The sequence below is a fragment of the Sciurus vulgaris genome (genome assembly GCF_902686455.1).
Source record: "Sciurus vulgaris genome assembly, chromosome: 12".
Taxonomy (NCBI): Eukaryota; Metazoa; Chordata; class Mammalia; order Rodentia; family Sciuridae; genus Sciurus; species Sciurus vulgaris.
The window spans coordinates 3,404,851-3,675,646 of NC_136473.1; the positions used below are offsets into that span (position 1 = coordinate 3,404,851).

General features: G+C 43.7%; 2 protein-coding genes and 1 pseudogene across 9 annotated transcripts; all 3 read right to left on the minus strand.

Annotated features, from left to right (window-relative positions):
• Positions 1-216: 216 nt before the first annotated feature.
• On the minus strand, positions 217-37,653 carry GNG4 (G protein subunit gamma 4). 2 transcript variants are annotated; one of them, XM_079106869.1, is made up of 4 exons: positions 37,422-37,653; positions 17,448-17,554; positions 15,600-15,713; positions 217-803 (listed from the first exon to the last, which is right to left on the minus strand). In XM_079106869.1, exons 3-4 carry the CDS (start codon positions 15,702-15,704, stop codon positions 675-677), a joined length of 234 nt encoding a protein of 77 aa, XP_078962995.1. In that variant the 5' UTR covers positions 15,705-15,713; positions 17,448-17,554; positions 37,422-37,653; the 3' UTR covers positions 217-674. The 2 variants fall into 2 exon arrangements, with proteins under 2 accessions (XP_078962995.1, XP_078962996.1); XM_079106870.1 differs by lacking the exon at positions 37,422-37,653 and adding an exon at positions 17,967-18,090.
• Positions 37,654-52,171: 14,518 nt separating this feature from the next.
• LYST (lysosomal trafficking regulator) lies at positions 52,172-203,519 on the minus strand. 6 transcript variants are annotated; one of them, XM_079106877.1, is made up of 55 exons: positions 202,203-202,274; positions 182,654-182,724; positions 175,263-175,371; positions 174,363-174,561; positions 165,789-165,879; positions 161,886-163,962; positions 159,083-160,112; positions 157,083-157,244; positions 155,625-155,781; positions 153,896-154,122; positions 153,234-153,300; positions 149,698-149,807; positions 147,831-148,257; positions 145,019-145,163; positions 143,792-143,965; positions 141,009-141,169; positions 140,158-140,348; positions 137,999-138,244; positions 137,382-137,555; positions 136,415-136,564; positions 133,840-133,977; positions 129,138-129,336; positions 126,435-126,566; positions 122,800-123,421; positions 121,943-122,120; positions 120,039-120,208; positions 118,528-118,758; positions 116,638-116,804; positions 115,779-115,931; positions 112,381-112,542; positions 111,563-111,754; positions 110,270-110,448; positions 106,858-107,064; positions 100,506-100,682; positions 99,841-99,917; positions 99,366-99,554; positions 96,943-97,088; positions 96,769-96,865; positions 95,781-95,842; positions 93,502-93,557; positions 90,269-90,421; positions 87,751-87,995; positions 84,765-84,831; positions 83,187-83,343; positions 80,937-81,077; positions 79,590-79,807; positions 75,565-75,795; positions 71,400-71,589; positions 68,491-68,627; positions 64,477-64,575; positions 60,236-60,375; positions 59,770-59,867; positions 55,420-55,576; positions 54,960-55,031; positions 52,172-54,162 (listed from the first exon to the last, which is right to left on the minus strand). In XM_079106877.1, the coding sequence occupies exons 4-55, from the start codon at positions 174,552-174,554 to the stop codon at positions 54,024-54,026; spliced, it is 11,559 nt and encodes a 3,852-aa protein (XP_078963003.1). In that variant the 5' UTR covers positions 174,555-174,561; positions 175,263-175,371; positions 182,654-182,724; positions 202,203-202,274; the 3' UTR covers positions 52,172-54,023. The 6 variants fall into 6 exon arrangements, with proteins under 6 accessions (XP_078963003.1, XP_078963002.1, XP_078963001.1 ...); XM_079106876.1 differs by lacking the exons at positions 175,263-175,371; positions 202,203-202,274 and adding an exon at positions 202,808-203,519; XM_079106875.1 differs by lacking the exon at positions 175,263-175,371 and having other exon boundaries at positions 202,203-202,283.
• Positions 203,520-217,477: 13,958 nt separating this feature from the next.
• LOC306641434 (serine--tRNA ligase, cytoplasmic-like) lies at positions 217,478-219,644 on the minus strand (annotated as a pseudogene). The gene is made up of 2 exons: positions 219,308-219,644; positions 217,478-218,811 (listed from the first exon to the last, which is right to left on the minus strand). The product of its transcript is annotated as a serine--tRNA ligase, cytoplasmic-like (transcript).
• Between the last annotated feature and the right edge of the window lie 51,152 nt (positions 219,645-270,796).

Sequence of the window (270,796 nt, forward strand, 5' to 3'; positions counted from 1 at the left end):
AGCCAGAGCAGGAGGCAGCAGGGAGAGGTGCGGCGGAGGCCCGCGGGTCTGCTTGGAGCACCGACGCAGTGTCCAGGCGGCCAGTGGCTACCCCACGGCTACCTTTGGAAGAGGACCACCGCACAGTGGTCGCTGAGAAGCAAGGGAGGCAAGGGCCATCCAGCAACGGCTGGGCTGCGCCACCTGAGACGCAGGGTGGGGAAGTTGCAGGGCCCAAGGGGACAGGTGCAGGGACCCCAGCGCTGCTGTGCCCGGGCAGCGGTGAGCATTGCCTGGGTGGAAACGCCCTCGGCTGATGCTGAGTTACCGGAAGTGGGGGCTGCTTGGGCTCGCTTCTTCATTTCAATAAATTGTCCAATAAATTCATTAACTGCATGTATTTAAACTTGGGAATTGGTGTTTAAAAACCATAAACCCTTAAATCCATCTTACGTTTACACGGCACATTTGTTATTGGCTATAAAAATGTCTATTTCTTTTTGCCACTAATGAAAATAACATAAAAATGAAAGAAAACAAATAAAAAGAAATGGAATGTCAGGAAGAAAACATGAAAAACCGAGGGGAGCCGGCCTCGGAGGGCTGGGTGGGGGTGGGGGCAGCTGTTCCCCGGGGCTGAGCATGCGTGGTCTCGACGGGCTCTGTGGACAGAGGAGGGACGCTCATCACTAGGGCTAAAGGATGGTGCAGAAGAACTTCTTCTCCCGGAAGGGGTTCTCCGACGCGGGCACCGGGATGATGAGGGGGTCTTCCCGCACGTGGGCTTCACAGTAGGCCAGGAGGTCCGCGGCTGCCTGGGAGACCTGCGGGGACACAGCACAGGTGCTTGGTTAAAGGCCTGCTCCGGGTGGTTGGGGGCGAAGGTCTGCGTCGGGGGTGGACAGCCTGGGGACAGGCTGCAGGGGGATGGCACAAACCCAGGACAGGATGGGAAGATGTTGCCCTGGAGATGCTACCATGGGATGCATCTGGAGAGGGCTGAAATGCTGGCAGGAAGGCCCAGGCACCTTTGTCACACTCCTAGTTGGAGGAGGAGTCCAGGGTCCAGCCAGTGGCCAGCAATGACTCTGCCACTCCCTCCCTGGAAGAGTAAGCGGAAGGCTGCCTGGCCAGGCCGAGGGGATCGTCTATCACATGCTGGCTGTTCTCCTGCAGTCTGCTCTCAGGACCAGACCAGGAGACGCTGCTCCTAAGACAGGCCTCGTGTTCTGCTGTTTTACAAGAATGTGCCTTTTTACCTAGGGAGGCCACTCCCCTGCAGAGTGAGCCCCCCTGAGCCGCAGCCCTTGCCCTTCCAGACTTATCCTAATCCACGTGCGGTCATCGCAGGAGGGCAGAGAGAAGCGCTGGCTGGTGGGAGCCGAGTGACCGGTTCCCATTCCCGTTCCTTCTGCTCACCGCCCCTCACGTGCTCGGCAGGTGGATGGCCTGTGCATTAACTCTGCTGCCCACCAGGCTTCTTGACAGTGCCCACGAAAGGCTCAGGGTGTGCAGCAGCCACTTCACCCCCGCGCCCGCCTTTCAATCCACCCCAGTCTTCTCTAGAATGATGGGCACACGGACGGATGAGTGAGAAAGGGCTCCAGAGCCTCGGGCCAGGAAAGCCGCCTGCGTCCCCACCGGAGCTGGCTCATCCTCCAATGTCTCGTGTCCAGCCAGACACACCACAGCAGCAGTGGCTGGAATCCTGCTAGTTCCAGAAAGTTTTTTTTTTTTTTTTTTCCATATCAATCAGGTAGGAGTAGAATAGAAGAGTCAACCTAAATCCTGACAGAGCCCACATTTGTTAGGAGTGTGGAAGAGAGAAGGGGGCACCAATGAACACTGGGCTTCTCGTTGCATCCCCACCCCTAAGCTAGCTGTGTGACCTCGGGCAAAGAACTCAAACTCTCTGAGCTTTGCTTTTCTCAGTAAAAACTGGGAGTGTTAGGAATCTCTAAGCTTGCTTTTACGCGGATGGTGTCTGATTCTACCTGTAGTAGCACCATGGCCAGTATTTTAGATCCTAAATAAATGCATGTTGAGTTCAATGGGAGTGTTTGAAATTTGCAGTGGATGACAGGACAGACTTGTAGGAATTTCCCAAGGGCGTAGAGGCCTGGGGAGGGCCAAGCCTGCAGGGGACCCGTGAGTGTGGGGGTGGGTACCTAAGGCTGAGCCCAGCCCGCAGGACCCGGTTGCCGCGGGCATGACTCCCTCCTCCCGTGCCAGGCTGCAGGTGCAGACGCTGCTGCGTTCATGCCATGGATCCCACCCCACTGCCTCTGCACCAGCTCAGGCAGGGCTGTGGGGTGGGAGCTGCACTGTGCCTCCTCAGAATGGCTGGTCTCGGGTGCTTCCTTTAAGAACCTCCTCTGGCTTTCCGTTTTCAATTTCCACCTATTTCACTCTTTGGCTGCGCTCCAGTTGATTCTGAATTCTCTGTAAACCTCATTGTGTCATCAAGGAAGCATTTGCTGAGTCTCCACCTCGTAACTAATGGGGAGGATGTAGGGAAAGAACAAAGTGAGATTCTGGGCCTCACGGTGAGAAGACTCAGAAATAATGACGTCGCCATAACCATCAGGAGGAGAGGACTGTCCCGGCTGTGCAGGGACCGAGGCCTGACCGTGTGATAGCTGCCTGCACAGCCTTCCGTCCCTGGTCAGTCTACTTGTCAGATGCAGTGAATTAGCCTAGTCTAGGTCTCTGAGGGTGATCGAGGGGTCGCCTCTGGGCTGCTCGCGGGAAGCTCCACATCACATCAGGCCACGCTGTGGCAGAGGGGCCTCCAAGGAGCCTGGGGCATGGGGGCTGCTCCAGCTGGGCCCTCGGTCCCTCCCACACCAGTGAGCCTTCTTCCCTCACAGCCCAACAACCCCGCAGTGACTGTCTTGCCAGTCCTAAGCAGGTCCCCCAGGGGCTTTCCTGCCACCTCCCAAAGGTGATGCTGTGCTTGATGCCTTCCAAGAAGACGGGCTGTTCTTGGATTGCCTGCCTCCTGCTGCTTCCAGATCACCACCGTCACCACAGCCCTCTGGATCCGGAGCCCTGCCTGAGCCTGAACCGCAGGAACCGCAGGAGTGGCAGGCGCGGATGCTACCGGAGCTGGGGCACAGCCAGGTCAGAGCGCTCGGCGCCACACTCCATGGCCCGGGCGGGTTCTCAGGCGCACCGAGTTTCTGGACCACCACTGCCGCGGTCTGCACGTCCCTCCACACTCAGGTGAGGGGACTGCCTCGTAAGGTGCTGACCAGTGGGGCCTCTGAGAGGAGGCTGCCGGGCTCCACCCTGGCGAGCAGAGCGAGAAACCCTCGGTTGTCTCCTGGTAAAAGGGAGTGACCGCCTGCCCTCCCGTGACCGCCTGCCCTCCCGCCTGGTTATGTCGCAGCTTCGAGGTCCTTGCCAGAAGCTGGTGTCGTGTTCTTGGACTTCCCAGCCTCCGGGACTGTGAGAATCCCATTTCTTTTCTTATAAATTACCCAGCCTGCGTGTCCAAAGTCCTTTACTCCCTCTACCCACAGGATCTCAGATGGCGTTTACTGAACTGTGACAGGAAAAGATACACGGGCAGTGACTCTGTCATCATGCCTCACACGAGAAAGGCGGCATCCTGACCCTCCGCGTGACATCCGGGCCTTAATCAGCCTACGCCTGCTCCTTAGGCCCGAGGAAGAGCCTTTTCTTAATCAGCCTCAGATTGATTTCTCTGGCTGGAGGCTTCCTTCTTATAAATAAGTGTGACAGACCTCGCCTGATTCCATAAAACACCTGCCATCTTTGAAGCGTAAAAGAGACAATTTGCTTTGGAAGGCAGAATTTCATTCTGGTAGAAAATCACGGCTCCCTGTTCACTCCCCAGCTGGCTCAGCTGGGCGTGGTGAGGCGCCCAGCATCTCTGCCTCCCTCCTGTTAGAGCCGCAGCGAGGGTCGGGCGCTGCTCTGTGGCGGTGCACTTGACTAGGGAGTGCGAGGCCCGGGTTCCAGCCCTAGCACACGCACACACAAAGCCACAGGACAGCGGGTGTTGAACAGAATCAGCAGTCTGGGAACAACTGTGGAATTTATCATCCATTTCAGAGTAAAGGAGGTGATTAAAACAGCCCAAGTTAGCACATAATCCTGTTAGTTGCACTATAATTACAAGCTTCAGGGATGGGAGAGAATGTTGCAATTACTATAGTCACATCCCCTGACAAGACAGATGACATAATTACTACTCTTACTGTGACAACCTCTGCACTTTGCATCTAAAGTAGAGAGACCCACACCTATTTCTCAGCAGTCTGGGTCTACTGAACAATAGTACTTGGAATCAACTAGAAGCATCTGTGTTGGCTTTGCCTGTTCCTCCCTCTACCCCCAGAAAACAAAGCAGGACCCTCATTAAGGGCGCAGCTGAGTTGCAGCCAGCTCTGAGCACTGGTGTCTTCTACAAGGTCAAAGTTGGTGCCTCTCCATCAGAATCCTGCAGGCCCAAGGGATTCTCAGGAGAGTAGAGTGTGGGCCCCGCCTGACTCTGAGCAAACCCCGCAGGGTGGGTTCTTGAGACTTTTCTTCTTCCTTTTTTTTTTTTTTTTTTGGTGCTGGGGATTGAACCCAGGGCCTTGTGCTTGCAAGGCAAGCACTCTACCAACTGAGCTATCTCCCCAGCCCTCTTCTTCCTTTTTAAAATATATATAGTTGTCAGTGGACCTTTATTTTATCTATTCGTGGTGCTGAGGATGGAACCCAGTGCCTCTCACTACCGGGCACGTGCTCCCCCACAGAGCCCCAGCCCCTTCTTTTCCTCTTCTCACACTGGGAAGTATTCGATACGAATGCCGGTTCCTAAGGAATCTCTCTCTTAAAAACTGGTATTCGTAAATCCTCCTGCAGACCCCTAAGGGCAGTCTCTAGATACTTCTGGATTATGGCTTCCAGTGGATCCACTCTGTCGGCGATTCCCAGTCACTGTTAGAAGCCTTATGAGGAGGGGCTTCCGCCCACCCAGCCAGGCCTACATCACAGACAACATTTGGTTGAAGGGGTGAGCTCATGCCTGCAGGACGGTGGGATTCGTGCGTGAATAAAAGAACAACACAACAGGGAGCCCCTCTGAATTGTAGGGTTGTGTAGCTGACAGTGGGTCATTCACGACCATTGCCACAAAGGCTCCCCCATATCCTAGTTGACTGCACACTGGGAGGTGGATTTAAGGCACAGGAGCTGGCCTGTCAGAGGTGTCCCACACCGACCCAGCCCAGGGCAGCCAAGCCCTCACCAAGCCCGTCTGTGTGTGATGCCACATCCTCCCTGGACCTCAACTTAGCCAAATCCTTCTAACAGATTGGTAGAGGTCTTATCTGATTGACCACCTCAGTTTTGGTATTTTCCAACTCTCTACAAAGAAAGTGACAAATCAGTCATTTTGTAAGTTTACCAAAAGAGCAATCTGTATGGAGATGGGAACTATGGAGGTGACCAAGGAACACAGCGAGACCCCCCTCATACGGCCCTCAGTGCAGAGGGGTTCCAGGAAGGCAGTGAGGGAGGAGCAGTGATATGAGTTCAGCAGCAAGGTCCTGGCTAGGCAGCACCAGGCGTTAACCAGCCCTGTCCTCCTGGTCAGGATGCACACCTGTCTAGGACACATACCTGGGCAGGACGCACACCTGTCCAGAATGCGCACCTGGGCAGGATGCACACCTGTCTTGGATGCATACCTGGGCAGGATGCACACCTGTCTAGGACATATACCTGGGTAGGATGCACACCTGGGCAGACACACACCTGTCTAGAATGTATACCTGGGCAGGACGCACACCTGTCTAGGACGTATACCTGGGCAGGATGCACACCTGTCCAGGATGCACACCTGGGCAGGACACACACCTGTCTAGGAAATATACCTGGGTAGGACACACACCTGGGCAGGACACACACCTGGGCAGGATGCACTGGTGTGCAGCCAAGTGAGGTGGTGGAGGGTGCCGTGTGGGCAGGGGCTCCAATTCCCTCATGTGTCTGGCTGCTTCCTGGAAGGATGGACAGGATGTCCAGGAGTGAGGCGGTTTCTCCCCGATTCCGGGGCCACGCCACACCCACCGCCCCCCTGCGAAGCAGGCCTGTGTCTGGAAGAGCCTGTTCCTTGCTGGGACGCCTTCCTCCCTCCTGGGCCTGTCCTGCCCTCCACTTTGGCTTGATCCAAAGGCCATGCTCCTTTGGTCTGACCCCGCCCCTAGCACGTCCCCTGACACCTTTGCCTGGACTTCTTTCTAAATCTGACTGTAGAAAGCACAGCTACCTTCTGCAGGTCTGCCGAGACGACGAAGGCTCCTGGGGAGGCGATGGAGTGGAGAACCGGTGAAGCCTACACTGGGTCCCTGCAGGGCCCAGGCGAGACCCAGGGACGCCACGGCCACTGCCAGGACGAGAGCCCGCCGGTCAGGGACTTGTGGTCGTCGGCCTCTCCTTTCAGAAGGCAGCTCTCCATCTCCCATCTCTTAATCACCTCTCGCCCTGGACCTCAGCCGGCCGGGAGCTGCCCGGGAGCGGGAAGCGGCTGCTCTGGCTGCTCTCAGCTCGAGCCTCCCTCTTCCGTTTTAACGACAGTCTTTACTTTAGAAGCTTCTGGTTTGGCTTCATCGACTCAACCCTGTGAGTTTTATCATCTGGAGGAAACAAGCCACAGAAAACAGATCTGCTCTCTGAGGAATGCGTGGCACAGTGGCTCTGCCAGCCACTCCTAGGAAGTGCCAGAGGAGAGGAAAGATGCACCTGAGAGCAGAGCGGGGCCGGAACTCTGGATCCAGGAGCAAGATCCCTGTGCTCCCTCGTGCTTCAGCAAATGCAGTGTGGACGGTCCACACTGCTGGAGGACAGCGGATCACTCTGTGAACTGTGGATTTCATGGCATGACTACAAAGGCATTCTCAAAGTCATGTCGTAGAACCCTCACTCCTACTTCCCAGTCCTGTGGCTCCATTTATTTATTATGTTTAAATTTTTTTTTGTAGTTGTGGATGGACAGCATGTCTTCGTTTGTTTATTTTATGTGGTGCTGAGGATCAAACCCAGTGCCTCATCTGTGCCAGGCAAGCGCTCTGCCACTGAGCCCCAGCCCCAGCCCCTCGATTGTTATACTTAAATCTTTGGTCCATGCTATAAACTGAACTACACCCCCACCAATTCAAACATGGAAGCCGTAAGCCCAATGTGCCTGCGTTAGGGGACAGGTCCTTTCCGGAGGTAATTTAGGTTGAATGAGGTCAAAAGGGTGGGTCCTAACCTGCTGGGGCCGAGGTCCTTACAAGAAGAGGAAGAGACATGAGGGAAGGCCGCTCTCCCCCCGGGTGTGCCTGTCTCTCTCTCTACCTGCGAGCACAAAAGAAAGGCCACGTCAGGACAGCAAGAAGCTGGCCTCGCCACACACAGACCCTCACTGGCACCTTGGTCTTGCATGGATACCCTCTAGAACTGAGAAAAAATAAATCTGTTGCTTAAGCCACCCAGCCTGATATTCTGTCAGCCTGAGCAGATGAATGTAATTCATTTATTTAGATAAAATTAGTGAAGCATGTAGCTTTATTTTTCAAAGTGCTAGCAACATCTAACAACATTTATTAATAATATATTCCCCACTGACTTGAGATACCATCTGGAATTATGTTCTAAATTCTCAATATACTGGGGTCTATTTTGAGACTTCTTATTCTGTTCCAATGATCTGTCTGTTCCTGAAAGAGTATTAGAAATCTTTAAATATTATGATTTTATGATATGGTTTAATATCTTCCTCCTAAGACACAAATACTTAGGAAAACTCTCTTGGCCTGGGGTGCAGCTCAGTGGTACAGCACTTGCCTAGCAAGTGAGCTGCCCTGGATTTTACTACCCACAGTGCTGCAAAGATAAAGACTAAATAAAACAAACCTCCCAGATACTCCCACACATTTCCATCCAACCGAACTTCAGAATAATTTAAAGTTTGCTTCCTCAAAATCCAAAGTAGAATTTGGGTTATCCTTACATTGAACCCGTACATCAATTTGGAGAGAACCTATACATTGATTTATTTTTCAGTAATGACTCTGCTGATTCCAAAGCAAGGTTTTCTGTGGTTAGATCTTCTTTGCCCTTTCATGCCGAGCGTCTTACACATTCAAGTAGGGCCTTCTCAAGGTCCATACGAGCCTGGGAAAGTGTTCCCGATGCAGATGCACATTCCCGCACCTGTTTCTGTGAGCCTGCCGCCCAGGCAGCTTCCGGTTTGAGCTGTGGGCTTCCAGGATGTGCCAAGGTGTCCTGTGAGTGGTGCTTACCGGGAGGCCTCCTTGCCATTTTCTGAGTGAAGAAATTTATACTCTCATTTTATAAGCAAAAGACGAGGAAGAGCCAGGAAAGCAGCACAGCTGGTCAGAGTCCAGCTCATCCTCATCAGACAGGCAAGAGAGGGTGAGCAGCCTGCCGCAGGGGCGCACGCCTGTAATCCCAGGGACTTGGGAGGCTGAAACAGGAGGATGGCAAGTTCAAAGCCAGCCTCAGCAATAGTGACGTGCTAAGCAACTCAGTGGGACCCTGTCTGGAAATAAAACACAAAATAGGGCTGGGGATGTGGCTCAGTGGTCAAGGGCCCCTGAGTTCAATCCCTGGGACCAAAAAAATAAAAAAATCTAAAAAGGGGGTGAGTAGGTACTAATAAGAGCATGGGAAAGTTGGCCTAATATGCTGCTTCTGGACACGTCCTTGAATTTTGCTTTGTGCACTTTTTATGTGATCCGACCCTATGGCGAGACCGTTTGGCTTTGTGAGGAACCACCTAATGGCTGTGTCACTTTGGAGTCCCTCTCACAACAAGCCAGAGGCCCCGTTACCACGTCTTCACCAGCATCTGACATGGCTTCTTCATCAGTGTGTGTGCCTTTGTTTTTCAACCTCGCGGTGCTGACATTAGCGGGGTTCATTCTCATGTGTTCGTATGTGCACGGATGTGATTCCGTCAGCTCGCCCCCATGACCCTGCTGGCTTTCTGGATTCCGCCATTCTCACAGGTGATAGCTGAACTTCACCACCTGGGTTTGCTCTGGGGACACGCCACACCAAGCCCATTGGAGCCGATTGGAGCCGAGCCCAGCCTCATGGTGCTTGTTTGCCATCGCCTGTCATCTGTGGCGAGATCCATGATCCATTCGGCTGCTTGGTCCATTTTAAGTGCGGTTGTTTTCTCTCTGTTATTTTAAGAGGTCTGTCTGTTTGGAACACGGCTCCTATCAGGCGTGTTCTTTGCAGACTTCCGCTCTGCGGCTCCTCATTTCCTTTCTAGCCTCTCCACAGAAGTCATTCATTTCAATAAGTGTGGCTTGTTTCTGTTTTCCTTCATGGGTTCTGCTTTTGCTGTTGAACCTAAAATCTCACTGCCAAACCCAAGGCCATCCAGATTTCCTCCTATGTTGTCCTCTGGAAGTTCGGAGTTTTGTCTTTTACGTTTCTGTCTATGGCTCACTTTGAGGTATTTTTTTAAAAATATATATATATATTTAGTTGTCAATGGACCTAGATTTCATCTATTTATTTATATGTGGTGCTGAGAATCGAACCCAGGGCCTCACACATGCCAGGCAAGTGCGTTAGCCCTGAGCCCCGGCCCCAGCCCTTGAGTTAATTTTTGTGAGATGGGAAAGGCCAAGTCGGATTCATCTTTTTGCAATGAATGTCTAGCAGCTTGTTTGAGAGACTGCCTCTGCTCCTCTGAGGATCAGCAGAGGGCACCTGTGAGAGCCGGTGTCTGGCCCTCCGTCTGCTCCCCTGAGCCACCAGCCCCCCGCCAGCCGCTGGTCAGGCCCAGGCAGCCTCCCACTGTTGCCACTGTCCTTTTTCTTTAGTATTTTACTGGCTATTCTGGGCCTTTCCATAGACTTTAGAATCAGTTTGTCAACAGGCACAAGATAACTTGCTGGGATTTAGATTGGGGTTACATTGAATCTAGGGATGGAACTGGAAAAAACGTCTTGACACTATTGTGTCTTCGATGTCTCCATTTATGCAGATTTCTTCGATTTATTTCTTCAGAGTTTTAACCTTTTTACTCATTTAGATCTTGCATATATTGATTATAACTGGTATATTTCTGCCCATTCTTTTTCTATCAGCCTGAGTGGCTTTATTTTAGGTGTCTGCCTAATGCAAAATACATTGTTTTTAACATTAAATCAGAAAATCTAAATCACTGTTTCCATTTAACACGCTAAGACAGATACCTCTGGAATTGCGTTGGTTTCTTTCGCTTTGAACTTTTGCATGTTCTTGTTTTCTAATTCACATTCTATGGTCTTGATTTCTTGTTTTCCAGTAACTTAGAAGTGTTTATCTTTGCAGCTTTAATATGCTCACAATACGTTAACCAATTTCAGAAATCAACTTGCATTTACTGATTCACACCTATAAAATAAGCGGAAACGGGTTGGCAGGTGGACAGTTGTCAGGCAAGTTTTGTCCCCTGCATCTGGACCTCTCCTCTGGTTGGAGGGACTGTCTTCTCTGTGGGGAAAGAGGGCTTCTCTAAATAGGATCTGTAGAAGGCTAAGTTACTCATTTTCCCCAGAATCCCTTGTGACTTGGGCACAAGCATGCGGTCTTGGTCCTGTCTGTCAAATGTGCCAGACTTCAACTGATGACCCAAGAGGGAAGAGTCGGCCCTGTTCTAGCGAAGTGTTGGTGGCCCTGGCTGGACGGCTAGGTCCCTGACTCAGTGGCAGCAGCGCAAGCTGGAGCATGCATGCTTGGTAGTCACCGCTGGGGGCACTGGTCCCAGAAACCAAAGTTCCTGCTGAAGTCCTCTAGTCTTTGCCCTGAATGCCCCACCTGATTCTGTTTCCATGACGTCCATTTGGACCCTGAATCAAAACTGAGCTGTTCAAAGGAGATCAAGTGCTTCCTTCAGTTTGACCAAGGATTCCTGAGACCCGGACAGCGTGTGGGTCCAGTGGAGAATGAGCCCCTCAGCCCAGCGTGGGAGGAACTGGTGACTGGGAGTTTCCCCAGAGGTTATCCTGTAATTTTAATGCATATTGTATTTCCTTTCATAAAGTTCTATAGCACAAATCAGAATGATTCTGCTAAACAAAAGCAGCATAGCCGGGCATGGTGGTGCAGGCCTATAATCCCAGAGGCTCCGGAGGCTGAGACAGGAGGGTCACAAGTTCAAAGTCAGCCTCAGCAACCTAACGAGGCCCTAAGCAACTCAGTGAGACCCTGTCTCCAAATAAAATATGAAAAAGGGCTGGGGATGTGGCTCAGTGATTAAGCACCCCTGGGTTCAGTCCCTGATACCAAAAAAAAAAAAAAAAAGAAAGAAAAAAAGAAAAGAAAAAGAGCACATATTCGTATTAGGTTTAAACTTCTGCATAGTTGAGAACACATCTGTGTCCTCGGCTCATCGGCTGCAGGAGGCTGTTTCTCTGTAGGCTGCCATCTTCTGACCTGTGGCCAAGCGTCCAGACGGAGACTCAGCAGTCCGCGCCTTCACATCCTCACACGGCTGCTGAGACTTGGTCTTCCTGCCTGAGACCTGGGCCCTGGCAGCACCAAGCTCGCGGGCTGCTGTGGACACTCCAGCCCTGAGGACCCACATGAAGAACTTAATAAAAGTCTGGTGCAGCATCCATGTGGCAGCTCCTCCTGTCTACCCAGTGGACTTTATCATTTAAAAAATAAAAATCGTTCTTTGTTTGTTATTTACTTATTTTTTGGTGGTGTTGGGGCTATTTCTTTTTCACTTCTGAGCTGAAGGAAGCTCATCGGTATGTGTGTCTCATTGTGGATCATTTTCTGTGAATTATTTCCCGGTATAACTAAATCTGCAGATCTTCCTCTGTTTATAGAAAGCTTTTGCTGTTCTCTCCTTTAGGATTTTTTCTGTCTTTTCTCTCTGCTGGTGAAACAGAGATGGAGGGCTTCTGCTGGCAGGGGGTCTACACAGGCGACCCCACCCTGCAGGACTCACAAGATCTGCAAGATCATAGACGGACAGACAGGAGGGCCGGCAGCTGAACCAGGGCAGAATTCATGATTCCTAACTGTGAGGATGGACTGGATCGAGAGTCTTCTGCACAATGCTAAGGCACTAGTATTTCATCCACTGCAGAGTTTTACATAGAGAAATGCGCAGGCAGATTTTTATTAGATTGCGGTGAACATTAAGTATTTGGCCTCTCCAGTTTCTGGCACAGAGCTCTGGAAGCCCTTGGAGTCTCCGGAGTAATAAGAGTGTCTTTTGTAAGCGAATGAGATTAGGCAGCCCCTGGATAGCTTCAGGATGGAGGCAGGTCACCAAAAAGACCAAGCCAGGATTAGAGTTGGAACTCTGAGCCCTGACCCCTGACCTCCAGACACAGAGGAGGCTGGAGACTGAGTGAAATCGCTGGCGGACGTGAGTGATCAGTCACGTCTATGTAATGAGTTCCACGGCCGCCCTGGCTTCCAGGTTTCGTGTTCTGGGAGTGGGGCTTCCAGACTGCAGGTGCCACACGCTCACAATGCTCTGTCCCATGCAGCTCATCCATCTGGCTGCTCCTGGGTTGGGATCTTTGTAATAAACCAGTTAATGGAACCTCAACAGCTTCCTGAGTTCTGTGAGTCCCCCTCACGGATGACGAACCTGGCGGGCAGGGGCGGTGTACTCGGGAAGACCTGAGTTTGCAGGCAAGTCTGAAGGTTCAGGGAGTCTGGGGACCTGGGACTTGTGACCGTGTCTGCAGTGGAACCCTGTGGGTGGCGTGCGGACCACATAGGTCAGAATAGGTTTGACACTGATTCAGACGCTCTGTGGGCTGTATTCTTCAGTCCCGGGAATTCATCCTACAGAAATAATCAGACATGCAAATTTCACCTGCCTGTGGGCTCACTGAGTGCTTCTTAAAACGGAATGCTCACAAGTGGAAACAGTGTCTAAGAATAGGAGAGCACTTAGATCCACTATTGCGCTTCAGATGATGTAGAAAACAGATATTAAATATGACATTTTAGGAGAGTATTTACAGACCTGAAGAGAAAATCGCAAAACATTGTTCAGTGACAACTCAGGATGAGAAAAGCAAAAGAGAGGTAATTACAACCTCAATTTTAGAATATGTAAGACCTGTTCAGTTGGAAAACAACAGCCTGTGGTGGTCATAGATCATTCAATTCTCTTCTTTCTACTTGTCGGCATTTTCCAAGGATTTTCCAGAATAAGCAAGAACCATTTTTATGACCAGAGAAACAGCGTATCATTTTCAAGACAAGAATTAAAGCCCCCAAATAATCTGGGCATGGTGGCACGTGCTTGTGATCCAGTGACTGGGGAGGCTGAGGCAGGAGGATCATGAGTTCAAAGCCAGCCTCAGCAATTTAGCAACTCAGTGAAACCCTGTCTCTAAATAAAATATAAAAAAAGAAAAGGACTGGGGATGTGGCTCAATGGTTGAGTGCCCCTGGGTTCGATCCACCATACCAAAAAAAAAAAAAAAAAAGCCCCCAAATAAAGATACCAAATTTCTCACATTCCCAGAGAATGATCTTTGGAAACATACTCAAAAGAAGTGAGCTTGGAGTGCTGAAGAGGCCCCTGCCTTTCCACTCACACTGCTGAAATGTTCCAGCACTGCCGACTGTGTCCCAACAGCTGAGGTTCAGATGTGGAGGTGTCTGTTCTCAGACGCATGGATACAGGAAGTGCATATCCAGACAATAGAATACTACTCAGCCTTGAAAAGGAATGAAATGCTAACAGGCCCACAGTGTGGTGAACCTCGAGGACTGTGTGCTATTAAGTGAAATGAGCCATAACAAAAGGACGGTGCTATATGATTTCAATAGCAGGAAGTCCCTTGAATGGTCAGATTCATAGGGACAGAAAGTGGAATGCAGCTGCAGGGCTCAGGAGGGAAGAAAGGGGAGTGGGTGTCTGATGGTGACAAATTTCTGTTTGGGAAGATTAAAGTTAGAGCATGTCGATGGCCGTACCACCCTGTGAGCATGCTAACACGGATGGCTCACCTGTGCATCTGCCACCCACAGGTAGTTTCTCCTCGCCCCTGGGTCCCCACGTGCCTCGGCTCTGCGCCTTTGTGCACAGTGCCTGCTCCGACGCTGCCCAATGCCGTCTCCCAGTCCAGGGGGTGGCTCTCTGCACATGAGCTCTGACTTTCCTTGTCCACTGCTGGCCCTGAGCCGTCACAGCCCACAGCTCTGGTCACCTGGTGGAGACGGCCTGCTAACACGGGCTTCCCAGGCCCTGCTCTGCAGGGCCGAGCTCAGGAGTCTCACCAGAGTCCGCATCCTCGCAGCAGAGGCGCTTCCCGTCTGGGCTCCAGAGCACTGGTCCTCAGCAGGCATTAAGCACCCCCAACCACCTGGTGCTAACCTCGCTCTCTCCTCTCACCTAGAGACCATGGACTGTGTCTGATTCATAGTCTGGGTCAGCTTTCTGGTACTGTAACAACTACAGTTGGGATAAACTTAAAAAGAGAAAAGGTTCACTTTGGTTCAAGCTTCTGGAGGTGCCTGTCTGTGCCTGGGCAGGCCCCTTGCTTTCAGGCTCTGGTGTGCATGGGGGACACAGCACCTCATGGCGGGAACATGCAGCAGAGCAGCCGTTCACTTTGTGGCCAAGACACAAAAGATGGGGAGAGACACCAGAACCCACAGGCCCCTTGGAAGGCATGCTCCCCTGCCCCAGTGACCTGGACACCCCCACCTCCCGACAGCACCAGGCTGAGGACCAAGCCTTCAACACAGGGGCCTTGCAGACCTTCCAGATCTACACTGTCGTGGCTGGTGCTGGGGTGTGTAGATGCACACGTGCATCCAGGGAAGAGGGTTGACTCGAACCACTGCCCCTGGTGTCCTCCCCTGCCGCGCACACCTCAGGTCTCCCGAGCGGGCTTTCCACCCTGTCCCATGGCTTGTACCCAAAGCCCTGGGGAGAAGGGGGACCACCTCACAGAGGCGAGGGCTGGCGTGGCCAGTGTGCTCAGTGAGCAGAGCTCGATGCCGGAGCCCGAGGGCGCTGGCTCTGCCACACAGGCTGCAGGAGTGGCCCGCGCCGCAGATTCCCATTTCCATACCTCAGATGCCTGAACGCGAGCCTTGGAGCTTTGTCCCCACAGAGCAGTGACCTTCCTGTGGTTGTTCCAGCCCCAGCCGCCATCAGCGCTGTGCTCTGCTGGTCTCTGGCCAGCTTCCGAGTGGCCTCCTGGGCCGGGGGCTCCGCCTTGCTGCAGCTGCCCCATGCCGAGGAGCGCAGCACGCGGTGGGCGCGGCGGGCACCGTCCTGCCTCCCAGGAGCACCCAACACACAGGCGTGGCTCCGAGCTTCACCCCGGCAATGCCCCTGTCCAGACACGTGACCTTGCCTGACCTGGAGGTCACCGCAGGGGCAGCAACATTGGGCCGACCGCATCCTTCCCCTCCCTCGCTCATTTGTTGGCAGGACGGTGAGGTAAGCGACTGCAGCCGGCAGGAGCCTGGGGCTGGCCTCTCATAGAATCACGCAGCCTTGGGCAGGCCCTGAACTCCGCGGCCAGCAAACCCGCCCCCGGGGCTGCGCCCCTCCAGGCCTGCGTCCCCCCAGGCCCGTGTCCAGCGCCCGCTGCGCTCACCTTCACCCGGTCCATGCAGGCCTCCATCTTCAGCTGCTCCACGGCTCTCCGGGCCTGGGAGATGCTGGTGGTGCTGCTGTTGGCCGTGGACACGCCCTCCTTCATCCTGCTGCCCTGCAAGCACAGCGGAGGTCTGGAGGGGCTGCTCCCCAGCCCCGGCCCCAGCCTGGGAGGTCTCTGGACAAACCCTCTGGGGACAGAGCGAGGGCAGAGGGACCCTGTGCTGTCGTGTGCAGGCTTTTCAGCCCTGGGAGAGTGAGGGGAAGGAGAAGGGCCCGGCCTTCACCCACAGGCCACCAGGAAGACGGAACGGGTGGAACGCGTGGCGATGATACTCGCCACCCTGTTTGTTCATCCAAGCCTCCAGCAGCCCCACGGTTGGCAGGACAGCCCTCCTGTTTGTTTTGTAAACAAAGTGCTAACATCAGAGAAATGGAGCCAACAGCCAAACGTTGAGAGCCCACATGTGTGATCGGGACCCAGACTCCAGGCTTACAGCCGGGCAGAGGAGTCTCGGGCCTCAGGAGGCCCTCAGACGCTTCCGATGGGAAAACCGCCTGTTATTAATTCCGTGTGCCGTCACTCCAAGGGGCTCACGGGCTTGGTGCTGGGAGTCTGTTTCTAAACAACATTGCACAACCCTGCCCCCAAGCATAGCTCTGCTTCTCTAGCATGGGAAAGAAGTCCTCTCTGGCCAGTCGCCTCCGATGCCCCATGACCAGGACGGGACACTAAGGCCGACGGTCCCACCACAAGCATCCCCCTGCCGTACGTAGCTCAGTTCCTCCGCCCGTGAGAGGGGATGACCGAGGTCTGAGCAAGGAGGCAGCCACCACCACAGGCACACAGTGACCCTGCCCCCACGCGGGACCTGGGTGTGGGGTCCTCACGGTGAACTGACTGCCCGGCACAGAGTCGTGACAGCGATCTCTTTAGTTCACGTGCAACATTTGCAAAGTAAAGCTTTCCTGGTACAGGCCAGGCCTGCACCCAGACCGACCTCGGCAGGCTGTGCTCCTGCCCAGTCAGGGACGCCCCCCAGCAACCCAAGGACAACCACAGGGGTGGGGCTTTGAAGTCCGGGAGGCATCCAGACAGCCCTACCCAGGACAGGAACAGGGCTCCATCCCTCACACAGGTCCATCTTGCTCTCCCAGGACCCACTCAGCCCCAGAGGGACTCTAAACCTAACCCAGGAAGGAGAGGGCCCCCCATGGTGGGGTGGAAGGGGACGAGGACATACAGACAGAGCTTTCAAAGACAGACCCAGAGTCCCTGCCCCACCAGGTGCCTTTCAGGGTCCACCTGAATAGAACCTCTGCCTCGTCCAGACCCCCTGCCAGCCTTATTTCCCCGTGACCCAATGTGTCTCTGTGCACCCTTATGTACATCCCACCTGGGCCCAGGAAGGGACAGATGGGACAATGTGGGGATACAACAGAGCCAAACATGCTTCTTGGCTACTGGTGGGCCCTGACTTGGTGCTTGGCCTTCTAGAAGACAAGGCAAAAGGGACCATGAGTCAATGGACTGTGGCCACCTGGTGCCATGTGGCCAGACAGCTCTTTCCTCTGGGGCAATGGGAGCATACTGCACAGACTGGGGGCCCAGGGAGTGAACTGCACAACTCAGGAAGCACAGAGTTGGGGTGGGTCAGGACATGGTGCTTCTGTCCCCAGGGCTGCTGGTCTGACTCCCAAGCCCCACACTGGGGGATTCTGGAAGAGTGGAGGCCAACACGCCTCATCAAGCTCAGGCTCAGCAGTGGCCTGTGTCTGCTGCTTGCTGTGAGCATCATCCCCACCCTGCTCCCTAGAAAACCCTGGACAGGACAAGTCACTCCCTTACCTGCTAAGAGGTGGCACAGTGTCAGGCACGGGCAGGGGACACAGGCAGTGGTGGCAGCAGTCAGCTGTCAGCTGGAGGCTGATCGGGGCTCCGGCTTTGGGGCTCACCTGGAAGTACAACCACAGAGGTGTGTGGAGGCAGGGAACGCCTCCTTGCTGGGTCCCTGTGTCCCCACTGTCCTGCTCCCACAGTGGCCCACTCCCAAGCTCAGCAGCTTCCCTGTGAGTCTCAGGACCCTCAGATCCACCCTCCAGGAGAGACCCCGAGAGGACGTGGCAGCCTGGGACCCTCTGCAGATCAAGGCCGCCTGGGCCTCACCTGAAGGCCCTGGCCCGCCTGCCCGCCCTGTTCCTCTGCCCGCACCCCCAGGTCCAGCTCCAGTCCTGATGCCAGGTGGAAGCAGTCCTCACTGTACAAGCGCATGTCCAGCGTAGGAAGGTGAAATGGCAACGAAGAAAATAAAGACCCCTGTCTGTTTCCTAGAGATGCCCCACCCGGCCTCCGTGCAGATCATTCTACACACTGGGAACAACTCGATCTCAGCCAACGTGCACTTAGCAGAGTCGGGCGAGGTCAGGTGACTCCAAAGGGACAAATGGCCTTGTCCGCCTCGTCCTTGGACAGAGCCACTCCAGGGTGGCTGGGCCTAAGCTGATGGGCTTGTTCCCAAGAGCCACTCTGCGCCCTGCTCCGTGCAGCCTGCGTCTGGAACTCGCCATCGGAAAACAGACAGCGGGACGGTTTCCAAGAGCGTCCTGAGCAAGGTGCAGGGACTGGGCCCTCCAGGAGCACAGGAGCAGGACCCAGAAGGGAGCAGCGGCAGCAGGTGACGGGGCGGGACGCTGACGGATCCGGGAAGTCCCAGTGCAGAGGGGCCAGAGGGCAGGCGGCCAGGCAGAGCGCGAGCTTCGCCCAGGACCGCGGAGCTCCCACGTGGCCAGCCGCGTGCCGAGGAGATAGTCCAGGGCCCGTGACCCACCCCCACGCTGCGGCGGCGGCAGCCTTCCGGCCCGCGACCTTCAGGGACCCTTTCCCACCCTCGCCTCGCCAGCCCTTCCTGGGCTCCCACAGCTCCCGGGCACTGTCACTCCCCAGGGCCAGGCTGCGCCTTTGTGGAGGTCCTTCCGCTGGCCTTGCTTCCTCCTGGGCCAGCTGCTCTCCGGCAGGGGCGTGGCGGGGGCTCTGCTTCTCCCTGAGCCCGCGGGGCGCGGCCGCCCACCTGCCCAGCGCCCACAGTCCATCCAGGGGCGTCTGCCCAGGGATCCTGCAGAGGTGCTGCTTCCTCTTGCAGTCACATAGAATTTGAGGGAAGAGCCTTGGAACGTTGAACTGTTTCTCTGAAGCCCTCCCCGCGTCAACTCATCGGCTGCCATGGGGGGGGGGGGGCCTCTGGGGCAGGTCCCGATTCTTGACTCTTACTGTCATTTTGATGCTGAAATGGTCCCAGGTTCGGCTAGTGGGCGCTACTTCACACGGCTCTGTTTTTCCTTCTCTGTTTTGACCACTTCCTTGCTTTCTTACCACGGCCATTTCCAGTGTTGGGGCAGCGCCCCTGTTTTACATTTCTACCAAACTCTGATTTTTCTCTTTGTGTCATTCTGGCCGAGGAGTCTCTGCCCGAGTCAGGTGCCACAGGGGGACGAGTGTGCCAGCCCCCGGGGGTCAGTGCGGGTTGGTTGGCTGGATGTTTGTAACTTCAGGTTCACGGAGACCCGAAGGATGTGGCTTTTTCTTAGCACTTTTGGGAGGAGGAAAAGAGGCCTGATCTACCAGGAGCTTTCCAGGCAACCTTGGGCAAGCTTCTAACCACTCGGTCTCAGTCTGAAAGGTCAACAGGGTTGACATGTCCATGTGGAAAGGCGTTAAAAACGTGAGTCTCCCACAGACGTGCGTGGGGGTCCCTCGCTGGGTATAAGACGAAAGCAACCCCTTTAGCCCAGTCCTTCCACATCAAAGGCTGGCAGGCGCTCACAAGGCAACGGCAGGATCATGCCAAGCTATATTGCTGATGAACATACGCACACAGAAGTCCCCCGACAAAATACTAGCACGCTGTGCCCAGTTCCGCATAAGAGGTGTGATAGGTCATCACCAGGTGGGGTTCGTCTTAGAAATGGAGGCCCAGCATAGAGGCCCAGCATGGAGGCCCTGGGAGCACCAGGTGTTCCTCCAGTGGGAAATTCTCACTGCCTTTGTGCTCCAGCCAGGAGTTTCCCCAGCCCCACACGATGGGTGTGCTGAGAGGGGATAAGATCTAGTAGGAGGTGCTTTCCACAGGAGCAGCAGCTCAGTGACAGGCCACAGGGCCACCACAAGAAGTCTGCCTTAGTCCGTTGAGGCTGCTGCAACAAGAAGCCACAGATAGGGTAGCTTTTAAACAACAGAAATGTCTTTCTCACAGTTGTGGAGGCTGGGAAATCTAAGACTGGAATGCCAGCATGATGGGGTTCCAGCACGGGACCCTGTCTGGGCACCCAGGCTGCCAGCTCCTTGCTCTGCCCTCATATGGTGCAAAAGGCAGCTTCCCCAGGCCTCTTGAACAAGGCGCAACCCACTTGCCAGGGATGAATTCCTGTGACCTTCGCCTCTAATGCTGCAGGCTTTGAATGCCAGGCACTGAGGGTCGGCTTTAACACTCAGATGATGGCAACTGCCCAAACTTGGGGAATCCAGAGTGGTTTCTACGGTATTTAGAGCTTCTACATAGCTACTCCCAGTTCACACGTAACTTACCAATGGGACACACTTCACCAAAAGAAATGTGGCCTAGCAATATAACATCTCACATGGTTCCTGGGGTGGGACAGGATTCTCCCAAGTGTCCGGGCCCCAATCTTGGGTTGAACCAGCTAAAATTCATGAATGACAAGGAGCAACTAAGGTAGCAGGTGGACTAACATCAGCCGACCACTGTAAGATGTTGTCCTGCATCAGTGTTAATATTTTGTTGAGGACTTGTATGTGTGTATGTTCATGAGGAATATTAGTCTGCAGTTTTCTTACAATGTTTTTGTTGTGGTTTGGTATTAGGATAATCCTGACCTCGGAAAATCATTTGGAATGTGTCCCTTCATCTTCCAATTATTTGAAAAATTTGGATGACATTAGAATTAGTCTAATTTCTTCCTTAAATGTTTGGTAAAATTCCCTAGTGAAGTCACCTAGGACTAGAGTTTTCTTTGTAAAATGTTTTTTACCTACAAATACACTATTTATGTGTGTGTGTGTGTGTGTGTGCTGGGGATTGAACCCAGGGCCTTGTGCTTGCAAGGCAAGCACTCTACCAACTGAGCTATCTCCCCAACCTCTACAAGTTCACTTTTGTTAGTAGAATTAGGACTATTCAATTTTTCTAATTCTTCTTGTGTAAGCTTTTTTTACAAAAATTTTTTTAGTTGTAGGTGGACATAATACCCTTATTTGTTCATTATCACATAGTGCTGAGGATCAAACCCAGTGCCTCACGCATGGCAGGCAGGCGCTGTGCCACTGAGCCACAACCCCAGCCCCTGCATGAGCTTTGATTGCTGTGTCTTACGTGGAGTTTGCCCATTTCATTCAAGCTAGCGAATTTATGAGCATGAAGTTCTTGAAAATAGTCTCCTTTTTTATGCATGTAGGGTCTGTAGTGATGGTTCCTCTTTCATTCCTGACACTGATAATCTTGTCTTCTCTCTTTCTTAGTCAATCTGGCTATAGGTCAAAGAAATTGTTGTAGGTTTCACTGATTTTTTTTTTTGGTATTATTTTTTCTGTCCTTAATTTCACTGACTTCTGTTCTTATCTTTATTAGCTCCTCTCTCTGCTTGCTGTGAGTTTAATTTTCTCTCTGTCTCACTTTTGGCTTTTTAAGGTAGAAGATGAAGTCATTGACTTGAGACCTTTCTTCTTTTCTAAAATAGCATTTAATGGTAAAAATGTCTCTGTAAGCACTGAAATTCACACATTTTGATATCAATTCAAAATATTGCTAATTTCCTTTGTGACTTCCCCTTTGACACATGGGTGTTTAGGAGCTTGTTTTTATATTTGCTGAGATTACATTCTGACCTCGCTTAAGTTTTTGAAGCCTGTATAATTCCATGCACACGCTACTCAAAGCTTTACGTGCAGATGAGAATCTTGGATCCGCTCCTGAAGTCGCGCTGAGCTGCTTTAGATCCGGCCAGTACAGGTGCATCTCCTGGGTGAGGCTGGGGCTTTTGTGGGCTCATATAAAAAAATCAGATGACCCACTTCTCCCACTCTCTCTCCTCAGGGATTTTTCTGCACTCTCCAGTTTGCAGGAGCCCCTTTCCCGGTGTCCTTCGCGGGAAAGACGGGTTTATCTTGGAGACGTAGCCAGTAGCGCTGCCACCACTGTGCAGTTCTGTGACTGGAGCCTGCCCTGGGGCAAAGCTACGAGAGAGAGGAGAGAAGGGGAGAAAGACCAGCGTGGCTCCCTTCCCAGGTCCTCTGAGCAGCAACGGGGTTTCCAGGCTGCACGGCCGTCTACCCTGCGGTTCTGCTCGGGCCCACCCTCAGGCACCAGCAGGGAGAGGACAGAAAGAAGCTCTCCTCCACTTGGGCCACTCCTCCAGGCTGCTTCTCTTCTACAATCCACGTGCTTCTGTGTACTTTTTGGAGTCCTCGGGTTGTTTCATGTTTTTCCAGTGATGGCCGCAAGCAGCAGGAGGGGCAGGCTGCAGGGGGACAGCTCCATCTGGGTCTTTCTGTGCACCGTCCCCTCTGCCAAGAATGTCCTTCCTTTCCTGCCTGGTGCCAATTCAGTTCTCACAACGTGGTGGGCTGAACTGGCCTCCAGGTCCTCCCTGGCCGCTCACACCCTGTGAGCTCAGCCCATCAGCCACAAGACGCCCTCACTGCGCTGTCCATCAGTCTGTCTCTCTACCCAGCAGCAGCTGGGCAGGGAGAAGGCCCCCACCTTCCCGGATCGTCACTGCATTCCTGGCTTGCAAAGGGCTGATGGAGGAATGGAATGATTATCTCTTAAATACCTGAATCTACACTAAAGAGGCAGAACGGACATCTGAAAATGGAAATGTCCAAACTGCAAGGACGCCACAGTTTTTAAAGGCCGAAGGAAGAAGCTGGAGGGTCCCCTGGGCCTCCGCCAGAGGACAGCCGGAACAAGCACATCCGAAGGCCGTCGCTTCTGCCGTCCCTGAAAGGCAGTCTGCAACGCCAGATTATGTCAAATTCCATCCCACGTGCCATTGTCTCAACAGAAAAGCTATTTTTACAGATGGGGAAGTGACTGACAGAGAAAAATGATAGTTTTGAGTCTTTCATGTAATTGTGATTGAAGAAAGGACAAATGCTGTCATATTCCAGCTCTGAGCATTATCCAGCAAGAATGAATTTTCCATAAACGTTTTTAGGGCAAACCATCAATTTTCACATTTCTAGAGAATCAATCTTTCTCAAAAACCCCCATGACTCTGTTCCAAAGCGCGAGGGCTGTGCCTGGTGTGCGGTGGCGTGCGTGTGACTTCCCGCTGCGCACGCTCACTTCAGGCTTCTCAGGGCCGCGCTGGGACGGACCAAGGAGGGTCCTCCATCCTCTCTGGCTCCGCCACTGCTTCCTGTCTAGGTTCCTTTGCCACCTGGGTATGTGTCTTGGTCAAGAGTGTTGTTTTCAAACAGCTCCTGAAGGACCAGAGGGACAGCCTGTGAGCCTCGGCCCCTGCAGAGACTCCAGCCTGGGCAGCAGCGCAACCCAAAGGAGGCCATGGAGGCCGTCCCCAGCCTGAGAGGGGCTGGCTGAGGCAGGCGCTGCCAGGCTGAAGGGAGGGGTGGCCAGAGCACGCGAGGCCCTCAGGTGGCAAAGGCACTCCGGGGCCTTGAAGAGGGATCAAACTTCGAGGATCACAAGTTCAAAGCCAGCCTCGGCAACGCAGCAAGGCCCTAAGCAACTCAGTGAGACCCTGTCTCGAAACAAAACATACACAGGGCTGGGGATGTGGCTCAGTGGTCAAGCACCCTGGGTTCAATCCCTGGTACCAAAAGAAAAAAAAGGCTGGCGATGGAGATCTGGCAGGGGTGGAGCACCTTGGGGCTCAATCCCCAGTTACCCCGCCCCCCAAAACAAACCCTGTGAATGTTTAAAGCAGAACTTTTACTGGTGAAGTTCACAGTTGACGTGTGTAGTTCATGCTGCTGTCGCAGGCAGACCCTGTGGCCTTCACAGAGCCACCAACAAGCCCTTCCCGGCTCTCTCAGTGCCCCGGGGCACTGCTTTCTCCTCCGTCTCCCCAACCTTCGCTTGCTACCTACCTTCCGGACCCTTCTAAGACTTTATGTTTTAAGGGCAGTTTAGAGTCACAGAAAAAATGAGCAGAGAGCACAGTGAGTCCCACACACTACCTGCCCCGACAGACACACAGCCTCCCCACCCGGCCTCCGGCACGAGGGTGGTGTATGTGGGACAGTGGGCCAGCGTCTACACAGCCTCAGTCCCAGAGTCCACGGCTGACGCTGGGACTAACCTGGTGCTGCCCATCCTCTGCGTCTGCTCGGTGTGTAAGCAGGTGGGGGCCCTTACAGTGCTGCACAGTGCCGCCCCTGCCCCACGAGTTCCAGCACTCCACCCATCCCTCCATTCTCCCCCTCAGTCCCTGGCACTTACTTATCATTTTACCGTGTCCACAGTTTGGCCCTTTCCAGAATGTCACGTGCTGGGCTGCAGCCTTTTCAGACTGGTTTCTTTCACTTGGTCACATGCAGCTGAGGTTCCTATGTGTCTTCATGGCTTGATAGTGCCCTGGATTATCTTGTTTTCTGTTTTGTTTATTTGGTGTGGGGAACTAAACCCACTGGCACTTTACTATGTCCCTGGTCCTTTTTACTTTTTAAGACAGGGTTTTGCTAAATTGCTGAGGCTGGCCTCAAACTTGCAATCCTCCTACCTCAGCCTCCTGAGTTGCTGGGATTCCAGGCATCTGCCACTGCACCCGGTAGCACCCTTGTTTTTAGTGCTCACTAATGTTCCATTGTCTGGATGCACATTTTATTGTTCTACCTGCTTACTGAAGGACATCTCAGTTGCTTCCACATTTCGGCAATTACGAATAAGGCTGCCACGCACGTCCATGTGCAGGATTTTTGTGGAAGTAAGTTCTCAACTCAGTTGGGGAAATACCAAGGCATGCACTTGCTGGGTCACATGGTAAAGGGTGTGTAGTTCTGTGAGACCCTGCCAAGCCGTCTTCCAAAGTGGTGGCTCCGTTTTGCATTCCCGCCAGTGATAACAAGAGCTCCTGCTTTTCCTGTCCTGGCGGACGTCTGGTGTTCCCTGCGTTCTGGATTTGGGCCACTATAGTAGGTCCATAGTGCTACCTCATTACCGTTCTCATCTGCATTTCCCTAACGACACATGATGTGGCGCATCCTTGCACGCTGATGTGCCATCTGCTGCTCTTCTTTAGTCAGCTGCTGGTTCAGAACGTCTGCTTGTTTTATAACAGGGCTGTTTGTTTTCTTACTGCTGAGTTTTAAGAGTTCCTTGCCTATTCAGGGTCTTACATGTCATACATGTCCTACAGATATTTTCCCTGTCTGTGACTTGTCTTCTCACTCTTCGATCTTCCCAGCCTTTTCAGAGCTCATGGTGGAGTCTGGACGGAGTGGAGGCTGTGAGGCCCACTGAGCTCAGAACTCAGAGGCAACCCGTCCCAGAGCTGTGCAGGCCTGATGCTGCGTGATTGGCAGCCTCTTGCAATTCTCACCTAATTCTCATCCTTCCCATGTGCCCACCTCCTCCCTGCTCCCTTGAGCAGTCTGTTGCCCACGATCCCCCCTGCCTGGCCAGAGCGCAAGGTCTATGAGCAAATGTACCACCTGGACAGGACTTCCCCTGGCTGTTGCTGCAGACAGTATTTTCATAAAGAGAGGCCATTTAGAACCCAGAGCTGAGACTGTCAACAAGATGAGGCACCATGGACACTGGCTGACCCCAAGGAAAGCTCTGGCACCGTGCAGTGTGACTCTGGAGAAGTCACTCCATCTTCCCAAAAGCTGAGGTTTTACACCTGTTGGACAGGTATAGCTGCACCCCCGACACAGCGTGGCTTTGAAGACTAGATGAGACGGGAGTAAAGGATCTGGGAAACCACCCGGCACAGTGGCCTCAGGAAGTGGCGGTCCCTACACCACAGGGGCAGGAGGCACCCAGCAATGGAAGTGCACACATACTTCACCCGTGATCTGGACCTCATGACCTCCCCCTCCCAGGACGGCATGACGCTAACGCCTTGAGCCAGTGATGTCTTATAAACAACCACAACCAATTCCTTATTTGCAGACACATGAGTCTTATTGGTATTTTGAGTCCAACCCTAACCTCCCCATCCGAGGAGGGGCTGGGCGTGGTGGGTCAGAAACAGACACCACCCAAGAGTCTTCTGGAAGTTGTTTCCAAAAGCCTAAGACAGGGAAGAACTCGGGGTCCAGAGGGAAACGTGCCTTGGAAAGAGCAGTGAGACGCCCCCGACCAGGGTGGCTGGGGATGACAAAGCCCTGTCAGGAACGGGTGGGGCTCTGATGAGATCCCAGGACAATGGCCACCTGGTGCCCCAGGCAGCAGACAACGGGCAGTCTTGGGGAGGGTTCTGTGTCCCCATGCGGGGCCCACGACCACCAGCAGCCACCAGCTCCAAAGCCCATATCAGCCAATGGTGTCTCATGGGTCACCCAGCGGACAGATGCCTCAAGGATGACAGGGCCACCTTCAACCCCTGGTCCTGTTTACGTTCTAGGGACCAGAGGCAACCCCCAGCTGCCAGTCAGGCAGACGCATGCCTCGTTAGAGGTAGGAAAATCCAGTGTCATCTTCTCCCTGCACCTGAGTGTGCGCTCAGTCTGTTGGCTTGACTGGCAGATGCGGGACCGCGGTCCTTTTCGAGGACAGCCTCCCCACAGCTGGTGCAGCTTCGCCTCTGGGCCTCCCCTGGCTGCTGGCCAACCCCTCGGCTTTGGCATCAGAGCCCTGGGCTGCCTTTGGTTCTGGGGCTCTGCACAACTCCCAGGTCAAGGACGCCCGACCTCTGCGACCACCCAGCCCTGTACCTCACTAGTGGTCATTACCAGCCGCCTCTTTCTTGGCTCATTTCCTTGGACACGTGTCCGCAGTCCTTGACCACAGCAGCACCCTCTGTAAGGACCCGCCTGAGCCCTGCAGGGCCCTGGGACGGACGCAGGACTCCTCTCTGGACAAAATCAGTGCCGCTCTCGTTGGAAGTGAAGTCAGACACCGGCTGACCCTGCACGCAGGGATTCAGTTAGTAAGCAGGGGAGGCTGACAGGTTTCCCTGAGGCAAAAGCAGAGGCCTGAGGGGCAGTAGAGAGTCACGAGGGCCATCGTTTTTTCAAAAAAAACTTACAAGTGGTTAAAATGTGATGGCTGGGATAATTCTTCTGCAACGCCAAATGCCAATTGCAGAGGCTTTTAAAAACTGGTAATGAACTTTCCCACACGCTATTAAAGAAGACAGTCCAGCCCAGCGGGAGTCGCTGCCTGCGCCTGCCCCCAGGGTCTGCCCCCAGGGACAGCACCTCACCTTCAGCTTCTGCTCCCCTTCTTCACTCAGGGTAAGAGCCTCCCCGTTCACCTTCATGGGGTTCCGGGTCTGCCACCCCCAAAGCTTTCTTGAGCCCTGCACCTGGACGTGGGCCCTGGACCCGCCCACTCCCCTTGGTTTCTAGGACACGTCTGGGCTTCTTAGTGTCCCCACCACATTTGACCTGCTAGGCAAACAGCTGCATCTCTTCCTCCTTTCTAGATGGCTCTTTTTAGAATGGGGGGCTTGTCAGGTTCACCTTTGTGTCCCCAGAGCACCTAGTGAAGCCTTTCCATTCAACCCGTGTTTGATTAATTGAAGGGAACGGAAGAATCCAGCCTGGACTCCCTGCTCTGCAAAGCCATACGTGGGGCAGACATGACGGTGGCCTTGACCCAGAGGTTCACACAGTGCTAGCCGTGAGTGTTCCGGGTCCCAGTGGTTCTTCTGGAGGTGCTAAGGTTTAAATGTGTGTCTCCCCCAAAATTCATGTTGCAAAGTGGTGGTGTGAGGAGTGGGGCCTGGGAAACTGAGTGAGTCCTGAGGACGTCACCTCCCCCAGGGGATCAGTGACCGACAAAGGGCTGTGAGGAGTAACTGGGCCTTTCCCCTGCAGTCGCGCGAGGACGCAGCTATCACTCCTGCCAGGTGAGGACGTCTAGATGGCACCATCTAAGGGGAACAGGTCTTCACCAGACACTGAATTTGCCGGAGACTTGTCCCTGGACTTCCCAGCCTCCAGAACCATGAGAAATAACTTTCCATTGTTTATAAATTACCCAAGGCTCAGGTACTTTGTTATAGGAGCACAAATAGACTAACACAAAGTGGGGCAGGGGATGCTTATTTCCAAATGGACTCAGCTTTTTTTCCCTAAATAAGTGCTCATTATAAAACTATTCAAACTCTATGGGAAAATACAAAGTTAAAGTTACCTCTGAGTTTTAAGTTATTTCAGTTAATCATTTTTGTTTATATTCTGACTTTATTCTATGAAGAAATGAAGAAATAGTAGCCTAATATTATGACTCCTTCAAAAAGCAACACTTGGTGAAAGAATTTTAGGTTGTTTTCTAACTAGAGTAGAAGTAGTAGGTAGTAGCAACCCCATCTGCAAAGTCCTTGGAATCCAAGGGGGTAAACACGGGATATTGAACTGACTCTTGTGTGTAGGAATGTTAAATAAGCTAACTATTAAAACACCAATGGAATCATAAGCTGGAATAAATCCCAAGACTGGCCAGGCCAGCGGCTTAGTGGAGCCTCCCCACAGAGCGTGGCCACATGACCACCAGTGTGACCCTCTCCCCAGTGTGCTCCTCGCAAGGCCTGTGCACATGGGGCAGTGAGATGATGTCTGAGGTGGTGGCGTTTGCTGGCCCCGGGGGCTGGGTTCAGAGGTGATGGAGACCTTGCCCCGTCTCGGGTCCCCGTGTCCAGAATCCTGAGCCTGCCTTCACTCAGGGCTCTTCCAGCCCACGCCGGGCCTGTGAACTTCCCTGCGACCTTGGGAGGAGCCCCTCCGCTGCAGGCTGCGGCTGGGATCAGACACAAAGCCTTCTTAACTAGGATCCGGCAGTTGATAGCTGCAGTAGGACCTGGCCCTTCCACATGTCCTCTTCCCTGGGTGGACCTGCCTGGCCACTGGTCCCTGGGCGCTTTCTGAGGGCTCCTGGCAGAGCTGTGATCTGCTGTCTGGGCAGCTATGAGTCAGAGACGACTCCTGGGAATCACGGTCTCCTCTGCACAGAACAGCAGCCCAGCTGTGCCCTCTGCTTTCACAAACTTCCCTGTGATCCAGCATCTTGACTGTTATTTTCCCCATACTCTTCTGAGCAAGCAAATTAAGTAATTTCCAACCTTCCTCTTCTTATGGAATGTCGGGGACACAGTACACTTTAGAGAAAAACCGACACACTGATTTATCCACCTCCCAGCTATGAAACAGAATGAAACACTGGGGTTCCCTGGGCACCCTGCTAACTGTGCGCCTGGCCCACTATCACTATCCTGAATGTGGATGACGAGTCCCATATGTCGTTTTTCCTTTCAAACATTTGCATATGTCTCTAATGCACAGACATTTGAGAATTTGGAAACACTTGCCTTCACACCTGCGTGCCCCGAGGTGCTCTCCTGAGATTATCTGCCACTGCCAATGGTGCTCCACCGTGCATTTTGGCCTCCCCAAAACCAGAGGCACACTCATGAAGGAGGCTGGTGACCTTTATTCAAGACTCTTAAGAATTCCCTCGTGAGACTGTTCAGGAAGGTCCTCAAATCATCCGTGCCACCTGCCATCAGACGCACGTCCAGGATGCACGAGCTCGAAACCTTCGCTGTTGGGAACAGCAGCCCAGGCTCTGCTACCTGAATGACCCAGACCAACAGCCTGGCTGCTAGTTCAGCACTCAGATGCCGGCTCCCGGACCCAGCAGCTAACGCCAGGTGTTAGTAATGACAGCACCTGTTGCAGAGTGTCAGCACAGCCTGGGACGGGAGCTGGAGGCTGGTGGAGTGGGGTCTTCTGTCCTAACAGGGCTGTGTGATGGCCCAGCCCACCACAGTCATCACCAGAGGGTGAGGGTGTGCTCAGCTCAGAATGACCCACAAACACCTCAAAGGACATGTGCTAGGGAAGAGGGGCACAACAGATGTCACAGTGTTAGAGATGACCCGGCAGGCCAAAGCCAGCTCCTGACCTCCGGTGCCTAAGCAAACCCAGGTCCCTGTCAACAGCAGGAGGAAACTTAAGCTTAACCAGTCAGAAGCCATGAGCCAAACTTAACTAGGGAATTCCCCTCCCCCCAACCACAGCGTGCCTGGCTGGCTTCTCCTCACACCCTCAGCAGGCTGAGCTGCCATCGCCCCATCCAGGACTTGCTCTCTGCTCACATCCTGTGGTCCCTTCTTAGCCATGGGGACACAAGCTGGCAAGTTCGGGGGCTACTAGATGTTGTCACCTGCCTTTTTTGAGATTAGGTAACAACTTAATGGCTTGATCCTGAAAGGAAGCCAGTAATGTCACTTGCCCTCTGGATTCAAAGAATTGGCAAGACCAACTGACTATTCAAAGACAACTGCTTTCAAAGAGTCGGGGTGCACCGACGTGGAGGGTGTCACCCGCTGACACCGGGGTCACGTGATGCTCCGGTCACAGAGAGCTCGCGGAGGTGGTTACTCATGCCTCGCAGGTAGACTCATCTGCGTTGCTCAAGTATGTCACGCAGGGAAGGGACTATTTTACCAACAGTGGGGAAAAAAGGAACACATTAAATAAGCCTGAAAATAATCTGGATGTTTTCCAGGAAAGATGAGCCTCACGATGATTTTCTTCCCTGTGTTGAGAGCGTGCTGCAGATCCTGCAACGCCGCTGTTGACACTGTCTTGTCCCTAGTGGTGGTGGCAGTGGCAAACGGCAGGCAGGGCTGGAGGCCGGGATGATCCTACCTCCTCCCAGCAGCCAAAGCCACAGACGGCTGGATCCCACCTCTGTTCTCGTGCACAGTGCCTGCGTGAGACACCTCCTGACAGCAGTGGGCACAGGAGCCAGGTAGCCTGCCAGGGGCTACTCCTCCTCTGAGACCACGGTCAACTGTGCCAGCGAAGGGGCACCTGGGATGGAAGTTCAACAGGACAAGGCCACACAAAGTCAGCAGAGGGCCCACAGGGTCCCGCCACACAACAAGGGCACGAGAGAAAGCCCAGCCTCAAACCTGAGAGGCAGACAGACTGAGGCCAGGGCCAGGGAAGGGCTTGGGAGGGCAGCGCCGTGAGGCTGATCTCTGTGTCACCCAGCATCCCCACTCCCCCGGGGAGGGTCGGCGGCCTCAGCACCACCTGCCCCCACTGAGAAGAGCCTCCTCGGAGGCGCTCCCGGCCTCAGGGAAGGAGAGCTGGGAGGCCCCTGGCTCTGACGTGGCAGGACAGGGGCGAGAACTTGGCAAGACAGAACCAGAGGTGGAAGGCCCTGCGGACCTGCTTCCAGGGGTCTCGGGACACGAGGTTCCGAACAGAAGTTAGGTCCCTCCTAAAACTGATTTTTTAAAACGGAGCCTCCCTTTAACACCGGCGAACGTGATAAAAGCTGTGGCTGGTTCAGTAACAGGCTGAAATCCGTTTCCTAATCAACCCCAGGCTATGTGCACCTGCTGACCAGCAGTCTGGGGTCCCCTCATGGGGTTCCTGGAGCCACCTGTGTTCAGAGGTCTCGCAAACGCAGAGGAAGCTGAAGGCAGGAGGATGGGGGTGACTTACCCTCCCTTAACCAGCCAGTTAGTGGCTGGGCATCCGGTGCCACCACACTGCCAGGAGGCACCCTGGTGACAGGCCCGACGCTCCTCTCTCCTCCACCCTGGGGACTCTGAGGGCTCTGGCTTCACTGATCAGCTGGCTGGCTACGGACAGGGAGCACCCTCTGAGGGCCTTCTCCCCTTGTTCCTGGTCCCTGGCCCCGTGGCCAGCCAGACACACAGTCGTCTCAAGGGGAACAAGGAGGACAGGGAGGAACAGACAGTGTCTTGTTCTTCTACCACAGGCCAGGGGCTCCTTGGGAACAGGTCGTGGACACAGAAGCCTTCGGTTTATTCCAGGACAGCTTTTCAGAGAACAAAGGTTCCAGGGAAGGGAGGACCCAGGCACCAGAAGGACAGCAGAGGACGGTGGGGGTCCTGTCCCTGGGTACCTGACGGGAGAGGGCTCAAGAGGACAGGACAGCCAGGGGCCTGAAGAGGAGGCTCTCTCCGCCAAGCAGGGGAAGGCAGAGCCGTGCTTTGATGGCGACCTGGCTCCTGCAGGGCGGCAGCTGCCTTGTGCTCGCTGGCCATCATTGCCCACAGCTGCGTGCTGGCGGGACAGTGGCAGTCAGAGGCCAGGGAGCAGGGTCCACGGAAATCTTCTGCTTCAGGGCTTCCCAGCCCTGGTGGCTGTAAAACTCAAAGGGGTTCCTCGGCACTAGCCCAGACCCGTGAGCCAGAAAGCCCGAGGGGAGGCCCGGAAGCTGTGTTTTAAAACACTGCCCAGAGCTTAGAACCAGGCTGAGGACCAGTGGGATTTCACAGGCAGGCGGTAAAGCCTGGTGGGCAAACACCAACGAGTGACTGGACCCTCCACAAGCTCAGGTGCACCAGCCAGGAGAACGTGTGGGACGGCTCTCACCCTGCTGCGTCCTGCACCCCAGCAGAGCCCGGCGGGATGGAGTGGAGGTGCCTCTTATGCCACGCAGCCCTCCAGGCTTCAGGTCTGAGCCGCTTGGATCCAGGACACCCTCTGGAGGCTCGAGAGCAGGTCAAACTCTCCTGCCGACCTGGCCTCTCTCCCGTTTGCCTCCACTTGGTGTCTAGCTGGTCAGGAGTCACTGGGCCCCTCAGCCACAGTGTGGGCTGGTGGGGCTTCCAGCGCACTATCAGCTGCCAAGAGGGCCACTGCAGAGCCAGAAAGATCTATCTCCCATTTTGCTGTGTTGCTCCAAGAACCTCTGTCTCTTTCTCCAGCCTGTCACACTGCCCAGTGCTCCCCTGGACTAAGGCGGCCTCCTCATTAGGGTGGGCCCGGGGACACACGGCTGCCTGCGGGAGCATCACATTGCACTTCCCTGGCTCGCTAGGGAGGTCCCCCAGGCTCATCACAGGTCCTGCCACAGCCCCCATTCACCTGCACCAGGCCTGTCCCTGGCACCTCACCTTCCTCACACACACAGCAGGTCCCGAGACGCTCGCTGGGTAAGTTATGTCTGCTTTCCTGACTCCTTCCTGGTGAGTCCTCACTGAAGGTAAACCCCGAGGGTGGGACTGGGCTCCCCCCACCCCTGGCCTGCCTTTGTCCACTGCTGCACCCTTGGGCTTAGAGAGTACAGCCAGCCCAGAGCCATCATCGCTGCCCACGGAGGCCCCTCCACGAGAACCAGGCAGGATGAGGCCCAGGGAGGCCAAGCTCAGGCCTGGGTCCTGGGCCGCTCGGCAGGTGGCCCAGGCGAGTTGCCATGGTTACTTGGAAGCAGGGCTTAGCCATTCTCCTTGGGGTCCCCAGAATGTGTGGGTGGGAAAAAGGTGATGAGGAGGTTTGAGTGAACCAGACACTGAAAACCTTCCTCCAGGAAAGACGCACACGCTCCACAGGCTAACGATGAACTTCCTGTGTGGACACAGTGAGAGGCCGGTGGCCCTGGCATCAGACCAAATCCAGCAGCAACAGGACCAAGGAATCAGGACGGAGAGGCCGAGCTGCCTCTGCTTGACCACAGGCAGGATGAGTCATCCAGGAAAGTGGTGCCGGCAGGTTGCGGCTGCCTCAGGAGGCTGACGGGATGAGCAGCTGCAGACAGCGCCCAGGGGTCCCTGCCGAGGGCAGCCACCCTGAGAGCACCTGTCTCAGAAATGGCATGCATTTCACAGGAGGGTTTTGGTCTCTCCAGACTTCACATCTGTCCTTTGGAATGTGGGGCTCCTGCGTGGTTCGCCAGGGCTTGGGGCTCCCTGGGCAGTCCTGTGCACCACGCAGCTTCACCTGGGTCCCCCTGACTCCATTCTCCAGTCTCTGCAGCCAGATCTCTGCTCAGCAACAGACCTGCGAGCCCCCGGAAGTCACATCCTCGCTTGGCCAGACATCTATCTCCTCTCCACCTGCCCAGCTCCATTCAGGAAACCAGATCACGTTATCCCTCAGCCCACACTGGAGACCCTGGGGTCCCCAGGCACCGATGATCACTTGGCCCTCCACTTCTGATCAGATAGAGGGCTGACAGAGCCAGGCCAGAGCCTCCTGGGGATACTACCCCCACAGCCTCCCTGAGCACACAGAGACACAGCTGGAGGGCGAGGCTGGTCCCACTTCTGAAGACTGCTCTGGATTCCCAGTCTCATAGAACACTCTTCCCGTGTCATTCAACAGCCTCCATATCTTGGCTCCTGTGGGCCTTCCTGCTGTCTTCCCTGAACTTCCAGACCTCAAAGCCCAGGCACGCTGCTGGGCCTTCTACCAGGACAGCTTGGGAAGACCTGCTCAGCTGTGGGCCAGCTGGAGGTACTCCCTCAGCTGCTGGGCCACTCTGAGTCCCCCCATGCTATTCCCTTCCCATCTTAGAAGCCTGATTCTCCTACTTGGACCTGCACACCTGGGCACGGTTTGGGAAGAAACCTCTCAATATCACATATTCAACACCAGAAGTAAACCAGGTTGACACCTGTGTTTCCCCACAGCCCCTTTTGATGTAGCTGTAGAGGAGCTTGAATAATAATTTCCCCTGATGACCACAGGGAGGGGTGGAAGACAAGGCCACAGCTTCGAATCAGACAGGAGTGCCTTCAGCAGGAGGAGCCACAGGACACGAAGACAGGCGGCCCTGAAGCCAGGGCCAGCTCATGGGCCACAGCTACCGATCAGCACGTCACAAATGTGCTGGAGAGGGAACAGCCCTCGGGTCCAGAGGTACTTAGAGCATTTCTTCCATCTCCAGGGGACCTTGCACAGCCCCAGAAATACCTGTCCCACTACAGATAGCCAACTGAGTCTCTCAAGAGAGAAAAGACCTGAGAAACTTAAGGATCCAGAGGGACAAATCCTCACCTGTGGAGAGGAGCCCAGGTCCCCTCCCTGGTGGATGTCTACCCACTCAGTCACCTCGCCCTCTCCCTCGGTCTCAATCACTTTCACTCGTCATTTTACATCATGCTTTCCTTTGTTGATCAAAACCCCTGTGGCCCACCAGATACCCTGCCAACATTCTTGCAGAGAGGACACCTCAAGTCACTGTTGCTGTTTTGCAAAACTGAAACCTTGCAGGTACCACGTGAGAATCAAGTGAGACCACCTGTCAGTTACACCCAGCCCACGGCAACGGCAGGCCCTTCCTCCTCCTGCTGCCAGCTAACCTGGCTCCCACCCTGCCTGCTCGCCTAGCTTGGGCCTCCGTGGATCTGCCTGCAGGCGCGGGATGGACAGCTTCTCCACCGGCACTTGTGTGTCCTCACTTCTGGGCACCGGCGCCCATTCATGCTGAGTGCCCTAGCTTCAACACCTCTCCCTACCAGCAGGAGACCCGATGGCACTCCAGCCGGCCTCTGACCCAGCTGAGGCTCCTGGCAGCTAGAGACCCAGGAGGCTCTCCCTGCCTTAGTGCACGGGACTCTTTGGTGCCATTTTCTCTGCAGTAATTCCCTGCCTCCATTACCTCCCCTAAGAGGGAATGTCACTTGTGCATGCACTCTGGTCAGCTATTTAAGGTCCCCGGCTTATTCTTTATGGTTCCAATTAGCTACTTGAAGCCTTCAAGGGGCAATGTCCTGTGCTTCACCTCCTCCTCCACCTTTTCTGATACTCATTTTGTTCCTGACTCAGTTAACATATCCCATTCTAGCCATTTTTATAGTATTTATGAAGTTAAAATACTGAACAAATAACCTTTGTGCAGGTATAATAAAAGTTACTGTGCCTGAGTTTGTCTTGAATTCGAATGCCAAATTAAAAAGGGAAATCAGCTCATAAAGGTGTTCTGAAAGCAGAAAGCAGGTAACATTTGAAAGACAATGTTACAAACTTCCATGAAGAAAAGGACACTCTTCTGATACATGTTATCAGGCACTCTTCACTCTTCAAACTAAGGAAACAGTGATGTGAAATGTGGCAATAAATAAAACCAAGATTTTTGGTGTAGACTTTGGAATTCTCTCTGCTATTTTGTGGCCCCCCTGCCCAGGTGCCAGTTGTGTGGTGGTGGTAGTGGGTGGCACACAATCACTCATCAGTCCCAAGAGTCCTGTCCTCCTGAGTTGAGGAAACCTGTACGTTGACCATGGGAAAGCTCTTTTCTGGTTCCTCCACAGGATCGCATAGACATGTGAAAAGCAGCTGCCTGGCCAATCACAGGACTGCTTGGTTGACAGTTCTGCTATGCTGTTTCCCAGCCAGACATCTTCCATAGCCTTCCTCCGGGCAATTTTAAGGAGAATAAGGACTGGAGCAGAGGATGGTGGAGGGGCAAACAGGAAGCCCCCTGCCAGTATTTGAGCCAAATAGCCCCACCACCAGTGCACTCACTGACCAGGATAGCACTGAAACAGACCTTGGTTCACATCAACCCCTCCTGTCTGTCCAGTGCCATGGACATCTCTTACCATGACTGAGGACTAAGCCAACCTCACAAAAAGAGCCCACAGCTTACAGGTGCCTTCTGTTGATTCTTAGGACTGAAAAGTCTTTATCACCCAGCTGTTTGCAACGCAACCTTCTAGCAGGGAACAGGGTCAGAGCTGATGGTGGCATGTCTCCCTTTCCCTGCCGCAGGCACACGTCAGGAAAAGGTGTTCTTGCAGCAGGAATGAAAAAACCAGCCACAGCGCCCAGGTGCCCTCTCTGCGGCTGTGAGGCATTTGCCGCTGAATCTTCCAGTGCCACTGTGGGAACCATCACACCTTGCTCTTGAGCAAACAGGACTGGCATGTTACAACGGGAATAGGAGCCACCCAGGAGCCTTCATGTTTGGCTCTGGTGGAAGCTGCCAGCTCTGTGCCAACCTTTTACAGATTTGGGAAGCGACGGAAAACGAAGAGAACCCTGCAGCTGTGGGAGCTGGCCAAGAGGGTATCAGAGCCGGTGACCAAGATGCATGTTATCACTCGATCAAAGTTTAACATTTTGGGGTTTCCTACCACCTTCTCTTAAAATACACGAAAAGCAGCAGATGCATCTAAATTAAGGATTCTTTCCCGATCATATCTCGGTTTCCTACCCTTTATTTTCGAAGCTATTAAAAAATTAAACCAAAGCTTCCCCAACATTGCTGGGTGTGCGCGCTAGAAGCGCAGCGCATTTCAGCACCAGCCTCGGGGACAGACGCCATAGAGGAGGAAGAACACACGCTCGCGGGTCCGAGCCCCGGCGGGCCGCTCCCGAGGCCGGTACCTGCGCGGGGGAAACAAGAGGGCTTCCACAGGCATCGCCAATGCCCCCAACAGAATGACCAGGTGGCCACTCCACCTCCTCCTTCTAAGGTCCTCTGCCCGAGGACGTCCCTGTCGGGGGAACAACAAACGCTCCACGACCCACGTATGGAGACGGGGTCCCGGGAGCCTCCGCCCGCGCCGACCTCTGAAAGCCCGGGCGCTCGGGGCGCGCTGTGTGTCCCTGCCCAGGGCTCGGCGGGAGGGTCGCGCTGCGGGGAGCCCGGCGGCACAGACGCGCCCGTTGGGCCCGGGCGAGCGGCCGAGAACCACAGGTCTTTGTGTCGCGTGCCGCCGTTGGCAGCCCAGGGCGACACAGGCGCCGGGCCGTTTCTCCAGTTCGGACACTTTCCCGCCCGAGTTTCCCTCCGGTTCCCGGCTCACCCCGAGCTCGCCGGCCGAGGGCTGAGGCTGCCCCGACGCGGCCCGCGCCGCGCCCTCCCCGGCTGCCGGGGGTCGGCCGGCCGCGGGCGCCACTTACCGCAGCGGGCGCAGGCCGAGGGCGCCGCTCACGCGCGGGCGGGGGCTCCGGCGCGGCGCTCGCGGGGGGCGGCCAGGCCGAGGGGCATCGCGGCGCGGGCCCGGGGAGAGACCGCGGCTGGGGTGGGGCGCGGAGTCGCGGGCGCAGGCTCCTCGCTGTGCGCTGCGCGCGTCCGCGCCAGGCCACGGGTGCGGGACAGGCGACCCCGGCCTCGCCTCCTGCGCCTCGCGCTGGCCGCGCCCACTCCTGGCGGGGTCTCGCCCAGCGCCCGGGAGGGGCCGGGAAATCCCGCCTGCCGCCGCCGACGTCACTGGTGCGTCACCGGGGCTCCCGCACCGGGCTCCGCGCGCCCGGGTCCGCGACCCCGACCGCAGCCCGCCGCCTGGAGCGCGCTCAGCGGGGGCCGCGGGGCCGGGGCGAGTCCGGGTGCGGCCGGCCCTCGCGTCACCTGGAGCGCGCAGGGAGCCGCACCCCTAGGTGGGCAGCGCGCACGGTCCGAACAGCTGCCAAGTGCGCACGGCCGGGCCCGCGCCACCCGGGCAGGGGACGCCCGCGTCGCCAGGTAACCGGGAGGACCGGCGGCCGCGTCCGGAGCGCGAGGCCGGTTCCCACGCCCGCGCAGAGCCCCACGCGCTGGCGGGGAGTCCTCGCGACCCCAGGGCGCAGCCGGCAGCGGTCGCCAGGCCTCACCCTTTGGGGCCGTTTTGTGACAGACATTGAGAAGCGCTTCCGTGAGGGAAGAACGACTGCCTCGCAGCCCGTTTCCCACCTCCTGGTACAACAACAGCCTCGGAATGGGGAGCCGCAGAACATTTCAGCAGCGTCGGCAAGATTTGTAGAGAAGGAGCCAAGGCACATTCCCTCTGTAAAAGCAGTCAGGACTGACGGTCAGGAAATTTCTTGAAAAGCTGAATTCCTCCTCTCCAGTCGCCATCAGCAACCATACCTTGCTATAAACCGCGCAGGACACCGCTCTCTGCACCTCGGGTCCCGTCGATTTCACATTTACTCGGGACAGATGCGCACCTGCTCAGAGTGGGAGCTGATGCGAATGCAGAAGCCAGAAAGGTCCTTGGGCCAGCCAGCATCGCACACCGGCCACGGCACAGAGTTAAACTGCTGTTCGGTGACTACGGCAGTACATGCCTGCAGCACAGACTTTTTTTTTTTTTCCTTTTTAGAAAGATTATAGGTACTGTATTGAAAATCCAACGAATCCAAAATTGGGCTCATTATTATTTGGGGGGTGCTCACGATTGTCACTCCAAAATATGTCCTGCAATTCCTATGTCAGTGGTGCAGCCTTACCATTCCAGGTGGGATGATGACTCTTGAAGAGGAAGAAATTGAAGGGTCCGTGGAGCCGGTGTTTCCACAGTGGACCCCAACGGGAGCGACGAGGACGTCTCCCTGCACCCGTTAGAAATGCAGACTGGTCCCACCCAGACAGCGGGATTCAAACTCCGGGTGGCCACGCAGGCTGCTTTAGAGGCCCTCTGGGGCATTCTGCCCATCTCTGGGCACCCCTCCAGAGTGCTGTGAAAGCTGATGCCAGGCTCCCCACCCTGGGCCTCGTCTCCTCCCTGCTCACATTCCTTGTTCCGCAGGTATCTTTGTATGAATAAAGCCACTGCAATTTCTTACCATAGCGTTTGCATGATACGTGTTTTTATCTATTTATTTTTAAAAATCTATCTGAACCTTGGGCTGGGGCTGTAGCTCAGTGGCATGTGTGAGGCACAGGGTTTGATTCTCAGCACAGCATATAAATAAATAAATAAATAATAAATAAAGGTCCAATGGTAACTCAAAAAACATCTCTCTGCTTAAAGTAAGGTTTTCTGTTTTGAAGATAGCATACAGTTGGATATTGCTTTTAAAAGTCAGCCTGGCATCTGAGCCCTTTTTAATTGGAGTGTAAGGTCGTTTACTTCTTAAGTAGTCATCCTATGGTTGAGTTTAAATCTACTGTTTCACTATTTGTTTATTTTCTACTGCTCTTAATGAATTGGCTCAGTTTTTGTTTGAATACATATGTTGCTTTCATCTTTAAGACTTTTTTTGGGATAAAAAGTTTGTTTTGCTGTGCCAAGCTGTGCTACGCACTTCATTAATTCATTCACCGTGTGTTTACTTTTCAGTATCTTTGGTGCACGAGTTGCACATAATGGTGGGATGTGTTACATGGTAGGACAAGTACACAACATGATGACATGATCTGGCTAATGTCATTCCCCAGCATTTCTTGTTTCCCTTCCCTCCTCACTGTCGTGGTCCCTTTCCTCTTCTCCACTGATCTCCCTACCCCGCTCCCCACCTTGTTTTCCTTTTTCCTCTCAAGCTTCTACATAGGAGAGAAAACATATGACCCTCGACTTTCTGAGTTTGGCTTATTTGGCTGAACATAATGTTCTCAAGTTCACCCATTTTTCAGCAAATGACATAATTTCATTCTTCTTTATGGCTGAATAAAACTCCATTGTGTAGATATGCCACATCTTATTTATCCACTCATCCATGATGGACACCTGGGTTGGTTCTATAGTTTGGCTATTGTGAACTGTGCTGCTGTAAACATGGATCTGCATCTATCACTGTAGTAAGATGACTGATTCCTTAGGATAAATACCAAGGAGTGGTACAGCTGGGTCATATGGTGGTTCCAGGCTTAGTCTTTTGGGGCACCTCCACACCGATTTCCACTGTACTAATTCACAGTCCCACTGACAGAGTAAAGTGCTCCTTTTCTTCACCTCCTCTCCAGCATTAATCACTGTACTCTTCATGATAGCCTTCTGACTGGAGGGAGATGAAATCTTTTGATTTGTATTTCCCTAATTGCTGATGATGTTGAATATTGTCTTAAAATATTTTTTTTAGTTGTCAATGGACCTTTATTTATTTATTTATATGTGGTGCTGAGGATTGAACCCAGGCAAGCGCTCTACCACTGAGCCACAACCCCAGCCCATGATATTGAATATTTTTCATATATTTGTTGGTCATTTGTATTTCTTTTCTTGAGAAGAGTCTGTTTGGTTCATTTGCTCATTTATTAATTGGGGTTTTTTTTTTTTTTTTTTTTTTTGGTGTTAAGTTTTTGAGTTCTTTATATGTTCTAGATATTAATCCTCTGTCAGACAGTAGCTAGCAAAGATTTTGTCCCATTCTGTAGGCTCTCTCTTACTTTCTTGTTTCCTTTACTGTGCAAAAGCTTTGTAATTTGATGCCATCCCATTTATTAACTCTTGGCCGGCTCTCTGAGCTGCAGGCGTCCTATGGAGGAAGTCATTGCCTGTGCCTAAGAACTGGAGTGTTGAGCTTCATTTCCTCTAGGAGGTACATAGTTTCTGGTCTAATTCCTAGGCCTTTGATCCCTTTTGATTTGACTTTTGTGTGGGGAGAGAGGGAAGGGTCTATTCTCATTCTTCATATGGATACCAGGCGTCCCAGCACCATTTGTTTAAAAGGCTGCCTTTTCTCCAATGTGTTTTTGGACGCTTGTCCAGGATTAGATGACTGTATCTGTGTGTGTTTGTCTCTGTGTCTTCGATTCTGTACCATGTGTCTGGTTTTTAAATTTTTTAAAAAGTTTCTTTTCTTTTTTAATTTGTTCTAATTAGTTATACATGAAAGTAGAATGCATTTTGACATGTTGTATACAAATGGAGCACAGTTTCCCCTTCCTCTGGCTGTATGTGGTGCAGACTACACCCATAGTGTATGGTAATGTATGTAGGGTACTAATGTCCGTCTCATTCCACTGTCCTTCCCATCCCCACACTCCCTCCCCTCTCCTCACTCCCCTCTGCACGATCTGAAGTTCTTTCATTCTTCCTTTACTGGCCCCTCACCCATTATGGATCAGCATCCACTTATCAGAGAAAACATCTGGCCTTTGGTTTTTTGGGTTTGGTTTATTTCACTTAGCATGACATTCTCCAGCTCCTAAATTTTTTATTTTTATTTTTATTTTTTTTAGTTATACATGACAGGAGAATGTATTTTGACATATCATACACACATGGAGTATAACTTGCCATTTTTATGGTTGTGCATGGTGTGGAGTTTCACCGGTAATATATTAATATGTGAACATAGGAAAATTATGTGATTCATTCTATTGTCGTTCCCATTCCCACCCCTCTTCCCTCCCCCATGCGTCTGTTTTTATGCCATACCATGCAGTTTTTGTTACTATAACTCTGTAGTATAATTTGAAGACAGGTATTGTGATGTCTCCAGCATTGCTTTTTTGGCTTAGAATTGGTTTGGCTATTCTGGGTCTTTATTCTTCCAAATGAATTTTAGGGCTGTTTTTTCCTAGTCTTGTAAAGAATGTCATTTGTATTTTGATAGGGATTACTTTGAATTTGTATATTGCTTTTGGTGGTATGGCCATTGGAACAATATTAATTTTGTGTATTCATGAACATGGAAGGTTTTCCATCTGTGTTTTCTTCAATGTTCTGTAGTTTTATTTGTCGAGTCTCACCCCCTTGATTAGATTATTTATTTATGTATTTTGAGGCTATTTGTGAATGGGATTGTTTTCCTGATTTCTTTTTTAGTATATGGGAAAGCTATTGATTTTTGTATGTTGATTTTGTAACCTGCTACTTTGATGAATTTGTTTATTAGCTCTAACCCTTTTCTGGTAGAGCTTTTTCTGTCTCTGAAGTATAGGATCATATCATCTGCAAACAATGGTAATTTGACTTCTTCCTTTCCTATTTTTGTCCCCTTTATTTCCTTTTCTTGCCTAATTGCCCTGGCTAGAATTTTCTAGTACTGTATTGAGTAGAAGTGGTGCAAGTGAATGGCCTTGTGTTTTTCTGTATTTTAAAGGAAATGCTTTCAGTTTTCTCCCATTCACCAGGAGGTTGGCTCCAGGTTTTTCATATATATCCTTTATGATGTTGAGGTAGGTTCCTTCTATCCCTAGTTTCCTCAGTGTTTTTATAATGAATTGGTGCTAAATTTTGCCAAAGGTTTTCTCTGCATCTATTGAGATGACTAAGTGATTTTGCCCTTAATTCTATTTATGTGATGAATAAAATTTATTGATATGTGTATGTTTAACCATTGTTTCTACCCTGGGATAAAACAAACTTGGTCATGATGTGCAATCTTGATATGTTGTTGAATATGATTTACTAATATTTATTAAGGATTTTTGCTTCTAAGTTCACCAGGGACATTGGTCTGTAGTTTTCTTTCCTTGATGTGTCTTTTATCTGATTTTGGGATGAGTGTGATACTGACTTCAGAGAATGTGTTTGGAAGTGTTTAATTCCTTTCTATTTTGTAGAATAATTTGAGGATCATTGGCATTAGTTCTTATTTAAATGCTGGTAAAATTCAGCTGAGAATTCATCAGGTGCTGGGTTTTTCTTTGTTAGGAGGTTTTTTTTTTTTTTTTTTAAACTGCTTCTATCTCATTGGTTGTTTTATGTTTAGGTTTTCTTTAATCCTCTTGATTCAATTTTGGCAGGTCTTATGTGTTTAGAAATGTATCCATTTCTTCTAGGTTTTCCAGTTTAGTGGAGTAAACCTTTTCAAAATAGTCCCTAATGATTGTCTGGATTTCTGGTATGTCTGTGGTGATTTCTCCTTTTCATATCTAATTTTATTAATTTGGGTCTTCTCTCTTTTTTCTATTGTTGAGTTTGACTAATGGTGTCAATGTCATTTATCTTTTTTAAAAATATTTTTTAGTTGGCAATGGGCCTTTATTTATTTATATGTGGTGCTGAGAATTGAACCCAGTGCTTTGCATATGCTAGGCAAGCACTCTGCAAGGCCACAAAACCAGCCCATGTCATTTATCTTTTTAAGAATCAACTCTTTATTTCATTGATCCTTTGTGTGTTTTTTTTTTTTTTTTTTTTAATTCTCAATTTCATTGAGTTCAGCTCTGATATTAATTATTTACTTCTTTTTACTGGTTTGGGGATTGGTTTGTTCTTATTTTTTAAGAGTCTTCAGATGCATCATTAGGTTGTTTATTTGGAATCTTTCTGATTTTCTTATGTAGGTGCACATATCTATTAACTTTCCTCTTAGAACTGCCTTCGTATTGTCCCAGACATTCTGGAATGTTGTATCACTATTCTTGCTTGATTCTAAGAATTTTAAAATTTCTCTCCTGATTTCTTCTATTGTTCATTCGTTATTCAAAAGTGTATTGTTCAATCTCCATGTGTTTATTTAGTTTCTGTAGGATTTTTTGGTGTTGATTTCTAATTTCATTCCATTATGGTCTGATAAAATGCAAGAAATTACAACAATTTTTTTTTTTTTTTTTTTGTATTTGTTAAGAGTTGCTTTGTGACCTAAAATATGGTCTGTTTTGGAAAAGGCTCCATGAGTCTCTGAGAACAAAGTGTATTCAGCTGTTGTTAGATGAAATATTCTATAGATTTCTGTTAAGTTCATTTAATTTATAAAACTTTTCAGGTCCAAAGAGTCTTTACAGAATTTATGCCTGCATAATCTGTCTATTAGTGATAGAGGTGTGTTGAAATAATCCAGTGTTGGGCTGAGGCTGTAGCTCAGTGTTTTGTCTTACATGTGTGGGTTCAATCCTCAGCACCACATAAAAATAAACACATTAAAAAAAAAAGATATTGTGTCCATTTACAACTAAAAACTATTTTTTAAAAAAGAAATAACCCAGTATTATCGCACCAGGGTCTACTTGAAACTTTTATTCAAGTAGTGTCTCATTAATGTTGTTAGATGCACCAATGTTTGGAGCACAAATATTTCTAGCATTCTATCTTCTTGTTGGTTTTCTCCCCTTACTGGTATGAAGTGACCTTCTGATTTTCTTTTGAAGTCTGCTTTGTCAGTTATGAGAGTAGCTACTTCTGCTTGTTTTTCAGTGCCATTTGCATGGTATATCAATTTTCATCCTTTCATTTTCAGCCTGTAAGGCGAGTCTTTTGCAAACAACATATAGTTGGGTTTGTTTTTTAATCCATTCTGCTAGACTATGTCTTTGAATTGGAAAGTTGAGACCATTTACTTACCATGTTACAATAGAGAGATGTTTATTAATTCCTGTCATTGATTTATTTCTAATGTTAATTTGGTCCTGTTTCTTATTTGCTTAGCTACTCCTCAAAGGATATTTGTTCATTTGTGAGTTCTGCGGTTTGTTTTTGATGTCTTCTGTGTGAAGTATTTAAGTATTTATGTAGTGTGAGCTTTGTAGTCATGAATTCTTTTAGTTTCTGATTATTTTGGAAGGCTTTTATTTATTTTTTGATTTTAAAGAATAGCTTTGACAGATATAGCAATTTTAATTGACAGTTATTTTCTTTTTTCTCCAATTTTTTATTGGTGCATTATAGGTGTACATAATGGTGAGATGGTTGTTACACATTCATACCTGCACAAATATAACAATATAATTTGGCTAATTTCATTCCCTAGTATTTCCCTTTTTCCTCCCCTCCTCCTTCGTCCAGTCCCTTTCCTCTACTCTACTCATCTCCCTTTGATTTTCATTAGACCCTTTCTACCCCAACTTTCTCTTTCTTTTTCTTCTCAAGAAAACATGACCCTTGACTTTCTGAGTTTGGCTTATTTTGCTTAATGTAATGTTCTCAGGTTCATCCATTTTTCTTTTTTTCTTCTTTTTTTTTACATAAGGGAGTTTATTAAGCAAACAGTGTCTCCCTGCAGGGTAAGAGAGAAAATGAGAGGAAAAGAGAAAGGAAAGAGAAAGGGCGAGCGCTACAGAGAGTGGAAAGCAAGGAGGAGAAACAAAGTGAGTCAGGGGGAGAGAAAAACATCCATTTTTCTTTATGGCTAAATAAAATTCCATTGTGTATATATGCCACATTTTACTTATCCATTGATCCAATGATGGACACTTAGGTTGGTTCTATAGTTTGACTATTGTGAATTGTGCTGATATATACATGAGTATGCATGTATTGCTATAGTATGATGATTTTAATTCTTTAGGATAAATACTGAGGGACAGTTATTTTCTTTCAGGACTTGGAACACATCATTATAAGCCTTCCTGGATTTTAGAGTTTGTGGTAAGAAATCAGAAGTAATTTGGATTGGCTTGCTTTTAAATGTGACTTGATGTTTTTCTCTTGAGATTTTAAAAATTCTATCCTTGTTCTCTATGTTAGGCATTTTAATTATAATATATTGTGGAGATTTTTTTTTAATCTTGTCTATTTGATGTTCTGATATTCCTATATTTGGACGTCCATCTCACTTTCAAAGTTTGGAAAGTTTTCTCATTATTATTTCCCTGAAGAGATTATCCATTCCTAAAACTTGCATCTCACACCCACTCTGATTCTTAAATTTGGTGTCTTAAAGTTATCCCAGAGTTCTTGTATATTCTGATCATGGTTACTTTTTTCTTTAATACTGTCTGAATGTTCAAGGTCAGGCCATTTTGTCTTCCAACTCTGAGATTCTGTCTTCAGCGTGATCTACTCTTTTAGAGAGACTTTCAACTGAACATTTGATTTATTGTGTCTTTAATTTCCAATATGTTTTGTTTTTTTTTCAATATTTCTATCTCTTTATTGAATTTCTCATTCATATCTTGTACAGACTTTCTTAATTTATTCAGTTGTTTTTCTGTGTTCTCTTGAAATTCACGGATCATTTTGTTGTAAGAGGAATTGAACCCAGGGGTGCTTAACCACTGAGCCATATTCCCAGCCCTTTTTATGTTTTATTTTGAGACATCATCTCACTAAGTTGCTTAGGGCCTTGCTAAGTTGCTAAGGCTGGTTTTGATGTTGCGATCCTCCTGCCTCAGCTTTCCAAGTCACTGGAATTACAGGTGTGTGCCATTGCATCTGGCTCATTGATCATTCTTTCAAAAATTCTTTTTTCTTTTGTGTGACACAGAATCATGGCTTATTATTATTATTTATTATTTAACTACACCTTTACAGGGCTCTAGGAACCTGCATTTATAACAAGTTTTTGATTAAAAGTGTGGTTTGGGGAAGCAATTTTAACCTTAATTTTGTTAAGATTCCTTAATACAATAAAATTAAAAGCCTTACAATTAAATAAAATTCTTTATGCAAAGTATTAATAGATAACTAAATGCAATCTGGCTTGGAAAATGAAATAGAATGAAATAATATGTATGTGGTTGTATTCATAAGTATGCTAAATCAAAAGCTATACACCAATGAGAAACATTAATGGGTCAAATCCAAGTACAAGTGAAGACACTCCTCTGAATTCCCATGTTTTATTGAGCATCAAAACTCAGCACTAGGGAAGAATAGAGTTACTTTAGATTAGGTAGAGGGGAGTGAAGGGAGGGAAGGGGCGTGGGGTAGGAAGGATAGTAGAGTGAAAGAGACATTATCACCTCATGTATATATATGACTGCATGACCAACGTGTAATATGTACCTGCAATATGTACAATCAGAAAAATGAGAAATTATACTCCATTGATGTATGATTTATTAAAATGCATAAATGCATTCTACTTTCATGTATAAGAAATTAGAACAAATAAAAAATTAAATAAAAAAACTCACCAATCTTTTGGTCCTTTTCTTGTACATCTTTCTGTATCCATATTCTCTGCATCTGATTGGATCCCTGGATTTTATTTCATTTTCTGTGTCACATTCTCCAAGATGTATATCATTAGCTGCTGCTTTGGGGGTCAAACATCCTTCTGGGTGTTGTTGTTTATCTATAGGTCACGGAGAAGCTTCCCCATGTTTCCAAACAGACCATTTTTTGAATTCTTTATCTAATATTGCACCCACCTCAATATCCTTGGAGTCAGTTGCTGGTGAATTATGAACTTTGGGGGGTGTCGTGTCAACTTGTTTTCTCATATTTCTTGTGTTCCTGCGTTGGGTTTTATGCATCTGTGGGGAGGAATTTCTCTTCCATTCTTCAGTGTGGGCCTTTTTAGAGCCTGGTCTACTCTCCCCAGAGTGTCCTAGAGTGACTAGACTGAGCCCCTGGTAGGTGTGGTATTCACGGCTTTTGTGTCAATTCTCTCTGCTTTTACTGTGGGAGCAGGTGTCTGCGAGGGGGACCTGAGGGCCCACCCCTTGCAGTTGCAACCTGGGGCCTGTTCTTTGCATGAAAGTGTAGCTGAAGGTGGGTGTGGCTGATCAGTGGGCAGAGCAGGGTTTAGTTCTGCAGCAGAGTCTCTCTGAAGTTGTGTGGTCCTATATTTCCCCAGCACCTTAGAGAAAAGAGAGAAACCAACAATGGCAGCAACGAAAGCAAACTGCATACAGCACTAAAATCAATACCTTGTGTCTACCGTGGGCGTGACAGCACTGGTCCCCTCAAGGCGGGAATGGTGGGGACAGCGATCGCCAGCAGCTGAAATGACGAATAACTGTGAACTGGGTCTGGCATTAAAGTAAACAGCAGGTGTCAACTATACCATCCATAGCATTAATAATTGCACAACAATTCATAACAGTGTGAATGGTGGGCAGCAGTTATATAAACCATATAGTTTTGAAGGATAGTAAAAATACAGTTCATTAAGGGAAAAGAAAACATGATAGGAGGTAGAAGAGAGCTGACGTTCGTAATGTGAACCCAGAGAACGCAGAAGAGATGTAGCCAGAGATGGGTAGCAAGGAGGAGGAAAACAACGTAATGGGAGAGAGGAAGAGCAGGAGAATTGGGCTGTCGGCTAAGAAAGGAAGGAGAGAAAGAAACCAAAATTCAAAAAATTTAAAACTTAAATTTAAAAACCCAAAGTCCTCACCCTCATAAGACAAGGGAAAAAGCTGTCATAAAAATGCTAACAATGAGAAAAAAGAAATGTGTCTATGTACACATGTCTACAAATCAATCAGCACAGCAAGAACGAACACAGACACAGAATGAAAGACTCTTAATGAGAAATGAAAGAACTGTGTCCACCGAGGGCGTCAAACAGTCGGTGAGGGTGGTCACAGGCTATGCCCAGCTGTCTTTCCATTTCTTCTTGAGTCATATCTCTCCCCATGGGGTGGGGGAGATAGGAGAGACAGGAGGGCGAGGGAGAGGCGTGGGTGTGTCTGGGGTTGTTCACCCTTTCTCCTCTTGTGTTGCTCCGGAGCTGCCAGCGGAGTGGCCTAGGCCTGGAGCTGGTGAGATGGCCTCAGCCTCCCTCTCTCCAGTGGGAGCTGGGAAGGACGGGAAGCACTGTCCTCTGAGTTCTGTCTGCACAGAGCATCTCCATGCACCCCCAGCGTGGGCCTGTGCAGAGTTCTGGGAGGGGAGTTCCGTGGTGGGGCGTAGGTCTAATCAGGCCTCGGGGGCTTTGCTGGGTGGTGTCTGCTCGGGGGAGATTAGACCAGCACACCCCGGGGGCCTGGCAGCTCCTGATCCCTGCTGGAGTCTGATCTCAGGATCCTCCAGGGATTCTTCTCCAATCCTCCAGCCCGCTGCTGCCCACCAACCCAGCCTTCCTAGGCTTAGTCCCAGAGTGTGTTCACACCGGCTTCTTCAGAGTCCTGACCCACTTCCACTAATCACGTGAGCCACCAGCCTGGAAGAACTGAGTAGGGCTCCCCCAGGCATTTCTGACTTGAGTGCTCCTGGGCACAGTCTTCTCTGAGCCTGATTCACTCCTGTTCTGCTCAGTACACCCTAGGCCAAGGGAAGGTGCCTGCCGGGACATGTTAGGGAACATGAGGTTGAGAATAACTCTAACATGGGCCCACTGGGCTGACCCCACATGCTTTCTTTGCCAAAGAGCATTTGCCTGCAGCCCTGTCTGGCCTTAGTGGACAGGATATGTCACATTCCTCAGCAAACTACCTGTCATCTGCGAGGAAATGCAGGCAGGAAATAAGGTTGGTAAGAGGAACCCAAGTTACTTTGAAGGGAGAGAATTTTGTGACCCTTTTCATAGACCAGATTCTGGAAGATAAGGATAGTTCCTCCTAACCATAAACCCTGTAAGAATGAATGGTTAAGAAACTGCAGGACAGGTTCCAACTAGAATCAGTCAGCATGGGCCAAGGTGACCTAGAAGTTGCCATGGCAGTGGGGACCTGAATGTCTGATGTCATCCTGCTGTCAGGTAAAAGTCAAGAGGTGGACTTGCGGGGCTGGGGATGTAGCTCAGTTGGTGGAGCGCTTACCAAGCACAAGGCCCTGGGTTCAATCCCCAGCACTGAAAACACAAAGCAAAACAAAAAAATGGACCTAGGTGGGACTTTCTGGAAGCTTTTCTGGGATCCCTGATAAAACTGGAGTGCAGGAGAGGCACTCTCTCTCCTCTCTGAGAAGACCCACCCTCTCTCTTGAGAGTTCCCGTTTCCTATCCCTTTGACAAACTATCTTATCCCTTTGCCTGTTACTCTGAGTGACATGTCTGAAACCTTCCTGATTTGGTTGCAAGAATTAGGGTTTGAAGGGGAGTCTTCAGTTGCCTCAGTTTCTCAGAAGCCTCCAGCTCTGTAACAACAGGTAGCAATGTCTTGCACGATAGCCTAGGTCCCCACAGCCGCCGCCGAAGTGTGTCCTCCCCAGGATGGCTCCACCTCAGCTCTCCGCAGCCAGTCTAGAAACATGAAGCACTTCAAGCACCAGCTCGGCTGCGACCCCTGGATCAGCCAGGTTCAGGCTGCTTCCTGACCTACAGGTTTCTCCGCGCAGATCTGTCTGTTTCTGTCTCCCCTCCCCTCTGTGGTGGGCCAGCGCCTCTAGCTGCCGCTGCCGCCACGCACTCTTGTTCTTCGCTCAGCATACCTGGACTGCTCAGTCTCTAAGGCACCCTGGCCAGTACCGAGTCAGTGAAATCCCTCTCCCCCGAACGTCCGCGAAGGCGTATTCCCACTGCTCGAACCCTGGGCCCTGGAGAACTTGAAATGCTGCCTCCCTCTACTCTGTCATTGTCAATCTGAGAAAGGTGACTTTGGCTTACAGTTTTGGAAGTGCCAGTCCAAGGCTGGGCAGACCTGTTGCCTGGGCCTCTGGTGGGGGTGCCAGATGGCAAAAGCAGAGAGCGAATGGCAGAGGGAACTGTCTGTCTAAGGGCCAGGAAGCCAGAAGGAAGGAGGAAGAGGCCAGGGTCTCAGGGTTCCCTTCAAGGCCACACTCCCAATGGCCTAAGGACCGCCTACCAGGCCCCACCTCTTAAAAGAGCCAGAGCACCTGCCAGTAGCAGGGCCCTAGCCTTTATATAACACACGGAGTGATTCACTGCTGAGAGCGCGAGGATCAGCAGCTGGAGGAGAGGGTGGTGTCCCTGAAGTCTTGGCCTAAGGCAGACTGTTCCACTGGGTCTAAAGGCGCACTCATCAACATGCAAGAGCAGTGATCTGCTAAAGCAGACGACAAGAAAGAAGGCCAGAGGCTCTGGGGAAGTCAGAGGGGTTCCCTACGAGGCTGCGAGTGTCTCAGCAAAGAAGTGGTGGGGCGGGGGTGCAGGGGAGATGGCACTGGGCTTCCTGTTCTGTAAAGATGTCACCTGCAGATGAAGGGCTACCTGGGACTTGGCAGTTTGTTTTGGGCGAGTTCTCTTAAACACTGTAAGACAAAACGCACAAACGCCACCTGCCAGCCCTCCGTTCCTTCCTCAGGTTCGTGTGACCTGACCAACCCTCTTCCAGTGATGCTGTCAATCGCTCAAAACATTTCAAAAGTCTCTCTTTTGGAATTACATGCAGAGCCACACGATTTTTTAAAATCCGTCTTGTAAACATGCTTTTTGACCAACAGTCATCAGATATTTATCAGATGTAGCTCTGATGATTTGTGGTTGTATTCGGCTCATTTGTATTCATAGGAGTACGATTTCCCCAAGCCGGATATCCAGAAGAACTGGTGTAACTGAGATACCTCCATGCAGGACGAGGGGTGGAGGCCACCCGCTGAGCACCTGTGTGTGTGGGGGGGTGGCTCCCGAGTGAGCATAGTGTCCAGCCCATGTCCACCGGGCACCGCAGCCACCAGCCTGGCCAGTGCAGTGGGGTGCAGGGGAGGGCGTCTGCGCGCTGGGAAAGGCCGGCCTCACCGTTGCCAGAGCCCCTCCCCGCCCACAAAGGCTGGACTCCGGGCGGATGCTCCTCCCTCTGCGGGCTGGGACCTGCTGGTGTTTCAGTCTTCGCGGGTGTTCTACCCTGGACCCGTCTGCCCCATCCTCACCTACAGTTCTATTTATCCATCAGGTGGCAACAGAACTTTCAATCTTTGGAGAAGCGTCTAGAGTTTTTCCTGTTGCGTTTGGAGCTCCCTTGACTCGACATCCCCAGCACCTACCACAGTGTGTGACCTGTGCACACACTGTGTGCTGCTTACGCGGCCCAGGCTGCTCCACCAGCCTGTAATGCCCAAGATGGCAGGAGCACCTGGATTTGGTGAAGCTGCACCACCAAATCATCTGCACGTAGAACAGTGCCTGGCATGTGACGGGCTGGGGGCGCGCAGACCTTCTTCCCATTAAGATGAACTGCCTCTCTTGGGACTGATGTCTAAACTTCATTTAAGGGTAGGAAAGTTTGGAAGATAACATTTAGTTAACTCACAGTTAAGAATGAGAGCCGGCCCTCTCCTCCCCTTCTCTCGCCCAGGCGTCTGTCTGTGGTACTGGGGACTGAACCTTGGGCCACGTGCTCGGTAGGCAAGCACTCTACCACTCACCTGCAACCACAGGCCTGGAGTTGTCTTTATCTTCTACTGAGAGAAATTCATAGGGGAGCTGAAGAGAGAACCTGAAAAGCCACTGATTTGAGATCTGGTCATAATATCCAAGTTGTACAAAGGATAGGTATTTAAATCCATTTTTATGAAATTTATTCCCGAAATGAAGTGGCAGTGTATACAAAGGTAGCAGAGCTTGTGGTAATGTACAGGAATGTTTGCTACAACATGCACATTGTGAAGTATATTCAACATATACATATTAGGTTTCATGCTGAATAAATAATCCCCCCAATTAATTTTTATTTTTACATAAAAATAGAATATTGCACTCTTAACAAGACTGGTTATTTTGCATATTTCCTCTTTAGATAAATGATGAAATCCAGCACTAAAAAAAAAAAAAAAAGACTGAGTAGCAACCCTATTCTAATAGGAGAGTAATTTAAAGTTCTCAGTAAAAAAATGGAAGCTAGACAATAGCTGCAAATTTCTTTAAACAAAGCGGATCACTTCAATGTGAATAGGAATAGTCTCATCTCTGCACTCATGTGGACCGCAGGACAGACACTGGGCCCGTGCACACCTTGACTGCAGTGTACCCCGCTAAGTTCAAGGCTGAAGGTGTGCATGGCCACGAGCCTCCCCTTGTGCCCAGTTCCACAGCAGAGACTCTGGAATTGTGTTTTATAGTTTTTAAGCAGAATGTTTTAGAAAGTCTGGAAGTTACAAAAGCAGTTCTGTAAACATCATATGAACAAATGTGCAAGTAATTCTCAGGCAGGAATACAGATTTTTAACCCATGGTAACATATTTTGAGTCTATTTTTGCGGTTTTTGAAGCCACTAAAGCAGCACCCCAAGTAAAACAGCTGTCACTGCGTGGCAGAGATGAACTACTCCAAAATGTTTAGGACTGCATCTCCATGGTATGTAAGTCTGCTGTGGAACAGCTTTATCCTGCTCTTAGAATTTTCAGGTGGCAGAGGTTATTCAGAACACAGTGAAAATGGCTTCCTAGAGTCACTTGCTTCTGTCTCAAGGACATCAACCTGTCTCCTTTTCTTCTGAAGCTGTGTTCCGAGGAAGATGGCCCACTCTGCAGACGGGGTGAGTGCTCTGCCCCAGCTGGACGGAGGCCTGTGCGCACGTGCATTGCAGAGGCTTTCCACCACAAGCTGGGTGGGTGTTTGAAGCTTTGTAAATGGCTTTGCTAATGGCAGACATTAAAAAAGTCACCACTGTGTGTGATCCTTAGTGACTCAGCTAAGGATGTTCAATATCTAGTGTTATGGATTTTAAGTAAGAATTTCATGAAGAAACAGAATGTGTCTGAAATTGAAGATGAACATATTCTTGTTCATGACTTTTGAAAAATTGTTTCTCCCTTGACCTAAGGTGGCAACCAGCAAAAACGGTCAGAAGTTGAGATTCATTAGTAGTTTACTTTTAGTATTCAGCTAGTCCACAGAACGCTTGGTGCAGAGGCACCTACTGAATCATCTGCTTCTCCAAGAAAGCAATTCTTAGTCCTGAAAAACTTTATCTTTTTCTCTCTCCATGTTTTGGAGTGTGTGTGGGGAGGTGGTATCTCAAGGAAGAAAGCTTTTCAAATCCAATTTTTAGAGTATGTTGTGTAAATAATTAGCTAGTCAATTGAAATCCCAGTGACCCTGATCTTTTCTTTAGAATACCTCTGTGGGAAAACACTTTAAGAACATGATTCAGTAGACCACGTGGGCCCTTGGCTGGTTGGCTGGTGCGCACCACACAACTCCACAGCATCACTAGAGGAGGACAGGACTTGCCTCTCAGGGCCTGGGGAGGCTTTGGAATTCTGTGCAGACAGACAGATGCTGTGGTGATTCAAAGGACCTGTCTGGTCATCCATTTCTACGGGCTCGGCCTCCTTCCTGCCCTAGCGAAGCTGACCATCCCCCTGGAGTCAGGTGCTCTGGAGAACGCACAGCTCCCTCGCTCACCCGGCGGCATAGCTGCTGAGGAAGGAGTAGAACATGGGCTGCTTCATGCGCTGCTGGTCCTTCCGACACCAGGCGATCACTGTTCCGTCGCTGTTTGCAGTGTACAAGTGGTGGCCGTCACAAGAAAACGTGAGGCTGTGAAAGCAAACCCAATGGGACGTTATGTGTCTTAAAATTGCTGAGGTGGGCTGGCCATGATTCAGGAGTTAGGTCCCTTCACTGGAGCAGGGACAGGTCACTGTGTGCCACAACTCAGGGGCTGCGCCGAGATCTAACGGTCGCTCTGTGCACAAGGCTGAGGCTCCCGTGAGCGGGACCAGGAGCACAGCACAGCCAGGCCCTGCTCTGCTGGGCTTCACTTGCTGCCTGTTCATGCTCTACCACCTACACAGCACAAACCCGGCTGTGGGAAACTAGTTTCCCCTTAAAAATTAAGTGATTGTTTTAAAAATGTATTTTATCTCCCTGAAAAATAAAAGGGCAAAAAAATCTAACATTAATAAGTAATTTAAGTTCATTAAACTTTAAATTTAGTACAGAGAAAATAAATCTAACTTAATAAAGTCGAATTTGAATGGCTTCACTTCCAAATGCATTTTTAAAGTCACGTTTGTCAGCTCAGCGAAGGGTAACTGGTTGTATCAACCTTGTCAAGTGCACCCCTGCAGCAGGTGGTCTTTGCAAACAAGGGAGAAAGCACAGTTTCTCTCCTACCCAGGCTGCTGTGGGCAACTGGCAGGCCTGACGTCCCAGTGGACTCTCTCAGGCCCAAAGCCCCAGGGCAGGGAGAGTGTTCTTGCTGTGGGTTCCTGACAACCCATGAGGAACCCGTGAGCTCGCGATGCCGTCAAGCTCATCTTTCTTTACGCTGGTGTGCTCTAAGGTCTAACAACACAATCACAAACCACCAAGAATGAAGGAGGAGCTCTTACCTCACAATAGGCTTATTTGATTTGGGAAATGTGATTTCTCTCACGGGCTTCAGGTCCCACGTGCTCCACAGCCTAGAGGGAAAAGCCACCATCCAGTAAAGCCCACTAAGCACCTGCACAACACCTGCACCACTGCTATCTGCTAAAGTCACCTGGACGGAAATGGAACCATCAACTACCAGCATGAATTCCAGAGATTTCCAGTGCGTAGGTGTGGGAATAAAAACTCAGAATCTTCTGTATTCTCCTGCTGTCAATCTTTTAACAATTAACACAAAGAATCAAAATTGCACTAAAGCTACCTTTATTATTTAGAAAGGGGAATAACCAAAAAGAACCTATATCCAAAGGTGATTCTAAATCTAATATTAAATTGTAACAGGCCTAAATATTATTGGAAACTAATTTCTAAAGCTGCTGTGAACTAAAACAGACAAGTCAGAATCCAAACACCTCTTACCTCACAATTCCGTTTTCTAGTCCCCCAGCAATGACATTGATGGATATCCCCTCAGGTTGATTGGAGAAGGCCACCGAGCAAATGATCTCCCTGCAGTGCACGTGTCCCACGAGGTCCCCATTCACTGTCCAGAGCCTGAGGTCACTACCTCCGCCAGCTACAACACCAAATTGTCCCAGTCACCAGAAGGTGGAGTCAGAGCCCAGACCCACGAAGTGCCCCATGGCCGCGCTCCGTGGCAGCCCGAGGCGGCACGTGGGCCCACATGCCACCTAGAGAGGAGGGCTGTGGACAGGCGGACAGGAGCCTGCGGTGCAGAGCTGCACTGTGAGCAAATGGCGGATCCCTGTGCAAGGGCAGCATTTCAGCACAAACTGCCCACTTTGCTCGCTCGCGGTCCTGTGGATGCCAGGCAATCTCCCCAAACAGGAAAACACTCTGTTGACACCATCTATCAGAAGTGACTTATGTGACTTTCAAAAAGGAAAGAGTCACAGTAAAAATCACCTGAGCTAAGATTCTTACAAATAGAAAAATCTTTAGAATGTTTCAGACAGAATCTTATTTATCCATGTCCCACCAGACAAATCCTTCTTTTCAAAGACCACAGAGTACCCAGCTATTTTCTAGTGTTCCTGGGGCTGGGAGAGGCCATGATCGCAGCCACGCTGTAGGACAAGTGGCGCTGGGGCCTTGGGCTGTGAGCAGCTTCCTCTGGGGAAATGTTCCCACGCTGAGGAGGAGTGGTTTGGGTGTGGCATTCCGATAGCGCTGTCTTGTGCCCTTCATTTCACCTTTTTATTAGGACTAAGATGGAGGCAGACCTTGTATTTCTCTCCTTAATTAATGCAGTGGAAATACTTCATATTTAATCAAAGAAACAAATATTAGAAATGCTTATTTATTTGCAGATCTGTCAAAGACTTTCAAATATCCCAGGTTGAAATGCCCAGTGTGATACGGTATTATTCGAAACAGCTGCAGGTAGAAACAACTCAAATGCCCTCTAAAACTAGTAGATAAATAAGTGGTGTGTGTGTGTGTGTGTGTGTGTGTGTGTGTACACTACTGTGTGGAATGCCATTCACCATAAAAAGGAAGTTCTGACAGGTGATTCAACATGGAAGAACCCTGAAAGCATTCGGCTAAGTGGAGTGAGGGCAAAGGTCAACCTGTGGGATTCCACTTGCACAAAATATGCAAAGTGTCTAGAACAGGCAAATTCAAGACAGAAAGCAGAGGGGAGGTTCCTAGGGGCTGGGGGGAAGGGACATGGCTACCGCTTCAGTTAAGGGTTCCTGGTGGGCTGATGAGGTTTTGTAGCACTGGTGGTGGCTGCACACTTCAAAGAGCTGAAATGCAATTCTGTGCTGACCTATTTTGCCTCCACAGTCCCCAGGGTCACTCAGGTGTCCCTCTTAACAACACTGATTAGGGGATGCTGTCTGAACAGCATCGAGACGCAGGGACTCAGTGTGTTAGAGAACAGAACTATTCAGTCACAGGTCCCATATGCAGACTGCGTTCACTCTCTCCTTAGGAGTTAAGATCTGCTAAAAGTTGGTTTTTTTTTTTTTTTAAGATGAAGTAAACAGGTGAATATTAGTTTAGAAGGCTTAAAAAAGTCATTGGATTTGACGTAGAAATAAAATTCTGGCTGCACTGGGAGTGCAGGTGTGGCCGCGCCCAGCACAGGTGCTCTTGATGACTTCTTTCTACGTGTTTCAAGAGGGCTTAAAGAAGGTGAGAGGCTTTTTATTCTAATTGGAAAAAAGTTCTGCCTATCACTGCACCCTGTTCGCCATCCGGGGGCTCTGGGATACCCTACTGTGAGTAGCAAAAGTGTTCTGTTTCTAGCTTCCATCTGACCAGCTGATACAATACCACAGATACGACTCACTGCTGGCAGCAGGGAAGTAATCAACTCTGAAAAATCCAGCCACCTCAGGATAAGTTCTAACTTTCGAATGTTGCTAAAGGAAGAGAGTAGAGAACCTTATATAAATAATCACTGTTTACTCGCCCAGCATGCCTCTGGGTGTGGCAGTAAAAGCTGCTAATGTACAAATCCAGGAGGATCAATTAGCCAATCTAAGAATCTTCTGCTCACACTGGCATTACCTGAGTTGACAAAGTAAGATTTTCCCCTTAGCTGTGATCATTTCAGAATGAAAATGTTTTCGTGACATGATTTTATGATGGAGCCAAGAATGGCAAAAAATACTTGTGCAACTGAAATCTTTAATCACGACCAACAACATCATTTTCCTTGAATATAAAAATGAACAAATGTTTCGTAAAAACAACAGTAACATCATCAAAACCCTAAGAGACATCTATGGCATAATAAAAAATAAATATTTGGTGTCTGTCCCTGGTTCCTGGCACAGAACTCCAGAACCCCTTCAGACGTACTGTCCTTTGCTGCATAAAGGAGATGACTCAGGGGCTGGTCACCAGGATTAGGGGCAGGAACTTTCAGACCCTACCCCACACGAATGGGAAGGAGGAGGGCTGGAGACCGTTCAGTCACCAACACGTCTACTGGTGAAGTCCCCATCAAACCCTACGTGACAGGGTCAGGAGTGCTTTTGGTTTGGAGATCACATCCCGTGCCAGGCAGTGGTGCAGGCCAGCTCCACAGCCCTGCGTCCATAAAGACAGGACTCCTGTGCTCAATGGACCCCGAGTTACAAGACTCCATCTGGCTGCTCATGTTCACCCTTCATGATAAATTACAATAGCAAGTACAGGCTGAGCAGCACGCATCAGAAACATCTGAAGCCGGAAAGCTCTGGAGTGAGTGTAGACATGACACCACAGGCGGGGAGGTCCACACCCTGTCCCATGAGGTGGGTCAGACCGAACCAAGCGAAAAATACGGTATAAAATCCTCTTCAGGCTGTGTGTACAAGGCAGATAAAATCAATTAACGTTTAAAAGTGAGTCCCTCACTCAAGATATCTCAGCATATATATGTAAATATTCCATCATAAAAAATGTCTGATATCTGAAACACCCAGGACCCAGGCATTCTGGACCCAGGATGCGCCACGTGTACAGCTTTTACTGAGTTCTGTGAGTTGCTCTAGGGAGTTATTAAGCCCAGGAGCAGGTGGTCATGGCAAGTCCTAAATTTGCTCACTTCAAGTAGTGAGAGAATGAACTGCATTGTTGTTTACCTGGTTAGTGTTAAAGAACTCAAGAAACAGTTGGTGTTTGGAAAGACACCATATATTTGGTGTCATAAAAATATCAAACAATATAAAAACAATATTGTTAGATAAGAGATATTAGATAAAGGATATAGGACCACTCACTATAGATATGTCAGATATTCTATGTTGAGTAGACAGAAAGAAGAAATGATTTTTCAAAGGATCCTTTCAATTTAAAAATTCCTTAAAAGCAGAAATGCAAGCAGGAAATCATAGATTTTCCAATTGTTCTTTGTTGCTGGATGCACTGTTTTAAAAACATACACACATGAAAAATCCTGACTTTTGATCAGGGGATGTATCTTTGCCAAGAAAGCTTTAAGGCAGATCCTGTCTCCACTCACTATTCTACGCTACTGCTCTTTCTCGGGAATTCGAAGACGTCCCCTCAAGGCTGGTCATCCGCTGATGCTCTTCATGTAACAGGAGTAAATGCATGGGAAGCCACTGGGCCCCAGCAGACCAGAACAAACCAGAGCGGAGTCACTGGTGCTAGGTGCCACACAAACAAACTCAACTTGGAAGCGGGTCAGTTTTCCAAAAAACTGATTTTCAGCAACCAATCATAAGGGGTTGGGCCACAGGAGCTGGCGTAGTCAGGAAGTCCTCTCTGCCTCCACTAGACTTTTCTGCCAGCACAGCCACCTCCTGCTGCACTGTGGTGTCTTTCTATTTCCCGGGGTGGGGTGGGGGGGGGGGTGCTGCCAATTCATGAAGTACTCATAAAAGCTAATTAAGTCTTCAAACTCAGTTTACTTAAAATTTGTTTTCTAATAGGAGAAAGGTAACCAAAGTTAAAGTTAAAAAGCAGAAGCAAAAAAGGAAAGAAAAACAAAAACCAAGAGAATTCAGATAATTATGTACCAATAATTTGGTTATGTGTGCTCAGAAGCAATTTTTCATATATTGGGGAAACAGCTAACTTATGACAACATTCATTTCCGCACAAGTTGATGCGAGTATCAGGCAGCTCGGTCTTAGACCTGACTGTGTTTTAACACATGTACATGCGAGGACCACGGTGCTCAGGTCAGGCAGGCAGGGACTGAGAGAAGTTCATCCTGGACTGCAACCAGCTGGTGGAACGCCCTGCTGGAGCGGCGGCCTTGTGCTGCAGTTTGGACAAGCTCACCTGAATCACACACAGTAGCAATGTCCCCCGAGGTTTCACTGGCAGAGACGGCCGTGACAGGGCTTTTGTGTCCTGCCAGACTTTGTACATAGCACAGCCTGAAAAACAAGAGACGTGATTTGCATACAATCAATAAATAGAATTAATCTCTTATTTGTATAATTCTTTTCCTCAGTCTATATATCTGTTATTAAGACATACATCTTTTCTTATCTGATCTTTTGATTTTAATATGATTATAAAGGTAATCTTTTCTTTAGGCATGTATTTCAGGCTTAAATTTATAATGTAATGATATGATTTTATTCATTTAGTAAGAACTGCGATATTAAAAATAGTCTTTGGGGCTGGGGCTGTAGCCCAGTAGTAGAGTGCTTGCCTAGCATGTGTGTGGCCCTGGATTTGAGCCCAACACAGCAAGGGAAAACAAACCCAGCCGTGTGCAAGTCCGACATTTGAGCCACACCTGTTTAAGTCCCACAGGATGCACGTCCCATCTTTGCTCACACTTATCATTATGCTGTATGGTTTGCAGACAAACAAGCTGGTGACCTCTTCCGTGTGCCCATAGAGGTGTATCTGAGTCTCCATTTCTATCTCTGATGGCTGAGATCAGAAAGAAAGATAAGAATCAGCACAGAAAATATCCTAGTATAATAATCTCAAAAATAAGGAAGCCAAGAGACTCAAATATTCTTCTTATGTGACCAATTTTTCAATTCTATTCAGTTCCACATTTTTAAGGGTAAAACTAATATCTTAAATTTTTGAATTTCTAGATTTTATCAACTTGTATGCTTTTCATTTTTGTCAATTCTTGTCCAGTGTTTCTTCAAAGGAACACGTATTTTCATAGTTGTAATACTGCTATTTAATTATCTATTTTACGTTTTACACATTTAAGTATTTCCAGTTTTGATATTGTCTTCGTAATAATTTTTAAGTGTTATTCTATACGGTTATTATAACTCAAGTTTACTTGAGTGTCCTTCACAAATAAAGTTGTTTCCAATTTTTAAAATTATAGATAGTACCATAAGATTCTTCATGTCTAAAAGCTCTATTCCACCTCTGAACTTTTTCTCCAGGGAAAATCCAGGAATCTTACTAGCGCATGGATTCTGATTCTTGACAGCGCAGTTGTCGAAGGCACAGCACCAACCTCGCGAGGCTTCTGTGGTCAGAAGCACTCACTCCGCTCCTCGCCAACAGTTAGGACTGACGTCCTAGGCCAGAGAGCAGGCTGATGCCCAAGGGCTAGCCTGGCCTACGAGGCCAGAGTCCACACGGGCTTGGACTCTTGTTCTCCTTACTGGGCTGTTTATTATCACAAACATTTCAGTATTTCCCCATCAGAGAATATAGAAACGTGAGAAGAGTAAGTATAATAAAGATATGTACTGACCATCCATTTAAACTGACTTAACATTTTACATTATTCATTTATTTTTAAATAAAGCATTAAACATTATGCATATATTTTGTGTCCTATTTTTATCCTCTTCCTCTCCTTTATCAGAAGTTACTACTAGCTTAAATTTTCTCCTTTTTCTCTTTTTTTTTGGTACTGGGATTGAACCCAGGGGTGCCTAACCATTGAGCCACATCTCCATGCCTTTCTATTTTATTTAGAGACAGGATCTCACTGAGTTGCTTAGGTCTTCGCTAAGTTGCTGAGGCTGGGCTTTGAACTCAAGATCCTCTTGCCTCAGCCTCCCAAGCAGCTGGGATTACAGGTGTGTGCCAACATGCCCACTCTTTGATACTTTTAGGGCTAATACATATATTATGAATATATTAATACACATATGTATACATATGCATATTATAGCTAATATAGACATATTAAGTATATGTTAATATATGTATATATATATTAGTCTTTCATATAATGTATACACATATATATTATATACGGGAGGCTGAGGCAGGAGTATCACAAGTTCAAGGCCAGCCTGAGCAATTATATATGTATATATATAAAATATATATTTAAGTATATTTACATTAATATACATACATGCATATATGGATTACCTCTGGAGAAGACAGATTTGACTCATTTTTTATTTATCCAGAGGGAACCATTGTGATTCACTAATGAAAATTCAAGTTTCAATTCTAGAAACAAATTTTCAGTCATACTTTCTCATTCTGCCTTTCTCCATTACCTTCCTGTAACTACCTGCCACATTTGGACCTGTCTATCCTTACTCCAGACCCCTTCTTCTCTCATCTTTTCTCTTTATCTGTGTTACATTCTATGTGATTTTTCCAGATCTGTCTTCCAGCTCATTATTACCATGAACTAGCTGTGACCGACGCCTTGGTAAGTCGCAAGAGACTAACTGTGTTTCAGGAACCTCATCAGAAAATGGGGGTGATAATGAAGCCTTATCCAAGGACTGGAGCGAAGATTCAGGATGTTGGAATATGTGAAGAGCTGACACAAAGGACGTATTAAATAAATACGAGCTGTTATTTTATTATTTAATTTCTATAAGCTTTGTTTTTTCTTAATCTACTTTGTTTTCCCTCAATATCTCATTTTTAAACAGAATGACTACCTCTGAACACAGATTAATTAGCTGCCTCAAATTCAAAGCTAAACCGGGTCAGTGCTCTACTTGACAAGTTACAAGTTTGGCCTCTAGGGCCAGTATTTTCCTAAAGTCTTATAACACTATTGTTCTCATTTAGTTTTGTTAAACATACGTCAGAAGGAACCTCGCAGTACAGATGTACTGACCTGCCCTCCACTTTCCTCTCTGACATAACGCAGAGGTGCTGATCTGTGCTGCCTCCTTTTAAATACTATTCCTGAGCGAGCAGCTTGATTACCTGATACTTAGGAGTAAAAGAAAATCCTTACTAATGAGCTGAAAAATCTGCCTTCAGGCAAATACACAACTGGGGAAAGGTAGGCAAACAAGCCTTCACAAGCATCATGGCTTCAAAACCAAAAGAAGCACATGTCTTGTTGTGTTTGAATTATAATAATTATGCCCTTGATCGGCGATATTCAAAGTTGTTCTGTGCACAATTACCCCTCTACCGACATCTTAATCTTTTCTTTTCAAATGTGTACCACACACCGTGTTGGTACACAATCACAAATGCAGAAATAAGGAGAACTAAGAACAGGGCTGTTCAAAGTGTGGAGAAAAGCAGGTGGAGACAGAGCAAGGATGGAGCCGGGTGCAAGAAGGCTCCAGGTGCACAACGGCTGGAGTGTCGGCAGACCTCTGTCCCAGGGTAGGCTTTGGGACGGATCTGCAGGCAAAGCCAACGGGGGAGCACAGAGGTTAACGGTGCTGGCTGCCGTGCTCGGAGACCCACAGATGGCATTGTTTTAGGCCTTTGGGAGTAAAAGGGAGACAAGGCGGACATTCCACAAGTTATGGCCCTCCTCTGTTTAGGTTCCTCAGCATCTGTCCATGTCATGGTCAGCTTCTGCCCTGTTCCTGCCATTCCTTCCTTACAGAAAATGACTGGCCACCTTCACCTTACCAGGCCTTGACTCCACGTCATGTGGGAGCTGGTTCCCCTGCAGAAATGTCCTCCCCTCTTTTCTCCATGCAGGAATCTATCCTTTAAGATCCAGCCCAAGCCAGGCTCCCTGCCTCAGGATGGCTCCTCTCCACTTTGGAGCAGAAGCTCCACTGTCTGCCCCTCCTTGCCCTGTCCTTCCTCATGTGCTGCCTGCATCACTAGGTCCTGGTCTCCAGTCTTTCACCCTGGAAGGGTTTCTCCTTCAGACTCCACCCAGGTCTCCCGAAAATGCCAACTGGGTCTTATTACTCCTGTTTTAAACATTTTGATGGCTCCTTAGGTTAAGAGACGAAAGCAATATTATAATCACATTTATATCTCAGGGATCATAGCAAAGAACTTTAACAAGGGATTAAAATGGAACAAGCAGAGATAAGTAAGAAGACCCTGGAAGTCACTCTATACTAGGTTATAGGTTTCACCCAGCAAAATAAGTTTTATAATATAACTGAGAAAATTGTAATTAAAAAAAAAATAGCCCAGAGAAGGTTCTAGATTAGATGATTATCACTCTAATTTGCCACTTAACTGCACCATGGACAGTTGACTCAAGAAAGGAGGCGGTAAATTAAAAGAAGATTGTAGAATGCATCTTCTTTTCTTTATAGGCAATTTCATGATTTAACTCCTCTATCTTGCAAGTTCAGTGAAAGGCTTAAAACATGTTTCTTCCATTAAGTAATAGAAATTAAAGCTCAGTCGGTAGAGTGCTTGCCTTGCAAGCATAAGGCCCTGAGTTGGATCCCCAGCACCGCAAAAAAAAAAAAAAAGTAATAGAAATTAAGATGGGCTATTTAGATTTTGTTGTCATTTAATTTACCCAGAGAGAATGGGAATGCTTAACACTAGGGTTTCTAAGCTTGCAAATTGATCACCCTTCCTAAGCATTCAGGTGGACACTGAGAAAGCAGGCAAGCATTACGACGTCACAACAAACCTAGATACAAAACAGGCCACAACTCAAAATGCTCTCTGTCTCTGAAATCAAAGAGCAGGAGCCTTTACAATTATTTCCAATTTTTTTTCATGATCCTAATAAACCTAAATTTAAAGAGTTAGATTTGTGACCTTTCACATTTTAAGAGCTAGCGTGGGGAAAAGATCAAAGACTGACACAAAACGAATGCCCCTTCACAAGGGCGCCGGGGGGCCTACCGTGCTACTGGTGAACCTGTTCGTGTAGGCCGTGATCACACCGCACTTGCTCCCGGTGAAGAGCTGGCAACCGTCGGGCACCCACGCACAACTAGTCACCTTTGAAAGGAACAAATCAAAGAACATCACTTCTTAAGATTGTGAGAAGTGCTTCCACTTTTCTGACAACTATTTAAAAAATCATAAAATCACAAAATTTCAGGTAAATGTTTTACTTGAGAAGACTGGACTTGTATCAGATATAACAGCACTTTCTGTAACTTTAAATCAAACATTTAAAACTTCTTTTCAGATCAAAAGGTATACTAATGCCCCTGTGGTCATCTGTTCTCCGGAAGCTCAACTCCATGGTCCAGGGCAGGTGAGACCCGAGCTTGAAGGGGAGCGTGTGTGTCTCACATGTGCCTGATTTTTTACTTTCACACATTTCTCTCCTTTTTTTTATTCTTCCTGATGGAGAACCAGAGTGCATCTAATAGCGGCATTGCTTCTACCAGTTCTACAGGTCGTAGTATAGAAGTAAACATAAGTGCGAAGAGAGAAGCTGGGATTAATCTTTTGGTGCAAAATTCTTCGGTCCTAGGTGGGAGGGTACCATTCAAGCCCAGCTCCATTCTCCATGTGACCTGACAAGCCTCTGGTGGGCCCCGCTGACACCCAGTGCCTGTCTATAGCATTTGCCCACAACTGCTCCGCTCCCATGGCACCTTTGCTTCAGTCCACAGTCCCTCCCCACTTCACTAAGAAGGGGGAGGTCATCAGCCACCGGTCATTTCCTCTTCTGCCCTCTGCACCTTTGTGCAATTTCGAGTCTCCTCCTGATTCACAGGAGGAACGGCCTCTGATTTCAAGCCAATCCTTGCCTATTCCCATGACTTCTCAGAACACCTGTCCTTACATCTTCAAACCATCTATTCCTGGACCTGCAAAAATGTTCAAGTCTCCCCTACATTAGAAAATGACTTTCTCTGATGATGATTCTTCTTTACTCATGATAAATCATCAAGGTCTACTGGATCCAGTTTTACTTTTTGGGTTTCTTTCTTCACTATTTGTAACTATTTGTAAGTACTGATATGTCATAACTTTTATTCTTTCAAAGAGATTTGCTTTAAAAAAATATATAGAATAGCTGGGCGTAGTGGTGCAAGCCTCTAATCCCAGATATTTAGGAGGCTGAGGCAGGAGGATCACAAGTTAGAGGCCAGTCTAGGCAACTTACTGGCACCCTATTTCAAAATAAAAATAAAAAGAGTTGGAAATACAGCCCAGTGCTGTAAATCCCTGGGTTCAATCCTTAAACAAATTGTATAAGCACACATACATAGAGAATAAACATGTATTATAAATGCATATAATAAAACTCATTCTGTCTTGCAATTACCATACTGATCCACTGAAGCCTTTTCTAAACCTAAGAGGACTGTGGTCTTATTTTTCCTAAATTGTGAAACATTTTGCTATTTCATTGTTCTAGGAATCATTTCAACTACTCATCAGTTATTCCTAACTATGCTAAAACACCTGAACAAAATTAGAAATGGTGGACTGTCTCCTAGAAGGACAGGACAGTGAGTGAAGTGGACTGCTGTCTTTTGCTTTTCTTACTGCAGTGTCTAGAGTATGGCGTCGTCTTTCAAGAAAGCACAAAGGAAGGCTGACATGCCATTCCTGGAGTCTGCCTTCTGCTTTCACCGAACAGTTAAGAAATCAGAATTTTTCATTTTCTACCAGTAATAACAAAGAAAGTGAGGGAAAGAAGTCTCTCACAATTAGGGGACTAATCGGAAGATGATGGCAGGGAGCCAGCGGTGCCCTCGATGCTGCCGCTGATGACCCACGTGTAAGAGCTCAGAGTGAGTCTCCACGTGGTGGCCTTCCAGACGAAGTCCTCAGACTCATCAAACGAGCAAACCACGTATCTCCAAGGACAAAACTGAAATACGGTCTTCTGACCCAGTGAGCCAGTTCACTGGAAGTACTTTATCACACAATATTTTACTATAAGAATCTAGACCACCCCTTGTTGTTAAAGACTGAGGAGAGTATTCTCTCATCGTTTATGATGCTTATATACCAAATTTTATATGACACAAAATATATCATATATAATACTGTATATTATTATATGCTATACATAATATGTATGTTATGTAATATCTCACACACACACACACACACACACAGAAAGACAAATACTGCAAGACATGGGTTCTAAAAGAGTTGAGCTTGTGGCAGCAGAGAGCAAAGTGTGGTCACCAGGCTGGGGTGGGAAAATGGGTGGTCCTGGCTGAAGGGGACAGAGGCTTGGTTGCACAGGATGACCGAGTTCTGGAGGCCCAATGGGTGGCATGGTGTCTGTGGTTAATAATACTTTACGTACTAGGAATTCGTTCAGTGCATCTTAAAATGTTCTTGCCATACACGTGAATTGATTGTAGCAATCACTTCATAATGTATAGCAAAACATCACATTGTATACCTTAAACACATATAGGTTTTATTTATCAATTTCACTTCAATAAAGCTGAAAAAAAATAAAATCATACCATAGAAAAATAAGAACTATATTTAAAACAACCTTTTTACTTGGCAAAAACAATTTGACAAATGCTTGTCTTTGTACTGGATAAGATTTATTCATGAATTGAAAAGCGTAAGGTCATTATTTCTTTGTCCTCTCTTCATATCAAGTCCATCTAATCAGTTAATTAGTAATAGCCAACTCCTTAAGTAGAAGGAATCCTGGCAATGAAGGCATAAAGACTTTGAATGAAGAATTGTGTAAGTGTATTGCTGATGTTGCTGTAGCGTTCCATGAACGGTGATAAAGATTAAATTTCATTTGCTCTTCTTCACCTTCTCGTCTGCAAGCCTAGACTGTGAAACCAGATCACGGACCGCAGCAGTGATCTCCACCTGGTCGCAATGGTTATGTTGGCATAATCACATCCAACTCCCTCGGTGCCTGACAGCCCTCTTGGTCCCCAACACAGCAATTCCAGGAAGGAGTCCGTGGGACACAGGCTCACTCCACAGTAGTCTCTGTTTTCCTTTGTTTTGTAGATGCAGTTCCAAGGCTGGCTTGTTTTCAATGCCAGCTTTGCTGGTTATGGTTAGAACTTGCTTGTATTTGGATCTACACCTCTATCTGCATAAAATGCTTTCACGATGTAGACTGATGTTTCAAAACTAAAAAGAATTCTTACAAAAATTGAAGTAAGGTTGTTTTTCACAGTCCCTTTCTTCTCTGCTCTGTCAGCTTACTGGTAAGCCAGGAAGCAAAGGGCAATGACCTCTCTCAGGTATGCCACCATACCACTGCCCCCAAGTAGTTTACCTGGTTCCCAAGAGCTCAGGGAATGTAAAACATTCCAAGCACAGGAACAGGCTGGGGCTGCCCAGCGACAGATCGGAGAATGGCAGAACTTCCCACGGAAAGACAGACAGAAAGGAGGCTGTGTTCAACTCGGCCTGTGCAGCTGTGGCAGTGCTGTGCATCTCCACGGCGGTCAGGGTGGAAAATTGGAAATGTCGGAAACATTTTTATACCCACTCTTTGAGGAGTACTGTGAGCACTATTCTCCCAGTTTTAAGAGGAAGAAAGAAACCCCAGCTTGGAAAGGCCGAGTTATATGCCAAAGACTAAGTGGTCAATAAGTGAGAAAGCCAGGCGCCCCCGCAGACCACAGGGCTGTGGCCAGTATTCTGCTACCTCGCCATGCCAACCGCCCAGTCCACTTAGAAAAGTCAAGTAACCAAGATGGTGCTATTGTTACAGAAAATGACCTAGTGACAGGGCAAGTGGACAGGGATGAAAGCAGTGCCAGTTCTGTTCAAAGCTGGTGCTGAGAGGGTCACGGCGATCACCCTCTCTCGACAAGGAAGCAGGTGGAGGCACAATTCAAAGAACGGGGCAGACACCAATTCTTCAAGGACACTGCCTGGAGCCAGCCTGGCTCCTTTGGAAAGCATGGCATTCAATCACTCTGAAGTGCTGCGTAGGATAGTTACCTGGTACTGCTGTGAGCTCTGTATGAAGTTCACTGGCGGCTCGCTTTGCTTACTCTTCAACCTTAAGACATTGTCAGCATATCCCCAGCTCAGGATGGCCGACCACTGAATGTCAGTACTGTTCATGCTTCTCACACCTCAAGGAGGAGAAAGAAAAGTACCAAAAGGTCACTTCTCAGTGGTCACATGGCAGCCCCCCCGCAAAAGGCAGGTCAAAGGCTAAAGAAGTTCATATAGATCACAATGACAGTCAAATGCACTGATCCCTCTTCTGAGACACCACACCTTAAACGCAACAGCAAGACTATTCAAATGACTTTCTAGATACCCAGTGCTGAAAGGTCAGTATAGCAACTGTTAATGTCAGCAAGAGAACTCTGCTAGAAGAGAAGACACATCCACCCGGTGAGAGGATGCGACCCTGTCAGCTGCAGGATGCAGCAAGGCAGACCTTCATTCTAGGGGCTTCACTGTTTTTTATTTTAACAACACAGTATTGAGCCCTTTTGGCATAAAGATTTAGAAATTTTGACCTCCTTTCTCAGTACTGTTTGTAATTCATGGTTTGTTGCTATAATGGTAAATGCAGTGTAAATGGAACTGTCCTTGAAAACTGCAATGCTTTAAAACTAGTTTAAGGAATTTTAAGAAGAGAGAAGTGCTGCCTGCATCCTAGTACTTAGCAGGACACCCAGATACAGACATATAGGATAGATATTTCTCAAATGAATCAACAATACACTGGAAATATAATTCACAGATTTCTTTTTGTTTTGTGACTGTAATAACCAAATGTAGGCATCCATTTCACAACAAAGGAACTGGGATATACTCACAAGGTACAAGCTCCTCTAAATACAAGCTGCTAGAGAAAGGAGCCTGCTATCGTAAGTCTTGTGTTCTCTCATTATCCATCAGAACACCCAGCCTGTGGCAGGTGATCAAGAAACCAGGTTTCTCACTGGCAAGTTTTCTCTTTTCAGAAAAACAAAACCCCAACAACTTCATATAATACAGCAATGGCTATTAAAAGGAGTTTGCAAGAAAATTCCTTTTTCAGCACATGTAGGCCTAGACCCAGGAATTCTGATGCTGATGCAGCATGTCTCAGGGGGGACCCGAGCCACTGCTTTGGAAGAATCACTTCAGGCAATTCTAAGACACAGTTTTCAAGAAACTGGCCTGTATCAGCCTTAAAATCACCTGTTAGCTGTCAGAGTGTGTTACGCGTATATAACCAAACAGCTCTTCCGTGTCAGTGCCGAGTGTGTCCAGCTGTGCCGAAGCCCCTAACCCACCTGCAAGCTGCAGTCTCCTTCAGCCAATGACCTCTGGAACGTCTATGTGGACCGCTGCATGCCAGGTTCATGCGGTGAACACTGAGAGTCCCTGGCCCAGGCGGTCTAGCATCCGATGACCACTTACCAAACACTCAGGATGAGCCCTCTGCTAATCATTCCTGTACATCATTTCTTTGAATTCTCACAGTAAATTACCCTGGGACAGAGTAATTTTGTTTCCCCCATTTTTAGGACAAAAGCCAGGATGTGAAAAAAAGTCAGGATGCAAAAAGCATGGAGTAACTTTCCCCAGGCCACACGGCAGTGGTTAGCAGAGCGGGGCACGGACTCCGGGCACTGTGCTTCCAGAGTTCACGCCTGCACACACTCCTCTGCTCACACCGAGGCTCTGATGATGCCAAGCACAGCATGTGGGGAAGCCTGGGGCAAGGAGAATAAATAGCTACGGGGGAAACACAGTCCGGGCTTGGGTCTGCAGTGGCACAAATAGGAGGCTGAGAATTACATCGGACACATTTATATCCAGGAATGTAAGTGATAAGACGAACAGAGATAAACCCTGGTCTACTCTAATTTCTTTAAAGGTAAATCATTCACACATTTTAGTATTTGAAGCCTTATTAGCAGCAAATTAATTGTAACACTTCATAATTAGTGCAACACCCTAATGAGAATAAACCACTGACATCCCCATCATTAAGATCAAGCAGTCTGAGCTTGACCTAACATGCCAACCCGAGAAGAAATGGCACGCACCCTCCCCGTTCCTACCAGCTGTAAGAACTGTCCTTCATTTCACGGCAGAACAAGAGTGAGCCTGAGAAAAGCAGGGGCCACGCAGCACACGTAACTCCTTCAGGTGGCCTGTTTGGTCTGGGTGCTGGCACCGTGTACTGTGGTGCGGAGAAGGCTGCCGGCAGCCCTCTCCTGAGGAGCAGCGTCTGGAAGGTAAACTTAAATGGCAACAGTGTGACCTGCCCTCGGGCACCGGCTCACAGCTGGCTCTCAGGCAGTCTCCCCAGCGCCCACACCTGGGCCTCCTGGGTGCGGAAATCCTAATATGGAAGGACCGAGGGACTGTTTCAGCAGAGAATGTCGCTACTTTCCCCGTCTAGGGGACTCACACGCACGCACGTCCTGCTGCACAGCACTCTTCACGTGCCCATCACCGACTGCACTGGGGATCAGAAAAGCCCCACTTTGCATCCATTCATGTTCAAAGCCGCCTTCCACGGCTCCCCTAATTCCTTTGGTCTACTCTGCTGTGGTTTAAACCTGCGGCTCCATCTGCTGGGCTTGAGACCTGTCTTCTAGATACATGTCTACTGCAGGGTTCACGGGGCTCCGAGTGCTAGTGATGCTTTCACCCTGTGAGCACGGACATTTATCCTCGTCTCTTTCCAATTCCTCCTTTCATTTTAAATGGTACTGCATTTAATTCTATCTTTTTTCATATATGTTGCATTCATTAAGTAACTGCACATACAAGTAGAGTTTTTCACCAAGGACTGAGAAAACTTTACAAGTCACCCAAAACAGCAGCACAGTTGAGCAGAAAATATTCTAATGAAAGATGTCCCCAGAATGGTTGCTACTGTTTTATTTTACCTTGTTCCTTGCTGTAAGTCATCAGAAGACAGAAATTTCGGGACAAACCGCAGATTGCCCTGGTGGGCAGCGCCTGGAGAGAACCAAACCGCTCTCCGTGGGGCTGGCTGAAGCAGACCACAGGCACAGGAGCGCTCGGGGAGCCCACGTACTCCCCCCACTTTAAGCCTCTGATCCACGACAAAGGGCTCTACAACCAAGGAAAGGGAAAATTGTGACTTTTAAAAAGGTGGTGAGTACAGAATTATTTCTACTTTGATTCTAAACAAAGCAAGAGAAAACAATCTGATTCTAAGTTCTTTGAGGGCAAGAAGTATTTTTCATATTTTTACTTCCCTATGCTTAGCAGGTAGGAACGTGTTCCTTATTTGATTTTTATTCTGTGGCTCTGGCCTAGCCTGCGTGAGAATTTCTGGCTAATAATTAAAAATTCCTTGAAAACAAAGTTTACTATGGCACAGTTCTTTCAGGCTAGCTGAAATACCTAAGCTAAAGCTGATGCCTGTAGGGGACTGTAACTGGAAGATAAGCTGAATGTACACATGACAGCTAGAAATTCAGACCACGTGTGGCACAGACAAGCGCACTTGACCATGAGCTCCTGGAAGACAGGCCACCACTGACTGTCCGTGTGCCTGGGATCGGAAGCTTCTCTGTGGATGCTTGGGGAGCGAATGGAAAGGGCTTATCAGTGGGGCCTATGGAGAGGACTAGAGTGCTCAGTCCTCCAGAAAGTTCTGGAGAACAAAGCGCCATCCCAGAGCAGAAGTGGTGGGCTCAAAGAAAAGCAGGATAGGGACACAGACAGATGGGGAGAGGCAGACAGGGACACCCGTGCCTGCCCGTGAATGGTGGCAGACCTTTCCTCTGCTCCCAGTGGAAGCCTGTGTGGAGAGGAAAGGCAAGGAGGGAAGAACCAGGTCCTTGAAGCAGCTCTCCCACCATCTCTGCTCTTTCCACGCTCTTTTTTTTTTTTTTTTTTTTTTTTTTTATTGTTTTAGACTCTACTAATCTTTTATTGTTCAATGGCTTTTATCTGTTGTAGACATTTACAAGTTTAGTTACTTTACTTTCAACTTTTCAAAGGACGTGCTATGTAAATTTAATAAAAATAAAATACTAAGCAAATTTCAGTCATTTACACACACACACACACACAAAAAAAACCTGTAAATATTTTCAGTGCAATTTGCTTATGTAATTTTCCAAATGAATGAAAAAACAAAACTGGCATCATTGATTATCTTTTTAAAAATGCATATCAGTTAGGGGCTGTACTACTTCTGTTAGACCATTAATGGGGCAGTGTTTTGTTTTGAGATGGGGTCTCACTATGTTGCCCAGGCTGGTCTCTCTAACTCCTGGGCTCAAGAGATTCTTCCCTTCTCAGTCTCCAGAGTAACTGGGACAAGAGACACAGGCTATCACACCCAGCTTCATATATAGTTTTAAGTGGCATCCAGTGATCTGAACAGTGAGCACCTCGGAAAGCTGAGAAGCTTCAGGAACACTCACATGGGGACTGAGCGGTCAGCACCGGGTTTTCTGAGAATCTTTCTTGTTTTGGTGTAGGGGATCAAACTCAGCCTCAAGCATACTAGGCAAGTCCTCTAAACTAAGCTACATCCCCAGTCCTTCATATTTTTTATTTTGAGACAGTCTTGCTAAGTTGTTGAGGCTGGCCTTGAACTTGCAATCCTCCTGTCTCAGTCTCCCAGGTCACTGGGATTATAAGCGTGTGTCACTGCACCCAATCAAGCTCTCTTTTGTGAGTCTTTAGCCTATGAATGCTGAAATTGAGAAAAAGTGGTACTAAGTTCTAGCAACTTATCACTCCTAAGTCCTTGCCCCCAAAATCCTTTCATGTGAACTGCAGAGTTAAACTTTTGTTTTTCAATTACATACAAAGACCCATGGCAACCACTTTATATTACAGTTAGCAGGAAGGAAGAAATGCTTCTTATATAGCTCTGATTGTTTTTAACTACCACAATCAACCGGAATTCACAGAAGTGACAGATCATTCTGCTGATCCCTTAAGCCACTGGGTTTCAGAGCTTGTAGCCTGGGTCTAAACTCAGTGCAGAAACCAACTGAAGGCCACGGAGAGTCCCTGTGGAAGCTCTCACAGTGCTTCAAATACAGAGCAGCATTGGCATAAATGCTATTACATGTCAGCCAGAAGTAAAGACAAGTCAAACACTAAAGAACTTCAACTGAGAAGTCGTTACTTTAAGAAATAGTAAGTGTCCATAGCCAGCCAGACACCGTCCTACAAGCTGGGGACACTGTGATGAGCAAGACAGAGTCCTTTCCCAGGGAGCTGCAGTCAGTAGAGATGTGGGGGACAGCGAGGAAACAAACACGTCGGTGGTCTGTGCTGGGAAGCAGAGCCAGAGAGGACGTGTTCTGTGCTGGGAAGCAGAGCCAGAGGGGAGCAGCGACAGCTGCTGCTTCATAAGGGGTTCGACGACTCTCCAGGGAGACTCTGGGCAGAGACCTGGACGCAGTGAGGCCAGCAGGGTCCTCCTGGGATGGGCCATTCCAGGAGGCGGCGGACAGGGTGAGGGTCCTGAGGCGGCAACAAGGCAAGCTGGTACCACGTCCCACCGCCAGCAGGCACACCGCCAGATCCCCACACCCCACCGCCAGCAGGCACACCGCCAGATCCCCACACCCCACCGCCAGCAGGCACACCGCCAGATCCCCATACACAGGCCAACTTAGGATGGCTCCTTAGCAATGAGTACAATAGTAAATCAGGTGGCATTTATGATTTTAAGACTCATACTGTTAAATTATTTTGACCAGAAAAAGTAATGGATCATTGTTAAAAAAAGCAATTAAGATAATTATAGCAGCTAAAATGATTGGTAAGTCTTCAAAAACACCAATAAAAACACATCTTTCTAACACAAAAAACAACATTGTGATCTGGTTGTACCAGAACAATAGTGTCTATCATATTAATGTTTTTTTAATTGAATTTTACGAGTTGAATGAGTTTTGTATTTAACATGCAAATCTGACGTATGCAAGCATAAAGAATTTATACCTAGTGTTCTATCTGACATATTTAAGCCATAATATTATATAAAACTTTGTCAAAACAAGGTTTGTGAAGATCTCCTCTGAAGATGGGCCATGGCTTCCTGCAGCTGCAGACCCCTGCTGGGCCTCCTCTTTAAGGGCCTCCCTTCTTCCTGTTGCATTTTCACTGGCCTCCTGCAAACTCTTCAGCACTCCACAATCCATGTTCCACCCCTCACATTGCTTTGATATGAAGAACTTAACTGAAGATTAAAATCTATTTTACTTCTAAGGCTTGTTTCTTTATTTTTCTATTTAAAAAAAATTATACCTACTTCCTATTGTTAGAGGCTATGCTTTTTATTATTACAATTTGGGGAGGCCCAAGGACTGTGTAAAGTTCCCCAGCAAGTGTGAACCAAAACAGTCACACCTCTGGCCAGGGCTCTTTTTATTGTGGTGGAGCTGGGGATTGAACTCAAGACCATGGACAAGCTAGGCGGGGTTCTACCACGAAGCCACATGCCAGCCCTTAAACTGTGGCTTGAGACGAGAACCAGGACCAGGCTATGTGTTTTTGTGGGCATCCTCACGTGCTGGCTGTGCACCAGTCCCCAGGGCTCCTCTCCTCCTATTATGTCACACTCTGCAAAGCTGTCCCTTGTTGTTCGTTTTTTTGGTACCAGGGATTGAACTCAGGGGCACTTAAGCACTGAGTCCACATCCCCGGCCTTTTTGTATTTTATTTAGAGACAGGACTTCACTAAGTTGCTGAGGCTGACTTGAACTCATGATCCTGCCTTAGCCTCCCGCGCCGCTCGGATTACAGGAGTATGCCCCTGTGCCCAGCTAAAGCTTTCCCTCTCAGAGTGAAACCCTTCCCTGTCTCCCTGAGGGAGGCCGCAGTCTGATATTACCAGTCCCTCCCACTGAGCTCTCCATCACTCCTTCCTGTCATTGGCACAGCACTCACCACATGCCGCTGCTGCTTTAGCTGCCTGAGTCTGTCGTGCAGGGCTGTTCACAGCCAGGACCATGCTATTTATTTCTGTGACTCCAGAGCCCACGTGAGGGCCTGGGACCATAGCAGTCCAATCAGGTTTTGCTGAATAATACTGAAATATGAGTGACATACCGGACAGGTAATTTCTTTGACCTGCTCCCGGGTCTCCCTGAAAGCAAACTGCACTAACAGCCCCACGGCAGCTGGGAGCTCTCCTTCAATGTTGAGTTTGGCTCCAGGTCTGCTGGCGTGGGCCGTGTGGAACAGCTGACGAGGGGTCTGCCCATAGGTTTTTATCATGGTCTCTAGCGCTCGTCTCTGAACTGGATCTTCAACTGCAGAGACATCCATTCCAAAATATGTCTGCAGAGCAAAAGAGCAAAAGAGCAAAAGAACACAAGACATTGTATAAGCAAGACTTGGCATGATGCCAAAGGGAAACCACGATCGGTTTTATTCTTTAGGCAATGGCTTACTCCTATTTCAAATGCAAATGATTTTAAGACATTTTTGGTCAGGTTAGCAATCTATTAATGGTCTGAGATAAGAGTAAGAATAATTAATGTTTCTAAATGGGTGAACAAAAACAATGTCTCTTGTCTGATTGATGCTAATTAGGTGTGTTTATAAAATCATTTTAATTTAATGCTTGAGCATATCATACAAGATTTCATATGTAATATGAAACTGCTAAAGAAGTTGCTGTCCAAAGTAACATATAAGAAAAGGAAAAACTGAAGTTAAAACAGTGAAAATTACAAGTGGACCTAGTGAGCAGCAGTGAGAGCCCTGGCCTGTTGATGAAAGGGGTGCTATTTTGCATTTATTTCTTGGTGTGGCTGCACTTCAGGGTCATGTGGAGATGTTATGCATTCACTCCTTGCCACGGAAGCTAGCCACTGGCACCAGACCTGCCATATGCTGTGCATACCCAAGTGGACAGTCTAGCTTTGGGCATTAAATCAGTCACAGAACTTCAATTTACACATCTGGGTAATAACATTTCCATAAGCACCAAAATAAAATGCCAAAGACACTTCACGTCAAAGAATCTTTATTGTTACTGCCTTCACTCTCTACCCCCAGCACCAGGGATCAAATAGTTACTGCAAATGCCTGTCCAACCAGGGCCATTCACAGGGCTGCTTGCCTGCAGGTACTCAATAAAATCAAATGAGTGCTTTTAAAATTCACTTTAAAATTGTGCTTCTTTACATTCCGTGCTATCAGTTTCTAAGAGAGCCTGGAGTGATAGTGAATGGTGAATTAAGGAAAGTAAAGGGCATTTCTCTGTGCCTTTGGGAAAAGTCAACATTTGCACTTAATTGTATGGTTGTCATTATTCTATTAGGAATTTGATTCCTCACATAAGGACTGGTGTTGTTATTCACACTTTACAAAAATGTTCATTTAGGCAGAGAGGTCAAGCTACCAAGGTCCCGTAAGTGGCGGAGTCACAGAGTGGGGATCTGAACTCAATTCTGAATTCAGAGTTATGCACTTAATCACCACACTGCCCCATGAACTGAATTTTATTAAGTTCTTAGAACAATAGTGTGAACTCTATCCTTTTTCAAATACTAAAGACCCAATGAATTAGTGAAAACCCTCCTAGTCAGATGAGAACTTCCTTGCATGTTTCAGTCTTCAGATAGTTTTTTCCCACATACTTTTAATGTGAATTTTATTTACGAATAACTGAAAAGTGGGTGCAAGATTATAGGCACAGAGTATACTGAGATTAATGTCAAAATTCCTAACTGCTCTAAAAGTTGCATTTTAGGATCAAACATGAATGAAGCTCAAAAATTATATCTGAACCTTTCATTTTGTGCTCAATGGGATTCAGGACATGTTACCCCAAAACACAGCACCTAGGCACACTGAATGTTTCAAGCTGGAGGAAGGACTCTCATCTTCCCCTGAGCTGATCATAAAACTCAGAAAGGGTTTTCTGGCCTTCCCCTGAAGGGTCAGAAGCCCCTCTCTTGAGAGGTGCCCTCCCTCCCCTGGAGGAGGGGAGCATCCTTGGCTCCACAATCAGGGTAGAGGGCACACAGAGAGGATGGAGTCAAAGGGCCTCATCATGTCCCCCAGTTCCTTGCACTTGGCTCAGACTTCTTTTATCCTATTTCTCCATGATGCTTCCCTCTTTATCAAACCCAGCATAAAAACACTCAGGTTTAACCACTTTGGGGGGTCTTCATTTGTTTAATGTTCTCATGTCACATAAACTTTGTATGAGACAAATCTGTATGCCTTTCTCTTGTTAACTTTTTATTCCAAAGGTCTCGGTCAATGAACCCAGGATGAGTAGAAGGAAAGGTATTCTTCCCCCTCTGTTACTGTTCTGTATAAAATTATTATTCTCTTTTTTCAAAATAAACTTTCCCAAAGTATATATCTTCTATTGGAATAGTCCATAATTCTGTCTTATTCTCTCTTCCAGACTATAAATCTCTGAAGGAATTTCATTTTATATTACCTTGGAGGTACCCAAAATAATAATACAGAGCAAACGGACTAAAGAGAATTTTATTTTTAGACTACTTTTTGGAATGAATCTCTGGCTTAATAAACAAGCATAGGTGTAGAGGTATTTGCGCATTTTAACTGTATTTGTTATAAAACACTTGAAGATTTGTCACAACCCATGGAGCACATTACAGTTGGATAGGAAGTCCAAGATCAGTCTCCTTCCACCTGCTGATTTTAAAGTTAGGGAAGTCGTGAGGTTAAATATCATATGCAGTGAACTAATAGTTAATCTCTGGACTTGTATTGAGGGACCCCTAGGCAGCATCAGGAAATATTGTTACCCTCAACATTTGCTTTTTTAACTTTCTGCTTCTGGAGACATTTCCTTAAACAGGCATCAGAGGAATCCCTCTTCCACAGCAGGGTAGACCCATAGACCCCACCTTTCCTCCTAACCCCACCTATTCTTGATACCTCCTGCACCTCAAAGCCTAGCAAGAGAAATGTTTCTTGAGTACATAAGATTTTCAAAATAAAAGGCTAGTCTATTCAACAAAATAAAAAAGTGCATGTAAAAGTGTTACAATTATACTTCTAGGAAATTAAAGAAATAACCTCAGGTATATTAAACAGATTCTCACTAAATATCCAACAGCATACTGGAAACAATAAATTACTATACAGTCATACTTTGGAATAGTAAGTAGCCATTAAAAATCACATGGAATGATACCATGTAACTAATTAAAAACTATATTGTACCCCAACTATACTAATATTATTATACTACTGGAATGATATGCAGGTATAGGAAAAAGTCTGGAAGGTGGTTTTCATATTTATCTTGGGATGGTGACATCAAGTTTTATTTTTAAACTTCTTCCTTTTGCTAGTCTGTATTTTGCAATTTTCCTAACAAGGCACATGCACTGTTTCTGGAATGAGGAAAAATAATGTTTTCAAACAGAGCATGTACGTAGGAGAGTGTGCAGAAAAGAGTTAACATGGCAAGCTGACTGTTCTCCTTGGAAAGATCTGCTCGCCAGGTGGCCCATGGCTGGCGTCTGGGAACTTGGCAGTCAGATCCCTCCACCACTCCCGAAGCGACGAGCATGGCCCACAGTGCCTGAACTGTACAATGCTATGTGTGCTGAACGCTTGCTCTTCTCTGGGAGTCTGGAGCTCTAGCCTGTGCAGGCAGATGGAGCCTCTGTGAGCAGCCCCCAAAGACCCTGGTGCTCAGTCTCTGGTGAGCCTCCTGGCAGACGATGTTTGCGCGCATCACAACTTGCTGCTGGAGAAGCGAGTGTGTTCTTGTGCTTCTCCAAGAGGAGACTGGTGGAGGTTCATGCTGGTTTCCCCCAGACTGTGCCCTGTGTTCCTCTTCCCTTTGCTGACTTGGCATTGTACCCTTCCCCATAACAAACCTGATTTGCATGATAAGTCCTTAAGTCAACCTAGTAAATCACTGAACCTGGGGTGGTCCTGAGGAACCCTTAACAGGCACCTAAGACATGTTTTTTAAAAGATGAAATATTAAAACCTCAAAAATCTTGGGTAACAATAATAACAAATTAGTGTAATTGCCAATTCTGTTTGATAACTTGGGTATTTTAAAGAAATAGCCTACCAGCTAACTCAGGTTTTTATATGTGCAGATTATTTCAAGAGTCACTTACAGCAGGATGGAAAACATTGATGGCTTGAACGGAAGCCTTCCCCTTCTGCTTGTACCCGAACACCAAGTCAATCCAGTGACAGATGTTCTGGGACACGTGGTCAGACTCCAGAGCCTGCCGGTGGATGAGGATGAAAAGGCGAGGATCGTTTCGAGCCCACGGGGGAAGGTTGACGTGATTAACCCGTTCACCATTCTGGCGCACACCAAAATCAAAACCTAAACAAGAAGATTAAGAGCACTGTTCAACTTGCTGAAGCAAGCTTCCTCAGCACACACAGCAGGCCTCAGGAGTTCTTGGCATCGGTGGACATGTGCTCCAACCAGCAAGGAGCGCTGACCTTCTCAGTAACAAACACCACTGCTCACTCACTTTCTCGTTTATGGACAGGGCTATGTGCATAGAGGCTGTCCTCAGTAAACTTAGGACAATTTGATCCATGTACCACTTGGATAAAGAAAAAGTAAAAAACCACTGACTGCAAATTTTAAGTTCTCATTAATCAAATCTTCAGATGTGAAAAGTGCTGGAATATCTGGTCAACTGTAAACTTGATCAAAATCAAACTAAAGTTTCAAATAAGCATTTCTGGGTTTTTGGTATTAACATTTAAATAAATTTATTTAATAAGTTAAGATTATTTAAGAATACTTAGTAAATATTAGTATTCTGTACTTTGAAAAACCCAACCAGTACAAAAGTACACACAATTCTAGAAATAAACTGTCAGAGTCTATTAATTTCATGGTATATCTGTTCTGATTTCATTACTACTATGCACTGCTGTGCCAATGAAGTAATACCAGCATATGGAATACCAGGATTCTTCTAGGACATGAATGGGCTGATATCTGACTGTCCCTTTAGTCTGTTAGCACAATAAAAAAATCCTTATAAATGTTTATTTAAAAAAATGGTCCTAAAATAAACACCTTTGAATAGAAATGTTTTTGTGCTACATTTTTATGAACAGAAAAACTGAACAACATAACAGAACAAAAATTAAAAAGAACCTTTTGAAAGCTGAGTAAGATCCCTACACAACTGAATTGCTGTCTACTTCTTGATTGTGCATGAATACAGTGAGAAGGATCTTTCTTCACCAATTCTGAAAGCATCTTGAAATGATACAATGTGCACTGTAAATTGAGGGCTTACATAAAGTCCACGGGGTGAGCGGGGGCTGTCTGTGAGCTCCCAGGTGCTCTAGAGAGCACCCAGGGCCAGTTTTGGAGGTCCTGGCCGTAGCACCTGCAGAGCGCCGGAGCTCAGGGTGTGGATATTTTAATCTCTGGAAAGTGAAAACATCACACACAGAAGCACAGGTTATAATGGTGTGCTCTGTACCTTCACGGTTGACTAAGAACTCGGGAAGATAGAAGAACTCTGGGATAAGCTCCTTCACGTCAGTCATGGATTCAAAAGATGAGAGGCGCCAAGTTGTATTTGTGGAATGAAAAGTTCTGTCTGGAATGTCAAAACTTTGATCTACAAAGAAATACAAATAACACAGTTAAGACACAGAGACTTAATTTCATTTGAAGCCTGTCATGACTTTTGTTACTTCAAAAAGATTAAAATAATGCTCATTTTGTTTGTTCACAATTTAAGAGATAATCTATATCCTGGAAAATAAACATTTCCATAAATAATTTTACCAGTTCTATTATTTTTTATCTACATCATGCTTTTATAATATACACAACTAGGTAAATTTATATCATTTAATTGATTACTATCATTTACCCAAGTAGAATAAAAGCTCCATAAAAGCAGGAGCCTGGCATCACCCACACTAACACATAATGGACACACAATAGTAATTTCTTTACTGAGTGAATGAGTTATAAAGATGGAAAACCACAGATTTTGAAGATTTTCCCATATATTTGTTGGCCATTTGTATTTCTCTTTTGAGAAGTGTTTAGTTCTTTTTCTCCTTTATTGAGTTATTTTGTTTTTTGGTATTAAGTCTTTTGAGTTCTTTGTGTTTTATGGATATTAATCCCCTGTTGGAGGAGAAGCTGCTCTCATTTCTTTGCTGAGCAGCTTTTTAAATTGATGTCACCCTGATTACTGATTCTTGGTTTTAATTCTTGTGTTTTATGCCTGCACTGATATGTGGAGTGTTGAACTTATGTTTTCTTCTAGCAGTGAGAGAGTTTCTGGACTAATTCTTAGGTCTTTGATCCACTTTTTTCGGGGGTGGCGTGGGTACTGAGGATTGAACTTGGGGGCACTCGACCATTGAGCCACATCCCCAACCCTATTTTGTATTTTATTTAGAGACAGGGTCTCACTGAGTTGCTTAGCATTTTGCTAAGGAACTGAGGCTGGCTTTGAACTCACGATCCTCCTGTCTCTGCCTCCCAAGTCACTGGGATTACAGGCATTCGCCGTCACACCTGGCTTTGATCCACTTTGAGTTGACTTTTGTGCAGGATGAAAGATAGGGATCTAGTTTTACTCTTTTATATATGGATATTCAGTTTTCCCAGTACCATTTGTTAAAAAGGCTATTCTTCCTCTGACATATATTTCTGGCACCTTTGTCAAGTATCAGAGGCCTGTGTTTACATGGATTTGTCTCTGTGTCTTCAATTCTATTCCACTGGTCTTCTGGGCTGTTCTGATGCCAACACTATGCTTTTCCTGTTACTAGAGTGAGGTCCCGTACTGTGATGCCTCTGCATCATTCTTGTTGCTCAAGATTGCTCTGGCTTTTCTGGGTCTTTTATTCTTCCAAATGAATTTTGGGACTTTTAATTTTCTTGTTCTTGAAGAACAGCATTGTTATTTTTATGGGGGTTGCATTGAATCTGTATAAAGCTTTTGGATGGCTAAAAAATACATGAAAAAATGTTCAGCATTCCTAGAAATGAGAGAAATGAAAACCAAAATTCACTGAGATTTCATTTCACTCCAGTTAGAATGGCAATCAAGAACACAAATAACAATAAACACTGGCAAGGATGTGGGAGAGAAGGTACACATACATTGTTGGTGGGACTGCAAATTAGTACGACCACTCTGAAAGTAGTATGGAGTTTCCTCAAAAGATTAGGAATGACCCAGCTATGCCACTTCTTGGTATTTATCCTAAAGAACTAAAGTCAGGATACTATGGTGATATGGGACATCAATGTTTATAGCAGTGTAACCAGGTGCCCAGATGAATGGATAAAGAAAATGTGGTATATATACAGAGTGGAGTTTTACTCAGCTACAAAGAAGAACGAAATTATGGCATTTGCTGGTGTTTTAAAGTAATCATAAGGTTGAAAATCTTTAAAAAGTGAAGTGCATACACTTTAAAATCCGGGCAAATTTTATGGTTTATAAAATATATCTCAATTTTTAAAAAGTGAACTGCATTTTTATAAGCAGACATTTTTAAACTGAAGTTAAACCTGAGCTAACAGCAAGATGATTTCATATACTAGAGCTCTTTTGAGGAAGACTTTGGTGAAGGAATGACTAGAATTCCTGTGGTTTCATTAGCTTCAGTAAGTTCTCAAGAAGTCAGAAACAAACAAAAGATTTCTTTGTTTTGATGACCCAACAGACTTTGCGTGCAGTTATAAAAAGCAGCCTTACCTTGGTAGGCCAAGAACATCTTGGTGAAAGGAGGCATCCTGACCAGGAAGTGGAGCACAGTGCCACTGTTGGAGTAGTGGGAGCCGTAGTGATAGGGCTGCACGGGGGGCATGGGGTCATCCTCCCTGGCTCCTTTGCGGTACTCCTCCTCCAGATACTGAAATCAACAAAGCCCCAGAGGACCAATGATCATGTGCTCCAGGCAATACTGGGAAAGTGCTGGCTTTCTTTTCCATCCTTCCCTGTTACCCTTTCATGCTATTCTCCATGGCTGTCCACCTGCCCCTGTCCAGAGAGCCACCTAGAGTATCTAGGAGTCTTGCCCATGCCCTGCTGAGCCTGACCCCCTGAGCTCCCCAGCACCTGCACCCCCATGTTCTTACTTCCTCAGAAAACCCACCTGCCCTGCATCTTCATTCCCAGCACACCAGCTCCCAACATCTAAGCCGATCAAGCACTCAGAGAATGAGAGCTGCTCCCCTCCCTAGAGAGGCCTGCGTTTTAAAAGTTTCACCTTGTACTGAGAGAATGCTTCTCCAGAAGTGGAAACGCAGTAGCAATGCAGACATCACACATTTCAGTATTACTACAGTACTTTATGGCTGCTTTGCAGTGTAGTTACACAGAGATAAGAAATAATGTGGTGATCTTTAATGACTCCTATATTCCTCTCGTAAAGTAGGAAATTCAATCAAACACTTGAAATCTATCACTGTGTGCATCTCCCCTGGGTTCCCTCTGGCTCCATAACAAAGTCGGGTGTAGTGAATCTTTGAGTCCCTTTCAGATTCCCACAGATAGCCCCACTTTCAACTGTAGAAGAATCAAACTGTGACAGTCACAGGCACTTAGAGGAACTATGATATAAAATAATGTATAAATATGAGAAAACTGTTTCAGTTGCTCTTATCTTGACACTGCTGTGAAGAATGTAATTGTGGCAAGTGAGCTTTTTCAATTTCCAATAGAATTCCAAAAATACTAATATCACAGTAAAAGGTAATTAATTTCTATTTTTTTAAAAACTATTTTTTAGTTGTAGGTGGACATAATACCTTTATTTTATTTTTATGTGGTGATGAGAATCAAACCCAGTGCCTCATGCATGCTAGGCAAGCACTCTAACACTGAACCATAACCCCAGCCCTCATTTCTACTTTTAAAATAGGAAATTCGGTAAATTTCTGTTTTAGTAAGTCAATGAATAATTTTTCAATGACTAATAAGGGTTATGATACATAATCAATATATTAATCTTGCTATGTAAATTATATTGGGGGATATGAATAGCAGGTCCCTGGAAATCTTTATGATTTTTATAAGAAATACAATGATTATGTATTTGAATAAACAAGAGATTATTAGTTTTCAATTTATGTCAAAATAAAGGTATTCTTTTTCTTAATTCTCTGAGAGAGTTTTCAGAAAATTTCATATGATTTCCGGTTGTCAATTAAGGCATAAGAAAATGAAAACAAGAAAAATCAATACTATAAATTTAAAATGAGGTAAATCACAGGTCTATAAAACAAAACTCCATTTTTCACTTATCAAAGTATGAACAGAAGCCAAAGCTACCTTGTATGTGTCCACATAGCGGTCTTCTTTTTCTTTGTACTGCACAGCTATAGGCTTAGAGAGATTTCTGCAAAGGACGGGATAATGGGAAAGATATGAAACAACTTGATATGCCAGGACTAAGCTGCTCCATCCTGGGAGTAAATAAGGGATCAGTGAAATGCTCGGCCCTCACTTTATGCTTATACATGTTGCTTTGCAACTAACAGTCACCACTTAAAACCATGGCTGTTCAAACTATTAAGGTAGAATTTTTCAACAGATCTATATCAGTATTGGAATTCCTAACTCATGTGTAACCTCAAAGTAGAGTTGCTCCCCTTTTTCCATAGCCTCCCCCAAGCCATCACTGATGCTGCCCATGGCAGCTGGTTTTATGAAGCTCTGAAAGTTCTTGTCCCATTTTATAGACTCTAGATGAGTCAGGCAGAATAAAGGAATGCTTGGACAGAAATATGAGCATGAGGAGAGGCTATGTAATTATCAGCCCAGTTAGTAAAAACTGAATATACAATCATGCTGAAATTGACCAAGTCGGGATTTGGAACGAGCACTGCAGTAAATACTGGGTGTTGAGGGCTGCACTGAGCACAGCCCGGGCACACGTGCACCCGGGTGACTGTGTCAGCACTGGTGTTCCCACTGTGCAGACACTACGTGCCGCCCTTCTTGGAGCTGAGAGGATGCAAGGACCATGGCCTCACTTTTCCATGCTACGGAATCAAGAGGCACCCCTGTGCAGTCCTGGAAATAGAGGAAGGGTTCTGATGAGGAGGGACAGGCTGTGCTGACTGGGGCCATCTGCTCTGGTCCAGGGCTGGGACACCTAGAGTTTCAACGTCTGGTACTACAACTAGAGCAGTAGGTCAAACCAGTTCTGTTTACAAGGCACAGAAACAGCTATTTTTTTTTTTTTTGATAAGTTATTATTTCCTAGGGGCATGGAACTTGGAAATATTAAATGCTAATTCTGTTGGTAAGACTTTTCTAATTCTAAAAGCTTTGTCAAAAGTAAGAACAGTTTTATAGAATAGATATGAATTCACATCTCAAAATCAGAGGAAATCTTGTTTAAGATCCTGGCATGTAATTTTTAAAAAAATCTATAAATAGGCAATTTGGGGCACAAATTATATTAATTGTTGTGGCTGACAAATCAGAAATGACAATTAAGCAAACAGAATAAACCAAAAATCTGCTGTAATACTATAACTTACAAGTAATTATTTTCATATATACCTGTCCAGATGTTTTTTTGATCTATGTACACATATTTACCACTTTTTTAAGTAAAAAGAACATTCAATGCTAATAATATACACTCCTGCCATATACGTGTGTGTGTGTGTGTGTGTGTGTGTATGTGTGTGTGTGTGTGTGTGTGTATTTTATTTTTATTTTTTTGTACTGGGATTGAACCCAGGGGCACTTTACCACTGAGCTACATCCCCAGTCCTTTTTTGAGACAGGGTCTCACTAAGTTGCTTAGGGCCTTGCTAAGTTGCTGAGTCTGACCTCCAACTTGCAATCATCCTGCCTCAGCCTCTTGGGTCACTGGGATTACAGGAGTGTGCCACTGTGTCTGGTTATGATATTGTTTTAACAGCTATAACATGTAACAATCTAATTAAATCTAGTGTTGGGCATTTAGGTATTTTCTGAATTTTAGCTACTTTGAAAAAATGATTTGAGGACTACACTCATGGCTAAATCTTTGCAAGCAGAACCAGACTCCAACAAAAGCAATGAACCAGGCAGATGTGGTTCCTATCTCATGACACCCAAGGCTAGTGGGAGTCTTTCTGGTAGAGCACAGATCCTTCAGTATTTTCTGAGAAAAAATTCCTAGAAGTTAAACTCCTATACAGACTGTGCACATTTTAAGAGTTCTCTGGATATACACTGTCAAACTGCCTTCTAAAAGAGAACATTTCTCTTTATACCAGCAAGGTACAAAATGTTTAAACGTCATCAGCAGTGCATAAAAATGACATTTGATCTTTTTAAAATTGACAATGCATTAAATGAACCCGATTTCTTGAGAAATGCCTGAATCAGGCTCATTTTTTTTTTTTTTGGCAGTTATAATTAAGATAGCTAATATACCAAGTGGAATATATGGAATGAAGCTTTCCTTAAAGTACATAAGAGAAAAAATTTTCAAGCTAAATAAACAAAGTATTGTCTTATAAACAGATCTATTTGATTATTCTAAAGTACCATCCATTCAGGAAAGACAGAAAAATAATGAATTTTTGTCCTTTAATTCTCAAACTTCCAACTAAGAAATCGATGCTCTAGCTATCACTAGTGGACCAGTGAGGTTTATTTTGTTTTGTTTGTTTTGCTTTCTTTTAATGAAGTATAGGTGAGTGTTCCTAATCTGAAGATCTGGAATCTGAAATGCTCCAAAATTCAAAACATTTTAAGTGCTATACTCAAAAACTTAGATTTGAAGCATTTCAGATTTCAGATTTTTGGATTAGGGATGCTCAACTGGTAAAGGCTATGTGCATAGTTCCAAATCTCAAAGGTTGCAAACACTTCCACACCCAAGCACTTAAGATAAAGATCTCAACCTGGGTAGTTAGGAACTTAACCTATCTTTCCACTTCAGTACATTTTAATTACTTGCAGTTGTTCTCTGATTCTCAGATTGTCCTATCTTTGGTAGTGAGAGTCACTCAAGTTTGCTTCTCTGTCCTTTTGACAATACCATATTAGTTTCCTTATTCTCTGGCACAACAAAATATCCTAGGTTTATCTTGTACATTTCTTCTAATTTAGAACAAATGAGAGAAGAGGACATTACCATTTTGCAATCCCTAGATTATAAAGATGTTTTTAATTCATAATTGTTGAATATGGGGGTTTATTATACAGTTATTTTATTTTTATGCCTCTTTGAATTTTTTTAAGAATAAAAATCTTAAGTGACATAAATATAACATAGGTGAAACCAAAAGGGGATGATGCTTCTACTCACCTATAGATGGAGGGATCACTGAGGTCGAGGGTCTCGCTGACGTAGTCAGCAAGGATAAACGGGAACACTGGGTACTGCATGAGATCATTGAAGGATCGGCCAGCATGTTTGTTTAAGTGAGTCAAATATTCAAAATTGGTTATCTGTCCAGTATACCACAGGTTTGTCAGAGCAGTAATGTTGCCATATTCCAGAAGGTTTGGTAGGTTATTTGTGAGTATACTGTGGTACACGTCATCACGAACCTAAAAGGAAAGGAGAAAAAAATAAAAGACCTAGATATTATTTACGCTCTTGACACCCTTTTCCCCCAAAGAACCGTGGCTTTAAAAACATGTGCTATCAGTCCCAAGTCCTCCAAGAAAAAACTTTTTCCCCAATAAAATTAATTGGTGGAGCACTGAGGTTCAGATCAAGCCTCCCTCCAGAGGCATGGCTGTTGGCCACTGTGCTTTGCTGCCAGAGAGATGTCCCAATAATTATCTGTTCATAACTTCTAAGAAAACCTGTGCAGAAAAGACCCCTGCAAAAAGATGCTGAAATGTAAATGAAGAAAAAAGAGTTTCCTTTTGGACAAATACAATGTGGTGCATTAGGAAGAGGAGGGGGCCCTGCTCTGGAGTCTGGAACCTGCTAAAACAGATGTGGTTTGTGCACCTGCTTAGACTTGGTGCTGAGTTACATCTGTAATATGGAGTGAAAACGCCTATCTCTTAAGAATCAAGGGAAATAGCTTTGTAAATGGGATTCCTAGTACTGATTGAAAACAAATATGAACTCTTCTTAGTTTTAGAGATTCACAAAATTTCTGTCACAGTAAGATGGTATTCTGATTCTTCTAAACCATTTAAATGACAGCTGGTAACACATGGGGGGAAAACCCAGACAAGTCAAGCTTTTGCTGACAACACTTGAAATACTTATTGTGAACGCTCAGGTGCAGGAAGAAGAGCCACAAGTGGCCAGAGTGAGAGATGGGACTGAAAGAAAGTGACAACAATGAGAAACTGTGGTTGCAGTTTTGGAACAGGCAGAACCACAGGGTTTAACAACCCAAACTTGTAGCTTCAGTCCGAAGATTGCCAAGCCACCATAGATGGAATAGATAGGTGAGAAGAGAACAGTGGATGATGAGGTCAGAGAGGTACCAAGGTGCCCAATTATTCAGCACTTCCTTAGGCTACTGTAAGGGCTAAGTGACATGGGAAGGGACTGGAGGGTTTTGAGCAGAAGAACAGCATGACCCCACACACTCCAGCTGTTGTGTCAAGAGCAATCTGGAGTGGAGTGTGTGTGGAAGCAGGGAGGCTGGTTAAGAGGCTCTTATAGATGACTGAGGCAGGAGAGGATGGAGGCTCAAACTAGGGTGGCAGCAGAGGAAGCAAATTCTGCACATATTCTGAAAGTCTAGGAGGATCTCAAAGGTTTTGGCCTGGACATCACAAAGACAGTTGCCATGTATTCAGTCGGGGGAAGCTAGAAGTTCTTGGTGGAGCAGGGGAGATTAGGAGTTCATTTTGCTACGTTTTACATCTGAGATGCCAATCATTAACTTCCGAATGGAGAGGCCACATTGGGGGTTAACATGTGAGTGTGTCATTTACGTGCTGAATTTAAGATGTAAGGTACCAAGGTGCTGATATCAAGTCGTAAACTGTCAGGAGGAAGAGGGCATTTTAAAGCCATAGACTGGATGAAAAGAGAAGAGGCCTGAGGAATGAGCCCTGTGAGCCTCCAGAAGTCTTCAAATTAAGACTGAGTAGAAATGGCTGGCAAAGTAAAAGGAGAACCAAGAGAAAGTAGTGGCCCAGAGGCCCAGCAAAGGTTTTTATTAAGAAAAGAGCAGGGCTGGGGCTGGGGCTCAGTGGTAGAGCACTTGCCTGGCACGTGTGAGGCCCTGGGTTTGATCCTCAACACCACATCAAAATAAATAAATAAAATAAAGGTATGTGTCCCTCTACAACTTAAAAAAAAAAAAAAAAGAGGAAGAAGAACGGACCAATCAGCTTCATCAACTGCTGCTGACAGGCCCAGTAAGATGAGGACCAGAAAAAAAAAAGCATAGGGTTTAGCACCATGGAGGCGCTGGTGACCCTGACCACAGTGGTGAGAAGGAAGTGACTGCAGCATTTCTGCAGGGGAGGACCGGAGGCCGCAGGCACATGCAAGTGCCCCATGGGGTTCTCTACAAGGAACGCAGAGAAACAGTAGGTGAAGGATGTGGGTCAAGAGAGGCTTGTCACAAACGGACAACTAGCAGTGCTGAGGAAGCTGAACTACTCCTTTCCATCATTTTGGGGAATCCAAATTAATGCAATTTTGGAGGTCAAAAAGAACCATCATACATCCAAGGGTTTACTTTAATTAGGATCAAGAAATAAGACAAAAATTTTTTTTGACTTTCAGAACAGTGAGCTGAAGTTCAAATACAATAAACTTCCACATAATCATTATGAATAGAGATATTGGTCATGTGATCACTTAAACAGTATAAATCTATTAATAAAGCTGAATTTACCTTGGTGTTATCAAATGCTAACAGAAGTGTCCTGCCATTTGTTAAAAAGATTTCTACAGCATTATCTCTCAGTTGCCACCAACGCTTGTGAACTTCTTTAATTTCCTCATATGTCCAGGAAAATGATGCTGGTTCTAACTCTCCCTGAAGGTTCTAAGACAAAGGAAATAGAAGTATTTGCTTCACATGAAACATAAATTACTATTTTAATTTAAAAATCTTAAAAAAATATCAACGTGAAATGAAAAATCTTTCTTTTGTGGCAAAATGAAAGATAAGACGAATACTCTCCCATTCTAAAGCACTTCAAATGCTAGATAAAACTTATGAATAAAAAATAATTTAAGGCTTCTTTTAGGTCAATTTTAGACTTAGAGAAAACTGAGTAGCCAAGTTCCCATGTGCCCCTTTTCCCAGCCCCATGGCTGCTTGCACTCAGTTTCCCTGCTGTTAATATCTTACATTCCATGTGGAATATTCATTACAATTAGTGAACTAATATTGATTCATTATTTGTACCTGAAGTCTTCAGTTTATGTGAGGCTTCACCCTTGGTATACATTCTGTGAGTTTTGGCAAATGCAGAATGACGTGCATTCACCATTACAGAAACATACAGAATAGTTTCACTGCCCTAAGTCCCCTGTGGGCTTCACCTATTTGTCCCTCCTAACCCTGGCAACCACTGATGTCTTCCCTGTTTCACTTTTTGGAGAATGTCATACAGTCAGAACCATACCACATGCAGTCTTTTCAGGTTAACTTCTTTTGCTAAGCAAATCTTTTAAATGCATGGTTGAGCTTACAAGAAAATAAGGTGAATGAAATCTCCAGAGTAAAAAATGAAGAGAAATTTGAAAAAAAGCAGGAAGGAAAAAGCCATACTTCAGCTGCCTGGTTATGTGTGTGTTTGCATGTGTATGCATCTATGCACAAATCCCAGTTCCATAAATGAAGTGAATTAACATCTATAGCATAGAAAAGATGAGGCCTGTGTTTCCTGGAATCAGTGTGTTGGGCTGAGATTCTTTCAGAAGGCTAAAATTCATGATGGGATATGTTCCCAGTTAAAGTACAGATAAACAAGTGTGCCTATCGATACAGGAGAATACCAGGAAGCTTCTGTCCTTGGTCTGAGCCGTGTGTGGAAAACAGACAAAAGGTCTCTCTCTGAGAATTCACAGACTCCATGCCCTCACATGGATTTGAGTCCAATAACCCATCTGTGCAGCCTGGAAACCTCCGAGCTGTGAAACTCAGTTCCCATGCTTAGAGTCGTCCTGCAGAGGCACACAAGGTCTCTGAGGAACACTGCTGCAACCAGTGTAGCACCCCTGCAGTAAATCTGAATGTACTCTCACAGAGCAATACCCATCGGAGCCAAAGACCCTGCCCACGTGCCCAGCAGAAGGAAGGAGACTGGAAAAGTGACCACCGGAAGGCCCAAATCCTAGCCTGCTCAGACAACTCCCAGGTTCTGGAATGAGAGGTGGGGCCATAGGTGCTACACCTCATACCATTACTGTCTCCTCCCAAAGTCTAAAACCAAGAAAAGCTGAAACAATATGAGTCTATAACAGTTTACAAATTGAAACTGAATGCATGAATTGTTACTCAATGTTTATAATGAAGAAATCATGAAAAAATGTTTGTAATTAAAGTTTAAGACTTTATGTCCTCAAACTGCCTCCTAGTTTCCCCCCATTAATTTTCACTTTTAGAAAGCTATGTTTGTCTACTCCTTTTGTGTTGGCTAACAGGAAACTCAGAGCAAAATTTAGAACTGAACTGCAATTACTATTTTGCACCAAGATCTTTATTTTCAAAGTCTTATTTAAATTTTTAAAATTTGAGTTGCTGTACTCTGTGTTTTTTCCTGGGTCCCAAATAATTTTTAGAATAGGTCCAGGGAATACATTATGTAAAACAAAAAATTTTAGTGAAAGTATAATATTCTCAAATTTAAACCAAATTCCTCTTTGTTTAGCTTCAATAATTTGGTTCAACATATATAACAAAACATCTATGTGCAAGGTACTTGTCAGGAGCTTTGCATGAAATAAGACTGTATAAATGTTTAAAATGAAAGATAGTAAATGTCATATAGGATGAAATAATACTATAAAAGCACAGAAGGAAATATCCTTCAAGCTATCAAGAGGCAAAGGCATTTTTCAAAGAACTTAAAAGAGAGAAAATGTCATCTATGGACACAGGAAGAAATTATTTATGAACTATCAAATTCCTTGGTTGATAAAAAGATACACCTTGAAAAATGACTACCTGTATTCTTACTAAGTGGGACAAATCCTGTGGTAATTTCTTTTTTTTTTCTCTTTAAATTATATATTTTATTTTATTTTATTTTTGGCAGTTTTTAAAAAATTTTTATTGTAAACAAATGGGATACATGTTGTTTCTGTTTGTACATGGAGTAACAGCACACCATTTGCATATTCATACATTTACATAGAGTAATGATGTTTGATTCATTCCATTATTTTTTTCCTTCCCCCCCACCCCTCCCACCTGGTAATTTCTATATAAACCAGAAAAGAATGCTTTTCAATTTTAGGGACTACATTAAACATTTTCTTGACTTTTTCACATTATTGATTTTATAATCAAATTTGATGTTTTCATTAATTAATTTCATCAAAATCAAAGATATAGTCATCATTAAACCATACATAATCTTATTTAATAAAAACCTTATTTCTCTTATTATGGGAATCTCAAAACTATTTTAATGGTCTATGAAGTAATTCAAATGGATAAAAAGATTTACAATACAAAAATGTGAATTAAGAGTTCTTTTTATTATTTTCTAATTAATATCAGTATTTCCAGAAGAAAAAGCTATGTGAATGTCAGGATGACTTAAGTTATTCTTTTTGAAGGTAACTGATAGTAAACTGGGAGTGGCAGGGAGTAGTTACTTTGGCTACCGAGGACACTGCTGAGACAGAATGGACGTAACTGAAGTAACAGGAGCACCTCAGAATAGGACACATATTAGTAACTGCCAGGAGACTCAGGCCTGCACAAGCCAGAGGTGCTAGCACAATCTTCGTTTTAAAATGATCTTTTAAAAATGTTTGCATTCAGACCAACCTACACGCAGAGTGACAATGGAGAAGCCCTAAGAGTTCTGCCTGCTCTCTATTAATGGATTATACATTTTTGAAACCTGTTTAGGTTTAGTTCAAGCACAAACTTAAGCCTCTACTCACCGAACTTTCGACTGTATCAGAAGCATTGTCTTCCACAAAATACATTCCACATTTACCTGCAGAGTAAGAGTTTAAAAATGTACATGCGCTGTTATCATGAATGATTAAAAGCAGTACTTCCATGGTCCTTTGGCTTGACTTTGACAGTTTCCAGCACTCAATAAATATTTTTAAAATCGTAACCATAAGATAGTGCACAAGTCACTGAACCTCCATATGTCTTGTTTCCCTATTAAAAAAAGGTGTATGTGGGGGCAGGGGGCTGTAGTTCACAGCTACTGTGAAAATTAAAGTATATAAAAAAATACTTATCAGTATTGTCTGGCACTTAGTGCTACATAAATACTGGTTATTTATTATTTCCATTATTATTCTTACATTACAAGCAAACAGATTTGCTTTATTTTGTCATACACTAATTGAAATCAAGGGGTAAACCAAATTTTCTGGCAAAAGAGGATTAATAATTATCCTTAATTGTTTTGATGATTAAAACATTCAACAGAGCAAAATAGCCCCCAACTTTTCCTGCATCCTAGGCTGCCTGCTGCTAACACAAGTCTATGTCATGTTTCCAAATGTTAGGAAGCTGTCTGCAAGCTGGTCACCCTTGAGTGCTGGGTGGCATGAAGCAGTGGCATAGCTGGCTCAGAGAAGGATGGTCCCTCCATCCTTGGGATGGTGGGGTTCAGGCCCAGCAGGTTCAGGGCTCCACATCTTGGGCTGTGGAGGCTGCAGCTTGGCCTAGAGCAGTGCCTCTCAAACTTGAGAGTGCATTAAAACCCCAGAGAGCTCATCGGAACACAGGCTCTACCCTGACAGAGTGTCAGATTCAGGAGTGCATTTCTACTAAGTGCCCATGCACTGCTGCTGCTGCTGACTTAGGACCACCTCTGAGGACAGCTGGCTGACAGCACACAGCTGGCTCTTCAAAGGAACAAAGTAGTAATAACCACTTCTTCATTTTTTGAGAAAAAAAATTCCCCAGCAAATGCAACTGTACAAGTATTTATGAACTGACAATCTTGGTCTTTCAGAAGCACAAGAAGGAATAAAAATTATGAAAAATATCAAGGTGTGTATATATATATATATCTCTTATGTACATCTGTTAAAATAGTAGAAATGTAAGTATATCAATATAGTTTTATTTTAAAAGTCTAAATTGGTATATTATAAAAGGAATGATTAGAAATAAAAATGTACACATATGAAGAAAGCAACTTCATTAAAATTACAATCTTTATGTGTTTTTTAGAAACCAAATGTCATCTCTGTCCCTCCACCCTCTTTTCCTTCCTTCCCTCCTTCTTTCTAGTTCTGGGTGTTGAACTCATGGGTGTTCTAACACTGAGCTACACCTCAGCCCTTTAAATTTTTTATTTTAGACAGAGTCTCACTAATACCCAGCCTGGTCTTATACTTGTGATCTTCCTGCCCAGTTTTCTGAGTACCTGGGATTATAGGTGTGCACCACTGTGCCTGGGCAAGATGCAATTCCTTATAATATATAAGTTATATGCCTTATAGTAGTCTCCCTTTATCAGTAGTTGTGCTTTCTGTGGCTGCAGTTACCTGCAGTAAACCATGGTCCAAAAATATCAAATGGAAAATTCCAGAAATAAGACGTATTTATAAGTTTTAAACTACACGTGATTCTGAGCAGCATGATAAAACCTTGTACTGTCCTGCTCCATTCTGCCTGGAACACGGATCATTCCTATGTTCAATGTATCCACGCTGTATGTGCTATCTGGCCGTGAGTTACTTATTAGCCACATCAGCTGTCAGATCAACTCTTGTGGTACCACAGTGCTTATGCTCAAATAACACTTATTTAACTTCATGGTGGCCCCAAAGCAAAAGAATGGTGATGCTAGAAATTCAGATGTGCCAAAGAGAAACTGAGTGTTTCCATCCAAGTGAAAAAAATGAAAGTACAATAAAATATTTTGAGTTATTCAAATAACTTTTATTATAAAATATTATCATTACTATATTTTATTATGTTACTGTTGTTAATCTTTTACTGTGCCTAATTTACAAAGTTTTATCATAGGTAAGCATACTTAGGGAAAAAAAGTATATACTGGATTCAGCACGATTTATGGTTTCAGGCATACGCTCGGGGTCTATGATGTATCTCCTGCAGATAATAGGAAACTATTGTCTATGTAATGTCATATCCGATGTGGTATTATCTGATATAGTGGAAATGTGTCAAAACACTTCAAATTATCTAAGAATGCACTGCATAAAATGCTTCAAAATTGACTTACCTAACAACAATTCACCAGCTGTCTCTCTAGAGGGTGCAACGCTGATACACCTTCGATTTACTCTGGTAAAACATATTTAAAATTGTTATGATTAAATGCTTTGACCACTTTTAGAGTGTAAGTTTTATCTAGTGAAAGATTTCAGCAAAGCAGACTTGTGTTTCAATAGCATGAGGTATCTTGTCAAAGCCCACAGGACAATAAGCACCATTTCTTAACATACCAGGAGAAGAGGAAAAGACTGAACCCTTTAGAAATGCTTATAATTCCTATAACCTGTATGAGGATCATAAGGATCTGGTTATGTAAAAGAGATTTCAATGTGTCAGATTTTCAGTAAATAAGCAGATATTGTTTGAGGCCACTGTCATACATAGAGTTATTCTAGGGGATTTTGGAATCAGAACTATGTTCTCTGTTCTTTTGTCAAGTCCCTTATCTTTTTTGAAGCTCAGTTTTTTAATATATAAAATAGGCATGATAATAATAGCGACCACAGCAACCGCGGTGATAATACTCTTAATAGTTAATGTATACTGACACACATAACACCCGATGTTATGAAAACTTGGGTATTTTTATTTTCCTCATTTAATAGGTAAGGAAATTTGAGGGAGAGAGGTTAAGTAACTTGCCCAAGATCAGAAAACTAGGAGAAGTAGGTTCTGGAATTTGAACCTTTAATTGCTACAATATATTGCCTATAGAGACCTCCAACAGCTCTACCTACTCTACAAAGCTATTAAAAAATTCGACTACAAAATATAAGTATGTGAACAAAGGTCAGACAGAATATAACTGAGATGCAACAGACTGCTATCAGTAATGCCACTTGGAATATGGCTATTCAACCTTGTCCTGTTTCAAGCCTCTCTTGTTTAGGACTTTTCTTAAAATCACAGCATTATAAAAAATTAATATTAACAGCAATCCTACAAAAAACTACTATACAGTCACAAGAAAGTAATGTCTATGGATTCAAATTTACCTTATGGATTCACTTGCAGCTTTGTCTTTGACAGTAGAAGAGAAAGAAGAATGAGTTTTGTCTTCAAATAGGTAAGAGAGTGGCGGTTTGGCCACATCTGTTGAGGAAAACGTACATATTATCTAATGACCTGTTACTGCCATATTCACATCCTGAGGAAGAAGCCACTATTACCTTCTGATTTTTGTCTATCTCTCAGGAGATACTTATTTGGAATAGTTAAGTAACATCTCTGCAAACGTCTCCTCTCTCGGTTTGGCCCTTCTGTGGGATCCAACTGCCATGAGGTTGGATAGTAGATGGGGTCATACCAGACAGCTCTGCAAATAAAAAAACAAAAAAGAACATTTTAATCGGCTACCCAACGACTTATCGTCTTAAAAAATCACTATAGAAACTGAGCAAATAAATCGCAATGGATCTATTAAATTTAAAAAACTAGTATTTAGATATTTAGGCCAGAGACTGTATATACAAAGAACAAAAGAATAATGTAAAAAATGTGTGTCCTTTTGCTCCTGAGTCCCCATTTCTGACCTCCCCCTCTGACACAACCTCTGCTTCTAGTTTCTTGTGTCTATTCAGTTTTTAAAAAGCACATATCACCACAACTATGAACACTTTAGCAACAGAACACATTAGATTTTATATGGTTAACTAATGAAAAAGCTTTTTACAAATTAACTTTTACATTTCCTATTGTGTCTACTATCCAATGTAAAAAATTAGCTTCTTTTTGTGATATATGTCACATACAAAATGTTTTAAAATAAATATATTTTAGTTGACAAAAATTTTAAATATTAAATATATTTTTAGAAATAAGAGAAAAAAATTACCCTTAACCCTAAACTTTAGTTTCTTTCATTTTTAAACATGCATCTGTTTTTAATTTGTAGTTACAGTTATTACATATATATTTCTATGTCCTGCCTTCTCTTACTGAATACAGTATAACCTTTATTATCATCTTTCAAGTGTCTGCTGAATATCATGCTGAGTGGATGCATCATGATGTATTTAACCATGTTTCTAGTACTCTTCATTTAGATTCTTTCCAATCAATTCACTAACATGAATGATACAGAGATGGAGACCTTTAGGTTTATTCATATATATATATATATATATATATATATATATATATATATAATATTTTCCTTAGGACAGAATCACTAAAACACTTCTAGAGACAGAAATGTTTGTAGGGAAGCCGGGTGTGGTAGTAGACGCCTATAATCCCAGGGGCTCAGGAGGTTGAGATAGGATTGTTAGTTCAAAGCCAGCCTCAGCAACTCAGTGAGACCCTGTCTCAAAACAAAAAAATAGAAAGGACTTGGGGTAAGTTTCAGCGATTAAGAGCCTCCGAGTTCAATCCCCAGTACAAAAAGAAAAACAAAACCAAAAAAAAAAAAAGGAATGTTTTTTGAGTTTTTTGGGTTCTGACATAAATTGTCACACTGTACAATGCCACCAGACCCGTGATTCAAGGACAGTTCATATTCTCAGCTAATATCTTGCTATGGAGAAAAAATTAAAAAAATTAAAAATTAAAAAAAAATTTTAGTTGTAGATGGACACAATACCTTTATTTTATTTATTTATATGTGGTGCTGAAGATCAAACCCAGTGCCTAATGTGTGCTAGGCATGTGCTCTACCCCTGAGCTAAAACCTAGCCCACTGAAAAAAATATTTTTAATGTGAAAAGTAAAATGGGGTATCTAAAAGGTCTTTTAAAAAAATCTAATTAGCCTCCAGCAGTACTGAATACTTTCCCATTTGTTTATGAACTCTAGTTGTTTCACATGAAGAATATGTCCATTTCTTTTTTTTAACATGCAATGTTCATGTGTCATCCTTGAGTGGAGGCCATGCCAGCCTTCTCTGTATCATTCCAGTTTTAGTATATGTGCTGTTCATGTCTTTTGCTCTTTCAAGCTTAAGGAACTGTGATAATTTACTTTCAAATATACTTAAGGTTTCCAAACAATAAAAAACTCTTTGATAAATTTGCTGAAAATAAACTTCAATGCTTTTTCATCTTTAACTCCACTAGCAAAAAATTAAAGTTCAAAACCAATGATTTCTTTCCAGTTTCTTCTGCTGCATTAGAGCTTAGAAAGTTACCTACTCTTCAGAGTTGATATACTATTTTCTTCCACATTATGAACTTTTAAAAATTCTTCATCTACCTATAATTTATCTCAGTATATAATGGTTATTATATTTTAGTATCCCAAGTCATACAAATCAGTTATCTTTATCAACTTAGAAAATAATACTATATTCCCCTCTTTTTAGTACTCATAATGCATCTTTTAAATCACATTAATCAAGTCTTAGCTAGAAAAAGACCATTTTTTCAAATATCCTATTTCAGTGATTTTCTATTCTTTTACAAAGACCAATTTTAAAATTTTGCCATCAATTTTGCCATCTGAAAGAACTAATGCCCCTCCATTACATTTGTCCTCCAAAATTAAAAAACATTTAAACTAGGGACCAATCCTGTGAATGTAAATTTGCATGCAATCAGTACTTAGCACCTACTGACAAACCCGCAGGCAGACAGCCTGGCCCTCCTCCCCTGCTCACCTGTCGTGGGTCAGCTGCTGAATGAGCTCCTGCCAGTGTCTGCTGGCACTTAGGTCAACTTTGTACATTCCTCTGATGTGCTGGATCACCTTTTTTCTCTCAATTCCCTGGGAAAGAGACACTGCCTGTGTGATATCTGCAGCTATTTTAGATATATCCTTTGATTTTGAATCGAGACGCTGAAAGAGACTAAAAACAAGATCGTCTCTAAGTGTATACAGAATATTAAATACTTATCAAAACAGAGTATTTTTACACTGAAAGTTCATAGGAGGGCTGGGGGTGAGGCTCAGTGTTAGAATTCCTGCCTGGTATGCACATGGCCCTGGGTTTGATCCCAGCACTGCAAAATACTCCTCACCCGGCCCCCAAAACCTCAGAAAACCAAAAGCCAAACCAAACCAGAAAAGCTAAAAGTATACATGAGAACTAATGATTTGTACAGGATGTGACTTTGGAACACATAAAATCTTACCTTTGCTGATTATTATTAACTGTTTTCTGCCAGGAAGCTTTGTTCACACCTTCTTCAGTTTCATATTTCTTTTGTTCCTAAAAGATTTGTATGATAATATATTATGTAAAATTTATTTTTCATCATGTGCCAATGTTATGGCATGGAGGCAAGAAACTAATTTTAAAACCAAATTAACCCAAGAAAAAAATATCCTTAGGAGACCAGAATATTAAAATATATAAGCCCCTTAAGTAATGCTAGAATTCTCCTTTGTTACTGTGTTATTTGGGTTACAGAAAATAGGGTACAAGAGTTCCCCAGGCTTCTAGATCTGATGAAGTAACTATGCCACTTACTCCTTTATTTTGCTTTTTCACTTAAGATCCCATAACTCAAGGTATGGATCAACTTGCTCGTCACCATAAAAATCTTCCCTTCACTGAAGGTTACTGACAATGGATGAGGAAGACTACAGAGAATAAACAGCTCCTTAAAATACCTACTTTTTTCTCTCAAAGTGAAAAAGTACCATATAGTAAAAAACAAACAAACAAACAAAAAAACATTTCAAGTTAACCATCAGTGACACTCTATAATTAAAACATTTTTCAATCTTCTAAAAATTATACGACAGTAAAAATTATTCAATGGTAATGGAAACAATCACGGTTCCACTGACTCACCTCTTTGATCATTTTAATAAGGTCTGGTTTTGACGATGCACTGGGAGGGATGCATTTGTGACCACATAATTTTAAAGCATTCATAAGCAGTTCTGCTGTGTCTAGTTCTTCTTCAGTCAATTCGTCTTGGTGATTATGTATCAACTCTGACAAATACAAAACTAACTTGGCTCCATGCTTTAAAAAAATAATATTTTTTTTAGTAATAAAGAATTTTTATTCCATTTAAATTATTTTGATAGTAAATTAAATTAAATTGCTAGATTCATTCAGTTGAATCTGATCTGAATACATCAGATATAAAAGGTATTTCCAGGGACAAATGAAAAAATTTAATTATGCACTGGATGTTTGATAACATTAGAGAATTACTGCTAATTTTGTTAGGTGTAATAACGTTATGATTGCAGAACAAAACGCCTTTTAAACAAAGAATGTAGAAAATGCCACCATTTCTGTATTTTACTTTAAAGTAACTCAGAAAAAGAAGACATGACTCCAATATGATAAAAACATTAATGAATGTTAAATCCAGGTGATGTGACATGGTGTTCATTATACTATTCTCTCTTTCTCTCTGTATATTTGACATTTTCCATTTTAAGAGGTTGAAAAGAAGCCCACTAGCTAACTTATGGGGACAGAATTTTGGAGAGGATTTGTTAATGGAATACAAGACACGGGAACACAGCTGAGAATAGAGGAAAAGACTTCTTAGTTTTTCTCACAGAAGGAAGGGAAACTCCTTTAAACCATAAAGTGAAAGAAATATGCTTATCCATTCCTTTCCTTTTGATTTTTGCTTAGTAGAAGAGAAGTTGGTGAAATTTCCAGAACAAAAGCCTATCTTGGTTCATTTATTCACTGCTCTCAGGGAGTGTAAGAGGTGGAAAGCCCCGGAGCCAGTGAGATCTGAGCACTGAGTTGCACATGCATGTCCGGGGGAATGGTTTGGGTCAGTCTTCTATGGGCAGACTCTCAACCAGAATTAGAGCATTTCATAAGGTAATGACACTTGTCCTTTGCAGTGGAAACTGAAACCCAACTTGGAGCATGCTTTTTTTTTTTTTCTTTTTGCGGTCCTGGGGGATTGAACACAGGGCCTTGTGCACGCGAGGCAAGCACTACCAACTGAGCTATATCCCCAGCCCTGGAGCATGCTTTTTAAAGCCGTCCTTCCATGCTATGGGTATCGTATCAGATGGTAATATGTATACAAAATATTAATTTTGTCAACAATTTAAACATATACATTTTACTTTAAAATTCTGCATTGATACAAATACCACTGTATTTGGTTTTATGACATTTTAAACTGTGAACAGTATTAAATGTCAACAGATGGATCTGGAAATTATTACATTTTGGGTAATATTCAAATCAACACGCGGAATCGCATCATGTAATTTCCCCAAAGTGTAAGATGAACACATGCAATGGTGAAAACAGCAAAGCTCATTTTAAAGCAACGTCTAGTTGCATTAGTCACAAGACAGCTGCCACCGGACCAAAAGAGGAAAAGGAACAGAAGCTGTGTGAGTAAAAGCTTGAAGAGTTGGCAAATAAAGAAAAATGGTAAATGACTGGAATATTTTCATGTGTGTCTTAAAAGTAACATTCTTGATATAACTTGTAAAATATTTCAGTTTAGTATTTAGGATTCTAAAATTATCTTGAAAGACTAATCAGAAATGTTTTTATTCATTCTGACTATGCCAAGAAACAGAATTTTCTTAAAGTTGTTTCTAATATCTCATTTTAACATCTCAATTGTTTATTGATTATAGTTTCTGGGACTATAAAAGGTGTTACTGGGAACAGATGCAAACTTTTTTTTTTTTTTTTAATCAGCCCTCAAAAACCAGATTTCTTGGGAGGCTTGAGGCAGGAGAATGTCTTGAGACTAGGAGCTTGAGATCAGCCTTGGCAATGGTAGCAAGACTAGCTTAAAAGGAACTAAATCTGTTAAACATGTATCCTTAGAAAATAATATAATGCTAAAGTGCATAAAACAAAAAAAATCAATGAAGGTTCTCAGAAGTAAGAGTTCTGGGTGGACTATACAAAGGGAGGATAGTTTTGAAGGAGCTACAGAGTGAGCTAGGTATAAGGATGAATAGGTGGAAGGTGTTCGTGGACAAAGGAGAGGGTACTGTGCATAAAGCAGCATGGCAGTAGGCATATCCAGGATGTGAAGAAGTCACACGAGGAGTGACAGAACTATCTAGAAAAGACTGGAGGCTACAAACTGATCTGTAATAGCAGACAGTGTGGGGCACTAAGAACCACGCAGACTATAGATGGAGCATATCTGGTACGCAGGCAGAAAGATCTCTACACCACCAGGTAATGACCTCCAGGCACACTCTTAAGTGAAGCAAGCAAGGGCAGAAGAAGAGGTTCCAGCTCACTATCTTCCACAGGCTGAGTGGAAGAGGTGATACTGACAGAGGTGTGTGGGTGTGTTTGTGGACAGACTTGGTTATACCTTAACAGAAGTAAGACAAATGAACACACTACCTACAGGGAGAAAGAAAGGAGGGGAGGGCAGAGGTAAAAGCCAGAACCTCTCTGAATGTGCTGGTTTTGGAGCACAATTCTGCTTTTGGAGCCATGTAGACATGTCATATGATTAAAAATCAAACAAAACCCCAATGGAATCTGTAAAAATAGAAAATAAAAAGAACCCAGTTGTTGGTTAAAGTTGATGGCATAACCAACTAAACTATTTTAAGTGATTTTATAATACTTCCTTTTCAAAGTACACTCCTATTAACCTAAGAACAGAGAACCACAAACAAATCTTAAGTTACATCTAATGGGATTGTTATTAGCGGTAATATTAGTTATTGTCACTAATTATAACTAATGTTAGTGACAATCTTATTTTGAAAATGTTACATATGTAGAAAAATAAAGCAAGTAATTATGTTAATGTCATACGAACTAAAATTGTCAACATTAATAAAAAGAAATACAAATACAAAATCCACAAAAAGTATCAGATGAATTCATGATTTCCTTTTCTTTCTAAAAAATACCTATTTCGTAGCTTTGTCCACTAAACTGACTGAGAAGAAATGAAAAGCTAGTGGAAATGAATGCACTTAGTCCCTAGAATTGTAGTCTCTTAATTCTAAGATCTTGTGAGGAAGAACGGGGGTTTCTGAGGAATGTAGTTCCAGTCATGGGAAAGGAAATATATAGGAGGCCTGGACATTATTCTGTGCCAGAAAACAAGGAGTTTCATCTTACTAACTTGCAAAAAGTGGAAAAGGCCATGTTAAAGGGACACAAAAGTTTCAATTTAGTTTGAATATCAAATAATAATAACTTTGATGGATTAAAACACATAAAATATATTTTAAAATACTTGAGTCCATAAAGATCCCCCCAAATTAAAACAATACAAAAGTTAGAGGCTAAAAGGGAATCAAATCATTACTTTAAAATTAAATAAATAGGAAAAGAAACACAGGATAGGGGTATAACTCAATGGTAGAATGCTTCCCTGGCTTGCCCCATGCTCTGGGTTCCACCCTCAGCACTATTAAAAAATGTAGAAACAAGCATTTATCCTGCCTTTCCTTCACTGATTCTATTTTAAGGTAGCCAAATAATTGATAAGGGAAAGTTTTTATCTATGAAGAATTAGAACAAATTGATGGTAATGGGATGAGAAACTCAGGGAAATGACTATTTTCTCACTCCTAGTGGAAAAGCAGAATCTGGCAGTTATCATTAATGACTGGAAATGCTATTAGGTTCAAGATCGAGGGAAGCTTCAGAATGGATAGGTCAGACTGACACCATCCTGCAAAGCAGAGCAACCAGACAGGCTGTGCCTCCTGCATTGATGTAAGAGAAAATATAAGAATATCAGAATCCAGTTCAGCCTGTAGACCTAGAGCCACAGGATATTGTCCATATGGGAAATCTGCAATGTAAGAAACTCTACAGAACAAATGACCCTGAAAAAAATAATGATGGAAGATAATTGATACAGATTAAAAATATCAAGACATCAAACAAATGTAATATGTGGGCATTGCTTGGATCCAGAATCAAGCAAATTAATTATAAAAAAAATTGGGAAAATTTCAATACTGATTGGGTATTAAATGGTAATGAAGAACCCTATTAATATTGCTGAGAGTGGCAAGTAAAAAAGTCTTTACCAGTTATAAATACAAACTGAAGTATTTATAGGTGAAATGATTATATGCCTGAGACCTGCTTCAAAATACTACCAAGAAATACCACAGCTTGTTAATGTCATATGGGGCCCTTTTTTGATTCTCCCAAGTTTTAGCTATGTTTGAAAGTTCCCATAAGAAGCTTTTAAAAAATCAAGTGCAGTAAGCTGGTGTGGAGATGGCAAGGAGGTTATCACAGTGAGCCAAAAGACTGAACTAGACTGGAAGGCAGACTACAGAGAAGGGCTGCATCTGAGAGACACAGTGACTGCCTGGCGATGAAATGGATTTAGAAGGAAGTCAACAACAGGTCAGTGTTTCAAGCTGAGTCCAACATGATGTCACTGACACAGGACGAGAGGAGGAGGCGAGTGATGGGGGAAAGAGGACTGTTTACACCAGCACTGATTCTTGGTGGATGGAAACATTGCTGAATAACAGGAAGAAAAAACACCACCTCAAAATTTCCATAGAAGGGAACTAACTGTGGGGTCACAGGAAACAATATGCTGTCTTGGGTAAAGGGAGACAGTCAGGGTCCTCAGTGCCCTTGAGAGAGTCTCCATGCCGGAAAGACTGCACCAGAGTATTCTCCACGACAGTCTTGACCCTAATACGAAGTATTTAGGTTTTCTGGGTATTAAAAGGGATGCCTGTTCTTTTTAAATATGTCATCTATTAACTTCTTTATTGAGGAACAAGTTACATACAACATAATCTACAGACACTAAGTGCTTATTTCTAGGGTTTTTTTTTTTTTTTTTTTTTAATTAGAGTTTTACAGTCATACATAGTAGTTGGGTTCATCCTGACAAACACACACATGCACGGAATCTGATTTCAATTCATGATCCCCCTTCCCTCCTGTCTTCCTCCCCTCCCCCATGCTCCTTCCTCTACTCTACCTAACCACTACCTAAAACGGGGTATTTGTATCGTACTTTTATCACCTAGAAACTTCCCTCATGACCCTTTCCAGGCAGTTCCTTTTCTCACCGTCTCTTCCACAGAGACAACTGCTCTCCTGAATCCTATCACCATATCTTAGCTTCTCTTGTTCTTGGACTTGATATGAATGAATCACAGGCTGTGCAGTCGTTTGTGCTTGGCTGCCCCCTCACCAACTCAGCTGTTTTTGAGATTCATCCATAAGGGCAGGGCTATTCGTAGTCTGTTCCTTTTTATTGTTGCACAATAGTCTATTGTATAAACACATCACACATTGTTTATACATTTTCCTACTGGTAGATATTTAGGTTATTTCCAGGATTTGGCTAATATGTAAAAGGCTGATGTGAATAGTATTGTACAAGTCTTTTTATGGACATACATTTTAATTTCTTTTGGGTTAATATCAGAAAATTGCATAATAGGGTCACGACTTACACATATGTTTAATTTCATAAGAAACTACTTAGCAGACCTCCAAAATGGTTTAATATGCCATTTAAACTCTCCATTGATTGCTTTTTCTTATACTAGGAATTTAACCCAGGGGCACATAACCACTGAGTCACATCCCAGCCCTTTTTATTTGTTTTATGATTTAGGGTCTTGTTAAGTTGCTTAGGGTCTTGATAAATTGCTGAGGCTGGCTTTGAACTTGTGATCCTCCTGCCTCAGCCTCCTGAGTCACTGCGAGTACACGCATGCACCACCATGCCTGGTTCCATTGATCACTCTTAAGATATTAGAATTTAAGTTTAGGTTCTAAAAGTTCTTTTAACTGCTTCTGATCAATGAAAATGATCAAAAAGTTTTTTCTATCATAACTGACAACATTTAAAAAAATATGTTGTAGGTACTTGCTTGAGATACTCAGTATAGGTGTTTCATAGATAATGAAATACTTTTAAAAAGGCCTCCAAAAAGTTATATAAAAAAACCCTTCAAGATATGATAATAAATTACAAAGGACTTATAAGAACTCAGACACAGAACTTCCTAATTTAAACACTGAAAAAAGATTGGAAAATAAACATAGAGAAACCAAACCAAGCTTTCATAAAAGAATCTGAAGAAAGACCTCAGGTTAATAGTTTGGTAAGAATATTATATTCATGACATTAGTCATAAAAGTACAGTTTAATTTCAGTTTTTGTTTTGAAAAACTTTACATTTCACTAAAAACTTTTATCAAATGCTGAGCTACTTACTTGTAGGGCTGGGCTGAGACAGTCTCGAAGTATTTCCTGATGATTTGGTTCATGAACTATTTCAAATATTTGCTTTCTCTCTTGTGCAGTGTGGGCTGGTGATAAAATATGCACAAGTAGTCTTCCAAGCTGCATTCGGAAGGTGTCCTTACAAGATGACAAAATTTTAATCCACTGTTGCTTAGAACCACTGACTTTACTTGAACCCTTAAATCAAGATAGGAGTGAGTTAGTTAGGATCAGACTTCTTAAGTAATAATACACAAACCTCATACAGCCCTAAAGGTAATGGAGCATGTTTCAGTCTAGATTTTTAAAAATTCTAGAATTAAAACAATATTCACAGAGCGACCGCTCCTGAACACCCGGGGGGTTATCTGGAGAAGGAGAAGAAACGGGGAGGGTCACTTCGACTCGGAGTGATTGATTGCCCAGGGCTACGGGTGGTTGGTGGGAGGAGGAGGCACGCAGTGAGTTTCTTGGACTCCTAGTGACCGCACCGGAATACTGGGCGGCTGTCTGGAGGAAGAGGCGTGTGGCAGGTCTCTGGGTCTCAGAGCGATTGTACGGGGCCCCAGGTGGCTGCTCAGAGGAGGGGCCGCATAGCCAGGCGATTAGGTGCAGAGCAGGGTCCCAGGATCTAGGAGGCTTCTGGGTGGAAGAGCCGCACAGAGACAGGCTTAGGGCGGAGCGAAGGTTCCAGGCCTGCAGGCAGATTCTCTGAGGAGGGGCAGCCTAAGGAGATTCATCTGCGAAGGGTGAGGCTCCCAGGCCCAGGAGGTAGGGCCGGGCCCCTGTGAACTTTGCAGAGGAAGGCAGCCCAGCCCAGGCGGTAGCTGTAAATTGAGGGGAACCTCTAGGAGGGTACTGACCAGCGAGACCTCCCCACCGGGTGAGTCTTCCCTGGCGGGTGAAGTTTCCCCACAAGGACGGTAAAACTAGAGACTCAGGCCCAAACAGGCCTTGCCTCAGCCCGCAGCCTAGGTCCCCTTTGGATGACCATTGGTCAACAAGTGGAGGCACCTCTGCCCACTAGCAGGGATTATACCCCACCTGAAGGCCACCACTCCTAGAGAGGCAGCTTCCTTGTGGAGCACCGCATTATCAACTTCCTCCAAGACTTCAGGCTACTGAAGGCTAAGGGGGGATATATATAGAAATCTTCAGGGACATTGTAAGTCAATAGAGGAAATCTGCAATATCTCAGCGGTCCACTGATACCTGAACAATATGAGAAAACAAGGAAAGAAAATGCTGCAAACAATGTTACATCAATAAAACCCAATGACAGTATGGCAGAAGAAATGACAGAAAAGGAGTTCAGAACGTACATAATTAAAATGATCAGAGAAGCAAACGATGAGATGAAAGAGCAAATGCAAGCATTGAATGATCGCACCAATCGACAGTTAAAAGAGCAAATACAGGAAGCAAAAGATCATTTCAATAAAGAGTTAGAGATATTGAAAAAAAACCAAACAGAAATCCTTGACATGAAGGAAACAATAAACCAAATTAAGAACTCCATAGAAAGCATATCCAATAGGATAGAACACCTGGAAGACAGAACCTCAGACATTGAAGACAAAATATTTAACCTTGAAAACAAAGTTGAACAAACAGAGAAGATGGTAAGAAATCATGAACAGAATCTACAAGAACTATGGGATATCATGAAAAGGCCAAATTTAAGAATTATTGGGATTGAGGAAGGCCTAGAGAAACAAGCCAAAGGAATGAACAATTTATTCAATGAAATAATATCAAAGTTAGAAAGACAATATTCAAAGTTAGAAAGAGTTTGAGATGGACATGCAATGACATTTATAGCAGCATTATTCAAAATTGCCAGGAAGTGGAAACAATTCAAATGTCCATTAATGAATGTATGTATGAAAATGTAGTTTATACATACAATGGAATATTATTCAGGCTTAAACAGCAGTCAAGTGCCTACACATTTTTCAACATGGGTGAACATGGGTGAACCCTGAAAACAGCATGCTTTTTTTTTTTTTTTTTTTTTTTTTTGCAGTGCTAGGGATTGATCGCAGGGCCTTGTGCTTGTAAGCCAAGCACTCTACCAACTGAGCTATATCCTCAGCCTTTGAAAACTGTATACTAAATGGAATAAGCCACATACAAATGGACAAATGTCATGTGATTTCACTTTTATGAGGCATCTAGAATAGTCAAATTCACAGAAACTAAAAGTGGACTAGTGGTTACTGGGGGTGGGTAATGGGAGTTTTGTTTAATAGGAACAGAATTTCAGTTTGAGATAATGAAAAAGTTCTAGAGATGGTACACAAAACATGAACACTTAATGACATGAGCTTGTGCTCTTTAAAGTGGTTAAAATGTTAATTTTTATGTTATACATATTTTGTCAAGAAAAAAGAGAAAGATGGATGAAAAAGCTAAAGTCCTATACCATTTAAAAAATTACCAAGGGTTTAGCACTGTAAATTAAAAATTAAACCAAAACAAAATTATCAGAGAGCAATGGCAGACACGCCCACTTTCACACTGCAATAGAAAAGGGAAAGAATTCATAATAAGGAATTAGTACCACAATATTGAGCATAACATTCACAAGTTAAGAATGTATAGACACTGACTATCAATTTTCCCTAACAAATGACCAACTAGGTTGTTTCAATTGTGTGTCTAGGTGAACCTGCTGTTTTGTTTTGCTGTCTGGAGCCAGACGCTAAAACCTAATTTAGATTTAGAGATTGCCAGAGTCATTGTTTATGAGTTCTGCTAGAACTGGATCGATCTTGGGTATCTATGGCATGAACTGACTGATTTGTTCCCCATGGTCATCGGTAAGTGACCCAAGGAAGACCAAGTGTGATAACAATAAATGAAGCCTGACACTCCCAGTATCCTCTAGGTAATTTTTAAGGTGTTAGATATGCTTACTCCATGATCTAAACTTTAAAATTCAGAAACTCAAAAGAGTGTGGCTAGAAGTAAAGTTCTTTAAAAATAGGCTGTTACGGGATAGGGTTGTAGTGCAGTGGTAGAGAACTTGCCTAGCATGGGTGAGGCATGGGTTTGATCCTCATCACCACATTAAAAGTAAACAAATACAGTATTGAGTTCATCTAAAAACAAAAAACAAAATCAAAGCGCTCCTCTTTTCTGATGATGATCTTTCTAGACTACAATATTAGAAAAGGGCTTTCAGGGTACAGACCTAGAAACCAAGGTTACATGAGGTGAGTCATTTTTGGAATGGGTGAATCACCAATGTATATTACTTGATTATTAAAACTTTAAGTTGTCCGAGTTTCAGAAAGTTCTCTGAAAGAGCACAAAGAAATAGATTTTGGAAATGTTGTACATTCACATAAAACCTCTATTACTTTTGGGTGAATGAACATTTTCCAAGTAATTTACTTACAATAGACACTTTGAATCCCTCAACCAGGTAGGTGAACATCTCTCTTTGAAATGGATTGAAAACAGAAGGCTGTTCATGATGTATACTTTCCTCAGAAATTTCAGACTGGGAAATTGAGGTCTTGCTTTGAGTTGCATTTTCTGGAGTTCTTAAGATGTCAATAATGTCTGAATTAAGCTCTTTGAATTACAAAAAGGACAAAAATTATTAGTCAAATCACTGATACCTACCATTGTAAGTGATAATTATCCTTTAAAAATATTCTATGCAATTACTAATTCAGTTATCACAATATAAATGTGGAGGGTGTACTAGACACAGTACATATAATACAGTAGAAGAAGAATTCACCTGCAACAATGCCGAGATTTAAAAATACATTGTCAAGAAATTATAAGTGAAAGATTTAAGTTGCTAGTAAAGATGAGTTAAACTGCAAAATTATTAAAACTTTTAAATTCTTGTACAAATCAAACATAAAGGACTCGAAATCTTTGCATTAGCTACATTTGTAGAACTGTTTCACTGTGTGTACAATCCAATTAAATGCAGTAATGTGATAACCTTGATTCAGTTTTGGAGTTTAGCCTGGGAACCTGTTGCCCCAAATGTAAATTACAATAGTTAAGACAAAACATTCCCCTTGGGTTTTATGCTTTTCTAGTGATTAACCATCATTCTTTTTTCCCCCCGCCTTTCTGAGGTTACCTAAAAATTTTTTTCAGGTATATTGGGGCATGATGGATAAATAAAAATTGGGTATTGTGTGGATTGAAAGTGTACGGCCTGATGTTCTGGTTTACTTATGCACTGTCAACAATACCTCCATGAATCTGCTACCTACCATACCCTTCTTTCTATATAACATTCCTACTTTTGAGTTGTGGTCTTGCTATGTTGCTGAGGCTGGACTCAAACTCCTGCCGCTATCCTGATAGTGACACTATAGTTTTGCAAGATTCACTAGAGAAAAACAGAGTAAAAGTTACACAGGATTTCCCTATTATTTCTTAACAACTTCATGTGAATCTATAATTACCTCAAAAGAAAAGTTAAAATATTAGAAATGCCAAATTATTCCAAAATCAATGGTCAAGCTAGGATTCCATTTAACACATTGAAAATCATACTTTTATTCTAGACTATTCATTCCAGATAAGAAATTCCTTTAAGAATGCAGATGTTAAGAACAGAAAAAGAATGTTGTTTAGAAATGTGAAACCTGAACAGTTCCCTCTGAAGTCTTCTCTTTTCGTTTGCCATCTGAGGAAGAACATGATTCTATGGTCCTACCTTGGTACACAATCCTGTTGACTGCCAGGACAGTGAGCCTCTGCAGCCTCTGGGCGAGCTCGGCCTCAGTGGCCTGGCTCGGGTTCTCCTGGCTCATTCTCCTCTGCATCATGGTGTGGAGCTCGTCACTGGCCACTGAGCGCATTTTTGTCAGAAGAGATTCCGTTTGAGCCAGGGAATATTTTCTAGGACCTTCAAGTACATAAATTAAAATGTGGTAACAACAATCAAAAAGACTCTATAAGTTTTTGGTTATTAGACCATGAAAACACAAACTTCTTTATTATAAAATGGATTTACACAAAGGAAAGAAAATGATTAAAAGAAAGTGATCTTTGCCCCTTTTCCAAGAAGTGCAACAGTACTTCTGGTCTTGAAGTTCAAAATAACCACGTCAAAGCCCATGATATAGTTCAGAAGGAAGAACGTCATTTCTGAAGGCTTGAGTCTTCTGGAATACTCCAAGAATTAGATGGGCATAAGTGGTTCAGAATGTCTTGATGAAATATTTTCAGATACTGTTTCACTTCCCTGTGTTTCAGAATCATCAACAGAGTTGTCACACTTCAGTAAGAATGTTACTATTTCTGGATAATTAATGTTGAATTTCATAAAATAGTCTTGAAAATTGTATATGATGACAAAGCAGAAATTAGCCAGTAAAGTGAAGAGATCAGAAAGGGGAACGTATGCCCAGTGATTTGCTATTACAGTGATTTGGGACATAAGCATCATCTGGAATTCAGTGCTACACAAGTTCCTGAGAAACCTGGTCAGATCAGACAGACTGGAGTGGTGCTCATGCACCATTACTGCACCTGCTCGGGGGGGTAGCACACAGGTAGCGCATCCAGGAGGAAACGTGGCGGGGGACTCTTGATTTAATGGGTTGAAGGAGAAGGGCATCGGAAGCTGGCCATAGGAACCAAAATGACGTCTTGGTGGATGAGGAATAATGGAACCCTTCATTGGAATTGAACCTTGTTTAAATCATGAAAGCATGTCAATTTCCATAAATAACTTCCATAAAAATGACTTATGTATGAGTAAACTATAATAGGTTTTAATGACTTGTCCTGCAAGACATTTAAAATTTTTAATGATATCTTAGATTGCCTTGTATTTTAGTAATCAGAATTCTTAATGAGTTAATACATTTTGGTGGGTAGAGTCACCTTTGAGGCAAACAAAATAAAACAACAAAAAGACAAGAAACAGGCAAAAAGAAAAGTTTGTATCCTGGTTACATTCAAGAATGATACTGCCAGTCAGTGTCCTCAGTTCAGGCAGATTCTTTCTGATGTCCATGTCTCTATCCACTTTCCCGCTGGGGAGCAAGCGTCGTCATCCAGAGGGAGGGCAGGGCACTGAATCGAGCAATGCTGTCCTCTCCAGCACTGCATGCTGGGAAATGGGGGACTGTCAGCACTCATGCTGTCAAGCCACATGGTGCTAATGTGGCCTTAAGCGCATTTCTTTCTAAGCTTCAGTTTCCTCATATGTAAGTTGTAGATTAGAAATAAAATAGAACTTACCTCACAGGTGGATATTTATCACTATCTCACGCTATATTCAAAATATTTGTTTATATGCTTATTGCTTATTTCTAGTCCAAGTTCCCAAAGGACAGGTAAAATGGTAACCAGTGCATGGTTAGTACTCAATAATTATGATTATTATTATCTTTGGGGGGATACTGGGGATTGAACTCAGGGGCACTTGATCACTGAGCCACATCCCCAGCCCTATTTTGTATTTTAGTTAGAGATGGGGTCTCACTGAGTAGCTTAGTGCCTCACTTTTGCTGAGGCTAGCTTTGAAGTCACCATCCTCCTGCCTTAGCCTCCAGAGCCACTGAGCCACTGGGATTTCAGGTGTGTGATACCATGCCCGGCAATAATTATTTTATGGCTGAATGAATGGATCAAGAGTGTTATTTTCTGGATTAAATTAAATAAAGGATGCCTCCCTCATTCTTTATAAAGAATAAAAAATTGTTAATGGTTAGTATTTTTATTGGTTAAAACAAAAAGGAAATTCATTTGTATGTGAATTATATTAATAATGCAACTATCTACCATTTATATGAATGACAATTTAGAAATATATGTATAGTACATATAATCAATACATAAATAATATCCCAATGCTAAATTCTTCAACCTTCAGGCATTCAGATGACATGTAAAGTTTTTTGATATTTATAAGCAAGGAAGAAAAAAAAAAACACATTTAAAAGAAAGTACTATACTGTCCTGCTTATAATGGCAAAAACAAACAAGTTACAAAACTTTGCTTATTGATAAAAGGGAAGAAGATCATGACACATCAACACAACAGATTGTCATGAATTCATTAAAATAAAAATGTTTATTAATATGGAAAGATGCCTTTCATATGTTAATTAGAAATAGAAATCAGTTTGTAAGTAGTAGGTAGAACATGATACCATTTAGGCAAAATTACACCTGTATCTCTGTGTGTGTGTGTGTGTGTGTGTGTATAAATAAATATATCAATGCCAAGAAGAGCCACAGAGGCTACGGAATTGGGACTCTATTCATTGAAGAGAAGGGAACTCAGTGCTGTTTGCAGGAAGGGGTCCTGCAAAGGCAGGTGTTCACAAGGCATCTGCTGGCATGTAGGAAGCTGTGCAGACTAGACTTGGGATAGGAAATAACTCTACCTGAGACGAGAGAGGTACAAAGGTAGGGCAGCTCAGGAGGAGAGACAGCTTAGATAGTAAATAAGGAGACATCGGGGCAGAAAGTTTAGTACATGAACGTTTCGGAGGTTTAATTTAGCAAAAGTTAAACTTGTATTACTTTAAAACATATGTTCATAAATTTTTCTATATGGATGAGTTTTTTATGACTTTAAAATTTTGCACAGCATTGAAAACAAATAATTGGATCAGTGTGAATAGAAGAAAGATCTGGCACTAAAAGTTTTTAAGTCTATAAGGGTAATTAAGAAAGACACCAGTACTCTGTTTGGAGATACTTAAGTGATGTGTGAACACACGTGTAGAGACATATGCAAGTCTACTATGCGCAGATGTACACGTGTGTGTGTGTGTGTGTGTGTGTGCATGCGCACATGTGTGTACATGTATCCTGTTTGTGGTGTTATCTTTCTGGATCGTTTGTATGAAGGAAGTAGCAGGTTTTGTGGAAAACCTAAGGAGGCCTGTTAACATCAATGAGGATTATTTGATAACAAATGCTAATTTACAGCATGTCTGAGGCCAGGTGCGTTCCACCTGGGTGCAGCAAGAGGTCCTCGGCTGCCTGTACTGCAGCAGCCTCCCGCCTTCCCTCCCACGATCTCTTCTATCCTCCAGTTCAGACTCTTATCTAGAGGCCAGAGGCATCTTTCCCTGCAGCACTAGAATCGAATGCAGGTGCTGTGCCACTGCCCGTTTGTTTTTTATTTTGAGAGAGTGACTAAGTGACCCAGGTTGCCTTCAAACTTGCAATTCTCCTGCCTCAGCCTCCCAAGCAGCTGAGATTACAAGTGTGTGCCACCATGCTAGGCTCAGAGTCACCCTTACAAAATGAACATCGGATTAGATCACGTCACTGACTAAAACTTTGACAACCTCCCATTGGGAAAAACTCCAAACTCCCTGATGTGCTCTCTGTGATCATCCACGAACTGGCCCACGCCATCCTCATCTGGTCTCTCCTCCAGGGCCACATTTAGCTGGAGGGCTTTCTTTTAGTTCTCTGAACAAGCCTCGCTCTTCTCCCACCTTGGACCTGTGACACATGCCCCTCACTCTGCCTATGGCACTCTTCCTCTGGCTCTACCTGCTGACTCCTTTCTCATCTGTTATGATATAATGGAATTTCACTTCCACAGAGACCTCCCTCACCCCTGAGCTATATCTAGTCGCCCTGCTACACTCTATTCCAACCCTCTATACTTTCCTATTATTTGATAATCTCTTCAAGGGCAGAATCTGTTTTTTAATCATTGTAACTCCAAAATTTAACCTAGTGTTTGACATAGTAGATGGCTCAAGAAATAACTGATTGAGAACAGAACTGAAAATAAAGTGGAATAGTTTCCTTTGGGAGGAAAATTTTCTCAAATTTTATAGCTTAACTTTTTAAGATGGGAAATATTTAAGATTATGTGAATGGAGATCAGAATATAGGAAAGTCAAGTCACTTTAAATTTATCATTATTAAAATGTCCTTTTAATACTCACCAGCAATGCTCTTCCGCTTTTGAAACACTACATGATGGGGAGCAGAAGGTGACTGGCATGGATCTATAAGGTTTTCAGAATCATGATTCGAGGTGCTCCTTATAAATTCCATGGCAGCCTGGAGGACTCTAAGCTGCAGTGCAACAGCCATATCTAAAAAGAGAAGAGACTGACTGTTACCCAGCGAAGGTTTCTAATCTTTTAGTTGAACTTTTAAAATTTTTACATAGTTCATATATCCAATATTGTTTAGGTATCTAATATCTGAATAATATCCCAAATAATATACAATATCCATAAACAATGTTTTATTAAATATTAATTTAAAAAATTTTTAAGTTAAAATGTTTGATCAATGTGGGTTCTCAGTGCTAGTCAGTATTTTAAAACCATGTTTAAAAGCAATTAAAGCAAATTTTCAAATGGTCTCTACAAAAATTTAATGGAAAAAATTAACTCATGAATTTATATCATTTTACACAATTGTTTCAAAGAACATTCTTTGTTTGGTACCTACAGCAGAGGTTCAACCCCCAGTTCTCACATTTCCAGTTTCACCTTCACTTTAAGATCTGCTATTAAAGAAAACTAAAGGGCATGACTATTCCACATAGACTTTCAATCCTACTTGGCAAGAAAAGCCAGGGGCTTCTGGCAGATCCCGATGATGTGCTGCCAGCTACTAACTATGTCAAGGCATCACTATTTCTGCCACTCCAAAATGCTGCCTTTTAAAGCCCGTCAATATCATCACAAAGTTAAGGTTAAACCTTCAGAAAAAAGAGTTACCAAGAGGAAAGAAATTAGACCCAAATAAAATGTTTGGCTACTTCCCAGATTCATAAAAATTAAATCTTACTCTGTGTCCTCTTGTTTTTGCTATTTTGAAGATATCCAAGGAGCACAATAAGGTCTTCAATAACTCTAAAATACTGTGGGCCCGAGGAACTGCACGCATGAATTGTCACTGCTATGAAAAGTTGCTGTATGTCACAGGCAAGCAATCTGTATTCATTCACAGGAAGGCTGAAGGTGACCAAAACACAATGCCAGACATTTGTAACTTAAACCACAAGAACTGGTTTAAATTCCCATTCTACCTGTGTGCATTCATCCAATATTTATTCATGCTCACTCTATGGCAGGGAGCACATTGCATACTGGGAATAAAAATGAGAAGATACACTTGGACTCCTGTCAAAAATATAATCTTGCAGAGGGCCGACAGGGAAAGAGATTGTTATCAATAGTAAATGGTGGTAAGCACGACAATAGAGGTTAACACAGGTACTATGGGAACGCGGAAGCAGGTTCCCAGCCTACACTAAGGGTGAAGAACGTGAGGTGTGAGTCAAACAGTAAGAGAAGCTCCCCAGGGAAGGTGAACCTGAGGGAACTACTTAGCCCTCTGAACCTCACTTATGTAAACTATAATTATTTTAAGGATTAAAAGAGATAACAGGTTTGAATGTGTATTATTCATTTCAAAATATATACTAAGTATGAATCAGTTACTTCTGTCCTTCAATTTTAGCCTTGGTAACACTTCAGTGTGTCCCATTAGGCCTATGGACTTCCCTCCTTTTTTTTTTTTTTTTTTTTTTGGCGGCACTGGGGATTGAACCCAGGGCCTTGTGCTTGCGAGGCAAACACTCTACCAACTGAGCTATATCCCCAGCCCCTCCTTTTTTTTTTCTTTTTCAAATCAAGCAAGGGTTAGACATGGTAACTGCATATAAAGTAGCACATGGGGATTATCAACAAGCACAATACATTTTTTTATAAAATAGAAGCAAAAACTACTTTCAGAACAAGCTGCAGGTACCCTTTCTAATTTACCAATTTCATAAATTGTACTGCAATCAAGACTAAGCATTTTGAGGAAATATAATATTTGGTATTTCTTTTTATTTCTCACTTGCCAAATGTAGTGAGTGTCCAATCAAAGTTGAACTGGAGGGAGTACAAGAAGTCTCTGGCCTGGAGAATCACTAAAGATACACTCTCCTCTCTCTGAAAGAATACAGGTAACATTTAATGCTTTAATATGCAACAAAATGGTGCTTCTAAAGATTTATATTTTATCATATGCTAGTAAAATGGTATGCTGTGCACCATAATGTGCATCTAATTTGATGTAGACATCAAAGATATAAATTCTGAATAAAAATCTAATCTCAACATATTTTTAAAGTTGTTAATCAGTGGTGGCAGCCCTTTGCCAAGGTACTTTTGACTATTAGAAATTTATTTATGGTAAAAGTGACAGAATATGACTATCATAAATTAATTTATTACAGGAACAGTGATAGACTATACTAATAGGATACCATGGTGAGTTCAAAACACAGATTTCTGCAGGGAGACAGATTCAGCCCTCCAGTCTCTCTTGTTTACTAGCTGTGTGATAGTCAATGAGCTACTGTATCTAATCCTCAATTTCCTATTCATGATGAGAATAGTAATTTTTATAATCCTATGGTGGAAGCACAGCACATCTATTTGGGGGTAAACTTACCTGTCTTCAAATTCTAGATATCTAAAAACAGGTCACACAAATACTCTCTTCATAACTAAACTCTGTTGGAAATTATGGAAAGTATGCCTACTCCAAGCAAATTTCAAAATTTTTGTGGGAAAGAACTTTGAAAGTATTACCGAAAGTTACATTTTAAAGTTAGCTCTTACTAAAGTTTCTTTTTCTAAAGGACTTAGCAGATGTAAATTTAAGTAATAATTTAAAACTTACTTTTTTTCTAATCCATTCAAGGCTGCTACTGTGTTACATAACACATAGAGCAGACCATTATCCAACAACATGTCTGCTACCTTAGAACAAGAATTTAAAATTTGGAGAAGTAGTAAAAGACCATTATGCAAGAGTATGTTGTCATATAGAGAAGTCTCTATTAGTCCCAGAATAGGAATGACAGTCCACTTCTGAAAAAGTCCCATGTTCTTTATATCTTCCAGATCAAATCTATAATAAAAAATAAAATTAAGAACACATTAGAAGCAATATTGATGAAATAAGAAAAAATGGAACTATGGGCCATTTTGTTAACCTGATTTTGAAGCTATAAAAAATAAATTCAGGAAATAAGGATTCTTAACCTTTTTTAAGATTATAGACCCTCTCTAATAATAAGATAAAAGCTGTTGCCAGAAGTCCATCCCAAGATAAATATGCAAACATTCAAACAAAATAAGCAAACCATTTTATATATTTAACTGACTTTAATTCATATCCAAAGTACTCTTGCTAACATAATAAGTATATAGGATTATTACTGTTATTTTACATAGGATTCAAAAGATAACAAGTTAGTAAAAAGAGACAAAGGAATTAATCTTGAGTTCTTGTCCCAAAACTATTTGCCTCTGTGATGCAGCAAAATTATTTAAGCACCTCACCTGTCAAATATGTGTGGTGATATCTGCCCTACTTTCTTCTCAAGGCTGTTGTAAGAATCAGATGAGATAATGCAGAATTGCTTTGAAAAAAACTAAAAGGTGTATGCAAATGAAAAGTGCTACTGACATCCCAATAAATAAGTAAATTCCTCAGGATCTGAATCTGTCTACTGCAATAAGTAGACACACATTTTATCATAAATGGAAAAAACAAAAGTAATTTTTCTGCGAAACTTTGGGGTGAAAAATATTCCTTGACTTTTGCACTTATTTGCTAATCCTACAACACCATTCCAGGGCCAAATCTCAGGAATTAGGACACGAAGGAATTTCAGGCGAAGGTCTCCCTCTTCTTCCAGAAGACCGGGGGCTTTGTGGGGAGGGAAGAGGCCCTGCTCTGACCACTCCCGTGAGCTGTGGTGAAGGGCACACGAGCCACCTCTCCTTTTAGGAACCTTTCTTATGTTCACGCCATGGGCCAAATCTTAATTTATCACTTTTTTTCATTGGATACAGCATTTACCTGTTTCTAGTTTCTAGCTAGTAAGTGAAATGCAAGGAAGAAGTAATTGGATAGAATATTATATGAAAAATAACAAATTTATCTACCTGGAAAATGACCTTTAGCAGATTTTTTTTATTTTTTTATTTTTGTGGTGTTGGGGGTTGAACCCAGAGCCTTTTGCATGTGAGGCAAGCACTCTACCAACTGGGCTATATCCCCAGCCCAGCAGATTTTTTTATAAAGTTGACAAGTAATCTTAAGAGTATATTTATTAAATTTTACATTTAAGACAAAAAAAAAAAAAAAGCGCCAAAACAATTATGGTAGAAGAACCGACTTACTCTTCATCAAGGCCAATACGTCGACCAAAGAACATCTCAACGAAGCATTCTAACAATTCCTGAGTCCCCCGATGAAGATACAATTGGTTGGCTAACAAGGAAAAGCCACGATTCTTCAGAAATTTATCTTTTTGTTCCTTAGATGCTCTATTAAAATATGCATGTAACAGCTAAAGAAAAAAATTATGTCAATTTAGATCATATATTAAATTTGACATAATACATATATGTCAGTATATCACACTTGTATTTATAAGTTATTATCTAATTTATCCATAAATATAGAAGAACATAGCTCAATGAAAGGCCCCCTCGGTGGTAAAAGGAACTTTGTCTCTGACTACTGTGGAATGCTAGTGGTGACTCTTGTCTTAGAGATTTTAACACTGCTGTGATGGGAAAACTGGCCTTGTCAGCAGTGTGGACAGTGAGCAGACTGGCAGCCTTGGTGGAGTTTAAGTGGAACGAATATAGGTGCTTCATTCTGAAGGAAATAAAACCAGTGCACTAGGTTTTCCCTGCAAATCTACGTATATTTAGCCTACAGTTCTATTTCCAGACTTCTTGACAGATTGTTTATCCTGAACACAGGCCTGATTTTCCACCTTTCATAACTTCTTAAAAGGACAACATGTATAAAACTCAATTAATTACTTTCCTTCCAAACCCACTTCTCCCATGGATCTGGACTTAGAGGGATCTTGGCCCCATCCCCGTAGACTTCACGGTGAAACTCACTTTGGGCTTTTCTATTCCTGATCCCCACCGGTAATTATGAAGATATCTCTCTTCCATCCCAGCAAAAGTCTCTCACATCTGTTGTACTTTGACTTCCTTACTCCAGGCTGAGGACTTGGTAATTTCCCCCTGGACTTCCAGGTGAGCTCGTGTGACACAGTCACACACCTCTCTCTCCTGACTATGTTAGCTTGCTATGAGAGCAAGTCCACCTCTCCCTCTCCTATCTATAGTCACTGTCTTATTTAAAAGGCTTCCTAAGTGGACAGCATACTATCCAGTCCCCCCCCCCCCGCCTCCATTCTTCTTTATCACTACTACTCTGTAGCACTCATCAGAGTCCCCTGTCTTTTACATGGCTGGGTACGTGACCCTCCTCCTCACTGGACTACACTCTTCCAATGCAGGGGCTCCTATGACTCCCCTCTTCACCCCACAGAGCAACTAGCCCAGTGTTCTGCATATGAAACGGAAGCACACAATAAGGACTAGGTTGAACTGCAAGTGGTTATACAATGTCTGCATTCAGACAAACTAAAGAGAATGAGAATCTCTAAAAGACCATTTTAGGGCTTGATTGCTTTCTACTGGAAGACATTCATATTAAACATTTATTGATTCAACCATCTATTTTGTACAATTCTTACATGCCAGATACAAGATATGCACACTCAGAGTTTATTTCCTCTTGAGAGGTTAAAAGAAGTCCACAGAATAAGTGAAATTTAAGTAAAAGACATAAATAGGATGCTTTGATAGGAAAAATAAAGAGTAGGACTAGAGGAAAGTAATTTTTGATCAGGTGATCAGGGAAGTTCTTTCAGAAAGATGACATCTGAACTAACACCTAAACTAAAATTTGATACTCTGTTGCAGGAGAGATTTCCAATGAACCACACATACCTTGTAAATTTTTGTGATGTAGATTGACTAAATGTTTAGATACATGAATTTATTGGTAGATTTAAAAACACTGAAATGAATAAATATATGGAGAACTTAAAACTGGATAATACACACAAAATATAAGTAATAAATAAAAAAATTAGTTCATTATTCCTAAATATAAAATAAAGCTTCAAGTCTACATAAGTATTCAAATTTTCAAATTATGCATATGTTTATTTTCTGAATTAAAACAACACTCCTGTGGTATCTGCCCTTACTTTAATAACTCCTTGTTGTATAGCTGGCGACGGGTGGTTAACGAGGACTAGGAGTGTGTCTGCTTGAATAAGCCTGTCCATCACATCTTCCAGCATGACATCAGGCAGGATGAGGAGAACCCCGCTTAAGAGTTCATAGAGTCCGCAGCATATGGGTACCAAACAGTCTTCAGTCACACTACAACAGAGACCAGAAAGTCTCACTGACAGTATCAGGGGGAAAACAACAGGATGATTACCCTAAGAACCGTGCTGAGTGGTTATTTTAACTTGTAAAACAAATCTCATAGGATCAGGAAATGTTTCCTAATTGAACTGTGATCAATAAACTTACCATCACTTTTTATCACTGGCATTTTTAGGCATATAGTATACTAAACATTATTCTATTCTGTGTTTATGATATTACTGACTTTCGTGCTATTTAAACTATTTTAAATTAAATTGAAAATTCAGTTCTCAGTGGCACTGGACATGTTTCAACAGGCACAGGGCTGGCATCTACGGTACTCTCCAGCACAGAGAAGACATTCATGGCACCATGGAAGATCCCACGGGGCAGTACCACTTGAGATGCCAATGGGAACAAGAATCAATCTGATTGTTTCCCTGAACTAAGGGATTTTCCTCTAATAATTATAAGAAATTAATCACAAGAGATAGTTTCTTTGAGAGCTATTTAAACCTTTGGCTGCAGGGGGAACTCAAAACTATCTATTACAATGAAGAGAAAGGCACTTTCTGTGTGGTATTAACATAATGTAATATCAGAAGTGGCATAATGAAGACATTTCTAGAAGTGCAGAAATTCTTCAAAGAACATTTAAAAGGGAGGATGCACCAAAACATGTGAGTACCTGTGAGCACTTATAGCACGGCTGTAGGTGGGCTCATAGCCAAGAGAAAAGGCCAAGTGTTCCCAGTCGTCAGTGCCCCTGTCAATGAGACTTGGCCAACGGCCCACAGCTGCAGATCCATTCTGGGAAGGGAAAGCCAACCCAAGGCTTGCAATAGTGCTGTGGCTTCGCTGGAACGAGGCGAGTCCCTTCAGGTTGTCTGGTCGGCGTGGGCAGGACTCATCCCCAGGGCTATCATCCTCTGACCGGGGTTCTGCTCCTAGGTCTTTGGGATCTACTCTGACCAAAGGAGATCCCAGAGTTCCTTTTGGGACCACACTGGCAGAGTTTTGGGCTGCAAGAGTAGCTTCCACTTCACAGACAGTTTTGGCAGACTCACAGCTACTGATGAAAGGATCCTCTTTGCCTGTTTTCAGCACATCAAACTCCCCCAAAGGATTCTGTGTCTCTGGCTGGAGAGCGACATAAGTATCTATGTTTTGTAACTTGTCAATATGACAATCCAAACTTCCAGTTCGTTTTAATGGCTGCACTTGTGGACAAGTAGGAAATGCTGTCAGACTTCTGGAACGCGTCAAGTGGGCAGCCATCGGTTGTGGAATAACCGTGGAGGAACTATCTCCTAGGAAGAACAATAGAAAAATACTACTTAAAAATCTACTTAAAGGGATCACTTCTCTTGTGCACTATAAGTCTCAGTCATGGTGATGGCCCGCCTATTTACTATTAAAGAATCTATTTAGGTTAATTTCCCCAGCAACTAATGCTTAAAATGCTTAAATGCTAGAACTATTTTTCTTTATTTTTTTTTTTATTGTTGATAGTTTTTATTTTATTTATTTATTCATATGTGGTGCTAAGAATCAAACTCAGTGCCTCATATGTGCTAGGCAAGCACTCTACCACTGAGCCATAACCCTAGCCTCATAGAATCATTTTTCTTTTTGCCACTTTTTATTAAAATCTTTCAAGAATATATGCCTTTTACTTTCTCCTTAACAAAATGCAATATTGACCACATGATTTAAAGTCATTAGGATTAGTGGTTCTGCTGAAATTAAATGCATGGAGTGAAACAATGTATTCAGGCCAGCAGACACATGGATACGGTTTGTTATAGTGAGGAGAGCCAAGGCTTTACAACTAGAGCTAACTGGATTCAAATGGCAGTTCTCTTAGTTCAGTGGCCTTAGTTAGATCACTCAACTGTACCACATGAGCAGTGTTTTGCAAACATAAAATGAGGGTTCAGAATATCTACTCTGCAGGTTGCTGTAAGAATGAAGAGAGATCATATTTGAGATATCCCTAGCATAGTGCCTGGCACATAAGTGCTCAATAAATGGCAGTTCTTATTAATTACTAAAGAGCCATAGACCATTCTATGTGTGTGTGTCTTCCATTTCTTGTTCTTGCTGCTCTCAGGAGGAACAATAATCTTCTTGCTATGGCTTTTCAATTTACTGCTTCTCTATCTATGCAGGAGACCAGAAACCCTCTCACTGCAAGTGCCTAGGGCAGAGGTACACATCAGTCAAGGTGTGCTCTGCTGACCGTCAGCATGGGCACCAGCATCAGCCGTGCGGCAGTGAGGCACTCACATTCTCAGGCTCTAGCCTACATCTACTGAAACAGAACGTAGGAGGGAGGGTCCCAGGAACTGGTTGGTGTTCTAACAAGCTCTACAGGAGCTTCTTGGGGACACTGAAGATTGAAAAGCACTGATACAGAATAAACAGGCCCTGAATGAATTGCTCTAGTACACAGGTTTGTGGCTATAATATAGATCCAGAGCCCAGTGTTTTTTTCTTATTTCTGAATTTTGGCTGGAGGATTAAAGATGTCAAAAGAACCTAATCAAAAAACAGGGAATGATCATATTTGAAAATGCTTCACAGTGATGCATATGATTTTTAAAAAAAATAAACATTTTCTATAAAACTAATTAAAACATAGCCTTAAGATATTATAATGAGCCAGGTGTGGTGGTGCACGCCTGTAATCCCAGCAGCTTGAGAGGCTGAGGCAGGAGGATCTCAAGTTCAAAATCAGACTCAACATTGGTGAGGCACTAAACAACTCAGTGAGACCCTGTCTCTAAATAAAATACAAAAAAAGGACTGGGGATGTGGTTCAGTGGTTGAGTGCCCCTGAGTTCAATTCCTGGTATTTCCCTCACCCCCAAAAAAGACACTATAAAGAAAGACCATAAAATGTGCTAGAGAATAACAGAAACACTTTGAGAGGTAAACAAAATTGGAGATCAATACTCATATATCTGGTTCTATCTTCCCATACTTATATTTTCCCCACACGATTTAATAATTAGCACAGGAGCTGGAGACAAGGCCAGGTTGAACCAACAACAAAAGCAATGTTCCAGCAGGGAAGAAGACAGCAGTCAAAAAGGGAAAGACACGTGGCCAGTTCACACTAGGAAACTTTGCCAGTTATTTTTCTAGGAAAGCAGAGACCCGTATTTGTTACAAGTAATTGGAACACAGAAAAGTACTGTCAATATAAAGACTTGACTATATTTCCTACAGAAACAGAAGAAGGAAGCGATTCTGAACGAACAGAAGTGACAGGGCAGTATTAAAAGCTCTGCTACAGTTTTCAGCAATGTGACGTTGGTCAGACTGAGGCCAAGTGAGGGTTTTTCAGGTCAAGAAAACCAACAGGCCAAGGGACAAGGAAACTAAAGATGGTGTAGAGAAAACTATCAAAGTTACAGGCTAATGGGATCTTGGCTGGATAGGAAAGCAGAGGCAGAAAAACCTTGGGATTTTGATAAAGAAACCAGAAAAGTTGGGCATGGTGGTACATGTCTATAATCTCAGCTATTAGGGAGGCTGAAGCTGGAGGATCTGAAGTTCAACATCAGGCTGAGCACTGTAGTGAGACCACATCTCAAAGTCTGCTAAATCAACCTTAAAAAAAAAAATCAGAAAGACAGGAGGTTATGATCAGAGAGTGGATAAGAAAGAAGGAATGCTTCCCCTTTGCCTTTTTCCTGTGCATCCCCAGAGGACTCTGTTTCTTTATTGGTTGGGGCTAAAGCTGCCAAAAGAGTCTGCTCAAAAGACCTGAAAAGACAGGCATGGATATATTCGAAAATGCTGCCGAGTGATGAACGTGATCTAAAAATCGATCATAAAGGTAGAATAAAGAGTGCAACCCTGGGGTCTCAGGGGTGCTTGGTGCTTGGAGGCCTTCCTGATGATCATGTCCATGGCAGACGGGACAAGAATGTGAGGCTGGAGAACTGGATGTCCATCCGTTACCAGTGAAGTTGTCTAGAGGACGTGCTCGAGTGGGAAGGAGAGAGTAAGACAAAGAAAGCAGGATTTTGAAGAAAACGGGAACTAAATCAGAGGCTTAATGAAAGATACAGGACTGTGATAAGAGAGGACAGAGACTATCAGAGCAAGAAAGAGTGAGTCTCGGCCACTCTCTGTTCTCCAGGGGACTTGTGCTGGATAGCTCTTGTTAGAGTACGTATGAGTTGTAGATACCAGAAAGTAGTAAAAATGTGTTCTTTAAATATATTCTATAATGTTTAAGTTTAACTTTCCATTTATTTTAGTCTAGAACTAAAACAGGATGGGGTATACTTTCATTATTGCTATTTTTACCTTCAGGTGGTGAAGCAGTAAAACCAGACGGGCTTATTACCACAAATCCAGGGCTAGCAAGGGATCTCCCTCCACTGCTGGAATGCCGCAGGTACATGATTGACTGCACTTTCTCCTGAAAGATCTTGCCATCTATAATTAAAAAAAAAAAAATTGAGACAGCAAAGTATTAAAAAGGGATAAAACAAAAATATAACCTTAAAAGCAAATCATTAAATACAAATTTCAAAAACATGTTCAAAGAGAAAACATGTGTTATACTTTATTTTAGTGTATTCTTGAGCTGTGAGTACTCACACTCTGCTCTGTGATGACTTATCATTACAGAGTTTGTTGTTATTGTTACTGGACACATTCACTTCTGCTTTCCTTCAATTCCACAGCACTAGGGACTATTTCCATGGCTTTACCTCTGTTTTCTTTTTAAAATGTTACTATGATCTTTCCAGAGACATTCATCTGTTCACTCCTTGAGGAAAAGATGGTGCCTTATATATTTTTACACACCCTCTTTAGTGTTTAACATGGCTCTGAGATTAATGCTTTCAGCCCAATCTGCCTTCTGAGCTTCATCCTTATAAGTTCAAGTGTTGATTTCTTCAATGCACCACAAATGCAGCAAATCTGAACTGGACGTCCTTCTGCTCTGCATCCACTCTTCCAGTTTTGTGCTCTGGCTAGTTTGACAACAGTACCTGTTTATTTCCCATGGTGACCCTGAAGCCACTTGGGCCACCAGCTTTCCTTCATCTGTGTCAAGTCAGTCACCAGGCGATTCTGACTTCATTTCTGGTTCCCTCAACTCTCTCCCTCCCTACTAGGGTGCTGCATCAACTCTCATCTGGATTGCTGTCACAGATTTCTAAGTGGCATCCTGATGACATCTTGTCACTCTCAACTTTCACAGCCATCAGAATTTTCTATCTCAAATGTCAATTTCTGCTTAAAACCTTCCATTGGCTTTCTGATGCCTCCTTCACAAGCATCTCCATGTCTGTCTGTCCCCAGGCCTCTCCAGTCTGGTTTCTTCCATTCAGCAGCACCAATTCTCTCAGCTCCCTCTGCAGCCATTTCCTCTGCCTGGACACCCTTCCCTCTGATGCCCACTTACCCTTTAAGACTCAGAGCAGGCATCACCTCCTCTAGGAAACCTCTATCCCCTAGGCCCTCAGCAGGCTCTCTGCCACCAGGAAACAAAATGCTGACTTCCACATCACTGTGCTTTCCAAAAGGTGTGGTACAATTACCTGCTTAGACCTCTCTCTCCTCACTAGGCTGCAAGGTTGGGAGGGAGGGAAACATTTTACTCGACTTTGCAACTACCCTGCTCCTAGGATTCTGCAAGGTACTGAACCCACTAATGTGCTGGACCAAATACAACGTCATGCTATCTAATTTCATTTGGACTTTTAGTGTTGCTCATTTTATTCATTTATTAGACTTCTTAAAAAGACTGCTCTATAACTGGTTTTCCATTCTAAATTACCACCTAGGTTTTTCATAGGTTCACTCTTGCCTGCTTTCTTACAGCACTGCTCTGCCCTAGTTCTTTAAAAACTCTTTATTATTCTATCTTCTCTTATACTGATTTCTCTTTCCTATTGTGACCTCTAAATAGTGATATTTCCAGTGTCCTAGCCTTGGCTCCCTCTTTTCTTTTCTCTCTACACTGCTTTTCAGTGATCTCATCTATTCTGGGTTGAAACTCACTTCTGTACAGGTGGCTCCTTGTAACCACCTCCATGTTATAACCCTCCTTTCTACTTGCCTGCTACACGATTTTTTCAGAGCACCTCGAGAGCAGCACGCTTTATCAAACCAAAGCCTTCATCTTCCACCCTAACCCCCAGTCCGTCCCATGCTGACTTCTCATTTCTCCTTTCATACCTCTTTTCCGATTCCCCTGCTACTATGCCTACCTCTATTATTTCATTCTTCGATAGATCACATAATTGATCTTACTGCTCCTAATTTCCTGTTCCTGAATCCTACAATAATTTGTTTATATCACATGTCTTTGATCAAAAACAAACAAGTAAACAAGCAAAGCAAAATAAAACAAAACAAATCTCTTTCAATGACCTCTAACTAGAATATAAGTTCAAAATCTCTAGCCTTTCATTAAAGGACTCATTTAACATGACCTTAGGGAAAATAAATAAATAAATAAATGCTTTAATATGGTTATTATTTCTCATTTCTCCATCATAGGTCCTATATAAAAATAACTTAGGAAAAATTCATTACTCTCTATTTTCTCTATTTTCCTTTCTTCAAGTCATTCTCTTTGCCTGAAATGCTAATTCTCCACTCTACCTGTGAAATTCTATGTAAATTCCTCAGTGCCTACAACAGATAATCACGTAATCTGTTAAATACTCCCTCTCTATCATGGCCTGAGAAACCCTTTCTCCTCTGAAATCTCATTAGTTTTACTTTTGTTTCCAATACACACTTACCAAATATTGTTTTTTATTAGTCATTGGAGTGTGTACCACCTTTCTCCTCTAGGTACCTAGGCTCCCTGAAGGCAGAGACCATATTCAGTTCATTCCAAAACCCTGTGCTCTGTTCCTACCCCAGTACGTGTGTAATTAGGGCAGTTTCTAGCTCAGACAGGCCATTCAACAGATATCAAACAATATCAATGTGGATCAAGTGGGCTGAACAAGACAAAAGAGCGAACAGAAATGCCACACCTACCTATGTGCAAAGAGAAGTAGAAGTTTGTGGGGTTGTGACAAACGTAAGTATTAGTAGGAGGGTGAACTGCTAAAAGGAAATTGAAGATAATCGTCAATAATTCCAAATCTGGAGGAGATCCAAGGACTTCTGCAATAATTTTCACAAATGATCTACAAACCTCTCGGGGCATGGATGTAAGTTGCCCCTCTTTGTGTTCCTGAAAAAAATAAAAATCAAACCCTCTTTAGATTTCAGGAGAACAGTTAAACAACATTTTTCATTTAAATAAGATACTTTTTTAAAGATAGGATTCGGTTGGTATACTACTCTAATCAGACATATTTACCATTAAGTTGAGTTGCTAGTTTTCAAGACCAGTAATCTTGTCATTAAAAGTTCATTAAAGGCGACGGCAGTTTAACTTTAGCGCATGCGTCTTACAAGACTGAGGACAGTCATGTTACAGCACTCCTGAGCATGAACTCAAAAGTCAAACTGCCTAGGTTTTCACCCCAGCACCTCTGCTCACTAGCGGCGTGATCCCAGGTGTGTTATCCAACACCTCCTGCTCCGATTTCCCTGTAACATGGAAAAATCACTGATGCTACTTTGCAGGGCCATTAAAAGGAAAGGAACACAGGGGTCTTAGAATGACGCCTCATGCCTAGTAAGCTCACATATCCAAAGTCTGTGAGATCAGAAGTGCTTCAAATCTCAGAGTGTTTTGATTTTGGAATCTTGCATACACTTTATGGTTGAACATCCATAATCTGAAAATTCAAAATGCTCCAAAATCTGAAAATTTTGAGCTCACAATACTATAATGTCAACTACTGTTAGTACTACCATCACTACTATGATGACTGCCATGACTACGACTTCCTCTTCTAGGGAATCCACAGGGAAACCTCTGGCACATAAAACTAGTTACATATGTACTGTACTCAGGTTTACACAGCTCTTTCCCACCATGGCTCTAAAGGGATTTTCTTTCTTCTTTCTAGGATATGAAACTCAAAGAAGTTGTGTGATTAGCTTAAGTCACACAGAAAATACATAAGTAGCGCACCTATAACTTAAATTCAGGTTTCTGATCTCCTTCCACCGCATCATCTACTGCTTGGAATAAGGAGACTTGACAGAGCGCCAGGTGAGTACTAGAGCCCTCCAGTCCTCCTTCCCAGAGCGCAGCAGTAGCCTCCAGGTCGAGGACTGGGAGGCGAGCCTCCTCGTCTTCCTTCTCCCTATGTCCAGGTACATGTTTCTACATCGACTCCTCTTTGACTCTCGAGTCCTGCTGAATCAGAGTATTTAAAAGGCAGACTTTGATTTTGACACAATTCAGTCTGGCTGCTTGAGAAGCAAGAGAACACGGAGTCTACAGAAGCAAACACAAACCCCTGTGCCAACGTCTCCCAACTGTCGAGGGGCTAGACGAAGTCAAGAACATACGTCTCCCGACTTTCAGTTCAAAGCCATTTCTGCCACACCATCTGCTTCTCTTCTGAACAGCACTTCCTGACCTCCCCAGCTCTCCTGGTTGTAGTCGCAACTCTTCTTTCCTAAGCCATTCCAGCCCAAGTTTCTTCGCCCTTGCCAGCTCCACTGACTCGTTGGAAACAGTCCGGTATTCCATTTCATTTTTTAAGAAAATCCCTCACGTTGGTCTTTGGTAACAGTGTACTTCTCTTTGCTCTTGCTGCTAGACTTTAATAGTAGCTTGCTCTTACCGCCTCCCATGATCCACCTCACATACTGCCCGAAGGCCCTGAAATCTGATCCTCGTCTCCTCCACAGTACTGATATATTTTAAAGGCATTAAGAGTGTCCCAGTTCATAGCCCATTTCAGCCAGCATTTTCTCTGAACTTCCTACATCACTGGGCTCCAGGCACCATCTCCTTCTGTGCATATTCTTCCCTCCTCTGGCCTGTGGCTTTTGCATTTCCTGGTTCGTCTCTTCCTCTTCAGTTACCCTTTCTAACCTCTTCCCATTGCTGATTTTTCCTATTTCACACCCTGAGGATGGATGCTTTCTAAGAAGTACACCTTAGCCTTCCACTGCCCTCACCTCAGCCCTCCACCCCACGGGGCCCATCACCTCAGCTCCCACCTTCCCTCACCTTATCTGTCCATCCCGTGGGCCCATCACCTCAGCTCCCACCTTCCCTCACCTTATCTGTCCACCCTACGGGGCCCATCACCTCAGCTCCCACCGTCCCTCACCTTATCTGTCCACCCCGTGGGGCCCATCACCTCAGCTCCCACCTTCCCTCACCTTATCTGTCCACCCCGTGGGGCCCATCACCTCAGCTCCCACCTTCCCTCACCTTATCTGTCCACCCCGTGGGGCCCATCACCTCAGCTCCCACCTTCCCTCACCTTATATGTCCATCCCGTAAGGCCCATCACCTCAGCTCCCACCTTCCCTCACCTTATCTGTCCATCCCGTGGGCCCATCACCTCAGCTCCCACCGTCCCTCACCTTATCTGTCCATCCCATGGGGCCCATCACCTCAGCTCCCACCTTCCCTCACCTTATCTGTCCATCCCGTGGGCCCATCACCTCAGCTCCCACCGTCCCTCACCTTATCTGTCCATCCCGTGGGCCCATCACCTCAGCTCCCACCGTCCCTCACCTTATCTGTCCACCCCGTGGCCCCATCTGTCCTCACTGCTTCAGTTACCACCTTTTGATACTGTCTTTTAGTATCCCAGGTTGAGATTTTATGTCACATGTGACACTGTAGCTCCCATCTAAACAGAGATCCCTTTCATGATTGCTCCCTCCCTTTACACACGACCCTTAGTGCCTCACATCAGGTTCTCCCCACTGTTCTCAGACTGATGAACTCCTCCCAGCCAATGCACTGCCCATTTGTTGATCTTCCTGAAATACCACAGAGACTCAGACTCCTTAAAGCAAAGACTGACTGCATTCTTTATATACTTCCCACAATACCCAAGGTAAAGCCATGCTTAATAAACAGCTGTTAATTTGATAAATGGGCTCTTTGAATGAAGAGGGGTAAAGCAAAATATACTTCTCAGGAAAAGGAATTGGTTCCTTGATTTTTCTATCATTTTTATAAATAACATGGAAATGAAAATATACACGTTGAAGTCTCAAAGTTAAAACATGAATAAGACTCTCGCATTGTCATATAAATTAATTTTAAATTGGTCAATAAATTTCAAAATGGATATAAACAAAGATTTAGAAGAAAACTGATATATAAAGGGTACATAAAACATTGTCGTGGCAGATCATCACACTGTATTGTTTTTGTTTTTAGTGTTAGGGAAGTGACCCAGAGCCTCGTGCATGCTAGGCAAGTGCACTACCATTGAAACACACCTCCATCCCACGATCTTGTATTTCTGAAGACAATGATCTAATTTCCACAAGGACCAAGAAAGGCAATAAAGTGCTCTTGCCTCTTTTTCAGAATTTGTCCGTTTAACAAATAGTTATTAGGTGCTCTGTATGCCAGGTACCAGGGTTATGGAGTGATCAACAAAAAACACATCCCTGCCTCAGGAGGTTTACAGAGGGAAGTCGACTGTAATCCTATAAACAACAAAAGCCTACTCATCTGTGTGCACAGTCAGTGTACACAGGGGAAGGGGCCAGTTTAGATGGAAAGAGCAGGGCAGATTTCCCTCAGGAAGCAAGGCTGAAGTTGAAGCAGGAAGGATAAGCAAGAGTTGGCCAGATGACAAGAATGGGATCAATACCTCAGAAGGCCAAGAGAACATCTTGTGCCTAGAGTGGGAAAAAGCCTCACTTGTGTAAAGAAGGGAACGGAAGCCAGGGGAACAGAGGCATAAGAGGAGGCCGTGTGGCCATCAGATGGTATATGCCTTTGTAAGGATATCACAGAGGGTGAACCTCAGCTCATCCACAATAAGAAGCCCCTAGTGCCACTGAAGCAAAGACAATACAAACATGGAAAATCACTAATCCCATGAACAAATGTACTTATCTAACTTTTAACAGAGGCTTCAGACGTTTTAAAAAATTGGAAAATAGCCCAACATACCAACTAACCAGGTAAAAGGGCATCTGTAAAAGCAAAGACAAAAATTTGACTGGAAACCAGGCCCTAGCACAGATACTACAATGTAACTCACAAAGTTAGAATGACTTTTGAACATTTAGTTGATAAATGTTGAACATTTAGTTGACTAAATGTTAGCTCAATATATATGTCCAATATTTAGTTAGTACAACTCTTCCAGTCTCCAATGGAGCATGTTCTTTTTTGTATATTTATACAGCCTTTGATTTATTTATTTATTATTTACAAATGCTAACCCCATTGTTGGTTTACTTTCTCTGCAATATTAGACACGAGGCTAATTCTGGCAGATCTTCAGCAAACAAAGCTTACTACAACAACATGTACTTGTAAGTTGCTATTCAATGAATACGCAACAAGTTAAGACGCGTTAGCCACTGTCACAGGTCAAGGGACTGTGGGATCACCATCACATCCCACCACACGAAGAAACACCTCAGAAGCTCAGTAGTTGCTGTTCTCTCACAATCTGAGTTGGGAAAGACGAGAGTGTGAGATCAAGAGGCAAAAAGAAAGAAAGAGCCTGGAAATAGATAAGAAGGAAGGAGAAAAAATGCCACAAAGACTCGATGCTCACAGAATTGAGCTATCAGAGAGAAACAAGCAGAAAGGTGCTGGGCAAAGGCACGGGACGGGTACCTGCAGAACCTGACAGGTCAGCAGGAAGCGGTGCACGGCCCTGGCTTTCAGCAGCTGCTGAGTGTTGAACCACTGCTGCTGGTGCTCGGCACGGATGAGGGCTTCCAGAGCTGCGAGCAGAGTCTCCCACACGCCGGGCTGAGAAAGCAAACACACGAGTCAGCACACAGATGCTCAGAAACGGTGGCAGGCTTTTCAGAAGACTACCAAAATAACAATTCAACACTGTGCACACATATTTAACACCAAAGATTAAATTCGCCTGAAAAAAGTTTATCTTAAAAATATATTCCCCAACTGTTATTTTTTGTTGTACATAGGTCATTTCTAAATTTCTATGTTGAATGCAATATTGCATTAAGTGCTTTAGTACAATACCCTTTTCATGGCATTAATAAATATTTTCAAAAAGGTGAGTTATCTTGAAGGATTTACTCAAATTAAAGAAACATATATTGCCAATACAAATGTTTTCAAATAGCTGTTCAAAGAGTGGTGTTATTAAAATCAGAAATTTCAAGTGATTAGAATCTTGTACAACATGAAGTATTTTTGAATTAACTCACTTAAAGTCCAAATAATAGAATTCTCTGAGCTACTACAAATTGTGCATCTTCAAAGAGTAGTTAGCATCCCTTGAAGGTGCCTTAAAATGCTCCCCTTATATTGAATCAATAAAATTATCCATAATACCAAGAAAAAAGAATCTCATTGGTAATAAATATGGAAAGATTATCTTCAACTCATCTTATTCCTCTAATTGATCTTTCAATAAGGTATCAACAAAACGTAAGACTAACTGGCTTGGGCTGCAGGTCTTATTATTTCTCCTCTCATTATCTGACAGTAATGAACAATAAAAAAGCCAAGAACTGGCAGACTTAATTGTACCACTCTAAGCAAGGCTGCTCTCTTCAGGAGATAGAACTGAGATGCCCAAGACAACGAGGAGACGAGGCAGCGCAAGCATGAACACCTGATTCAGGTCCGACATAGAGCACCAAAATAAAACAGTGCCACTGAAAACAAATGACCAAGAACACAAACCACATTTAGTTAAAAAACAACTAATTAGGTAAGGAAACACTTATTTCAAATCCATCATCAAAGTGTATGTGTATTTCATCACTTCTGAATTTGATAAACAATTTTAGAACAAACAACCCTGAATTTCCATGCTCTTCTGAAATACTAAATAAACTGTCCAATATTTAGTTAGATCTTCTAATCTCCAATTGAGCATATTCTTTATTAAATATTTATAAAGCCTTTGATCTAATCTTTCACTAATTTTTTAATGCTATCACTGTTATGTATTTATTTTCTGTGCAACATTAAATACAAATATCTTCTATTTTTTAGATCTGAAAGTGAATCTTTATTCAGGATGAGAAATCATGACAAATTACAAAGTAAACAAAAACTGACAAATATCAATACCACAACACACAGAAAAACAGCAGTAGTTTAGTTAGCTGCTTGAAGTCACTCTTTAATTCTTTAAGTTTGTGGCTGACTCCTCTTCATATAACAATTTTATAATTTTTCTATAGGATGAGTAGAAAATAATTCTTTTCTAGCATTCTTTAAAGTATTTTTTAGATGATGACAGACCTTTATTTTAATTGTTTATTTTTATGTGGTGCTAAGGATTTAACCCAGTACCTCACACATGCTAGGCAAGTGCTCTACCACTGAGCCACAACCCCAGCCCCTTTTCTAGCATTTTTGAACTAATGTATTATTAGTAATGATAGATTAGAAAAGATTTTTTTCTTCACAACTCATTATTGGTAATGTGTAAATTTTTGAAGACTGTACTCAAATTTGGGAATAATCAATTTTTCTTCTTTCTATTTTTCTCTCTTTGCAGTACTGGACATTGAACCCAGGAGTGCTCCATCACTGAGGTATACTCTGAGACCTTTTTATTTTTTATTTTGACAGGGTCTTGCTAAGTTGTCAAGGTTGGCCTCCAAACTGCAATACTCCTGCCTTGGTCTCCCAAGTAACTGGGGCTACAGGCATGCACCACCATACCCAGTGGAAATAATCAGTTTTTTAAAAATTCTGAAGGTGATATACTTGGAATTGCTCTTCAAATAATTATATTTGCTGATAATATTGTTATATTCTAATTAATCACAGACAAATATCCCTTGATGGTAAATGGATAAAAGCAAAATGTGGTAGGCACATAAATAGGATATTATTCTACTTTGAAAATGAAGGAAATTCTTACACTTACTACATCTGGATGAACCTTTGAGGACATTATGCTAAGTGAAGTGAGCTAATTAGAAAAGACAAACACTACGCGATCCCACTGAGATGAGCGATTTAGAGTCCACAGAGGCAACAAGTACAACCAACGGTGGGGTGGCTGCAGGGCTGTGGGAGGGGAGCGGGGGTTACTGTCAACAGGCACAGAGTTGTGGCTTTACAAGACGGAAAGGATCATGGAGAAAGACGGTTAATGCCACTGAACTGTACACTTAAAAAAGGCTTAAAAAGTAAATTATATGTTATGTATATTTTACCACAATAAAAACGAAAAAGAAGACACAGAACATGCCTCTGCTTTATTCCATATCTTCCAGTCAAGCAGGAGCTCCTCCAGCAGTTCCACATCTTGGATTATAGCATTGGACTCGACATCCAACCTGAACTCTCCGTTCTCGCCGATGTGGACAATGTCCTCCCCGCAGCAACCTTCAAGAAGGGCCTGTGGAAAACCAGTCCCCACACAAGATGATTAATGAGTGCCCAAACGATTCAACAGAAACATCAAGGTTTCAATCTGCAGTCTTAACATTAAATTAAAAGGAAAACTAGCAACTAATTCAACATTTGACAAAATGCCTGTTTGTGAAGCAATTCACAATCCTGAACTTTCAACTATTTGTAAGCAATTATTCAGTTTCAAACACAAAAACCACCCATATCTTATTTTTATTTTTTAAAAGGAAATAATCTGGTATTAGCAATAAGGATTCATGTCAGAAGTGTATAGATCTTGACACTTTAAAGAGGTGGGGTGGGAGTAAGGATAGAGGAATCAACTTCTTCTTTTTTGAGAATACCACTACCCACAGAAAAATACTTCCACCAATGTCACCATCCAGCTTTTAGCTAAATGGGTATTTAAATATACAATGACACAGGCATTTGTAACTTTAAAACTAACTTGCAGCAGCACTGCCCGATGCAACGGTATGCCTCCAGTACCCGATGAACTGTGATCTCTTCCAGAACTGTGGGACAAGACCACTTCATCAGTCCACAGCATGAGGCACCAGTCAGGAGGACATCTATAGTCCATCCAAGTCTAAAATTTTTGACTTATTTTTTCTTACTTGTCTAAAGTGCTTTTTAAAATGAAAAATATAATTATTTAAATGATGGAAAGAACCAAGAAGTTACCTTAGTTTGCTTAAATATATAATACTGAATTTCCTTGATTTTCTTCAGGAATCACCGAAACCCCAAACTCTTATTGGAAGACTCTAGAAACTATGAAAATCAGCTTTAAGAAGTCATACCTTTAAAATGTGAAAGCCAACAATGCATTTCTGTTTGATTAACACCTGATGAATCATGGAAAGCCCATTACAGTTTTCTAATTCATGAGCCCTCTGTTGGTTGAATTTAACTAAGGAGAGCAGGACGCGCAGAGCCAATGCCTGAGTTTCTTCACGGTCACTCAGTTCAACAACCTAAAAACAAAAGGTGAATACATTTTTCTCCTAATCTGTTGAGACTAAAAATTTAACATGTGATTACCTGCAATGTTTCATATCAAACTTTTTGTATTTCTTTTCTTAAAAAAAGATTTAAGGGATAACTCTTCACAAATCTACTTTCTAAAATTATATTTCTTTTATGTCATTATTATAGTATGCAAAGGCAATTTAAAATGTCATAATATAACATCTGATTGTTCTAATTACATTTGTGGAGTATAGAAAACTTCTAAAATCTTCATAAATTAGAAGAAACCTTAATTACCTGTTGCAGAAAGCTTTATGTCATCCTTAATATGTGATTTTTAAAAATCTTACTATAGTTGGGTGTAGTTTTTTGTGATTCACAGGGAACCCTTCATCAATAATAAAGAAGTCGATTCTTTTTAGACATAACCATAATCAGTGATTCTTACCCTAGCAAAGAGAAAAACAAATATACCAGCTCCGCCAATCTCGTGCAGAACGCCTTGAACAGTTTTCAGGTCAGTAGGCTGGAGGTTCTTCAGGTGAGGAGGGTCCAGCAAGATGCTCTGGACTTCTTTTGAACTGAAGGGTCTTTGGGAGAGCTGGGTTTTCACCTGACCTTTGAGTCTGATCACTGGCTCATAAATGGTATACTGAGCAGGACAATAAGTTGTATAAACAACAGAAAGACTTTCCTGAAACATGAATATTTTTTCGTTAGTCATAAAACAAAGTTTAAAAAGTTAAGTCAACAACTAGGAAATAAGTATTTTAAAATGGAAAGACACCCAGCTAGTCTTTGTCTTTTTAATTTTTTTTTATTATTATTTTTTTAATGTCTACTGTACTGAAAAAAGATGAACATGAGAAGCAAGGCTGTTTCCCACAAGGGAAATCAGTGTCACTTAGTTGTGACTGATAATATAAACACATCGAGTCCAAGAAGGATTCTAGTTTTGGTCAGTTCAGAATAAACATGAAATCACTTACCATCACTACTGACAACAGCCATGTCTCAGGCCATACTCAGATAAACCAAGCACTGTCCTAAGCACTCAGAAACATGGGGACCCTGGGACAAATTGTTTCGAAATTTTTGCTGTGGATTTCCTCATGGGCCTGTAATTAATTTAAAGTGGCTCTAAACTAAATTTCTGTGTTAGAATAGAATTCCAGTCTGTCAGCACAACTAAGTAAAATAAAGTAGAATTTTTGATATTTCTCCCACACATAGGGTAGTTTCAAATAGTTTCTAGCTCCCTGCCAAGCCTTTGTGAACTACTTTAAAAATCAAGGTAAGTTTTAAATGCAAAGTGAACTCTGAGGTGGTCCCAGTGGCAGCAGCTGCAGAGCCCAGGCTCAGGGAAATCATGTGCATTTGGGGTCTTCTCACACAAGTGAAGGGGACCTTGGGCTTCGGTCATGTATGACTGTGGCAATTTAAGTGACTTTCTTCAGATATACTACTAGTATATTGGTGTACCAAACTAAAGCACCTACACGATCTGTTGTATGATTGAGCTAATTTATTACCTGTTTCCCTAAGGCAGAGGATCTCAAAGTGTGACCCCAACCAGCAGGAGCAGCAGCATCACCCAGGAGTTTACAAAAAAGGTAAGCTCCTGGCCATACCACAGACCTACTGAATCAGAAGCTCCTATGTGGCAGTCTAAGTCTTAAAGGGCCCTCCAGGTGATTCTGCTGAACACCCAGGGATTTTCTCACCTAATAAAAGCTGACAGCCAACACCTACCCAGCCCTACTCTGCCCATACCATTTAAAAGTATTCCTTAGAGATAAGGGAGTACATGCCTCATGTCAGAACTTTACGTAGATTCCACAGTTATCTCATCTGTGTCTATTTTGCCACAGATATATATTTAACAGCATTTAAGATGTATATGTTTTCCTTTAGTCAAATACTATAGCTTTAAAATAGAACTGGGGGTGGGGGGCTGGGCTGGACTGTGGCATGAACCCAGAGCCTAACACATACTAGGCAATCGCTCTGTCACTGAGCTACATATGATTTTTTATTTGAAACACACATCTCAACAATAACAAATTCATTCCCAAAAAGTATCCTGCTTCAAGTAAGAAATATCTGTCTACAATTATACTTCTCATAAGAAATAAGAGGTGCATTTAATGTGTATTTCAATTGTAAGATACATCCACAGAATTAGTTACCTGTAACCTGATACACGTAATTAAAATTAATATTATAAATCAACATCAGTGTTTATTTGTTAAGAATGGAAAAGAAATATAATGAGCGATGTTTTTAAAAGTACATCAGGCTATCAAGTGTTATATGCTCACTGTGCCACAAACATCTCTCCTGAATTATTACCAGGTATAAAGTAAACTGATAAAATTACTACAGAAATATAATTCTAAGGAAGAGTAAATGTAAATTTAAAACCTGAAATTATTAAAGAGTGACAAGGTGTTTTGAATATTTTTTCAGAAAAAACACTGTAAGAAAATAAAATACTAAAGAACAGAATGAAAAACTAGAAATCTAATTCATGGTAATTATACATTTAAATAAAAATACCTATATAAAGTTCACTACAAAGTTAAAATTTCTAAAATTAAAACTTACAATTAAGAGACCAATGTCCACATCCTTCTTAGTCATGAAAAGTTCTCTGATTTTTTCACATCGCAAAATTTCTTTATTAATATACCTGGAGCAGTCATTCACTGGCTTGCCATATTTACATGGCATTATGGATGTGTGGTTGGGTCCACAGGCATACAGATAAAAGGCTTCTTGTGAACCAATCTTCGCTCCTGAGTACCAGAAAAATAGTCAGTCACTTAAAAACTCAAGCAGACTCTTTCATGAGGGCAAGAGAACCAGAGTTCTGCTTTCTGTTTTGACAGATTCTGTCAACTATTGGATACGTCAATTTGCTCCTTCAGTCAGATAACAAGCTTTTGTTTGGTTTTGCTTTGTTTTTTAAAAAGTAGGAACTATATCTTGGTAAATTCCATTTTTAAATGAAATTTTGAATTGTTATCTTTATTCTTTCCCATATTTCAATAAGCACTATCTGAATATTACTATGTGCCAGGTTTAATGAAATATTTTTCAATTGCATTCTCCCCAAATTTAGTATTGACAGGATACACTAAAATTATAAATAAAGAGACAACCATTCTATATTTACTAGTCCTGATACTTCATTTTTCAGGACTGTAAAATAATGCTGATTTGATGTATGGAGCGGGGGAGGGGAAAATGCATTTAATGTGTATTTCAATTGTAAGACACATTCACATTAGAAAAGGTTTAAGTCCTTAAAAGTGCATCAGAGGATCTTGGAAATATACTACTATTGAACACAGGTGAAGAAACAGAGATCTACATTTTAGTTGCGTTAATGTACTTAGTTTAACATTTGTTAAATGAAAGGAAAATTTGGAAATTCTTTAAAGGGGAAAGCATACCATTGAAGAGTAGCAAATTTCCCAGGTCCCATTTTCCAGACAACTGCAAAAGCTCTTCTTGAGATGATAAGCCATGGCCTATCATGCAAAATGTTCTATTGCTATCGGATGACAAACTTGTTTTTCTTGGAAGCATAAAATCCAAAGTGACATCAGGCTTCCTACATTGAAAACAAAGTCAAGCCAATGATTTCAGGGAGTACGAGAACTAAGTATTTTTAAAGTATGAATGTTTAATGATGGGACACTCTTGAATAATTTTTCTTGGCTCAGTATTAGATAGTTGGTGATGAGAAGAGAGGATGCTGATTCTGCTACCTTTTGGTCAGAGGTGCTGGTGATCCAAAAGCCACAGAAAGTGGGATAAAGAAAAGATTACTGAAGAGTCTACAAACTAGTTCATGGGAGTGTGACCAGACGTTCACTCCAACTTTCTGTCGCTGCTGGACTTCTGCACATGTGCCTTCCTAGTTTACAGAAACAATCCAACCATCCCTCCCCGAATTTTACCACAAAGTCTATTTTGGCAAACAATTCCTAAAATTTCACATCCTCTAAAAGGACTCTGAAGACTAGCTGGAAATAGAACATCACTTCGCCAAGCTGTGCTCTGTCTCATCTCTGAAATGCCGAGGCTGTCCCATTTTTTTTTAATGCTTAGGATTACAGAGCTTTTGATTAGTCTTTTTTCTCCACAGATAAAGATCACAGGAATGCTTATGGAGGACAGGAAAAGCAAGGCTTTCCTCACAGACACACGAAAGCTGGGAGGACTTCATCATCTAGTGAAACTCATGAGGGTCAAGCTCCACTCCTATTTCAGGCTTGCCCTAAATTCGTATTAAGATAATGAAGGTAACCATTTAAGACAAAGTCTAGATAAAATTTGTGAATGAGATGAAGATGTAGAATAAACGAACATGGTTAGGGCCTTTTAAGAAATTCAACCTTCTACATATTTATTTTGAAAATTTCCTTTATGGTTTTGTTTCATATTTCACAAATTTGACTATTTTAATAGTCTGAGAGTCTAGACAATCCTTGGTGCAAATAAATGGCTGTGACTAGAACACTACTGCCACCTGGTGACAGTATGATAATATGATTTTTTTTGGATAATATAATTTTTAAGAGTAAAAGAAAACCTATTATAAGATGAATGCAAAAAATTCAAAAAGAACCTACTATGTGCCATGTGTTCCTACCATATTTGTGTTGTTCATCAAATACAACTTATATAAGATATTAATAAGTAATTTTCAGTGTTATTGTATATTCAGAGATTATTCTTTGTAGAAATTAATCTATAGCTCAGAAAGTGATAAAAACACTGAGTTTGAGAGTATTTTCCTCCTGTTCACCTGCTCACTGCTCTACTAACTAATCAAATCATTAACTTGTACCAAATGACAAAAATTTTCTTCAAAGGGATGCAGAAATAGGTGGGAGGACAAAGAAAATGTGAATCAAGTGATAACACTAGTATCAGGACTGTCTGTGGTGACGGCCCAGTCTCTCACTGCACATGTGTCTCACACCTGGTTTTGGTATCTGGAAGGTAGGCTGATTCAGAAAACGGCTCCAGAGCCTTACAGCACTGGGCTTGAAAGCATGGGCTCCAGTTAGGGTCAGAGCTTGGGTTCAAATTTCGGCACCGCTCCTTAGCAGTGCCATGACTTTGGGCAAAGCTACCTTATCCTGCTCTGGGTTTCAGTTGACTCATGGAAAATGGAATAAGTATGCCAACTTCATAGTGTCTGGGGAGGATGGTACTCTGTGCAAAGTGCTTAATACGATGGCTGGCCCTTGTCAAGAGCTCCAGAAATGAGAGAGTCCAAGACAGGAGGGCAGCGTCCACTCAGCCCCACCTCCAACTCCAACTGCTCTGACTCAGTGCTCTGCAGACAGGTTTACTGACTGCTGCAGTGCCATTTCAGGCTTAGGCAGGTGTGAAGACTGAGAACTTTCTAGACAGCATTAATTTAGAATATGGACATTAGGTTTTAATTATGTATTTTCTTAATGGAATAAAACAAAGCTGAATCTTGATTTAACTTCCAAACCTATTCTTCCCTGTGGCAGGCAGCGTGGACTGGCTACCCAAGAGCCATTCATAAGCCCCTTCTCCCTGCCTTCCTCCATCATTGAGGCCTGAGAGCTGAAAGCAATCAGTGCCTGCAGCCTCCTATAGCAACAGCAGGCACCCAGCAATTCCTTAACGAATGTGATGAACAGATGAATGAACAGGCTGATCTGTGCTAAGGATGCGTGCTATTTCTGTGGTCCAACCTGCTATGGGCATCAGAAGATGTGTATAAGCACCCAGCTTAAGGCCTGCAACTTGGTAAGGACACACTGTAGAGTGGTCTGTGGGCTCAGCTCTAGACTTGGCGGCTTGGCAGTCAATAGCTAAAACAACATAGATGCTTTGTAAATAGCTGTTATACTGAATTGTATAGAAAATACTAACAAAATAACTTTGTACATATTCACTACAGACAGAATTTTTTCTTGAATATTTTCAGTCTAAGATTGGTTGAATCTGTAGATGCAGAACCCACGCATAACGGGACCCACTGTGTTAAGTTTTAATAGTTACTTCTATGGAAGATTTATTTTCTATGAAAGGCATAAATAGAAAAATCCAACTTCGCTATGAATTCTTATGCTAATACATAGTAAATTTAACCTCTAGTTGTCTGTAATCTTTTTCTGGAGTTTTAATAGACTAATTAAAATTATAACAGATTAATAATATGTATTCTTAAAAAAATACTTCATACCTCTGTCCAGAGACCCACGTGGAGATTTTCCCACGTACGTTCTTTTTCCCTTGAGATTGCTGGAGGTAGGTGAGTACTAAATGTTGCCATTTGCTTGGGAGGAAAATATTTTCCTGCGATTCAACCTGTGCTAGTAAAATAGCTTTCATATCATCATTTGAATCCATGCATACACTACAGAAAAAGGGAAGAAAACATTGGCTAAAAACATGAAAATTCTGACTTAAGTATTTAATACACATGCAGGACCTACAATTCTAAATATTTAAGTGAGGTTAAAAAAAAGTTTTTTTTTTCTTTCTTTTAATTTATTTTTATTGTAAACAAATGGGATACATGTTGTTTGTGTTTGTACATAAAAAAAGTTTTTTTTTACAATAAACTAACTTGAAAAGTCAGTAGGTCTTTATCTTACACCAAAAATATCAGTTATTTTATTATATTATTACCTTAATTCATGAGTTCAGATAGGTTAGGCTCATTGGCTGGTGATAAATTTGGGGTAATAATTTCCAGAAATCAGTTTGTAAAAAAATATCATTTCTATGTACATAGTTATTGTCTTTTTTAGAAATTACAATGTAATATTTGGTTCGCATTTATTTTAATAAATGTCTAAATGCCTGAACATTTTGGAAGTCCAATCTACTTTGAGAGATTACTGCAAGAGTGAAAAGCTAATGCATACAAGACACCTAGAAACATTTATAACATTATAAAATACATATTCCTAAGTAACACATTGGTTTGTTTAGTTTGGGGTTTTACAGAAATAATATCATATTATTCATACTCAATGCAGATAAAAGACTTATACCCTAGTTTTCTTGTTTTAATAAAGGCAACAGGAAAAAAAATGACAAGATAGCAAGGAAAAGTCAAGCTTATTTTAAATAATGGCTAGTAAGTATATAATCTACATGGGAAATATCTGACTATATTAAATATCTGTTAATAACAACCTCTATAGCCACTGCAATCTAAAAGACTATTTTGGTAGAAGACTTCAGTAAGCATTTGACCTAAAGTCTAATAGAAATTAGTATAATGTACATTAGAATTTATAGATTCTTAAATAGGTATTAATAATTGTGAGAATGTACCTTCTGCTTTAAATAGATTTTTCTTTTACTATAAAGATTTTTATTAGCAAATTTCACATTAATGTCTCTCACATAAATTATTTAAATACATATCTATTCATTAGGGGTTGAGGAAAATCAATACCGAAAGATCAAAGTGCCACTGTGTGGATCAGCCCACACTTGGATCATCAATGCTTTGGATCCTAGGGAAATTAAATGAATGCAGCCTTCTTCTATGAGTCTCGCACCAGGATTTGTATACTCCGCACCTTCTGGTCTTTCGCTCTCTATGAGAAAAACATGTTAGAATGGTCAGTAAAACAGTTCACAGAAATTGAGCAGAGAATAAACTTAAAAGAATATGATGCATGGTGGTTCGTTTGTAGCAGATTACTTACCTGAAATGTCTGAACTTTACCTGTTCCAAACAATAATATTTCCAAAGTTGGAAGTTAACTCCAAAAGAGTGCAATGGGTAAAATCAGTGAGTGCTTCACAGTTACCCAGTGTTTTGGCATATGTAATGGCTGAGAGCAGTCATGAGCACACCTGCTGTGCTGCCACGATGCCCTACTACCATCTACCACGTTGCCGTTATCAACTGGACTGGTCCTATAACATCACTGACTCTGATCCCAAGAGCACACATCACTGTCACCTACATCACACTACGAAATTCACTCCATAATTATCGTAAAAATTGATCACTTTAAAACTCCTTTTAGAAATATTAAATTGTTTGAAAATAATATTAAGATGCCCTGGTGAGTGATCTTAGAATATAATTGCTAAGAGATTCTGAAACTCTACTTATAGTTTCTTTAAGTCAAAGAAGGTACATGCTTAAGAGCTATGCACCAGCTGGCTATTGATTCTGACTTCCGTCTCTCACCACTTGAACCCTGCACTACTGAATATGTATGATGAGCTACTTATTACTATGATGCATGTGACTTCATGTAAAGTTATGTGAAGACATACCAAAATGCAAGTCCAAAGGTTAGACTTCTAGAGAAGGTGAACATTGCTAATTACTGTTAGACTGCATAAATATTAGTTATCAACAGGTATGATTACTACTAATTTTTAAGAATACTCTCTTGAGCATAATGATAACAGTCCTAAAGAGAAGAGTCAGGCACTGATTATTTTGAGGACCAGTGCACAAGATAAAAGATATATAGAGAACTCATAACTGCTGTAACATTTAAAAAGTGTTTCTATACAGATTGGAACCTGTACAAATAAAAGAACAGAACAAATGCCAATGTGTACCTAGGAATCAGAGGGCAGGAATATAGCAAATATTTCTTGACCTAATGCTCATAACAATCTTATGAGGTAAATATGATTATCCCTACTTTGGGGGTGATTATTGAGGGGCTGAGAGGTTAAATAACCACCTTAAAGGCACATAGTTCATTATCAGAAGAGGTGATATCACTGCACTATTTTCTTCTCTTCAAAATTGTTTTTATATATCTGCTATTTTTAAATGTTATTTTTTAGTATTCATGCACAATAACCTTTCTAAAATGTTTTCTAATACATCTTTAAGATTAAAACTAGACCATCTTTACGTTTCTCAGTCGTTGTGTACATTTATTCATTTTATTAAGAAGCTGCTCACACTGGGAATGCCCCACTAAAACATGAGAAAGGAATCCGCACAGCGTTCAGCACAGCAGTGATGGTTAAGCTTGGGAATCAAACAGAAGGGCCGGGCCCATTCCACTGCTTTTCGCTTGCCCGCTATGGGCCTCAATCCTGCTGCTTAGCCTCAGTCACAGGTATGCAGTGTGAGCACACGCCTTGCTGACTTGCAGGCAGGATTAAGGATGAACACAGGGAGAGCTGAGCAAAGCGGCACGCAAACCAAAAGGGCACAAGGCATGCTGAACAGCAGTGGCCGTGGCAGCGGCAGCAGTAGGGCCGTCATAGGCAGTACGCTTCAGCGCTATCACTCTCAGCAGGCGAACTTCTATCCACAGAAGACACTACAACTACCTGAGACAGATTATTTGACGAGATTTTTTTTTTAACCAAGGCAAACCAGTAAAAGTACACAACTATTATGCTGTGTTCGTAAGGTGGAAAGCGTTTATGGGAAGTGGAGATCAGACAGTACTTCCCACTGCTTCAACCTTGAGGATACCATTAAGAATTTTCCTTTCCGCATTCAGGTCAGTGGATACCAGACACTGGGTGAGGGCTTGTGTCCTAAAACAGTCTTCAGGGTGTGGGCTAGATTTCTGGGATGAAAAGTTAGTGATACCTGCATTTCCACGTACATACAAAATCCTCAACATCTGTCTCATCCAATTATTTATTAATTTCATGGGCCCCAAGAATTAATTATCCTACTTAAACTTTATTTCCCTTCACCACAAACTGCTTTTTAACTGTTTCTCTTTGCTCTGATTATACAAGGAAGGAGATGCAGTTAAAGGCAGCATAACAGCAAATCCTGAGTTATAGAAAGGGCCGGAATGAGCTGTGTCCTTACCTCGGAGAATGAATGCTTCATGTAAATGTCCTGTGACAGGAAGGAACTAAGAGAGGGCCACTGAGGTAAGGCACGACACCAGAAAGAAAACTTGAAGCAAAGAGAAAGAAGTCGGACTAGGGCTGCCGGATAGGGGGAGGAAACAGGTGCCAGACAAAGGGGCTCCAGGTCTGTCTCCTTTCCTATTCTAACATGGGGAGCCACCTTATCCAGTGTAGGACCAGAGAAGAAGCAGAGAAGGGGCTGATGACCCAGCACCTGTGCCCCTCAGCCCCAAGACAAAGTGTACGGGAGGAAACAAATTAAAAGCTATCTGGAACTCAGGCGATGGTAAATTCAGGACTCTGAGGGAAGAACACCTTAAGAACAAGTTAGAACACTGCTGTATATCTTAACTCTCAACCAAAATTGCCCTTAGCGTACAAATCAGATACTCCTGCCATCGTACCTGTTCCATCAAAACTGCTGTCTTGTACAATTAATGATTTGCTTCTTTTCTTCATCTTCTTTCCTTCCTCTGTGGCACGCTCAGATTCTTGGGCACACTCCACATTAAACCACAGTGAAACACTGAAACCTTCCGACAGATGTGGCCAGCAGTTCTGACCCAGCAATGGCAAGTGGATTGGGGCTATGTGCCAAGAGGAAAGCAGCCGATGGGGGACATCTCCTCTGTCGGCCTCCGCCTTGCCCCGTGAAGCTCGGGCTCTTCGCAGTAAGCCTATGGCCTTGCTGTTCAGAATCCCAGGACTCTTTGGCTGTGGGACACCATTGCTTAAGCTTGGGGTATGCAGCAACGGGAAGGTCAGATACTGTGACGGGCTCATGGCTACATCGTTTTCCACAATTTTCAGAAGTCCCAGAAGAAGAATTTCCTAGACGTAAAAACAAATGAAACTTTGCCATCATGTAATCAGGTACATAATTATCTTGAAATTCAGGTTATTAGTGAAAACATAAACATACCTGCATGTATCAGTATTCCTACTTAAATACCTTCTTATCTTATATATCTTAAAAAATTTATTTTTGTATAGTTAAAATGAAATATGAAACATACTTTATTCTTAAAACATCTAACCTCTTTGTGGTTAATTTAGTTTAAATTTACTTGTTTTTATGGTATAAATAATATTTATGAGTTGTTTTTAAGCATTATAGGTTAAATATGATGATTACGTCAGTGATTTTTACAGAAGTGTTCATTTCCATGTACACTATGGTTCTTCTCAATTACTTTAAAGTGAATGATATAACCAGAGCCCTTACAAATTCTCCAGATTTCTGAACGATACTATAACATGACGACTTCGTAAAATCAAGTGCTGAATCACTCTTCAACTTATTGCACATGCTTTTTCCCCTGTCAAGTAAATTTACTGTCATGTGTGTTTGGCAAACTGAAATAAGGTCTTAAGATTTATTCATAACGAATGACATGTTTTTGGTTGATCCGAAACATTAAAAGAGAGGAAATGAACACTTAATTATAGGGACAAACAATAATTAAGGAGAGATAAGTATTGAAAAGATTGACCTAGTGGCATGCATTGCGGGTCAGCTGATGCTGATCACCATCAGGGGAGTGAGCCTGTGAGTACTAGCAGCCTTCCACACACAGCCAGCTCTCCGAGGCCAACACAGGTCGTTCGAACCTGTGTTCCCAGAGGTCCAGGGGGCCGTGGGGCTGGAGCAGATGGTAAAGAGGGGAGGGTGGGCAAGGCTACAAGACCCAACTTGCTTTACACAAAGCAGCCTCAGTGTTTTCTGTTTTATTTGCAAATGTTTCTAGTTGAGATTTCATAGTAAAAATGGGTTCTCCATGGCTCAGGGTGTGGTCAGTAGTCCAGCACTTGCCTAGCATGCGAGAGCCCTGGGTTTTATCCCTAGCAACACACACACACACACACACACACACACACACACACACGAGTTTCTAAGCAACTAAAAGTCACTAGGCTATCCTACTGTAAAAGAAAATAAGGAATATAACTGAGAAGTGGATAATCTCATTTTTAGAAAAGAATGATCTCAAAGACAGTTGGAATTACAATTAAATTCTCTTTAGTAATAAAAATTACTTAGCATTTCTCAAGCACAAAGGTTAGAGGCAGAGTAAGTTAAAGGGACTATAATTTGGTTAGTCAAATTCAAAGTGAACTGGTTAAAATATATACAAGCAGTAAAATAATTGGGTACTTCATACAAGATGTCATGAAACGGTATAACAACTGCTACATCACAACAGACAGCTTCCAATTAAAACACATTCTATTAAAGTATTAGTGAAAATGTAAAAATCATAGCATATTTACTGTACAAGGAGATTTCTCCAGAAATATCCTCAAAAGAAGGGTTAGCTCTTCTGAACATGTTCTTCTGCTCATCAAAGACACCAGGAGATCCACCAGTACTTTCTGGCAAGCTGAACGTAAGACAGTAGAGGAAAAGCAAGCTAGTACAAATTTAATTAAAGAAAACAAACATCTTGCATGGATTATGGACACTTCAGTCATCTCAAAATTCACTGAATAAATAGCAAGGTCACTAAATGCATCCTGATGAATAGAATGATTTTCTTTTAAAGATTGGCTGGCCATAAGTAAACTGAAGGCAGTCTTTAAAGAAGCATAAATCAACAGAGTATCTGTTAGATATGCTGACATTCCCCATACCATAAAATGGTCTGTTACCTTTTCATTTTGAAATGTTTCAATTATAGATATTACTTACTTGGGAAATTAAATGACAGAAATAAATATAAATATTAAAGATTATTCAAATACTTAAATATCACAGACTATTTAGTTTGAATAATTTATTTTATGAAGGGCTTTAGCATAAAATATAAACAGTGGCACATAAATTCAAAGAATTCTTTAGAGTAAGATATTTTCTTAGTCTTTAAGAGCACACTTCAGTGTTCCTAGGTTATTTTTACATGTATTATCTCAGTTGATTCTTACCCAAACCAAAAACCTATGACTCAATTATTATTACCATCTGAGAAGTAACAAAAATAAGACTTATGTAAAACCTGAGGTGCCGCTTGAAAGACTGGTAGCTTTGCAGCTAGGCTGCAGTCACCCAGTTTAAGAGGCAGTGAGCTGATGGAGTAGTGCCACCGAGGGCACATCGAGGAAGACTGCTTACAGTGACACCACAAATTAGCTCCAAGTAACACCAACACTTTAAGGGCTTTAGAGTAGGAAAGGAAGATGAATAGTGTGTTAGAATTTTTTTTTTCAGTTCCAAATGAGGACTGCTTCTGTAAAACCACTGAAAACTCAAAGCACTAAAGTATAAAATTATCAAAAGGAAAAAATCTATAGTAACGAAAATAAAAATAAAAGCAGTGGGGAGGCTGTAAGCACTGGGGGTACACCTGGAAAAAGTCTGAAAACGTTTTCTTCTTTTTCTTTTTGGTACTTGGGATTGAACCCAGGGGTGCTAAACCACTGAGCCATACATATCCCCAGTCCTTTTAATTTTTTAGTTTGAGACAAGAGTCTCAATAAGTTGCTTAGGGCCTCACTAAGTTGCGGAGGCTGGCCTTAAACTTGTGATCCTCCTGCCTCAGCCTCCCAAGTCACTGGGATTACAGGTGTGCGCCACCATGCCCAGAAGTAGTAGATGGATAAAAGAGAAAGCTGCAGCGTACTTCCTTCCAATTATAAAGGGGCTCAGAGCAGCGGGGGGCTCCTCTGTTGGTCTAAAGTCAGGAGAGGGAATGAGAATGCTGCTGAAAACACAGAAAAGAATGAAGAGTCTGTTGGTGACCATTCACTGCTCTTCCTGTTTCAGATTTCAGAGCACAGAGAGCTCAGTTTTCACTTTTAAGCTAAAAGCCTGGTGAGTCTTCTCTAAAGAAATGGAATGGATTACCAAGCGAGAGCCCAGAAGTGCAGGGGAATGTTAACACCACGGCTACTGAGCATACTGGCCACGTGGCCTAATCAAAGCCAAAAGCTGACACGGAAACAGAGCGCTCGGTGAGGCTGTCCTGTCTGGGTGAAGGGAGACGCTCCTCCCAGGCCTCACTCTGCACGCAGAGGACACCTTTCCATGATGTACGCCAAGCTCCCTGTGGGGTGATGGTGGCCTAAAGGCTCCCCAAAGTAAAGCTCTCTTCATCAGGGCATTGGGGAGCCTCTAGCACCCACTGATACATTCACCCAGAGCTCTTCAGCAGAGTACCCAGCCAGAGAAAAGGCACACAGGAAGACAAATTCAATTTTGCAACACTAGAGGAAACCCCCAACCACTTCTTAAACATAAAGAGCAAAACAGGCTCTTGAAATATTTGGGAATCAGAACTCTAAAAGAATAATCCCAAGATGTAAAAAGTGAATAATTGATAAAATGATCCTAGAGGATATAAAAGTAATTTAGGGGCTGGAGGAAATCTTCTTAAAATGTTAATTACAATATCCAGATATATAAACCAAGATAGTCTATCATCATATGAAAAAGTAATAGCCAGAAAACAATAAAACAAAGAGCTTTTAAATATTGAATAGATAGTTGCCCAAATTAAAAACTGAATAAGAGGTTGAAATAGAATTGAAAAATATCTTCCAGAATATAGCACTAAAAGAGAGAGGTGGATAATATGAGAGAAAAGATAAGAAGACACATGCAGAATCAATCCAAAAGACCCCAAATCACAATTAGCATGCAAGAAAACAAAAAACAGAGACTACGGAAAGAAAAAAATTATTTTAATAAGTAATAAATCTGTATGATCTCAGATTGGATCTTCCTAGATTTGACACCAAAACAACAAAGCAAGATTTGACAAGTAATTGTAATATGGCATCCTGGGTAGGACCCTTGAACAGGAAAAGTATATCAGGCAAAAACTTAGGAAATCTGAATAGATTGTTAGTTAATAACCTCTCGAAAAATTTAAAAAACAACATATCAATATAGCTTCATTAACTGTAATAGACACCACACTACTGTTAGATGGTAACAGGGGACTCTGACAGGGAGGAGTGCAACACACCCATACAATACGTAAGTAAATAGAGGCGAAAGAAAAGCTTTTCTTTAGAGTACAATCCCAACTAATAAATGTAGAAAGAATGATAGGAATAGAAAATCACTATTCAGCCAACTCCAGTCTTAGATGCTTCCATGAAGGATCAGTAACAGATGCTAAAATTCATGGGAAAATTCATGAGGGAAAATAGGATATACATACTTTAAGCTACTACCCCAAAAGATACTTATTAATTGTAAGGGGAAAATAGTAACTATACAACAGAGAAACCTGGCAAACAGCATCTTAATCAAGTGATTGAAGTTAACATCACTAGTAATGAGATATAGACATCATGAATCCCTGAATAATAAGGCCCTCAGTAGGACCCAACAGTACTGTTAAGTATTTCTGCCAAAAATGTATAATTTGAATTTAATCAGAAGGAAACATTACACAAACCCAAATTACTGTTTTTATTTAGCTTTCATACTCCAACTAAAATTTAGGTTTATTGTGGCTAAGCATCATATTATATATTAATTATTAGTTTCTCAAATGTCTGAGAAAGCACTAATTAGAGAACAGACAATATGAGATAAGGCAGCAATAGAGCATTTGTGCCAGGTTACTGTCCCCACAACACTACCCAACAACTTACCTTCTCCTTTCAAATCTCGATTTTCATCTCCGCACAATAAGTATGTCTATTTATTTGAGGAGGACAGAGGGATGAATGGGATGATGCATATAAAGGTACTTGTGAAATCAGAACACTATACCAATGGACACCATGATGAGCAACTCTCCACACAAGAACAAAATAATTTCAAAGCTATTTGTTTAAAACTAACAGTTTTAACTTACCTTGAAAATCAGAATCAGCTTGTGTTAAAATACTCAAGAAGCCTCCTAAAAGACTTTTCACAATTCCCTGAAGATTAGAAAAGGAAACATAAAAAATAAATGTATTACCTAATGGAAACAGAGAAACTTCAACATCATAATAAATAATTTAATAGGAATCTTGTGTGTGTATGTGTGTGTGTGTATGCATTTAAATGACTGGAAAAATGGTATGTGTAGGATTAATTATGCATTTCTTTTCCATACTGTCTTGAATTTTTGATATTTAAAACAATGAACATACATTACAATTAAATTCAATTTTTAAAAAAATCACTCATTTTCAGAAAGATAAGGATTCATTACTGGTCAGCCAATGACAATATTAACTTTCTATGCTACTTTCAAAAATACAGAATTAGGGGCTGGGGAGATAGCTCAGTCGGTAGAGTGCTTGCCTTGCAAGCACGAGGCCCTGTGTTCGATCCCCAGCACCACAAAAAAAAAAAAAAAAAAAAAATACAGAATTAGAAGATTTTAGAATGTTACTTCAAGGTCAAAACATAGGTATTATAAAAGAAGTAATCAGTTCAACTAATTTTCAAATGAATTGGGTTATAAATAAGGATATGGGGGATTGGGGTATGAGTGATAGGTATTAATCAAACTTAAATATCTTTTACCTGTTGCATGAGTAGAAAAATATTCTTTTCTTTCTGCTGGATAATTTTCAAAAAACTCTCAAATACATGGGCAAGCACATCAAGTTTAGCTTTGCTAGCAGAAAGCAAATTTAATTCCAGCATGCAAATCTCAGGATATATTATTTCCCCTTGAGTGAGTTTTTCAATTGAGTTATTTGTACTGACTGATGCACTGAAACCTTCTGCTTCAGGCTGCAAGTCTACCACTGCAAAGGGAAACAGGAAAGAATAAGTTTATACTCTAAAACATGGAATAAGCTATTTCAAACCTTATCCTTCATTTAGAAGACCTAGTGGCAAAAGTTGTATTTATAAGAATAGGCTCATAAAATCTTTTCCTAAATATTACTTTTGATTCCATCATTGAATTGAGTCTTGTGGATAGTCTGAAGTTCAATGAGTAGTCTTAAAAGTAATTTTGATATTCAATAAAACTACAATATTACCAACAGCAATTTTTATACACGTGATAAAGATTAAACACATCCCTCCAACACAATTGGAGAAAAATTACCATTCCAAACTTTTTGCCCCCAAAATATCTAATCACAGGGTAGTTTAAATCACTTGCCCATATTACTAAGAAAATAGTAGATTTGGCTCTCGATTTCTGGGCTCAAACTTGCAGTACTCTTGCCTCAGCCTCCCAAATAGCTGGAATTACAGGCATGCACACTGTGACTGGCTTGGGTGTATGAATTTCAAACTTTGCCTTCTTCATATGTAAGAAAAAGAGGCTGTCTTACTGAACATGACATTTTGGAAAACTGATATTAAAAAGAGACTGCTATGATCTTCAAAAAATATTTACATAGTAAAGAAATTTATAAATTTCTACCTGGACCAGAATTCTTTAAGTTGAATTTTAGTTAGCAAACATAAAAGGGAGGACATCTATCATTACAAAATCATACCTGTATTATGACAAAATCACCATTAAACTAATATATTTTCAAAAAGCACCATCTATGGCTTCCTTACATCCTTTAACTAAAACATCTACAATTATTCTCATTCACTTTCTGTGAAAATGAAATTCAACTCTGAGGAAGATATACAACCCTAGAGTTAGGGAAGATGAACAGTACTGAGACACACATAAGGCCAGCAGACAGAGCCTTCCCTGAAACCTCTTGGTTCTCCTCAACCCCTCTTTTCCATTCCACTCAAAAAAGCTTAGGATCATCTGCAATGCAGTTCAACCCTAAGAGCAAAGTTGGGCTGTGGAAAACTTAAGAAGAAATCTATGCTGCAGAATTCCCGGATGTCATAGAATGATGTCTGCATTCCTTTTATTATTTAATCTTTATAATAAACTGCCAGTAATTGGCTAGTTCATCTTTAGTGAGAACTCTGTGTAAACATCACCTCTTCAGAAAGGGCGTCCCTCATCATCCCATCACTACTGCGTCACCTGGTTTTACACTGTCATGCCTGCTTATTTCTGATCATTACTGTCTATGTTTCCTAGTGGAATGAGATGAAGGCAGGGAAATAAACCCATGTTCTTAGGTGCTCAATGTTTGTGATAATGAGATTCATTTCATTGTTTTAAATTGCATATACAAATGCCAGATTTGTTGTGAAGATCAAATAAAATGTTAATGTGATGCACTGTTTAAACTGTAGGGCAATACAGAGCTCTAAAGTGGTCTCATTCTGAACCGCTTTGCAGATCCAGTCAGAAGCACATCCACGACTCTTGTACCGTCATTCCGGGTCTCGCCATCCTCAGGATTGCTTTCACTGTCTGCTTCATAACCTTCTTCTTCAACCAGAAGCCTAAAACCGCAACACTGAGAGTCCTCAGCTTCTTCTGAAAGATCTCCAGGCTGGGGAGATGACTCTTCCTCAGACTGATGGCTCTAGAAGATCAGTATGATTCAAAGGCAACAGCTGTGATATTCACTCACTCCTAGCAACAGAGTATTTATTACTCAAAAGTCATTTTAAGGACAGTGTCTATATTTTTTAAGAAAGAACCTTAATAACTAGTAACTATTATAAATTATGAAATTTACTCAGTCAAACTTTCTAGTACCTTTTAGACAACTTCACATTCATTTAAATGGGTTTCTAACAGATAGGTCATCTCAGTTTCCATGAAAAATACACCTACGTAAGAAATTTTATTCTAGTTATACAACAAAGAAGACCACTAGGAGGTGGACTTATACTTCATACTAATGTTAATATACATTATTTATTTGCTAGTGGAAATTTTTTTCAAAGTCTTTTACAAATAATACTTCATAAATTAGTTAACCATAGAAGATAAGGCAATTTTTCAAAGGAAGTGAGGATTTCTGAATGCTATTGTCTACATACAAGAATCTCAAAAATTAAGAGTCCCAGTAATAACTTTCTGTTGTAACACCCGTGATAAGACATTTTCTTATGAAAATGCTGTAGATATCTTCACTTTAGAACATGTGTTTACTTTAACATTTTATAGTTAACCAATTGATTCAATGATAAGATGAAGATATTAATATCTATCTCATTAGGTTTTAAAGGTTATGGCAAACAGTAACATATTTTGGGAAAAGATTATTAAACATCTCATCTATCTACTGACTAGCACTAGGCCAAAGAGAAGTTATATAAAGATTAGTGATAATTAAATAAATATAAAATAAACATGAAAGAAGTGGTGAAATAATTGCATCACAAAGTTACAGGAAAAAAAATTTTTAAGTTACTTTAGAAAAAAAATGTTAACACCAAATGCTAAAATACTATGATTGCTATTTTCTGTGCAAGTACTAGTCATTTTCATGTTGAGTGATTTAAAATTAATTATGAGTAGAGAGTTCTGTAAATGTCAGCTGCATCAACATAGGACCAGATTAGATAACTGAATCTCACCATCTCTAAATTACCACTTAATAAACTCAGTTATATGTAAGACTTATCAAATCAAATCATATATTTCTCTTTTACTAGGAGTAATACTCAATAAATTTCCAGATTAGATTAAGGAAAGCATGCCATATTGTTCTCCTGTTTTGTGGTAAGGTACGGATGAAACACTACCCCATGGAACTCATGTGACTAAATCTGGGTCCCTGTGTTCTAAGAACCACGTTCACCAACCTCCCAGTCCCATCTCACAGGCCTGCCTCTGCTAGCCATACCCCAGTAACACAACCATATAGATTCATACCTTCTCAGTCACAGCTTCGTTATGTTCAAAATCTGCTAAGTGGTTCCCCAGGGCAACTCGAAGCAGGGCATCAAATAAAGGCTTTGCCAATTCTGTCTCAGTCACCTTTGACTGGGAAAGATGGTCCTTCATTTCAAACAATATATTTTCCACAGACAAGTTCTAAGGTAAAATAAAAGAGACTAGGAATATTAGTAACATGCTTTTAATGGAATAGTGACAAAATAATTTCAGAAAACCCATTTATTCACAGATATCAAGGTAAAGTGACTATAAATTTTGAGCTTTCTTATCCAAACATTCTATGTTCAAGTTAATAACATTTTTATTTGTCAAATACATTACTTGTTTTTAAGGTTCAATTACCATAAACAAATTGTCACAAAGATTATTCCTTGAAACTTCATAGTTTCAATTAACCATCTTTACAAATTCCTTACTGTTACGGTCTAGATATGAGGTGTCCCGCCTCCACAGGCTCAAGTGTGAGACGATGAAGAAGTTCAGAGTGAAAGGACTGGGTTATGAGAGCCTCGGCCCCCTGACAGGGGTTAACTGGGTGGTACCCACAGGCAGGCAGGGTGTGGCTGGAGGAGGTGAGCCCAAAATAAACTTTTCCTTCTCTAAGTGTTCTTGTCAGGGCTTTTGGTCACAGCAGCGAAAAAGCTGCCTAAAACACTTACTGCTTATTCTTAGGGGGTCCTTAAGATTCTAAGAAGTTCTAATCAGAACTCAGAAGCAGGACTAAGAAGATCATCTCACCTATTTCTAAAATAGGTGGTGAGACCATGAAGATGAAGAAGAAACCAACCTGTCTAAGGAGTTATTGTCCGCCTTGAGAAACAGGTGCCAACAAGGGAGGACGACAACTGTATTAGAGCTGTGAGCAAAATTCTGAGAACAGAAAACAGCAGTTGCCTGAGAGACCAAGTGCCCCAGAGAAGCTACATGGAATGATGGAGAATACGCAGGAAACATCAGGCACTGCGACAGAAGAAGAGACTACGCCGGGACAAGAGCACACACACTTCCCCAGAAGCAATGGCAAAGAAGAGCAGCTCCGTACGGCTGACTGCAGCAGAGTGGGAGACTGCACAAGGAAGCCGAGCAGATTGTGAAGGTTGTGCATCCAGACTAAGGAGTGTGGATTTCAACTAAGAACAATATGGAAACATGAAGATGTTTTAGACAGGAGGCTACATGGAGGCTGACATGAGGGTAAGAGCTCATTGGCTGAAATAACATTAAGGGACACATGTGTAAGAGATCAGATCTGCCATATTCCAGAGCTCCTTAGTAGCAGGGCTTGAGATTATGAATGTCTTTTAGGTATGAGGTGCTCTCAGAAGAAATTCATCAAATTTCTGATGTGCCAGATGCAGAAGAGGTCAGGAGAATACAAACAAAGATGTAGTTTCAGGAAAAATCTAGCTCATTCCATGGAAAGTTCTGGAGCCTCGAGTGTACCACAGAGACTGTCCTCACCCCCAGAGCTACATCCGACAGCCCCTGGCAGTAAGTACTCTGCTTGGACAAAGCATCCTATCAGCCAAGGCAATCCTCAGAAGAGAGAAGCAGCCCACAGTGGACGGGTGCCTCAACTTGGTTTTAAATTCTCAGTCCAACACAAGAAACATGTACAGACAAGACGTGAGGACGAGGACACTGGCACATACATCAAGGTGGGGGCATCCGGGCAGGGCACCCAACAGTGTCACACCAAGACTGTGAACTCTGAAACACAATGTGCATGATCACTCACCTGACGCTAAACACATGAACTGCTTTTGCATTACAAACTAAACTGTAAGGGTCTTTAGGGCGAAAGTTGGGGCATGTGGTTCTTTGTGCCTTCCACAATAGCTGGAACTGTGCTAGGCACACAGGAACTTCTCACAATGTAAAAGTTTTGTAAGTATAAAATAGTAAATAGTAAATCAGGATTTTACACACACATACACACACACACACAAAGAACTGGACCAAGAACCAAGTATTACCTGATGAGGTAACTCCGATTCTATCTTTTGTTGACTGGTTCTAGCACTATGAAGACAAATGGCCAGAACAGCTTCCAAAAGTCGTATGCTCTGAAGTGCAGTTTCACTTTCTCGACTCCTCAACACCTTTGCTTCCTCAGGAGCGGTTTTGGTAGGTGAAATGGAGTTCATGTTTATGGAAGAAATATGTTGTGATTCTGATGCACCTAAACTGTCAACCCTGTTTCTTAAACTCCCCAGATCAGATGGTGTGTGGTCCTGTGTTGTAGTCAAAGATGATAAATCTTCCTTCATTGCTTTCTCCTGCTGAGAAGTTCTGATGAAGTCTTGGTTTTCATTTACATTTATATTTCCCTGTCTTTTTCCTTGGTCATCTTCATGACTTCTGAATATTTTCTGTATTATCATAAATATCAACTTATGGCATACTTGGAAACCACCAAGCCTATGAAACTGTTTCTGGAAGACTGAGCTCAACATGTAAATCCAACGACACATGGACCACACGTCTGCTGCTTGGTGCATACGTTCGGGAGAAGGCAAGACAAGGCTCTCAAGAGACAAACATGGTAGTGCATGACTTAAAGGCTCGCTGGCTGTACTGTCGTAGCCAGAAGTATCTTCTGACTCATTGGCGGACTCCCTATCAGACTCTGCTTCTTTACTTACACATAAAAATGCCACACAGAGGAAGAGGTTTATGGTATTGATGTGAACATCTTGGGGAACAGTCTTCCGCTTCTTTGGATAAGCTTCTTTGAGAACAGCATAAAATTTGCTGAGACTCTGAGGAGAATCTGAATAAGCCTGCTGGCTATGGGAGGGGGCCCCTGCATTTGAAGATGAGGGCTCCTGCTCTTCAGCACGTGATCCATCAATACCCGGAGTGGAGGCATCTTTCTGTTGTTCCCCTAGGCTGAGTATCAGAGTTTCAAATGCTCTTAGGGAATGACTTCGAATACCATCTAAGTAATTTAATTCAATTATTTGATTTATTCCATTACAACTTAAAAACAAATCTCTAATTACCCTGTGAGAGAAATGAAAAAAAAAAGTTTATATATATATATATATATACATATATAAACATCATTTATAAATAGGTACATAAGTTACTTAAATATGGCATTGTTGCATGTGGTATATACTTAATACTACGTAATTTTATTTATTAATCATCTGGTAAAGTTCTTATTATATTGGCCAGAACCTCAAGCTACTTTAGAATTACTCTCAAATCCATCTTCAAACACTGCATGTACGGCTCTGAAACTACTTAAACAGAAAGGATTACATGCAACCCAAATTAAGAGAAGCAAATCAGGGAAGACTATTTTTCTCCAAATTCTATGTAAATTCTACTCCAACCACCATCACGCCAGCGGCAGATGCTCTGCTAGCAGGCAAGCATTTGGCGTTTGTTCATTTGTTCCTCTGCCTAACGGTTCATTCATCACTTTTCATTTGTTTTACATCTATATGTCAAAAGGTAAAGAATCACACCACAGAGTTGAAATTCTCCTTAGAAGATTTTACTCGCAGGTGGAGATTCAGTATCGCATGAGTTTCTCTGCAGCTGTTTTTAATTTGGCCAGTTGATCAGAATAGACAGACCCTAACTACTAGACATGGTTTCCAGGGGGCCAGGATACAGCTCACCTGTAGGGACTCGCCCACCACATGCAAGGACCTGTGTTCCATCTCCAGCCCAGCAAAAAAATGTACAAAGTGGGTGGAGAGGGGAGAGTCCAGCTCTGCCCCAGTGAGACCTGTGTCTAGGTCACTGGAACCACTCTAGTCACAGAATATAAATTGGCTCAGTGACGCTCAGTCCTTACTTTGCAAAGTTCCAGGTTGCCACAAACATACCTAAGAGTCATAAAACTTTCAAAGTCAGTTCTATTCAAACAACGTCAAAGGGTTCAAAATTTTAAAAATGATTTAGTATCAGTATCAGTTTTAAAGTGGTTCTGTTAAGATGAATCCCAAAATGCCACACATGAAAATAGTAAAGATAGTTTATATTTATTTTGCTACAAGTTTTTAAGAGTGGTAGAAGCATTAATTTGAAAGATTACTCTACCTACCAGAAGCAAGCTTTATTTATAAAATTATTTTTTAAACATATCAGACTTGGCAATCACAAAAATCTAGAAAATCACTGGTGGGTTTACAAGTAATTTTAATTTCTTATTTGTTTTTCTGTATTTTATTATTTCTCTACATGCATTGCTTAGGTAATAAATGCAAATATGATATTTAAAAATAACAATTCCCTTAATACCACTTCTTTAATATATAATTATCATCTTATGTATGTACATATTTATATGGTCGTAAATGAGTACTATTTGAAATTTTGTATATTTTACCCACAAAATATAAGAATTTTCTCTTGTCCCAGCATAAAATTTGTAAGCATTTTTAATGGCTAATAATATTTCATCGATAAACACAATTAAACTTGGCCCTTGCTCTTGGATATCTGTGTTACATCTCCCCCCTCCCCAGAAATATATCTAAACTTTACTTTTTTTCCACTGAGAAATTAAATTCAAGACTATCCTCTCCTTTATCACTACCTCCAGTCAAAATAAATAAATAAGCTGTTTCAAATATGGCAAGAGGTGGGAGTTTTTTTGTTGAAACTAAAATTAAATCAGAAAAGACAACAGTAAATATGGTTTAGGCTACTGATAAGACCCTGGAGATATGAGGGATAGAAGTTCAAATGCATACACTTTATCACACATTCAAAAGCATCCATAAGAAAACATGTCAGCATATGTATACACACACAAACCTGGATTTAAGCAGGACAGGCAGAGTTTTTAAATAAACCTGAAGCACTTCCTGTGGCAGACACTGTTTCAGGTGGCTACACATAGGAGTTCGAGCCGAAGTGATGTCGAGGTGTTGACAATGATGTGCTAGTTCAACTCCTCTCTGGAGCACAGGGTTAAATATGTAATTATACAATTTCCACTGAATAACTACATTGCCTTTCTGGATTAAGTTACAAATGTGACTTGCAATCTGAATATTATGCAATCTGTCTTCTTCAAAAACAAAGTTCTGATAAGCCTCTAACGCATCCCATTTCCACAGCAAGTCTTCAGATCCAGTGCTGGGCAGGATCCCTTGAAATCTGTAAGATGGACTGAGTGAACCTGAGGAAGGTTGGGCATCACACAAGCTGCCCTGCAGTGTCTCTTCTAGCTTGACCAGTTGGTCAGAGTCAACAGTACAAATGTTGCAAGCTGCTTTTTTAATTTTCTGTGATATCTCTGCACCTCCTAACTGATCCAAAATAAGTTTGTTAAGGATATTCAATATATGTTGCTGAAAATTTTTCAGTGCCGGCAATTTAAAAGCATGCAGCAAAGGGATGATTACAGATTTGGGATCCATACAACAGCATATTCCAACGCTGTGAATGCCTGACAGAATCTGGACACAGGTGCTTCCCAGAGAAGCCTGCTGCAGTAAGCGCAGGCACTGATGTGCACACACTGCAATACAACAGCAGCGCTCAGGGTAATGGACATCTCCATCTGCAGTCTCTTCAAAGGGGTTTCTGGAGAGCTGGTTTTTAAAAGCCGAAACCAGAAGTCCGGAGAGATCTCGGTGATGATGCATAAAGTGAGAATACTCACAGCGTCTGTGCCTTTTTCTTGTACACACTGAGTGATGAAGTTGCTCTGATTTTACTTTTTTCACAGTGTTCATGATTTTCATCACACTATTTATTAGGGCTGTCAGATGTTCTGAGGCCTCAGGAGGAACACCATCCCTTGAAACTAGCCATTCCATTTGAAGAACTGCTGTTTCAAACAGATTAAATCCTTGATGCTGAATGAATTCTTGAACCAAGTCCATGGCTTGACTGAAGTAGAAGGGATTGGAAGCTGCACTCTGAAGACAACAGATCAGGATCCGCAGAACTCCCTCCAGAAGCTCAGGTAACAGGAGGGCTCTGTGACGGAACTGTGAAAACAGAAAGCCCTCCTGGATCTCCTGTAGTGTTTTCTTTTGTCTTGGTGCAAAAGGATCAGGCTGCTTTTCTAAGCAAGTTCTAATTTTTAAAGCTGCCCTAAGCAGTTCAGTTAAATTTTTTCTAAGACTTTCTGGCATCACCTCCGCAGCACTAATATCTACTGACATGAGATGCAACACTGTTCGAAAGAGCATTCGCTGAACCAAAGCCACAGGTTCTTCAGTCCAACTTGCAGAAACCACTTGACTCTCCAACTTGTCACTTAGATTGCAGCAGTCCCCAAAGCCTGCTAGGAATTCAGTCAGTGTGGGCACTACACTGGAGGCAAGGGCGGAAGTATGATTCAAAGTAATGTCAAATTTACAAACTTTTTCCAGTAAAGACAACAGAACATGACATAGGTCAAATGGGGAGTTATTCATGTTACTGAGAATAGACAAGGCAGCTGGCTCACTTAAAATGTCTGCGTTTGACTCCTGCCTTGGAATAGTCTCTGTGGAGGTTTTCAAAGCCATGGTGTCAGGAGACACCTGCTCTTTGGTTGCAGAGGAGCTGAGTTTAGCTGAAAGGTGGTCTTCGGGAGACTGGGTTACGAAACGCTGCAGCACATGGAGCCTTCTGTGCTTGCTCACTGCTATGCTTTTCTCATCTGAGTTGCCCTCTGAGTCGGAGGTGGAGAGCTGTGTCTTTCGAGCCTCTCTTATAGAATAGCGATGAGTACTTTTACGATGTCGTTTGCTTTTTCGAAAAGAATTTACTTTTGTAGAAACCTGACCAGGTGGGGCACTTCCTTCTAAACATAATTTTTCCTGAGTAGATCTATGTGAACTTGAGTTCTTTTCTTTGGTCAGGATTATATCAGATGACGATGGCAAATTAAAATCTAATGAAAGGAAGAAAGAAGATTCAGAACACTTCAGCATGTTTGTTAGACTCTATTTGTTCAGGCAATGACCCTCCCACTTACCCACCGTTCACCGCAGGAGGCTAGCCTCAGCATGATTTTGCTATGGGCTGTTCAGTTAGGCCATCTCTGAGTTACTTCTTCACATACTTATCCTTCTCATTCTAAACACCAGGTGGCATTAGCTCAAAGGATACCAACTGATTTGGAAACTAAAAGGAGACTAGGATGTAAAACCATATATTGTGCTTTAACTGCAACATAAGAGACTCTATCTGGTAGTTAGTGCTGCTGTCCACACCACTTTACAAACCTCCAGCAGTGTCACAATTAAAGACACAGGGATAGATTATGTTCTCAAAAGAAGTTTGAGAAGTTAGTTTATAGCCTTTAAGAATTTCAATATTTTTCCAAAATTAGTTCAAAATCATATAGTATATATCAAATGTTCATCAAGACTGAGGTTAAGAGTTCTTAATTCAAAATATTTCTCAAGAGCCTCATGCACTGAACTAGGCACAAGATGTGAACATCACTGTTTCATCCTCAGTCCCTACCAGCCGAGGTCTTGTCCTGTGGTCAGCACTCAATGGCAACTTCTTGGAAAAATGAATGAATCCTCCCTACTACAAATATAATTAAATCGATCTTTCCCTTTGCAATATGTAACAAGATCTACGTGACAAATGTAGTTGCAATTTAGAGTGAATAAAAATCTGTAAATTAAAGAACTGTGCTTTACTTAGGAGAGGGAAACAAACAAATGAGAGGAAAAATTAAAAGGAGTCTGACCAATTCCATCAAAGCAAAAATATAGGCAATGAAGAAAATGTCCCTAAAAAGACACTAATCAAATTTCTTACATGACTAACAATTTCTGAATTCTAAAAATTCAGAAAAAATAAGAGCAGAGAGTAAATCAATAATATTACAAGACCTTAGATAACTCCCTAAAAAGAGCCCATCTGAGAAATTTACTAAAAATACAAGGCATTAAAATATAACACAGATGGACTTTTTTCTTTTAACCTGAGAGATTCTCAAGCTTTCACAATTCACATTTCCCAGAAACGGTCAAAGGGGAAAACTGCTAATTCTTCCAGTGAAACATTTAAAGTTTCATGTATTTATATATATATATATATTTTTTTTAAATCAGAAAATAAAAATATCTATTGGCTTTAAGTATAATAACTCTATACAGTTTTGAAACAAAATAGTATTTCAAACTTATCCTTTAGAAACAACATTAGATAAACTAAAGCAAACATTGCAAGTCATTTCTGGAGAACTGGTAGCAGACAGCAATCTTTAAGCAAAGAAACTTTAATTTCTTTCTTCAAACTTCCCACTGTCCATTTTTCTGAAGTGGTGTACCTAGGTTTACTCTCTCTGAAAAGTGCTCTGCTTCTTCATGTATTTTCTAATCATCATTATACTGAGTAATCCCCTAAGAAACACCAGGGTTTTTATATTACTAGAAGGAATAAAAATGTGCTTGCTAAAGAATTTTTCTGTTTCTTTTCCTAAATACTTTTTTAGATGTTGATAAACCTTTATTTTATTCATTCATTTATATGTGGTACTGAGAATCGAACCCAGTGCCTCACACATGCTAGGCAAGTGCTCTATCACTGAGCCACAACCCCGGCCCAAGAATTTTTCATATTAAGTATACAACAAATCATGATTGATATATGCAGAATCTGAAGCTGCACCAACCCTGCAGGCAGAAGTAGCTTTTCTGTGGAGTTTTTTCCCAGTGGAATGTCGATGATGCCGTGACAGGCTGAGGGGACTCATACCTGCTGCCTGCTGCTCCTGAACAGGGATCTTCCACACCAGCGGAAGCAGCGACAGAAGCAGAGTCAGGAGTTCTTCTCGGCACGTCAATGCCTGTCAGAAACAAGAGTCCTCGTGTTCTAAGGGCAAGAGATACTTTCCTTCCTAATACCTTGTCTTAAATTGAATCAAAAAATCCTTTTTACTGAAGAGTTGCATATGAGAAGCAAGGAATCAAATTAACCTATCTTAAGTCTAAATAAAACTGTGATTCTTTTCCATTTATAGGCCCTTCCAATGACAGAAGAATGTGAGAGTATTTGCTGGTATTTAGCACATTCTTGCTGTTATTTCCAAAAACAGCTCTTATTACTACCATGCACCTTGCAAGAATTCCTCACCTACCAATGAAAAAACAGATTTGTTAGGTGAAAATGAAAAGTTAAGCCCTATTAATTAGCAAAATAATAACAAGAAGTTACTGGAAATTTTTAAGTCTTCATGCAGTTAGTTAAATGGGAAACTCAGAAAAAAAAATTTTTTAAAAGAAACTAATGCTATTAATAAATAATATATAAAAGAGAAAAAGATTTATTAGTGAAGGTAATCTGATAAATATTTATTGACTGCACACTTATATCCACAGGACTTGCTGTCTTACCCTTTCTGGAGTAAATGATCCAAGCCCTGGAGAAGGTCCCTCATTTGGTCCACAAAATACATACAAACAAGAACGACAGAAGGCATGGAGTATAAGTAAGTCCCCAGGTGTGGTATAGGTGATCCGTTTAGGAGTTCAGAAAAAGGAGCAATCATTATTACAAGTATGGAAGTAGGACTGGAACTTGAGAGTGACACCTGGGCCCCCTGGGCTGCAGGTGGTCAAAGATTTAATGACTGATTTAATGGCCAATCAAGTTGGAAGTTATTCCTTACACCAGCCTGTGGGGAGGAGTTCAGGTGATACAATCAGATTTGTTAAGGGGAGCAGTTAATGTCTTGTCCACCGAGAGAGATGGTGACTATCTAAAGTATTCTGACAACAGAAACGGTAGAGATATATTTGAGAAAGTGTAAGGTAGGACTAAAATTGCTCACAGTTGATTTACTATGAAGCATAAGGGTGGGAAGAGAAAAGGTCTAAAGATTCCTCATAGGTTTTTGGTAAGCAACCAGGTGGCTGATAATGAATTCACCAAGACAGGAAATTTACGAGTGATATTGGGTCCAGATAGAGACGATGGATTCACTTTTTAGAATTTTTGAGTCTTAGATGCCTGTGGAATATCCAAATGCATTTTAGTAGACAAAAACTACATATATCTAGAACTTAAGAAATCGATATGCACAAAAACACCTGGGAGTCATGGGGTGGAAGTCAAGGACATATGTGAGGTCTCCCAGAGAGAATGTGCAGAATGGCAAGAAGCCTGATGTGGCTTGAGCTCTGGAGGTTGTTTTTTATTTATTTATTTATTTATTTACGGTGCTGGGGATCGAACCCAGGGCCTTGTGCTTGCAAGGCAAGCACTCTACCGACTGAGCTATCTCCCCAGCCCTCTGGAGGTTTTTAAAGACTTCGGGGTGAGCAGAACCTAAGAGATTAGGAAGCAGAAGAGATTAAGAAACAGCCTGGCAAAAGAGAAGTGGAACCTGAGGAACCAATGAAGAGAGCAGTTCAGGAAAAGAAAGGAGAGTCAGCAAGGTCGAAGCTGTTATTTTTGAACTGTGTCAGATGATGGCTGAAAGGCATTTAGCAACAGCAGGGTCCCTGGTGACCTTAACAAATACAGGTTTTTTTTTTTCTTTCTTTTTTTGTTTTGTTTGTTTTTTTAGGTGCTGGGGGTTGAACCCAGGGCCTTGTGCTCGCAAGGCAAGCACTCTACCAACTGAGCCACATCCCCAGCCCCAAATGCAGCTTTAATGGCATGACTAGGGGGCAAGACCCATCACAGCAGGCTAAAGAGTCAAAGAAGGGGAGGTAATGTAAACTTTGGAAAAAGTAAACCACTGTTTAGTCCATCATTTCTGAAAGTCCTCCTAACCTGCTCTTTATCTTCAACAGATGGACCAGTTGCAGTCTAACGAGCTTGCAAACCTCAAATGCATGTGAAGCAACTCTGCAGGACATGTTGCCCTAGGAATTTAGCTCTTGCTCCACAACAGCACAGTGGCAAAATCACCATGACTGTGGGAACAGACATTCCTGCCACAAGAGGTCTGGAACACCTCTGGCTCCCCCCGCCCCCCCCCAACCCATGCAGCTAAGTCCAGCCCTGGCAGTACCTATTCTGAGAAGCTTCTCCTTCCCCACCAAACCAAGACAACTGCTCCTCTCCTCAAATCTGCATGCCTGTTGGTCCCACTTCATCAAGTGGATAGTTGTTAGAAACTAAGAGCCTTTCAAAGGGATGATATTGTAGCAAGAGCAGATTTTTGGTTTTCGTGCCCTCTGCTGAAACTGTAGTTCTGAAGAGGATCCCAAGACCATCGGGCAGACTAATACAATAGTGGGGAAACAATTCTCATTTTACACTCAATTACCATCATCTCTAACACTATTCTATTCATCACGAAGGCAGTGCTCCCTAATCCACTAGACCTATTACTTTTTTTAGGTATTGTATATTCCCAGGTTTATTTATCCTTTCTGATCCCAAAGAAACCCCACATTTAATTCTGTCCTTTGGGAAATTATCAAATCTTTTCCTATTGTTTGTGGGCACCCTGGGAGACTAGAACTTGCAGTCCTCTGTTTCAGAATACCTCTAGTTTTATCTCTCAACATCCTTTGGATATGCAAAAGGCATGGATGGTATCTAGGGGAAAAGGATGCATCCTCATTCCAGTTAAGTGGAAGTTTCCCACATGCCGCACACTGATCCACTCCCTGGTTATCTCTAGGCTGTCCAACCTACAGAAATATGACCTACCAATATTAGCCAGAGAAGACACTATGTACATGAAACATGGCCACTAACTAACTGAAGTTCCTTCTGTCAAGGGATGGAGTCTATTTCTCCATCCTTAAATCAGAACTGGTCTCATGATTTGCTTTGACCCATAGAAAGAAACCAAAGTGACGTTATGTGACTTCTTGCAGTTTCTCCCTCACCCTCTTGGAATGCTTCCACCACCATGTAAAGAAGCTGAGTCTACTGAGAGATGAGAAGTCATATGGGTGAGAACAGAAGGAGCCTAGCCAAGAGCCCCATCCAACAGCCCTCAGTCAATCTGCTGACTTCGAATCCAGATGTGTGCCCAGCTGACATCACAAGGAGCCAAGGTAGCCACTCTAGCTGAGCCCTGCCTGAGCTGTCAACTTGGAGTCCCCTGCAGTTCACTGAATGTACTGTTCTCGCTCCAGCTCTGATGTCTCTGCACTTGTAGTTCCTTGTCCTTAGGCTTCCTCCTGCTTTACACTGGGAGGCCTGATCTCTAAGAAGCACTTCCTGAAGATGGTCCTCTGCACTTCCTGAACACTTCCCCCCTTTTGTTATCACTCCATCTGCCTGTCTCCTCAAAAGCTAAACACTCTTTGGTAAAGACAGCCTCTGTTTTCATCTCTGTTGGCCCACAGTGACTACTTAATGGTCTGCTGAGTGAACAGTGAACTGTGTAGCCACACTTTTAAAAGTCTTGTATTTTTCTATTATATTTATTTTCTGTATCACTACAGATGGGTCAATTAGGCATTAATATAGATAATAGTACAAACATATAAAGAAGATTTAAGTATCTTACACAGAAAATAGCTGAAGATAAATCTATTAAAATGTCTAAATTAAATTTTATTCATCAATGTATAACATCCTTCAGTAAAACTTCATACTTTACTCAGCAAAATAACCAATTTTATCACATGTCCATAGAGTTTGAATAGGAATGAAGATTATATAATCCTGAAATTTTAAGAACTACTATTTATATCACATGGTTATATATACTAGTCCAATTTTGATATACTGTTGGCAATAGATCATTGTTATTTTCTATCTATTGTGTAGGAATGCAGTTATAAATTTACAATCAGGGTATAGAAAAAATTAGAAACCACTGTTACCAAATATTACATGGAAACCACTTTATGGTGGAAGAGATTCCCCATTCTGATCAAAGGTATCTAAGAAACACCAAGAACCCACATCACACTCAATGGTGAAATTGCGTGCTTTCCCCCAGGTCAGACCCAAGGCCACGATGTTCACTTTCACCTCTTCCACCTGCCTTTGAACTAAAATTCAGCACAAAAGGCAAGAAAATAAAGTTGAAAAAGAAGTGAAACTATCATTAAACCACAGATGATATGACTATTTACATAGAAAATTCTAAGGAACCTACAGAAAAATTTCATGATTTAGTAAGTGAATTTAGCAAAGGGACAGGACACAAGGTCAATATACAAAAAGTAGTCGTATTTCTATAAGCAAAAAAATAGGAAAATAAAAAATTTAAATGTCATTTATGACAGCATCAAAAAAGAATAAAATATTTTGAGTAGATTTAACCAAGGAATGTGTAAGAACTCTACACCAAAAACCATAAAATATTGCAGAGAAGTTAGAGAAGACCCAAATAAACAAGATTTATACCAAGTTCATGGAACTGAACGTTGTCGTCAATTCTTTCCAAAGTGATTTATGGACTCAACATCACCCTGAGTGAAATAAGAATGTGCACCTTTGTAGAATTGAAAAGCTGGCCAAAATTTGTATGGAACTGTAAAGAACATAGAACAGAAAACATTCTTGAAAAACAAGAATAAAATTGGAGAGCTTCACTACCTAGTTTCCAGACCTCTTTTATACAAGTTACAGTAATCAAGATAGTATGGTATTGGGGAAAGAAGAGATGAAAGATCAGTAAGACAGAAAGGAAAGTCCAGAAGGAGGCCATACAGATATGGTCAACTGATTTTCAACAAAGGCACCAAAGATATCCACTGTGAAATGCAGGCTGATAAGAAGAAAGAGTGCCGGAACAAGTGGGCAACTACATGGAAGGAGTGGGAAGGAACCACAACTCCTGTCTCACACTACAAATATTAACTCAACCTGGATCACAAACTTAAAGGTAAAAGCAATAACTAGAAAGCTTTTAGGAAAAAAAGAAAACTAGAAGAATATCTTGCAACTTTGGAGTTGCAAGACAATAATTTCCTAGGACACACAACAAAGTAACTATAAACGAGAAAAATCTGCTTTTCTAAAGACACTGTTAAGAAATAAAAAAGCCACAAAAACCATTTGGAACCCAACAAAGACATGTATCTAGAACACAAAAAGAACTGTGACTGGATGATAATCAAATGATCAGACCTTAAAAATGGCACAAAGCTTGGATATTCATAAAAGAAGATACAACAGTCTGCCCTTATCTGTGGTTTCACTTCCTGTACTTTTGTTACAGGCAACCACAGTTTGAAAATATTAATGCTTAATTCCAGAAATAAACAACTCACCAATTTTAATAACACAGTGTATTATCACAATTGCTCCACTACATTATTATCGCTGTTAATTTCTTGTGTGTAATTTATAAATTACACCTTAGCACGAATATTTAAATATAGGAAAAAGCAGCGTAGGGAAAGTTTGGTACTATTCATGTTTCAGGTATCCACAAGGGGGTCTTGCGATGTATCACCCATGGGTAAGGAGTGACACTTTGTATACACCTGTCCAATAAGCACATAAAAAAGTGCTCAATATCATTAGTTGTCAGAGAAATGCAGATTAAAACCACAATGAGATTACTATCTCATATTCATTTAAGAATAACAAACACTAAGAAAACTGGCAATATCAAATATTAGGCTATAGAACTGGAATTCTCATGTATTGCTGGTGAGAATAAAAAATGGTACAACTACTCTGAAAATAGTTTGACAGTTTCTTATAAAATTAAGCAACACCTAACCTTTGACCTAGCAATTGCATGACTAGATAGTTGTCCATGAGAAATGAAAGCACACCACACAGAGATTTTTACAAGAATATTCACAGCAGATGTATTTATAATAACCAAATGCACACAACTCAAGTGGTTAAACAGGAGAATGGTAAACTAAATGGAGGTATATCCATATAACAAATACTAATCACATACGAAAAGTAGTGAACTAGTGATTCATGCAGCAGCATGGACACAAGAATCTCAGAGAAACAAGAAAGAGTACACATCACATGATTTCACTGATGCCAAGTTCTAGAACAAGCAAAACTACACTTAGATGCTAGAAATCAGCAAGTGGTTGTCTTGCAGAAGGTGAAAGGAAGATGATGTCTAAAAAAAGGGCATGTCTACACTTTCTAGTGTGATGGAAATGTTTAAACATTGATTTACATAGGAATATGCATTTGTCAAAATTCATGCAACTCTATGCTTAATATCTGTGCATTTACTATATTTGATGTATATTGATTATATTTCAAACAAGTCTGTCTAGACTTTCTATTAAATATCTACTAATAAGGCAAAAGGACTAGAAGGGGTGGGCAAGGGCTTACCTTGCCTCCTCCCCATAGTGTCCCAGAAGTGCTCTCACTGTTGAGAAGCAAATTCAAAAGCACAAGTTTTTCTGGAAATGTATGCTTTGTGTTTATATTTCATCTTAAATGATGACATCTTATAGATTCAAAGGATCGTTCTCTTATTTCTTAATCAGAATACGCAAATGTTACTAAGCCCTTTTTCCTTTTTCTTTTTCTATTTATTTATTTATTTATTTATTTAGTGCAGCACAGGGAGTTAAACTGCAGCCTTCTTGGAAACACTAGGCAGATACTCTACCACTGAGCTTCATCCCCAACCCAGTAAACCCTATATATATTTTCAATCCAAAGAAAACATCTACTATTCCTGCTATCATTGCTATGAGATATTCCAAAAAGTAACTCAGGTAAAAGAAAGGGATTTAAAAAAATTACCATAGAAAAAAAATATTATTGCAGTTACAACTTGAAAAATTTTACTCACTTAATAATACATAAGATATATTATGACCTAAAAGGTAGTCTCTTTATCATAAAATACTTTCTTAACTAGAACTATTAGCAACCCAACAAACTAGTATCCAGAATACATAAAGAAGTTCTACGACAGATAATGAACAAAAAACCTGGCCTTAAAAATGGCACGATTCTTCAACAAAAGAAAGTATACAAATGGTTCACCAGCCTGTGAAAAAGCGCTCAACATCACTGACAACCAGAGAATTGCATTTATACTATTGATTCTTTCAACATATGAAAATTATATAGTTCATCATTTACTTGGGACTCCTTTATTTTCTCTCAAGAGTATTTTATTGAATTCCAAGGAGAAGTATTGCATACATTTTATTAAATTTATTCCTGAGTATATTTTATATTGCTGATGTTACTCATATGGTATCTTAAAAAGACAGAGAAAGCACTATATTTAAAAATATGGGGTAAAAAGATAAACAGAGCATGCTATGCATTTAATCAAAAATTCAAAATAAAAAATTATTATATATGGTCTAATTTTTTTCTGATTTTAAAACCTGTTTACAGAAAAGTCATACAAATATATAAAATTACATCCAATCACACACTTAATAAATCACATTCATGAAGAATACAAATACATTCAAACTGCAAGTGTCCTGAAAAACCCCTTGACAGGTGGATGCCAATGAACAAATGCTTCCAGAGTTCACATCGGTAGGCTGCTCAGCCTACGGTGAAAACAGGCATTGCTCAATCTTAAATCTCTGCATTCATTCAATACAAGTATTTATTAGTAAAATGCATTCACAGCAAAGAAATTTTTAGTGATGGCTAAGCACATGTGTGAAGACAGTGACATTCAACATGTTAAACAATGTCACGTTGATGCTACAGAAACCTTACTGTTTTAAATCCAAGGTAACTGAAATATTATCTGAGCACACCAGTTGGTCCCTGAAAGCAGATTGCAGAGCTTTTCTTTCATAAAATAACATTTTTTCCTACTAAAATGAAATATTTAATAAATCATATTTGGCTTCAAGTTAACTTTGAGTGAGCTGCTTAGTGCTTTTGGATTTGTTCTCTCATCTACAAAAGGTTAAATGAAGATGTCTTTCTAGCCCCAACTAGCTTTGAAACTGTTAATTCTGTAACGAGGAAACAGCAAAAACACATGGCCCTGCTTCAAGCAAAAAGAACAATGTATGAAAAACTAGAGGAGTACAAACTGAAGGACTCAGTAATTACTGGTTTACACAAAAGGATGCACTGCTTTCACTCCAGAATTAGCAAGTTCCTGAAATACCATCCCCATTTAACCTTTCAAAAACACATTTCATCTTTATTGAAAATGTGAATTTGTATGTTTCTGAATTGTAATCTTTTATGCCTACCCATAGTCATAGTAATCTCACTGCTATTAGGATAAAAAACATATATATGAAACCATGTCAAAAGAAAGGTCATTTGAAAGTCTTAAGATATTTCAGATATTTTGAAAAATATCCAAATAAGTAATGTGTTCATAAACGGGGCCACTAGAGACATGAGACGCTCAGAAACTATGTAACTCAGAAGATATCAATTGGTAATCAACTGTGTTATACTGATGGAAAATGTTACCTGATCAATGAGAGAATTTAGCTTGGTAAGTAACAGAAATCCTCGCCCATGGACAAGATACTGCCCAAGGGTTGCCATGTGTGTCTCCTCTTCCTCCTCCTCCCTGGCCTCTGCCCGCTGGACCACTGCATTGCAAAGCCGGTTGACGTCGGTTAGAAATTCACGTGCCAATGAGTTACTGTCTGTGCTCATGACCAAGCTAAAAAGTAAACATTACAAAAAGAGTTAGAAAAATGACTACACGCTGACTTGTAAAACTATGTGTCTTTTTGTTTTTAACAGAAGTTTTACTTAAAATTGCTGGGCATTGGATCCTAAATCTATAATATTCGTAGGCATTGTTCTGATCTCAGGGACTCCTTAAAAAATTACTGCGTGGCAAAGTCCCAGGTTTAAAATGCCTGAGCACAACCAAGAAGGGGTTGAGTGACAACACTTAGAGAAAATGCTAGTGAGGAGTGAGTGGCACTTAAGGTGGATTCCGACTTTCTTCTTAAACAGAATAAAAATAAACCCATTATTTATGCAAAATTGTTCTTGCTTTACACGTTTTAAAATAGATAAACAGATCTTTTAAAAATATAAACTGATTTTCATTCAATAGAGTCCACAACCACTGGCCCACCCTCCTGAAACTCTAGAGCTCAGTTAATGCTGGGCAGGGGGTGGGGGAGATTTCCCATAAGATGAGTAAAAGTCAAAGAATTCCAGTAACTGAAATTATGCCAGTTCACTTCTTAGTACGTATTCAAATCAAATGCATGGAAATTTGACATTTTAAGATGAAGAAAAACAGTAAGGGAAAACAGACAGCAGAAGGGAAAAACACATAGAGAATGTGTACAAATATTCAGAAAGGAAAATTACAAGCAACAAAATATCTAAAGAATTTCAAGATACTTTTATCTTGCCAGGCCTGGTGGTCCATATGTGTAATTCCTGGCAACTTTTGGAGGCTAAGGCAGGAGGATTGCAAGTTCCAAGCTAGACTCAGCAACTTAGTGAGACCCTGTCTCAAAATAAAAAAAATAAAAAGGGCTGGAGATGTAGCTCAGTAGTATAGTGTCCCTGAGTTCAATCCCTAGTTAACAAAAATAAATAAAACAGTTTTATCTTATGGATAAAAGTAATTTTAAGACATCTGGTAACCTCTAAAATTGTTGAACCTAGAGATGTTAAAGGATATGACATGCACACTGCCTTTGGGGGAAAGACTATTCCACAGTCCAGGCTGAGAGGCCATGTGACTACACCAGCTGTCAGGAGGCAGGGCCAAGCCCTGGCCCTCACCAACTGAAGCACACCTGACTCAGGGGCAGTCAACACAGATGCTTGCGCCAAGACCTATTTGTATAGTGTTGCTTGCAAAGGAGGATTGGGCAAATTGGTTTCTCTCTCTCTTAGGAATTTGAATTAAAGGGCATAGTTGATGTGCTGAAAGGTCACAGAGAGATGAATGAACCCGTGGTAGCTGAGGCTCACAAGAAGCCAAATGGGAACAATGAACCAACAAGATACAAAGAGAAGCAGACTAAACACAAAAGGGAGAGGCCAGAGAAATTCCTATACTACCTTGATTCCTGCTTGTGCTAGGGCCTAATGGTTTAATTCCTGGATTCCCATCTGAATTTTAAGTATTATTATAATAACAAATAAAGTTTGTATATATGTATAAAATAAATATTAATTATTTTTTTATTTTTATTTTTTACTAGGGATTGAACCCAGGCTTACTTCATCATTGAGCTACATTTCCAGGGCCTATTTTGAGATAGGCCCTCACTAAATTGCCGAGGCTAACCTAAACTCATGATCCTCCTGCCTCAGCCTCCCAAGTAGCTAAGATTATAGACATGTGCCACCATGTCCAGCTTATTATTTTTAATGTTACTGAACTGTAGGAAAAAGTATAAAATAAGTAGATCACTCATTATTCCAAAATGCAGCAATAATCTCTATTATATACAAGGCATTAATTCTTTATACTTTCATAAAGTAAAATTGTTCAATAAATCAAATAATCTAATTTACTTAGTCTAAATGTCTCCAACTTTATTAACACATTTTACCTAATTGGTTACTGATTTTAGGATAATAGCTACTTACTGTACCACTTTAAAAAGAAAAGAAAAAACACTGCCAATTAAACTATGACATGATTTCTTCTCACCCTCTGAGCCATCAAGACACCAATGATGGAGCTTTTCTTAGAGTGCTGCACTATTATGAACTGAGCTGCTGAAAACATTGATGAGGCTGCATCACTGTTGTGTGCTGATTTTAGGATGGACCTGGAGACTATCATGCTAAGTGAAAGAAGCCAATCCCCAAAAATCAAATGCTGAATGTTCTCTGATATGTGAATAGTGACACACAATAAGGCGGTGGGGTGGGGTGGGAGGGTGGAAGAACAGAAATTCATTGCATTAGACAAAGGGGAATGGGGGAAAGGGAGAAAGATGGGAGTAGAAAAATCAGACAGAACCTTCCTATGTTCATATATGAATAAGCAACCAGTGAAATTCTACATCAAGTACAACCACAGGAATGGGATCCTAATTAAAATAAGTTATACTCCATGTATGTATAATATGTCAAAATACACTCTACTGTCATGTATATCTAAAAAGAACAACAACAAAAAGAGTGCTAAAAACCTAAGGTTGAATGTTTTCCCTGATAAGTGGATGATGGTATATAATGGGGGTCAGGGAGTGGGGGTGAGAGAAGAATGGAGGAACTTTAGATTACACAGAGGAAAATGGGGGGGGGGGTATGAACAATGGTGGAATGAGACAGACATCATGACCCTATGTACATGTATGATTACACGAATGGTGTGAAACTACATCGTGCACAACCATAGAAAGGAAATGATGTACCCCATTTGTGTACAATGAATCAAAATGCAGTCTGTAAAAAATTCTAAAAAAATTAATTAATTAATTTTAAAAAAAGCGTGCTGCACTATTGTTCCTGAGGTTTTTTTTTCAAAGCTTGCTAACATCATTCATTCTCTAAGTTTTGATGCTAGTGCTTTCTTGATCCTCATAATTTCAAAAAGCAACCAGGAAGTAAACACAAGCTTATATTTTTGGAGGGGTATCTCTCTTATTTTTTTAATGTAGGCATTCAATACTACAAATTTTCCTCTTCGACTGCTTTTGTACTGTCCCAGAGATTTTAATAGGCATCTCTGTTCTCATTTGTTTCTAAAAACTTCTTGATTTCATCTCATTTCTTCTATGATCCATTCTTCATTTAAAAGAGTATTGTTCAATATCCATGTTTATGTGGTTTCTATTATTTTTCTTGCTGTTGATTTATAATCTGAGAGGATGCTGAAGATTTTCTCTCTCTGTTGTTGTTGTAGTTTTTTAATTTGCTACCACTTATTTTGTGACCTAGAACGTGGTCTATTTTGAAAAAAGTTCCATGAACTTCTGAGAAGGCAAATTCAGTTGTTTTGGGGTGAAATATTCTGTATATGTCAATTAGGTCTACTTGATTTATAGTATTATTTACATTAGAAATATCTTTATTGATGTAATGTTTGGGTGACCTCTTGGGGAAAAGAGTGTGTTGAAATCACCCAGTATTATTGTTTTGGGGTCTATCTGGGACCTAATATCAAATAGTATTTTCTTAAATGTAATTGGATGCATTGACATTTGGAGCATGATACATTTACTGTAGTTATATCTTGTTAGAGTGTTCCCTTTACCACCATATAGTGGCCTTCTGTGACTCTTCTGGTTGATTTTTTGCTTGAAATCTGCTTTATTAGATATATGAATAGCTACTCCTGCTTGTTTTCAGACTCCATTTACATGGAATATTTTTTCCCATCTTTTACCTTCAAACTGTGGGTGTCTTTGTCTACGAAATAAATCTCATACAAACAGCACATAGTTGGATCTTGTTTTTTGATCCATCCTTCTAATTTTTGTCTTTTAATTGGGGAGTTTAGACCATTTATATCCCGTGTCATTGTGAATATGTATTTATGATTTCCTGCCATTTTGGTTTGTTTGTTACATTTAATTCTGTCTTGATTTTTATTTAGTTGTTGTTCTTCTAGTGATCTTCATCTATTTGGAAGCTCTGGTGTTTGTTTTTGGGTTCCTTTGTGTGCATTTTATCTTTGAGTAATCTTTGTAATGCTGGCTTGCTGTCATGAATTCTTTTAGTTTATCCTTGTCATGGAAAGTTTTTATTTCCTCATTAATTGTGAAAGAAAGCTTTGTTGGACATAGCAGTCTTTGCTGGCAACTGTTTTCTTTTAGAGCTTGGAATATCTCATTCAGGACCTTCCTTGATTTTAGGAGCTGCGTTGAGAGTAAGAAGTGAACCTCACTGGCTTGCCTCTAAATGTGACCTGATATTTTTCTCTTTCAGCTTTTAGTATTCTTTCCTTATTTTCTATGTTAGGCATTTTGATTATGATGTGTCTTGGAGAGGTTCTGTTCTGATCTTGTCTATTTGGAGTCCTATATGCATCCTACATATGGATGTCTATCTCATTTGATATGGGGAAAGTTTCTGTTGCTATTAAAAACACTTAATAACTTTAGCTTATATCTCCAAGTTCTCTTTGATCCCAATGACTCTCAGGTTTGTTCTCTTGATGATGCCCCAGAGTTCTTACATATTTTGTCTTTTTGTTTCCTTTATTGTTACTGATTATTCAAATTCACATGTCCTATCTTCAAGGCCTGAAGTTCTATTTTCCACACAATCTAATGTGTAGTGATTAGATTAAAATTCAAGTGAATTTTAGATTGAATTGTGTGTATTTCATTTCCAGGAGAGTTCTAATTGGTTTCTCTTCAATATCTCTGTTCCTTTATTGAAATGGTCTTTTATAGCCTGTATTTGCTCTATTAATTCATTCTTTAGATTTTCTTTTAGTTAACTGAACATTTTAATAATCAATTTTTTATAATCTTTTTTCGGGAATTTCATCCACTTCCATATCTGTGGAATCCTCTGTTGGGGGATTGTGAATTTTGCAGGGAGATTTGTTTGCCTGTTTTCTCATTATTCATCCCACATCAGATGGGATGGATTTCCCTCCCTCTTTTATGTGCATGACCTTTTGTGTGTAGTTATCTTTTTTGTTTTGGGATTTCTGCCTGTTTTTGATATATGAGTAGGACCTGAGGTCCCTCTCTAGTTGTTTCTCTTTGGGGCCTGGTTGTTGGCTTGGGGTTTTTGTATCTCCAATTCTATGTGTTGAAGTATTGGTGAAGTTGAGGTGAGGCTAGATTGTATGTGGGGTAAGATTCACTGTTACTTGGCTGAGCTGTGAGTAATGCTTGGCAGGACTTCTACTCTAAAATTTCCAGCCCCTTTGAGAGAAAAGGGAGAACCAAGAATAGCACTAATGTTAGCAATAGGTGTAGAGCTTTAAGATAAATGTCCAGGGTCTAAACTGACACCCATAACACTAATTGTCACCTATTCAGGAATGGTGGGGTCAGAATTTAACATCAGCACCAAGAATTAAAAAAACTGTGAACTAGATCAGGCATTAAATAGCAGGTGTCTATGTTATCAACTATATTAATAATCACAACATGAAAGGAGGAGGAATTACATGAATTATATAATTCTAATAGATAGTGGGATGACGGCTTCTTAAGTGAAAATAGGGTAGGAAGGCAAGCAAAAGTATGAAATATTTTAAAACGTGAACAGAGGAGAGGCAGGAGATAGCAGATGTTGTAAGTAAAGAAGGAAGAATGAACTATTAACTGAATAAAAAATAAAAGAGAGGAAGAGGAACAGGAAAATTTGGCCATTGGGGAAGAGAAGGATGGGGCAACAAGGGAACAAAAACTAGTTATAAACAAACAAGCAAATGTAAGATCAAAGTATCTCAAACCCACATATAATCGTACCCCACCTAGGTCAAATCAAGGTTTAATGATAAACAAGTGCAGAAGAAAGCAATGAAAGTAAAATTTCATATATATACATATATATGCATACTTTTGAACCTATGGGCAGTAAGAATACACATACCTCCCACACACACATGCACACACGAAATCTCACAGAATGGAAAAAAGTAAAAAACAATAAAGTATGATTAAATGATATTTGAAAAAAACTTTAAAGTGAAAGCTTTTTAAAAAGTTAAAAAGTGGGAATTTGGAAAAAAAGGAATAAGGGGAAAAAAGAAAAATCTTAATGATAAATAAAGAGCTTATTTCTGCTAAGGTGGTCAAAACTGCTGGCAGAGATGATTTTCGTTCTTTATATTTATTTTGGGTCCTGCAGCCCTTGGGTCGCAGGCTGGGGGTTGTTAAGCCACTGTCTTTGTGTTCTTTACCAGCTGGCAGCTGTCAAGGCTAGGAGGCACAGCTGGCTGTGGCACCTCTCAGCCTCCCATCTCTCTGCATACAGTGGGACAGACGAGGGAGTGCTGATGAACTGTGTGTTCCTGCAGCGGGGTGGTACAGAGTTCTAAATCAGAAGTTCCAACAGTCGGGGTTTAGTCTTGGCCAAACTTCGTGCCTCTGTTGGTGGGAATCCGAGATTTGCTCTCTCTGCTAGGTGTCTGGATCTCTAGGGGCCTCTAGTAAAATTCACCTCCAGGGCATTGGGACTAACCCTCACTGGGATGCATGTGAATCACCAGGCATCCGCCCTGGAGTGCAGGCACTCCGGTGTGGCCACAAGTGTCTTCCCAAAGGCTCCTGTGGGGCACCAGCAACAAAGGGAACTCTCTCTTCCTTTGATATCTGGAGCCTGGATGCTCCAGGCTCATTTTTTTTTGCACCTGTTTCAGTCATTCTGGTTCAGGCATACTCTGGTCATAATTAGGCAACTGCTGGGGGTGCTGGTGTTGAGTTCCTGATCTCCCATCTATGCTCAGTGCTGTACAGCGCTTACAAATGGTTTACATGCCAATAACCCCGGTTCCTGTCAGACTGTCCACATGTGGGTGAAGTGATTCTGGATGGTTATCATTCAACCACTTCCCCCACTGACTCTGGGTCCATTAAGATCGGTCTCCCTCTCTATTCCACAGGTCACCCAGGTCCATTTCTTCCCCCCCATGCTTCCCTCTCTGCCTGTGCTTCCTGCCCCTCAGCATCCAAGCTGGTACATCTCTAATGTATTATTTCTTCCATTAGGTTTGAAGTTTCTGACTTTCTGTGTCTCTATGGTTTCTTTGGCTGTCCAGCATTAAGTTTCAGTGAGCTCTCCAGTTACCACCTCTCTGAGGTGCAGTGCGCCCAGCCCTAGGCCTGGTGCTGAGAAGCGTGTCCTTCTTCTAACCTGCCATCTTCTCTCTCCCTCTTAGACACTTTGAAAAGTTTTTCACAAGACTTTTTTTTACCCTTTTCCCTATTATTTTATTTTTTTAATTTGACAAATAAAATTGTATTTAACATATATAGCATATTTTGAAGTATATACACAAGAAAGCTAATGAACAAATTCATTACTTCATGTAACTATTTTGTGAGAACACTGATCTCCACCCTCTTTACATTGTTCAAAACTATACACCATCACTAACTACAGTCACCACACTGTTAAAATAAATCCCTATTACCTACGAATTACAAAATTCTGAATTCTTCTATGCGATGTTCATACAAAATTTCCACGCACTAACAGAACAGTGGCATGGTGATAGGGGCACTTCTGCTTTGCACAGGAAGTGTTCATTTCTTCCTGAAAGGCATGCTAAATTTAACAGAATGCCTGTCAGCTATTCTGAACACCAAATGAAAAGTTAAACACTGCATTTCTTTGAACTTTTTCTAACATTTCAAATACTCATAAAATTACAAAGAATATGTACATGAGGCTATAGGCAACACCCACATCTATCAAGCATTCTATCCTGTTCAGGTCAGTACGTGTGCGCGCGCACGCGTATAAAGAAGTCAAATCTAGTACAGGAAAATGTACCCACCCTTTTACCTCCCTAGCTAGTGTTTATTACTGCATGACATGTTTTTATATTTTTTACACATTTACAGCTATGAAAGTATTCAGTATTGCTTTTACTATTTAACCAGTGTATACAAAAAGTCCTATATGTACTATATGTGTCTATACCTTGCATTTCCCTCTCAACATTATGTTCTTCCTTTAAACCATTCTGTAATATGCCACAGTATGAATAAACTACAAATATGCATCCATCTCTACAAAGGGCAAGTTTAGCTGCTTTAACTTTGGGTTTGATTAATATTCATATAGCTATATAATTTCAAAGATTTAGATTGAATCAAGTCTTTCTAACTAATATTTATTATGTTACTTACCAGTCTTTTAACACTTTGGTAACATTTAGAGTCAATGTAATTTGAGTTCATAAACTAGATGAAACAGTGACCTGCAAAAACCAAAATAAACAAAAAAAGGACAAATATATTACTGGCAATAGAAAATCACTAATAATTTTAACAAGTAAAGTTCTGACATAAAAAAAACAATGGCCCCTCTTTATATGTATTGTATGAAATAGTCAATGAAATTTTAGTGATTTCAAGAGTGTGCTAAAAGAAAAAGAAAAGAAAAGAAATGCCTAACTTTAAGAATGGAATCTTGAGAGAGTCCTAGAACACAGTGCTGGGAACTTAACCTTAGCTCTCTTTTCCAACTCCTTACAGTCTCCAGGCAAGTCACAAGTTACCTTAAAGGATGACCAGAAGAGTAGCAGCCTTCTTGACACACAACCTAAAAGGCAGCGGACCATCACCTGCACACTACTGAGAAAAAGGTCTTCATTTCTTCATCTCAGGGTTCCTATGGATAGCCAAGTTATTCTTTGTCAGGGTGAAAGATATATGAGAACTCCAAAAACGAAAACCAAACAAATACAACTGCCACCAAATTTCATATCCTTGGATTCCTTAAATGAATTAATTTGTCAAGTATAGTACAATAAAAGCTATTTCTAGAACACTAAAGAAAAATTCCTACTTCTGGGATAGCAACAAAATGCTTCTCTTTAGTTGCCTATTCTTCCCTTCTCTATAGTTTTACCAGGAAGAAATATGAAAAACGTTTCCTTATTATAGTTGTGCCAGTTTATCTTAAATCACAAGGTTTTTTTGGTAAGAGTGACTATAAATTGTTTTAAAATGCTCAGCTTTGGAGCACTGTCTTGAGCTCCTGTACCACACACTGTTCTAGGTGCATGAGGACGGAGCAGGCAGGAAATGGGCCAGAGCTATGTTAGAATGCACAGAGCTTTGTGTGAATTGGGGAAAACAGCCTCTCCTGGTGGTCACAGCACACAGACACCAAAGCACAGGTCCCTCACTCACTCCAGTGGCCAATTCCTAACTCTCAACCAAATGGAACAGCTCTGGAACAGAGTCCATACCCTTTCCATGCCTGCTCCCACTGCTTCCTGAGCTGACTGAAATCAGGCACAAATTCTTTAAAATCATGGAAGAGGAAATTATCAAACGATGAGTCTAAAATGGCATTCCATTGATTGCTCTGACTACCAGCACCCTCTAACTTGGACTACTGCAGGTAGAGCCACATGTCTTGCAAAGCAAAAGGATTCCAGCTCAGTGTGGCCATGAGAAAGGAACGCAGAAGTCACTAGAACTGTCTTTCTCTTACTGAGAGACGCATTCCAGGCCTCGCTGAAGGGCTTTGCTGACGCTCTTCAGCTGGCGCGGCTCTACCTCCGCCTCGCCAAGCCCAGCGTGGGCATCTGTGGAGATTTCATTTTTCCTAGATCATGATTCTAACGGCCAGCAGTCAGTAATGGCCTCCTTGACTCTGCCACCACTCTTTTTTGTTTTTAAATATTTTTTTAGTTGTCGATGGACCCTTATTTTATTTGTTTACATGCGATGCTGGGAATCGAACCCAGTGCCTCACACATGGTAGGCAAGCGCTCCATCACTAATGCACAGCCCAGCCCTCTGCCATCACTCTTCATATGCAACTGTATTCTAGTTTTTATCACCTGATATCATACTAATGAAGTATGGAAGCATATATTTTAATAGACTAAAGTTGTCCTTAGGAAATTAAATATATTTGCCTGTCTCCAAACGACACAAATACACTGTAGTTACTTATCTATATAACTTGCTGATTGCTAGTCACAAGCTCCTTAAGGCCAAGGACCCTGTTTTATTACTTTTTGCCTTTTATAGTTGCAATGCCAAATTTTAAATTCAATATTATTACTATAATTTTCTGCTTCTAAAACATCTATTGTTGTCATTATAAATAAAACTTGCCCCAACAATATTCCTGTGGTGGTTATATTCTTAACATTTACCATAAATGAAGGACATAGTAACAAATGCCTATAATTATATGAATGGTCTCAGAAAAATGATAGGTTTCACTTTCTTTCATACTATGACTAGTAAAATATGAACAGATAAAACAACAATAAAAACTCTGACTTAATGTATAGGTTACAACTTCTAGTTTTATGTCATCAGATAATTCTTCAATGTGTGACTCAGGGCTGGAGATACTGCTCGGTATCTCCAGTGCAGTGCTTGCCTAGCAAGGGAAAGGATCTGGGATTGCTACTCAGTACCATAAAAAATAATAATTTAATGGGATCAATGTTTAATGACTATGTACTATATGCCAGGTACTATTTCAGGCACTGGGTACAGAGCGAAAACAAAAACCCTATCCTCATGGGCTCCACCACAGTGTGAGGTCAGCAGTGCCGAGTGCTACGGAGAAGAAGAAACAAAGCAGGCACAGAGCGCTGGGAGGAAAGCTGCTTTGGAAGACTGAAGAGGTGAAGCCTGAGCAGGGCCGCGAGTGGGGTAAGGAAACAGGTCCTGTGAGTACCTGGAAAACGCGTGTCCTCAGATCCCGAGACAAATGCAGGCTTGATGCACGGGACACTGAATGCCACTGACAAAAGAGAAGCCAAAAGGGACCAGAAAGAGATGATGGGGCTGTTCTATAATTTCTGCTGTCCAACATGGCGAATGGGGTTGTGCTAGAATTTTGTGGCTAGTGCTGCTGTAATGAGTGGCAGGGACCTGGAGGATGAGTGTTGGTTCTCAGTCTGAGTCCAGCCTGGGCTGAGCAAGACTGAGTCAGGGAGAAGAGGGCCATCCAACACAGGAGACAGAGAAGGAACAGCAAGAGAGGCTGGAAGAAAGTCAGGAGAGTGCTACCTCCTAGAAACCTGGATGGAGAAGCCTGGAACAGGAAGGTATGAGCAAGAGAAAAACTATTGCTGAGAGACTGAGGGAGAAGAAGATGGGAAACTGACCACTAGAACTCACAACATGGAAGTTCCTGACAACCTTGTCAAAAAATGGTTTCTGGGGAGTGGGAAAAAAAGATGAAATGAAACAAAGTGATTTAGACAGCCCTTTTGAGAAGGTCTGCTGTAAAGTATGCAAAGATGTGGGTGGTAATTTGAGGTAAGGGAATTTTTGCTTAAAAACTGATCTTAGAGCATGTTTATAAGCTGAGGTATAGCCTGTTGCTCCAACAGAGAAAGGAAAAATGAAAGACTAGAATGAGAGAGAGAATTGTAGGACAATGAAGGTAAAGTTAAGAAGATCCAATATATAAATGGAGGGACAGCGCACCTAACTGAATAAGAAGGCTGTCTTCCATGAGTACAGATGTAGGAAGGTGAGTATATTTGGCAATGGGAAGATCAGGAAGTTATTTGCAGGTGCTTCTAGTTTTCTTCATGAAATAAACAGAAGGTCATGAGCTGAAAGTGAGAAGTGGGGAGGAGGTATTCAATTGAGGGGTATGACAGGGTCCACGACAGCAGCCCCTCAGAGATTTCCCACTGAGCCGCCAATGAGTTCAAGCTAAGACTGGATTTCACAGTTCAGGAACTGTACCCACATTATGATCTAGTTTGCCTGTGTGTCCCCAAGGATAGAACGACAGCTGATGGTCAAACACCCCATGGAAATCTAGATCTACTACAGCTGCCTGCACATGCCACACTTGGGTCAAAACTGGAAACAGGACTACCAGGCAAGTTTGTCCTCTAGTACCCATGTAACCTGTACTGCACATCTTTTCCTTCTGTAAATACTTGCAAATCTTTTAAATGCTCTCTAGAGTCTTTTGTGGAAGCATCATCAATACACTAGAATCTACGGAATTTATATTCCTTTAATTTGGGGACTTTATCCCTCCAAAGACTTCTACCAGTTTTCACATGCACCATGATGCCAAGATTACCAGTTCAGCAAAGACATTAGCAGATCCTCTCCGAATCTGAGCCTGAGATGTGAACTCATACAGAGCAGCCAAAGGTTCTGGCACACACTCTACCCCACTGTTTTTCTTACTTCTGCCTTTATTAGTCTGGACGTAGATCACTCTCTGCGTCAAAGAAAACAGAAGCTGAGAGTTTCATTCAGACTCTGTATCTGATTAAAGGGCTGGTTTGTTTGTTTGTCATTTTCTTTCTCTATATATAAAATATAAAGGCCAGTCTTTTTTCCCCCCCAAATCTCAGCTTGTTATTTGACGAGGATCATGTTCCTTTTTTACGTTTTGTGCGTATATGTGTTTTGGTTTCATGTTCCTCATTCTTCCTTCTGCACATGCTATTTTATTTTAATATCAGTTCATCTGGCCATCTGACCTCCCCCTTCTAATTGTTCATTAAAGACTATGATTGCCTGACAGCTTGAATGCTCATCAGAGGCTGGAAACCAGGAGTGTGTGGTGGTATCGGTTTTTCTCAGATACTTGAGGGTTTTTAGCAGGATTCAGCAGCTTGGGCCTAACAACAAAGAAGGCAGACTGGGGGCAGCAGAAACAGGAGTGAAGGGAAACCAAGGAATGGGTGTCAGAACAGACCATATGGTCAAACATGAGGTCAGGCAAATGTTGATAGGAGAAGTTACAAGCACTCAAGAAAGCATACGAGACTGAAGGATAGATGCTATGAAGTGAAGGATGTTGGGATTTTTTCCGATACAAGCAGTTCCAGAAGACAACATCCTCAGTATGACTGTCCAATAGGTGTCTACGGTGAAATGAAAGTTACGTAACCATGAGGCTAGTTTTTTGGAGACCAGATTATTATAAGCTCTTAAAATAAAAGCTCCAAAATGACTGGGGTTTTGTCTGTTGTATTTTCTGCCAGATCCCCAGCACCTAGAATGGCACCCGGCACACAGAAGGCATGCAGTTCAAAGTGGTTACTGAATGAGTGACATGGCCTTTCTCTCAGGAGTCCTACTGTGTTCACTTGTCTGATTAAGTCCTCACTGTAGGTCAAAGTTGGGTTCAGCGTATCAGGTCCGCTGATCATTTCCTTTAGTTTCTGGAAAGTAAATGGTCAATGAAGTCAGTCACCAATGGCTTTGCTTTCCAGTGAAATTTCCTGCAGACATCTGGACAGCTGACTTTGAAGTCTTAGCTCTGTTCTGGTTCTGTGATTAGTTTCCACAATCTACTATCCACAGAACTAAGATCACAGAACTAAGCTACACACACAGTTTGTGGATTCCTACACATTTGTCATCTTGATATACAGAACTACTATACCTGCCCCACATCAGTCATGGCCCACATATAGCCCTCACCTTTGGGGCTGCCCCTCATACACTTTTTAGTGCCTTGTCACTTCTGTGTCCCCATCAGTGCTGCCAATACTAGTGCCAAGGGAAAGGGGCTTTACAGCTTCATTTTTCACAAATTCATTAATTCAATCGATATTTATTATTTGTTAAATATTTTGACAAATATATATTAATCTGTTTATTCATTCTATCTTCACTAGTTTCTGAATCTGTTCTGAACAGTCCAATATGCATGAAACCAGCCTTGGACAGCGGTGCAAACAAAGGACGCAGAGGCAGCAGATGGGAATCTGGCCCTTCCCAGCCAGTCACACGGAGCTGTGTCAAGTTTGGCTTCCTCTTCCATAAACTGTCTGGCCCACGGGGTTGCTGTGTGGATCCTAGGAGGTTATGATACCAATATTTGAACCTCAGTCCAGCTGAACAGTTAGACTGTGCCACCTGGAGGAAGGAAAGGGTCACTGCAACCTTCCCTCAGAACAGTGGATTCATGATTCTGCCTTGAGCTTTAAGATTCAGTCTCCAAGGCAGCAGTGAAAATAAAAGCAAGGGATACTTGTATTTTTCGTTTTACCCTGTGGTGGGTTTCCACAGAAAAGAAGAAAAATACAAGAAAAATGTTATAATAATGAACATAAAAAGTATGATTTTTCCTCATCAAATGGTAACACCAAAAAGACTCGTCTTAATTTCTCACCAAATGACAAAATTCTGTTAAATTTCCTTTTAAAATAAGATCATATGTTTGCCCAAGTTTCTTAATTACAGTAGTATTCAAAAATTACCACTGGATAAAATATTTTCGGAAATGCTACTATGTGCCAAAAAGATGGAGACTTATAAAAATTACAAGGTTATTTGGAGAATTAAACAAAATAATGTATAGAAAAATAAGTGCCCAATAAATTCTGTTGTATCAGAATAAGCCACAATTGAAGCAATCTTCTTGAAAATAAAGTTGGTTGATATGGACTTAAATATGCTAAATCTCTCTACTCTGGAGTTCAATAATACATTGGTAATAAACTAATGAGCAACCTTCCCCAAAGATCTCATATATTCTTTACAACACATCACTAACAATCAAAAAACAAAAAATAGAGTTAACACCATTTATACCAGTCACAAGTGACATGAATAAAGGAATGAACATGAATAATTTTAAATCATATAGTTTCAGAAAGACAGAAACTTTAGATATCATAGTCTCTGACCCCACACGCAGTGAGGGAAAAAACCCAAGGCCCACAGGTCCACGGTCACAGAACTGGTTAGGTCCTGGACTCCCACGCCATTTGTCTTAGAGTTATACTTTCAAGCTGATTATCTAAAACCAAAATAACCGCATTTAGAAGACACAACCTTTCATCTCTGTCGGGACAACTAAAAATTAGGAAATAGGTAAAGAAGTTTCCGTAACACTGAATACTATCTCTAACTGTTACCTAGAGCCTTCACTCAAGTCCATTATATTACAACCTGTATACCTGGAAGCAAGGCTTTAAAATTTCTCCTTACGAACTTATGTGACTATAGTGTACAGCTATATGTTTGAAATGCATAAAACTTGGGAGACTAGTGGGAACTATCAACTAACCTTCACATTAATAGAATTTTCTTTAAAAAGAAGCTAGCTAAAGCATGTCAGTTGGATTAAGTCATATAATACTTAGGCAAGAGGATGCCTGCTATCTAAGCTATACTGTGGAACTTTTGGTAAATAATAGATATTTAAACAAAAACCATCAGAATGATTCCCAACTAAAAACTTCCATCAGAAAGCTTGTTAGAAATATTATTTACATACATTTTCTTTAACATAAGAACTTTTACTACCTATTTTATAGTGGACAATAAATATACTCTTGAGAAAACTGAAGCAAAATTTGAAAAGTCACTGAACTTAAAAAATTAAAACATATTTTAAAGAACTTTGTTTTATTAAATTTTTGGAATTTATAATGCAGATCAGGGAAGGCTACAACACCTTGACAAAGTTCTAAATTAGATAAATGAACAATAAAACTCACAAAAATTCCTTTAGCAGTAAAGTCAATGATTTCACAAACTGAAATCTTCCACAAGACAAATCACAATCCCATAATTACCGATAATCCACCATACTTGGGGTGTGGGGGTGAACTTGCATTGAATCAATTAACTTCAAAAGAAATGACACCAGCTATTTAGCATTCAGGCCCTTCTTGACAAATACTGCACTCAGTTCTCTGAATTGTGTCTTAAAGAGCACCTGACAGAAGTCAGGAGAGTATGTTCTTATGAAGTCAGGACTGATCTCAAGCTCCTGGAAGGAAATGCTGTTAGGTCTCAACTACAACCCCTCTAGAGCCTGAGAAGCAACCCGTGCCTCCGCAGGAGAAAGATCTGGAGTTCCAACTTGAACTGCGGCAACTTATTTTGCCCTATTTTCCCTAAGTACTTGGGGGAGATTCCTGCACCTCCCAGTCACCGAGGCAACTAATGAGCTAGAGTCCTGTGTACAGAGACATCTCATATAAACATGACATTGTCTATCAAGGCAAATCTTTTGCGTTCTAAATAGCCATCTAAGAAATGAACATGAATACAATCATTTGTAAGAAGTAACTGCCATACTCAAAACATTTTCTTTGATACTGGGGATTAAACCTTTAACCCAGGGGTACTTTGCCATTAAGCTACATTCCCAGTCCTTTTTCATTTTTTTTATTTTGAGAGAACATCTCGCTAAGTTGCTTAGGGCCTCTCTAAGTTGCTGAGGCTGGCCTTGAACTTGTGATCCTCCTGTCTCAACCTCCCAAGTTGCTGGGATTAGAGTATGCGCCACCCCACCCCGCAAAACAAACATTTTCAACTAACACTGAGGTAACAAGCTGACTCCCAGAAAAGGAAAAATGCCAGAATTTGCATTTAATAAAACATTTTAGAATAGGAATCTATTCTATGATCAGAATTAAAAGACCTACAGTTGAATGATTATGTTACAGATAAGAACATTTATAGATAAGAAAATTAAGGTACATGGAAGGTAAGAAATTTCCCCAAAGTCACAGAACTTAGCAACTAGGTCTGCAGATTTTCTATCCAACGTTTTTCCTGATGCTGCATAAAGTTTTCTGGAAGACTTCTCACGTACAAACTATGCCTTTCAGAATGCTACCTGTCAGAGAATTCTAGTGATTAGCTCTAGCACCAAGTACAACTATTCTGTTTCTACCCTTAAGGCACCACAAACTTCCTGCTACCAAACTTCTAACTTCCTGTTCTGTAGCTTCATGTCATTTTTCCCTATATGTTTCTACATTTTTCATTTACACTAAGGAGTAAGTGATCTGGAAAAACCAATGCTGCTCCTCCTAGAAAAAAAATACTTAAATTCTAACAAGAATGTAAATAAATGCCTTTAGCTCCAACTTGAATTTCAGTATCTTGGGGATAAAAGTTGCTCTGACCTAGATGTTTCACATTAAAAACAGAAATAAAATAATCCTTAAGCAGTAAACACAGAAACAAATGGCTATACTGCTCCTATGTTTACTGTACATGATACATTCAGGCTAAGTAGAAAAATGTGTTTAATGAAATACTTGCACTATGTGGAGAATTATGTGGGCTGTTCACATAAAAACACTAACAAATAAATGTATTAAAAGTATTTCAGGGGAGGGTGGAAATCTAAGAAAGCAGTTACCCAAAAACAGTAACCACTATTTTTTTTTTCATACTTAAGGGGGTCAACAAACACCACCTCCTGTATCCATTCCTGTCTGCAAGCCCATGAAGTCTTAGTTAACACTGTCCCATCCAGCTGCCTTGTCAGAGCCAGGATTCAGAGTAGGGCAATCTCTTGGTATTCTGTATACTGACTCTTCCTTCCTCACTTCTATTTCAGTTATGGTCACTACCCAGTCACTCAGATAAAAAACTGGAATAGCACTTCATCTGGGCTAGACAATTCTCTCTCTTGACACTGTGCCGGTTTGTGTCTGTATCAACTACTCATCAACTATGTGTTCTTGGGCACTTGACTTCCTCTTTCTGAGACTCAGTTTCTTATCTGTACAACTGGGTTCCCAAGAGTACCTACAGTTGTCATGAATATTAAAATTAAATGAGGGCTGGGGTTGTGGCTCAGTGCTGGAGCACTTGCCTAGCACGTGTGAGGCACTGGGGTCGATTCTCAGTACCACATACAAATAAATAGAAATAAAGGTCATTGACAACTAAAAAAAATATTTAAAAAAATTAAATGAGAGAACTTATGCAGAATGTATAACACAGTGCCTGGCAGACTGGAGAGAAATTGGCCATGATTAGCTACTATCATCATCACCATGAAACTGGCCCTTCCCTCCACCTGTGCCTGGCACGCTCAGGCACTCGTCAACGCTTTCCACTTGCAATACCAACAGCTTCCTAATTGGTCACCCTGCTTATGGTCTATTTTCCATCCAATCAAATCCTACAATTGCTAAAAATGTCATTCTAATTCCTAGGGATTGTACATAAAACACTCCCAATTTGTAGGGAATAAAATCTCAACTCCTTAAAATCAGAGTATATAATACGCTCCACCATTTAGCCTTTCCAAATCTTCTACCACATCCTAACACACTGTACTACCCTACAATTCCCTACAGGGTATTCTCAACACTATTCCACTATTTTAATCATATTGCTTTTGCTATGGAAATTCCCATTAATTCCCAATTAATTACTTCTCAGCACACCTCTATTTCAGCACCATATTATAAGATTATATTGTTACTTTCCCTCCCTTAAGAGGGAAATCAGATCATATTTTGCTCAAAAACAAACAAACAAACAAACAAATATTAGGGCCTAATGCAGTGCCACAAACAATTCATTTAATACTAACTTCAGTAGGAAGCATTTTACTGTTCAAATATCTTTAGGAAATCTTCCCACAGCTAAAGCTCTGAGAAATAAATAGGCATGTTCACAAAAGCCTTTCTGTATTCCACAGCAAGCACTGAAGGTACTAATGAAGCAAAGTGCTACACAAACATCTAAACACCTTACCACAATTGTTTATATAAAAAAAATTCAGTAATAAAATTTGGGATGTTTATTTATACTATGTTAAAGATTATTAGAGAATGTAGTTTCAAAGTTCTTTAAAGTCTATTATAGACATGATACATTTTCATACCCTCTAAAGAACAGTTTGGAGTCTTATCCTAAACATGAAATGAAAACAATCAAAATCATTTATATACCAACACTATAATGATGAATTGTTTTTTAGATATATTTCACAGAAAGAGAAAAACTCTGCAAAGTAAGTTTTAGAAATACTGAACACAGACACATAACTTTCAGGTCAACTTGCCAGGACAGACAGCTGTAGTTTTCTCTTATTCTTCTGTGATCACACAGAAACAATACGTGAGTTTACTTTTAACAAAAGAAGAAAGTAGCTGATGCAGCCAGTTATGGAAAATGTTCACTGTTATAAAACATTTCATATGGAGAAAGGCAACAGCAAGATGCAATTGAGATCCAGCTGCAGAACCAACTGCCACCTCTTCGTCCACAAAGATGAAAGGACAGGGAAGAAGAGCACAGGCACCGGAGATCAGAGCCAAGAAGGGGTATGGAGGACACCTTCTGAGCACAGGCATCTCAGATCCACCCACGTCTGCCCTGCCACAGTGGGCATCATCACAGGGGCCGCTACGGCCGTGGTCTAGCTGGAGGCACACAGAGGAATACCAGCTGAAGTTAGAAGGGAAGCCTGCACTGGCGACCAGCCGCTCCAGGTGGCTGTCGTGCACAGGCATCAGCTGGCTATGGAATTACTTCCTTAAAATGATTAAATGTTCAAGAAATTGGCAGTATAGTGGAAAAAGTACCAGACGAAAAAAATCAAGAGATCTTCAGGTTTTGTTTTACCTCAAACTCTTCAGGATGTAACGCAGTTGCTTCACCTTCAAATTGTTCTTACATATAATTTTAAAAAACAAAAACTAGATGATCTTCCAATGTCTCTTTGGGCTGTGAACTTTCATGACAGTACAACATTCAGAAAATGTAGTAAGTGTGAAGATCTATTTAAGATCAAGATCACACACTTTAAATGTTTCCTTAAGGTGTACATAACTAGGTTTTGTGAAAACTGGAATTCTATTTTTTAAATAAGATGTTGAGTATGAGGAACAAACATTAGAAACAGTCTCTAAAAGTCTAACGAGAAAAAACTTTAAGAATAATTATCAGCATTACTGTCCACAGACACATCACTAAGAGAAAACTCAGAAAATGATGAAGGGTTTTAACCCTTAACAAACTCTAAGTCAAAATGCAGTGAAGTTTAAGAAGTCTTGACAAGCAAATATCAAAAGCAGGATAAGGGCTGGTGGAGATAAGCAGCTGTTCTTCAAGTTACACCAGTAAAACTTCCTTTTGCCACTGGCTGGAATACACTGAATTTTGCATTTTAATGAATGAACAACCAGAAGCAGTAACAATAAATTCATTTGGTGAACTGACAGATGTTATGATGCCCTTTCAAACAGGCCACATTTCTATGATAAATGAGGAAATCGTTCTTATCACTTTTAATTCCACACTCATCCAAGCTCAGTGTAATAATCATGCTGTTCAAATAACATTTATGAAATTGCAATTGTTATTCTTTTGTCCAAGGAACTAAGACAAGTGAACTACAGAAATAATAAAAATTATAGCAAATCATGCTTTGGTCAGATCAATTTTAAGGAGAGAAGAGAAAGGGAAAAATTAATATACCATTATTGCCTTTTCAAAGTTTACAGTACTGGGCTGGGGTTGTGGCTCAATAGTAGAGCACTTGCCTAGAATGTGTGAGGCACTGGGTTCAATTCTCAGCACCTCATATAAATAAATTAATTAAATAAAGGTCATAGACAATTAGAAAAAATATTTTTAAAAAAAGTTTACTGTACTTAGCCAGGTACCATGAAGCACGCCTATGATCTCAGTTACTTTAGGGACTGAGGCAGGATGATTCCAAGTTTGAGGCTATCTCAAAAAAAATAAAAGTCTGAACTTAATCCCTAGTACTATTGGAATAAAAGAAAGTTCATAATACTTATAAAGCATACAGATTTAATTTCATTAATGTCAAATAAACAAATTACTAAACACTGAATTTAGCCAAGAATCAAATGCTGTAACAAAATATTTAAATATACTTAGGTAGAAAATTGCAAATCTATTGCACCAATAATCTCGTAGGTGGACCATGACTAGCCTGTCATCTCCACTGACTTCTTTACTAACTTTTTAAAAGAAAAAAAAAATCCTGCTGACACCTCTTCTTTCAAAATATTCAAGGGCAGTCCATAAAGGAAGCAGCCTTCTCTGTCCACCTCACCCCTCCACGCACTGCAGTCTGGCTTTTGCCCACACTACTCTACCAAAAACACTCAGGCCAAGATCAACAAAAACCTTCTGATTGCCAAATTCGTTCCAACAGACATGTTCCAGTACTTATCTGATTTGACCTCTCTGAGGACCATGAAGCGTGAGGCAATTAACCATCCATTTCTTAACTCTCTCCTCTCCTGACATGTGAGATGACAAAACCCATGCACATACACATTTATTTGCATTCTTGGTTTTTCTCTGACCACTTCTCTGTCTCCCTGGCTGGACTCTCGGCTCCCAATTGTCTCCCTCGCTAAGATTCTCTTTCTTTGTGTTCTCCATTGACTTATCTCAACTACTCCTATTGTTTCAAGATGAACTTTCAAAAGTTCAACTGTACATGAACCCAGGAGCTTTTTCTAAATCCCCAGATACTTATATAAGCTGTACCCAGAGCATTTCAGGGCACTATTATGGGGCTAGAGAAGATCACCTTAAGCTGGTGTGCCACATACATGCCCCTCTAGCTTGGGTTCAATTATTCATTCTCAACATCTACAGCTCCTTTCCAATGCACCCCCTCTGGATACTGACCATTGGTACCACCAAACATTTCTATTCGCCCAGGACAGATCTGATTTATGCCTGTTCTCCCAGAGTAACTATTACTGACACTCTTTCATTCACAAAATTGCACCTGTTTGGCCAGTAAATTACATGATTGCCCTATTTACCCACCCTTTCTTTCTGATTTTCCAATACAACTAGGTGAGTCCTCCTGCCTCCAACTTTGTTACTCCAAACCCTCACCCTGTTGATAAGAAGCTTCCCTATATCCTCTACCTTCACACAGGAAGATCACCTTACTGCTTCTTAATAAACCACTATACCACCCAGATCCCAAGCCAGGAAGACAGGTTAGTATTCTCTTGGTCTCCCAGGTGACTCATGAATCATTAGTACTCCATTTTACCCAATGCTAGTGTTATAGTATATTTATAATTAGTACCTATTGACCTTTGAGTCAATCATCTCCATTTATTATGAATTTTGTCACATAACTGTCTTCCTCTCCCCACAAGAGCTGATATTCCAGGGGCTTCATGATCCTCAAGAACATTTAATCCCAACACAGTAGACAAAGTGCTTTGCCTTCCTCTTCCTCAATAATCCCTTCTTTGCAGAAAGCCTACATGGTTTTGCAGCTGGCCACATAGGGCTTTGGAGTTAGACAACTCAGGTACTTCCTTGTTGTGTGCTTTGGGGAAAGTTACTTAATCTCACCAAGACCCTGCTTCCTCAGCTGTAAGCTATTGACACTAATATGCATCTTACAGAATTATGAAACTAACATATGGAAAGCATTTAGAGTAGTGACTAGTACACAGTGTTCAACAAATTGTAGGCTTTTAAAATAGCACTATTGTTGTAGTTAGTACCATTAATTTGGCTCCCCACCATCATCAAGTTGTACTTTGGCCCTTACCGCCTGAAACATCTCCAAGTCTAGAATGTAGTTTAGGAATCTCACATCACATGTGCCTATTTTTCCCTCTCTAATACTCCATTTCTGCCATTGATCCTGCTCCTTACTCGCTGAGACTCTTTACCTTCTTCATTCGCCACATTATCCAGCTTGGTTTGGTTTTTTCTTCCTCAATCAAGTAGGATGCCCATGGGTTTAACCTTGTGACTACCCTTGATTCCTTAACTTCCTATCACCTCACCCACATTCCCCATCACACCTTCCCTTCCTACCTGCATCCAGGTTCAGGTTCTGCACTATTACAGGGACGTGGTGGAGGAAACTGCTTGACCGTTCTGAATGGCCTCTTTGTACATTAGGGATTTCAAACCTGTCTCCTTCCCAATCACAACTGTAACTTCTTTTCCCCCAAGCATACCCAAGCCCATGTTTCCCCTTCTCAATCTCAGGAGATAATCATGTTTCACAGAGAAAGGAGACACATCCTGGACACTTGACTCTACCTACATCCATTCCCGATTTCCTTTTCCTTTTTTTTGAACATTTTGTTTTGGTTGTAGGTGAACCCAATACCTTTATTTTATTTTTATGTGGTGCTGAGGATTGAACCCAGGGCCCCATGAATGCTAGGCAAGTGCTCCACCACTAAGCCACAACCCAGGCCTTTTCCTTTTCCTTCTTAAATAGGAAGGTGCACCACTGCTCTCCAGAGCAACCCTTTCCCCTGGGTCCCAACCCTCCCATTTCTGTGGGATTATGTTTGGTCAGTTATTTTCCTTCTCGTTTGACTTCAGTTTTCTTCATCTTCTATATCCTCTTGCCTCACCCCACAAAAGGATCCCTGACTTATCCATCCTTAGAGAAAAATTTTCCACCGATAATATCTCCTTGCTCAAGCTTCCATCCACTGTCCCCCATTACCAAAAGTATGGAAGAATATATCTACTAAATGAAGATGTTTTTATTTGGTTCAGAGCCCCCCTGTACCAATTTGATTCTATCTAACTTGGTTCCAACAAAGGTAAGACAATAGCTAATTCCACCAACTGAAGAAAACTTGATGAACTTCACATCTTCAATCCTACTCTTCCACCTGTATTTCAAAAATTAACTACTATCACCATAACTATTTGCCCAGTCTAGAATCAAATAATCAGATATTATACCTTTGGCAAAGTGAGCATGAGGTTAGTTTAATATGATTTGTTCTTTTAAAATGAATTCTGGGTCTTAGAAATTTAGAACTTTCTTTTCTAATTATGAAGCATGTGGCAATCTGGTCCATTATCTTCCTAGGAATCAGTCACTGTCAAAATTTTCAATGTATAATTTCTCAGTTTTGCCTCCATCTTCCTCAATTTTTAAATGTAAAATCTGCCATTCTTCAGGTTTCTGACAAAAATCTCTATTTTTTAGACCATTTTAGGCCTATAGCTAAGCTGAGTGGAAAGCAGAGTTCCCACATGCCTGTCCCTGCACACGGCCTCCCTGGCTTTGGAAGTCCCACACCACAGAGGTAGATTTGTTACAATGGAAGAGCCTACACTGACAGGTCATTCTGATCCCAAGTCCACAGTCTACTTTGAGTCACTCTTCCTGCGTACATGCAACAAGTGTTGGCAAATGTACAGTGGCACGTTTCCACTATTGTCACATCTCATGGAACAGCATCACTGCCCTAAAAATCCTCTGTGCTCCTTCTACACATCCACTCCTCCCTCCCCGACCCCTCAACCCCTGGCAACCAATGATCTTTTGCTGTCTCCAGAGTTCTGCTTTTCCAGAACGTCATCCAGATGAAATCATAAATCATAAAAGAAACCAATCTTTTCAGGTTGGTTTCTTTCACTTAGTGGTATACATTTAAGATTCTTCTGTGTCTTTTCATGGTTGAGCTACTTTTAAATACCACTTTATTAAGGTGTCATTGGCATAGAACAAAATGAACATGTTCAGAGTATATCATTTGATAAGTTTCAACATATGTGCATACCCATGAAACTATCGTCATAATCAAGAGAGTGAGCATATCCAGCACCCCATTAAGACCCCTGGAGCACAACTGTTCCCCTCCTTTCTGCCACTCATTTCCTCACCCCATATCCAAGTTACCACTTAAGACCAGTTTGCATTTTCTAGCATTTTACAGATGGAACCACAAAGTATGTAGTAGTTTCCTTTCTGGTATGGCTTTATCCATATAGTGAATAATTATTTTGAGATTTATCCATCTTGTTTTATGATCTGTAGAGCCTTCCTTAATTGCTGAGTAGTAATCCATTTTATGACAACTTATGTATTTTTTAAAGATTAGTGGCTGAGTATGTGTAGAACTCTACCCAACTGTTCATCCATATCTTCCACTTATTTAAAATAGCTAGAAGCTCTCATTTCCTCATCAATTTTGGGTTTCAGTTTCAAATAATCACCTTTGAATTGAACAATGATTAGCACTACAGAAAATTATTTGTTCCTTTCTTGATTAATATTATTGATTCTAAGCCTTATTCTTCCATATTAGGTTTCTTTGTTGTATTTTATTTTTTCCTAGCAGTTAGACTTGGTAAGCATTCAAATTTCCAACTTTATCAGACCTCTCCCAATTACTCTAAACAAGACCAAGAGAGCTAAGAGGTACAAGGACAAATACTGGTGAGAAACAGTAGCAAAAGAAACAGCATCAAAGAGAAACATAGATTCCCACTGACTCCAAGATCAATTATAACTAGTTACTAATCAGACACATTTTTATATATTTTCAGGATATATTTAGGTTGAATATCCATTTTAAAAGATTAGCTTATTTCCTGCTTCTTCATGAAAGGGGCAGACCTTAAATTCCAGGAGTCATACATATTTAATTCAAGTTTTACCGGTAAATTCTATTGATCCAACACTGTGTAATCTGATGTTAAAAAAAAAGACTTCTATTTAACATGTAATGGCCCATTTATTTCAAGACATCTTTAATGAAACAAAAGAATTAGGATAATCTCTGTATATTATTGATTTATTAGTAAAGTATTAAAAATCCAGGTAATTTGTACTATAATTTCACAAATGGCAAAGTGAAGCCACATTTGATAACATTTCTGGAGCTTAAATTTTTTTAACTTAAACTAGGCATCTAAGGATAATCTAGAAAACGATTAATCCAATGAAGGTGTTCAAGTTAAATACAGCAATACATTAAAAAGGGTACTCTAATATTCTGGATTATACAGTTTTCTGTACTACTAAAACTAACAAACACATGGCCCGAGTTCAAGCAAACAAAAACAAAACTACACTAGGGGAAAGAATGACTAAGTTGGTTCCAAAGAACCAAAAAGAAAATGAGCATGAAATAAAAGTTGGCAGTTTGTGGGTGAAAAAAACATGCCCTTAGAATAGCCAAGGTAACAAAAATTTCTGCAATACAAAGTCACTAGAGTATACAACTAATAATCTCCACTTGGATGTCTAATTGTATTGTCCACTAACTCACTAACCTCCTCCACACCTGACCTACTTCTCTGGTAGACCTCAAAATGCATCTACCCCGCTTGGGACAAAAATTTTGGTGTCCTTTATATCTCTATCCTCAATTTATGCAGAAATCAACCACCTCTCACCACTGCCACTAGTTCTCCTATGATCCAAGGTCCATATCATCTCTGGCCTGGATTATGGCAAGTTCCAGATCTGGTGTCCCTGAGCCTGTACTGCCCAACCCTGCCCTAGAGTGATCCTTTTAAAGGGTAAATATGATTGCACCCTTTTTTAGTCAAGGAATGACTCCCTTCCTTAAAATGAATCTATAGGGCCTTATGCAATGTGATCTCCCAGCCCCCTAACCTCTATGGCATTATTCCTAAGACTCCTAGTTTTGCTCCCTCTACCATAAACAAATCAGTCAGTCTGCTGTTCTCAAACACGCCCAAAACACTCCTGCCTCAGGGCTTTTGCAAGTGCCTCTCCCTGTTTTCACACGCTTCCCCCAAAAGGGGGCCAAGAATTAGCCCTCACTTTCTTCCAGTTCAAATGTCATCTTCTCCAGGGGATTTTTCCTGATAACTCTAATTGCAGTCCCATCCATTTCCTGTCCTTCCTCTTCCTTGCTTTTTCTCCCTAGTTTCTACCACCACCTGATAGCAGTACTTTTTGTTTATTATCTGAGGTCCCTGGCTAGAATGTAAGATCCATGAAGAAGGGATATTTTTCCATTTAGAAAAGGGTCTGGCACACTGTAGGCGTTCAACAAATATTTACTAAATACATACTGTATATATATATATATATATATATATATATAGTATTTTATGCAAATTAAATTACAATAACTCGTTTTCTCTTTATGTCTTCTCCAAACCCTCCCATCTTTGCAATATCAATATGGATGATAGCAAGAGCTAGCAGAAAACAAGTTATTAGCTACTTGGAACGCTCTTTAAGACTGCCCATATTAATCAACTACATCTATAAAATGAAAGCTTAGAGTCAACATCTTTATTAGCATAAGGCTTCAGGGTGTGGAAGTTTAAAGTAGTAGAGCAGAAAAGCCAAGAATATTCAGGAAGAAAAACTCAATTCTGTTTGTTCTATCAATCGGTTAAACAAACCCCAAAGAAAATGAGAGCTGAATTCGATTTTCAAGGGAACATTGGCCCAAATTCAACACTAGCATATTCAACACAAGATTTAACACCTTTAAAATTTTCTGTCTGCTTAAAACAAACCCCATCAACTACCAAGCGCTGTCATTGGGTGTGTGCACGGTCTGCCGAGCATATGGGGATGTTTTGTTTGGTTTAACCCGGTAAGGACCAGGGCGAGGGCAGCGTTTCCTAGCTCTCGGCTCATGCCCTCCACCGCTGGCCTGCACACTGGCACCGGAGTCTTCCTGGGTCATCTCCCTCACAGCTCAGCCCGGCGGGGCGCAGGGACAGCTCGGCCAAGGCTCCAGCGATGCCCCGGACCAGGGCAAGGTCTCGGGGACCCGGCTACGGCCTGGGAGCGGGTGTCGCACGCCGGGCAAGCGAGGACCGAGGCGCCCCGGGGACTGACAGGTGGGCCGGCAACGCGGGACCGGGGTGCGGCGGGGCGGCGGCGCGGGAACTGTCAGCCCCGGGCGCCACCTGCCCGTCTGCGCCGGCCGAGGGGTGCGCTGGACGGGCTGGACACTCGGCGCGGTGCCGGCCGCCGCCAGCCTGCGGGAAGTTGAGTTAGTGTCCGGGGCCGCGCCGAGCCGCTGTCGCGCCGCAGGCACGTCCCGGGCCCCGAGCAGGAGCAGCCCGGGACACAGCAGCCCGGGTCTGAGGAGCCCGGGCCGAGTCCCCAGAGTTCTCGGCGCGACGGCCGCGACCCCCGCCCGGGCTGAGCGCCGCCTTCCCTCCAGGCCACGCTGGGGTCGGGACCCAGCCTTGCGAGGCACGGCCCGTGCCCGGCGGCCGCCTTTACCTGCTCCGGGGCCGCCGCGCGCGCTCCCTCACCCGGAGAATCCCCAGTAGCCGCCGCCGCCGCCGCCGCCCAGCCGCCGCGAACTCCCCGCCCCCGCCCCGCAGGTAACCCAGGAAACCGGGCACACCACCCCTTCCTCCCCACGCCCGGACCAGACCCGTTCGTCTGCGCCTGCGCGCTCAGTCCCGCCTCTAGAGCCCCTGAGCCCCGCCCCCTCTGGGAGGGCACGCTGGGGTCGCCAGCGTGACGCGCGGAGCTTCCGAGCCAATAGGAGGGAGGAGAGCGGGCCGCGCGGGGCGGGGCCTGGCGGCGCGGCGCGGGGCGGGGCCGGCCGTCGGGGCTCCCGGGCTCCTGGGCTGTGCGCCGCGCTTTCTGGCACTTGAGTGGTGGCTACGTCAGAACCGTGGAGAGCCCGCTAGGCTGGGGCAGCTTTGGGTGCCTTCGCAGCGTCCGCTTCTTCTGTCTAGTGGACTCCTGTCCTGGCCCGTGTGGAGGTCCAGAGGCTGAGAATAGAGGGAACAGGGGAAGGGGTCGGGAAAGAAGGCAGGGTTACCCAGGAGAATCTCTAGCCTCTCCTGGGCGGGAAAACCGTGTGGTGGAGTTACCTTAGGCTTCTTTCAAGAACTGCAGGGAGGCTCGCAAAGCCCTGTATCGTTAATTCAGTGCAGAAGTGCATTCGCCAATTCAGCCCCTGTGTTCGAGCAGGCGTGCATACGGCGGACCCTGTGACACGGATTCTTTGCGTCCCAAACTTTAGTCAGGCTCTTGAACCTTCTCTTTGGTCCACGTGTGCTCTTCCTTGTAAACTCCAACTGTAGCACATAACGCTGCCAAGGCAGTTTAGCATGAATCCTCCACCCTTGATATCTAATTAAAATTATTCACTCCCCACCTTTGGTATCTGTTCATGCTGGCCTGCCTACAGCTGGAATCCTGTTAGGTTGGTTCCGCCAGATTTCACCCAACTTGATCTCTCCTCTTAGCAATTTTCTGAGCACGGACCCCTTGCTTCATGACTGTAAATTCCCACTTATTCCTGGTGTATTCAGAATGGAACCCAGTTCTACACTGGGGTCTCTCTTCCCATATTGCAATGCATTTGTCTTCATCACTTTACTTTTTGTCCAGCTCTGGTGTTTTGTTTTAACAACCATTAGTGAAATATGTCTTAGTCCAATCCCTCCAGAGCATGGAAGCCACAGGTTAAATGCAGGATGTTTCAGCTGCACCCGCAGACTGCAGGGTTCCACATGAGCTTGACAGACTGCTGCTGGGGGCAGTTCTCCTTTTCAGGGACTCCCCTCCTCACCTTGCAGCTACTGTGACCGTCATGTAGAACATCAGAGGTGAGAAGGAGCTTGAACTATAAAGATAAGTTTGGATCATTCAACAGTTTTCAGGTTCTGAGTAATACAATACTTAAGCAAAAAGTCTACAAACTGGTAGGAATTGCTGTGGAATAAACAACGCTGATAATTTTCTTGCACAGAAGTAGAAATAATTCAGGATATTATGTCCAAAGGCTATAAACCAAAGGCACTCTAAATTCCTCAACTCACAGCTGGCCCAATGATAAGCAGAGTAAGTAGTTGCCCATTCATGTGGTTTAGAGGGGCTCTCCAGAAATTTCCCCACTTTAAAAAAGTCTCCCCCATGACTGATGTTTAGCCTTTAGCAGTTCATATCTTTAGGTAGAGGTTACCCACTTCCCAGCCCACAGTCTTTGAAAATGCAAATACTCCAAAAATGGGCAGCATACAAAGTCTTTAACAATTTAATAAAAGGGATGCCTCAGGGAAGTACAAATGTATATGTATAACAAATACATTACAAATGTATATGTATAATAAGAACTTACTGTGTGCTAGGTACTGGGCCAAGCACTGCAGATACTTTGGTGTCTGTGAACTCAAAGAGGAAAAGGAAGCCAAACTTGACCTGTTTCACAATTTAACCCAGGGTTGAATCTACTCTTATTTGTACATCAACTTTTCATCAGCTAATCTTAAAAACTTTTTTTTTTTTTTTTTAACAAATAGAAGTCAGAAATGTCAAGTAGCAAACTTTCTGTTTCTCTTGAATGGATGATAATAGATGACCACTATTTTATTAAAGCAAAAGAGAATGAGACAGATTTTATATGAAAATGACATTTGGCCCTTGAAATATTTTAATTTGTGAAAGGAACAAAGTAAAATCATTTGTGACGATCCATTCCTCTGTAAGCTGAGTCTTAAAGCATTTTAACCAAATGACTACAGTCCTGGTTTTGTTCAGGAGCGCCTTAGGACATTAAGTATACGCATTAGATAAAACTTAGTGTAGGCTGGGCATGGTGGTACACGTTTGTAATCCCACAACTTGAGAGGCTAAGGAAGGAGGATTGCAAGTTTGAATTTATCCTAGGCGACTCAGCAAGACAAAAAATAAAAAAGGCTGAGAATATAACTCTGGTAGATCACTTGCCCAGCGTGCACAAACTTTGGGTTCAATCTCCCATGCTGCAAAAAGAAGAAGACAAAAAGGAAACCCCCTTAATGAAAAGATTTAAATGAGCACAAAAAAAAGGGTGTAATTGGTATTGAGAATATACAAAAGAAGAAAAACTAAAGAAAAAGTGGTAAGTATATAGAAGGAAGTTCACTTACGTACATACAACATACTGGAAATTTTTAAAAAATATTTTTAGCTGTAGATGGACACAGTACCTTTATTTTATTTATTTAGATTCTTCATGTGGTGCTGGGGATTGAACCCAGTGCATCACATGGGCTAGGCAAGCACTCTACCACTGAGCCATGACTCCAGCCCTGGAAAATTCTTAAAGGGGTAATTTATCTATAATTTGACTCTAAAATGATATTATAATACCAAGGTTTAAAAATATAGTTAATGTAAATGTGCACAGTTTCACATTTTGTTATTTCCTATAATATTTTAAAAATTCTCTGTGAACAGATATGTAAATCAAGTCACGTCACACCTCTGCTCAGAAACCTTCCATTGCTCCCCATTTCCCGTAGGTAAAAACCAAAGTCCACACAGTGACTTTTAAGAGCTCAAAAGCTTTTGGCGCCCACACCCCCATCTCTTCCTGCTCTCCCAGCACTGTAGATACACTGGGCTCTTTGCTGTTAACAAACATCCCAAGCAGGTTCCCATTTTTAGGCCTCTACACTGCCTGTTCCCTCCATCTGAGGTGTGTTTTCTCCAGATGGCAAGAGAGAGCTCCCTTATCTCCTTCCTCTCTGTGTTCTGACTCTCCAATGAGGCCCACCCTCGGGACTGCCCTTGAACAGAGGCAAGAAGGGGCTCTGTCTTGGGACTTGAATTTCCCTTAGAAGAAAAGTTCCCCTAAAATAAGTTTATTAAGAAACATAGACTACCTGTCATTTGGGATCTGGCACTGAGTTGACATCCTGTAACCTGTAACTCTAAACATCACCTCTCTTATAGCACCTACCTGTTTCTGACATATTCCATACTTTACCTATTCATTATGCTTCTTTTTATTGTCACCCCCATTTAGTCTGTGTGATTCTCAAAGGCAGCAATCTTTGTTCTATTTATGTACCCCAAGCACCAGAACAGTGCCTGACGCTTGGTAGGCAATCAGTAAATATTTGGATGAATGCTTTAAATAATTTAGAAAATTTTGTTTAAAATCAAAACAAATATCCAAGAATAAGTTAATCATAATTTTGAGATAAAGGTCTACTGCTTCAATGCCTCCTGCAATGTACTGAAAAATAGATTTGGATACTGGTGGAAGGAATACCGGGCTATAATTTCTGTAACAATAAAATGGTCGAAGTTGTACAGATAGCTAAAATCATAAATTTAACTGAAGACCAAATAATTGTTACATTAAAAATTATACAGATTTAGTTTTAGAGTGCTTTATTTTATTAGGATGTATATAAATCTTTTAAAATGTCTATTTTAATAGGTACCTTGAAACTTCATTGAAGTGATGAATTAGTGGTTAATGTCTTCATTTAGTTGATAGAAACATTTTGCAAACATTAGATTAGATTTTAGTAAGCTTCTTTTGTGTCATTTTCTCTACTAAATCATAGGTAGCATTTTAAATCCCCCCAAACATCTATACTTTAATCAAAAACTCATGTCATTGCATTAAAAGATTTGTAAATTTTAAAAAAAAGAGTTTAGGAGATGACCTTTTCAACCAGCTAGAAGTGTTTAAAAAACAACCCGAGTTTCCTTCTTTGCTGTGGAAACCTCTGCAGAGCGTGACTCAGTGTTCTCCTCTCACGTGTAGGAAAGACCTGCTGTGGACAATGTGTCATTCATTCTCATAAGAGTGTTTCTTTCTTTTTAAAAATCTGACTTGCTTTTCTGCTTATAGGAAATATGTGCTATAGGAATAAATTTAAACATTAGAAATTAGAAATACATATGATGTAGAAAATAAAAAGTAGTCTGTTAAGAACAAATAAAAAATATATAATAAAAAAATGGGAAAAAGTATCCTGTGATCTTATTCCAAAGATAATCGCTAGTAATTTGGCCACATAACCACAGATGTTTCAGCACACACAAACATGATTGTTGTTATTCTTGTCATGATTACTGTTGCCATCGATGTCATGAATAAAAAGGATGTAGGTCCTTTGTTGAGCTGAATTCTTGGTTAAGGGTTTTACTTGGCATTTCTTATTTGAATAGCAAATATTTGTCTGTCCTAATTCCTGATATATTCCTGTGGTCAACAAGTTTCTGATTAACTTTCAGCTGTGACCTACATGAACTGTTCATTTTGGAAGAGGAAACAAAGTCTGCCCTACACAATAGGCAGGCTAAGAAGCCAAAGGAAATGAAGAAACATTTTCCTTAGAAAAGCAGGTTTTCTATCCAGTCCTATGTATAAAGTTGAAGCCCAGGTGATCAGAGCAGATCAAAGATCATAAGGACTCTCTAGTCACATAGCTCATTCAGAAGGAAACCAGGAAAATGTAGTCCAGGTGTGTTCCACAGATCTACACGACAGCAGCTCTCTTGACTAGTTCAAAGTGGCAGCTGGAAAAGATCAGATGGGACCAGGAGGTTCAGGCTAAGGAACAGGTGGTGTATGTGCCCCACTGCCTACTTCAAAAATGGTTACACGAGAGTCTTAGTTACATTTTCTCTATCATTTTATGTATGACACACTTTTGGACCATTTAAAAAAATGTCTTTAACTCTACCTAATACACAGAATCCATAGTAAGACTGCAAGATTGAGCCATTATTTTAAGCCGCCTTCTAATTATTTGAGGACCTCCTGTGTACTTGTGGTGTTGGAGGCGTTGGGATCCACAGATAGTTGAAAGATACTCCAGGTCTGCTGGGACTCCACACAGGCAAATAAGCACTCCTGGTGGAGCGGAGAGGAGAATGGCAGGGACGTGCTTAGGATTCTCTGGAGTGGCATGGAAGGACATCCAAGCTCATCCCAGGTTAGAAAAGACTTCTTTGAAGGACTGACTCCAGACTCACCACAAAGACTCAGAAGCCTTTGGACAGGTCAACTTCTCCTAAATGCTTTGGTGCCTCCAGTCTAGGACAACATTTTAAAAATAAGATCAATATAGTGAGTTTTGCACAAAATTGAATTTATTCCAAAGGCTGTCCTTTATTCTGGAACTCTGCCCTTCTGACTTTGGTGGAATTTCAGTAACCTTCCTTTTATGATACAGTTGGGCATGTCTTTAATGTCCTTTTTGACCAATTGCTAAGAAAGTTTCTTCCCTGAAAAGGTTTGCTGCTTGGTTGGTGTTGTTGATATGGTTGCTGTGTTGCTCTCTGTGTGTCTGTGCATATGTGTAGTTGTATAAAATCCATGTGTCAAGAATGAATTAGACATTATTACCTTATGTGCATATATGACTACATGACAGGTGTAATTCCACATCCTGTGCAACCAGAAGGTTATAGTCCATTTATGTTGATGTGTCAAAGTGCATTCTACTGTCATGTATAACTAATTAAAAAAAAAAAAAAAAAAAAAAAAAAAAAAAAAAGAATACACTGGCAGTTTGGCCAGGACAGGCAGGAAGGGTGTTCTAGGCCCAAGCTACTCCTTGGTCAGTAGGAGCAACATTACCTGGGAGTTTGTGAGAGTTCATGCCCCAGACTCACTAAATTAGACTGGGTTAAAGTTTTAACAATAAAGTTTACACAATATTTGTGTAATTTATGTTATTCAAGTTTAAGAAGCACTATTGTAAGAGAGGGAGCACCAATGTAAAGACTGGCAAGAAGTCCCCTTTGTGATGGAAAAAGGGCAGAGACCAGGTTCTAAGAAGGGCGAGATGCTGAAAGGCAGGCAGGAGGCTGGCGAAGATGATCCCTGTCTGCCCTCGCCCTGAATGTCATCCTGGTCATTTTTAACCAAGTTATGTTCCATCTCACTTAAAATGTCAATCACTTGCTGAAAAACCTCAAAGCATAGGTTAAACTGATAAGGACAGAGATCTTAGGCCTATTGTGCAGCAACTAGTAGGAGCTGATTAAGCATTTCATAACTCTAGCAAGTCATACTAACTCTCCAGAAGGGCTAGTGGAGAGTCTGTTTGAATTAGGACCAGACGTCCAAGAATAAAAGTGTACCCCAAACCAAGCATGCTGTCTCCACTGCCAGGAGTCCTGTTCCAGAGAACTGCTTCCACATCTCATCCCTTACCTACATAAGACTTGCACTGAATATTCAAAAGGCACAGTCTTTCCCTTTGGGTGTTACAAGTTAGGATTTAAATTAAAATGTGCTTTTCCCCTTTTATCAATTAAAAGAGAAAGAACATCTGACATAACTGTGGCAGACAACCTACTGGGGTCCTCCCTCCCTCTGCTGCTTTCCATAACATCACTATTTTTTTTAAATTTGTTTCTCTTCTCAAATATACCTTGAGTTTATTAAGTTGTCAGTACCCATGCTTTGACTTTTTGTGTTCCCAAGTGCCCCAGACAGTGCTCAATAGATTTTTTTTTTTAATAAATGAGGAATATAGCAGTACGGAAATATACAAATAGCTGACAGAATTTTCTCTGACCTATAGTAACATGGTTAACTGAGGTTATGTGTCCTCTCACACTTTGGCAGATTTTATTTAAATTCTGATTTTGGTACCACCAGATATGCCATCTTATTGAAACCAAACTGCGTGATCCTGGAAGTGCAATGATCCTACACAGAAAGGAGATTTGAAACACACAGTGATACTGGAACCAATGCAGACATTAGGTTGGAAAACCAATCAACAAAATGTTAAAAAGAGAAGACAGGGTAGCAGGGTGTCACTAGATCCTAAAAATCTAACTGTGGGAAACAGTTGATTCTGTTTAGATATATTAAATCATGCCTGCAGATTGCAAAGGGCTTTAAATAAGCAAGCAAGGCTCTTCAAAATTTCTAGGCCTATTTAATAACATAAATTTCTGAATTTGTATCCATATTTAAAAACAATCACATCATTTTCCATGCTAGTGAGGTAGGGCAGTTCAAGCAGCAAGCTCCAAGACAGAATCCCAGAAGCAGGCACAGGAGCAGGTGGACTCAGCCTCCAGCTGGATGCAGACTCCAGGCCAGGAGGCAGTCTGGGAAAATCCACTCCCTCTCCAGACAGGGAGTGGCTCTGGCCCCGGAGGAGGACTTTGTGGCCCGTGGGCAAGCTGCTGTTTGACCTGGCTTCTCCTGAGTTCCGTATGATTTCTGCTCTCCCACGCTCCCTGGCCATTGACCCAGCAGACCCGCTCTCCCTGGTAACACATTGAAAACGATGGTGATGCTACCCTGCTGCCAGTGCTGGCAGACTGCATGAGCTCCTTCTCCAGACATTAAAAGCATCAACCCGGAATCTAAGGCCACCAACTCAAAGCAATAGATGACCAGGAAATGCACTGTAAGGCACCATCCCAGGACCTCATACCCGGCAGGATAACCTCCCCTGGTTTGTTTCCTGCAGAACCTATAGCGCCATTTCTGCAATGCAGCTGTGACTGGTCATTAGGTCTAATAGGAGAGCAATTGTTTCCTGATGGGATACAGAGCTGCATTTGTTGGCAGCTGTGCTTCTGCTCATTGTTGGAAACCTGACTTTTAACTCTGTGCTTGCCATCCACCACCCCAGACTCAGGCAGTCCAGAGAACTGAGGTCCTCATGAATTGCAGGCAGCAATTAAGACACACCTGCACCTGTGTCTTAATACCAAGAAGTGGTCTGGGGACAGTCAGCACTGGGGAGGTCACCTTTGTAGGTATGAGAGATTTTCCTGAAATCTGAACACATCAAGGCCAACATATACTAGCTCTCCAAAATAAGTCAAATTGCTTGGTCACTGGAAACTGATCTTGCAAAAAGAGGAGGATATGTCAAGAGTGATTGAGTACCAAGTACTTTTACCTCCAGTGCAGCCCAGGGGCATGCCAGGCACCACCTGCATTTACTGGCTCACTGACCAGATGCCTGAGAACACAGTGTGGAAGACACAGTCTGAAGGGAACCGGAAGAGGGAAAAAGCATTTCCCTCCAAGTGCATACTCAGCCCTTTACACCACTACACTCACCTCCCCGCTCTTGTTAGGAATGCCACCTTTATTACATTCTGATTGCTTTCCATTTTCCAGGCTGTTTCTGAGCTCCCAAGAATGGAGGAATATAGATCCTCAGACTGATAGCCCTGAAAATGGATCTGGATTTTTCTGAAGAAACTGCAGGCTCATTTTTCTCAGACTCAACTGCTACCACCCACATATAGCACTAAGCCCTCCCTGTCTCATATATACTGGCCATCAGTGACGTCTCCTGAATTCTGTCATTGTTCCAAACATGTTTTCTTTTTACTGACCGCTTTCTCAAGTTTAGGGAGTAAAGACAGAGGAGTGGAGGTGGGGAGAATATATCCCATTTGATATTGCTTTATCAATCTATGTGAAGAAAAAAATCAGTAGGCTTACCTACAACCCACAGCCTTCTACCTGCGAAGCACCGATTAGCACACACATCTTTCTTTCTTTCTTTTCTTTTCTTTTTTTTTTTCTTTTTTTTTTTTTTTTTTTTTTTGTGGTACTAGGGATTGAACCCAGGACCTTGAACTTGTGAGGCAAGCAGTCTAGGAACTGAGCTATAGCCCAAGCCCAAGCATGTGCATCTTAACACGTGAAAGACAACCACGGAGGCTGGAAGACCTAAAAATAAGTTGACTGGTCAGTAATTCTAAGGCAAAAAAGACATGCTTAGTTATTACTCAGTAAAAGTGTCACCAACATCATAATAGTGACTACAACCACGTCTTTGCCACACCTAATGCATACACAGAGTCAGAAGCAACCATGCAAAAAGCAGTTAGAGTACTTAAAGTCTAACCCAAACTGCTGTCGAGGCACACATGCCACGCAGGACTTCCTATCCATTTTCACCAATGACTTTTTTTCTTTTCTGTGTCTGTGCCTTATTTTTAGAAGATGCCCCTTCAACTGCTCTTTTCAAATCCCACCAGCACCTTCCTCATTGCCTTTACTTGTCCCTGGACTTCTTCCTCAAAGGTTTTTCTTTTCCAGACAGTAATGACCAAGTATTGCTACAATTCATCCCTTGAGGAATTCTACGTACCTTCCTTTGAGAGAGGACGTGAGTCCATTCTGCTGCTATGCAGCTCTGCTGAGAGTGCCCCCAAGCACCTCACAGGGTGCAGGTCGCTGTGCCAGTTCAGACGGTCCCCTTTCTTGAGGTTACCAGAATGCTTTCATTGGGACTGCTTTGTTATCATGAATAGAAACGGACACTTGGTATTTTACTGATGATGAAATGAGCCTAGAGAATTAAGTAACTTACTGTAAGTAAGGGCAGGGCCCCAACTGAGTTTCCTGGCTCCCACATTCCCAAGCAGATCACAACAGAGTGGTGACTACGAAACTTACTAACTGTATTTCTCAAGATTTTCTTCTTAGAGTCTAATTTTAGATTTCGAGTGCTGTTCGCACTGTCAGGTTTCAACCAGTTTGCAACTCCTGCAGAAAACTGCTTTCACTGCAGGGAAAAATCAGACATCCACTGCTGGGCATTGGTTGTGCTTTAGTTGTCTAAGATTCCTTGGAGGGAATTCATGTGAGACCACAGACCCACACTGAGGATGTTCATGCAACAGGCACGACTACCTTTGAGGATGGAGAATAGAGGGTGGTCCAGAAACCCATTTCTGGGTACCTACCGATAGAAAAGAAAGAAGGCTCTCAAAGAGACGTCTGTACCACATGTTCATAATAGCATTATTCACAATAGCCGGGGGCGGAAGCTACCCAGGTGTCTGCTGATCAATGAGTGGATAAAGAAGATGTGGCCTATCCATAAATGGACTATTATTCAGCCTTAAGAAGGGAGGAAGTCCTGACATGTGCTATAAACAGATGAACTTTGGAGACACTGTGCAGAGTGACATGAGCCAGTCACCAAAGGACAAGGGAACGACACAGGCAGTGAGAAGCCTATCCCAAGGGCCTATGAGGGAACCACTAATACTTGGCTGACTCCAGCACTGGATCCTAGCAGGTAGGTCACAGATGACCCTGCAGTGGCAGAGGGGCAGATCTGGAAAGCTGAAAGTTTGGGCTTTATTCTGTAGGCACTGAGAAGCCACTGCAGTTCTTGAAACTGGAAAGAGGACCACACTTGCATTTTGGGAAGATCAGGTTGGTGAGGAGTGAAGAGTGGATCAGAGGATAAGGGACCAGAGGCAGAGACGGTGGCAGAGAGACTCCTGCACCAGCCCTGAGAGAGAGACGAGGACCTTAGCCAAGAGGATGTGGGGATAGAGAGGGGTGTTGAGGAGGACGCAAGAACCCTTGCAAGGCAGGGGCGAGCAGGCTCCTGGAGGGGCAGATGCTCCCAGGTTGCTGGCTTGGCTTTTGAGCAGATGGAGTTGTCTTTCTATTCACTCCTGGCCCCTTTCTACCTCCAGCTAAGCTGATCCACATCTCCAGGTGCCCCAGCTTGCAGAATGATTGCTCAAAAACCCCTTAATGGGCTGGGGATGTAGCTCAGTTGGTAGAGTGCTTACCTTGTACGCACAAGGCCCTGGGTTCTAATCCCTGGCACCACAAAAAAAAAAAAAAAAAAAAAAAAACCCTTAAATCTCGGTTCTTCTACTCCAATGGCCCACCTCCTGACTTCCAGACTGTCTACCCCTCCCAACAGGGCCCGGTTCAGGCTCTCCCGATCTCATTCACAGTCTCATTGTCCCTTCATGATTCTCCATGCCAATTTGTGCCAACTCACTCTTGTAATTTCCAAAATCAGGGGGTAGAGATGGATTTGAGATGTCCTTAGATTAGGTCAGGAATGTCACAGGGCTCAGAGGATTATTGGAGGGCTAGTAGTGAGGAGTGGAAAGGCAAAAAAGAAAGCACATTTGAATATGCTCAGTGTGATGGGCCTTGTCTCATAATATCCCATGTGGACCCATCTGCATCCATTTATTGTGTGAGTTCTTATAACAACATCAAGCCTCAGACAAACAAACTCAATTTCTTTGCCCCAGTGAAGGTCTCCAGCTCACCCAACTTGGACCCTCATCTCCTTCCTCAGATACCCTCCCTTCGGGTTCTCTGCAGAGCTGGCCACCCTTTGGGCAAGCAGTCAGCGGGAGCCGGCGTCCGAGGGCACCAACAGGACCAGAACCCATCAGGACCACCTTTCCCAGTGGTACCCAAGCTCTCAGCCAGCACCCAGCCTGCCACCTAAGCTGCCCATGCTCTCTGCTAGGCGTGGGCACTAGGCAGTCTCAGAAACAGGCCAGCCTACCTGCACAGGATTGCTTTCCTCAGGTGAGCAAGGACCTTCAGTCGTCACTCTGTAGGCATCTCCGCTGTGGGCCAGTCCGCAGCCGCCCACTCGGCCGCAATGGGACCGTTCTCCTCCACGCCAGCAGCCAAGCTGGGTCTCTCGTGGGCAGTTAAATCCTGGCCTCTGTTCAGCAGGCTTAGGGTAGCATCATTCTCCTGGCATTACAGGGACATGAGACACTGAGGCAGCCTGAGGTAGCATGGGCAAATGCTGCTGTGCTCTCCGATGGCACCCGAGGAAGATGCAGTGGTGAAGGCAGTGTGGCAGTGTCTCCATGCGACTCAGGAGCACAACGCTCACCTCAGGAGGGCCAAGCTGCCAAAAGCCCAATGCACCAGACACTCTGGCACGACACACCTGCTGTCCTGAAGCCAAGAGTCCCTGGGACAGTGTTCTGTAAACCCTTACACCGCTTTTTCATTAGGTGATGGGGCTTGGAAATCTGTTTCCAGGAAGGCAAATGGCCCTCTCTCTCTCTGGTTCCTTGGCAGGTGGCCACGCTTGTATCACATGGGGAATTTGGCAAATCAAGTCCGGTTCCTTTGCAGTGCGGCTGCAGCAAGGATTTCCAGTTAGTGCTCTCGTGGTGGCTCCTGTGACTCATGGCTTCTTGACTTCTGCAGAGGGGGCAGTCCTGAGCCTGTCCCCGTGGGGATCATCCTTCCTCTTCCTTGAGAAGTCTGCAGTCCTTGGAGGAAGGAGAACTGAACCGACACCAGAAGGAGGCCCGAATCTGTCCCGATGGCCGCCTGCCTTCTGCTCGCAAACTCAACGCACCTGTGGTGTTGCGGCTTCGCCTTTCCTTTGTGCCGACATCTGTCACTCCTCTCCCCTCCCCTCCAGCTAATGTTTCCTTTTTAAAGTGTCAATTATAAATTACTGTTGTCTTTTTAATTCCATGCCTGGTATGAACACCTGAATTAATATCTATTAATAAATTCTTATATATATACATGTACGTATAAAACAATACATTTCTACTTTTTATTGAGTAATTATGTCAGATCCTGGGCTAGTACTTTATGAACATTTTCCTATTTAATCCTCACACGATTCTGCCAGGTGGATATTTTTACTCCCATTTTACAGATAAGGAATCCAAGATCTTCCCTATGTCGCTCTGCTTTTAAACTGTGGTGCCTGGCCTTTTAACTCCTAAGTCCATCCTCTTGGCTGCTAACTCGGCCAATGTCTGTGGGGGTGTGTTGCACATATGCATATAAAGACCACATAATAGATGTGCAGTAAATATTTGTTGAATGACTATGATGTAGTATTTGTATTTGCTCAGAACTTCCAGGATACTACTTTGCTAGAAATTGATACTAATCACATTATTTTATGGATACAGATTGTGGCTAAAGATTTGCATCATAACATCACACTGGAGACTAGAACAACGGCTATTAAAGTGGACGCTTATAATAGATACGACCACATGACTTACAGTTCTCCACTTCCACTCCCGGCTCAAGCCTAAAGCTCCTGGCAGAGTCTTTTAAATTAGTTCCTCAATAAATACTTGTAAATGTAATCTAGCATACCATGTGCCATGGAGGTGTCAGGCCCTCGGTAGGTAACTTCTCAATAAATAGTTATTGCAACTTTGGGCTGTCACTGCGTGGGCTGGGCCTCTGGATCACGGGCTCTCAGTGAAGCGAGTGTGGGTTTGACTGTATTTATCATCCTTGCACCGGCTCCAGCTTAATTCAGGGATCTAGGAGTCAAAGGGACTTAAAGAGAATTCTTTATCTTTCTAACATGAAAACTGGCTAACTGTTGTGGGTAATAAAATCCCTATCAATGTAAGTCTCTAGGAAAGAGAATGAAAGAAGTTGTTTTTACTTTGAGAGTTTTGTTAGCTCTGTTTCAGATTATCTCTCTCTCTCACACACACACACACACACACACACACACACACACACACACACACACACACACAGCCCTGAAGTACTTTGACTATCTGTGACTTCACATCTCTAAGTGTTATTTGCATCTCTAGTGGTGCTTCCTACCTCACTTAATTCTCCCACTGTCAGGTCACCTGCCACAGCCTAATGGACTGAATTGATATTTTCTTCCTGAAGGCTTTTTGGAGGACAATATATCTTGGTCCTATTATGAACTCAGGGGCCCTTGTTAATAAATACAACGCAAATGATTCATGTCGAAGTCGGAGAGCTTTTACAGGTTGCCAGCATTTAAACATTCTTCTGATGCACAGAGTGATAACAGGTGGCCCAAAAAAGTGAATCCAGATTCAAAAAACAGGGTAATTAAAGTTAAAAAAAAATACAGCGGGGCTTGTATAAGTGGGGTGACTATAACCCATTGCCTGAGATGAAATGATCGTCAGAGTTGGGCTCTGAAAAACCTTAGAATAATTATAAAAGCATGACATTTAGTAGAGAAAAATGTCAGCCCTTCCAATTGAGTCCAAAACATCAATAGCTGAGTGCAGAACAGGCCCAACACCTGTGGGAAGAACTGTTGAGGTTTCAGTTGGAAGTAAGCTTGATGTGAACGGATGGTTCATATATGGAGCCTTTCATCCCTCCTTCTGCTGTCTGTCAAAACATAAAAGCCACAGTGGGCTGACGGGTCTGCCCTGGGGGCAAACCCGCTATTTGGCCACCACCACTGCCAACAAGGGCTATTACTGAGAACTCACAGCTGCTCATTGTCCATTTATCCAGCATTACAAATTCCAACTTGTCACGTAGACTTGACTCACACCTGTCTGTCCCCTCCCCTGCCCAAATGGTGACTAGCACTGTCTAGAATAAAGGAGGCGAAGGACTCTCTCAGCCATGCTGCTTGGGCTTCATGGGTACTTCACGCAGCTTGGGCCCCAATCCAAGAACTGTACTGAAATGCACTCATTCAGGGAAGGAACGCTCAGGACAAGGGGTCTTCAGACTGTGCCACAAAAGAAAAGAGTTTTTAAAAGCAGAAAACTTTCTCCAGAAGATAAAAAGATGGCGGTGATCAAGAAAGATCAGAGGGCTGCCACCTGGCAGAGGGAGTCTGGTTATCCGTGTGACCACAGCAATGGCACAGGGAGACTTCCCTGTGGGGCATTCCAGCTCTGGGAGGAAAGCCACATGGCACCAACACAGAGAGTGGGCTGCAGGTGCCAGAGGATAGCTGTGCTAGAATAGATCTCCGAGCTCTTCAGCCCACCAACCTTGAGGTTCTAAAGAGTTTCTAAGGAATCCTTTGTTTCCCTCCGCAGCAAGGCTTTATTGCAGGGTTTTACAGTCAGCAGTGGTAGACCCCGTACCCAGGTGAGGGCCAGGGTACCTGTGCTCCACGTAGCCCACGGTTCACCTCGTAGCTGTGCAGTCAGATGGGACTGCGCCATGAGTGGATGCTTGGCCTCCCTGCCCCTGGGCAGGCTCTGCAATCCCAGGTGACAGAAATGAAACCCAGCAATCCAGGAGGAAAGATGTTCAGGCGTTGGTGACCTCCGGGTTCCGTAACTGTCTTTCCAGGGTGACAGCTCTTGCTGCCACTTCCTTTTTGCTGTCCTTGTGTTGCTTCTTCTGCTTCTTTGAAGGCTCCTGGTCAATGGGTGCAGGCTTCCCAAAGGGGATCAGTTCTTGGCCATCCTGGTGGCATGAACTCCTTCAGTTTCTCAGGCATGACGCTGCCCTGCTCCTCCTGGTAGTTCTCCAGGATGGCGGCGACGGCACAGGTGGTAGTGTGCATCAGTGTCGAGCCTATGAACAAACCTCGCCTTACTCATCATCTTCTTGGCCTGCCTATATCTGATTTGGAGCTGGCAAGCCTGATAAGCTATGCAATTAAAATGAGAGATTAGCCCTTTGAAGGCTCCTGAGCCTGGAAACCAGGCCTCCAGGTCAAGCATCTTATTGTCAGCATGGTTCCAAGACCCTGAGACAATATTCACACCGTGGTAAGGGATCCCTAGAGATTGTAGACCCCCTCTGCGGTGGCAATCATCTCTCCGAATGTCCCCCACGACTTGTCATGATGCAGTGGTGAGTACACAAGCTGTCCAGTCTTCTCATACTGATGGACTCAAAGAAACTGCAGGTGTCAGCACCATGGGAACCAATCTCCTGGAGAAAGCAGGTGGTCAGGCCAGCATGCTAGATGGCAGATCCTCCAGCCACCGCCACTCATCCTGGTGGAGAGAGCCAGGGGCAGCTCTGAGGTGGTGATCAGGCGTTTCTCACCACAGGACTTGTCACCAGACTGCTCCGTACCTTTCTGATCACCTTATAAAGTCCTCCGTCAGACTGGCTGAGCTGTGCCACCTCCTGCATGACTTCCTTGCTCACCAGAAAGGAGGTGTAAAAAGGAGCATAGCCCCGACGTCCCAGAGTACGGAGGGCATACTGGATGAGCGCCTGGTCCGGAAAACCAGCACCCTCGGGAAGTACCCTTGACCCCCAGTCGCCACAGAGTCACCTACTGCCACCCAGGTCCACGGGGACGGATTTCCTCCTGGCAGCACAATCACCCCAAAACCTCTCTACTTTGTTGTCTGCATCCTCATCACTACTGATGGGCGCAGAGGGGTGCACAGGCTCCCAATCTCTCTGGTGGCTTTGTCGATGAGGACGATGAGGAGTCAGACTTTTTGATTTGCGAGACTTTCAGGTTAGCTAAAGCATCTGCACTGAGTCCATCGAAATTCAACACGACCTCTGGACAGACTCACCGTCTCCGCTGTCCTTCCCCCCCCCGCCTTTTCTCTCAGATCATCTTGCTACATAAGTTCTTCAGCTTATTCAAGTTGTCTGCCCACCTTCACCAGCTAGTCTACCAGTCCTGGGTCCTTGAAGTGCTTCTCCTGCGTTAAGGACCCTTGATTCTTGAAATTACCATCTCTCCTCTGCACTGAGCCTCACCTCCCAGAATCCTTTCTTATTGTAAAAAGGAGGGACCCATCTTTCTGGTTCCTTAAAGGGAAACACAGAATTACCATATATGCCAGTAATTAACACTTCTGGGTATAGAACCCAGAGAGTTGAAGCAGGGTCTCCAACAGCTACTTGTATGCTAATGTTCCTAGCAGCACCATTCACAATGGTTGAAAGGTGGAGGCATCCTAGTGTCCACTGACGTATGAATAGGTAAACAAAATGTGATATACCACAAAATGGAATATTCGCTTTAATAGGAAAGAAATTCTGGCATGTGCTACAACCGGGTTGCATTTTGAAGATATTAGACCAAGTGAAGTAAGCCAGTCACAAAAGTCAAATACTGTATGATCCCACTTATGGGAGATACCCGGGGCAGTCAATTCACAGACGGGAAGTAGAACGGTCATGGCCAGGGGTGGAGCAGGGGGAACCAAGGGTTGTAGTTTGCTGGCAACAGACTCCAGCGTCAGATGGTGGTGATAGTTCCACAATACTGTGAATGTTTTTAATACGTGGGTTTTACAAAAGGAGCGTGTGCGGGGAGGGGGTCTGACTGCTTGGTATTGAACGTCCAAGGATGAAAGCTGGCCCCAGCCACGGTCCCAGCTGTGTTCCAGATAGTAAGAGCAGTGGACTTTCAGGTCAGCCCTGTGGTGCATGTGCTCCCAGACAGAGCTGGACACAGAGCTTCCTGACCCGCACATCCCTGTCCTCTGACCCGTGCTTGGAGCCCTCCATACAGCCCCTTCCACTGGATCCTCCCTGAACTGTGCACCGCCCACCTGTCCAAGAGCTGCTGGCTCCAAAGTTCTCTGAGCCTAAGGCCATATGCAGACCTTGGCCTGTGGCAGTCTGCCACAGCCAAAGGTAGGAAGCAGGAGTTCCTGGGCTCAGCTAGTTTGTGTAGGGAGGATCATATTCACACCATTTGACATGTCCTAAGAGCTGGAATTCCCACTGGAAGCCCAGAAAGCTCTCTGTTTACTCAGCACTCAAGTTGTGTTCCCAGACCTCAGCCCCACCCTGTGGGACCAGCTCAGAGACAGAGGACAGTCCAAGAACTCCACGGCCAAAGTGCTTCTCAATGTCCAAAGGTCACGAGAAGGGCAAAAACTCTAAGACCACATTCACCTGTTTACTTAAAGGTTTGTTTTCCCCCAAGGTGTCCTTCGTTTTTTTATTTTTTTAAAAAAATATATTTTTAAAAGTATATTTAAAAATATATTTTATTTAAAATTCTTTATTTTGTTCATTTATTTTTATGTGGTGCTGAGAATCGAACCCAGTGCCTCACACATTCTAGGAAAGTGTTCTACCACTGAGCCACAAACCCTAGCCCCCACAAGGTGTCTTTTAAAGGTCACTGTAAGGATAAAGATACAGAGGCTCTCAGAGAGGAGACGTGGAAGCCCCTTAGGGAAGGAAGACCTGGGACCTGGACAAAGTCTGACCTGTTACCGCGCCTGGCCCAGTACCCAGGGCCTGGTAAGAACAGGAAGTGTCTGCCCAAAGTCTCTGGGAAAATAAACAGGCCTATCTGTTGATGTTTGATGGGCAAATACTGTTCTTGTGAAGAGCAAAACAGACTCTCCACTTGAGGCATTCCTGAAAGGTGAGGGGCAGAAGCAGAGCCCGACCTCCCCAGGGACATGTTCTCAGTGCAGTGACAGATTCACAGGTCAGAGTGACATGCTCCCAGCTGCCAGGCTTGAGCTGCTGGCCCCCTGCTCCCTGCTGGGAAGCAAAGGGCACAGAGCGGTGGAGCCTGGGGTGGCGTCCCAGGTGTATCGGAGCACAAGTGGCCAGCGTGACCTGCAGCTGCGAGGACCATGCAGGCATGGCAAGCCTGTGCCCAGGCAATCCACTGCGCGCCGATCTGTCACCCTGCAGCAGCCGGGCCTGGGCCGGGACCCACGCCTGCTGCAGAAGCGGCTCCAGGCAGCGCTGCCGCCCACCCCACGACCCTGACCTCCGGCTTCTGACCTGCCCGGAGAAAATGCAAGTGGGCAGCGCCGAACAGCGTCGGTACTCCAGGGTGACCAACAGCGTTGGTTCATTTCCAAACCCTCTTTAGCATGAGTTTGGACCCACAGCAGTGACCAGGGTGTGTATAAACCCCTAGACTAGCATTTTCTGAGGGTGGAAAGTTCCCTGTTCTCAATTGTGGTTCAAAAGTTATGCTCCCGTTTTTCAATAAGTTTTATCCTTATGCTCATGTCTTGGTCAGGCTGGTCTGTGGATTTTGTCCTTCGAATTCATGAGACAAAAAACAGGCACTTCCTGGCTGCTAAGACCCATGGGACCTAGCTTCATCTCATGAACCACTGTGAATTTTTATCATTAAAGTTAACAGAAAAGGACTGGCCTTGGAGGAGAGCCGGCATGGGAAGGGGAGTTGGGACCAAGTTCCGGACCCTGCACTTGGGCTCTCATCCTCTCTTGACTCTCATATGTATGACAAGGATACTAGTGTGAGTGCTTCAAGAAGTAATTGAGGTGGTCTGTTTTCTCTACCAACTTACTTACTTTCTTTTGAAATTTCTGAGAAGTGTCCTGGATTGTGAAATTCATTTCATAATGCAGACACCTAGACTCTGTTTCAAAGAAGGCTCATTCTGTATCTTTTAGTGAAATATCATGGCTCTGTGACACAGACAGCTGTCATGCAGTTTTATTTTCTGAGAAAAAAAAAAATAGATCCAGAGAAAACCTTTGCCAGTTTTAAGAAGTCAGGATCACCAGTTTATGACGCTGGAGAAGAAAGTGGACCTACACAAAGATGAGGTCCACGTACATACACATGTGTAACATGGTGGAGTAATGAAGGCGTCATGATTAACAGTGTTAAGGGAGAAATGTGGATGTCACAGATTAATAGCAGAAGAAATTCTGCAGTGTTAATATTAAGCCAGTTGAATATTTATAGGGCATGCCTTTTCAATTAGAAGGGTTTCTACGTTCTGGTCCTGAATGGTTTTTGGAAAAGGAGTTTGAACACTCTTTCTGGGTAACTTCTATCAATGTCTAAAGACCCTCATAGTGAGAAGATTGTTCCATCATTTAATGCTCTGCTACCCTTGCTCCTCCTGATCCCACCGGGTGGGGCAGGAATGAGGACAGTATAATGCTCAGGGTTAGAGGGCTCTGTAAAGTGACCAGAATGCTAAGGATCATCGCAGATTAGATGTGGTGCCATATTTATCAAAGATAAGGTATAAACATTCTTAGAAAAATTGATCAATTCACTACAATTAAATGCAGCCACTTTAAAAAATCATGCAAATGTAGTCTTTAGTGACAGAAGTAAGAAAACACAGTAGGTTCTAGATGATTCTACAAAGGGGGCTTCTAGGAGCCTGGTAACATTCCAGTTCTTGATCATGTGTTATTTCCTGGGTGTGTTCAATTTGTGATCACTCATCAAGTCATTAACAGATGTGTGCCCATTTTGTATGTATGTTATACTCCAATAAAAAGATCACGTTTTGAATTTAACAAATTAGCTTCTGTAGATTAAAAAAAAAATAGCAGCAACAACCAAAAGTCCAGATGTGCCATTTTTCATAGATAACTACTCATGATTCTTCTAGAATTTTTTCTATATGTATAAACACTTTATGGAAATTATAGTGCAGAATCATTCCACATGGACAGGTATCATCTCTGAATTAACTGCTGAGGGCTGTAGTCTATTCTACCAATGCCCTATTTCACTTTTACAAATGCCAGTATCAAGACCTGTTCAAACATCTTTGCTTGGTAGATGATTTATTTCTCATAATTCCTAAAACTAGAACTGGGGACTCTGGGAGGCGATGATCTTTAAGGCATTGGGTTTTCCCTTAGGAAGACTACCAATCTGCATCCCCATCTGCAGTGAGTGAGAATTCCCACCCTCCAAAGACGAAAGACTGTTATCTTACTTTTTAATCTTTGCCATCTGAGCAAGGAGCTTCGGAAGTAGCTATAGAGGTTTAAGTTCCCACTGAGGAAAGAAGCATGGGTCCTCCACCTCTGATGCTTTGTTTCCTCTGCTGTAAAATGGAGTAAATGTTAATATTTCCTAAGGTTAAACAGCATACCACTACCCCGGCCAACCCTGGCTCTTCCCACTTCTTCCCCAACTCCTTCCCAGTCTTGTCCTGCCCGGACCCCGGCAGCCTCTGGGCAGCACACCACGTGGTTCCCCTTGGCAAACCCTCCCTGACTGTGGAACTTGGAACAGAATCTAAGCCTCTCCCTCAACCCTAAGCCTGCCCCTCTGGGTTGACCTGCCTTCCCGAGGATGCTGTAGGCCTTGCTGACCTTCACTTGTTTTTTTAAAAATATGTGATTTTTATTTTTTATGGTACGTAGTACTTACACAGCATCAGGGCTTTCTTTGAGGCGTATTCACACACCACACACGCATACAACATAAACCCACCGATTTTACTCCCCTACCTCCCCTCCCCTCCTCTTCCCCTACATTATATTCTCCCTTCTACATTGAAGGTGTCTTTTTCTTCATCTAACTTCCACCTATGAGAGAAAACTTGAGATACCTGTCTGAGTCTGACTTACTTAATATGAAGATCTCTAGTTCCAACTATTTTCCTGCAAATGACATAGTTTCTTTCCTCTTTATGGCTGAATAAAATGCCATTGTGTATAAATGACACATTTTCTTTATTCATTCATCTGTTGATGAGCACCAAAGCTGATTCCATAACTTGCCTACTGTGAACCATGCCCTGATAAATGTATATATGCAGTTATCTCCAAAGTACACTAATTCTCTTGGATAAATACTGAGGAGTGGTATAGCTGGATCGTATGGTGGTTCCATTCCTAGTCTTTTGAGAAGCCTCCATGCTGATTTCCATAGTGGTTGTATTAATTTACATTCCCATCAAGAGTATGAGTTCCTTCCCTGCCTACAGTCTCACTAGCATTTATTGGTTTTGTTGCTTTTGGTTTTGTTTTTTCAGTACCAGGATGGAACCCAGGGGCACTTAACCACCAAGCCACATCCCTGGCCCTTTTTATTTTTTAGTTTGAGACAGGGTCTTTCTAAGTTGCTTAGGGCCTCACTAAGTTGCTGAGGCTGGCTTCCAACTCATGATCTTCCTGCCTCAGCCTCCTGAGTTGTTGGGATTACAGATGTGCGCCACCATGCCCAGGTTGTTAATTGTATTCTTGATGCTTTCTGTTCTGATTGGGATGAGGCAGAATCCCACTAAGTTTCAATTCACATTTCCCCGATGGCTAAAGATGTTGAACGTTTTTTCATATAATTATTTGCTATTTGTACTTCGTCTTTTCATTTCATTTGCCCATTTATGGAAAGGGCTGAGGTTTTTGGGGGGTTAAGGGGTGTGTGTGTGTGTGTGTGTGTGTGTGTGTGTGTGTGTGTGGTTTTTTGGTGTTAAGTTGTGTGTGTGTGTGTTCTTTATAATCTGGGTATTAATCTTCTGTTGGAAGAATAACTGGCAAAGGTTTCCTCTCCACTCTGTAGGTTCTCTCTTCACCCTGTTCATTGTCTCCTTCGCTGAGCCCCGAGCCCTAGGGTCCTATTCAGGAAGCCGTTGCCTGTGCTTGTATCTTAAAGTGTTTCCCCTAGTTTTTGTTCTAGTGGTTTCAAAGTTTCGGGTCTTATACTTGGATCTTTTTGCCCTTTTGAACTGGTTTTTGTGCAGGGTGAGAGAGAGGGATCTCATTTCATCCTTCTACATTTGGATACCCAGTTTTCCCAGCATCATTTGCTAAAGAGACGGCCTTTCTCTAATGTATGTTTTCAGCACCTTTGCTCAGAATCAGGTGCCTGTAGCTGTGTGTGTGTCTCTGTCTTCTATTCCGTGGCCTATGTCTAGTTCTATGCCCTTACCACACTGGCTTTGTTGCTAAGCCTCTGAAATTGGGTTTCATGTTGACTACAGCTCCAGGTGGAGGCTGAAGTGGGCTCCTCAGCTTCTGGAAGGGCTGGTCCCTCTGTGCTGTGTCCTGGGCTGCTCCTCCTCCCTCACCTTCCTGTCCTGCTCAACTTAGCTCAAAACCACATCCTCAGAGAGAACTTCCCTCCCTGCCTGCTGTTTTGTCTCCCTGCATCCTGCTGGTTGCATCTCGGTTCTTATTGCCACATGTCAGGAGAGAGTTCTGTGCTCGCTTTCTTGTTTTCTGTCCCCCCACCAGCTGGTAAGCCCAGAGAGAGCTGAGAGGAGGCCTTTGTTGCTCACCGCCACGCCCTCCCGCACCTGGCCCTGTACCTGCCTCATGAGCAGATGCTCAGGCGGGTTTGTTGAGTGAGCAAATAGCCATCTCATTTTCTCTCTGGTTTGGACACGTGTAAACCCATGGCCCAGTGATGAGGTGCTGGGGCTGTGGAATCCTGTGGCCTGTCCTTCTGACTCCGGGCTCCCCTGGCCATTTCCGCTCTCTTCCTGTCCCCCACTCCTGAGCCCCGTGGGCTGCTTCACCTTCTGAGCTCTGGAGTGAAATGCCTGCTGCCTTGGATGTTCTTTAGTGTCTAAAGTGCCTGCTCCACCTCATCTAGTTTCTCCAGGTGGCACGCTGTCTATTCATTCTGTTTCATTTATTAAGTGCCTAAGACACGCCAGGCACCATATCAGTCACGCAGGAAAGAAACGCAAATAAGAGCAGCACTTCCTGCCTTCAAGGGGCTCACGGTCTAGGGAGGGAGGCACATAATTGTAATATTGTGTAGCAAGTGGAATGGCCTGCGACACAGAAGGCAAGACAACCACTGGGGAAGGATGTGGAACCCAGTTTGAGAAAGAGGAGGATCAGGGAAAGCTTTCTGGAGGAGATGTCCTCCATCTGAGTTAGCCAGATAAGGAGGAAAGGCATTACAAGCAGAGGGGACGGTCTCTGTCCAGACACGTAATCAAAATGCAACATTTCATGGGCAGGGGGTCAGTCAGCATTTTAGTGTTGCTAAAAAATAAAGTGCAAGTCAGAAAGTGCTGAAAAATAAGTCAGAGAGAGGGGCTGGGCCTGACCAGGGAAGGTACCCAAGAGATGGTCAGAAGCTTGATGTCACTGCAAGTTTAAACAGGGAGGTGCAGGAGGTCAGACGGAAACCCAGGTCCCTGCTAGTAGACAGGGATGGTGAGAGGCAGGTTTAGGACGCTTGAAGAGGTGAAACTGGTAGGACCTGGTTACTGATTGAGCATGGGGCAGGTTGGAGAGGGAGAGAATGGCTTGGAGACACATCCTGGCAGGATCCAGTCCACAGAGGGTGTCCGAGCCAGCAGGCTGGGTGAGGTTGGCAGGGTGAGGTGATTCTAGGCTTGGGGCTTGTTGAATGTGACCTGCTTGTGGGAGCCCAGGAGAAGCAGGCCTTGGGATTAGGACTGGAACTCTACGTTCGGGAATCATTGGCCTAGCAGCAGTAGTTGAAACCATGCAAGAGTAGGTTCCTGCCGGGAGAATATATGGAGTGCGATGAGCTGGGCCAGGGGTGGGGTCCTCTGCTGGAGTGTGAGAGAGAGAGTGACCTTCTGGTTACCTGTTCCTGTTGTTCCCGTTGCCCTGGGACCTCCCTCAGCTTGGTGGCCGATCTGAGCCAACAATCAATGAAAGCTCTCATCCACTGAGCACTCACTGTGTGCTAAGTGCAGTCGAAGCTGCTTGCCTGTGTGGGATCCTTTGGTCTTCACGAGAGCCCCAGGAGGAAGTCCTCCATGTCTTTGAGATAGTGGCTTGAGGCACTGGTGAGTAACTACCCAAGGCCATGAGCAAGCGGAGGGAGCCGTGGGGGTGGGGAGCTGCTTGTCCTTCATGAGTCAGTTGCTAAGCGCTTCCTTTAACTATCCTGTCTGTCTCTTGAGACCAAAAGGCAGCCACAGTACTGTTCATTAACTTCGCTGGATCTGACAAATTATTAAACAAAGAAATAACTTCTTAACCAAGTCTAGATTTCTAGCTTTATTGTGAGTTGATTTTGGTTTCCCTCTTAAGGACTCAAAGCTGGATGCCTACTGCCGAGGATGGCGGGGTGTTATCCCTCCAACGTGCACGTAAGGCCTATAAGTGTGCTTTCTTTTAGGACGTGTGTGCTAGTGAGAAGAGGAGCAAATTGTGGGAATAACAAGGATGCTCTCACATGTGCACAGATGCCTTAAGAGAACTGCATACTGATTTCATGATTTCTGAGTTTGAATAGTATATTACAACACACTTCATATAAAAGAATGTTATTATGTAACTTTATATGTAGCTTCAAATGCAGCTTTGGGGGTGGATCCAAGACTTTCTTTATTGGCTATGTATTTTACATTCTGTACGTTTTGGATGATGTTACATTTTCTAAAGTTATGCCCAAAGTCAGATAAAGATGGAATGTGGCAAAGCTTTCAAACAATGCTAATGTTAGTATGCAATGCTAATGTTTTATTGTAGTGTTAATAGATGGATGGAATATTCCAGAATTATTGTATGAATGAATGTATAACCAGGTATCCTGTTTGAAAATAGAAATTACAACTTCATTTACAAACACAGGTGACTGTGCACAGGACACAGTGTGCCTTTCCAGGGCTCATCCCCAGTGACCAGGGAGGCCTCCCACAAGTCTGCACCTCTTAAAGGTTCCACCACTTCCTAATATCATGAAGCTAGGGAGTGGGCCTTTGCCACAGGGGCTTTTGTGGGACATTTTAGATCCAAATTACAGCAATACCATTGCCTCCTAATTCGATACCTGGCCCTGACCTGACCCTAGAAATCTAGTTCCATTGTCAAAATGTGGTCCCCAATCCTCAGCATCAGCATCACCTAGGATGCTGTCAAAGATGCAAATCCTCAGGACCCAGCCCAGCCCCAGCATTTCCCCAGGGCCCAGCACAAAGCCAGGTGTCTGTCTTCACAGCTCCACTGGAAACCTGATGGGCACTTGAGTTGGCTTCTGCTGGCTTCATGCTCCCTGTCCTGCCCTCACACCCACACTTTGGCCACATCCCCACCTTCAAAGACGTCACCCCATGCCACGTGTCAAGGTGGGGCTTGTGGAGATGTGTGCCTACAGATGACAGCAAGGGGCCTGGTTGTGGCAGCTACACCTCCCGCCACTGAGCTCACTTGGACTCTGGGAGGCGGCCTCTCCTAATGCGGCCCTGTGGACTCAGCCCGGCACTCAGCACTCTCACGCAGGCTCAGCCCTGTGCAGCAGGGGTGGGGTGCCCTGTGGAATCAGCCTGAAGTAGCCTCCAGCAGGGATCCTGTCCACACTCCAACTGTGGCTCAGCGTGGTCTGACCCCTCTGAAATTCATGTTCAGATTTAGTGCCCATCGTGAGGTCCTAAGAGGGTGGAAACAATCCAACTATGGTGTCCAGAGATGGGACAATTGGGAGGCGATTAGGGTTAGATGAGGTCAGGGGTAGGGGCCCAATATTGATGGCTTTCAAAGGAGAAAGGGGAGGTGGAGAGATCCCAGGCTGCGCGCGCGCGCCTGCGCGCACACGCCTGCGCGCGCACACACACACACACACACACACACACTTTATCTAAGACCATCCCACCTTGGGACTCTGCAAGCAAGAAGGCCATCCACAGATGCAACCCTCAGCATTGGACCAGCACTACGAGCCAAAATAAACCTCTTTTCTTTTTAACTTACCCAGTCTGTGGCATTTTGTTATTAGCAACAGAAAATGGCTTAAGACATATAGCAGTCAGGTTCTGACTGTGAATTAGTCAGTACATGCTAGTACTTGGCAAGAAAGGGAAGGTTACTAGTGCAAGTCCCACTGTGTGTATCAGAGTCCCCACCACGGAAGGGTTTGAATCTTAATTCAAATTGTAGGGTGACGGATTCACTTTAAACAGCATGCACCATTCAAGTTCTGATATGAAATCAAAGCTTGCTCAGGCCTTGGCTTTGCCTTTGGTCTAATAATAGTCTTAAAGGTATGTCTGCAGCAGCTTTTAAAATTTAACTCTTCTCCTTTAATGACAGGAACACAGAGTCTTTGAATTTCTTGGCATCTGTGAGATGAGTCATGCATTTTATAGTCATGCATTTTATAGAAATTGCAAGGTGGGTGAGTTGCATGAGGCCAGACGGCAAGTTCAGGAATACCACGAATCCAGCACCTCAAGGCTGCCAGAACCTTCTGGCCTGCTGCCGTCCCTCCTCCCTCCGCCGTACCAGGTGTAAACATTAGTAGCAGGGAGCCTGATGACCCATCGAGAGGAAATGTGACCAAGCCAGGAGCTGGGTCCTACCTGTAAAGGTGAGGCAGACTCGGGCTGCATCTCTGTTCTGTCCACACGGGAAAAGAAATAAAGTAATGGATTTTGTTTTCTTCTCACCTACTCCTGTCCCTCCTGCTTCCAAGAGGCATCCAGCCCCTTTTCTTCAGCAAATATGTTGTGAGTTCTGGGCAAAACAGTGTTATCATAGAAACAGAAAAGGTGAGCCACAACATTAGCTTAGACCAACGGCAGGATTTTTGCTTCTATTGGAAGACGTGCATTCTCACAGTTTTCCATTAAGGAATGAAGACACTTAACTTCATGGATAGCTCCCACTTTCTTGGGCTCCCACTTTCTTGGGTGTTAGCAACAGGATCTACCATCTCTTGAATTCCTATTCCAGCCAGGTACCACTATTTTATATGGTTTCGTTTAATCTTTATAATGGCAGATATTAATTAAGCAACTACAAGTGCCAGATTCTGGGTTGGGGTCAGGAGATACAAAAATAAACAGGGCACAGTCCCTGCCCCCCAGAGTTTTACAGTCTAGTGTGCAAGAGAAAATTGTGATCAAGTAACTATAAGGCAGGCAGAAGGGGTCACACAGGGGTGAGCCCAGGTGGCTGCTGGAGCAAGTGAGGCGGAAGCTCCAAGCTAGTTTTGGGGTCTCCACGAAGTCATAAGAAATGACGTCTAAACACTGTTACAAGGAAACTTTTATCCCAAGAATTACCTCTGAGCCGCATAGAGCTCATGAAGGACGAAATAATAGCCAAAGGGACTTTGCTGGTGTGATTAAGTTAAAAATCTTGAGATGGGGAGATTATCCTGTGTTGTCTGGGCAGGCCTAATGTCATCTATTGTGACCCCTGTAAGGGGATTAAGAAGGTCAGGGTCAGTGTGAGAGAGGTGATGACAACAGCCAGAGGCTGGAGAGGCGAGAGGAGGGGCATGCGCCAAGGAGAGTGGGTGGCGGAAAGTAGGGAGATTCTGCTGGAAAGCCCCTAACGGGACCTGCCCTGCCCACACCTGGTGTGGCCCTAGAGATAAGCTGTGTCCTCCTTCCAGAACGGTATGAGAGTGAGTCTGTGGTAAGCTGCGAGGTCTGCGACAGGAAACTAAGTCTAAGCAATAACGTACCCAATGCCACAGTGAAGGAGCCTGGGTTAGAACCAGGAGTGAACTGGCCCAAAGCCCAAGGGGCCTTTCTCCAGAGCTCACCTCCTTCTGGAGAGACTCCTTGGGCATCTGCTCAGAGCTTTTTAAAAGCTCGTCCATCCATCTCCCTTCCGTGATGCCTAATGCACAAATATATGCTTTTGGGGACAGTAAGTGGCATTAGATGCTGGAATGCTGATGGAGGACGAACATCCCAGGGTGTATGGATCGATTGCTTTCTGAATACTGTAGTGGAAAGAGAGCTGGGCTGTAAGCTGAGACACCTGGATCCTGCTCCCGGGACTTAGGACTGGTCCTTTCCAGATCCGAGGTCTGAGAAAATGTGCATGCGTTTGCCAGCAAGCACAAGAGGGCTGGAGCTATGCGTCTTGCTGTTCCTTCAGTTATGGTGTTCTCCCGTCCCTGCAGACTGCCCTGGGCCCTGCCCCTCCTCCAGCACAGACACTTTGAGACCATTTGAGGCTCGAGCAGGAACTCAAAGCAGCTTGGATGCCAGTTCATCAATTATTGAATCGAGGAAAAGGAAAGGAACCTCTCCTCTTCTGAAGGGACCAGTGTGAGGAGAGAGGGCCTTAAATTCCCCAAGGCTCAGAACCTCTGCACCTCAGACCAAAAGATCACCTCACCATTGGCCAAGCTGGAGAGAACCATCTGCTTCCAAATTCTGCCCTTGCATGCGAAGTCTTATTTGAACGGTGCTGGATGAAAAAGAGTTCTAGCTTGTTCTGAGAATGGCTACCTCCAGTCATCTGGTGCTAAAGCTGAAAAGAGAGCTTACTATCAGATCTGGATCATCGGCAAGTGATCCAGGGGCCCCAGAGCCAAGGCTGTTGCTGATCATGTGTCCAAACGGAACCCCACTGAGGTCTGGCGATGCTGATGGTGCCTGTGGGGTTCGAGCAGCCTTCAGGAGCATACTTGGCCTGTCACTTTGCATCTTTGTGGCCCGGCAACCGCGGCACCAGCCTCCCTCCAGCCCTCTCTGCTGGTCCTCGGAGTCATCATATAAATGCTGCTGCTGCTGCTCAGCTTGCTTCCTGGGCATTTCCTTCTGCACCAGATTCCCAGGAGCACTCAGAACACTGATGATCAGCCCAACCAACACACAAGCCTGAATAATAGGCAATCTCACGGCCTTAAAGGACTTTCCCTCTCCACCTCCTCTGCAGCGCAGAACCTCACCTCTCTTCCGGGACTTTTCTGCCTCCTAGGATTCTTCTCTCCACCTGCTGCCCTCCATGGCTGTCCCCGCTTGGTCTCCACTCAGCCTTTCCCTTCCCTCTCGGCCTCCCTCTCGGCCTCCCATTTCTGAACTCGGTTGCCGGCTCTTCCCTGCCTCTACACGTCACCTCCCTGGACAACCTTGTCTGAGCTCAGAGCTGCCACCAACATCCTGTGTGGACCCCTCTGATATCCGCAGAGAGCTCTGAACCCTCTCTCCAACCTCTCTGTCCCACACACTGAGGGCGCCCGGTCACAGAGCATGGGCTGAATTCCATCTCTGCCATTCAGAGCAGCTGGGTTAGTGTGAAAAAGTGACTTGAGCTCTGGTCACTTATCTATAAAAGGGCAGAGGGTAGAACCTCCCTGGCAGTGTTGTCATTGCATTCGAGAAGTAAATTTTGTAAAGCGATTGATTACTATGGAGTAATTACTCTTGATTACTAAGGAATAATGACTCGATAAATGTTACCTCTAATTTTACTTGAATAATTAAGCTTTAGAACTTGGATTCTCTGCAAGCATATCCAACACACACTTCTCCTCCCTCACCACAGCAAGGCGCTTCCCGTGATCCCTCTAATGACCCCTATTTCTGTTGGTGGTGTCGCCCGCCTTCCCATTTGCCAGACCTGGGAGTCTGAAATCTACTCGGAGCCTCTTTCCCCCCTACGCCTGCTGGATTGCCAAGCCCTGCCTCTCAGTTCAAATCTGGCCCCTCCTCTCCACGGACCCCCACAGCCTAGTCCATTGATTATTGCCATGGTTTTCTAACCAGTCTCTGTTACATTCAAGGTTTTCTTTCTGCCAATCCATCTTCCACCCACCAGAAACATTCATCCTGGGACAGAGCTGTAAATGGACACTCCCTCGTCCTACGCAAATGTCCACTACCCTCCCTGGTGTTGGACAGAAGCCAGTTTCTCAATGTAGCATTTAAATTCCTTCACAGTATGTTTGAGGCTCGGCTCAGCATGTGCTGGGGGGCAGGGGGAGTTCTGCCCTCTGCATGGCTTCAGTAGGTGCCAGCTTGGAGCCGGAGAAACTATGAGTCACTTGGTTATTTTCAGTACACAGCAGAGAGTATTAAAACAAAACAGTTAACTATATTCTAAATAGCAAAAAATATCAAAAATCATAGGAGCATGAAGAACATTCAACCATAAATATTTGTCAAGTGTCTGTGATGTGCCAGACAACGTGGTGGGGTTCTGGGACTACAGCAGTGAAGACAGAGCGCGCTTGCTCTCGAGGACAGGCAGCTGGGGGGAGGCAGGTAACTATAGGGGCCATGATGGGCCTGGTACTGTGGAGCCCTTGTGCAGGAAAAGCAGGAAGTGATGTCATAGTTGAGAGGAAGCATGAAGGCCAGGGTAGAGAGACAAGGGGAGGTGAGGCCGGCACCGAGACATGGGCTTGGCCTATTAGGACTCTTAGCTGAGACGTGGCCTGGGAGCAGAGGCACTGACAGGTGTAGAGCCCGCAGTGTCCTGCTGTCCAGAAGCCATACCTGCTATTTTACCTGCCAATTTCACAATAATAATCTTCATAATAAAAGCTGAGACCCAAGAGGCAGGCAGGGGACAGATTACAAAGACTCTCTTAACCCCGAGGCTGGAGTTCAGCCTGAGGTGGGGAGAGGCATCCTCAGAGTTTTAAGTCTGGATTGAGCTCATCAGATCTTCTTTCTTCCCAGAAGCTGAGAAAAAGCTCAGGACTTCTGGTTGGGAAGAGGTCACCCGCACCCCTTGACTAGGACTCGGAGCAATTTCATTTAGTGGCGAGATACTTCATTGTCCTTGGCTCTCTGTCTCTGGCCCTTGCGGTTTAGAGGAACAAGGGAAGTCATCAACTAATTTGTGTGCTGTATCTGAATTAATGTCCCTCAGGATCATGATCACAGGATGCCAGAGTCGGAAATGACCTCTGCTCCGTGTCTGCTTTAAAAGAAAAGTGCTGGTGTGCTGATGGGGGGGGGGGGGGGTCCTCGCCTTTTTCTGTTTGCTGTCTTAATCTGGCACTGTCCACCCTCCATGGCCTCTGAGTAACTGAGAAATAACAGAGACAGAGCAGTGAGGGCCTAATACAAGCTGCTTTTAAAGTGTGTTTCCCCCAGGATCGGGCTCAGAGCTGCTGATTCCTCCCAGGAGCTTACCTGCAACCCTGGACTTGACCAGCAGGTGACCTTCCTGGGGTGGGGCAGGGATACCCCCGCCATCTTTTGAGCCCAGTGGCAGGGATCTAGCCTCAGCAGATGTCCAGGTCAAGTACAAACCCCAGTGCCCAAAGCAAAAAAATCTGATAATACGTGAGCAGAAATCCGCTATTTCCGCCCACAGTAGCTTTACTGCTCAAGTCCTGGGGGAGCAGCCTGTGCGCTAGAGCATAAACCCCAACAAAGCCTAGTTCAAGTGTACTGTTGGCTTGCCTCTCCCTGATTTCTCTCTTAAAGGAAGCAAAGGACCCAAGGCTGAACTGGCAAGACTGGTAATAACCAGGGTGAGGCTTGGAGCCTGGAGAGCACAGGAGGCCTGGGCTGCCCCTGCCAGCACCTCACTGGGGGAAGGGGCAGGTCTGGAGAGATTCTCCTGGGTCTACAGTAGGTTCCCTGAAGACAGAGGACGGGGCTGGAGGCTCAGGTACCAAGCAGGAGGGGAATGCAGGCCTCCTGTTACAGCCGCTGCCCCTTTTAGTCCAGTTTTGAAAGAGCGATACAGTCTCCCCTCCAGGTCCAGACCCAAAGGCTGACTTACTTGAATCCAGTCCTAGCAGTAGGTATCATTAGGGAGAAACCTGTCTTGATGGCTTAGTCATTGCAGTGGCTGGTGCTGCCTAATGGGCCAGCCTGGAAGTGGGCCTTAGTCCTGGATGAAGTCCACATAGACGTGATTATTCCCTGAGATGAGGATGAAGTGGTCCCTCCCCCAGTCCTTGAGTCTTTCCAAGGTCCCTGGAAGTTTTAGACCACCACTACCCTACAACTGGTGCTACCAATCCCAGGGATGTTTCCAGGTTTTGAGTTAACACCATAGAGTGTGTCTGCATTTCAGAAATCCGCTGCCTTTTTATTTCATTTGTATAATAGTGAAATTTCATGGGCTAGCCATATTGTATAGAGCGTTCTCTTGTGAGAGCCTGAATTCATATTGCAACCACTACTTAGCTGTGGGCCTTTGGGCAAGTTACTTACCCTCTCTGTGCATCTGGCTCCTCATGTCTAAAGTAGGGATGATAATACCTATCTTACAGACCTAATATGAAGCCTATAAGGAATACTTCATGCAAGGTGCCTAGCACAGTAAATACATTTCACGTGACTTGTTTTCTCATTTATAGATTTCGTTGCTCTATTGGGATAAAGTCAGGGAAAAGAAGTCAACAGGAACAAGTGACACTATAAGCGTTAGCCTTGTTGTTACCAGTCCATCCACGATTTCAGTCTTGTTACTTGTCACAAAACAGATGGTGTTGGTTCTGAGGTCACCTAATTTTACCTCTTCTGGGGGAGATTTGTGCTTCTAGGATAGACCTGCTCTTGCCTTTTGTCCTCTTTAATTCGGGCTCGCTACCGTCAACTGAAATCAGTCTGTCCACATTCACAAGACAACACAGGCCAAGATAGGAGCTCAGCAAACCCTGGCCGCCCCGTGCTGGCTGCGAACCCCAAGGCCTCTTCAAGTTCGCCCATCAGTCTGTAGATTTTTCTCTCTGTGGGGTCTGTTCTTCTATAAGAAGATGTGACACTTCTTCCTTTCATTGTTTAACCTCTTCCCATTAGCCCTAAATACTTAGGCTTCCCTCCTTCACTAAAGGACACGTTGGCTGTGAGATTTGTACACAAACCACAGGATGCAGAGGGAAAGCCGATAATCCCAGGGAAACCACATTCCAGTGACTCCAGCATCGTCCACGACAGCTGCAGATTACCGTGGGCCAGTTAGTCACTCCCTATGCGTTCAGCACATGGAAGGTGTCAGGCAAGATGCTGGCCGCTGTCCAGGTATGGGAGGACAGAGACCTGGGCTTGAGGACCTAAGACGGTACAAGGTTGGACCTTCTAGGAAACTGAGGCAGCACGAAGGGCTCCCTTCAAACCCGACTTGGCAATCAAGTCAGAAGGATTTCAGACATGTCACTCAGAGTAACAGGCATCAGTTTGTAAGAAGGACAAGGAAGTAGGGGCTGGGGAGATAGCTCAGCTGGTAAAATGCTTACCTCGCAAGCACGAGGTCCTGAGTTCGATCCCCAGTACCGCACCAAAAAAAAAAAAAAAAAAAAGAAGAAGAAGAAGAAGGACTAGGAAAGGGGACTCTCAAGGGAGAGGACAATGGGCCTCTCCTACACTCCAGTTTCACTGGGGGTTCCAGGGGAGTTTCCAGAGAGTCCTGTCCAGGCCTACCTATTGGCTTTTGACTGACAACAGGCTGACATTAGACTTTCAAGTCTCCACTCTGGGTCACTTTGGCCCATGCTGACTGGTTCTAACTGAAACCTCTTTTAATCATGTTTATGCTCGGGGGAGTTAGCCTCATCTCCCTGAGTTCTGGGGTCTGATCGGTGTGAGGGGCACAGGAGTCTGCCCTTCAGGGTAGCTTCAGAATCATTTCAGACTTGCATTTCTCCTGCAGATAGAAGGTTGTTTGCTGAGGAAGGCAACATATTCTGTTCACTTAAACCAGCCAGGGCTGCAGGTAAATTGCTTTTTAAAACAAAAAGCATGTGGGGGTCAGCACAATAGACCCAGTTTTTAGACTTATTCCCTTAACTTCATATTCCCACCACTCATGTCCGTCTGTCCCCATCAAAGGGAGACAGGAACTACACTTGGTGAGGTGGTGCCAGCACCCCACCAGCAAGCAGTCCAAGCCCAGAGAAAGGACATGTGTGTGCTCCCATCCCATACCCAGGTGTAAAAATGTGCCTGCTGGGTATATTTCCTGTTTTAATGTTTGTTTGCCTTCTTTTCCTTAATTAAGCTTCTGGAAGCTTCTCTCACATCCACATCAGCCTCTCTCCTGATCTCTCAGAGCCCCAGGGCTCTGCCCATGCTGTGCCCCATGACCCGTTCTTCCTTTAGCTCTCTGTGGACCATGAGCTACGGGGGGCCTGGGAAACACAGTTATTCAAGCAGAGCTTAATCCCTGTCCACTGCTGTTCTCTGGTGTGCTATGTTCAAATTCAGGCTTCGGCTGCGTCAGCAGCAGACTTTAAAGCAGCATCCATGAAAAAGACATTTTTCTGAAATGCATTTTTAGAATGTACACCAAACGCTTTACACAAATGATCTCTTTTAATTCTCACAACAAATCTATGAGATAGAGATTATGCTCATTCCAGAGAAGCCAGCGGCTGGGAGAGGCGCAGGAGCTTGACCTAAGTCATTCGGCTGCTAAGTGAAGGCTCCAGATTAGGAGCCCGAGTTTGCAGTGGACCATGTTGCTCTCCTGTGAAATTTCACTGGGATACAGAGGGAAGTTTAAAAGGGAGATGGCTTATTGATTGGCAAAGACTGGAAAGGCCCATGACGTCCAGAGTGAGGAGGGCTGGGGGAAACTGTACTCCGTGGAGGAAAGACAGTAACATCCATCCCCCTTCCTAACAGGAGTCAGAATTGGTTCCCCTATCCCAGATCCGGAGAGGAATTTGAATATTTCAAACCGATGCTGTTCAAAATGTAGTCATGATCCACTGTCGAGACACGAAGTCCACTCAGTAGGTCTCTGTCAGTGTTTTTCTAAAAAAGTGAAATAAGATCTAAGAGAAAATAGAGTGTAGAACTTTCCAATGGAGTGGGAAAAAATGGCTTTGTTATCTAAGCTCAGCTGTGCTGGGATTTTTGTTCCTTTGCAGCTGAGCGCATCCTGGCTGATTCACGAGAAGTGTGAACTGGGTGATATTTCTGGAGAGCAATCCGAGTTCATGTTTCATAAATTGAACCAAACGTACTTGGAAATGAAATGCCACTTCCAGGCATGTGTCTCAGCAAGAGATGACTGGGTGGACGGTCTACAAAGACATTCATGGAATCAATAGTTCAATAGCAAAAATTTAGGATCAACCTAAATAACTACCAATAAGGATTAGTAAACCGTGTCTTGTTTTACATTGCATATACGGAATGCTGCCCACCCAGTAAAATGAGATCTAGAAAGTAGTGAATTGTTTGCCAAGTTTCAGTGCAAAAGGCTCAAATAGGAAATGAGTCATGCAGCTGAGTTAAAATGGAAGGCTAAGATGCCTATGATTTTTGCAGCCACTAACATATAATTGAGAGAAGCAGGGATCATCACTAGATGATTAGACCATGCAGGGAAAGGTCATAGGAGCAGGATGTTCACAAGGTTTCAGGATTCCCTAGGGTGGGGAGGGGCCTTTAGGAGGAATCCAGCAGATGCCACGTTAACACAGAGATCATGCTTTGCATCCCAAATAGTGGGATGAACACACAATAAGCCTCCTCATGCAAAGGGTCCACCTCACTGTTTTAGTTGGCTTTTCCACTGCAGTGACTAAAAGACCCGACAAGAACAACTTTAGAGGAGGAAAAGTTTATTTGAGGGTTCATGGTTTCAGAGTTCTCAGTCCATTGACAGCCAGCTTTGTTCCTCAGGTCTCCATGTGAGGCAGAACAACAGGGCTGAAGAGAGTGACATAGGGACACAGCTCATATGACAATCAGGAAGCAGAAAGAGGGACTCTATTCACCAGATACAAACGCACACCCCAAAGCCCACCTCCTCCAACCACACCCCACCTGCCTTCAGTTACCACTTAGTTAATCTCATCAGGCGATTAATTCACTGATTGAGTTAAGACTCACAACCTGATCACTTCTCCTCTGGACTTCTTGCATTGTGTCACACTTGAGCTTTGGGGGACCCCTCATAACCAAACCATAACAATCACTTAGATTGTGTTATTGTCAGAGATTTAACCAGGATATAGTAAAAAAGAAATACAAATCCAGATTGTGGGGCACTCTACAAGATAATTGACTTGGATCTTTTAAAAATGTCAGTATCACAAAAGACACACACATATACAAAGGCAGGAGAGAATATTCTAGAACAGTACTGTCCAATAGAAATATAATGTGAGAAATTTAAAAAAAAAAAAATCACAAAGCTTTGCCAGGTGAAATTAATTTTAATAATGCATCGTTAGCCCAATATATTCAATATATTATCTCTTCAATGTGAAGCTAATATAAAGAATTCATGTAAATGAGATCATGTACATTCTTTTGCATTTTTTTCTCCGTCTTTACTGCAATCAATTTGAACTGGCCACATTTCACGTGCTCAGTAGCCGAGTGTGGATGGGGGCTTTGGAGTGAGGCCACACAGTTCCATATTGAAGAGGACTACAGAGACTTGACAACCAAAGAAAACGTGGGATCCCATGTTGGAATAAGTAGCTGTCAGGAGGCTGTGGGGTACATGGGGATCTGAACACAGGTTCTCCTGTAGAAATTGTGGCACCAGCGTTAGGGTCCTTGGTAACACTTAGGGATCAAACGCTTGTGTCCCAGCTATGCCGCATGCCTCCCTGGGTGGCATTTGGAGGTGAGGCCCTTGGGAGGAAGAGGTCCCGAGGAGGTCATAAGGGTGGTCCTGACTGTGTTCTTGCAAGAGGAAAAGCCCCTCTCACCCGCCCTCTCCCCCATGTGAGGACACAGCAGGACGGGCCACCTGCACCTACACACCAGGAAGAGGTCTCACCAAGAACAAGCTCACCTAGCACCTGGATGTTGGACTTCCAGATCTGTTACGACCCCCAGTCCACAGCGATTCCTTGTAGCACGCCGCGCAGGCTACAGGAATAACAGTGCAGGACTTAGCTGGCAGGAGGGTCGCCATGACTCTTGGGCCATTCTCCACTCACGGAAGCACTCAGAGGGACAGTCGCGATGTCTGCGACTGACTTTCAAATGGCTCCGTAAAGAGATAAGAGGTAGATAAAGAGAAACATACAGAGAGACGGAGCTCACGAAGCCGACGTTCATAATCGCTGAATCTCGGGGAAGGATGTTGAGATGGTTTACATAATTGAATAATATTTCCTACTTTTTCCAGGGTGGAAATTTTTAAAATAAAAACTTGAGGGAAGAAAATAGACTGAATTTGTTGGAGAGGGAAAAAAAGATTCCAATGATGACAAAGATATTTTATATTACTTTATGGTTTATGGTATTTTCACATATATATATTTGATCCTTTCAAAAATTCATGGGAGTGAAAATATACTATGTTTTATTCTTAGTTTATTGTCAGCAAAAACACCTCTTCAGTGCTTACCTGTGGGCCAGGCACGGTACATAAATCATCTCTTAATTTTCACAGGAACCGTGGAAGGCGATCACCTCTCCCAACCACAGAGTCTCTGGAGGGTGGGGACAGCCAACTCCTGAAGGCAGCAGGTGGCAGAGCCAGGACTTGACCGCAACTCTGTCTGACTCTGAGGCCTGAGCGCCTTCCTCTATTGGCACCCTGTCTGTGGTTCTTGTTTTGCACATGGAAGCCCAGAGATGTTAATTAACTTGTACAGTCACACAGCTGCTCGGGTGGCAAAGCCGGCTCAAGCCAGGACTCTGGGCCCCTCTCTCGCAGCCCCTTCCTCATAACATACTGAGAAACAGGTTCTGGGCTAACCTAGTGGCTCTTATGAAAAACAGCCTTGGCTCTCAGTACAGAAAATCAGTCGCATTTTTGGAGAGGAGCCAAGGAAAGGCCCAAGCGCAGAGCAGGCCTCCCCGGGGGGTACTCTGCAAAATAAAATCACAGCTGCATTGACCAAGTCACCTGATGCTCTGACGAAGAGGCATGAGCTGGACACCACATGATGGGGGCTGGCAGCTCCAACTCAGAAGCCGTCGTGGGCACGGATTGCAACAGAACAGCCATTCCCGGCAGCCAGGGAGCACCTCAGCCTGCACTTAAATAAATAAATAAATACTATTAGGTCTTATTTAATTTTAAATAAAATTTAAGCTTTTTATTGAAAATTAAAATGTCTGTTTAATTTTAACGATTGGATGGGGACCACATGCTTTGCTGAAAGTCTTAGGCTGCAGGACAATGAGGTTCTTTGTCAAATAGTACAAGAAGAGAACAGCAACAGGAACAGGAATTCAAGGGGATTGTGAGTGTTGTCTGGGCACAGCTTGGTGCAGTGGGGACTTCTGACGCGGGCTCGATAGATAGAGTCCCTTCAAGGACTCCCCTCCATCCCAGGAGATGACAACAGGTAAAACGGAGAAGGTGACCTACTGAATGTCCATCCTGAAACATGAACCACTTGAGCTGCCTGAGAGAGAAGACCAGCTGCCCAGAAGAGGGGTCCCAGAGCCAGGTAGTAACCAGCCACACCCAGGGTCTGCCAGGGCCAGTGCACAGCACTGAGGCATCAGCAGGACTCCAGGAGCATCCACACGTGACCACGAGGCTGTCACTCTGACCACGGCAAGCCTCTGCTCAGGATACCCACTGCCTTCGTTACAGTAATTCCCCTCTGAGAGTCTTCAGCGACTGATCATCTGGATCCTGAGTCTAGGAACGGTCAGCATTAGTGCCACATGCTCATGAGCAGGTCAGAGATTTAACCAGAGATTAGAGGAGCCCTTTTGCTGAAGAGTGAGGATGTGGCTGCTGGCTGGAGTTAAAAATAGACACCAAACCACAAGCAGGTGGTCCCAGAGGTGAGAGTCTGGGCAAGTGGCCTAGAGCAGTCATGGAGCTCAGTCATGGACCCAGCCTGTGTGGGTCTGACCTGAGACATTCCCTGCACAGGTCTATTCGCATCCTGATCCGGTTTCACTAGGTGGTCAGCTCTACCTGAGCTCTTTATCTAGACTTGTCCAGAAGGGACCCGAGAGGAACACAGCACCCTTCTGTAGCAAAGAACATTGCAAAACCCTTCCAAATGCATTCTCTGGAGTGGGGGGCCAACCAGTCCCTGTAATTCCCCTCCATGGTGTGTGTGTGTGTGTGTGTGTGTGTGTGTGTGTTTACCCTGCTAAGCCCTAAGAAAAGCTCAATTTGTATATTTAAGAGCTTATAAAAAGAGAGTCCATCCACGTGGGGATGTGAGGCTCAAACTCAGAGCAGAGAGAGCTGGAGGCGCCTGAGCGACAGGGAGGTGCTGGAGGGCCCTGCACACTCAGCACGTGGACGCTGGGACCATGTCCTGTGACTTGCCTTATCAGAGACGGGCTGAAAAGGAAATGATGGGGCTTCCACCCCTCGGAGGAGGTCAGCGCTCATGTAATCAGACTAACACCCTATTCCATTTTGGTGATGCAAAGGCCACATCTCCTTCAGACCCAGGAGATCCACAGGTCAGCACAGCACGTGGCTCCCTCCCTGCCTTTCCCATACTGCCTCTCTCCCTCCACCAGATGCTCCCTTATCTGTGTTCCCCATTCTTATTGACACGGAATTCACGACATAGAGCTAGCCATTTTAAAGTACACACTTGGGGGCACTTAAAACATTCAGAGATTGTGCACCACTCTCTCGTCTCTCATTTCACAGCGTCACCACCCAGAAGGGGCCTGGTGCCATTGGGCAGTGACTCCCATTCCCTCTCCCCAGCCGTGGGACACAAGCACACAAGCACGTGGACGACTTGTGGTTCTTGTGTCTTTCACTCTTGCAAAATTTCCGAGGTCCATCCAGATGGAAGCGTGCATTGGCCCTTTGCTTCTTTTTATGGCAGGCTGGGCTGACAGTACGTCCTGTAGATAGGCCACATTTGCCCGTTTGCCCATCCATGGGCAGTGGCTTGTCTCCACCTTTGACCATTGTGCATAGTGCCATAAACACTGTGCACCAGCATCTGTGTAGACATACATTTCCTTTCTCTTACTGTGTACCCGGGAGTAGAAGTGCTGAGTTCTGTGCTAATTCTGCCTTTGACATTTTGAGGAGGTGTACACTGTTTTCCATATCAGATGTGCCATTTTGCATTCACACCAGTAATGTACCAGGGTTAGTTTCTTTTTCATCCAATGAAGCAAAACAAAATCTAACAAAACAATCTGTTCATACCAAAATGCTAAGTTGGCCAAGGGCATTTACATAGCCAAACTTGGTTTCGTGGCCATCATTCACAATGTGGCCATGTTAAAAGAGGAGCCACACCAAACAGGCCAGCTAGCCTGCAAACTTGCCTTGGAGGGCAGGGGCAAGATCATGCCTCCCAGCTGCACAGAAGGTGCTCCCTGGGCATCTGTCTCCTCCATGTCTTAATCTGGTGAGTCAGCAAGTCCTTGCACTGGACATTCACCATGTGCAGAGGCTCCAGCTCTCCAGCTAGAGGGAAGATGCAGAAAAAGATGTCAAGGTAGTTCAAGGAGCTCCTTATAATGCAGAAAATTCTGACTCACAAGAAAGGAGTGGCCCTTGAGGACTGCAAAAGACCCGGAGATCTCAAGACTCAAAGTCAGACAGAGGTCTAAGCTGGGGAAAGAGCCACCCCCAGGTTCAGAGGTTTACACCACCTGATCAGCTACAGGGGAAGCCAGGGTGAGAAATCAGTCCCCCAGCGACCAGAACTGTGCTGACTCACCAAAGAGCTTGTTACCTGTAGACCCTCATGCCCACCTGGACCCAGCAAACCTGAATCTCTGTGGTGAGAATCTGTGCTTTGGACACTTTCATCAGGCAAGTTGGGAAAACAGGCCACAAGCTGTTGTGGAATGTCAAGACTGACAACCAGCCAAAGCGTCCAGTTCCTGATTTTAGTGGAGACTGGAAGACAGCATTCAGGCGGAACAACATTCGTCCATTCACGGTTTCTGTTAAGAGTCTGCCTTAGGCTCCAATGATTTGGACAGTCACAGTCTGTGGTACACACACACACACCCTATACACTCACCCTATACACACAACTCCCCCCTGCACAAAGGTGGTGGAAAGTGCCCCACATCTTTTAATCTAGTTTGTAACAACTAATCTCATTGTTATGTGCCTTATCTAACCTGATAATAATTACTAAGAAAAAACCTACACAGGTGTTTTTCATTTTAATATTTTTTAATTGTAGAGGAACACAATACCTCTATTTTTTAGATTTATTTTTATGTGGTGCTGAGGATTGAACCCTGTGCCTGACTCATACTAGGTGAGCGCTCTCCGCTAAGCCACAGTGGGTATTTTTTTAATCCTTATTTCACAGCTGAAGAAATTCAGATTCTGCAAGGTTTGCTTACTTGCTCAAGGTCACAGAACTAGTACCTGCTGTTATGGGTTTAATTGTGTTTCCCAAAAGATAGGTTGGTGTCCTAACCCCAGGACCTCAGAACATGACCTTATTCAGAGAAAGGGTCTTCATAGAGGTGATCTAATTAAAGCCCAGTCATCGAGTGGGTCCTAATTCAATAGACGGGCACCGTTATACCAAGGGGAAGTTTGAGCACAGATGTGTACTCAGGAAGAGCAGGAAAGGAGAAGGCAGAGACGGGGTGAGGGGGATGCACTTATAGCCAAGCAACACCCAAGATGGCCAGAGAACCACCAGACCAAGGGGACAGGCCTGGGACAGGTCGTCCCCTCTCCCCTGCTCAGAAAGAGCCGCCCTGCCAACACTTTGGTCTTCGACTTCCTTTTCTGTAACTTAAAACACCCTGGCAAACTAAAACACTGCCCAGCAGGAGCGTCAAAAGCAGCCTGTCCACGTCCGAGTTCAGGGCACATTCTGCAGCGTCACAACCAACCCAGGAAACGCAGTGTAGGGGATGGTGAGCTCGTGAGCAATGACCACCCCACGGGTCCACGACAGTTCTGCACAAGGAGCAGGAGAGCCCAGAGGAGGGAGTGTGGGGGGCCGGAGACAGTAGGGCCGGAGCAGAGCAGGGACGGTCTGGATGTGCCCCGAGTGTTCCAGTCAAGCCCACCACAAGGAGGGCTCCTGGATCCCACCATGCCACGTGCTGTCCCTCACAGGCACTGCACAGTCCTGGCCACCTCCTGTCTCCTGGATAGGCCATGCAGTCTCCCAGGGCCTCAGTTGCTTCAGCTTTGAATGAAGATGGCAGGACCTTCTTACCTCCACGCAGGGCCATGCACGGGATGTGGCAGAGTACACTTATCAGGCTTATGTCCCCAGGGTGGGGTGGCTTGATGTTGGGCAGTTTCGAACTCATTTCAGTGGAGGAAGCATTTGTCTTGTGGAGATTTCAGGCCCCTCTCCCAGAGACTGCACAGGAGGTCCGTATGCTGGCCCAGAAAGCAGACTGGGGAATGCTCTCCCGGCTTCTGAAGTGCTGCCAGGCTGGGGAGCCGAGGTTAGCACACATCCCTGTGTGAAACTGGCTGGCCGAAGGCCTGTGTTCAAAACCAGCCCAGAGCAATCTGGAGGTGCTGTCACTAAACCCCAAGGTACTGAGCTAGTGTCAACATCAGGGGCAGATGTTAGGCATGTGGTCATGCACGAGGCTCGCACCTCATAACACTCTTGGTGTGAGCGAAATGATTCTTGTTAGACACGTGTGTAAACACATAGGCATGCACATATGTGTTATGACTAGATAAGTGTGTGTTGGTTTTGTTTTTTGCATGCACAGTGTCCTTTGAGGGATTGAATTCAGAGGTACTCTATCACTGAGCTCCATCCCCATCCCTTTTTATTTTATTTTAAAATTTTGATTCAGAGTCTCACTAAGTTGCCCAGGTTGGCCTTGAACTTGTGATCCTCCTGCCTCAGTCTCCCAAGTTGCTGGGTTCACAGGTGTGTGCCATCACTGGACTAGGGTCCAGTCAAGGGTCCTTTTGCTGAATCTGTATAGAAACCATGAATAGGCAAAGTGCAGTTCCCTGCACATTAGCAGCTCTGAGCTTTAGTGGCTGGCAGCTCTCAGCACAGCAGAACTCTCCCAGAAGCTGAAGCCAGCAGCTCCTGGCAGCTCACCATCACTCCCCACAACTCTGACTGCTAGCTGCCCTCAGTGTCACCAGCCCTGGCTGCTGACTGCCACTGCAAGTGCTGGCGTCCTTGTATCAACAGCTCTTAATGCAACTCACTCAGCCTGCTCTACCCAAGGTAGATGTCACCAGTAGGTGAGATAACAGTCACCTAAAGGAAGCTCTGCTGCAGCAAAAGGGAAACAGCCCACACACTGTTCAGATAAGGAGAAGGTAGCTCACACGTGCATGGTGTCCTGAGGCTAACAGACTTTCTGCCTAGTCATGGGGAGGAGGGGATACTTGCAGACCTGACCCCAGGTAGAACTGTGGAAGAGCAGCAGAGAGGTGGATCATCCAGAGAGGCTGCAGGAGGAGTCATCTGGGATGCACTCACCATGAAGCTGACTCTGCCTGGGGTGTCTGATGTAGTCATGCCAACCAGGAGGCATAGTGGGGCAGCCATCCCTGGCAAAGATAGAAGAATAGAAGTAGCACTGGGCAAGCATTGTGCCTATCTCCTTTGTCTCAGGTACACAAGTGCGCACACACACACACACACACACACACACACACACACACACAATCAGTCAAAGAGCCATGCTACCAAGGAGTCTAGTAATTAGCAAAGACCAGGAAAGAGGATCCAGGAGATTGGGGAGTTGTTGGAGGTGGCCACAGTTCTGTCTGGTGGGACAGTACCTGCTGGTCGCAGTCAGAGCATGATTTAAAACGAACATCAATGGGCAGAGCCCACAGAACTCCAGGCCACGGGGCACATGGATGCTGGCAGTGGGAGGAGCATGAAGCAGAACCCAGAGACAGATGTGCAGGAAGAATTCTGTCACTGTGAAATGTTAGACCAGGCCTGCTGGCCACACGGAAGAGTTACGGGCACAGAGAAGAGGGTCTGATAAAGAGCCACGACTGTCAGTCCTGTGGGAATCGAAAACTAGGGGAGTCAGGTTAGGTCAGGTCAGAAACTAGGGGAGTCAGGTCAGATCCCCAGGGGCAAAGCAGGTGAAGTCGAATGGGGCTGGAACCTGGTGGGAAAGCCCAGGGTTGGAAGCCAGTTAACGCCTGGAGCAGAGCAGGAAGCGAGAGCAAGTACAGGATCTGAGGCACAGATAATTGTCGAACATTTGTACAAATATGCTCTCCGTGGTGAGGAACTTACATGTTCTGGCAAGACTGACTGCATAATTAGTGAGGCCCAATACAAAATGAAATGTGGGTTCCCTTGCTCAAGAATTATTCAGAATTTCAAGAAGCAACAGTAGAACATTAAATCAAGCGTGGATCTCTTCTGAGCATGCATCCTGTGCAACGGTACAGTTCACCCACCCAGGAGGTGGCCTTGCACTGGGTTTCAGGAGAAGGAAAATGGAGCAGAGGCTATTGGCCCTTGGGCAAAACAGTCTAGGGTATCCCACTAAAGTCATTCAGTGCTAAGATTCATTAATTTTACAGCTAAAAACATCCCAAATTTTTGTATATGGCATAACATGGTCTAGATCAAGCTGGACAAAAAAGACAGAGCAAAGGTCTGCCAAGGCTCAAGTCTAACAACAACCCAGTTATGGAGACTCACCCACCTCCCCCTGCCCTCCCACATCAAATTCCGTAGCCACCCCAGACTCTCATTCTACTGTAATTTAAACAGGGGAGCAAGTATAGTAACAACAAATTTCACAAATAGCCGAGGACAGGTGCAGGAGATGTGGTTCTCTGTGCTCATTACTTTTCTAATACATTCTGGGTGCCAGAAATTTCAAGTCTCTCGTCTGTCTGCAGGAGTCTATTTCCTTTCTGTCACGTACGGCAATGCCAACAGGTGGGAACAAGAAGAGGGGCAGCCTGGGAATTGAATTCACGCTTGATGTGGTGACACATCTGCCTAAGAATAGATGACCGGTGGGAAATATGGTCTTCAGTTACACCCAAGAATCTGAGCAAAAAGTTTGCTATTCTTTTTCCTTCTGGAGAAAAAAAGTAAGATTATTTGAAATGTTGAAATTCACCGCCCATAGGTACAGGTTAGGGGCCACACATCAGTCTTTAAGCTATGTGTATTTGTGTTTGTTTATGTATTTTACATACATGTACACGTATGTATGCATGTGTGTGTATATATCAGCAGACAGCCTTCCTCCTCTGTGGGTTCTGCATGTGCTGGTTCAAACAACCATGGATTGAAAATAGAAAAAAATTGCATCTGAATGGAAACTGTACATGTTTTCCTGTCCTTATTCCATAAACAATGCAGAATGACAACTATTTACATAGCATGCACATTTTATTAGGTATCATAAGCAATCTAGAGATGATGGGAGGTGAGGGAGGTGTGTGCAGGGGTGCAGTCCCCCATGGATACCAAGGGACACTGACCAGAGTTGCCCTGTCTAGGACGACAACCTCAATTAGTAAATACTTGGTGGGGGAGACAATGTAGTAAAGGCAAGCTGCAAATCCACCTCTGAGACGGTGGTGACCTGTGTGGGGAGAGTTGATCCCCGGCCTGCCCCTGTGACCCAGACCCAAGCCCCTGTGCGCCTGTCTGAAGCTCACCCCTTCCTGGACATTTGCCTTGTGTCCCCTTCATGCAAATGCATAGAGGAGCTAGAAGGTCAGGGAGAAGTCCGCCAGTCTGCCATCTGGGTGACTAGCACCTTGTCCCGGTCAGGTTTAAATCAGCAGCTGAAAGCCTCCACTGTGCAAAGCCACCTGACAGGATTTCCAAGACCAGGCGGTCCTGAAGCCCTGCATCCACAGAGCTACAACCCGGAGTTAAACACACAATCCAGTCGGACTTCGACTCTGAAATAAGGATCAGAGTGTCTTTAAAGTTCATTTTCTACGTGAGTCTGATGCTGCCCAGGAGAGGTAAATTAGGTATTGGGACAAACAGAGAAAGGTCAGCTAAGTCTTTGCCTTGTATTAAATAAAGGGGTATGTCACACACGCGATGTTAATGATTTACATAAATGTATGTTAATAATGTTTAGGGTCATCTGTTACTCTAACAATATGTGAAAGACGTCTATGTGTGTAGAGAAAGAATGAGAAAACTATATTTATGTATTCCACGCATTTAATTTACATGTTTTGATTTGTCTTGTGGTCACAGCCTAAGGGTGCCCTCTTCACCTAGAAAGAGGAACTGAAGTTGTGACTCTCTGAGGAGAAATGATTTGTTTTTGGATTAGTCTTATAAAATAAGGCCTACAAACTCATGACGTGTGTGACTGCATGTTTGAAACACAACAGGATTGTTGGGTTTGGTGGTGCAAGTCTGTAATCTCAGTTGCTCAGAAGGCTTAGGCAGGAGGATCACAAGTTCAAGACCAGCCTGGGCAACTTAGTGAGACTCTACCTCAAAATTTTAAAAAGGGGCTGGATGTAGCTCAGCGGGAGAGCCCTTGCCTGGCACATGCTTGACACTGGGTTCAATCTCCACTACCACAGAAAATAATTAATGGAATTAAATAATAAAATGGCAATAAAGTGAGAGAAAACTGGAAAAGAAGAATGCTAAGATAAACACAGCTGTGTTCTTTTCTAGAAGCAGTCTGGCTGTTTTGATTTCTCCCTCTGACACTGAACCCCAGCACCTATGTGAAGGCAGGGGCCTGTCCTCCAAGAGCCTGCGGTGACAGAGACAGCCACCAAAGGGCAGAAAGCAGTTCCAGGAGGGGATGTGGAGAGTGCTGGAACCAAAAGTGGTGTGACGGTCGCGGGACATGCTCGAATGGGACACTGCATGTGGCTAAAAGGGTCACTTTGATCTCAGGTGTATTTCACCACAGTAAAAGAAGAACACTACATTAGTGACTGTCACCAGACACTGATTTGGAAATGGAAATGAAAAGAGGAGAAGAGCCCAGTAGCCCAAGTCAAGGTCATGGTTCGCAGACGGGTAGGCAGTGGGTAAAAGGCCACCTCTACTCCAGATGTGAGGAACCAGGAACGCAGCACGGCTTCCCTATGAGGCCAGTGTTAAGTCTGATGTCAAATGGGACAAAAATCAAATAGCAAAGCCTAGACGTCTTCATAAGGAAATCTTGGGGACTGTAGTGCACCAGGGGTCACAGACTGGAGACCAGGGGCGAAAACAAGCCCCATGCCTGTTCACACGGCCTGTGAGCCGAGGACTGTTTTCACACTCTCAATTGGTTGGAAAAAAAAAGAAGAAAGCTGTTTCTTGAAATTTCGGTACTTTTACTGGAACACACCCACGCCCGTTCACTCAGGTGTCATCTGTCAGACCACAGCTGGCAGGGCCGAGAGCAACACCCCAGATGCACGGCCAGCAAAGCCACCAGTTCCCACTGTGGGACTCTAGGAAGAACTCTGCTGAGCTCTGCTCGGAGGATGCAGGAACTTCCAGGGGAAGGTGGCCCATCCCAGGGCTGTAGGGTCCACTCGAGGGCCAGGTTCTTGATAAAGCCACTCTACAGAGTGGGGCAAATCAGCTCCAGCCCCCAGAGGCACCTGCTTCTCAGCTGTGAGACCCGAAGGCGGGCCACCAGGGAGGGCAGAGCGGACAAGGGCAGAGGCCTCCTGGCTGCGGGCTGCGGGTGGCATCGCTTCCTCCGGCTCTATCTGCTTCCTGCCTTCTCCCTTTCAAAGCTGTAGCTGCTCATGATAAGTAAATGTTCCCGGTGTGCCAGAGGAAGAAGAGAAGGGTGGCAGCCCTGCCACTGGGTCCCTGGTACCACCAGGCATTTAAATGTTAGCACTTTTAACTTTCCCACAACTTCCCAATCACCTGGGTGTCAGCACTCCATGTTGCAAATGATATTAGCCAAATCTCCCCAGCCGGGGAGGGCTGTGGCCTGGCCTTATTCAAGGAACTTCATGCAGAGGAAGTTCACGATGACACAGGTAGGTAAAATGACTAGTTTTGAGCCTCACGATTCTACAGGTAGGTAAAACGACTAGTGTCATTTTGTAGTGAAGTAATTGAGGCCAAGGTGTATTAAGAAATTCGCTCAGGGTCACTCAAATAGAAAACTCAGGGCCAGGATTCACACCCAGGTGCCTTGGTCTGGAACCAGAGCCTTAAGCTTTCAGCTAGACCCCCTCCCCCTACAGAGAGTATAAAGAGCCCCAGATTTTGCTAAGAAAAACAGCCACGTGTCACTTGTTGAGGGGACATGCTGTGAGAAGCACACTTTGGTGGTTTCATTGTGTGAACATTACAGAGGTCACACCCGCAGACCTAGCTGGTGTGGTTCCCTCTCTAACATGGTCTCAGTCGATCGAGATTCACAGTAAACACAAGACTTCAGAGTCGGCCACCAAATAACCTGGCATGTGTTTTGCGTCAACTTTGCTTTTTAATGAGTACAAGAAAATATTACCTCCAAAATTATGCAAGAAGTCAAGTATGGTAAACCCATAAACCAACCCTTTATCGATTGCATAACTGTATGGGCTGTACTTTTATACCACTGCTGCATGGTGGGTTTGTTCACATCAACATCACCACAAGCACATTGTACAACCCCTCTCAGATGACTATAAACCATTAGGCAGAAAGAACTTTTCAGCTCCTTTACAATCTTAGGGGACTCCCAGAGTGCATGTGGTCTGCCATTGACCCAAATGCTGTTATGGGACATGCAGATGTACAGCAGAGAGAACTTCTTAGAAACATGGCCTACTTCCAAGTTCATGTTCATTCCATTGCTCCTTGACTGATGATCCTTCAAAGTTCTGGATCCAGCACATAGACCTGATCAATAAGTGGTCCTCATTCAATTTCACCTTCCAATACTTAGCAATGAGGCAGCTGTCTGCTCTTCTCTATGCAGGACTTGACTGCTAATAAAGTGAGACCTTTGGGCTTCTTTGACACCAGAGAAATTCTTCCTAGTGAGCACTGAAACCTGCCGTGTGTGTGTGTGTGTGTGTGTGTGTGTGTGTGTGTGTGTGTACCCGCACATGTGTACACGCATGGTGACACTGTGCTTCTGAGTCTGAGCTGGAATACTCAATGAGAGGAACCGAGATGGATTTGCTAAAGGAGAAAAAGAAGGAGTATTAGCACAGCTACCACTGTATGCAGCACTGTATCTAAGAAGATAAATTGACAGGTTCATTTAGACAGAGAACTTCTTTGGTTCTAACCTAGATAAGAAAGTTGGGTGAGCTCTGAGAAAGGTCCCAGGTGTGACAATATACTTGTGATAATATGCAGTGCAGGTAACGGTAATGCCATTTGGAATATGCCAGGTTTTGCCCCTGGTTCCTGGGACTCCCTGAGTGGTAGGAGTACCTTTTGCTATGCTCAGTGAGCCCTTTGGATCACAACCAAGCTCTTATGACAAGATAACCCAGGTTGGGGTGGGCTGGTCACCAGAAAGACCAAGTGATTGAGAAATGGGAACTTTCAGTCCACCTCCTGGCCTCTGGGAAGGGAGGGGGCACTGAAGGTTGTACCGTAAAAGCTCTGGAGTGATAACACTTGATGGACTTGCATGCTGCAGGACACATGAATGTGCTGGGAGGGTGGTGCCCACAGAAGGCAGGAAGCTCCGCACTGGCCCCCCATGGTCCCTCACCCCTCCTCCAACTGGCTGTTCATCTGTGACCCTTGTTGTATCTCTTATGATAAACCATCTATCAGTCAGCTTTCTGTTACTGTTACAAATATCTGAGATAAGCCTTTAAAAGACAGAAGGTTTGTTTCAGCTCATGGTTTCAGAGTGCTTAGTCCATGGTCACTTGGCTCTGTTGCCTTTGGGCCTGGGGCAAGGAAGTACATCATGGCAGGAACATGAAGCAGAGGAAGCTGTACCCGCCAGGGAATCCAGGAAGCAAAGAGACAGAGGAAGGGGCTCGGATTCCAATACCTTCTCAAGGGCACACCCCCAGCGACCTACTTTCTCCAACAAGGAGAAAGGCCCACACCTCTTAAAGGTTCCACCACCTCCCAGTAGCACTAGAGGCTGGAGGCCAAGCCTTCAACACATAAGCCTTTGGGGGACATTTCTACATTTCTATCCAAACCATGGCACTGGTAAACACAGGTGTTTCCCTGAGTTCTGTGAGCTGTCCTACAAATTAATAAAGGCAAGGAGAGAGGAGGTCCTGGGAACTGTAAAGTCAGTAGGTCAGAAGACAGGTGCTAACCTACTGCTTGTGACTGGCACCTGAAGTGGCTGAGGTCCGGTGAGACTAAGCCCTCAACCTGTGGGATCAGACACTATCTGCAGGTGGATGGCCAGGTGGATGGCGTTGGGGCTAAATTGAACTTGCAGACCCCTGCTGGGTTAATGTGTGGGGAAATCCCAGTCTGGTCGCAGAAGGATTTGCACTGCATGAGTGTGAGCAGAGAGAGGCAGTAAGGACACATGCACATTCTGAAGAAAGGAGTCAGTCTCAGATTCAGTTTGATACGTTTGCCAGGGACGTGAGGCTCAGCACTCAGGGTCCATGCAACTACTTGTCGTGGGAACAGGCACTTGGCCACGATTTGAATCCCAGATGCAAAAAGGGGGAGGCAAGCACAGGCAGGAACCTGTGTCGGGGGTCTGACTCAGGGGGTTGCGGACAGACTGGCTCCCAGGTGGCAAGAGATGGACCCCGCTCTTCGATAGATCACACTTCTGTCCTGGAGCCTGCAGTGGAGACTGAAGACACCCTGGTGACGCTGCTCTGAGGAGTGAGCACAGAGCAAATCGTTAGTATCTTTGCAGGGGCTCTGCTGGGATCAGGTAGAGTGCAGAGCTGGTGAGTGTCCTGTGGTGACATCCAGGGAGGCCCAGGTGGCATTCCCAGAGGGCACCAAGAGTATCAGCCAACAAGGTGGCAGGAAGATGCCCTCCTGTGCCTAAAATCTGTGGTTTGTTTTAGTTGACCACACTGCAAAAACACATGATAGCTACTTTTTGTTCTCAATTGTCTTCAAATTGTCTCAATTCTTGTTTCTGTTTTACAAATACTTGCTGAGCAACTTCTCTGGGCAGACCCTGGGCCAGCAGCTGGGAGGATAAGAGGAATCCGGCAGTCACAGGGTGCAAGGGACTCCCCATGTGGCATCCTGTGTGGATGACCCAGGTGTCAACCTTGCCCTGATGCTTTTGAGGGTGGTGCCCACAGCTGGGCCCCTGCTCCTCCCAGGGCCCCTTCTCCCTCGTTCCCACCACCCAGGGTGGAGCAGCTCTGGTGACCCTGTAATCTCGGCCACCGAGAGCTGCTCCGCCCTCTGTCCCAGAGAAACCCTGGCTGTCCTGTCATTATTGCCACACTGAAACCCGGTGCCATCTGATAAGTATAGGTTTCAAAACTGTGCTCTTAATTCCTGCCAACATGATCCGCCAACTTCAGAGGCACAAATCGGGTCTGAGCTAAGGGTGGATTAAATGTGCCCAAGATGAAAGTTAGAGATGGAACTCAGAGCCACCTAGAATGGCATCCCCCAGACACACGCAAACGTGTCCAACAAACATGCTCAGGTGAGCACACACACCCTCCTCCTCGGGCTTCCACTCAATCACTTACGTGACTTTATGCCAAATTTCTAGAAAAAGGAAGCTGTCCTGAACTGGGTGCACTGCAGAATAAACACAGGCAATTGAAGAGCTTCCCAGAGGAGAAATCAGCAGGGCAAAGTCCAGTTTCCTCCTGTTCCTGCATAAGAATAGGCCCAGCTGGAGTCTGAACTGGCACATTCCAGCCAAGCTGGCTGTGGATGGCCAGTGTGCTGTGTTTAGAAAGTGAAAGCCACGGTGCGGGTGTGGGCAGCTGAACCTCGTGTCCTGAGCCCACCAAGAGACAGTGGTCTGGGACTAAACTAGTTTGGCGATCCTCTGAGGGCGGCTAAGGAGGATGTTAATTCCTACGATTGTCCAGGACTACACCGGTCCTGGTCCTGTGGCAAGGCTTGGTATGCATCAGCTCACAGATTTCTCGTGACCACCCTGTGGTCACCCTGTAAATATTCCCACTTCACAAATGGAAAACCGGAACATTAGGGCCACACAGCAGCTCGCTCCCAAGGAATCTGCAGGTGATGGAACTGGAACGTGAACCAGACTGTGATGAGGGGGACGCGGCCGTGGGCTGCAGGGGGCTCCTATCTCCCCAGCTACCTTGCAGTCCTGCCAGGCCTGTGTCCTCAGGCTGTGCCCTTTACCTGGCAACGGGAGAAGCCCCATCCTGGGACATAGGGAGGAAGGAAAAGCACTCGTGTTTCTTCTTACTGGAAACAAATCTCCTGTCCCCATTCTCTTTGGACCTTGGGTGTGTTGAGTTGGGATCATCCTGTGAGGCAAGTTAGCTGGCTGGGAACAGGCGGGTGTGGCCAGGCCAACGAAGGATAGATGTTAGGCCTGGGCATGAAGAAAAATCCAGAAGTCAAAACAGAAACCACAGGGAAACTTACTGAAAAGAGGCTGATACCGCCATTTACCAGTGACGAGTCCTGTTCCCTCTAATGTTGAAGTCTGAACACTAGAGAAGCACGCCAAGGCAAGCAGATTAAGCAGGTTTTATTTAAAAATAGTAATAATACAGACTTCTCCCGAGGGGGAGAAGGGGGCCATGGCTGATGTTCTAAAGTCCCAAGAAGTGAGCATGCCCTGCATCTTTTATAGGCTGAGGTCTCTTGTTCTCCAGTTCTGTCCCCACCCCTTAGCTCTCCTTCCTACCTACTTGACTAGGCCTGGTTTTGCAGGTGAGATGCATAAAGTGAGAAGCAGATGGGGCAGGGGGAGGGCCAAAGTGATTCAGCCAGGCAAGGGCCCAGGGGGCATTGATTAGCAGCTCCTTGCCTGCAGTCCTTGATAAGGACAGGTCATCAATGGGCTCCGGAGAGCCTTGACATTCCATTCTCCCAGGGCAGCCTCCAACTTCCAGAGGCAGATGCTTTCATGGCCTCCATTTCCTCGACTTGACCCGATCCCCTATTTCTACACTAATTGCCTGTCCCCAAATCTGGCTTCAAGGCAAGCACTGGGGAGCGAGAGCTGGGGTGCCCCAGCTTCCGCAGCTGTAGGAGATTCGAATCCCTTGAGGGAACCAGCTCTTGAAGTCGTGGGGAACCTCATGGAAGCAGACAAGCTTCAGAAAAGCCGGGCTGCCTGATGTGTGCGCATGCCACTGTCTGGCCATCGTTAGGCGTGCTCGGTCCTTAGCTGGCGGCCCTCACCCGCTCTCAGGCCTGGCCAGACTGCAGTAGGCGCTTGGTAGGTAGTGAGTGGATGAGCGGGTGGGCGTGTCTCGCCTCCCTGAGAGGAACACCTCCGTGGTCTTTCACGCCTTGGTACCACGCTGTCTTAGTCCACTGGATGCCACTGTAAGGGGACACCTGCCACTTGGTCATTTATAAAGAACAGAGGTTAATTTCTCACACTCTGGAGGCAGGGAGTCCGGGCTGGAGGGGCCACACCTGACCAGGGCCTTCCTGCCGGGCAGAAGGGCTAAGCACACATGGAAACAGAGGGGAAGGGGACCACTCACTCTCCCAGGAACAGCTCCATGTGATGGCCTGAACCAGCCCACCAGAAGAGAGCCTTGCTGACCTGGTGACCCCCAGAGGTTCCGCCTCCCAGGCCTGTTGTACTGGGGAGTTTCCAACACAGGGGCTCTGAGGGCACACTTAAGCCACAGTGTCACCATGTGGAGAGCAGCTGGCTTCCCAGGTGTGCTCCTCCCCTCCCTCCCCCTGCTGTCCCCTCCCCCTTCCTCCCCTCCTCCCCCTCCCTCCCCTGCCTGGTGGTCTTCCTTCCCCCTCTTCCTTCCTTCTTTTTAACCTACGCATCCAGTAGTGCTCTTTGGGCCTCAGTCCCCCACAGGCAGATGAAAAGCCCCTTTGTGCTCTGGGGCCTCCCTCGGCTGAGAGGAAACCTTTGTGAAAGCACAGCTGTTGCCCACTCACCCCAGGAAGAGGCACAGGACTCAGATCAGGGTCTGACCAGCTCTAGTGGAATCCCAGCTCTGTAAACCTCTGAGCTGGGCAGGGACGGGTCCTCAGGGCAGGGCGGGGGAGGGATGGGGCAGCAGGAGGAAGCCAGAAGGTCGGGGAGAAGCCTCCAGGTGCAGCCCAGCACTTGTGCCACTGTGCGTGAGGCCTTCTGATCTGTTCTAGAATCCCCTGGGTGTGAGTCTGAGAGGAACAGATATTTATAGTCTCAAAGACTCTCCCCGGAGATTAGAAGGAGCATCATGTGCCTCTTGCGTGATCCACTGAGAACGGCACTTCCGTGACTTTGGTGCCCAAGGCGCATAATCTGAACCTAATCACAAGAGGCGGATCAGGCCCGTGGGAGGGGCAGCCTACAACCGGCGACTTCAGAGGCATCCAGGTTAAAGGAGCCTCGTGGGAGCCCGCAACCGAAAGCAACATGTGACTCTGGATTGGGCCCGGGAGCTGGGAAAGCAGTGTCTTTACGGCTGGACTTACTCGTTGAGAGCTGGATGAGGGTCGCATATTGGATCACAGTGTGGTATTCATGTTCCATTTTCTGGATGGTTTTCCATCGTGGTCACAATAGAAGATGTCCTCGTTAGAGGTCAAGGATCAAAACACCTGCGACTTAACACTCAAATGCTTTCACAAGAATAGCAATGATGATGATGATCGTGAGAAAGGAAAGAATAGAGCTGAAGCAAATGTGGAGATGTTACCCATTCATGAGTCTGGAGCGTATGTGGACTTACAGAATCACTCTGGCAATGGTTCTCTGAGGTGAGGTGATTTTCAGACCTTCGTACTTTTGAAGCCCGTGAGGTGCCCATTGTACAGATGTGGAAGGCGCAGGCTGGGTTCAACCCAGGAAGGCTGGCTCCCAGACCAACGCCAGAAGCAGGGGCCCACGCCGGGGCCCCACTGCACTCGGCAAATACTGGCCCTGACCTCGGCAAGCTGGCAGCCTCAGCCGCCTCCCCAGAGTCTTTTCAGTGAGGGAGGCTGCTGTGGTTTGAACTTGGGTTGTCCCTCTGAAATGCATGCTGAGACCCGATTGCTGGCACTGTGCTGCAGAGGGGCCTGAGGCAGTTTGGCTGAGGACGGAGCCCCATGAATAGAGCCTTCTGGCCACTTGAGTTACCACGCCCTCCTGGGACTGGGTTAGTTATCTAAAGAGCATTGTTCTCTCTTCCTAATAAGCCAGCATGCCCTTTACTTCCTGCCATTCATTGAAGCAGCACGTGGTATTCACCAGCACGTGGTATTCGCCAGAAGACGCCACCCCATCTTGGACTTCACAGCCTTCAGAGCCATGAGCCAAATTAACCTTTACTTTTTGTATGTTATCCACTCTCAAGTATTCTGTTATAGCAACAGAAAACAGACCAAGACTGAGGCTGACAACTGCACTTACCTTACAGGCTTGTTCTGGGGTTAAATGAGGCAGAGCATGCTAAGGGCTCAAAGCAGTGCTTTGTGTAAAGTCAACATATTATCACACAGAATCTTCTGGATTCCCATAAATGTGGTAGCTCTTCAATCTCACTGTGTAAGGAAATGAAAGCCATGATTCAGAAATGAAGGACTACAGAAGTGAAGTGGGGGTTGAGAGAGGGGAGAAATTCTGTGCAAACCTGATGAACAGCAGGGTGGGCATTTCATGAGAAGACAGAAACCACCACAGGACATTCTGGAGTCCTCCAAGTGTTAGGTTCTTTCCTGAATTGTGTAGAAAATTCTGTTGCAAAATGACCATGTACATAAAATCCCAAAGCAAAATAGCCCATACCTGTCTGCGGCTGTGGTACGAGCCTGTGTTTCCCCATCATCCAGGTTCCTCTGGTCTGATCGCCCTCAGCGTCACTGTGTAGAACAAGCAGGGCTGGCCTGGCCCCAGGGACCTGGAGAAGCTGTTCTGTGGGGACAGCTCCAGTTGCCACAAATTCCTTTCACAACCAGCTCAGAGGAGGGAACAGGACCCTGCTGTTTAAAGACAGACTGCTTCAGCAGACTGTCCTTGACTGTGGCTGTTCTTTTAAGGGCAGAAAAAGCTGAAATTGGAATTTGCTCACGAGCAAAGGGTGGGAAATTTGGTCTATATGTTCACGACCTAAATCTAGGAGTCTAAAAACAGCTCTGGCCGCCCACCCACCCACCCACACTAGTGCACACGTGACCAGCAACAGGCAGAGGGAAGCGACCTGGCATCTGGGCCCCTCAGGTGAAGGTTAGTGAAGTGGGATTTTCCCCTGGATCTCTGCAGACTGGCTAAGCCTTCAGTGCTGAGCTTCCTTCTGGGCACAGAAAAGCTGGGCATGTGGCCATGGCTGGGGGAGGACGGGGCCCAGAGGCCTGCAGAGGAGACAGGGCTCTGGAAAGGAGGCGTCAAGCTTTGTGTGGGTTTAAAGTACTTTCAGGTGGTCCCAGTGAACTATAGCATGTCCTCTGGGACTTGAGGTAGCACTGCTTGGTTTGAATCCAGAGGGCATCCTTGGCTGTCCCTTGCCCTGCACTGCCCATCAGCTGTGACCTCAGCCTATCAGAGATTCTTACATTATTAACAGGGACGAGCAACTCACAGGAACAACCTCACCAGAGTGAACAGCTCAGGCAGCCTCCTCCCACGGGCACGTTTGTGTATTTTTGCTGCACTTGGTTACATCCCTCGTGTTGTGGGTCCAGCCTGTGTTAAAAGAGCACGTTTGGCCAACCGGGCTGAGTACCCCGGAGGAAATTGCTCAATCCAAGCTGAAGCCAAACCCTGGCTTCTGTTTCCTTGGGAAATGTTGCAGCGACTGCTTCTCTGTGATCCCTGAGCCTGGATATGTGGTGCACGCTCCCGGGACCACCACCCTGGCCACTCAGAACACAGAGCTGTGGGACCTTGGGGTTTGCCTTGGAAGGACCCCCAGTCAGGGGCTGTTCAGTTTCTCTAAGTCACAGTGGGTCGCCGGGGGCGGGGGAGGGGCTCCCAGCAGCCTCGCTTCCATTCCTGGCACCCAGCGGGTGGGGGGTGTCTCAGTAGGGAACGTTGAGAACAAAGGCTGGAAGGGGCCTGGCTGCTGCCCAGAGAGGGGAGTTCAGCGCCCTGCAAGGTGGAGGGAAGGAGAAGAGGGTCGGGAGAGTGTCAGGAGGGAGGAGATGAATTGAGCCACCAGCCCATGACCCCATATAATTATTGTCATTTTTAGTTTCTTTTCCAGTTTATTTTCTTTATATCTACAGTTTCAATTATGGTTTTCTTTTTTAAAGAAAGAAAAGAAATAGAAATTATTGATGAGACATCTTTAATTTGCCTCCTAGGGTTCTGTATCCTAGGAGGTGCTTAACAAGTCATTTTAGGCAGACTGGCTTAAAGACTATTCTCAAAGGCCCCGTGGCCACTGCAGTGGGCTCCTGGAAGGAAGCCAGCTGTGTAGCCTCTCACCATCACTTCCAGCCCCCCTTTTCTGCCTGGCACGTGTTTACATTCCTTTACGTTGTACTTTTTCATTCCTTCAATCCGTCATTCAGTCAACAAACATTTACTGAGACAAACTATAAAGTAGGTTCTGGACCGGGCCCTGCCCTGGGCCTGTGCTTCCGCCCTGTGGCATTTACAGGGGGCCTGGTATGACCACTGGTGCAAACTAGACAGCCCCAGAGCCCTCGGCAGGCCCTGGCGCCTTGCTGACAGCATGTCCCTTGGACCTTCTCCAGCTTAAAGTCAGCGTGCAAGTCGGCCCCCTCTTTTGTGTCTGCTGCTCAGAAGCAAAGCATCGTCTACTGTCCCAAGAGCAGCCAGCGGTCGAGTGGTGTCAGCCAGACTTTGTTCCCTTCCTGCGAAGGACAGCCTGTTAGGTAACGCACCCATCCAGATGGAAAACAGGCTTTCGAGAGGCCCGAAATAACCTATTGCCACATCCCCCTCAAGCCCACAAACAGTTCTCTCGCTCTGAAAGACGAAAGACGAGCCAAATCGACTAGAAGACGTCTCAAAATGCCTTCCTTAGCTTTGAAAAAATGAGGACTCTGGCCTCGGGGACACACAGAGATGCACGAGGAGAGCGCTCAGGAGCGGAGGGTAGCCTGGAGGGCGGCCTGGGTCCCCCGTCTCCGCTGCTGCAGGGAATGTGGGTCAGGTGGGGTGGTGAGTGCAGCCCATTGGTCATGTGGGGGGGGGCTTTGAGGAAGGAGGCTCACGTGGGGAGCCACCCGCTGCAGGGTTCAGGAGGAATGCTCCCAAGTCCTGGAAACCAGAGCCGGCCCATGTGACCTGTGGGATGAAGCGGCTGTCGGCCTCTGCAGACTCGAGGCCAGCGCGAGGACGGAGGCAGCCACACTTCTTACAGGACTCGGCTCTCACGGGGAAGGTGGCCTTTCTATGTCCCCCAGAACTGCTGGCTTTCTGTAAAGCACCCCTTTTCCAGCTCCCCATTGTAAGCTCTGGCGGGTTCGGCGGGGCTCAACAGCGGGACCAAATGTAAACTCAGCAGGTCTCGGCGGGCACAGTTAGCAGCCAAATAAAATGGGACAGAAAAGTGGCAAAAGTGGCAAGCTTTATTGGAATTTGGCTCTCGAACGAAATTCCCAGACCCCTGGGGTATAGGGACCCAGAGAAAGTCGCACATGGCCCTGGAAGAGTCAGTGGAACTTTCCATCCACCTTGCTGTGAACTTTCTGGTCACCTTTGGCGGGCTGCTCTTTGTTCTAGCTGCTCAGCTTTGCCCCCTACAGTCACCTAATTTCCGACCTAACACCCATCCCACCACCGGAGGCCCTACGAGTCCCAGGCGTGTGTGCACGTGCCCCGTTAAGAGCCAAGCTGCGCTCCCTGCCAGGGAGCATAGAGGAGAGCAGGAGGCCGGCACTCAGAAGAGCAAAAGCCAGGCTGGACCCTGTGCACTCCTCACCCTCTGGAAGGCCTGTCATCAACGCCAGCGCAGTGCCACGCAAACCTCTCACAGGAATTCAGTCGCCCAGTGAAAGCGTCCTGTGATGGGTTTTTCAGGGTTGGCAGAGCTGGCGGTCAGCAGGAGCCCTGCGCCAGCCTCCCGCGGTGCTGGCTCATTGCAGAGGGCACGGCAGGCTGGCTGAGGCCCCCTCCAGGGGGCACCTGTAAACCATCCAGGAAGCCACAGGTGTGGGGCCCCTCCTGCTCAGCACAGCGGGCCTGTGGGGGCCTTCTGTGTCTTGCAAAGCCAACAGCACATTTCGCTGGGAATGTAACAGCTGTGCAGGCTCCTCCCGTAGTGGCCCCAGGGGTCCTGGGGTGGTAAGGAAGGAGAGCCTAAGCTGCAGCTGGGAAGGTGGTCTTCCTCCTGTGAGGCTCTTGTTAACAGTGAGCTGAAGACACATGGCCCTGGGGCGGGGGGCGGGGGGGGGGGTCAGCGTCTTCTCCGCTGAAGCCCCCAGGGCCAAGGTCAGTTCTATGAGAATGACTTGCGTCTCAAAGCAGAGGACTCGTTCTGCAGCTTATCACCTGGGGCAGCCATGGTGCAGGAGCCAAGTCAGAGCACCCAAGACCAAGCTGCGGAGGGGCATCACAAACCCCAGGTAAGAGCCTGGCGGGAAGACGACGCTAACCCCCAGCACCGCCGGCACCCAAGCCTTCTCTGGGGCAGCTTGCTCTGGGTAAGGCTGCTTCCTTTCAACTCCCACTTCCCCTTCCAGCCGCGGCCCAGCCAAGGGGGCCCGAGCAAGGGACAGGGTTGGCAGAGCCTGGGACGGCGCGTTCAGAGCACAGAGCTCCACCATGCAGAACCCCATCCCCTTACACCCGGCTGCAGTCACGAACACTTCTGGAAAAGAGGCAGGGCGTGCGCATCGTGTTCACTGAACAAGCCATTCATCATCCAGGCCATCCATGGACCTCAGGGTGGCACGTCTCATTGGCAGGTGAGCACGCCCGCCTGTTGCTACTTAGCGCCGCCACAGCTGCCAGTCAATCACACCCCTGGGCAGACAGTCAAGGGCCACGCTCTGCCCTCGAGCACCAGGCACCAGAACAAAGTCCTCAGGCCTCAAAGGTCAGGGGCTCTCTTAGGCCCTCTGTATCGTCCCATGAGTCAGGGGTCTGCTGGCTCTGCCTGAGGACCCCTGCTGCTGGCTACGCTCAGCTCAGGTGGTGACTCACGTGTTTTTCATTTTGTGATGCCCTGTGAATGGGGACCAATTGTGCTCATGGCAGCAGTACTGCCACCACCCCCGGGTCCCCAAACCAGCCCCTGGAGGGACTGCTGACCCTGCTCCCTCTGAGAGGGAGCAGCCTGGGTTCTGACATTAGCCTGAGGGAGGGACGGGGTCTTCTCCAAGACCCACACCATCCGTACAGGGGTAGTGTGGCTCTCCTGGGGCCCGTGGGTGGCAGGTGCTGTTCCAGAGTAAGCTTACACCTGCTCCACTCAGATGACCAATTAACTCGGCAGCTCCCACCAGACACAGATGGATTAATCTCTCCAAAACAACTTATTTACAAATTTACAATGGCAAACCAACTACCTGCCTTTCGGCAGCCACCCCTAAGAGAAGCTTTAGAAAATATTCTGTCGGGGACACTGACCACGCTGGCCATTGTCCAGCTGCTGTGTGCTGCCCACCATGGCTCCCATCCCTAGACAGCTGTACGTGCCTCTCCTCTTGGCTTATCACCAACCCAGGCCATTGCCGATCAGCGCAGGGTGAGTGGCTGACCAAGGAAGCAAGACAGAGTCTTAGGGCAGAATCCAGGGGGGTACTCCCAAGGGAGCTGGGAGAGAGGCTGGGAGCACTGAGCCACGAGAAACAGCGTGAGCCCAGCGGAGTCAGGGCTCTCTGAGTGCGCCAGCACTGAGTTCTGAACCTCAGCTCTGCTTGCGCTCCGGGACACGGGTCACCCTCTTCTGGGGTGACTGGGGAGTCCCTGTCACTTGTACCTGCCAGGAGCATGGACACTTGGCTTTGGCTTCACTGTAGGAACATCTCCCAGTGGCCAGTGGATGCTCTGGTGTTATGGGTTGAATTGTGTCCCCTGAATTCATCTGTGGAAATCCTAACCCTCAGTTACCTCAGAATGTGACCTTGTCAGGAGAGAGGATCTTTACAGAGGAAACCAAGGTGGAATGAGGTCATTAGGGTGGGCCCTACTGCAATGTCCTTAACTTAAAAGAGTGAGCCAAGTGCAATGGCACCGGCCTATAATCCCAGTGATTCAGGAGGCTGAGGCAGGAGGATCACGAGTTGGAGTCCAGCCTCAGCAACTCAGCAAGACCCTAAGCAACTTAGCAAGACCTTGTCTCAAAATAAAAATAAATTTAAAAAAAGATCAGGGTTTTAGCTCAGCAGTAAAGCAACCCTAGGTTCAATCCCCAGTACCAAAATACATAGTAAGTAGGGTGATATTTGGACATAGCATACAGAGAGAACGCCGTGTAAAGATTGACAGGTCGAGACAGAGACCTGGAACCCTCACACCCTCAGAAGGCACCAGCCCTGCCAACACCTTGGTTTTAAACTTTCAGGACTGTGAGAGAACAAATTCTTGCTGTTTAAGTTCCTAGTTTGTAATACTTTGTTATGAAAGCCAGAGGGGATTAATACCCCCAGCGTGGTCCTCTGCTAGATCCAGCAGCCTTTTGGACCATTATGATCCCACATTTCAGCCACCAATTCAGAATTTTCATCTCCTCACCTGCCCCCCTCAAGTACTTTGATTTTGTTTTAGGCTGTCTGTGTGGATGTGTGAACCAGGGGCCTCACGAGTACAAGACAAGTGCTCCACCCCTGAGCTAAGCCCCCAGTCCCTATTTTGGCCTGGAAGGATAGATATGTGCACAGTTTTAAAAGTTACTTCGTATAGAAAGGTCTATATTAAAAGGCAGCCATTCCAGCCGGGTCCCCCAGGCCGGAGGCAAAGGACTTCCAGTAGGTCCAACCCTGAGCCCTCTGGGGCTGGCCTGTCTGAGCCTTGCTGAGGCTCCGCTCCGTTTTCAGGGGTTTCTCACTAGAGCACAGTGGGAAACCCCAGGGAGGCGAGGGAGACCTGTTCTCAGTGAAGCCAGAACGCTGTGGATAACCTGCTGTTTTGCCAAAGGGCTCCAAGTCCTGTAGACTGGAACTGGCCTCGCATCGCTCAGCAATCAAGGCCTGAGAGCAGACCCGGAGCAGGACAGCAGAGGTGGGACACCCAGGTGCCTCCAGATTGGCCCATTGCACATCTGGGCACTAGAGAGTGGTCCCCGTCCTGCTGAACCATTTGCATAGGCGCCCAGAGGGCAAAGGGCAAGAGGCCTCCCTGTACCACACTCCACTGTCACAGCCACAGCTTCCTCTTTGTCACTTCCACACAGCACCTTTATCCCCACATAGGAACTGCTGCAAGGCCACAGCAGCCCAGGGAGGGGTGAGTGGCCTGAGCGCCCAGGGCACAACTGGCAGCCTCGCCTCAAGGCAGCAGCGGGGCTGGAGGACGGCGAGGAGGGCCGGTGCTGCCAGTGCTGCAGGTGTGTGAGGTCTGTGTGGCTCTGCGCACCTCTTCCTCCCCTGCAAGGTGCACCGCAGGAGGATGGACTCGTTGCAGTCACCAGATCTGAGGGGGAAGCTGACAACTTCCCATTTTCAAGGTTCTACATCTTGAACTCCCCAGGGGGAGATCTTTCCTCACCGCTCTCTCGGCTAGACATTCTTGTAATGCAAGGACAACACATTTACAGCAGAACCTTCCAGAGACAAGGGAGAAGATCAAAAGTCAATTAATGAGAACAAATAAAAAACATTTTTGAATAAATAAAAATGAAGCCGTGCTGGGGAGCTAGCTCAGTTGGTGGAGCACTTGCCTTACATGTATAAGGCCCTGGGTTCAATCCCCAGCACAACAACAAAAAAAGAAACAGGACTTGGTAGCACACGCCTATAATCCCAGCTGCTCCAGGGGTTGAGGCAGGAGGATCTCAAGTTCAAAGCCAGCCTCAGCAAAGCAAGGCCCAGGGCTGGGGAGATAGTTCAGTCGGTAGAGTGCTTGCCCTAAAAGCACAAGGCCCTGGGTTCGATCCCCAGCACCGCAAAAAAAGAGGAAAAAAACAAGCATAGGCCCTAAGCAACCCAGTGAGAGCCTGTCTCCAAATAAAATATGAAATAGGGCTGGGGATGTGGCTCAGTGGTCGAGTGCCCTTGAGTCGAGTCCTTGGTATCCATAAAAGAAAAGCAAAAATAAGTAAGTTTTTAAAAGGCAAAAAAAAAAACTTATAGTCGTCTTCACTAATCCCACCACTGCTACCATTTCCCTCCCCAGAGAGAAACACTACTCAGAATTTCTTGGGTCTTCTTCCAGACCTTCCCTACATGCAAATGCACAAATGTCTGGGTTGTAACCTCCTTATTCACTCACCTCTCTATCTGGGACACGTTTCCATGTCACTGCTGAGAACTCACCCCCTTTTCATTTGTCTCAGGCGCTCATCTCTGAAGGCAGGTGATTGTGCTAATGAAACACCGTTGTGAACTAAAGGTCTCCAAATAAGATGCCCGTGCACTCAAGAGGCTGCGGACTGAGGCACCAGGACCTCAGGAGGGGAATTAGTGCAAATCAAGAGCCAGAGTTATCGTGCACTAGCTTGAGTCCCTTTTCACAGCCATTTCATACCAACCCGTGTCTGATGCAGCATTCTTGTGACCACTAGATAAAACTCTTGGCGTATATGGTAAACTTGGAAGATCTCTGGCCTCCACAAACCCAAAAGCTAAGACTGTGATAACACCTGAATCTCACAGAAGAGATTGCCCCTCCTCTTTCTGGTCCACCATTGATGACCCACTCCTTTCTTTGGTGACTATAAAAGCTCAGGTAAATCCTTCCAGGAAGGAACTCGGTTTCTCCAGGAAACCTGAATTTATGTTCGGGGACCATGGTCATCATTTTTGGCTCAGAATAAACCATTTTCCATTTCCTCAAAGCAGAGTTGTTATTTTCCATCACATCGATCCACTAAAGTAGAGTTGACTGGGGTGCCGTCAGCCGCTTCAGAGTGAGCAGAGCAGAAGGGGAAAGTGTTAGCCAGCCCGGGCTGGAATCGCAGTCGCCAGCTGTGGCATCCTCATAGGTTTCTCGATGACTCTGGGCTCAGATGCTGCATCAGTCAGATGCAGATCATCCATGATTTAGGGTAATACGTCAGTGTAACAGGTCCTCGGGAACGTTAGCCCCTCCAAATAAATGGAGACATTCCCTGTTCAGGGATTGGAAGCCTCGGTGTTATTAAGATGGTGACCACCTCACCTCACACCCCATGAGATCTGTGGACACAGCAGGATCCCTTCAAACCCCAGCAGGCCTTTCTGTTTTCCAGAATTTTTTCTGTGGCTCTCAACCTCGGTCACAAGTGTGTGGGGAACCACAAAAAGAATACAGATGTGCCACCCCAGGCGCAGAGCTCATCTGCCTGGCTCACAGAGGTGGCGAGTTCTGAGTGCATGGAAGGACAGGTGGCGTCTTGTCCAGGGTGCAGCTAACACTACTTTCCTCCTCCAATCCTGTGGCTCTTTATTCCCAGGAACTCTTTTTTCTTTTTCTTTTTTTAATTTATTTTTATTGTAAACAAATGGGATACATGTTGTTTCAGTTTGCACATGGAGTAACAGCATACCATTTGCATATTCATATATTTACATAGAGCAATGATGTTTGATTCATTCCGTTATTTTTTTCCTTCCCCCTACCCCTCACACCTCTCTTTTCCCTCTATACAGTCCCTCCTTCCTCTATTCTTGCCCCCCTCCCACCCCCCATTAAGTGTCATCATCCGCTTATCAGTGAGATCATTCCTCTTTTGGATTTTTGAGATTTTTGAGATTGGCTTATCTCGCTTAACATGATATTCTCCAATTTCATCCATTTGCCTGCAAATGCCATAATTTTATTATTCTTTATAACTGAGTAATATTCCATTGTGTGTGTATATATATATATATATATATATATATATATATACCACAGTTTCTTTATCCACTCATCAACTGAAGGACATCTAGGTTGGCTCCACAATCTGGCTATTGTGAATTGAGCAGCTATGAACATTGATGTGGCTGTATCTCTGTAGTATGCTGATTTTAAGTCCTTTGGGTATAGGCCGAGGAGTGGGACAGCTGGGTCAAATGGTGGTTCCATTCCAAGTTTTCTAAGGAATCTCCACACTGCTTTCCAGAGTGGCTGCACTAATTTGCAGCCCCACTAGCAATGTATGAGTATACCTTTTTCCCCACATCCTCTCCAACACCTATTGTTGCTTGTATTCTTGATAATCGCCATTCTAATTGGGGTGAGATGGAATCTTAGTGTAGTTTTGATTTGCATTTCTCTTATTACTAAAGATGTTGAACATTTTTTCATATGTCTGTTGATTGCTTGTACACCTTCTTCTGTGAAGTGTCTGTTCATTTCCTTAGCCCATTTGTTGATTGGGTTATTTGTATTCTTGGTGTAGAGTTTTTTGAGTTCTTTATAGATTCTGGAAATTAGTGCTCTATCTGAAGTATGAGTGGCAAAGATTTTTCTCTCACTCTGTAGGCTCTCTCTTCACATTGCTGATAGTTTCCTTTGCTGAGAGAAAGCTATTTAGTTTGAATCTATTGCAGCTATTGATTCTTGCTTTTATTTCTTGTGCTATGGGAGTCCTGTTAAGGAAGTCTGATCCTAAGCCAACAAGGTGAAGATTTGGACCTACTTTTTCTTCTATAAGATGCAGGGTCTCTGGTCTGATTTCAAGGTCCTTGATCCATTGTGAGTTGAGTTTTGTGCAGGGTGAGAGATAGGGGTTTAGTTTCATTCTGTTGCATATGGATTTCCAGTTTTCCCAGCACCATTTGTTGAAGAGGCTATCTTTTCTCCATTGCATATTTTTGGCACCTTTGTCTAGTATTAGAAAATTGTATTTATTTGGGTTTATGTCCGTATCCTCTATTCTGTACCATTGATCTACTTGTCTATTTTGGTGCCAATACCATGCCATTTTTGTTACTATTGCTTTGTAGTATAGTTGAAGTTCTGGTATTGCGATTCCCCGTTTCATTCTTCCTGCTAAGGATTGCTTTAGCTATTCTGGGTTTCTTATTCTTCCAGATGAATTTCATGATTGCTTGCTCTATTTCTGTGAGGTACATCATTGGGATTTTAATTGGAATTGCATTGAATCTGTATAGCACTTTTGGTAGTATGGCCATTTTGACAATATTAATTCTGCCTATCCAAGAACATGGGAGATCTTTCCATCTTCTAAGGTCTTCCTTAATTTCTTTCTTCAATGTTTTGTAGTTTTCATTGTAGAGATCTTTTACCTCTTTGGTTAGATTGATGCCCAAGTATTTTATTTTTTTTGAGGCTATTGCAAATGGGAGTTGTTTTCCTCATTTCCCTTTCAGCTGTTTCGTCGCTTGCGTATAAAAATGCTGTAGATTTATTGTGTTGATTTTATAGACTGCTATTTTGCTGAATTCATTGATGAGGTCTAGAAGTTTTCTGGAGGAGGTTTTTGGATCCTCTAAATATAGAATCATGTCATCCGCAAATAGTGACAGCTTAAGTTCCTCTTTTCCTATTCATTTCCCTTTAATTTCTTTAGTCTGCCTAATTGCTCTGGCTAGAGTTTCGAGGACAATGTTGAATAGAAGTGGTGAAAGAGGACATCCCTGTCTTGTTCCCGTTTTTAAAGGGAATGGTTTCAGTTTTTCTCCACTAAGAATGATGTTGGCCATGGGCTTAGCATAAATAGCCTTTACAATGTTCAGGTATGTTCCTACTATCCCTATTTTTTCTAGTGTTTTGAGCATGAAGGGGTGTTATATTTTGTCAAATGCTTTTTCTGCATCAATTGAAATAACCATATGATTCTTATCCTTAAGTCTATTGACATGTTGGATTATGTTTATTGATTTACAAATGTTGAACCATCCTTGCATTCCAGGAATGAACCCCACTTGATCGTGGTGCACAATTTTCTTAATATGTTTTTTGATACGGTTTGCCAATATTTTGTTAAGGATCTTTGCATCTATATTCATCAAGGATATTGGTCTAAAATTTTCTTTCCTTGATGTGTCTTTTTCTGGTTTGCGTATGAGGGTGATATTAGCTTCATAGAATGAGTTCAGTAGGGTACCCTCCTTTTCTATTTCCTGGAATACTTTGAGAAGTATTGGAATGAGTTCTTCTTTGAAGGTCTTGTAGAACTCTGCTGAGAATCCGTCTGGACCTGGGCTTTTCTTGGATGGTAGATTTGTAATGGCTTCTTCTATTTCATTGCTTGATATTGATCTGTTTAAATCGTGTATGTCCTCCTGGTTCAGTTTGGGAGGAGCATATGTCTCTAGAAATTTGTCAATGTCTTTGGTAGTTTCTATTTTGTTGGAATACAGATTTTCAAAGTAGCTTCTCATTATGTTCTGTATCTCAGTGGTGTCTGTTGTGATATTTCCTTTTGCATCATGTATTTTAGTAATTTGAGTCTTCTCTCTCCTTCTCTTTGTTAGTGTGGCTAAGGGTTTATTTATTTTGTTTACTTTCTCAAAGAACCAACTTTTTGTTTTGACAATTTTTTGAATAGTTTCTTTTGTTTCAATTTCATTGATTTCAGCTCTGATTTTAATTATTTCCTGTATTCTACTACTTTTGCTGTTATTCTGTTCTTCTTTTTCTAGGGCTTTGAGCTGTAATGTTAGGTCATTTAATTGTTGACTTTTCATTCTTTTCTGGAATATGCTCCATGCAATGAATTTTCCTCTTAGTACCACTTTCATAGTGTCCCAGAGATTTTGATTTGTTGTATCATCGTTCTCATTGACCTCTAAGAATTTTTTAATCTCCTCCCTGATGTTTTTGTTATCCATGTTTCATTCAATAGCATATTATTTAGGCTCCAAGAGTTGGAGTAATTTCCTTTTTTTATTCTGTCATTGATTTCTACTCTCAGTCCATTATGATCTGATAGAACACAAGGCAGTATCTCTATTTTTTTTTTGTATTTCCTAAGGGCTGCTTTGTGGCATAACACATGGTCTATTTTTGAGAAGTTTTCATGTGCTGCTGAGAAGAAAGTGAATTCACTTGTTGATGGATGGAATATTCTATATATGTCTATTAAGTCTAGGTTATTGATTGTGTTATTGAGTTCTATGGTTTCTTTGGTTGGATTTTGTTTGGAAGATCTATCTAGTGGTGACAGTGGTGCATTCAAGTCACCCAGAATTATTGTGTTGTGGTCTATGTGATTCCTGAAATTGAGAAGGATTTGTTTGATGTACAGGGATGCACCATTGTTTGGGGCATAAATATTTACTATCGTTATGTCTTCCTGATTTATGGTTCCCTTAACAGTATGAAATGTCCTTCTTTATCCCTTTTGACTAACTTTGGCTTGAAGTCCACTTTATCTGATAGAAGGATGGAAACCCCCGCTTTTTTACTGAGTCCATGTGCGTGGTAGGTTTTTTCCCATC

Bases quoted from the DNA above. Each gene is read 5' to 3' on its own strand.
- GNG4 (XM_079106869.1), bottom strand. From the start codon at position 15,704: ATGAAGGAGGGCGTGTCCACGGCCAACAGCAGCACCACCAGCATCTCC. The intron at 804-15,599 runs GTGAGCGCAGCG...GTGTCCCCGCAG, and splicing joins CCTGCATGGACCGGGTGAAG to GTCTCCCAGGCAGCCGCGGA.
- LYST (XM_079106876.1), bottom strand. From the start codon at position 174,554: ATGAGCACAGACAGTAACTCATTGGCACGTGAATTTCTAACCGACGTC. The intron at 165,880-174,362 runs GTAACATTTTCC...TGTTTCTGACAG, and splicing joins TAAATTCTCTCATTGATCAG to GCATTGACGTGCCGAGAAGA. The intron at 99,555-99,840 runs GTAAGATTTTAT...TCTTGTTTTTAG, and splicing joins GTTAATAATAATCAGCAAAG to TCTCTTTCAGCGTCTCGATT.